General features: G+C 39.2%; 14 protein-coding genes, 2 long non-coding RNA genes and 5 pseudogenes across 24 annotated transcripts in view; 12 read left to right on the forward strand and 9 right to left on the reverse strand.

The window, feature by feature from the left end:
* The window catches only part of LOC110041249 (uncharacterized), a 38,893-nt gene extending 23,763 nt beyond the window's left edge, over positions 1–15,130 (forward strand). For both annotated transcript variants that reach the window (XM_020746532.2, XM_020746531.2), the window contains exons 2-3: positions 11,451–11,711; positions 12,077–15,130. In XM_020746532.2, coding sequence (XP_020602191.1) covers positions 11,451–11,711; positions 12,077–13,356 — 1,541 coding nt within the window. In that variant the 3' untranslated portion in view covers positions 13,357–15,130. The remainder of the gene's footprint in view (positions 1–11,450; positions 11,712–12,076) is intronic.
* Positions 15,131–23,549: 8,419 nt separating this feature from the next.
* LOC110041234 (multiple coagulation factor deficiency protein 2 homolog) lies at positions 23,550–28,486 on the forward strand. Its single transcript, XM_020746515.2, has 4 exons — positions 23,550–23,802; positions 25,502–25,568; positions 27,247–27,361; positions 27,887–28,486. The coding sequence occupies exons 1-4, from the start codon at positions 23,654–23,656 to the stop codon at positions 28,054–28,056; spliced, it is 501 nt and encodes a 166-aa protein (XP_020602174.1). The 5' UTR covers positions 23,550–23,653; the 3' UTR covers positions 28,057–28,486.
* A 2,870-nt stretch (positions 28,487–31,356) lies between these two features.
* Positions 31,357–36,998, reverse strand: LOC110041253 (tRNA (guanine-N(7)-)-methyltransferase-like). Its single transcript, XM_020746536.2, has 8 exons — positions 36,864–36,998; positions 36,358–36,500; positions 35,580–35,638; positions 35,064–35,189; positions 34,259–34,329; positions 33,979–34,021; positions 32,850–32,951; positions 31,357–32,035 (listed from the first exon to the last, which is right to left on the reverse strand). The coding sequence occupies exons 1-8, from the start codon at positions 36,938–36,940 to the stop codon at positions 31,913–31,915; spliced, it is 744 nt and encodes a 247-aa protein (XP_020602195.2). The 5' UTR covers positions 36,941–36,998; the 3' UTR covers positions 31,357–31,912.
* A 2-nt stretch (positions 36,999–37,000) lies between these two features.
* LOC110041252 (protein YIPF3-like) lies at positions 37,001–50,333 on the forward strand. The gene is made up of 12 exons (XM_089277617.1): positions 37,001–37,113; positions 38,701–38,771; positions 38,961–39,051; positions 41,146–41,252; positions 41,614–41,662; positions 41,817–41,909; positions 43,360–43,491; positions 44,242–44,361; positions 44,966–45,089; positions 46,588–46,722; positions 47,840–48,488; positions 49,959–50,333. The coding sequence occupies exons 1-11, from the start codon at positions 37,036–37,038 to the stop codon at positions 47,869–47,871; spliced, it is 1,032 nt and encodes a 343-aa protein (XP_089133743.1). The 5' UTR covers positions 37,001–37,035; the 3' UTR covers positions 47,872–48,488; positions 49,959–50,333.
* A 574-nt stretch (positions 50,334–50,907) lies between these two features.
* On the reverse strand, positions 50,908–58,263 carry LOC110041256 (von Hippel-Lindau disease tumor suppressor-like; annotated as a pseudogene). The gene is made up of 2 exons (XR_016203666.1): positions 57,747–58,263; positions 50,908–51,545 (listed from the first exon to the last, which is right to left on the reverse strand). The product of XR_016203666.1 is annotated as a von Hippel-Lindau disease tumor suppressor-like (transcript).
* An 81-nt stretch (positions 58,264–58,344) lies between these two features.
* Positions 58,345–62,793, forward strand: LOC110041255 (uncharacterized). Its single transcript, XM_020746539.2, has one exon. It carries the CDS (start codon positions 58,456–58,458, stop codon positions 60,820–60,822), a length of 2,367 nt encoding a protein of 788 aa, XP_020602198.2. The 5' UTR covers positions 58,345–58,455; the 3' UTR covers positions 60,823–62,793.
* Positions 62,794–65,610: 2,817 nt separating this feature from the next.
* Positions 65,611–79,802, forward strand: LOC110041262 (uncharacterized). The gene is made up of 13 exons (XM_020746547.2): positions 65,611–66,339; positions 67,519–67,608; positions 68,422–68,508; positions 68,741–68,789; positions 69,929–70,064; positions 71,106–71,174; positions 71,571–71,607; positions 72,547–72,630; positions 73,147–73,197; positions 74,933–75,009; positions 75,619–75,730; positions 76,400–76,475; positions 77,311–79,802. Exons 1-13 carry the CDS (start codon positions 65,935–65,937, stop codon positions 78,798–78,800), a joined length of 2,763 nt encoding a protein of 920 aa, XP_020602206.2. The 5' UTR covers positions 65,611–65,934; the 3' UTR covers positions 78,801–79,802.
* LOC110041239 (progestin and adipoQ receptor family member 3-like) lies at positions 79,603–88,296 on the reverse strand. The gene is made up of 6 exons (XM_020746521.2): positions 87,846–88,296; positions 83,672–83,834; positions 83,233–83,385; positions 81,020–81,217; positions 80,031–80,121; positions 79,603–79,834 (listed from the first exon to the last, which is right to left on the reverse strand). Exons 1-6 carry the CDS (start codon positions 88,028–88,030, stop codon positions 79,668–79,670), a joined length of 957 nt encoding a protein of 318 aa, XP_020602180.2. The 5' UTR covers positions 88,031–88,296; the 3' UTR covers positions 79,603–79,667.
* Positions 88,297–88,358: 62 nt separating this feature from the next.
* LOC110041280 (uncharacterized) lies at positions 88,359–104,897 on the forward strand. 2 transcript variants are annotated; one of them, XM_089277619.1, is made up of 21 exons: positions 88,359–88,555; positions 90,158–90,272; positions 90,968–91,034; positions 91,230–91,319; positions 92,009–92,071; positions 92,466–92,537; positions 92,659–92,775; positions 93,784–93,864; positions 94,252–94,407; positions 95,593–95,673; positions 96,481–96,551; positions 97,311–97,422; positions 97,954–98,179; positions 99,039–99,130; positions 99,578–99,740; positions 100,393–100,427; positions 101,150–101,208; positions 101,676–101,727; positions 102,688–102,735; positions 103,243–103,329; positions 103,559–104,897. In XM_089277619.1, the coding sequence occupies exons 1-21, from the start codon at positions 88,453–88,455 to the stop codon at positions 103,673–103,675; spliced, it is 2,007 nt and encodes a 668-aa protein (XP_089133745.1). In that variant the 5' UTR covers positions 88,359–88,452; the 3' UTR covers positions 103,676–104,897. The 2 variants fall into 2 exon arrangements, with proteins under 2 accessions (XP_089133745.1, XP_089133746.1); XM_089277620.1 differs by having other exon boundaries at positions 90,158–90,266.
* Positions 104,898–107,342: 2,445 nt separating this feature from the next.
* On the reverse strand, positions 107,343–125,602 carry LOC110041250 (uncharacterized). 2 transcript variants are annotated; one of them, XM_020746534.2, is made up of 9 exons: positions 125,522–125,602; positions 114,840–114,896; positions 113,703–113,906; positions 113,096–113,168; positions 112,221–112,280; positions 111,844–111,885; positions 111,293–111,479; positions 110,315–110,488; positions 107,343–109,240 (listed from the first exon to the last, which is right to left on the reverse strand). In XM_020746534.2, exons 2-8 carry the CDS (start codon positions 114,882–114,884, stop codon positions 110,341–110,343), a joined length of 759 nt encoding a protein of 252 aa, XP_020602193.2. In that variant the 5' UTR covers positions 114,885–114,896; positions 125,522–125,602; the 3' UTR covers positions 107,343–109,240; positions 110,315–110,340. The 2 variants fall into 2 exon arrangements, with proteins under 2 accessions (XP_020602193.2, XP_020602192.2); XM_020746533.2 differs by lacking the exon at positions 125,522–125,602 and adding an exon at positions 121,612–121,843.
* Positions 125,603–129,269: 3,667 nt separating this feature from the next.
* On the reverse strand, positions 129,270–131,780 carry LOC149098769 (uncharacterized; annotated as a pseudogene).
* Positions 131,781–131,849: 69 nt separating this feature from the next.
* On the reverse strand, positions 131,850–156,139 carry LOC110041284 (atrial natriuretic peptide receptor 2-like). The gene is made up of 21 exons (XM_089278153.1): positions 155,913–156,139; positions 155,715–155,760; positions 152,798–153,379; positions 152,066–152,364; positions 151,517–151,652; positions 150,791–151,048; positions 149,851–150,044; positions 148,459–148,530; positions 147,898–147,975; positions 147,463–147,567; positions 146,883–146,954; positions 145,939–146,101; positions 145,285–145,431; positions 144,743–144,917; positions 143,929–144,069; positions 143,518–143,641; positions 137,949–138,017; positions 137,555–137,729; positions 136,539–136,637; positions 134,786–134,877; positions 131,850–133,852 (listed from the first exon to the last, which is right to left on the reverse strand). The coding sequence occupies exons 1-21, from the start codon at positions 155,928–155,930 to the stop codon at positions 133,784–133,786; spliced, it is 3,114 nt and encodes a 1,037-aa protein (XP_089134279.1). The 5' UTR covers positions 155,931–156,139; the 3' UTR covers positions 131,850–133,783.
* Positions 140,656–142,695, forward strand: LOC149098770 (uncharacterized; annotated as a pseudogene).
* A 15,779-nt stretch (positions 156,140–171,918) lies between the features above and the next one.
* Positions 171,919–173,191, forward strand: LOC149098771 (uncharacterized). Its single transcript, XM_089278082.1, has 2 exons — positions 171,919–172,200; positions 172,382–173,191. Exons 1-2 carry the CDS (start codon positions 172,008–172,010, stop codon positions 172,840–172,842), a joined length of 654 nt encoding a protein of 217 aa, XP_089134208.1. The 5' UTR covers positions 171,919–172,007; the 3' UTR covers positions 172,843–173,191.
* A 1,158-nt stretch (positions 173,192–174,349) lies between these two features.
* Positions 174,350–179,817, reverse strand: LOC149098772 (uncharacterized; annotated as a pseudogene). The gene is made up of 7 exons (XR_016203778.1): positions 179,383–179,817; positions 179,156–179,193; positions 177,877–178,251; positions 177,304–177,354; positions 176,971–177,044; positions 176,273–176,347; positions 174,350–175,457 (listed from the first exon to the last, which is right to left on the reverse strand). The product of XR_016203778.1 is annotated as an uncharacterized LOC149098772 (transcript).
* Positions 179,818–185,146: 5,329 nt separating this feature from the next.
* Positions 185,147–186,454, reverse strand: LOC149098773 (uncharacterized). Its single transcript, XR_016203780.1, has 2 exons — positions 186,320–186,454; positions 185,147–185,553 (listed from the first exon to the last, which is right to left on the reverse strand). It is a non-coding gene; the product is annotated as an uncharacterized LOC149098773 (long non-coding RNA).
* A 329-nt stretch (positions 186,455–186,783) lies between these two features.
* Positions 186,784–188,487, forward strand: LOC149098774 (uncharacterized). Its single transcript, XR_016203779.1, has 2 exons — positions 186,784–186,923; positions 187,350–188,487. It is a non-coding gene; the product is annotated as an uncharacterized LOC149098774 (long non-coding RNA).
* Positions 188,488–190,138: 1,651 nt separating this feature from the next.
* LOC110041258 (uncharacterized) lies at positions 190,139–196,743 on the forward strand. 3 transcript variants are annotated; one of them, XM_089278086.1, is made up of 2 exons: positions 190,139–190,391; positions 190,570–191,378. In XM_089278086.1, the coding sequence occupies exons 1-2, from the start codon at positions 190,214–190,216 to the stop codon at positions 191,028–191,030; spliced, it is 639 nt and encodes a 212-aa protein (XP_089134212.1). In that variant the 5' UTR covers positions 190,139–190,213; the 3' UTR covers positions 191,031–191,378. The 3 variants fall into 3 exon arrangements, with proteins under 3 accessions (XP_089134212.1, XP_089134210.1, XP_020602201.2); XM_089278084.1 differs by lacking the exon at positions 190,570–191,378 and adding an exon at positions 195,918–196,743 and having other exon boundaries at positions 190,142–190,391; XM_020746542.2 differs by lacking the exons at positions 190,139–190,391; positions 190,570–191,378 and adding exons at positions 195,549–195,759; positions 195,918–196,743.
* Positions 196,744–201,359: 4,616 nt separating this feature from the next.
* On the reverse strand, positions 201,360–214,375 carry LOC110041257 (uncharacterized). The gene is made up of 15 exons (XM_089278078.1): positions 214,237–214,375; positions 214,053–214,144; positions 212,669–212,783; positions 210,143–210,249; positions 209,640–209,733; positions 208,629–208,701; positions 208,317–208,391; positions 207,464–207,528; positions 206,457–206,542; positions 206,230–206,267; positions 204,970–205,345; positions 204,353–204,403; positions 204,025–204,098; positions 203,326–203,400; positions 201,360–202,467 (listed from the first exon to the last, which is right to left on the reverse strand). The coding sequence occupies exons 1-15, from the start codon at positions 214,293–214,295 to the stop codon at positions 201,964–201,966; spliced, it is 1,884 nt and encodes a 627-aa protein (XP_089134204.1). The 5' UTR covers positions 214,296–214,375; the 3' UTR covers positions 201,360–201,963.
* A 56-nt stretch (positions 214,376–214,431) lies between these two features.
* The window catches only part of LOC110041282 (uncharacterized), a 14,875-nt gene continuing 6,806 nt past the window's right edge, over positions 214,432–222,500 (forward strand). The window contains exons 1-3 of one of the 2 annotated variants that reach the window (XM_089278081.1): positions 214,454–214,529; positions 215,038–215,146; positions 222,113–222,500. The exon at positions 222,113–222,500 is cut by the window's right edge and continues 362 nt beyond it. In XM_089278081.1, the coding sequence (XP_089134207.1) occupies positions 222,115–222,500 (386 nt within the window). In that variant the 5' untranslated portion in view covers positions 214,454–214,529; positions 215,038–215,146; positions 222,113–222,114. Of the gene's footprint in view, positions 214,530–215,037; positions 215,147–222,112 lie in introns of both variants that reach the window. The other variant, XM_089278080.1, reaches the window with a different exon arrangement.
* Positions 216,951–220,868, forward strand: LOC149098775 (uncharacterized; annotated as a pseudogene).

Below are 222,500 nucleotides of genomic sequence, written 5' to 3' on the forward strand. Positions count from 1 at the left end.
CAACAAATCAGTGATCTCGTTTCGTTTCTGACATTGACAATTTTTTGAGTTTTCGTTCGTCTTATGCTGTGTTTAGACTTGAACGGTTTACCGAGGTACCAGAGTTTACTTACCTAGGTAACATTTTCCGTGTGTAAACGCCAACTGATACTTTGGTAAATGCCGCAAAAGACAAAAGAAATACAACCGAGGTAAAAGTTGTAATTACCCTGTGATCAGGCATGGTTACAGTTGGTAATCAAGGTCAAGATGACAGATATATCCGCTTGTGGCGGCGTAATATTTCACTTCCCGCGGTGAGCAGATTGAGCGATTGTCGACAAAGCGTTTCTTTTTCAGTTTTGACTGGGCGATCATGGCAGATAACGTGGAAAGATTGGATCGATCTTCTTACAGCGAGCAATCCGTCACGTAAAAGAGAGCTTCGTAGTTTTCATTCTCAGTATTATTTACAACTTTCTCTAGGCAAACTTCGATCCTATGTTGTGTAATTATTGTCGATATATTTTGCCACCAGGCAGGGAGGATGCTGCATATACAACGTATCCATGCATACTCTGGGTATGATCAAGCAGCTGAATTTTCTCCGCAATATTATGGAATGAGGTCCTCACCTAAGAAAATGATGGCACCTCAATTTGCTCCTGTTCCACTGCGGTGGAATCCTCGTCCAAGTTCGATTTCATGACGTTGATAATGCAGCGCGCGCGAATGTTGCCCGGGGTATCCAATCGATGGAGTCGATAGTCCATGACAATCGATATCAATCGATTGATGTTGACGTTCACCTCAAAACGGCAAAGATGATAGCATTTGACGATGCACCTTATATTCAGTAAAGCCTCTACCCGGACGTCTTGCGTAGACATTATGACGCGGAAAGGCAATGACGGGCCAGTGAGTGATTCGAGTACACGCGCAACGGGGAATATTCTCTGCGTTGATAAGACTGGGTCGGAATTTGTTTTACCAATTTTGTCCCCAGGGCTTCCTAAATATTGCGGATGATCGGACAGGTAGCGTGCGTGGTCTGTTCGAGGTTGCTGAGCCAATCGATAGCAATCGATGAACGGTTTTTGTGTGGTTATCGATTGGTCATCGATTGGCCGATACCAATCGATACCAATTAACTAATTTTATCGATTGATATCGATTGATCGATTGAATTTTCAATCATCGGTTTCCATCGATTGGATACCCCGGGATGTTGAAAGATCAACTTGAGTTATTTGAGCCGGTATAAACACTGGACGAATGTACCAAGGTTAAGTAACATGACCTTAGTAACTGTTTACCTCGGTAAAAGCTCAAATGTAAACACAGCATTAAATTTTGAACAATTGCGTGATTAAGGCCTTTATTGTTAAGACACCTTTCAAACCGTCACTTAGAATATGTTTGGAGCATGTTTGGGGTAACATTTCACGATGAAGACTGCTCTCACATTCACCACGCGGACGCTTAGAGAAGATCAATTCGTAGTCAATTTAGCTCAAATACTAGTCGATTGTTTTTTGTTTTTTTTCCTTTTTTTTTTCTTTTTTCTTTTCTTTTTTTTTTTTTTTGTCGCTTTAAAAACTGGAACTGCACATAATATTAGTTTACCCGCTTGCCCTCGCAAATTTTCAACCGCTCATTTTCAACAGTGCTTCGTTGTGGAAAATGTTCACGTGCCGACAAAACTGATACATGTACATGTACGTAGTGCCCGTCAAAAATATTGCTCTTGCTTCGAAGTTCTAAGGGTATATACACGTGTAATAGCCGCATTGTTAAGATTTTCACCATTTCATTTATTTCCTCAAAAAGACCAGATCATTGCTACGTTGGCGAAACAAAATTGTGTGTCAACAAACTTTGCGACAAAAAGTACCCGGCGCAAATGCTTGAAGTAGCCGGTGACTTGCGCCGGGCGCCGGCTAATTTTGAAAACCCTGGTGATTCCAAGTTTTGCGCCTACTTTCGTCTGACAACACTAAGATCACCACGAGGTCTAACTTTAATATGTCTGATTCCCCGCAGTACCCAAAATCAGCTAAAATCTTTACCCTATTTATGACCAAAACGGCTGAAAAACCATACCCTTTGGAGCCGCAAATACCTATATAGCCCATATAAGGGAGTACCTCCCGGGGGGTCCTGTAAGGTGTTTTTGAGTAGCGCCTTTTGTTAATACCGCCAAATAATACCCCCACCAAAAGGTGCGAACAGCAACCATGAACTTAGCGTTTTCGAATGACAGCTTTTCACACACGCTGACAACAACGAGCAACGAGAAGTTAGCTCTAAACAAAACAAGCACAGTGCGGTAAGGCCCAGGTCGCACTAGAGCCAATTTTGTTTGCTTAAAATATTTCCAATATTTGGCGAGGAAAAAAATTGGCAAGTTCCACATTTTGGCAGTGGTCGCATTAAGCCAACATGCTGGAAAATGTTACTGATTGCAATATACGTAACAAGATCTGTATTTCTCAATATTCCTCGTTTGCCTTGAAATAACTCAGGCTGTAAAAAGCGTCAGATGGACCGGGTAAAAAATGATTTTGTCCCGCCATCGCACGCGCCAAACTGGACTAGCCTTCAAAGTTATTTTCTCGCCATAATTTTATTCAGGCATGTTTTAAAAAATATGACTGTTAATGGTTAAAATAACAAAATTGTTTGCTTTGCCAAAACTTGGAAGCCTCCGAGGCAGCACTTCAGCTTCTTTATCACTAAATCTGCCCCCGCTTTCTGATATTTCTGCCGATTGAAAACAATAATATTGAACATTTTTGTATGAACTAAAAATTATTTTTTTTGTAAACTATATCACTCATACTGTTCCAGTGCCTTAGGCCTCTTACCATGAATATGATCCAAACAATCAACCAAGTTAACTAAACCAACACATTCTGTTTAACTCATTCTATCACATGATATTCTTTACATAATACTCTCACGAAGCATTTACAGCAGAGCAGTTTACCAAAGGACGCAAAAAGTACTTTCTGGAAAAAATGTTGTATTGCCTTCATGGAAACTAATGTTTCTTTTACAAAAATTTCACTCCGTAGAACTTTATAGGGAAAAAAAGGTTAAAAATCTACAGCGAAACAAAAAATTCAGTCAAACTACTCTGCTGGTCCAATTTGATGCTGAAACAAACCGTTTGTCTTGATATACGAGCAAACCAATTTCGAAAGCAGAACGGAAGTCGATTTTTTTTCCGAGACGTAAACAGAAGTATCGCGTTACAGTCACCATATGTGCAAATTAAGTCGAGCTTTTTGGAGACAAACTAACTTCCGAGTTAGGATTTCGAGGTGGATTTTCGAGGTATGATTTCAAGGTGGATTTTCGAGTAAGGATGTAGAGTCGGTCTTTTCAAGATGGTTACCAGTAATCCAGCTGCAACGAATCGGCTAGTTTGTTTGTAAACCGTCTCGTAGATTTCCAGTCCAATGTAGCCAACAAAGGAAATCTTGAAGGGGTGGGGTTAATGTTTTGCCTTTTTATTGCGCGTTAACAGCTACATTTGAATCACGTGGTGCCAGAACGACCAAAAGGTGGAATAAACCTATACATCGAGCTCGAGAAACATAAGCTCGGTCAGATAGCTGCAAGAAACAAAAGAATGTTTCTGGAGAAACGTATAGCTTTCTCGAAGTAAAGCTACGGCGTCTCAGAAGAAAAACATACAAGGACAAATAAGATAATATCCGTGATAAGAATCTACCCACTATACTTGCAAACAGTTTTAATCACAGCCGGCCCGGCGTCACAATATAGAATGCAAGTAAGCAAAATTTTCACGGTAAATTTCATATTTTGTCCCTCGAAAGTAAACACTTGGAGACTTAAAAACATATCTTGCACTACAAATGAGCCTAAAAAAGGCATAAACACATGGCAAATTACAGGGGTGTCAAACATGGAGATAAGAGCGGAAATCATGCAGACCTATGACCTCTAAAACTTTTGCTGTAGCATGGTCTTACGGCTCAACTCTACTTAAAATTCCTCCATATAACATAACATGAAGTGCCCTTCATAAACACGAGTGAAGCAACAAAAAGGTCGAGTGTCCGAACAGAGAACGGCAAATGTACAAATGTCACAAACCGTAGAAGTCGTGTAGGCTTGTCAGCCCCATTTTACACTGATGTCACTGATTAGCCATCGAGTGCCTAGAAATCTAGAAAAAACTGCCGTCAAAGAAACACAAAATAACGAGGTCGAGCTTTAACAAATAAGGATCGAAAAGTACATTACGCCATTGCCTAGCTCTATCTTGATCAATAGGAGTCGTGTTTGACCTGTCAACCATTTAAATCATCAAACCACTAAAAATTTATTGGAAATCCCGCCAAAAAAAACCAAAAAATCCTAACTCGTAAATCCAACTCGAAAATCCAACTCGAAAATCCAACTCGAAAATCCAACTCGAAATCCAACTCGAAATCCAACTCGAAATCCTAACTCGGTAAATAGGCAGCCTAAGCTTTTTGACCTCAACGAAAACGCTGCAAAACAATTGCATTTACATTTGGATCCCTGCAAAGTCACCCAGCCGTCACATGAGCTCTACGCCACGTAGGATTACTCAATGCAAATAAGCGATCGGAATAAACGAGATGCCAAAGGTAAAACTGGCGATCGGAGGGGTAATTTAACACTGGCCTCGAATTTCTAGTATACTTCAGAATTTCTTACGATACCCTCTGAATTGTTTTTCTTCCAAAATCCATCTTCAGGATCTTTGAAATCGGTTTCAATTTTTCCTAGATGGGAGTCTCGGCCATTTCGAAGCGAATTCATTTGATCGCGCTAAAATCGTCATGCAGGCCATATTGCTGCACAATGTATTTGGAGAGTATTTTTTGAACTTGAAATGCTCCAGCTTTTCTTGTTTTGAATTGGATTTATTACGAAGTTAATAATAAATGATGTTGATTTAGTAAATGTTAAATCTACTCTGATCTACATGTGCAGCTGTAGCTGGTTTCGAAACGGGTTCTTATTCCGGTTGTAAGCCCCCTCGGATATAACCCCCTCCGTTAATAAGCTCATGTAAAAGGCCTTACGAAGTTGTATAAGCCCAGGGGCCCATTTCTCGAAAGTCCAGAAAAGTTTTCGAACCCCGAAAGCTCCAGTAAAATCTCAAACCTTATGATTACAGAACTGTTTTATTCACATATTCTTTTAACTACAGAGGTTTGTCGAGTTATTTGGGCTTACGATAGTCTTCCGTGAACAACACGTGTTTACTTCAAGACGCCATCTTTAATAACCAACATGCATCTCGCACGTAACTAACTTGAACAATACTTCATGTAAGCTAACACAACATCTCCCCCCATTGTTCAAGAGTATGTAGGGAACGAACTGAGCATGAGAAGACTGACAAACAATATGGAATCTTATAACACAGCGTCATCTCAAACTAAACCTAGATTCTCTCTAACTTTCAGCGATGGTTTTATAATTCTCTTAGGGCTAGTAGCAAGAATGGGTGTTACAGGGGGTACTTGAATGTCTCCCTTTGTAACGGGAATGTCCTTCCGAACAGGTGTTGCCGCTTTGTCCTCTGCGGGAACCTGGTTCACCATTGGTGTCGGTTGCTCATGTTGCTCCTGCTGATTTGGCAGTGGAGTAAGGTGAATACGGTTTCTTCTTATCGTGCTGGTCGGTGTTTCAACCTTATACGACCGAGGTGTTGATGCTGCTTCAATGACTTTTCCTGACCGCTGAAGGTCCTTGACGAAAACTTCAGTATCCGGTCCAATTGAAGGCAAGGGCTTGGCTTTGTGCCTGGTGTTGAACACTGTTTCCTGCTTCAATTTGCTCATGCTTTCTCGTGCACGCAGGTTGTCCAAGTCAGGCCACTGTGGGTTCAGCTGGGTGTGGAATAACGGAATGCTGTTCCTAATCCGTCTTCCCATCAGCAACTGGGCAGGAGAGAACTTGCATGCTAGTGGTGTTGAGCGATAGGCTAATAATGCTTTAGCAGGGTCTTTTTCCTTTGTTAGAAGATTCTTCACAGTTCTAACTCCACGCTCAACTTCTCCATTTGCTTGGGGAAATCGAGGACTACTTGTGCTCTGCTTGAATTCCCATTCCTTAGCAAAGTAAGAGAATTCTGCACTGTCAAACTGAGGACCATTGTCAGATCGCACTTGTTCTGGGATCCCATGTCTTGCAAATATCGACTTAAGTGCTCTAATGACCTCACTTGACTTTGTAGTCTTCTGCATGGCTGCTACTTCCACGTATCTTGAGAAGTAGTCTATAACAATAAGGTAGTCAGCACCTTTCAGCTCGAAGAGGTCTGTGGCTACGATTTGCCAGGGACGATCAGGTAAGGGTGTCGTGATAAGCGGTTCAGGCTTGTTGTCCCTTTGAAGAGCGCAAACTCTGCATTGTTGCACCAGATCCTGGATTTCTCGGCTGAGTCCTAGCCACCAGACAGAGTTTTTGGCCCGCTCACGACACTTAGTGATTCCCTGGTGTCCTTCGTGGATCTTATCCAGTATCTCAAGACGCATGGAAGAAGGGATCACGATCCTGGATGCTTTAAGCAGAATGTTTTGCACCACAGACACTTCACCCCTGCTTGACCAATAAGGTTTCATTGCATCGTTTAATGAATACTTGTCGGGCCATCCCTCACAGCAGTACACTGTGATCTGCCTGCAGACAGGATCCTCCTCCTGTGCTTCCATGATCTGCTGTAATCGTGCGTCTGAGGCAGGCAGTGATGAGATCACGCTTCCAATGTGTGCATGCATTTCGTCATCGTCAATTGTTGACTTCACTGTTTGGCTTCGGGGTTGGAGTCTTGAAAGCGCATCGGCTATGTACATCTTCTTTCCAGGAACATGCTTGATCTCCTTGAAGTGGAATCTCATGAGTCGCATTCTAAATCTTTGAATTCTTGGTGGAAGTTGATCCAGTGTGTGAGTACTCAGGAGTGGCACCAGGGGTTTATGGTCTGTTTCCACAGAGATTGATTTTCCCACAATGTACTCCCAGGATCGTTCACATGCCCATGTGAGCGCTAGGGCTTCTTTTTCGATTTGTGCATATCTGGTTACAGTGGGCGTCATCGCTCGCGATATGAATGAGACTGGTCGCCAGGAGTTGTCAGGTTGGAGTTGAAGAATTACCCCACCTAGGCCAAAGGATGAAGCATCAGCTGCCACTTTGGTTTCCTTGTTTGGATCGTACAGAGCCAGCACTGGAGCTCGTGTGAGGTCAGATTTGATCTGCTCAAATGCTTTCTGTTGGTCACTTCCCCATGTCCATTGGTTCCCTTTGTGAAGAAGGTCTCTGATGCTCTTTGTCTTGTCAGCGAGGTGCTCGGAAAACTTGCTTAGTTGGTTCACCATGCCAAGAAATGTCCTCACTTCTTGCACGTTCTGAGGTGGCGGTAGGTCTGCAATTGCTTGTAGCTTTTCAGGATCTGCCTCAATTCCACTGAAGCTTATAACGTGTCCAAGGAACTTGACTCTGTCTGTGCTGAACTGGCATTTACCTAGGTTAAGTGTCACGCCAGCTTCAACCAGACGCTTGAGTACTGCTTCTAATCTCTGATCGTGTTCAGTCTCATCTTTGCCATGGACTAAAACGTCATCTATGTTGCATTCCACGCCATCTAATCCCTGGAGGATCTGACTCATATTCTTCTGGAATTTCTCAGAACCAGAACTGATTCCGAAGGGCAACACATTGAAACAGAAACGGCCCCATGGAGTGATGAATGTTGTCAGTGGTCTTGATTCCCACGCTAGCTTTATCTGCCAGAATCCTGAGTTGGCGTCAAGTTTAGAGAACAGTCTGGAACCTGCCAATCTTGCGAGAGTTGTGTCTACTGCTGGAAGTGGATGGTTCTCTCTCTTGACGTACTCATTCAGCTTGCTCAGGTCGACGCAGACCCTGACCTTGCCATTGCTCTTCGGGGTCACCACCATGGGAGCGCACCAATCAGTGGGTTGGTCAACTCTGGATATGACTCCTGTCTACAACATCCTGTCTAACTCTTCTTTTGTTTTCTGATACAAGGGGAAGGGTACTTTCCTTGGAACTGACACTTGGAAAGGTTTAGCATCCTCTTTGAGTGTGGTACGGTAACTGTCCTTCATGACACCTAGTCCTTTGAACAACTTGGGGTATTTGTCTGCTACTTTATTCTTGTAGTCATCACTGCTCAGGCTGTCAAGTCTGCTTATCAGCTTTAGAAGTTCAGCTGGCTTTCTTCCTAGCAAAGGTCGCTCCAAATCTTCTATTACATACACTTGCTCCTTAGCAATCCTATCTTGCACTTGCAACTCTGCTATGAAAGTTCCTAGACAGCTCAGTTTCTGTTTACATGGACTCATGAGTAGCCTGGTGGTCCTGCTAAGTGATGGAACTGGTTGCAAACTGTGATACAGGATAGGTGGAATTACTGTTACATCCGCACCGGTATCCAATTTAAATTCTGCTTGCAGTCCATTCAATGAAACTTTAGCTTTCCATGAATCTTCTGTACTTCTTTGGGCAGCAGATAGTTCAGTGAGTTCACCTAGGAAGAACTCTCCTTCTTCTTGCCTCCCAGGAAAATTCACTTCACCCACTCTCTTGTCTGATTGAGATCTGCAGGCCTTCGCCCAATGTCCTACTTTGGAGCACTTGTTACATTTCGATTCTCTGGCTGGACATAGTCTCTTTGGGTGTAGTTGACCCATGCACCTTGAACATTGTGCTTCAGGAGTCTTCCCATTTTTAGACTTGGGTGGTTTCTTTTTCTTCTTCATATCTTCTTTTCCCTTTCCTTTGGACAAACGATCAACATGCGCTGATGGTGGGTCAGATTTGGTTTCCTGTAGGAACGTTTGCTGCTTTTTAACTGTCTCCGACTGCCTGGTTTTTGTAATTGCTTTCTCTAAAGTCAGCTTGGAATCCAGTTGCAGTTGTTCAGAGAGCTTCTTGTCTTTTATCCCTACCACGATTCTATCTCGGATGAGATCGTCTCTTAGTGTTCCAAATTCGCAGTATTCAGCAAGACAATACAAATCTGTTATGAAATTATCCACTGACTCACCATCTTGTTGACTTCTCAGGTTGAACTTGGCTCTTTCAAATATTACGTTTCTCTTTACCACAAAATGAGCTTCAAACTTGCCTTTCACTACATTGTACTCCTTTGCTTCTTCAGTTGTCAGTCCGAATGACACTACGATGTCGTCCGCTTCTTCGCCCATCGAATAAATCAAAGTATTCACTTGGCTCTCGCCGTCCTTTTGGTCGAGTGCAGTCGCTTTTCGGAATCGTTCGAAACGCTTGATCCAACGTGACCATTCTTCGGGTTTGAAGTTGAACTTTTCAGGTGGTGGAACTTGGTAACTCGCCATGGGTATTTGTTGAACCATGGGCTGCTGTACAGCTGCGGCGACTTGTGGTTGTGCGGCTGGTTGTGCGGCGTGAGCGCCAGCTTCGTTCGGCTCTTCAACTACCTGAGGTTGTTCAGCTTGAATTCCGGCCTCGTGTGCACCTTGGTCTCCCATGTTTCCGTTTTGTCTGTTTCTTCTTCAGTTTAAAGGCTATTGGGAACTTCCCGCTGCCACCATGTCGAGTTATTTCGGCTTACGATAGTCTTCCGTGAACAACACGTGTTTACTTCAAGACGCCATCTTTAATAACCAACATGCATCTCGCACGTAACTAACTTGAACAATACTTCATGTAAGCTAACACAACAAGGCTCCCTTCATACAAGAAGTTTCAGGCGTATACACTCCTCCGTTTTTAAATACAGATGAACTAAAACTGGCTTTACAGGCCCGTAATGTTTCCGGGGCTTTCGGGAAACGGGCCCCAGGGCTTATAAGCTACAGTTTACCGTAGACGATTTGCCGAAAGCCTCGGTGTCATGTTGAAATTGTGATATATCGCACGTCGGTTATTCGATCACTACTTGAAGTTTTTTTTTTTTTTTTGAGTTTTTTTTTTCCAACTGTTTCAATAGATATTCATTTTATTCAACGATTCAGGTATCCTTTTTCTGTCGTTTTAGCGCTTCTTCATACCATTTGAGCGAATGGCGTCTAACGGTCTTTGGAGCGTAAGTTCGAATGGGCCACATTCGATGGCTTCGAGGCTTTCAGGACAAAATTGCAAATTTTTTGTTTTTTTTGTCCCCCAATTCCCAAACAAGGCTTGGATACAAAGAAAACACCTCCAAATATAGAAGTTTGTCCTGAAAGCCTTGGAGCCATGTTAGAATATTGGCCTATTGTTTCGCTTGTAGGAAACCGCATCAAGTGACGTCATTACGGCGTTAATTTTTCCTCGTTCGGTGGCTGCTTGTTTTGGTTTCAGAGGGGGAATTTGTCGACAAATATTTCATCTAGCAGAGCTTGTGTCTTCAGGACCAGAACCAAAAATAAATTATTATCAATGATCGTATGCATAATTGCGTGCGTAGCTATGCCTCGCTACCATTCTTCACCATTCGGCTAATGGCACTCTACCTCGTCCTCAGTGCCCTCCTTAGATGGACCACTTTACGCCTTGTGCCGCATGGCCATCACACCCCTCGCTCCTTATTTCCCGCCCTTAACCGTCGAAATGCATCGTCACGTGGTAACTAGCCAGGAGGACTTGTTAATACGAGTACCACTGGTTCATAATCTGATCTAGTCGTTAATTATAGCAACAGCTTATTCCTTCCTTCATGCATTGATTTCTTTGATTGATAGATTCATTCATTCATTTGTTCGTCCCTTTGTTCCTTCGCTTGTTCGTTCTTTCGTTCGTGCATTGATTCGTTTATTCGTTCATCGATTCGTTTATTCGTTCATCGATTCGTTTATTCGTTCATTGATTGATTGATTGATTGATTCCATCCTTCGTTCGCTTCCTTGTTCGTTCCTTCGTTCGTTTATTGCTGCGTTTGTGCGTTTCTTCGTCTGTGCTCATTTATGTCATTCACTCATTTAAATTGGCAAAACATGGAAAGAAATTAATGGTGTGTGTATGTTTGCTGTGTTTAAATCAGTAGCGCATAAAAATTCCAATTGTTTTCGCAAGTTCGATTTTCGACAATTTTAATCGCGGCTACCAGTTTAGTTTTATGAACCCAAACTGTTGCGCATTCCTCGTAGTTTATCGATAACCAGAAGACATTTTTTTCTCCTCCTTTGACATCGAAGATATATTAGGGGTGGACCATTTGATTTTTGAGGGAGGGGACAAGTGTTTTTGAAAAAATATATATATATATCCTGCAAACATACTTATACCCCCAAAAATTCATGTACACACGACCACTGCCCGAAAAAAATCCACTCACATTCAGTCAGCCGAAAAAAGCTTTTCGCACCTCTACCAACTATGGTTACACGGAGAAAGAAATACCATGCATACGCAACTGAATCCCGAGGAAAAAAATTCTTTTTTCTTTTCTTTTCTTTTTTTTTTTTTTGTAGATGTTTTTACTGGAAGTGCATCGGTAGATTACGACTTCATCAGAGTAGATGTCGAAACGTCTTCGGGCGAGACGAAATCAGACGTACATATGCACGTGTTTCCCAAAAAGGAAGTTCTCGAGCGACCAACGAAGCCTGGAGGTATTCCACTGAATGTGGCTTTGATCATGTTCGACTCTACTTCAGCTGCTAATTTTAGAAGAAAAATGCCAAACACTTTGGAATATCTGACCAAGAATCTCGATTCATTGTTAATGGAAGGTAAGCCCCTTTACACTCTTTTTATCGAAACCTAAAGAAAACCACATCGGCAACAGCAATGAGAACGTAACCAAACACAAGGTTTGATGAGCAGAACAATGGCTATGCGCGTACGTTATAAATCTTTGCACGTAATCATTTCGTAACCGTCCTCTGCGACTAAAACGACAACTTATAATGACCAAGTTCTGTGTTGTTTGAGGAATGTGATCCACGGCAGCTAATTTTTTGTATTTCTTTTTTTCGGATTATTCAACGAATGATCTAGCTATTTTGTGAAACGGCAAAACTGTTCTGACCTGGGGAGGTACCCCCTGGTTAATTTTTGCTTGCACGGCGGTGACTTTTGATTGTTTGATTGACAGGTGAGACGATCGTGGGAGATGGAACCACCGCTCAACTGTGCGCAATGCTTACTGGGGTCGACGAGAGAAAGCAACCGGAAGCTCGGCGGAGAATAAGTTCTTCTAAACCCGTGGACAGCTGGAGGTGGATTTTTAAAAACTATAAAGAAAAGGGATACGCTACCATGTTCTCGGAAGACTCACCTTCCTTGGCATCGTTCAATTATCGTTTCCACGGCTTTCAAGACCCGCCGACGGATCATTTCGCCCGCCCATTTTGGATCGAGACTGATAAACTTATAAAGTCACATTGTGTTAACAACCGACCATCTCATGACATGTCTTTGAAATACCTGTTGAGTTTCTTCCGCAGATACAAAGACAGACCAAAGTTTGGGTTCTCATCCCACGCCGTAATTTCACACAACGACATAAACACCATCGGCTACGCAGATGAATATCTAAAAGCGTTTTTGGAAACGTTTAAGGAAGAATCATTCCTGAACAACACTATACTGATTATTTTCGCCGACCACGGAGCGCGGTATTCAGAGTTGAGGAAAACAATTCAAGGTAAACTGGAAGAGAGGTTTCCATTCATGTCAATCACAACACCGAAATGGTTTCGTGAGAAGCACACAGACCTCTACAATAACCTCGTGCATAACTCCCGCGTTCTAACATCGCCATTTGATGTTTATGCTACATTGCGCCACATCTTGTCATACCCACAATACCCCAGCGAGATTATAACCGGTCAAAGCTTGTTTACCCGGATTGAGGAGAGAAATCGCACTTGTGCTAGCGCTGGCGTAGAAGATCATTGGTGTCCATGCCTTGATTTGGAACCTGTGTCAATTGATGAGCCGGCAGTTAAAGAATCAGCGGCAGCTGTACTGGGATACATCAACGATCTGACGTCAAAGAGTGATGAATTATCAAAGTTGTGTCAGCGGTTAGTTTTGAAGGAGATAAAGACCGCGTTCCGTGAGATGCCTAAAGAAGCCATGCAGAGGTTTCGAGACACGAAGCACGCTGCAAACGATGAATGTGATTTCTGCGTGGCAGTGATGGGTGATAAAGCTGAGAACACTCTCGTTAGAGACACATTGTATCAGCTTCAAATTCTCACATCTCCGAATGAAGGATTTTATGAGGCCTCTGTTAGAATGACGAAAGGTGTTTTTCTAATTGCAGAGGATATCAGTCGAATTGACGCTTACAAAGACCAGCCATATTGTATAATGGAAACTTATCCTCTTTTGCGTAAATATTGTTACTGTTCTCCAAGATCGGCGTAATAGAAAACATGTGCGAGGTGTAATTTTTTTCTTCTGGGATAACCATGGCATAAAGTGCTTGTGATTTTGTAGGGAGGTTTTTTTTTTTTGCAATATTGTCGACGGTCACGAAAACGCACGCCATGAAAAAATTAATGGACAAAGAGATGCATTGCATGAACAACTGTGACGAACGCCGCTGTTCACAAATTTGTACAGGTCAAATACCTGTGACATTTTGCACGAAGAAAAACTGGAACACGATAGCTGTTTAGGGAAATGTTCGGAATCGTACCTAAAATCGTCAATTGTGGATTTTAAGCTGCGCGTTAAGAATTGTTAGGCCATACAAAGCCTGAATTTTAGGTGTCTGCTCTGTTCGTCTCACCACAGAGTCGCCTTCGTGAATGTGTACGTGGAATGAACGAGTTACAGCACTTAGAAACAAAGCTGAGCTAGTTTACTAACTTATATGTTACTTTAATCAAGGATAGATCAATTTAATGTATTTAATTACGCGGGCCTCCACTCTCCTTCCTGTTAGCTCAAGGAGTCTCTGGATTGCCGGCTCTAGGTAGAATTGCTGTCGAAATAGTTTAATTTATCATATATATTTAATTGAGGTAAACTTGGTAACAACTGGATAATTTTGCCGCACACGACCTGCTTTTCACTAAGAATGAGCCCTGGATCTGAAATAGACAAGTAGACGTCGGATGGTATCTCGAATAAACAGGAGCGTTTAATTAAACTCGAGCTTACAGACCCGGAGTTTATTTCAACCGAACGTTTGTTCGGAGCCCGACGCTTAGTCGAGAAAATACAGTACATGTTTCGTCTGCAGCGACTGGCAAATTCCAAAACGAGACGAAACAAAACGAGCTCTAGGCGTGTCGCGACAAACTAGTGGGTGGGACTACTTTACAGGTCGTCTTCAAGGGTAGACAAGTAAACCACGGAAAACCAAAGTTGACGGTTATCGGCGATTTATTACATCAACATAAACGATCGTAAACTGAAATAACAGTATGTAACGAATTTCTATCAATTTAGCGGAAAAGTTGCGTAACAAATAGTCAAAACTTACACGAGACAAACTAACGATTTGGAATCGACAACATAACGAAATTGAATAACAATATATCAAAAAATAGCCAGCGTAAATACTACGCTAAGATACTAAATAAGATTCGATACAGAAGTACACAACAAAAGGAACTAATTAACAGCTCAATGTTTTCGAGCCTAAAAGGTGGGCGTTCACTCTAGTAACGTTCAGAACACTTTCTAATTTAGTCAATTATAAATCAATCAACATTGTACAAATGTTCCTTTGTATTCCTTCGCCCATAGTTATAAAAAACGTAACCTAATCAAAATGACAAAGGTACTCACATATCGGTCCCGCTTGAGCCAAGGGTTAGGAAATCAAAAAGCATCAAGAGTTCAAGGTTGACAAGACCACGCGAGATGGAAAGAAAAACTAATTTAAAGGGACGCTAACTCAGCTTTTATATGCGCGTGGTGACGCTTAAAGGTCCGATTACAAACCAATAAAAAGAAGTAAACATTGTAACTACGTTCGTAACTAAGATAAAGAGAGTTATTAACTAATCAAAATTGACCTTTGTCTAGTGTCCTTAACAGTACATCTCAAATAAACAAGAAAATCGGTTTTTCAATTAACTCTAAATAAAAAATGTAGTAAAAACGTTGGGACACGTCAGAGTTAAAAATGCGCCATGGTAGTTAAATTACGGTAATAAACACATGCAACAGTTTGCTCCTACGCTGACTTTGTTGTTTGCAGGCTCATTTCTGCATTACTTTGGGTGAATACCGACCAGAAAAATCTGCGACTAGGTATCGCTAAAATTCTGAGGCAAATACCTTATGCAGTAGGTCATTTCCGGGTTACCTGCTACCTCTTTTTGAAAACGAGTCCTTGCGAAACCTGTCATTTAAAGATCACTGATTTGCATGAAAATGAAACTGGGAACACATTTTCAAATGAATGGTTTCAGACGAAGACTTGTTTTTTTTGACACAGAGGTAAAAGGCACCTCGGCGGGGATGGGGGGTGTGTGGAGACTGGCTTATTTCAATCTTTTCTCACCAAAAAAAAAACACTGTCAACCTGTAATAATCAAACTTTGAGGCTTTTCCTATAAATTATCAGGGAGCATTTTAGTGTGTCGATTGTTGGTCACGCGACTTGACGTTTCTATGACAACTATGTTTTCAAAGGGTGGTTCACACAAATTTGAAGACGAATTTTCTGTTTTAGTTCGAATTTGGACTTAACGACGATTTTATACCAAAATCTTCACATTTCTTATAAACATATTTTTCTGAGTTTTTGGAATCAATATTGGACTAGCCTCTTCTTGGCCTCCAATTAATTAGGGTGCGCAGCGCGATAAAACGGCGGGGCGAAAAAAGGAGTTGTAGCAAGAGGCTTGGTGCGAGGCTTCGCAGCAAGCTAGAATCGAGGTTCACGCGCCGCGCTCCTCGCCTATTTTCGCGCTGCGCCCCATTTTGGCATTTGTGACGTCATGATTGATCCGTGACTAACACTACAGCAAACAAGCTCGGATATACGCAACTTACCATGAGAGTTTGATAACCTTTAATTGAATACCTTTGGAGATATATGGGGGGCATTTTGTGCCCACTTCCTTTCCCTCTTCCTCGCCCCGCCACCAAAAAAAAGGCTCATGACGGAAGAAAAAGCAAACGCAACTCCAACGACGCGCTCTAGCTTCTGGCAGCTAGAAAATAGAAAAGTGGAGGCGCGGTGGCCTCATGGTTAGTCCACTCGACTCCGGATCGAGCGACCCGGATTCAAGCCCTGGCCAGGAACATTCTCTTGTGTTCTTAGGCAAGACACTTTACTCACACAGTGCCTCTCCTCCACTCAGATGTATAAATGAGTACCGGCGAATTTAATGCTGGGGGTAACCCTGCGATGGACTAGCATCCCATCCAGGGGGAGTAGAAATATTACTAGTGGCTTCATGCTACAGAAACTGGGATAAGCTCCGGCCTGATGGGCCGCTTGTTTGGAGACTTTAGCTAAGACTAGTAGTAATCGTAGATTAAAGAGTGCGTTCGAGTTTTGGTAGGCTTGGTATGTTAAAACATCAAAAATTCTAGGGACAGCATTTTGTGCCTGAGCTGTTAGGTAGACATGAAATTGGTCTCCCTTCAGCAGGGACGAAAACAAGTGAATTGATCGCAAAGCACGTGCATACGAGAGGGTTTGTTCTCGTTTATACATGTATTGTGTAATCTTATACATAAGTCTGTGTTTTATACCCAGTCCGTAGTCCGTAGTCTGCAGTCCGCCGTCCGCCGTCCGCCGTCCGCCGTCCGTCGTCAGCCGTTCGCCGTTCGCCGTCTACAGTCCGCCGTCCGCCGTCCGTAATGCGTGTTTTATACTGACCGTGTAAATCGACACCAACCATGTTTACATGTTCAGTCGGTATGCGGGACGACGTGCTTTTAGTACCAAAACTAGGACAATTATCTTGTTTACGAACACGACTGTGAATCGCCTTAGCTTTGGGGTAACAGCTACAGGGCATTTTCACTTCCGAAACAATGAAACGGTGGACATGTTCGTGTACCAAAGCGACCCTGCGGGAGTTGAACTCATCAGTCGTTGGGTTAAGATTACATAGTTTGCGCACAAAACTCTTGGCCAGCGAAGTGAAACTCATTTCCTCCTTTGATTTATTCAGCAGAAAGCAGCTTTGGTTTCGGTCGAAGAGAAGAGGTTACACAACACGCAGCCAAACTACAGCTTTCTGTTCGTACGAAAAGTCGTACACATATCGTGGAGACGTGTTTACAAGGCTTTTAAATGCCATTAACACTAACTTCGAACTTTAAATAAACAACTTATCCGCTACAGTCTTCAATAAGCTACCTCGAAAAGTCGTACACATTTCGTGAAGACATGTCTACAAGGTTATTAAATGCCATTAACACTGACTTCGAACTTTAAATAAACAACTTCAGTATCCGCTACAGTCCACAATAAGCCTCCTCGACACTCGAAAGTCCGTAATATTGCATAACACTAGGAAGAAAGCACATGGACATGACATCATTCGCCCCAGAAGAATTTTTTTTGGGGGGAGGGGGGTGGGGGGGCAAATAGATAGATAGCTAGGTAGATAAATACACAGTTCTCGAATTTTTATGCATTACGCCATTAGAACTGCGTTCTATCGAACGCAGTAAGATGAATGTAGATGATGGCAAAAAGTTATCACTGTAGGCGATGTCTTCTGGGATAGCTTTAGCCTAACAGCTTTAGAAACATGTAAATTTAAACTAGTAGTAATCAAAGATCATGAGTGCGTTCGACACCGTCACTTTCATATATATACCTTAAATGAGTTAACTAGCTGACTTTCAACCTCTGTCTGTTGCTAAAATCAACATTTTTCATGAACAACCGAGGTTGTACAGAGACAGATATAGTGTCAAAGTCCACGCCAGTGAAGAGGTCCCCTGTCTAGACTACGATGGCCGATTTGTTGTTCAAAACGTTTCTTGACGGCGCCAGTTTCCGTAGACTCGCAAAAATAGTAGGCCTTCAAAATTTCATGTTTGGACGTAAACTCAGCATGAATTCATTTTCAGTTTCATTTTCATTTTCATGAATTCAAAACGTAAACAAAAGAACAAGCTTAAACTCTGGCCTCAGGCGGTGTTAGACACAACTCTCAAAGCATGCCGGGAGAAATTTTCCCTGCAGCTCATTTTCATCTGATCGCTGAACGGCAAACATTTCCACGCGCTGATGGTGATGTGGAAGTATGACTTATAGGAGGTTCGTTCGCATCCGATGCTGAAAGAAATCTGGAATGACATCCATGTGAAATGTTCCGCACGCCAAGTAATAGCTGTAGATGACTTCTGCTCGATTTACAAAGCCACCAGTTTCAGTGCTAAACAGATGATTTTAGGAATCGAAGCTTCGCGGTTCGTCGAATCTCTACGGTTGAAAGATAAATTATTTCCGTTTCTGATCTCTTCGAATTCGATCTTAACTTGCCGGAATTGAACCTACCTTCGGCACTTTCCTTCTTAGATATCTCGACTTGTGTGTGAAGTGTATCAGTGTATCGCTGGCCAATAACATGATTGTTGACAGATATTATGTTTTCGTCCGACGACAAGAGAGCTGAGAAGTAAACCCTACGAAAAAAAGGTTGAATAATTCGAAATCAAAGCAACGTTTTGTCCTTGAAAACTTGTGTAAAGCTTGATTAATCGAGTTTCGCCCGCTGTATTTCCTTATTAACCAAAAGGAATCATAAACAACTTGCTAATGAGCTGTGGCTCTTTCAAAATAACAAAAATAATTTGCAATAAATGGAATTAAAAAACTAGGAGCTTAATGGGAGAAGTAGGGTATGTTTTGCTCAATGTAAGTGGTAAAAAATAATTGTATTCGTCCCCTGTGCCAGGTGACACTTCCAGCAAATTCTTGTTCAACTTACAAATCCAAGATTAAATATGCACTGTGTGGAATCCATTTTGTAGACAATGGGATAACACGATTTTGGTCTTATTCAACTTCCTTGAATGCGTTTAAAGTAAAAGGCCTACAAATGACTTTGCCTCAGACATTGCCACTGGATATATCAATGTTCAAACTGATGAGAGTTTGAGATTTCTATTCGCCTAGTGCTTAGGTGTTGGATGTAACTTGTATCTGCTCAAAGTGTCCATTCCTGGGTTCTCAGTACATGGGAGGCCGTGTAAAAGGGAAATCAGGCTCAATGGAAAGAAGGCTTGGTTGAGTTACATGAAATGAATGCTTTGGACAAATAATATACCTCGTGCTATTTAAAGTGGTTGCAACTAAAATTGCAGATGGGAGATGAGAAAAAAAAAACTGACTTACATTTACTTGCAAATAATAATTCAATTCCAAAATATGCTTTTTAAACTGAATATTTGCAAAGTACTGACAAACACAACAACAAAAACAGCAAAACAGCACAAAAACCATATTCTGGAAACAGCAGCCAACATTAAGTTCACTTATAAATTAGTAAACTGGAAGACTGTGAATGATAAGCACTGTCAATTAGCAATGACTGAATTGCTCATGGTCCTGTGCCTTCATTGCATGTCCTCGTATCACAACTCTACTGAAGTTTAAGGTTCAATGTAACCTAGATAAACTAAAGGGAGCTCCTTATCCAGAACAGTGCTATGTTGGTCATTTGAAATATCTATCAGTTTAAAATTTATTATTTACTGCAAGTCCTGTGGTCAACAACACAGTGATCATGTACCGATATTAACATTTCCTACATTGGCTGTTAAATATTTTGCCAAAAACAGTCTCCACAGCACTTCCTCGTGTTGACTCGTAATGACTGTGACCAACTTAATTCAGAATAATCTAGCATGTAGCTCATATCCTAGATCATCTATAGTGAGATGTGTTGACTGAGATAACCAAGATGTAACAACATTTTAAAATACAAGCAGATGCACTATATTGACCACTTCCAATAGCTCTTAAAACTTGGGATTGCCATGCAGCTTTCTAAGTAGTCACTTGCATTATGTCATTATGCATTCTGTTTTGGTCTATTCCATTCTAAATTTGATATCCTAAACAGCAGCATGCTGTAGCTTTCCTTGTTAGATCACTACAGTGTAAGTGGATAAATTTAGTTCTTGGAAAATATAGCAAAGTTAATTACAAGCCCATAGTCTTTTAAAATACCAGCGGGTAATTCAGCATTTGCTTCAAACACATTGGCTGGTTCTGCTCCAGGTGGGTTGACAATTATACGTAACTATACACATGAAACACTTATTATTTATTGATGTATAGTCTCCCACTACTACCAACATTCAAAGGAAAACAAGCATAAAGAAGTGGGAGATCAAAAATAATCAGCCATAGACGACTGAACAATAACATACGATCCAAGAGTAGTAAATTTCTGTTAGAGATAACAATTCAAGACAGGCAGTGGTGGGTATATATATAAATAAAAAATTTGCATTAACTTTTTTCTATATATATCAAAATTTTTTAGCCGAAAACTTTTTCAGTAAACATATATAAAAATTTATCTTTTTATTATACAATGCGGAACTTAGCCATTAACTAAGGGCTAATTATTTTTCCAAATACTTACAATTGCCCAATTTAACCGTAAATTAACTTATAAATTTTTTCCATTTTATGTAGCAATACCCATGTTTAGCCGTAAATTAACGGCTAAATTTGTTTCATAGAATATAGTACATTTGTTCCATGTTATTTGCCGGTAACAGCAGATAAACACATGGAGACACGACGAGCACATGGAGGCGCGACGAGCATGGACATGATGTCATTCGCCCCTGAAGAATTTATAGATAGATAGACAGACAGACAGATAGACAGGTCTCGAATTTTTATGCAACCGCGATTAGAACTGCGTTCTGTTGAACGCAGCTACACATGAAAACTCTGTTAAAGATCGAATTTTTGTTTTTGCCACAATTTGAATCTTAACTGAGGGTATTAAAGTTTCATTTTGAGAAACATTTCTGTTACTGTAAGTTCGCGTACAGTTATGTGACAACAGATGGGTTTTTTTAAGCGTGGTTAATGAATCGGATAGGGAGGGGAGGGTTCGTGAACTTACAGCGGCATTTTCGCTTTCCACAAGTTTTGGTTTGCTGCGTTTTCCCCCCACAGGGCTGGGTACCCTGACAAGTACGAGTCCTAATCTTGATACCACCTCCCCCACAAGTTTTACTACAGGCGCCCTTTTTGGACCGCTTGTTCCACTCTAAAAAAAACTAAATTAAATCACAGAGGTTTATGAACCACTAGAACCCACTCACATCGTCTACTTTCTGATTTCCCCAATTATTAGTGACTAGAAATTTTGCTACTTGATTTTACTGTATATATTGTGACGCTGTTCCTTAGCATTTTTTTACGTTGTGCCAATAGTAGGAGCCACGTGACGGTTTGCGCATCTTCAAAAATCTAGCCTAAATCTTTCAAGTTTGTCGTTTCTAGTCCATGCCAATCTTCCTCTCCCTTAATCATCCTTGTTCCTTTATGGTTTGCTATTATCTGTTTGGTGTTTTTCTATCTTAGCAAACTACTGTTTTCAGGTTTCTTTCAATTAAAAGGTAATTTTGTTCATGGACAAAATACCGTGACTGACCTCCTTTAAGTTCATCGTTTTTGTGGGATTATCTAATTATTGCATAATCCCATTTATAATATAGATGGGACCCTGCGCGCTCTCTGATTGGTCAAAAACCCATGTTTATCAGAGTATAAAATATAGAAAAAGCGTGTCTTATTGTTTTGCGCGGGTAAAATCTATATCATTATTTATTAACCTCGAAAGTTCGATTTTTACGGGAAAATCTCAAACCTCGGCCTGGCCGTATTGACCTCGTTACCGCTCAGTCGATACGCCATATTTTATTTAACAAATAAAGAAGCCAAAGCCGTGTATTACACTGTGATAAAACACTCAGGACATTTGAGAACATTCGAGAAATGTAGAAAACACTCGCCTGCGGCTCGTGCTTTGTCATTTCCCTCGTGTTCTCAAATGCCTGTCGTGTTTTATCACAGTTTAGAAAACAGTCCAAAGAAAATACGCGCGCTGATTGGTTAAAATCGTGATTCTATTAAACAATTAGATTATTCGCTCTCGATTTCTATCGCGTGATAGTTGACGAGGACGCAGCCCGAGTCAACTATCACGCATAGAAATCGAGAGCGAATAATCTAATTGTTTTAGTATAAATCTAGCTAGTCGTTCAAAACTTTCATCTAAATCCTCTTCACAGACACTTCAAAAACACAAAGAAGCAACCCCCAGCGCACGCTGCTACACTACTCACTATCTATCACAGAACAGAACGTGAGTAGCATAGCCAATCAGAGGACGGCATTCGTGATAGAACGGTAGTAGATTTATACTAAAACTCGATAGAAACACAGAGTTAGCACGAGCTGTTGACGTAATGATGACGCGAGCAAAGAGAATTTACTTAAGCAATAGACCACTGTTTTTATGGCTTTACTGGCGCAATAAACCACTTGGGATGTTGGGAGAACACGAGAAAAGCTTGTAAATCACTAGCCGTTAGGCGAGTGATTTACAAGCTTTTCGAGTGTTCTCCCAACATCCCAAGTGGTTTATTGCGCCGGTAAACCCATGGAAAGAGTGGTCTATCGCTTTTATGAAATAACTATGGAAAAAAGTCTGTCAATGAGAGGAAAATTTATTGTACTCTCGTGATCAAGTTGCTTATTCTCATCAAATTCATGAGATGACGCGACAAACCAATCAGAGCGACTGAAAGAATGAAAGCACAGCGGACTCCGCGCCAGACACGAAATCCGCAGAGCAAAGCGATGAAAACATTTCACGCTAAGAGAGTTTTAAGAAAGGAAAGGAAAAGGTTATCGGTGAAAGGCAAAAAGCATATTAATTAACTCAAAAGTATTCTGACGGAGAAATGCAGGGATTCGTAATTGGAATCGATCATCACGAAAGTAAAAGGCTGTACGAAAAGTGTGCAAGTAGTCCAAACTTCATGTGCTTGGCAAGCTAAGCGTACCCGGAGTCGGCGTAAAAGTTTTGCCGTGGAAAAAAAGATAAAGTTTTATATGACGACCAACTTCTAGTCCTGTCTTTCCTTGCAAATTTCCATGTATATGTTGAATGAAAAGATATTCGTGTTATTGACATCTCAGCCAGTGAAAGGCAAAACTGTCTATTACATTTGTTATCGCTAGAGTTCCGAGTTCTCCAGTTTCCGCCTAGAGCTGCCATAGATCGTGAACCGTGGTTTACCGGTACAATAGAACATAGGTTTAGCAACTCTGTTGACCAATCAGGGCGTGCGTAGTATCTCAGTTATTTTGTAAATTTTGATAATCAAAGTTAACAAGTTGTTTTCTTTTTTTTTCGTCGCGGTGTCTTCTAAAAGAAATAGAAAATATGTTCTATTTAAGTAATACACGGCTTAAGCTTCTTTATTAGTTAAATGAAATATGGCAAACAGAATCAAAACCACAAGCTTGTCGATCAAGCCGTTTCATTAATACCCATGGTGATTAGGCGATCTCTGATTGGCGGGTTTTCCACGTACACCTGTCTGTCTGTATAAACGAAATTCGAATGGTTTCGCCCGACCACGAATATATTTACATTTTCACTCGCGAACGATGATTCACTGCAATAAAAGAAAATGCGAATGTACAGCGTTATTTAATAGTCGGCCATTGTGAACTCACAGAGTGCGAACAATGTTCCCTCTACGATTAACTTTGAGTTGGTATGGAAGATTATCGTTTATTTCTTGGCTAGTTATTGCTGTACTTCTTGGACATGTCGAGAGTTCAAAAGATCGGAAAAAAGCACAGCGGGTTTTAGAACATCAAGCCAAAGATTTATAGTAAGTCGCTAGGATTTTATTCTTTACTGTAGAAAAAATTGTGTGTCTCAATTTAGTATTGGTTTGGTTTCGAAATGAGCCGCTTCCAAATTCAGTAACTAGTGAATTTTTCTGATTTCATTCTCGATGTCATCAGATATTTAGTAGGTTCGTTTTACTGCTTGAAAGCCTCCGCTAAGAAAACAGATTATCAGTACCTGCTTTATTCAAATAAATTGATTTGTAAACAGATGGCATGATTCTGGGGTTTTCGTTTTCATCTAGTTACGAGGCACAGAACGTTAAAAGAAGTGGTGACCACTCACTCTGTTTAATAACTTTTTCTATTAGGGATCACATTTATGAATAGTCTCACGGGAAGGTCGCGTTTACTTAAGAGGGTTTCGAGTAAAAACCGAAAATAAAATTATAAGTATGCGGTTCCTGCTTGTAGCCTAGGTTGTTGTGTGGTTCTCTCCCAATGCCCGTGGGCCGATTACGGGCCTGCAATTTATTAACCTCGAACGTTCGATCTTTACGGGAAAATCTCAAACCTCGGTCTAGCCGTATTGACCTCGCTGTCACTCGGTCGATACGGCAAGCTCTCGATTTAAGATTTAAGATTTGAGACCCCACTCTGGGTTAATAAGTATAGTTATTATATGGCTAAGTCCTCAAGTGGGTATGATGAAACAAGTTGACATCCTGCATTGTAACTGGCTACCCGAACGGGCAAATCGACGCTATCTTTTAGTATTAGAAAGTTCTTGGAATCTTGGCACACCATGAGCACTGTACTTTCCATTCGATGAAAAATTCCAGTTCGAGTTTCCGAAAATTTCCATTGGCAAACGGAGCAGCTTTTTCTAAATTTCTTCAAAGGACTGGACAAGCTCGCGAGGTAGTATACCAGAATTTTCGGAAATTTCCGTCCCAGTTGATTTCCCTTTTTGGTTGAATGGTTCGCCTTTCGGAAATTCAACAATTTCCGGATTTTCTGGAAAATTTCCCAGGAAATTTCCATACCATTTGTCACCATTTTTTGGTTGAATGGACAGCGCCCCTAACAACCTCCAGTGCGAACAATAACTCTTGTCCAAGGACAATACAGCATTCTTTTTTGGAAAAATTCTTAATTTTATTTTACTTAATTTTATTTTGTGGTATTGTTTTTATCGCAGTAATTAAGAATTCTTAGCGCCTCTTTCATCATTTCACCCGTTGAAGAATCCAGTTACGTTTAGGCAGTCGAAAGCTTGTGTTTTATAATATCTTTAGCCGGGAAACGTTTTTAACTTTTATTATGACGCTATCTTATCTATCTTGACCGCTCGGGATTGCCCGCTGTCTCCCGTAATTGGTATTCTTTACTCATACAATAAATCCCAGGTTTTTTGACCAAGTTTGTGAGGTCAAGATGGCTGCATATTTGCCGGTTTTCAAAGTGCAAGTATCGCAGATATCCGGCTGTACTCCTTGCGTTAGGTTTGCTCCGCTAACCACTAATGACTACCGGCCCTTCGTTGACAACTTTTTCATGAAAAGAGTTTCAAGGAAGGAGAACCTTCTTTGTCGCTAACATCCGCCTTCGACACTCGTACTGCTTCACCGCGTCAGTGATGCTGCGCTGCATGTTTGCTCAGGATTTGTAATAACATGTAAGATTTAGGCTTTGTAACTTTCAAGATTAGCTTGTTGATGTCGTTTCATACATATACAGCCATGTCAAGGAACATTTGATGGAACAGCTGGGAATGGATGACGAAGCAGCTACTAAATACCTCAATGTAAGTATATAACTGTTAAAAATGGAGTAATCAGCATTATGAATCATTTGAGTAAAAACGTTCCTGGTTTGAAAGGATTTTAAAACGTAAGCATTCGGCTTCCAGTCTCAAGCCTCCAAAAAAACTGAAATGTAAAAGCGTGAGATGAAAATTATGTGCGAAAAGAAAATGTGAAAAATGTAAGAAGTAAATTAATTAAGGAACAAATGTGCTAATTTAAAAGAATAGAGTATTGTTTTCGTAATGGCCAATATTTCAGCCCTCGCATGGTCTAATAATTAACCATTCTATTGATTTATTTGGCAATGGCTACGTAATTGACAAAGGAAACTTTTGAGTTCGAAAAATTTTAGAATCATAGCACAATGCAACCACTAACGAAGCAGGCAATATTTCCAAGCTGTTGCCAAAACAATACTCTATTCTTTTAAATTAGAATATTTGTTCCTTATTCTACTTTTTTTTTTCACGCTTTCTTTTGGCACAATTTTTTTCACCTCGCGCCTTTACATTTCAACATTGGCTCATGGTAGCCGTTGGGGAGGGATTCAATTGTATTTCTCTTGTTGTTTCGAGTGGTTAGGCAACACTGAGCACCACTGCATGGTAATAGAGTGTGTGCATTGTCAAACAAAAAATAAAATCAAAAACCATTCAGAAGATAAAGTGACGAAATTGTGATATTAGAGACGATATTTAAAGAAGACAGTTCTCCAAGTTTAAGGTGTGTGCGTTGTCCCAAAGTTGAGATATTCGTCGAAATGTTCCGCGCAAAATTATAGAGCCTAGTATGGAGCCGCCATGTTGGAGGACCTCCAATATGGCGGCCGGAAAATAGTGTAAACATCTGGAACTTACTTTGGTTTTCTAGACAACTGATTATCTGAACCGAACCAAAACACATTTACACAAGCACTTTTCCTAATACTTTAACTCCCAAAATGGCTAAAAATCACGAGATAAGTGTATATTTTTCGACAAACACGGATAAAAGTAGTCTCCTCCGCAGCCGTTATCAGGGTCGTCACGCAACGCTTCTCCCCCTGGGGGAGAAGCGTTGCGTGACGACCCTAATAACGGCTGCGAAGGAGACTAGGATAAAACCGACAAATGGGGATAAAACCTTTAGGGGCTCTTTAGTTTGAGAATTTGATGACGTCACGTGAACACATTCTGAGAGAGAGCAATCTTTGTTTTCCCCTGTACCCGCCTTGTGGCCTTGCGCCGGCGCGCGAGAAACTCGAAACAAAGAGCGCGTCCCGCGCCGCACAATGTTTGATAGCTAGTACAGTCCCACAACACCACGGGCACCGCGTTCCAATCGAAGAGAAACGCCTGGGGGCGAGGCAGCCTCAATACCGTGTTGCTTTATTTCATCTTTAGCAAAAACTTGAGAACTCTTTCCTTTCGAACTTTATGCTGAAACTGAATTTTCTGTGTTCTTGCTATGACCCATGAATGAGGTGAACTTCTAGCAATCAGTCGGCCGTACTGCACGCTAGCTATTGTCAAAGTCCGCTAAAATAAATCAGGACATTATATCCATGCATGGTTAATTCGCTCACCTTCTTGGTACAAAAAGTTATCCTGCCGGCTAGAGAACCAAACCTCTTTCTGTGTTTATGGCTTGTGTGCAAAATAGATCTTAACCGACTAACTTTGTGTCTTTTTCTTGTAGGAAACTAGAAGCGAAGTTCAGTTTTTCCTGATGCATGATTTTGACAATAACAACAAGTTAGACGGACTGGAGATATTTCAAGGCTTCTCACACCACGACCATTCTGAAGACGAAGGTAAATATCCACCAAGTGCGCTGATTAATGCATCAATTCTCTGCACTGTTGCATCTAGTTTTTAAATTTCCATTCTCATATTGTAATCCAGGGTATATCACTAAGGTATGTAACTTTTCATATGTATTTTATAAATTGGGACAAATGACTCATTACACATTATAAGAATGAAAAATTTATGACGTGAGCTTGAGTACAACTTGCAAATTGAACAGAAAACGCTTACGAAAGGAGTATACCTCCGTTCTGTGGAAAATTGGCAACGACCAAACCTCCTCATACTTACTCACTTACTCAAGGGGATCTTTTTTTAAAAAAAATATTTTTTTAAATTTATTATTAAAATCCCCTTGACCATCACATTATTAAAATGATGTAATCAGTGGTATAATGGCTCATAACCCAGGATGGCCAAAGTGTCGAATTGCATTATCCAATGATCCACTTTTTGATAACAAGTATTAGATCAAGATCAGATTTTTTAGAAAAAATACTCACTTTGCACTGGTCGTATTTGCATCCAAGGTCACCATGAATCAGATTCTTTTAATGAGGACGATATGGCAGAGTTTGTTGACACTATCTTAGAGGACCAGGACCGTAATGACGATGGCTATATCGACTACCCCGAGTTTATGGCCTCTTTCAAGCACACACAAGCGCGCCCTATCGATGATACCCGTACTGGAATCTAAGATACGCTACGGCGAGCTACTGCTTTGGCTTCTTTGGCCGTGAGGGACTGGGTTGACAACGCTGTTTTCTCCGCAAAACTCAAACGGATTAAGATTTTGCTGTGTGGCAACGGCGTGTGCGGCCTCTACGTGTCTTAAGAAAAATGGCTTCGTTCAAGGAAACCAGGGACTTAATTCTACTTTCCGATACGATGTAGGCTTGATTAATGACGAGGATTTCCTTCTTTTGTATTTGTCTTACATCTCCAAGAACTTAGATTTGCCTCTCAGCTGGCGTTTTAGAACCGCCTGCAATTCCAACCAAAAAAAACAAAATATCACTGATTAAAAGCTCGATTTCAGCACGGGCTGGGTATTCTTACAACGTGAGAAGTCCGAAAATACAAAACTTTTGATTCTAATAAAATACATTTTGAACAGCGATGAACAATCATTGCTCAGCTTAGTACATGCGAAGCTTTCTTATTTGCGGCTATTCGGCCCAGTACTAACATGACTGTCGCTCACGGTAGATGTTTAAATCGTTCACATTTTCTGTCATTCTCGTCCCCAAAGGCCGCGCTCGTTTTGGTCAGCACCAAGAATCGCGACCTCTGGTCTAGTCCAACACCAAAAGTCCGCGATTCACGGACTTCCCGTCACTCTGCGCATGTTCAGAGTCAAGTCTGACAAATCTGATTGGCTGAGAATACGAAACGATTACTCTGCCCATGCTCAGAAAATTGGGCCGTCCCAGAGGTGGCGATTCCTGGTGCTGACTAAAAGGAGCGCGGCCTCTGGGGACGAGAATGATTTTCTGCACAATTGACAAGAAACAATTGTCTTCGAACAAATTTTTGCGATTGAGTACTTTATCTTCAAACTAGTCTGTTCAAAGAGCGAAAAAAGCGTTAAAATGAGAAATAAACATCAGGTTTATCTTCATGTAGTGAAGAGTACGTCAGACCAGGCACTTTCCCATAGTAGAACGCAAAGCTACGGCGTGAAGCAGTACCGGAACGCATGTACGTTCATGCCGTCACCGAAAGAGATCTTCACTATTTGCCGCCATACTAATAACAACAATGTATCAGAGAGCAGAAAGGAAAAAAGTGTTCATTTTAGAAAGATGGGGTGTTAAAAAGTGTAGAAGATGGGTAGGTTTGTTTCAGCAAGAGATCGAGGCAGTAGGCGGTAGTACCCAGGATCCTCTCGGATTTGATCGTCGACGCGGACCTGAGTTCGACGTTTTGACACAATAACACTATCAAATGATTAATGGTTATATGAAGACAGCTGTATACGTTAACTAGCGAGTACAAACATGTTATCGTTGTCGTCGAGCTTTTAAGGAGCTCAGTCGCGGCATTTTGAGTTATTTTGGCACATAAAAAATTTGACTACCTTTTAATTGAAGGAAATAGTAGTTTACTAAGATTTTTAATATAGATAGGACCCTGCGCGCGCTCTGACTGGTCAAAAACCCTTGTTTTATCAGAGTATAAAACATGGAAAAAGCGTGTTTTATTTTTTTTCGCCACTTTACCTCTATATCATAAAGCACACGAGCTCCGGACATTTGAGAACACTCGAGAAATGTAGGAAACACTCGCTTTTCTACGATTTCCCTCGTGTTCTCAAATGCCCGTCTTGTTTTATCACAGTGTGATACACGACTTAGGCGTCTTTATTTGTTAAAGAAAAACACCAAAGAGATAATAATAAACCACAAAGGAACAAGGATGGTTAAGGATGGAAAAGATTAACAAGGATTACAAACGTCGAACTTGATACATTTAGGTGCACACCGTCACGTAGGCCCATTAACTGAAATGCTTTGGGAGCAGTTGAAAGTTTACAGTTACTAGCGTCCGTAAGATACTCTCCACAACAGCCATAAATTGGCATTTGGTCGGGACGAAAAAATCCTGGCCATTTTGTAGAGGTGATCTCTGTAGCGAGGTTCTCATTATTGTAGTGTGACGACGGGCTTTTCCACTCTGAACTCTAACTGGAAAAAAACGGGCGATGAGAGACCTAACTGGCTGGAGGACTGCGCTTGACTCGGGAATTAGCTCGGGGCAACTCGCTTGCTGCGGGAAAGGAACTTGTCACTGTTTCCAAAGTACCGTCGGATCTGCTACAGCTGAAATCAGGACAGAGAACTTGGACTTCACTCGTTTATTCTTCGTACTTCGCTGCAAGTCTACGTTGTACAACTCGTTGATGTGAAATCGTAAATCGTCGAGATGTAAGTCGCCAAGATGTAAATCGTCTTACAATGAACAGAGTACTTTACTTATACTAGCGCAATACACGATTGCATCATGTAAGGAACAAAATAAAGACGGCTAGATAAAGTCAGCTCGAAACTAATGACAACCTAAAAGGCATGAATAGACATCTGAATAGAGTCGGCTTCAATGAAGTTGTCAACTAACTAAACTCAGTCTACAAGATAAATGTGCCAACAAGACTTAACAAAAGTTTTATGCGTACGCTGTATATTCAGCGTGAAAAGCTGCATAAAGATACACTACTTTTGAGCCGAGGCCAAAAGGAAAATTGAAACTAAAGCCAAATAGCTTTTCTTTATACTTTCTTACTGTACAAAACCGAAGTTTGAACAACGACCATCTCTACGCGACTGTATTGAAACTTATTTACTTAAAACAAAATACAGATTGCTTTATCGCAAGTCACTGTTTGTTTAAGTTCCGAACCTAAAAGATGTTTGACAAATTTTAGCCAAACAATGCTCCAACAAAGAAGAAGTAGTATTTTTAACACCAGTGCAATATTTTTCCCCTGACAGTAGTTTGGACTGTGTAGTTAGCCAGTATGTCTTCAGAACGTTAAACTACAGTAGTTTACTGGAAATTTATGAATATTCATCAATTCAAAACGAAAATCATAACCTATGACATTCTTTTTGGTAATTTCATTTCTCTTCGTTCTATTATACGACTCGTTAAGCGGCTCAAGAAAACACATCAAACACAGGGGAAGATTACAGTGCGATTTTCTGCCACTCGTGATCAGATAGTTTTAAGTCCTTGGAGCTCATTTGTTAATGTTGGATATCGCGTTGAAACCCTCTCATGTTTGTGGTCATCTCAACAGCTTTACAATAAAATTAACGCATCGATGACAAGAAAAGTCGAACAGAAATTTTTGTCTTCGTTAAGGCGTTCTCGCCCCCCGCACGTCGCCCGCCCGCTTTTGCGATCGTCCCCACTAACCGAGAGCCTGGAACAGGCTAGCGTTTCCCAGTTATTTCGCTTCGCGCGAAGAAGGGAAGGACCACATACATCTCCAGGCTTTAGAAAATACCGTTTATTAGTTCTTGAAATAATGGTTTGAGGTTGTATCAAGGTTGGACTGAGTATGAAATGACATTTGGTCCGAATTATGAACGTGTTTGTGCGTGGCCGAGTTCACGCAGTGTTAGTTTGAAATTCTGCATGTATTTTTGACTTTTTTTTTTAGTTCTGTAGATAACAACATTGTTCCACGAACACCTCCTAAGTAAAAGCCAAGCTAACGTTTTCTTTCTGGCGACATACATGCTACAGAAACTTGAGAAAGCAGTCGTAATGTTTATTCAAAGCTCTTTTCTGAATGAAAGTGGCACGCCGAAAAAATGCATTATTTCTTAACGGAGTTGAGGACGTTTTTCTTGACAGTATCTCCGACATAAACCAACTTCTCATCCTTTTAAAACAATCTTCAGATTTCGATCTATTTGTGACAGTTCTTATTCCCTGCTAAATCCATCATGCAGTTGAGGCACGCACTCATTGAGGCTTGTCAGAACACCATCACAAAACCCTTCCACGATTCTAAATGAATTTTGGTGCGGACTCATTGTGCCCCTTTACGTGACGTATGGATCTTGAATTCGTCGAAATACAGCCACAAGTTTGACTCCTTTGTTTCTGGTCACTTTCTGTCCTTCTTCCGTGCTCTGGTAAAGTTTTTCCACGACGGGATCCTGGGCCTTTGGAATTGAAGAGAAAACAAATAAGTCCACATGAACATTTATGAAAATAGTATGCGTGTACCCTGGTATAAGGGTGATCCGAAATCCCTACCCTTTTATATACCTGAAGCCTGAAAAAGGTACCCCTTTTGCGCGGAGTCTCCCCGTATACGCCATTATAGAAAGTACCCCTCGGAGGCACTTATAAACTTCTCCCTGGGGGCGCTTACTGCACTTCCCTTCATAAGCGATATGATCTGAAAGGGCACCCCTAGTCCCCACCCTTCCTCGGCTTGACACCTCACTCTTGAAGCTATGCTATGCCGTCAATCCACACCCAACCATTACCAAAGAAGATCTATGCCCTAACATGGCATTAGATTGTAGATGGTGAGCACATGATAGTCCTTATTATCTCTATAGCCTTGCAAAGGTCTTTACCCCACAGCACCTGTACAATGTTGAAGTCCATAAAAAGTACAAGAGACCTGTTTCAGAGATGTCGGCTCATTAACAAGCCCAGCTGGCTTTTCTGGTCTTTGGCAGCTGCAAAGTTTAACTAAGTATTCATTTTCGTGTGAAATTTCAGCTGGGTGTTAGTTACACGTATGGTAAAATTTGCCCACAACCGGCCCTTAGCAACATCCCTGATGTTTGACTCCTGACACCCAGCAATGTCCATGCGTAGGGAGGGTAAAATGAATTGCTGTTTTTTTTTTGTATGCAATGACCATGATTGTAGTTTGCCTCAGAGCAATAGTTAGCTTGTCACAGAGATCTGAAATAGTTAGTCCATTTTATTAACGTGGCTTAAACTATTTCCAATCATTACCAGTTCCTCTTCGCTGACTGCTTCAAACAAAGGATGCTGAATGAAATGCTTTTTCATCCAGTCACACAAGTCAGGAACATCAGTTATGGTGTAAACAAGACCCTTTAAAACAGAGAAATATAACAGCGTTGTTACAAGAAGCAAATATTCCAAAATTAATATTCTGTACAATCAACAGTATCAAGTTTTAAGAAGCTTAAATTAAGTTTAATTGACTTGTTGCTTGGAAACTGCGCATATTAGCTAGTGGTGTAATGATTAATTGAATTTTCGATTCATCGTGAATATGACCGTTTGGTTCGATTCATGATTCTTGGATTCCACGTTTTGAGTTTGGTTCGATTTATGGCGGACCTTTCCTTGGGTGCGCTCAGTGGGTTATTATATTGTGAAATCAGAATCCAGACCTCTTTAGAATGTGCATTTTTGATTGACAATCAAAGATGTTTGCATTCCGTGCGCCATTTTGTCATGCTTAGTAAAAATGTTGCCCTTCTATCGCCCCTAGAGAATTTCCAAATAAGGCAAACCATGTATGACACACTCATTGTTAAGTTCTCAAATATGGCAATGAATGACCAAGCGATTGTGAATCCACCTGCATCTTTTAAATTAATAGTTTGCATAATCAAATTGAAGTAATCGAAATTGAAAGGCAATAATTGAAATTGAATCGCATCGCAAGGAATATGAATCGTTACACCCCTAATATTAGCCTCTGGTATGTGTGATTTCCCCTTGCTTTGTTACGATCTTGTAAATTAATCTAGCATTGACAGATCCTACACATTTTCTAGACTACAAGTAGTCCCTCTTTTGCCTAGTCCGTTATGCATGACACAAAAGAAAATGGCCGCGCGAAATCCTGGGGGTGAGGATTCCATGCGACCATTTTATTCTCACAGTTTTTCTTTCATGTCACGCATGACAGACTAAGCAAAAGAGGGACTACTGATAGTCTAACACATTTCTGTTTTGTATATTTAACTTTTGCACCCATCAAATGCTTGAAACACACAACAACGGGTTTGAAATTTATATTCGTACATGAAAAGCAAAGTATTTGGAAAATTGCCAACAAATATATGGCCCTCACAACATTTTATTTCAAAAGTAGCATGTCACTTACCCCAACAGCTAAGACGTAAGCATACTCGGCCAACAGGGTAGGGCTGTAAGAGAGTAATGTGAACATTGAATTCAAGAAAATTGATTAATTTACAAAAGCAGAATTGACATGCAATGTATGCTGATCAGTCTTGAGAGCAATTTAATTAATAATAGCTTGAATTGAAAGCCAGAAAAGATAAAATCATTAGTTGTCAAGAACTCTCATACTTATCTGTCCTTTACCAAAACCATAATGAATTTAACTTCTAACCAGCATAGTTTATACATAAAAACATTACCTTATTATTCTCCATTTGTGTTTCTTTTGTTTAAAATGTGGATCAGGAAAAAGGAAGAACATCTTTTTTAGCTGTAGGAGTGAAATGATTAAAACATTTTACTTCTCTAACAGATACACATGATTGTGTGATTTTCTTCTGTTTACTAAAATTAATATTTTAGGGATTAAACCTTCATTTCAAACAGAATATATGAATTCCTTTGTACTCCAACAATAAAGATCATAGCACTGCCATGCTCCTGTGATGGCATAGAGAGGGTCCAAGCACATTAGCAAGGCTTCTCTCAGCCATTGAAGAGGGCAAAGTTTCCTTTTGTAAAATTGTGACAGCATAGAAAAGCAAAGAAAGCCAGTTACTGGATGTGTTCAAAGACATTTTTAATTTGTGCACATGTATGCAGAAATGCAAACCTACATTTTGTACAGTGTGTGTTTAATTCATATTCTCAATTAGCTTTTCCTTTAAGAGAGATACCTGCGAGAATGTCACCTATTTCGTGTGTAATAATCAAGCCCACTGGGAGCTGGTCACTTCAATTGCAAGTTAACTCTGTAATATACTTACAAGTAGGCCAAGAAATGCAAGTAAATACATGAAACATGATAAATTGAACTGCACAACTTAGGTTCAATCTTATCAACCAACTTTCAATCAACTTTAATTTGTCACTGTTTTCTTTCCTCAAAAAATCACTTGACGTTACAAATAAAGCCTGAAACTTCAACATAACATAAAAAATTTCACTTTCCACAGATGACCTATGAGTTGATACGTCACTGTGTTAAACTACGGAGAGACTTACCTGCCCCTTGTGAAAATAGTTGGGTAGGTACTTCATGGCATTAGTCCTGATAACATGAATGTTCTGGTACTGTCCTGGGTGAGCTGTCCTTAATGCCGTCACTCTGTCACTTACATAATCACTGACCTACATGTAGGAGAGCCACACACTAGTGAGATGTGGGAAATAATATTTTTATCACCTACATGTAACATTATGGGGATGCAATATGACCAGGCAAGTGCAAAGTACAAAGAGGGCTAACAATGTTCATTTAGCTCTAGATCTTTGCCTGCACTAGGTTATAACAATTATTTTACAAACACTGCAAGTTGAAGTTCCCGAATATAAACCTATAAATAACAAGAGTTCATTCTTCAATTCTGTGCCTTTCAATTGTCAATTGATTTAACTTGTCAAGTCATGCAAGCTGGCAATGCTGCATTGATAATATGCAACACTGACAAGCATTTACAAATAAATGACTGAAAATGACTGCGATAATTCAATTTCATTGGAACTAGAAGATCACCCCACCTTTAGCCTTATTTCCATTCCAACCATGAGAGTGTCTGGAAACATAGGTGATAAGTCAACTGCAAAACGAAAAGACACTTGCAACTACTTGACGTTTAAAAGTACAAAGAGAAGTCTTGCATTCTACTTGTTGCCATTTCAACAACTTCACTCCTTTCTGAGAAGAACGATATCTCAATGTGGACTTTATGCATAGGACGGGATAGGGGGGAGGGTCAGAATCTCCCATCCTGTACCCTGCTCTCTCCCCTCCTGCCTCCTTATCCCCCTACCATGATGAACCTGGTAAATTTATAACTACCAGTTTGTATTTATAAGCGAAATCCACTATTTAAAAGATCATAATTTTTAGAGATCCAGGCTACCCTTTTGCAGTCCTGTTACCATCATCAATGAATAAAAATAAGAGTGGAATATTCAATATTTAACACTACAAAAAATTATTTGATAGGTCAAAATACAAAAGGAAATGATTACAGTCATGATGATAATTTTTGCATGATTGATTTATTGATTGAGTGATGGTTTCTCCCTATGGGTGTGGATATCTTCTGAAGCTTGTGGCTTAGATTAATTTTGTACGATGATCAAAGGAAGCTATTCATATTGAGTCTATTACTGTCTATAGAGTATGTCTACATAGAGAAATATGTACATTAATTTGATAAAAAAAAGAACAACTGAAAAGTAACAATGTAACCATTGCCTGAACGTTATGAGTACTGTTACATGTACATTGTAGTATGCCTCTTTAACTTTTACATATTAAATAGATTACCAAGCAAGCCACCATATCCACAGCCAATGTCTGCAAACTCCACTTTGGCACTCCTCTCATCTGCAGTTTTACCTTTGTCATCCTTCTCAGGGTAAAATGCGGGAAATAAAGTCCTCCAATCCATTTCATCTGGCGATACAGGACTATACAACACAGAAAACATCCAAGGATAAATACATTACTCAAGGAAAATTAATAATTGCAACAATTTTCAAAATTATGTGAGACCTGAGTACGGGATTCCAGAATCCATTCAGTATTGGTTTCCGCCGAGAGATAACAAGCAAATAATGCCTGATTTGCAAAGAATATAAAATTGCATTCAAATCAAGCGAGTATGCTCTTCAAAGTTCCAGATTATTTATGACTGCATGGGCATGGTGCTTTATCAGGGGCAAGTCGTTTCCCCATAATATAAGCTCATGTCCACATGGTCAATCCCCAAAAGCTCCTGACCCCGCCCTACGATATTCAAAAGTTCTTCAAAATTCTCTCTTTGTACTTACTACTCAAGAGTGTGATCTGCCATAGGGTTAGCATGGGCTCGCTGCCGGTAGTACTTTTTCTGCGGAAGTGCCGCCATCTTGAATATTGTCGAGGACTATTCCCACAATCCCTCGCCTTTTGAAAACAATAATCCAGAATCCTTTGGGTGCGTTGGATTCTTCTGAATCCAATATGGCGACGCTAGGCGACGAAGATAAAAGCAGTTCTGCTTCTAGTGAAAGCCGCTCTTCCAGTTGGTATCTGGTACAGGTAGGCTGGCAATCTCAAGTTAACTTTCTACTGTAGTTTCTCTAATCGAGACTTCTAAAATTAGTTACGTTTGTTGCGGATTTGACGCCAAAACAGAAAATAGAACTGGTTGATTTCGCCTACGTGCGACAAGCATAACACGTATCTTATCAAGCTCATAGTAAGCTTAGCGTAGCTCTCTTAAGCTTTAAAAGCCTTAAAAATTTAGCTTAAATATTGGTCAGGTAAACTGAAATATCAGGATTGAAAAATGTCATGCTGAAAGCATGTTGTCGAATCAATTTGCTGTAAATTAAATGAAGCCTTATTTATATTCAAATCAAGCTTAAATTAAAGAAAAGACTAAATATTTATTTAGATTAAACTTATGCAAACATTACCTTGTGTGATGTTCCTTTAATTTTAACCTGTACAGACAGCATAATTTAATTTATTTTTATCCATGTAATTATCCATTTATTAATGCTAATAATGATAACCTTTATTTTATACATGATATTTAAAGCTAATAGCTAATGTTGGGTCGTGTCTGCAACAAGAAAGAAAAAAAAGAGGATATACGAAATTTCCACCTTTCTAGCTGGCACAAGTTTAATTCCATTCTTGACCAAATCCTCTTTACCTTGTAATGGTTACTTTTTTATATGAGACCAGGGGAAAAATCATTGGTCAGGCTCATTGCTAAACTTGCATATGTGACAGTGACTGATAAGTTTGCATTGGGTTATTATGAGATATACTAACATAAGTTGTATATATAATCATAAACTGACTATAACTAGTCCAATATTTATTGGTCTGAGTTTTATCAGGCGATGCATTCATTTACCTTTTGTCATACCAGTATCATATACATGTATTCAGCAAGGGTTTCCGACACCAGAAAAGTATATAAATTTTATGCTGGGCTGTCATTAAGGGCTGTAACCAGTAACACCTGTTATGATATGGTTGAGTATGTGCAATGAGCCATTGATGTTAGGGGTTAAATTGCCCATTGTTGATACATTGTACACTTCACCCAGAAAGCAACAAGTTTGCCATGGGTGTGAAGATCACATTAACAGCTGACTCATAACCTAATGGCAGTTGTGTTTTATGTATTCCTTCTGTTCTGAGTTGTTTTGTTTTTGTCCTGCCTTGCTAATCTCATGACTGTAATGTAATAACCCAGAGGCCCATCACATGACCATGTCAATCAACATATTGCTGTGTGGCAAAGAAAATACATGTAGCATGAGTGCGTGCTGAGCTTATTAAGGCCCAAGTTTGAGACAATTGATATCTTAGTGTAAATGCCAGTTTGAAGTTATTGAAAAATATGACTTGTGTGAATTAAAAATGTTGGATGATCTATAGTATATAGAGGGTACAAAAGGTCACAGAGGCAAACTTTCACGCTGCTATGAAATCTTGGACCCAAACATTACTATCATCCTATGGCCTTATTTTTAGTTTGACAAGATTATGTAACAACTTGGTTCTGCAAATGGCCTATTATCAAAAGTGCAATTCAATCCTATGTGTATATGTAGACCAGATAATTATGATAAATATTTAATAATTAATAATTCAATTATCTTTTAGGATAACTCCTCAGCTGTTATTGATATTGCTAACACTGATGATCTTCAGTCAGAACCAGGAAATGTGGAAAGGTTGGTATTTTATAGCCTGCTCCAGGGATTCAATTAGTAGTTGAGGAGCCAGTATGAAGAATGAGTGGTAAAAGGGTGAGGGGTTTCTTGCCTCAACAAAGCGAGAGTCTCCCCATCCTCATTCCTGAGTTCAATACTATGATGCCATTCTCTCTGTTCAATCAGCGTTGATTTTTTTTTCTTCATTAGCCCTGAGGGGAGCCCAAGTCGACAGGGAATTTCAGAGACAGAGTTTATGGAAAGGATTAGAGAGAGAATGGCACAGGAAGTTGGAGGTTATGTAAGTATATTAGCACTGTTTTATGCTTATACAGGAAAAAGAGAAGTAACTAGATTTTTGAAAAGGTAGTTCATGAAAAGTGGGCTCTTAAATGCACCAAATATGCTTAAGACATTGAATTCAGGCCAAAAGGGAAACAGGCAAAAAGGCTGTCCTGATAAGGAGTGAGTGGAGGCAGGAGGAAGACAGAAGATCGCTATTCCTTTAAGCTTTTCTATCATTGACTTTTCTACATGTAGAATTCATGAGTTCCTGTGAAAACAGAGAAATTGGTATCAACTCCATTTTGAAAGATCCAGTTATTTATACAATCAATGTAACTTAAGTTTACAGTATACCTTCAGGTCAGCAATTTTCTTGAAATTTGGATTTTTGGGTCAAAGTAGTGGTTGAAGGATAATCTCTAATTTCTTAAAAGAATTCTTGAAAAAGACTAAATTTTGATGGAGAAATGGCAGTTTTACGTTTTTGCTGGAAGTAAAAGTTTACCTCTAGATTGACAGCCCTATGGCGCATATGCAATCATCCGAGACGATTTTCCTGCGGAATAACCGATGCAGATGTCATGAATTAACTACTCAGTTGATCAGCATTGTTGTTCTGACTACCAAGCATTTTTGGTATTAGGTTAATTCTATTAAGTTATAAGTAAACATAGACCACGTTAAAAAACATGGACCAGTTCGAAAAAGTGAAAACAGCGAAGAACAGATGAAAATACATCAATGAGTGAATAAGCGAAAGTTCGCCACGCGGATGAAGGTATAGCTATCATATAAGGCGGGCAAAAAAGTCGGGGTAAGAGAAAAGGAAGGTTCTGTAAAAATTCGGGAACTTGACAGCAATGATAGGGATGTTGACAGAGACTCTGATGAATCTGATATCTATTGGTGAATTGTTGGATTCATTGAGACCCATTGAAATATTATCCATGCACTGTTGCTCCACCATACTTTTAGTTGTTTTCTTTGCCCAGCCACTCTAGTGCTCGTATTCTTTTTCATCTTCCCCATTTCGCTAGAGTGACCAGCTTCAAGAAAAACTGAGCTACAGAAAAATTATCTTTCTGCCCTCGGCACCTTGAGCACATTGCAAAGCACAAGGGTTTTTTGGAGATTCATGTGAAAATTTCACCAGGAGGTAAACGGTAGTAAACTGTCCCTGCACTGATTGGCTCAGTTATCTGAGAACCCAGTTGAAGGCGTTTGTGGGCAGAGTTTGTTTGCAAAGCAGAAGATTTTTCTTAGTGCTGTTTTCTCAAATAAATTTTTTTGCTTGAAGCAGACACTTTAAAGAGTTAAAACTCAAAGGGAATTTGTTCAATTGCCCTCAAATTTGAACAGTAGCTAGTTAAACATATAAACTACAAAAAGATTGCTGCAAAGTGTTAATTTCGAAATATTTTTTCTTTGAGAGCGATTTTTGTACGATCACTCTACATTTTTTTAATCCTGTTTCAAAAATTTTCTGTAACTTTTTACTGCAATTGAATATGGCAAAACGCAGACATGTTTTTCAAGCACTTTGGGCCCTGAAACCGAGGAAAAAATGAAATTGGCAAAAAACAAAATTCGCTTTGACTTGTGGCTTTCGAAAGGTGATTCGGGCACTCGCATTTAGTGGTCGTGAAGAATTCGACAATTCATTTTATTTCAAAATTCTTGGTATAGTTTGATAGTCAGCTCTATAAGCTTTAATTCGGTTATCTACTGCTTAAACTGCACGCGCTACATCACTTGCATGTGAGACACCCCTGAAGGTATACGGTAACCTTAACATCAATTTGGGGTTTTTGTCAATTGAGTGTTGCATGTACATACATGTATATTATTAATACTCAAAACTCTGTTGTAATAACTGGCATAAATTAAAGTTTTGTCCAAATGATTATTATAAATGTTTTGCTGGCATGATTTGGCTGCAAATTTTGGCAATAATTTTTTAAATCATTTCCAAAGTCTATCTTTTGGGATGTCACTGCAGGTTAGCAGAATGACTTTTAAATAAATTGTATTAGTCAGAAACATAACAAAATGGGCAAATTTTCTGTCTTTTCTCTTTGTGTTTAAGTCTTGTTCTTGTATTTTGTTACAGGTTTGGCAGGCTGGTAAGCAGTCAGCCAAAAGAGCTTTTGATCTGTATGCTAACATTGATATACTAAGACCCTATTTTGATGTTGAACCCATTGAAGTTCGCAACAGGTAAATGCTCTTATCTTTGAAGTTCAGAATGATCTGTTGGTGTGTTTTGTAATTTGAGCCTATTATTAATATTAATTTTCAGTATTAATAATAATATTTAAGCTCATGCACAGCCAATTTCAAAGTGTATTATTAAATATATTAATTACTTGAGCTAGTAACTAGAGCCAGCCACAGACAATATCTGCCAATGTACATCAAGCAAATTGTCCTAAATTTGCTGTGTTCTTCTTCTGGAATCTAAATAATATTAATTAGTGACAATTGAACTTTCAGTAGCTGCCTGCTGCGTCTTTTTTATCATCTGTTTCTTTAACTTGTTAAAACCCCTGTTTACTAACTTGCTCTTGTCTCTTTCTAGGTTATTCCACTCACTGATCCCTAAGTTACCGTCAACAGCATCTCCCCAGGTACTATGTGTAGATAAGAATCCTGTAAGAGTTTTAGTATTCTCATTTGCTGCATTAGCAGTGTGTCTGTGCACTAAGTGGAAATGCCAGACTTTTTATGTCCTTAAAATAGTTATACCAGTCTGTAAAAAGGACTGTTGACTTCTTTTTACAGACAGTTGTTGGTGAATTGTATGGTCCGATGATGTTGGTGTTTACCCTGATTGCCATTCTTCTCTTCAGCATGAAAACATCTGGACACACAGTGGTAAGGTTGTTGTACACATATTCTGAGGCCCCGTCCACACATATCCGGATATTTTTGAATCCGCAACTTTTTCTTTCCGGATACGGCTTCCGTCCACACACATCTGGCGAATTCAGCAGCAAATCCAGCTATTTTTTAATTCACTGTCCAGAGTGGAAAAAAATAAATGTGCAACTAATTGATAATGCGTGGACGGTGAATCCGGATATTTTCGAATCCAATGAGGTGGCAAAGTTGTGTCCAGTCTCTTACTGAGCAATAAACCAATGTGGTGGCACAACACCTGCCTAGTTTCTCTAAAGTAAATCTGGATACCATCGAGTGTGTGTGGACAGGCGAATTCGATTTGAATATGCTACATGTGGACGGGGAAATTTTGTAATCTGCAAAGAAAAAGTTGCGGATGAGAGACCCTGGGAACGAGGTTGTATATGTTGTAGGTCAAGATGAAATTCAGATTGAAATGAAATTCCTTTGTCTCTTAATCCTAATTATTCATGGATCATGAATAATTAGGATTAGAAGACAAATGAAATTGCGAATAAAACTAGGTTAAAATCATTTTAACCTGAATTTCATTTTGATGTGCAACATATATTTCTTAACTCAGGGCTACACAATTTGTTTATTCCTGAGTGAACTGAAAATAAAATCATGGTTATGAACTGACTGAAATTCATATTTCTGAGGGAACCGGGCTGGGATGGAGACTTAATTTTGACAGTATTTGTCACCCAGCATCCCATTCACACCAACATACATGTTAGACATGTGTAAAAGTGGTTTAACTAGACAAGGTTAAAAATTACGTGCTCATACCGTACACAACCCACGACTTAAAAAGGAAAAAACCTGTTTGATTAAAATATGTTAGCAAGGGGGTTTAAAATTTGTCACCTTGATATGACTTCAAACCGTCATCAACAAGTTGGAAAAACCTAAACCTGATTTAGTTAAACTAGTAACCTACAGGTGTGATTGGGGCATTGGCTTTTAGGAATGTACGAAGGAAATATTCAATATGTACTCACCCAAAAGGATTGAGAATCACCTAGGCGAGTGACTACAGTTGGTGAGTGAGTGAGTGAGTTTCCATTCCTGCTTTTAGAGAGAGAGAAAAAAAACAGGGTTTACATGTAAGTTGGTTAAAAATACATGTGAATTAGACAGATTATTTGAAACAATCTTGAAGGATTCTAGAATTCTGTACACAGGCTACATAGAGGATAATTAAATTATCATTGCAACATGGTCTTTATTGACCGGCTTTTAGCAGTTTAGATTAAAGCTTAATTAAAATCTCTAGTGAAAGGTGTACCTGCATGTATATTATTATTAAAGAAACTGATATCCTTTGTTTGTTTTTAAAAAATAATTTTTTTTTGTGAGTGAAACTGTTTTATTAATAAAGATTTTGTTAATGATGTTTGCAATGTTCTTGTTTATTTAGCAAGAGGGAACACTCATGGGCACTGCTTTTGGAGTTTGTTTTGGTTACTGGCTTGGTGGAGCAGCATTTTTCTATTCTGTGGCATTCATGTGCAGCACCCACCTAACCTTTCTCCAAATTCTTTCTTTATCAGTAAGTATACCTTTTATTAAGTGAGGTCAAGGTTCATACCAGGTTTTTTTCCAATTTGATTTGTGGCCTTGGTGTTTTATGTTGATCATAAATTAATGGAGAAAAACAAGGATAAATTTATACATTTTAGGTAAAGCTAGCAGGTAACACTCAATCCATATTGAGGAATGGTGCAATCTGTTTAAATAATATTAAAGGACATTGCAAAAATGAAACATAGCACACTGATGGACGTTTAGCCTTCACCAACTTGAATCCCAGTCCTTTTTGGTGGGACAGTCATGACAAGCTATTTTTAAAGAAAACTTTAACTTGTCGATAAGCAATTTTCAAAATGGAGGGTGGATGCCAATTGACAGCAAAGCAGGCAATGAGCAAGTGTTGGCAAAATGCAAATGAAGGGGTAACCATGGCAACCTCCCACGGGTCACCTCCCCCTGGCACCTGTCACATTGAATTCTCAGTGGAGAATAAGTATACTTACCTAGACACAAGGGCCCACCATGAACCAAGAGGTGGGTAGGATGGGGCAAACCAAAGGCAAAGCCACAAAGCAAGGCAGAGCAAAACCTTGAGGGTCAAACTGCACAGCAATGGCACAACTATGCATGCCCGCAGCGTTTATCCGCTGGCCAACAGCAGATCTCTCAGTTAACTCTGATTATTGATAATCTCATTAAAATCATGTTTCCAACTCTGCAATGATTGCATCTCCTTTAAAAATGCAATTGATTTATTTTTGAACTTCAGGGATATGCATTGTTTGGAAATGTTCTTTGCCTTTTTTTAACGACCGTTGGGTATCACCATTCACACTCATTCTTTTATGCCTTGTGGCTGGTGTTTGGAGGACTATCAGCTGCTAAATTGGTGAGTGAACGACATACATATATAGCACAAACAACAACTGTCAAGTACAACAGCAAGACTGTCAAGTATAGTGGAACCTTGATGTAACAAGGGGCCAATTCTTTTAACTGGCGAAAATCTGTTCACTATGACAAGGTTACATTGTATCTGGGTTCTTTTCCACGTAAATTATCCCCAGAACTTTTCATTAGCATGAGTTGACTAGGTGTATTTCTGAGATGCTTACAAGTCCATTATAGGGTCACCCTCAGCATTGCATGTAAATTCCCCGGTGCTGATTTATACACCTGAGTGAAGAGAGGCACTGTGAGGGTAGCATCTTGCCTAAGAACTTGACTCTATGGCCCTGGTCAGGGCTTGAACCCAGACAGTTTGATACAGGGTTTAGGATGCTCACCATCAGGGGACGATGCCTTCCATTGGCACCATTTATTAAAATAATAAATTAAATTATAATTATTATGATAATTAATTATTAATCAATTTTGTTGCTCCCATGTCAAATCCTAGACTATTATGCATTGCTTGTGCATGCACTACATGTAGGTAGTATATTTTGTGATACAATTTGTTTTCGTAAAAAAAGGCTGTTTCTATCCTACAGGTGACTGTGTTTATGAGCCGCACATTCAATCGACGCCAGGGTTTGATTGCTGGTTGTGTGGTGGCTGCTGTGCATTTGTTGTTTTTATTGTATCTCCACTTTGCATATCACAGTGTGTACGAAGGTCAGTAACAAGCATTTATTTGGTACCAGGCCAAGCAATTTCATGATACAAATGTATGCTGTTATTTCATCTTCAGTTGCAGTCCTGTGTGTACGGTATAGATGTACACTATAATAGGCAAAATAACAGTAGTATCCCTGCCAGGAGAGTAACAATAGGGTAGCCTTCATTGATATCTGTGTAATGTTCGATCCCTCCATTTTAAAGCATAAATTTGTCAAAAATAAAACTTAGTTTCACTTGTATGGCAAAATTTGTTAATAGTATAGATAGTGCTGGTACTCTGCGTGACAGAGACTCCCTTCTCTTTCTGCTGGGTGAAGAAAGAGAAGAGAGTCTATTTATAACAACTGAAGGTACTAAAGTGCCTGTGGCAAACATGGATACATAATTATGTGTTCTTGACCAAGTGTGAGTTTAAAATGGCTGGATATTGGCTATTTGCAGTATGAACCAAGATGCCATCAATGTCTAAACTGAAACACACTGAAAAGACTGAGGTCAATATCCAGCCATTTTGATCAAACAGGCTCAGTCAATAAAAGATTTAATATATGGATTTAGGCCAGCCTAAAAGCGTAGCTCCTGGGCCAGGTTGTTCAGGGCCCGATTAAGCTAACCCAGGAAAGGTGGAATTTTGATTTGAGTTTTGTAACTTTGCGGTGAGGTTTTCTGTGTATTGTTTGGCCTTCTGTTTTGAGTTGTAATAATCACCATATACACAAAACAAAGCAGCAAAGAACATTTGCACAGCAGAAAAGTTATAATTTGGTTAACTTTTAATCCTGGGTTAGCGTTAACCTATCTTCCGAACAATCCTGCCCTGTTTTCAAAAAATTAACCTGACATGAGCCTGTGATCCAATCAAAAACCAGCACTTGGTCAGCGGTCAACTTCAGAAACACGTGTGACCTCAATGAGCTGTAAACTTGAGCCTGCGATATGGTCATGTGATACTGGTCAGTGCATACCTTGTTTTGACAGGTGTCAATTGATCATAACATGGATGTCCAATATCAAAGAAATACACGGTAAACCAAGGCTGCATGTCTCTGTCAACCTATTATTTGGAGTATGGCCGTGGCCGCCATGTTGTGACTCTGTTGTCATCATTGCCGTGTTGCGTATGCACCCAGGAGCAATACTGCTAGCCATGATAACCATGAGAAAATCAACTCATGAGTTTCCTTTTCTTTCCTATATAAGTATGGGGCTCCACTTGGTGGCCCTTCAGGCCGCCGGAGCTCCGCTATTATGTACTGACTTTATTATTTATACAAATTTACAAGGAACTCTATTGTTGAACAAGACATTTCCTGTTAAAAATTTGTTGTGAAATCATGAGCTGCTTTTATGGCTAGGTGGTAAAAGTTATCACCTGACTGCATAAAGACACGACTTGTGAGATGCAAGAGTTGCAGAGTACAAGTCTGATGATCCATTAGACATGAGGGTCTGGCTATGACTTAATTCGTATTTCCTTGCTGTTGATTTTCAGACTCGGCTGACATGATCTTGACTCGACACTCAAGAGAGGTAATGACCTTGACACCATCTGTTCCTCAATTAAAAGACATTGGAACTGACCAAGTGATTGCCACCTTGGCCAGAGTGAAAAGGAGCATAAATGACAGTATGTTATTAAAGCATTTTTCATAATACACCATTAAATTAAATTATATTTGTGCCACTTTGTTATTTATATGCTGCTCTACGTGCCAGTGGGCACAATGGGCAGTGAGTGAGTGAGTTATTTATATGTTCGGCTGTTATATATTAATTTATAAGCAACATTTAGAACTGTTGTGGTCACACTTCAGACTGTCACACTCCTGGGAAAGTTAGGGATCTTAAGACATCAGTATGAACATGAAAGGTGCTGTGGCCCAATGAACAGTACACTGGAATCAGCAATCTAGAGCGAGTGGTCTAGGTTCAAGCTCTGACTGGAGTCATTGTGTTGTATTGTTGGGCAAGACACTTCACTCAAGATTGCAGTGTCCCAGGTGTATAAATGGGTGCCACTGAATTTATTACTGAGGGTAAACCTGCAATGAACTAGCATCCCTCTCCAGAGTTGTGGGATAGAAATATTCCTTGTCACTTCATGCCACAGAAACTAGAGATAAGTGCCAAGAGTCTTCACTCCTCCCTCTTGCGGACTTGTTGAATGGGAGACTGACTGTTGAAATTGGTGTGAAACGTGATAGTTGAAAGCATAAGCACTAAGATAGAGAAGTCTCACTTGTATTCAATCTTGTACTCCAGCCTGAAGTTACCTAGTTTATTTTAAAACATCCATCATCGGATGATATTTCTCTTCACAACATAAAAAATATTACATATGGATGTATTTTCACGAGGGTACAAAAAGGTTGAGGTTAATGTTATTTCATATCCCTGACTTCCCCATTCCCACCAATCTGTCCACTGGCGTTTATTTTCTGTTACTAGTTTTGTTTTGTTTTGTTTTTCGGGTGGGTGAGCCATGCAAGTGCACAACAGCATTTTCCCCCTGGGCCACCCTCCCCCCCCCCTGCATTTGAGTTGTTTCAATCCCCTGTGGTTAATACTTGCAATCTTGATGAACTCAAGGCAAAATAAAGGGTCTTTGAGCAAACTAGTCTTCCACCCTTCGCCAAATTCTTTTCACTCTTAGAAGTGGTTTCCTCACCCAATCAGCAGGATACACTATATGTGGAAAAATGGAATATTGTATTAATTTTGCCTATCTGGTTTCTTTTGTCTAGCTATGGCTGGAGCAACATCAGTGGCCATTTGAATGAAGGCTGATTATATTGCCCTTCCGCAGATGGAACAAACTGATGATAGCTTGAGATGAACTAGATAAACCTAAAAGAAAAATAATTTGATGTTGTTATCTAGTTACAATCCTTTGAAAAGAACATCTGATGTACAGCTTGTCTGTAGGTGTAGAAGGCACCACCATTCATATTAATGTTAATGGGTAAAGGGAAGTTACTTTTAATAATACTTTTTTGAATGTGTTTTGAATCTAATCTCTTGTTGCAACTTCAATTTATAACTACTTAATATGCTTTACAGCTGTGATGATGTTGTTTTTTATGGTTGGGTGCAAATCTAGTTACTTCAAAACAGAAAATTAAAGATTGAACTAAATCAAGATGTACCTTAGCCAGAATTTGAGGTCATTGATGGAGTTAAGCTGCACAGCTTAACTTCAGATACAGTCGGAGGTAAATTGTTTCATGTATGTTCTGCTAAATGTGAATCAATAAGCACTTAATGACTGGCCCCAAGGGAAACAGTGAGTTTTGTTTCCCAGAGACTCTCAGTGTTCCCCAAGGTGAAGCCGAGGGGAACATTGAGGTCGAGGGGAAACAAAACTCACTGTTTCCCACGGGAACAGTCATTAAGGTTACAGTATACCTTCGGGTTGACAATTTTCTTCAAATTTGGATTTTTGGGTCAAAATAGTGGTCGAAGAATAATCTCTAATTTCTGAAAAAAATTTTTGAAAAAGGCTAAATATTGGCGGAGAAATGGCGGTTTTACGTTTTCACCGGAAGTAAAAGTTTACCTCTTGATTGACAGCCCTATGGCGCGTATGCAATCAACCGAGACGATTTTCGTGGGAATTACCTATATGGATGTCACGAATTGACTACTCAGTTGATCAACATTGTTGTTCTAACTACCCAGCATTTTTGATATTAGGCGTGTCTCTATTAAGTTATAAGTAAACATAGACCACGTTTAAACCATGGACCGGTTCGAAAAAGCGAAAACAACGAAGAACGAATGAAAGTACATCAATGAGTGAAGAAGCGAAAGTTCGCCACGCGGATAAAGCTATAGTTATCGTATAAGGCGGGCAAATATTCGTGGTAAGAGAAAAGAAAGGTTCTGTAAAAATTTTGGAACTTGACAGCAATAACAGGGATGCTGACAGAGACTCTTCTGATGAGTCCGATATCGACGAATCGTCGGACTCATTGAGACCATTTGAAATATTATCCATGCACAGTTGCCCACACACAGTTGCTCTCCGCGCTGTCTTTTGTTTGTTTCCTTCGCTCAGCCACTCTAGCGTTCGTATCCTTTTTAGTCTTCCCCATTTTGCCAGACCAGCTTCAAGAAAAACCGGGCTACAGAAAAATTATCCCTCTGCCTTCGGTTCCTTGAGCGCATTGCGAAACACAAGACTTTTTTATTCGCGCGTAAATTTCACCAGGAGGTTAACGGTAGTAAAGTTTCCCTTCACTGATTGGCTTAGTTATCTGAGAACCCAGTTGAAGGCGTTTGTGGGCGGAGTTTGTTTGCGAAGCAGAAAATTTTTCTTAGCGCTGTTTTCTCGAATAAATTTTTTCACTTGAAGCAGACACTTTAAAGAGTCATAACTCAAAGGGAATTTGTTCAATTGCTCTTAAATTTGGACAGTGGCTAGTTTAACATATAAACTACAAAAGCGTGTCTGGGAATTGTTAATTTCGAAATACTTTTTCTTCGAGAGCGATTTTTGTACGATCACTCCACATTTTTTTAATCCTATTTCGAAAATGTTCTGTAACTTTTTACTGCAATCGAATATGCCAAAACGCAGACACGTTTTTTAAGCGCTTTGGGCCCTGAAACCGAGGAAAAAATTAAATTAGCGAAAAACGAAATTCGCTTTGACTTGTAGCTTTCGAGAGGTGATTCGGGCGCTCGCATTTAGTGGTCGTGAAAAATTCGACAATTCACTTTCTTTCAAAATTCTTGGTATAGTTTGATAGCCAGCTCCATAAGCTTTAATTTGATATAGGGGTTTAGGTATCTAAAGCTTAAACTGCACGCGCTACATCGCTTGCGCGCGAGACACCCCTGAAGGTATACTGTAATCTTAAGTGTTTTGTTATACCTTCCAACTCAAAAATAGAAAAAAACTGCAAAGAAATTGTTTGCTCTATGCCGGCTGGCTCACAAATTTGCCGTGGTTTCAAAGAGCACGACCTGATCATGTGCGAGTCGAAAGTTCAAGTTGTTGTTTCCCTAGGGAGTTAGTGAGTTTTGACCCATGACACGTGACACGTTCTCCTCCAATTACAAAACATATTTGAGTTGGGAGGTTGATACAGGTTGGCACAAAATGATTTATCCTCAGCTGTCAACAATGTTATAGATGTAAGTAAGCACATAGTTAATGCCAGATAAATTTACAAAACCTATCAACATGTACAGTTTAGTTTGCCAAATGGATATTTATTAAAATGGTCAAGGAAATTGTGGATGTCTTGATTGACTTAAAGAAGGAAATGGGTATAGGTAATAATTGTATGAATGCAAGTGCAATAATTTAAGGATTTACACCAAGAGTGATATTTGAAAATTCTCTCAAAATTAAAGGCAAGGGCAGTTTAAAAGAATTTTCAAATATCACGAGTAGTGTAAATCCTTAATTGCTCAAGCTTTTATACGATGACTTATTTATGACTGAGAAAATTGCAAATGTGTGCACGTTAATTTGCACCACAGTGCAAATTAAGAATTAACGATAATCTGGCCTGCTCTCAGCCAATTACGATGATTAGAAGTAATTTTCTCAGTTATATGATAATGATCATCATCTTACAGCAGGGTTCTAACTAATTTAGGTAGTTGTGGGCTAGTTTCATGAAGTAGAACGCTGACACGGATTCAACTGCTGAAGAGACAGGCCTCTAAGGAGGTCTGGAAGCATGCTCCCCAGAAAATTTGGAAATTGAGTCTGAAGTGCTATTTTATGCCTTCTCTTGGAGATATTTCAAAAGAAAAAAACAATTGGGGAAAAGGACAAAACATCAAGAATACAAAGGGATGACAAAGACTTTCTTCAATTTTTATCCTACAGTGCTAGTGTAATTGACAATATTCACCAGACCCTGACCCCACGTACCCACTCCTTAGCTACAGCCTTGACTGTCTTGATACAAGGTCAGTCAAAGTTCAGTTCAGAAGTAGCCTGAGGTTTAGCTGGTGGACGGGACTTTCTGAGAACCCAATGTCTCTCTGATCAGATGGTCTCTGTTATATAAGCCCAATACAGAATTTTTTTATGATTTTTAATTAATATATATTTAACAAATAAAGAAGCCTAAGCTGTGTATTACACTGTGATAAAACACTTCAGACATTTGAGAACACTTGAGAAATGTAGAAAACACTTGCCTGCTGCTTGTGTGTTCCACTTCCCCTCGTGTTCACAAATGCCTGTTGTGTTTTACCACAGTGTAATACATGGCTTAGGCTCACCCCCCCTGCCCCCACCTCATTTCCCCCCTCCCTTCCTCAAGCAACAGCTATTATCAGATAACAATGAAAGACTGAGAATTTTCAATCACACTGACTGTGCAATTTGTCTGATGATTGTTTGTGGGAGAGGAAGTTGACTGATGTTCTGTGGGAGAACAATCTTCTTTAGAAGGTCTTTACAGCACTCCTGAAGGGCGTATGGCACTAAAAGGGAGTTGAAAAAATTCAGCTGTAAAAGACATTTTATATACCGTATTTTCCCGTGTATAAGTCGACCTTTCAAGACCTAAAAATCAGTCCAAAAATTCGCCCTCGACTTATACATGGGTCAAAACTTGAGATCCAAGCGCCAGTCAAATAATTAGCATAATAATTGTCTTTCAATGTTAACAAACATGTGATAAACGGCAGCACAGTTTACAACGTACGTTCGCTTAGCGATCTGTCTCTCCATATCAGAGCTTCAAGTTAAAATGCATCAACATTTATTCGTTAAATTTTAACCTGGATCTTGTAGACACTCACTGGCTCAATTTTGTCATAAAGAACCAATATTTTTCCTTTAAATAAAGCTGTAGTAAAGCCGCTGGGAGAAAATATCTTTCGCGCTTGGAACTTCTCTGCTTGGTAACCTGGCAGGATACGAGTGCGAGGACTTCTGTACCAGTACTTGACCGATTTCAAGGCTTGACTACCAAGTTTATGGCAAGCCGTTTGTAGCAAAATTTAATCCTTGCGATATATGTTTAATCCTTTAAATAACGGTTTTATTTAAAGATAGAAAGAGGCATTCAATCCAATGGTAAATAAAATTTTTGGTTCAATTCAATCTTTTCATTTTCACGATTCAATCCAATACCTGGAATATTGATTCAATGCAATACCTAAAATATTGATTCAATCCAATACCTAAAATATTGATTCAATCCAATACCTCGAATATTGGTGCAATCCAATACCTCAAATATTGATTCAATCCAGTACGTCAAATATTGATTCAATCCAATACCTCAAATATTGATGCAATCTTCCTGGGCCGAGCGCGGCCAACAGGAACGAGAGTAACTGAGCACTAGAGAGCACTGAAAACATGGCGGGCGAAGGAGAACTAGATTTAGAAGTTGAGTTTCCTAAGTTTCTTGCAGACATCTTGGATAAAACGGAAATAAGTTTTGAGAATTTTGACTCAGAAGTTGCAGAAGTGCACGCCGAAGTTCTTGATCAAACCATTAGTCTGCTTAGGTAAATGAGACGTTGCTACAACCGAGACACAAGGACACGGAAAATTTAGATTCCATTACTGCCGCTTTTGTAGATGTAAGTTAACCAATTTTTATGTGACAAACATATTTGTTTATTAAAAGCTGTGTGTGCTAGCTTTTTGTGGCAAATAACATAAACTGTGGCAAATTTTGCTACCACATTGGTCTTTGGTATTGTGCATATTTCTGCTGTCCAATCATTACTGGCACACTAAACTTTGAACTGTAAACAAAATTTTTGCTGTGCCGTGTGCACAGTCAAACATGTTTCTCATAAAAACTGCTTGTGTAAACCTGGCTTTAAGTTATTTTTGAAATAAGAACCTTTACATTTTACAAGACCGCAATCATTGAACATTGGGATGTGTTTTAAGTTTTTCAATGTTGTTGTCTCATGTTTAGCATTATTTAACCCACATGTGGTACTTCTTTCCTAAAAACGATGTTTTTCTTGATATTCTATGACAAACATGGCACCAATTTGTTGTGAATATTATCGGGTACCTAGGGCTCAAGGCTAACACTACTGCCAACTAGCCACACATTTCAGTTTTGAATAGTAGATTTTGCACTTTCACTAGCCATTGTGACAATCATGATGGAATGGAGTACTGGTCTACTGGATGAAAACAAAATTGAGAATTATCCTGACAAAGTAAAACTGAAGAGAATAGAAACTAATGAAAACAGGGAAACTATGAGTGGATTTCATGGAAATAATTGCCTTAATAAGCATATGATAAATATTTAACTATTAAAGGGAGATAAAAGAAAATGGCAACACTGATAAAAGTACATCAGAGATTGAACATAAGCATATTCAAGAAAAGCAGGATTCGTGTTTGTGGGAGTGAAATTTTCTTAGTGATTATTATTAACATTTTAGATGCAACAAGAATTGTCCAAGATTAACCACTCTTATAGAAAAGTCAGTGAAGCTGTGTATGAGAAAGGCTGGCTGGTGCAAAGTTAGTTTTGGCTAGTGACATGAGTCCTGTTAGTAGCCATTATGCCAGTGCACCGAGAGGTTAGTCTTGTCTCCTGGGTACTTTCGAAAATAAGATAACAAATTAACCTTGCAACATTTTAACATCTGTTTTGATAAGCACCTGAAAAATCTACAAGGCAGAGTAGTGCACATGGCAGTTATCAAATGCCCTGATTTCTCTTCAGTTTAGTTGTGTTGCTAGAAGTTAGGCATTCTGTACATCAGTTTTGTATATCAATGCAAAGGAAGATGAGAAAATAATTTACTTGATACAGGGTGACGTTTTCTGTTGTGAATTCAGTTGCAAAAATACTTTAAGGGCCATAATCTCCTTTACCCAGCCCACACACATGTAGTATTATGCAATTGTCAGTTGCCCAAGTTTAACTGTCACTAGTTCTAGAGCCTCTTGGAAGATGTCTACTCCCATTTGACTTGATTATCTTAAGGGATCTAGCCTTTCCAATACAAATGACTGCACTGAATCATGTTGTCCCAGGTCAATTTCTTCAACTACAACATTTTTATCACTGTCCAATGGAGTTGGACCATCAGGATCATCACCATAGTATTCAAAATCAAATGACTTTCCATTTGAAAGGGGGTTTTCAGGCTGCATCATATGATTAAGCCACATTTGGTATGGCAACCAGTTTTTTTTCTGTTCTTACATTTTGGTGGTTGAAAGCTTCAGTGAACTGGCAAAGAGCAAGGTTTATCCTTGGTTGAAAAACTAAGTGTAAGGTGGAAAGATGCACTGAATCATCAATGTCCAGGATGCCTGACAATTCCATACTACAACTGAAAAGTGTAAAGGTACAAGTGGGAAGCACAACGGAAACATCCCTCCACAATCTTTCAATTCGTTGGTTGTGTTGATGGCCCTGCAGTGAAGCTGCCCCTCTCCTCTCTTCTAACCTGCTCCATTGTATCGCACACACCAACGTTTTCAACACCATGATCTACTCGTACTCTCGAAGGCCAAAATTCTCCGTCTCTCTTAACGGCATCCAGAAACAATTCAAGAACTGTTTCTGCTTTATTGTTGGCACTACATTTCAAAAACATTATTCTCCGAGAAAATCCGTCTATACAGCCGAATTAGTATTTTCCATCGGATCAGAGAGTGATGTCCATCCAGATGCCAAAGCGAATTTACGCACCCCATCTCTAGACAGTATTTTGGGGATCTAATTTTGCTAACCTTTCTCTTATTCTTCTCCGTTGAACCCATAACCCAATGGACTTAAAGAAACCTGCAATGAAATTATATCCATACTCTTGAATGATTTCGGTTCCTTATCAGGTAAGTTGTTGAAACCCCTCATATCTTCTCAGCCATACTCTGTCAATCTTCTGTGAATTGTCCATCTCCAAACTCCAGTCATCTTTGTTATCGTTGTCCAGATGAATCCTAGTCCTCAAAGTTCCTCGAGCACCTCAACAGGAATTTTAAGAAATGGTCTTCCATGATTCCAACTTCTGAGTCAAAGTTCTCAAAAATTATTTCCGTTTTATCCAAGATGTCTGCAAGAAACTTAGGAAACTCAACTTCTAAATTTAGTTCTCCTTCGTCCGCCATGTTTTCAGTGCTCTCTAGTGCTCAGTTACTCTCGTTCCTGTTGGCCGCGCTCGGCCCAGGAAGATTGCATCAATATTTGAGGTATTGGATTGAATCAATATTTGACGTACTGGATTGAATCAATATTTGAGGTATTGGATTGCACCAATATTCGAGGTATTGGATTGAATCAATATTCCAGGTATTGGATTGAATCAATATTTTAGGTATTGGATTGAATCAATATTCCAGGTATTGGATTGAATCAATATTTTAGGTATTGGATTGAATCAATATTCCAGGTATTGGATTGAATCAATATTTTAGGTATTGGATTGAATCAATATTTTAGGTATTGGATTGAATCAATATTCCAGGTATTGGATTGAATCGTGAAAATTAAAAGATTGAATTGAACCAAAAATTTTATTTACCATTGGATTGAATGCCTTTTTCTATCTTTAAATAAAACCGTTATTTAAAGGATTAAACATATATCGCAAGGATTAAATTTTGCTACAAACAGCTTGCCATACAAGTTCCCAACACACGCTTTGCACTTTGTTTATGGCGTCGTTCTGAAAGTCGTGAGCTTCTTTGGTGTTTTGCCTGTCTTATAAAGCCACTTTTAATCTCTTCGCACTTAAAAAGGCTTGTTTGAAATCCTTACGTTTGATTTTTGTGAGCATTTTACAAAAATTATCATCGAAAAGTCTGCATGCACATGTGTTGCTAAACTGGGTAAAACGCTCGTATACGTGCCATAATAAGCTTTAAAACTGCGCATTGAAACATGCTGTGATTTGTTTACATATCTGTGGTAGCTGAAAGATAATTTTAAGAAATACAAGATAAGTTTTCCAAGAAATTCTTACCTGGAAATTAAGAAAATCTAGTTTTTGGCCTCAAAAATTGGGGGTCGACTTATACACGGGATCGACTAATACACGGGTAAATACGGTACATGTAGTTTCACATAGTTAAAGTTCAACAGGGAACAAAAAGAACAGAGTCAGTTCTTTCTTCACATAAAGGCAGCCTGGGAGATCATTAACATTTTAAAACTTAAGATAAACAATCATACTGAGAATCATTGAGGAATTTCAGAATTTTCAGTTAAATGGTTTGCTTTTTAGAAATTCACAAATTATTTCTGTATTTTCTGCACTTACCCAGGAAATTTAAGTACCATTTGCCCCGGGGAGGGGGGGGGGGGAACTCCCATATGGAATGGATGGGGATGCTCGTTGTCTCGCTTAGGGGTGTAAATTTTGGATTTTGGTCTCGCTTAGGGTGTTCTGGGCAAAATGTCATTAGTTTTAGCCGTCAAGGTCTCGTTAAGGGTTGCACATGAAGAAATAACAAAACAGAAAGAATTTTGATTCTTTATATTTACTCAACTCATATAAACATATAGTACACCTTCATACAGTACACCTTCATATAGTACACCTTCAAAAAATCATTCTACGTTGTGTCACTTTTTGCTTTTGTATTCTTCATATAAACAAAGTACTTTTTATTTGTCTGTTTTGTAAACTGGTCTCTTTTAGGGGTCTGCATAAGCTTTTGTCACGCCCAGATTGGTCTCTTTTAGGGGTTAAATTCAAAATTTCCGACGAGCATCCCCGTCCACTCCATATGGGAGTCCCCCCCCCCCCCCCCCGGGACCATTTGTCCCTGTTTTGAAATTTTCGGAATTTTGGGTTGAAAAATTGTGGAAAGCACCTCAAATTCAGGTTCCCTGGTTACTTGAAACTGAAAGGTTCCATTGAATCTACCAGGAGCCAATGAATGTAATGACTCTGACAAGTCTCTATCCCTCCCGGCCACAAACTTAAGGTCAGTCTAGCTGGAGGGTGGGGCATTGTCAAAGGCAATTTTATCTTTCAGTTTTTAAAATTATGATGTACATCTTTCATTGTTTATTTTTTAAATATGCGGATTACCTTCAATACAAAACGTACTAAGTCTGAGTGGAGTTGGCAGGGCCATAAGGTCCACCCTACTTCCTAAGCCAACTTTGCGAGTTTTAATAAAGTGAATATTTGACTGTTACTGCACCGGTCCATGGGAAGTCAAACATCTCGTAGCCTGCAGTGCAGGCGTCTTATTGGCGCGAGTTAGCGTTACAACCTTGCGACCGCCTTTTAAGACCGCCATGTTAGACCGCCATGTTAGACGGTGGGGGATGGGGGAGGGGAAAAATGAGATTTTCTTCGCTCCACCCCTCCCCTATCCTTCCTCTTGCCTATCATTCACCCCCTTGGTAAAACTTTCTTTCTCTCCCCAGTCTTCCACTGCATGAAAAATTCAAGATGGCGGCTAAACTTTTTACGATGTGAGCGCTCGCTCGAAAAAATTTCGCCTGCTCTGCAGGCTAAACATCTCGCGATGTGCTGTACCGGCATCAAGGTGACAGCAACCGTGATGCTTTTTTCATAAACCAATTAATACAAGAAATAAGGAGTTATGCCAATGCACCAGTGTTGTCAAGTCACATTCACGATTTTAAGAGGGAACACAAACGATATGCCCTGTACCAGACCTTTCTGGATACCTGTCTCAGGACTATAAATCCCTTATAGCCTTACCGTTGAGTGTGATGACGACTTCGCTTGTGACATGTACATTGCGATTCTCATTCTCTATACGTCGAACTTCAGGCGCCACGGGAAAGTAAATTTTTCTGAAGTTCTAAAGCATAACAGCATTCGTTGGTTCCTCGCGTGCTATCCACGGATGTGTCACGTAAGTGTTCACATCGTAACGACCGTTTAATGGTTCAAGAGTTGAATACAGAACTTGTTCTCCCTGGTAATTTAACCATAATACTTTAACACGGCTTCTCGAACGGTTGATGAATCTAACTGGCGTTCCAATTCTTGAGTGTAAAGATCTTGGCGAAGCCCGAGAAGTTATGCTTTCGTCCATATTGCGTCACACCTTATCAGTGTATGTATGCTACCTCGAATCGTCGTAGTGTATTTGCAGACCACAGACTGTTCTAGATATAGAAAGCTAACCGTAAACAGGCAAAACTGCGCGCAATTCAGGGTAACATGAGTGATATTCAGGCGAACTTGATCGTTACTTTAGGCCTAAATGGTCTCAATGTAGTCTGCAGACTGCAGTCACCCCGGGCAGTCAGCACACCGGAACCCTCCAATCCGGTACTTCTTCGTACGCCTTGCGCACCTATGATGAAATTATTCTCTTTGGGGAGGTCGCGTGACTACTGCACATGCAGATCTGAGGTTGTTCTTGCTCGTTGATGGAGGCAACTGTACGGACAAGTTAGATATGTCTGGGATAGGTGATGTCTTCAGCGTTTTACTTATAGTTACCTTTTCCTTTTGTATCTTAAACGCATCTGTAGTGAGAAGTGGTCTCATAAAAGAAACCTCAAGGACTCCTTCGACTCAAAATTCGACATCAGATGTCCGCGTAAACGGAACGAAGTGCAATATTTTGAATTGCTCTTTGGCCCTCGACAAAAGCGAGGCAGACAAATTGAAAGAACCGATATTCGACGAAAATGCGTTGGCTGTTTTCATTTTCGTCACCGTTGGAAATTCCACAGCTCCTTCGCAAAATGATGGAAAGAATGTGTCTTCCGTTGAACTGCAAATCAAGCAAAAGTGGGCCTGGTTACGAAATAAGCGAGGTCGCTTTCTCGCTACTCTTCCCTACGATTTTGACATCCTTTCTCTGACTACGTTACAAAGGGACGCTTTTAGCGTAGACCTAAACATAAATGCGAAACCTCGGAACTGCTTTGCAAACTTGTCGCAAAACTGTTTGAATGGGATGATTGCTGCCACTGTTATAGACAGGGTAACAGGCACTGATGGGGATGTCTGTGTCAGAACTGTAGAGACTGAGGAGGATGACGATGTGAGAGACGTGGGGTATCGCTGCTGTGAACAAAGGAACAACTCTTTGATTTGTGATAGACCCGTTGAGAACAACCAGTGGATTCAAATTGCAATAAGATTTCTCTGGGCTTCTTCATTTGGATTCGGTCTTTTTGCACCTCTTTTACTCAAGTACCTTCCAAAAGAATTCAAAAAAGGACCTAGAATAAGACCAAAGGCAACGTTTGCGAGGAGAGAATCTGAAATTCCAGAGGCCGAGACATCATCAGTGGACCTGATGACGCTATCTACCCGCCCACTGTTATTTGCCTTGGATGGCGGATTATTAGATGTGCTGCGAACGCGAACTGAGTCAGTATTCTTCTCAAGATTGAGCCGCTGTCTCTTTGTAATCTTACTAAGTTGTCTCCCTCTTCTTCAAGGTTTTATTTATGCCTATTTGAAACAAGCGGAAGTGGGAATTTCAACTGGAAAATTGCTTGGAGTTGGAGATGCTTTCATCACACTGTTGGAGAAGAACAGTCAGTGCGTATTGAGCGCAGCCTACTGCTTTTGCATTCTACTAATCTGCATTGCAATCGCAATCCCTAGAACCTTGTCAGACTTGGCAAGATGGCTTGCAGGGAGGAGAGATGAGCGCTCATTTCTTGGCTTTAAAAAACCAGACGAGATCATTTGCTTTTCAGACAAGCGTGGCTTCCAACTGATTTACGAGAACATTGTTTTTCATCTTAATTGCCTACTCATGTGGCAGTTTTGGAAGTTTGTGTTCTTGGTTGTGACCTATCCCTTACAGAAGCTTTGCGGCATAAATGTCTTTGATGAACCCATGGACTCGACCTTCAATGCTGAGTCAGAGGAGACAGAAAAAAGATGTGAACTATGCTCAAAAATTTGCAAGATAGTTTGGTTGCTGCTAGTTTTCCCATTATGGGCTGTCACCATAACTACAGCTTTTCTTCTCTATATCATCCCAGTTACTTATGTGGCCTTTCGTATCTGGAAGATGTTGTTCAGAATTGAATTTGAATCACAGTGCTGTCAGGCCATTCCTTCCTTTGTAAAGATAACATCTTTTCCCATCTTGTACATCTTGTTCCTCGTATTTTGCATGTGCATCGAAGCCTCATACATCATGCTGGTTGTCACCTTGACTGTGAACATCATGTTTCTTGGAAGTGTTGCTGGTTTTACGACCATGGGTCTGCTGTTCTACATTGATTTTTACCTTCCGTACATTGTTCTTGGGTTATGGGTAATCGTGTACATGCTGAGAGCTACAAACAAATATTATGCCCAGTTTACATACTTAAAGACCCTTGTCTTTGAAGAGTGTGAAAAATATGACGAAGAGGCCAGAACAGAAGCAAGCATCAGAGAATCATTTAGTGGGCCGATTACTGGCGAGAGGAGGTCATCGTCTCTGTCGTCCCTTCAGAGGTCCAAGTCGGTGAACTTCCTTGTGACGCTGGATGATTACGGTGTCCCTAGCATTCCACTAGATATCTTCCTTGCTTCCTCGCGTCAACTTATGCCTTTCAAGCGCATCATGTTGGCAAAGTTCTTGAAGTTTGTTACCCTGGGGTGTTACCTGGTGGTAATATTCTTATTTGTGATGTCGCTGAAGGAATATCATGCCGTGAGCACCATCGTCCAAGGCCTGGCACTGTTTCTACTGGGCGGGTTGCCATTATTAGCTCTTCAAAGCCGAGGTCATTCAGATGCTGAAGAGATTAGAGCAAGGTTTTATGTTAATGATATCATCAAACAGTATACCAAGAGAGCTTTGTAAGTTTTTCTTACAGCTTGTAAACCCAAAATTGAGACATGCTGTAATGACCATGTTAGCAGAGAATAGATAGGGCATACTGATTGACAAACACAAAAATTTGGAATATGCAGTGTAGTATCCCAGCATTCCCTTAATCCTACAACGTGTTGATGTTATGATTATGGGACATTGTGCGTATTTTTACTGGTTGGCCAAACACAGGGTCTTACTCATTATGCTGTACACTAACCAAAGAGAACATGGCTTTGGACTAGGCTGGAATAGTTTTTTTTCTTTATTTTTATTTGTTGTACTGATAGTATGACAAATTTGTAAAGTAAATGAAGTGGTACACAGAATAAGGCCCTTAGTGACTCTCCTTGTATTTGTCAAGGGAATACTAGGTAATTTTGAAGACAAATTGACTAGCACTGATAAAAATGTCCAGGAACTTTTTTTTCTGACTAAATGGGGGAAGTAACTGTCAGTTTACATGTACACTCGGGTGAAGGATTGTAAGTAATAACTGAGTCTAACTGAATATTAGTTCTTGACAATCCTTTGAGCAGATTAGTACGTTGTAGATTAATACATATTGAGCTCTTATACTAAAAAATATAGTAGTCCTCAGAGAATCAGGGTGAGAGATTTGGGTCAGGAGGAAGTTCAATGGGCAAAAGTGTTCATTTGTACTGCTTTGGCCCAACTGATCTCTTCTTTACCTAACTATCTGGCCCTGAGTCACTGAGGAAATGGAAATGTTTAATAGCTTCTTGCAATCATGCTGCAGGATGGGGCAGGGCAGTCAATCAACGTCATACCAGCATGCCGAAGTTTCAATGACACTTCATTGACAGACTTTACTGACACTTGAGTCTGCCTGTGAGAGTCATGCTATTAATTGTTCTTGACTGTTGAGCATAAATATGCTTGGAAGGGCACATGGTGGGTAGAGGCTGACAATGTTTAGGCCAAAACAAACAAAATTTATTGACAGATATCACTGGAAAGTTTAAAAGTATTGACTATGGACACCCAATAATTATGTTGGAAGGAAAAAATTTTGATGAATATTTAAATTAGGAAAAAAGTTAATGGAGAAAAGAAGAGAAAAACCTAGGCATAAAAGAAGACTGTCAAAAAGTGACCTAAATGCTTAAGTTGCAACTAGGAGGACATGAAATTGTACCCAAAGATTCTTAATATGTAGAGCCAAGGGGTGGGGGGGGGGGGGGGTAGACTCTCGTATAAAAAGGATGGAGGTGCTCGTCTGAAATCTTGAAAAGAACTCCGAAGAGGTACTAAGATCCTGTTTTGTGGGCGTGGCTTGAATTCTTTTTCACCCCCAAGACGTACCAATCCTCCAAACAACACATAACCTCCTGTCAACTTTTTTCGGCTCAATACCCTGAAAGGTACTACGAATCTCCCGCTGTGGATCTTTTGAGGCTGAACATCCGAAGAGGTACTAAAACCACTTTTTTAACTTGTAAAAGGTACAATGAGCACCCCGGTCATTTTTATATGGGAGTCTCCTTCCCCCCCCCCCCACCTCCCCACCCCCGGAACCTAGAGATGGCAAAGACATTAATGAAACTGTTTTAGGTAGTGACAGAACACTCACATTATTTTTTCTCACACCAGATGCAGAAAAATATTAGAAAAATACAAAGTACATCAAACATTCACCAGTAGCTTCAGAAGTATTTGGGTATCATGGTGGATGTTTAAATATGTTTTTGCGGATTCAAGTCACTTTTCAAGCTAGTGTCGTTTGTAATTCTGTTAATTTACCGGTAAATTAAACATCCACCACAACCTAAACCTTGACTTATTAGAATACAAAAATGAAAAAGACCTTTAATAAACTTTGTGTAATGTACAACAATGTAAAAGTTAGTTTTGTAATAAATAGAGATGTACTATTTTGAGTTTAGTTTGTATTTCCTTGTGATTTTTGAAATAAAAGTGGGATTAGTTGTGGTAATAAAACTAGTGAGACAATCTCAGATAGTGCAGAGCGCAATTGATAGCTCTGGTACAGTAGTCCCATAAGTTCTCACCCCTACTCGGTTCACTTCCGGTTTGTGTCTACCTTGGTAGTCTGCTACGGCTTTTCCCCTTTGCAGTGTGTTTGTTTCAAGGTTGTATTTTCATTCAAGGTCCAAACATTACGCACAAATTAATTACTACTGGTGCTTTAAGTTGATTTTCATTCATTTTAAATTCAACAATACGCTGAAGCAGCAAACGTGACAATTTAGCTCTTCACGCCAACTTTGTAACTTGATACTTTTGTTTTCCTCGCAAAGCCATGTAATATGAAACCCCTGTTTTCTCCAAAACATACGGAAGATGTCCTTGTTTTTTGGAGATAAATGAAAGAAAGTTAAATATCTGATGTAGGGATGAAGAAACGGAACAGAGACGATGTTTTACTAAAAATGCAAATTTTTACCGATGAACAAGAACTAATTTAATTATCAGATAGTCACGAAATACCACTTTCTTTTTCTGTTGCGACCTTTGTTGTTAACAATAAAACAATTCAAAATTAACACACAACGATATTGATGGCTGAGAAGCTTTTCAACGAAAAGTATTGAAGATAAACAGCGCTACTTGGCCGATATGAATGAGTCTCCTCAAAGACTGATTAAATTAATTTGCACTTTCATTAGGTGCCACGGCGTCTGCAGCAATATTTGAGCATTTTCCTGGTTTCTTTTGTTACAAATTCACAATTTGCGGAGTATTAACGCCACTAACTTGAGAACTTTTTGGTCTCTCTTACAGACACAATTAAGGCAAGAAATAGACAAGTCGCTAAGGAGAAGCAATATATTTGAACTCTGACAAACACACTATTGTAGATTGAAAACAGCAGATGATATTTGTTGAACCGATCTGTTTGTAATTCTAAAAGCTACGCAGCCACAGTAACGTTTCACTTTTGCAATAAAAAGGGACAACTGGCGCTTCCTGAAAAATAACTGCCGTCCTTGGTCACATGACACGATATATAAAATACTGCGTGTAAAGATAGTGTATAACACTAACAATGCTAGAACGCATGCATCTTACATGTTGAGCTCTACCATAACAAAAACCACTCAACATTTGTGCGTGATTCCGTATGCAATGTATCCTTCACCTAATATAGAAGCCACGAACCCTAACTAATCTACGCATGCGTTTAGGGCAAATTAGTTTTGTTCTAAGGAGAATGGTACCACAAGGAGAGCAAGGGGTTACCTGAAACAAATATATAGCTTTGCGATGTTCAAAGTTAAGCGACGGCGACGGAATGTGTTTTACGTAGAGTACACATGTACCTTTCCCACCCTACTCCCATTACTTCCTTACCTCTAGACTAATTAATTAATTGAAATTAATTAATCAAACACCTTAGCGCCATAGGGCCATAGGGCCATAGCGCCACAGCGCTATAGTGCCTTAGTTCCTTAGCGGCAGGCAACCCCCATAACCATCCCAATAGTGCACTCTGCACTAAAAAACTACTTTTGTTCATTACATTATAAAATTGATCATTGATTAATAATGCCAATATTTTTACTTGAATCTTCCAGGTAAATATAATTACTGTGATTGACTGAGTGAGCTAATTAAGCTTGTCATAATTTCTCAGAGTGCTGTGTAGTCTTGAGATATTCAAGAAACAAAAACCTGCCCTACATACAAGTATTAATCTCCTTCTTGGTGCATTAAATGAAGAACAAACAAACAGAATAATCAAATGGTAGGTTACATGCTATTTCACACTCTTTGTCTTTCCCTCTGGAAATTCCAGATCTGAAATCCCCCTCTCCCATGCCTTTGGCTTTCCAATTTATTGTAAGGGCAGCAGCACACCCCCCATACCTTTGGAATTCCAGTACTAGTTCAAAGAGCCCCCTTTACCCTTTGAATTCCTGACAGCCGTCCTGGTATAGGTACGAATATTTTCTGGAATCGCCCATTTTCAGGATAACCAAAGCTTAATGTTGTACAACCCCAAAACAGTTGGGACATGATGTTAACAGTTTGCTGTATAGATGTTGCAGACTTTGCTTTGCGTCACACTTGAAAATTTAATTCACCGACTCTCCTCTTGCCCAGCATGCATAATCAATGAAAATTGAACATTGGAAGGCAATCAATAGAATAATATAGTCGATAAAAATTAATCGATTATTATCGATTTCCTCAATTAATCAATGAAAATTGATACTCACAATTCAAATCTTTGTAATTGCTATTGATTATATTGCTTGTCATTGGCAAGTCTTGAAAGAAGTTCAAGAAGAAATGTTAAGATGATGCCCCCCCCCCCCCCCCTGTTATATTTTACCTTGATGACAGAAAGGAAAGGAAACCGATTATCGTATTACATTATTCATTTTCGATTTGTTTTTGAGTTTCTTGGATGCGTTTATGCTTGGGTACATATGTAACTTGTTATTGTCTTTAATGTGCAAGTTGTTTTTTTTCGAGGTACTGGTGTACGTGATTGTTAAGGCACATGAAATCTGCCTTTCAGTTAAGCTCAAGCAAAAGTTACCACCATCAACTTAAGTAATGTCCAGGTGACTTTATGAAAAGCTAAGCGATTAATGACACAATAAACTTGTTGTTGATGTTGAGACGTTAAATACTTCATTAACCGTATGATGCTACCGTCCTACAGAGTTAAAAAACGTGAATGAGAGCAATTAAGTCGATCAAAGGAAAATGGGCTCCAACAATTAATATAAATTTTCTTTGACAATTTCCGTTCTTTTATCGTGAACAAAGCAAATCTCTTGTCCATTTTGTTTTCGCTGAAATTGAAATGAAACAAGAGAAATCGATAAAATTGATGAATATCGATGGCAATCGATGAAAATCAATACTCACAACTTTTTTGTTCATCGATTTCCGATATTAATCCATTAATTATTATCGATTTCATTGATTGATATCGATTATATTAGCCTTATATTGATTATCGGTTTTTAATAATCGACTGGGCACGCCGGGTCTTGGCATGCTCTGAATTTGTCACGCAACACACCTAAGTGCAAGGTGGTGACATGTGATCAAACGAGAAAGCCTGGACTCTAATGTATTTACGGTAAAATGGCGGGAGGTTGAATGTGGAGTCTAATCGTACTCGTCAAATTATTTGTGGCAGTTCAGATGGGAGTAAATCATCTATGGAGTATCCTGGAGCCAGTTAAGAGAAAGGAGAACCTCTCTGCGCTTAGCAGCAAGACACTTTGTGTTGATTTAAGTGGATGGGTTTGCGAGGCGCAATGCGCAAAAGGTCTGAAACAAAACGTCAGTAAACCTCATCTTAGAAACCTCTTCTTTCGTTTGCTTCACTTGACGCGGCTTGGAGTGAAGCTGGTATTTGTCGTGGACGGTAAACCACCTGAATTGAAATGGAACGCAATCGCCAAGAGGGTTCAGGCAAGAAATGGTGGGCAGTTCTGGAGGGGAAAGGCTGGTTCAGGAGCCCGCGTTGGTCGATCTCACTTCGCGGTCTGGGTGAGAGAGGTAAATGTCATTCTGTTTTATGTTTGATTTACATCGAAACTTCTGTTTGACGTTTATTTATTGCGAAAAAACGATGCGAACAGCTGAGTACCGCCATAGGTCTGGAAGAGTTGATTGATCATGAACAACAATAACAGCAATACTTTATTTACTCTACACTTAATACACATTTGCAAAGAAAATTACAATAACTTACATTATCTCTCAGTTAGTACGCGCGCTGTGATTGGTCAATTTAGCGGGCCGTACTATCCTGAACGGGAGGTGCGGTGGCCTCATGGTTAGTGTGCTCGACTCCGGATCGAGCGGTCCGGGTTCGAGCCCTGGCCGGGGACATTGTGTTGTGTTCTTGGGCAAGACACTTTACTCTCACAGTGTCTCTCTCCACCCAGGTGTACAAATGGGTACTGGTGAACTTAATGCCGGGGGTAACCCTGCGATGGACTAGCATCCCATCCAGGGGGGAGTAGAAATACTCCTAGTCCCTTCATGCTACAGAAACCGGGATAAGCTCCGGCCCGATGGGCCACTTGGCTCGTACACAGACTTTACCTTTACCTTACTATCCTGAACGGCCCGCTAAAATTTAAAGTTGGTTTTGTTGCCAAACTGTTTCATGATTTATCGCTACTTAAGTGTTCTTAACTTTTATAGCCAGTGAAAGTTTAACACTTTTGTGTACTCTAAATTATGTAATAAAGCGTACTAATGAATTAAAAACAGTTTCAAACTGACTCGTTTTGTTTTCGAGGTGCGTCAGAAATTTGAAGCCTTTCCGCGTCCGTGTGAACAGAAATCGTTTCCGAACCCGTCAGGATCACAGTAGAGATATAATAAATGTCTTACTAACCTTGTCTTCTTGGTCCGCACTGTCAGGTACAGATCCTTGTTTTTTCCCCTTCGATTTATGACCTGTGCGCTTTGCGCTTGGGCCATAAATCGAAGGGGAAAAAACTCAGTCCCTAACTTACAGTATGGACCTCGAACTCGGTTAGTAAGAGGTATATAGCTTAGGGAAAAGATATGAACCTTGCAAAGTATGCACGGGATGCAGGAGCGTGAACGCGAGCGCACGCACAAGGGCACCTTATTCAAAATCCCTTGGGTGGCAGCTCTTAAATGACCAAAACCAGAGGCTGCAGATAGTATGACTGATGAAAACTTTTATGTTATTTCCAGTGTCGTACTCTGTTAAACCTTTTGGGTGTGCCGTGTATTGAGAGTGCAGGAGAAGCTGAAGCACTCTGTGCCTGGCTTGATCTCCACCAGGTAGAGTGATCAATTTTGGCTTGTAATGATCAATCCTAACAGACAGGTGACAGGAATAGTGGAAACATAGCAGCTACTGAACAGTGTATGGCAGAGATATTGTCTTGATGTTGACCTGGAGGTGGGTGGGTGGTGGGGGGTGGAGGAATACTCTACAAAGTTTTATACAGCCTGGAAGGTTCTGCCCCAAGGTCCAACCTCTTACCCGTTTGTATACTATTTTGACAAAATAGGTACCCCTTTGACTTATGTATACCTTTTATTGAAAAAGGTACCCCTTTCAAATGCTTTCGTAACTGGGCTGCATTATGAAAATATCCCCCGAAAAAGGAGTCATTTTCATGTAGTGCTTTTAATTTATTAAAATAAATTAAATGTTACAGCCATAAGGGACATCTGTTCGAAATATATTTCTGTTTAGAGACCCTTTAAAATCACGAAATGATAGATTTCCCTACCTTTTCATATACCTCAACTAGTGAAATCCCTCCCTTTTATATACCTGAAGCCTGGAAAAGGTCCCCTTTTGGGTAGAGCCTCAGGTCATTATAGGAAGTACCCCTCCCGCTGAAGGTTTATAGTAGTATCAAACTCTTCTTGATGTGGTAAGGGTAAGACAAAGGTATTTTGCAGAATAAGTTACAGCTTTTCTTACATAGCTGGTAAGAGAAACACATACAGTGTAAGCCCTATATGAGACCCCAAAGAGCATGGCTGTCCTTAAGGGGCCACTTACCAGCATTGGCTCAAGTCATCCTCAACTAAATTACATTTAACTGCATTTGAAAAAATGACAAATTATGTAAATCGCAGATTGTGGATGGCTGTATAACTAATGATGGAGATGCATTCCTATATGGAGCCAGAACTGTCTATAAAGATCTCTGTATCAGTGGGAAGGTAAGATACCTTCAAACCAATTAATTATTGTCAGTGCTACCTTACGGATATCACGTTATTATTTTACCTGAGACATACTTACCAGGTGTCAGAGGGTTCAATTTGAATCATGGGTGCTGCCTAGTTTTCATGCCTTCTTTATCTTTGAAAGGGCATTACAATGTTGCCTGTAACCCCTTGCATAAGGAGACATGTGTTCCAGATAAATTAATGTTTTTTTCTTGTGTTACAGGATGCATCAGTTGAGTGTTACAGAATGGAAGAGATTGAGACCAAGCTAAGTATGTATTGCAGTAATCTGACATCATAGTTGTCACATTATAGATTCAAATTGCTGGCAGCATATAGATGGACCTTTTTCAGGGTGTCCAGTTCCTATTGTTTCCTATCTTTTTCAATCATGAGTTTCCTACTTTCCTATTTTTCTGAACAACCATGTTGCTGGACACCCTGCTTTCTGCCTGGGATAGGATTTAGATAAGTGGGAGGGAGGGCTGCCTGCCATTTAGAAGAGCACAGCCTTAGGAGAGGGTGCCCCTTTAAAAGTGTCAAGGTTGAGTATCAGGAATTTGGAAAGGAGCCCCTAAAATGAGTAGAAGGCCTCCCTAAAGGGTTACTAATACATGTAGTTATTAATAATTAATGCCATTCTTTCTGGCTTAATTCTTAATGGTAACAGGATATTCCTTTAACATGACTGTTCTAAATTTTAACATCCTAGTGGTACCAAGAATCAAATTTAAACCCACATAAGGAAGGGGGGGGGGGGATAGGGGGCAGGGGTGTGAAACGTGGGAATAAAGAGGGCAGAAACATAATGAATACGGAAGGTAGGAGAAGAGAGGGTAGAAAGGGGGATTGCCAAGGTGGCAGGAACTGCTACGTTGCACAACAGTTTGCAATAAAAAACACCACTATGTAGAAACCATTAGGGAAGCCGCAAGGAATGGGATCAAGGGGTAAAGGGTTTTGGGAATGGGAAGCTCAGAACCCGAGTCCCCCTAAAGGTAATCACATGATTTGATGTGAAGATCACCCTTGTCAAATTTACACGTAAGTTCCCTCCATGAGAACACTGGCCTCAGGAAATGTTTAAAACTCTTTCCAATCATTCATAAGAGCTGTTCCAGATCTTCATTTTACATAACTTGCTGACCGAATTCATTTGTTATAGTTACAATGTCACTTAATCAACAGAAGTTGAGTCTTGAGATAAGTTTGTGTACAACTGTCGGTGATCAGTTATTACTGAGAATTACTTAGAACAAGTGACCTTCTTGCACTCTTTGTTTTTTAGCCCAAAAAACCAAGCTGGCAATGATCATGCTCATTTTGTATATTTACCAGTAATTCCAATTTGGTTTAATTAATTAATAAATAATTTTCTTCAGCCTTAAGGTTTGTGCAACCCTTTTTTCAGATCTCAACAGGCAGAAGCTGGTTGCTCTTGGAATCCTTCTTGGCTGTGATTATCTCCCTCAAGGTGTGCCAGGAGTTGGAAAAGAAATTTCTATGAGACTAATGAAAAATGTTCATCAGAGTAACTTAATTGACAGGTGAGGTTGGCTGTTACCTATGGGTGGGAATAAAACATGTAGATTTAATTTCTGTTAACAACTACATTGCTTAATAGAGGTTGGGTGCCTGAGACATCTAGGAGCCTCCACTATTGGCAGCCAGCTCCTAGATGAAGACCGCTCCCATGGCTGGCAAATCCTTGAAACCGAGGCATGAGCCCCCATGCAGGAGGGAGAGACCCATCACACTGAAGTAACAATGGAAAGTGGGAGGAAAGGAAGGGGGAATGCTTGAAGATGTTTTCCCATGCAAAACAACGTTCACTGTTAATGCTATGGCTGTGAAGGCTGGCAACACGTGTCAGTCCAAGAGCACATGAAATACTGGTACATGCACGTATCAAAAGCTCTTCTGACTACTATGGAAACACAGGCCCTCATTGTTGTTAACTCTGTTAAATTGCATAGAACTGCATTTAATGAATTTGATACTGGCGGTGACTTTTAAATTAATGGTTATTTCTTTACATGATGCCCAATTTGACCCAGTCTTTGAGAATGAACTGAAGATTTTAAAGCTTATAAGTCTTGGAAAGCTCATAACAACACCTGTGAGGTTTAATATGGAAATGTGCTCTGCTACTTGAACCATTTTAATACTATGTTGAATATAGTGTGTATTAAAAAATCACATATATTGACCTTGAGCTGTTTGGAATTTAAGACTTGGAGGCGTGGTGGCCTCATGGTTATTGTGCTCAACGCCAGATTTAAGCATTCCAGGTTCAAGCCCTTGTCAGGGACATTGTGTTGGGTTCTTGGGCAAGACACTTTACTCTCACAGTGCCTCTCTCTACCCAGGTGTATAGGTAAGGTAAGGTAAATGGGTAGTAGTGAATATAAATGGGTAGTAGTGAATTTAATGCTGGGGGATGTGGGGGAGGGGGGTAATGCTGTGATGGACTAGTCTCCCATCCAGGGGGAATAGACCTCCCAGAATTAAATACCATTTGTCTATATATGAAAATATTTAGACGCATTTTATAATTTTAGTAATATGTTTTCCGTTCTACATTCAAGGTTCTATGAATGGACTAAAGGGACAGAACTAGATGAGAATGTTTCAAGTGTGGAGAAATCTGTCAAATGGTAAACGTTATAGATTAAGAATGTTTACAGCTAGATACGTCTCTTAGCACATCTTGTTTGCCTACATGTACTCTGTTTTATGTAAAAAATGATAGCCTGTTGACGATAGTAGAAAAGACATGTAGTAATCTGCATCAATATATTGTGTGCAACCTTGTGTCCAGTTCTCAGACAAAGAGAATTTTATTTCAAACTGGTAACGTGAAACAAACAAAGGCCAAACCAGGAAAAAAGTACTAAATAAATTAAAATCACAACAAATGTATACATCTGAGTGATCGTAAGAGCCACTGCCCGGTATACTGCACACTGTAGTTTGCAAATCTTATGAACTAAAAAGCGTGCTAATCCAATAATGTCTTCTGTCTATTTAATGGTCAATTTCTTGCTCAACAGCAAAGCTTTAAAAGACAAGAATTTTCCACATCCTGAGGTAAAATAGTAATTATACAAGCATGTAAATTTTAATGGACAGGTCCTTTTGAATTATCAAAGCAGTGATTTGTGTCGCCAAATGAATAGTTTGCATTACCAATTAACAATGTTAAACCAGCATATAAGTATGTGCAGTGATCAGTGTTTATAAATCCTCAGTAGAGTCATGTGTACTAAGAGAAAAAAATTGAAATATTGTGCCCATAACGTGCGCCATATGATTTTCACTGGCTCTGCAAATCATGCAACCGCAGACATCTGCTAAGGTTTTCACTATCAGTCATGTCTTTCAATCAAGAAAGTGATTTTAAAAATATAATAGCAGTATTTTTACTTCCCTAAAGGCCCAATCCTAGGCTAATCTTGCTATTATAATCATAAGATTAAATCAGAAGTATATGGTAGGTAGGTAGGTAGGTCTGCATACGAGTCTGCATACGAACTAAGTGGCTCATCAGGCTAAAGCTTATCCAGGTTTCAGTAGCATGAAGCGGCTAGGAGTATTTCTATTCCCCCCTGAATGGGATGCTAGTCCATCACAGGTTTATCCCCTAGCATTAAATTTGCCGGTATCCATTTATACACCTGGGTGGAGAGCAGCACTGTGAGAGGGAAGTGTCTTGTCCAAGAAGACAACACAATGTCCTCGGCCAGGGCTCGAACCCAGACCACTCGCTCCAGAGTCAAATGCACTAACCATGAGGCCACCGTGCATCCCAAATCAGAAAATATGCTTCTGCGTAAATGCACCGATCACTGACAGAGGTGATTTAATGCAAATATTTTTCTCATCAGAAAATTGTTCTTACTATGAGATTCTTTTGACACAGGGAAGAATACTGTATGGTTTGTTGGCACCAGCTTCTGCTGTTTCGGTGACAAGCTTGGAAACTGACTTCTTAAGTTAGTATTTTGCACCATCCTTTTTGATTATCAGGTCATTCAGGAATATCTGACTCCAAAAGTAGTCCCTCAACGTGTTTCTCTCAAGATTGCCAATCCAGATCTACAGGGACTGCAGGTGACTGTTACATGCAATGATAATCTACTAAGTCTTGAACATCTTTTTGAGCATCTCTTATTTAATTAGCAACTTGTTTCTGTGGTGCATACAAACAGGAAGGGAGTGACTCTGTGAAGGAGCTACCATGCGTATTATATAATTATCTTCAACAATCTAAGAATAAACTTAACAAGACTCACAAAAGCTAAAGGGAGCTTTTTCACTTGACTCTGATAACTTCTATGAAGGGTGTTAAAATTTCAGTCACCAACAGTGGCCTTTAAGCTTTAATATCAAGATTGCTCTTTCTGTTCTTCCTACTTCTGGACTTAAAGCACTGCCAACTATGCCATCAGTAGAGAAGCAAATTGTTTTATTACATTCTTGAATTGTACAACTAGTCCAGTTCTGGCCTTCTCTCCGTCATGCAAGGCTATGCTCTTGGAAGAGCATAGCATTGTGTTAGAGAGAGAGGAGCCAAAACTGGAATAATATGCAACTTGCTAAAAGTGATTTACTTGTGAATTCTTCAAGGAATTCTGTCTTAAGCATCTGGAATGGCCAGAGGAATACACCAGAGATAAGGTAATGCAATGTAATCTTTCTTTCACCATGAGTACAATTCAGCAAAGGCTGCTATTCAAGTAGACAATTGCCCCAAAACAAAACAAATCTATAAAAAACTCAATGCACTGAGATAAAATATAGCCTTGTATATTACTTACATTATTTTATATTTGTTAATATTACAAATCAATGTGACATGTTTAATGGAATTGATGACACTTTATGTTGCAATAATTTTGTAGAATTATTCACCCTAAGACTACTAACTTTTACACTGACTAGACTTCTCCATGTCACCCTCAAAAGTATACTGCTAGCTCAAAACAACACTTCCACACAAAACTGCACTTTCACAACAAACTCACCCTCCACAAAAGAGTATAGAATTTATTAGTTACTTAACCCCCACAGAACTGCTCCTCCACTTTAAACCACACAAAAGCCTGCACCTCATAAGCGCACTTCCACCTGTCTGTGAAAACAAATTTTTCACCTCTAAAATGCAAGTACTACTTCCTCACTGTCATCACTTCACTTCTACATCAGAGGGGTGCCTCTCTCACCCAAAACTACGTGTGCACTGCACCACAAAAGTTTATTATTATCCACCTAAAAGTGCACTTCCACCTCAAAGCCACACTACCATCACAAGACTACTCTTGGTAGATCTGAAAGCTACTTCCGCCTTAAAACTATCAATAGTGCCGCAACTTAGAATGTTTGTAATACAGTAGAACCCCGGTAACTCGAACTCGGATTACTTGAACTCTCCCACTAACTCCAACCAAGTCCCATTTGATTTCCCTTGGATTTGACCCCACTCATTTTAACTCGGTTAACTCGAACTCGGATAACTCGAATTCCCCGCTAACTTGAACTAAATTTCATTTCCCTTGATAAAAATTTACTCTGATAACTTGAATTCTGGTTCATGCAACTCACCATGGATGTGATCCCATTAGCTTTTGTGGTCGTTTAATCGTTAAAAAACACTCAAAACTAACACCACAGCAATTCGATTTTAATTAATGCAATTGCAACCGACCTTTCACATATTTGACAGTCATTGCCCAATCTTGTGAGTCATACTGGATGAAACAGTGCTACAGCGCTGAATGTTATAAAAAGTACAAAGCATTTCTGACGAGATAACTTTTATTTGCACCATGTTCTATAATGAAGTGCTGACAAATCGGTGAACTATCAATTATTAACATGGCAGGTATCAATCGACCCGATAACTCGAATCCCCGCTAACTCGTGGAACTGTTTTTTCTTATGTGTACTAAAGGCATCTGCCGTCAGGTGTTGATCGATACCCTTGTTTAACCCTCGATGGACACTTGATCAACATCTTGATTGACAGGTCAATAGTTGGCACAATGTCAACCAAGTCATAGGTATCAATTGACATTTGATGGCATGTCTGCCAAAATTAGCTGACTCTTAACCGACTGTCCACTGAGATGTTGATCATGTGTTGACCGAGTATCGATGGAGATGTCGATCGGGTGTTGATCAAGATGTCGATGGTGGGTCGATTGAGGGTCGATCAAAGGTATCAGCTGAGGGTATCGATTAATACTTGACTGGGGATGCCTTTAGTACACATGATCCTAATCTCCTTGAAGTGGCCAATTCTATAACTAAGAAAAAACAATTTCCCCATCATTAGCACCTGACAAAACATTCATTATTTGCATTGCTTTTGTAAAAAATTCCTGTCAATGAATTGTCCCTACTCTTTTCCTAGGTTCTGCTACTGATCACATATTGGCAAATGACATCATCACTGCAACATTGCACCACAACGCTTGTTCAGCCAGAGAGGTATTGAAAATTTTACCCTGTATGGAGCATCTGCGATACAGGCTATGACATTGGGGCTACTCTGCTTAAATAAAGATGACTTGACTTGACTTGTCTTGAGAGAAAAATTTAGTTTCCCACAAAATTGCCACGTCACCTCCAGTCTTTTGGGACAGCCTGATTTGTGTTCCTTGACTTGACTTTTTTAGTCTTGGGGGAAACAATACAGGGATCATGAATGAGTACTACAGGCATCCGCGGTCAAGTGTCAACCGATACCCTTGATCGATATTCTTGATCAACACTCAATTGACACTTCATTGACACCTCAGTTGACACTCAATCAACACTCTATCGACATCTTTGTTGACAGTCAGTTGACAGTCGACTAATTTTCGATCGATGCATATGAGTTGGTCAACACTCAGCCGACTATTGACCGACTGTTGATCAAGTGTCGATCAAGTGTCGACCAAGTATCGATCGGGATGTTGATTGATTACTGATCGAGATGTTGATCGAGGGTATTGATCGAGAGTATCGATCCAGAGTCGATCGGTGAAGCCTTTAGCACACATGATCCCAGTATTTTGTACAGTCATTCTGAAGGTATGGTTTTCATTGTTTTAGGATAGTGAAAGCTCGAATCCAGCAGAAGATAGAATGTTATGAAGTCGAGTGGCAAAATGTACAACTTGGTGAAACATGCCCCACATTTTTTGTGACCATTGAAACCAGAGAGGTAATTAAAATTATTATGATCATCTAATTGTGACGTGTAAATTGAATGTCAAAGTTACTTCTTGTTAAGATTATTTACTGCTCAATCAATGGTTTTGAGTTTCACTGCTGTCAGTCGTCTTAGCAGACCTCTCAAAAGTTTTCCTTCAATAAACCTGAAGAGGGCTTGTGTTGACCAGCCGAAATAAAGCAAAGTAAATTTGCCCTTTTACACATTATTTGACCATTTTTTGACTGGTCACAATCAACTTTGATCCAACATAGAGAAAGTTTAATTGTCATACACGGTTATTGTAGCAGAGGGTTTCAACACCTTATTAGTTGTATCAACTTAAGTTGAAAAATAAACAGAGTTGCATTTGTAGGAATGTCTAGTCCTCTATTTGGTATAGGCTCCAGGGGGTGTTTTGAGGCAATTAATAGTTCAAGTGGAAAGGAAAGACTATAATTTTTCCTCTTAAGTTCATGCCTAGGACTACTCTCCTGACAGATAATCACATGCTTCACTAGAAGAGTTCTATAAAGTATTTTCAGTAACATTTTGTCAAAACTGGATTTAAGTTGAATACTGCAGGCACATTTTGTACATCCCTGTAGCTGACTTGCTTTCTTTAGTCAACTCATTCAAAGACTCAATGTGCATCTTAAGCTTCTATTTTACATTTTGCAGCTCTTTGCTAAAGTATACCCTGACCTTGTTGAAGAGTTTAATAACAGAGAAGCGGCAAAGTTGTCTAAAAAATCAAGTAAGTGAGCAGAATATTCCTCGTTACACTGAGCTCCACAAGAGCTTTACTTTAACTCCTTTAGTGTAAATCTTTGTTTAGTCCCTGTCTTTGCCCCAGTTGCCTGCACGATAGCAAAAATATAATAATTAACTAGTGCCAAGTCGTGCATGCTCCTCACTTTCTACCAGATCCAGCTCACACTTTCTTGCTCAATCCCAGTCTCCCAATCACTCTTTACACTAAGAAAAAAGAAAAGTCTTTCTAGAGGAGGCAGGTTCAGGCCCACTGTCTTCATACAGCTCTTCATTCCTTGTGGGTGCCATTCTAAGATATCATTAGATAGTTCTGAGTCTATGTCCTGATTTGATAAGAGATCTGGTGTAGTAGGCTAGTTGTTAACTCCAGATGAAGTGGTTTGGGTTCAAGCCATGGCTGTGGTCATTGTGTTGTGTGCTTGTGTTGTTTGCACTTTACTCCCAAAGTGCCTATCTCCATTTGGCACTGGAGAATAATTTCATTATTTTATTAATGCTGATGGTAACCCTGTGATGGACTTACCATCTCACCCAGCAAAAGGGGGTGGGGTGAGTAGAAATACTGTTAGCCAGTTAATAGTAATTCTACAAAAACTACAATAAGCTCAGGTGATATGGACCACTTGGCCCAATGCATCTTTGGCCTGTTCCAGATATAGACAGTGCTATACACCGGTAATATCAGTTTGAATGTACACTGTACTGGAAGCAGGTCGTCCAGTCCCTACACACAACTATGTGAAGCAAAGAAACAAGTTAGTGCCAGTATGTATGAATATCACTGATAACAACACCTGTGATCATTGTGTTCATTACAGAAAAGAAGCAAACTGCCAAGCTCCCATCAGTGTCTGATGACTACGAAAATGAGGTGGAATTTCTCTCAAAGCAACTGGAAGATTTAAGTGTGTATCAGTCATCTGAACAAAGCCACATTAGCATGGCACAAAATGAAAACCATTTTGCAGAAGGTGCCGTCTCTGAGTATTCCAATGATGAATCTCTGCAAGACATTATTGATTCCATACTTCCATCAAATAGTAATGGTCACTCATCATGTGGCATCCAGAAATCAAGTCCTTCTGCAATGAGGAATGATATGAAAAGGAAATTTTCAGTTGCTGCTATTGGTAGCCCAAGGACTGATGATGGTGATGATGATGATGAGGAGGATGGTTGTGTTGGTGATGATAGTGATGATGATCACAATGATGATGACATTCAGTGGGACTTAAAGCCTTTACAGACAGAAGGTCTAGGATACATGTATAGTGTGCATCATGACAATGAGCCTGAGATTAATGAGAAGTCTCAAACATTAGCTACTTCATCTGTGAAGGGTGTTGAAGCTATCCCAGATCTAAAGCGTGTGTTAGAGTGCGTTAATACTGATGATTATTATAACTATGATAGTCGAAACGTGAACAGTAACAATGATAAGCCTATTGAATGGCCAGTGACATCACTTGAAAGAAAGAAATTAGAAGAATTAAAACCCATTCCGTGCACTGGAATTCAAAGAGTTGTCATGACTAGAGACAACAACAAGGGTCATGGAAAGAGTCCTACGAGTACCCAAAGGCAGAATGAGAAACCGTCAAAGTCAAAGCTAAGTGATGCTGATCTTATCGAGATCTTTGGGTCCAGTGATGAAGAAGTTGATGACAAATCTTTTGTAATAAAACAGTCTTCTTGCTCAACGAAGTTGGAGGGTGGAACAAAAACATGTGACACGAGGCTCGGTGGCACTATTTCAAGGAACAAATTGCATGATGTTTTTGATTCTTCAGAGATGGTTAAATTCCTTCACACACCACTGCAGCATGCCAAATTGGGGTTTCCTTGTGATACTGACTGCACCAGTGTCCTCGCAGAAAATGGTAGAGAAGTTATAACAAATAGTAAAGGTTGTTTGGCAAGTATTTTGCAGGATGTTTCATGTGCAAAGTCAAATACAAGCTCATTCAAAGGAGATGCCAACCTTGGTGCTAAGAAAAACAAGGAAGAACTTACAAAAGCTACAAGGAAAGTCCTAGAACCAGCAAATACAATCTTAGACAACAGTTTCCAGCCCTCCATGCAAGCAATTGATTCTCACGAGGAAGAAAACTGTGACAGTGTTGATGAAATTTCTTCCTGTGAAAGTGTTGGTAAATTCCAAGAATACGAGTCTTGGAAAGAAAACACTGCCTCTCCATTTGATGATTACATGCCTGCTCCACTGTCAAAACGGCTTGGGAAGCAATTCAGTGCAAAGCAAAGGTTGGCCAGTCTCCACTCTATTTCTTCAGTAACAGATGACTCCTGAGTTAGGTGTAACTTGAAATTAACTCAGTTTTATCACAAGTAAAACTGTAAAACAGTGTTAAAGAGTAAGATAGAGATGGCAGCCAAACAAGGAAATCTTTAAAAGAGTACTGATGCATTGTGGACTATGTGTCTACTAATTTTTTTTTGTGCACAAACAAAAGATAATGATAATAATAATTATTATAATAATGATACTAATGATCCCAGACGTCTGTTGAAATTGCTTTTGTTTTTTTCGGGTCATTACATGCACTGTTAGTTTCATTCAGGGATTCAGAAAAAGTGATCATGTGATGATGAATGTCATGATCATGTGATGAGTGAATCTCATCGTCAGGGAAGGTGCTTCACAGTTTGTTTGCAAGTTTGTTGAGTTTCTCACTTTCAAGCAAGATACAATTCAAGATGTGTTACAGAGAAGAGTTTGACTGATGCAAAATTCATTGCATGGATAAGATTTGCCTCGAACTTGCCACTTTTGAGGAATTTGCAACAGCTGTGCTGCAAACTGTAGCCAAAAGATGTTTGTAATCATCTGGTCACTTTTGTTTTTATTCAGCGGCTGAAACCAGCAGTGCTTGACTGGGATCAATAGTATACATAATTATACTGTAGATCTTTGGTGAAGTGAAGTTATTCAGAGCCGTCCTCATAAAGAGTGAAAGACAGGGCAGACTAGGTAACACTCTTTGGGGTCATAGAGGGGATTATGGCTTGTATTAGCCTTGTTAGCATTCAATCTCAAGAAACAAATTCAGGATGGTTTCGCAGATAAACAACACGAAAAACAACAAGAAAAGTTTTTATTGAAAGTATATTAGTTTATTTTTCAGTATGTTTATAATTACAAAAATATATGGGAATATTAAAGTTCAAAAGGCACGTCAGAAGATGGAAGTTCATAATGCGTTGAACACTGATACTTCAGTCTATACTTCATGTAGATGACATTTGATCTGTGCCACCAGTAAAAAGCTAATAAAATAAATAGATGCCACCATTGATGACTAGATCCTATGTAGTTGAGTTTACCTGCAGAAGAAAAAATATACACTACTTATAATCATTTGCAACTTACGTAAATAACATTCATCATTATTATAACAGTTTTAGAAGCATTTGCCAAAAGTGATAATTTTCTTGGACAGAAAAAAATCTGAATACAGTGTACATGTACATGTAAGCACCAGCTCAGTTTCAGAATTTTAGAGTACAACACAATCACTACCTGGGAAATAACGTTCTGGTATTTTCAATGCATAAAATCCTAATGCCAACACTCCAAGCAAGTACATCACAGCCACCTTTGGTATAAATAGCTGAAAGATAAAATATATTGTTACTCACTTGTTAAGCCAAATGAAGAATTGCCTTAGGGCAATTTTCAGTTGAGTCTCAAAAGTAATCAGGCAATTTTGTTGGGTTTGGTTTTACTATGGTTTGAGATTACTTAATATCTAATTGGTACATGTAAGTAATTGGTTTGGTTTTGATTTTACAACACTCATTTGAAAACTGCTCTTGATGATAGAATTACAGCCCAATAAATCAATTTCATTATATTAAAATTCAGCCTAACACTATAGACCTCAGCATGAGGCTCTGGGAAATAAACCCAACAAACTCTGTAGGTATTCCCCAGAGCCTCATACTTAGATCTATTGTTTTAGGTTGAATTTTAATATATCGAAATTGGTCTATTAAATGACTCGCTAACAACAGAACAGTACAAAGCTTGCATTCCCGTTTTTTTGTAATATACTGGACATCTGTGCTTCCACATGACTCCATGTAAAGAAAGCATGTTGGCATTCCTACGGAAAATTAGTGAGATGTATGCGATAGCATCAATGAAGGTCACTGGAAATTCCTACAGGAAACAGAGCTTTTTTTTCTTTTTTCAGGGAGAAGTTGTTGCTAAGCAGCGGGTAGCACCTAATTATAAAATAAGCCGGTTGAGAGAAAGACAATAGCGGGGCTGGGTTGTTTGAAAGCCGGTTAACGCTAAGCGAGGATTATATATAAAACGAAGTATCATTTTATGTAAAAAAAATGTTTTTCACTGCTTGTGTTGTGTAGTTTCAGATTAATCCAACTCAAAACAGAAGGACAAGCGTTAGACAAAAATCAAAATTCTAGCTAATCAGGGGTGAGCTTAATCAGGCTTTGAACAACCCAGCCAAAGACGAACATGTTATGTTACAGTTCAACACATACCCTCACAGTGTAGTCACTCCATCCACCAAGCAGCAACACCCAGTGAAGTGAAGGACCCACACCATATGCAACCAAGCTACTGAACAGAAGAAGCCTTTTGATAGCCCAGCGTGATGTAAGGAAAGAAGGATGAAATTGAAGTGCCAGTGAAACTAGAGTTAGGAAAATCACGCCACCCAGATAGAAGCCTCTCCAGGTCTGCAAACATAAAAGAATAATAATCTTATAATATTTATTAACAGATGTAGGAAGCTTTAATGCTCAAGGTAGGTGTACCATGATCTTACAAACAACCCGATGTTGTGATTGGGTTGAGTTCATTGCTGGTTTTTAATAGGTTCTTTGGTTTTCCTCCCTCCTCTATATCTTCAGACTATAAACTCACATGGCTGGGAAGCAGATTAGCCTAAAAACAAGTTAACCCTAGAATATGGTCAGGAAATCTGACTGTATGTCTTAGCAGATAATTGTTTTTTGCTTGCTTTGTTAAAGCTTTTTCATCATGACAGTTTTTTGCAGCATTATTTTGGCTGTGACTAAAAGTGGGATGGGGACTTGGGGACTGGGACGTGGTGACGTAGGGACGCGAGCACGGGTGGGGACTGGAGGACGTGGGACGTAGGGACTGGAGGACGTGATAAACAAACAGCACCTGATTCTTGCACTGAATTTGTAAAATACAATTTTTTTTGGCGGTCAAGTGAAAAGTAATAGGGACCTTAAGCACCGATGATGAATGAGACGACGATGATTAAAACTGCTGTAGGACTGGGTCGAGGACGTCATTCACAGCGTGAAAACCAAGTCCAAGTACATGTAAATAGAGCTGAGTCCTTGCGAACATCGACCTAAAACTATCAAAAAATTTTGTCATGTCTTCCTTTCACGAGCTCCACGACCAGTTTCGCTTGAGCTACAAAAACGGTACTATTGATGACAACGAACTTTCGGTCTTACATGAGGAATTTATGTCGAAAAATCTCGATTTCTCATAGGACGAACATAACAGGTTTTCATGCGAAGAGATAAATGATGCAAAATTTTCGGGCCGATATAATCTAAAATGACCTTCACAGTATAATATTCTATCCTAAAAACATAAGCGAAAGCCTACATGTAGATAGGAACCAGAAGAAAATGAAAGAAAGAGTCATTTTTCAATTTCTGAATTCATTTAATTTTCTACTTTCGCTGACAAGCAAATTTCACAACGGACAAATTGACAAACCCAAAATAATGTTATTACCAACGATTTCTACATCAAACCCGCCGTAAAATCTAGTTAATACAAAGCTAAGAGGTTAAATAAATAACCAAATTTCATTTCAATAGTTTGATATAAATTTTCTGGCTGAAACACTGCGTAAATAGATTAATACATACTCATGTTCGCTCAGGACGGCAAACCTGACGTTTTGACGTCCTGAACTTCACAAGGACAACGAGTCAAGCATGCATAGTAGCATGGTAAGGGGAAATTTTACTTCCGGTTGTCGTCCTCTGAGCTCGTCGTCGTCGGTGCTGGTCCCTAATATATGCTGGAAATCATGAGCTACTGGTCTGCTGACAAACTCTCCAGCATATTAGATTACCTTTCACTTGACTGCCGAAAATTGTATTTTACAAATTCAGTGCAAAAATCAGGTGTTGTTTGTTTATCACATCCTCAAGTCCCTACGTCCTACATCCTCTAGTCCCCGCGCGTGCTCGCGTCCCACGTCCGCGCATCCCCAAGTCCCCGAGTCCCCGCGTCCCCACGTCGCCACGTCCCCGCATCCCAAGTCCCATGTCCCAGTCCCCAAGTCCCCGTCCCACTTTTAGTCACAGCCCATTGTTTTACTGTTTAGATTCTGTGCATGACTGAATGATTGAAATGCTATTTTTATCAGAAGTGTTTATCCTGTTCTGCATGCTTTTAATGAATTAATATCACATTAAGCATTTTAATATTATTTTATAAAGCTAAAGCCATATGATACTGCCACAAAACAATCTGAGAGCTTGAGAAATTTAGCTCACATTTTCTAAATTCCTCTGACATTCTCAAAACCACTTTCAGGTATAACCTTGGATTCTTCTATAAATTAAATTTTCCTATTTTAGCATTTGTTCAAAATCTCATTGTACCTTAATTCAACAATAGTGAGCTGAGAAGTGGTAGCTACAGGAAGATAAGACTCTAAAGCAATTACACTAGGTATACACGTACTTACTGCATGACAGTAGAATGCGTAGTACACTGCAGGAATGTAACAAGCACATACACCAAGTGAGATACCAGCCAGATCCAGCGACAGCCAAAGGTGAAACATTTTCTCAGAGTGACAGCAAAACAAATGGTAGAAGGCAGAAAAAAACATGGAAATCTAAAAGAAGGGTGAATAAAATTTTATAGTCAGTCATGGTACATAACCAGTGAAAGGTAGATCATTCACGACTAATTGCGGTTGTCTATAGTTATCGCAAATGAAACATGAAAACCATGGAATGTATTATTTGCATCCAGAAGTGTGCCATGGAAATCAAGATTTAAAAAAACACTATTTTGCAGGGTCTGGAGTGCAGTGCACTTACCGTTAGGCCGCCGTGCCTCTAAGGTGTTGAGTACATTATGTTATTGTTTGGTTAGAAATTATCAGATTTATATCTCACCATGTAACCGATGAGTAGAGAAGTCAGTACGGCATGATCAGAGAAAGTGCCATTGTGATCTGGAATTCTGACCAAGTTGTCAACAAGAAGGAGGTAAAAAAAATACAAAAATCCAACTAAATGAGACCAGATGTTGATGGATTCATTGGACAACACAAAGAGGCTGAAAATAATAACAAGAAATTAGTTCTATCACCACCATACCTCCAAAATCCCAACAAGTGCGCTTTGAAATGATTCTCCCGTTCCGATAATACACCCTTCACTCCCACCCCGCGATGGTATGCCCACCATACCCCCGCCCCCCCTCCTCTTTCCCCCAAAGAAACCTTGAAAACATAGCACACACTCTTTTTTTTTTTTTTTTCAAAAATGAAAACAATGAATCAGAATGGCAAGTATAATAAGAAATCGCAAATATGTGATATAGTGTAGCGGCTAACATCATTTTTTTTGCAAAATTGTTCACTTAGTGATACAAGCATGAAATTTCACAGAAATGTTCTAAATTAAGTATTCTTTCTTTCTGATCGATTAGCCACTTCAAATTTGGCGGTATAACACTTTTTTTTAACAATTTACTAAATAGGTGGTCTTTATCTCAACATGGCCGCCATTAACTCTAGGTATAGAATTAATTCGCAGTGTTATACAGGAGAAGTTGATGATGTTGGAGTACAAAAGTTCATTGTCGAGCAGAGAAACTAAAAAAATACTATAGCTGAGTAGAAAACGTTAGCTGCTGGCAAAAATGTCCGCAGGCTATCAAGAGTCACAGAAGGAGCAGCCTTTATCATGGCCAGCGGAGCATGTCTATAAGTATTTTAGAATTTTGTACTTAGGTTATTTCAATAATAGATTTTAGTTTTAACCCTCATATATTACTTGTGTTTGGGTCAAAAGGTTGACATATGTTTTAAAGATTTTTGCACTGTAAACCTTTCAGACGATTCATCTCAAAGATAGGTCTTCACATAGAAATGGCTGCCCTGAAATTGATAGAGTCTTTACTTCAGGACAGTGGTTGGACAAGTGCTTTTGTTGAGGCAGGAGTTGCCTCATCTGGTACTTCAGAATCTTATCTGTCAGCCTCAAGTGTTACCAGATCTCATCAAGTACATCATATCACAGCATGTTGTCTATACAAGCAGCGGCAAGCTGCATATAATAGCTATGGCAGAGATACATCTTAAAGTCCACAAGGTGTTCTTGATTTCGAAGAGTGGTGTAAGAAACGAACACTCGAAAGTCCACAGTTCGCATTTCATTTTAGCTCTAGAGCTAACCATTCTAACATTGGTTCGTTCATTTAGAGAAGCCAACAATGTGAATTATGTGTGGTGGCTTTAAATTCACCTCGGAGATATGATGACCATCGATCAACAACATCCAGAAGTAGCACAAATCTTGCAAAGAATTCTCGTCAATTGCAATCGACCAAGCCCACGAACAAAACAATGCAGTCATCAAGGATGATGGAGGAGCAATAGGCTTGACAGAGGACCCTACAGCACTCTGGAGGTGGATGATAGCTGGACCAGAGGTGAGCTACCAAGTCGCTCACTACGAAGACGTTGTGGGAACTTAAGATACAACAATCAGTAGCAAGCATCACGAACAAGGCGGAAGTGCTCAAATAGCAGTCTGAGAAAGTGGAAAAGCTATTCACAGTATTTAAAGAAACGGGCAATCCTCTTGAAGAAGAGTCCGGAGACCTCCTTGTATTAGACAAAAAGGTAAGGACATTGCCGATCCAGCTAATTCAAGACTTGTTGCTACTTACTATAGTAGAGGCAAAGATCAGTTCTAATCCTTCATTGAAGGACTGAAGAAAGAAGAGCACACCTTGTTTCATCAAATAGAAAGACAAGATCACTTTCTTCAAGCAAGAGGTAATTTCCAGTGCCGCCAGTTCCAAGGAGAGGACACTGAAAGAGGACTGTCACTTATTTTCCCAACTTTTCATTTCATGTCAAAGCAGACAGTGTGATTTGCATGATTTCTTCCAGCACGAAAACCGGTCAGCTCCAGCTTCCCTCAGTGACAGTGGGAAACTTCACACATGCCAGAAATCGCAATTGGTTGAGATACTTGAGTCTAAGACTTTGATGCCAAACACAGAACCAGAGGCAGATGCAATCATCATAGATGGATCACGGAGCTCTTGTCAACTCTCAACCCCCACGTATGTCAAAGACATTTGATGACTACGCCAATGAGGACATCCTTCCAAGAGTTAGATCTTATTCTACCAAGTACCAAAGAGTTGACATTGTGTTTGATGTGTATAAGGAGTCCAGCCTGAAAGTAGAGGCACGATCCAAAAGGGGCAAAGGGATACGAAGAAGGGTTACACCAACCAGCAAGACTCCCCAAAATTGGACAAACTTTCTGAGAGATAACAACAAGACTGAACTTTTCCATTTTCTTGCGGACCGGTTGTCCGAAGCAGACATTCCGTGCTTGGAATACCTCTGTTGCAATCGCGTAATTGCGTTAGAAGATTTAGCACCATGTATGCACAAAGAGGCAGACCCACGTATTTTTGTGCACGTATGACATGCGGCAATGGACTGCACTAAGGCTTTAATGATTTAGGCAAACGACACGGATCGATGTGGTAGTTATTGCCATATCTGTCAAGAAATCCTTAAACGAGCCTGGTCTTGAAAAAGTGTGGATTGCATTTGGCCAAGGAGGAAATTTTCGATTGATTCCAGTGCACGAACTGGTAAACACAATCGGTCCAGAGAAAGCCAGTGGACTCCCATTCTTTCACGTGATGCGACACTGTGTCTGCTTTCCGTGGCTAAGGAAAGAAGTCTGCATGGCAAACATGGAATGAGTGTGAAGGGGTCTTGACCACCTTCACCAAACTCAGTCAGTGTGTGACATCTCTTGACGACACTGATCTGCAGAGTTTAGAGCAGTTTGTTGTGGTCATATATGACAGGTCCAGTGCAGATACAAGTGTGAACGATGCAAGACTGAATTTCTTCACTCACAAACAGAGGCCGTATGATGCAATACAACCTCAGTCTGCCCTCAAGCTACATTCAGAGCATGCTGCCTACCAAGGAAGGATTATCTGGGGTCAAGCCACTCTCCCTCAACCTGTCACAAAAAGTCCAGCTGATTGGGGTGGAGTAGGCGAGGTGACACGTGGCAGATACTTTGGACTGACATTCTATCAGTTGCTGCAAGGTGTCGAGAACTAACCAGATGTGACTGCAGGAAGGACTGTTGTGGAAGGTGCAAATGTCTTCCTTCTGGGCTGAACTGTACAGCTTTGCGTAGCTGCTTGTGTGAAAAGTAGCTCCACCTGGTCATCGACTATAGTAGGCATGCAATGTAAATTGTATAGCAGCACTATTTGACACTGTTATGAAATCAAAAGCTTGTTTGAAAAGCTGTTTTTGAATTAGCCAGCTAGAAACTGCTGGGCGTAGTGAATTGCTGTCCTGAATATCAGAATTTGGTTGAAGTAGGCATGTAATGTAACTTGTGTATTTGAAACTTATACGTGATCAGAGGTAGTTTTAAAAAAAATTGTTTGGGAATTACCCAGCTAAGAAACTGCTGGGCGTATTGAATTACCGTACTGAATACTGGATAGGCACATAATGTAACCTGTATATAACAGTACTATGAGATCATGAGCGCCTGTTAAAGAAAGAATTCTTTAGAATTGTTTGGCCATTTTCAGAAACTGAAAGATGTATGGAATAGTCAATTGTATCTAAAGGATGCTAGCAGTAAAACGTTGTAATGAGGGAGTAATAAACTGCTCTAATTTTTATTCGTAAACTTATTAAGGATTTTATAGATTCCTAATTCTAGTTAATTAATCTTAATGAATCTTAGAGTTTTTAAGTAGTTTTAAATTATTATTGTATTGTCTTTGAAAAGCCTCTAAAGGGAAAGTCAATAAAGTATGTATGTATGTATTCAAGATGAGTTGGAAGTAAGGATATTACTTAAAATGGCTGCCATTTTATCACATCGTTCCCATTTTTAGCCATTTTGAAAAAAACTCTTGTTAATGCGAATTTCAGGTGGCTAATCGACTAGAATGAAAGAATAGACAATTTAGAATATTCCTGCCAAATTTCATGTTTGTATCACCAAGTGAACTATTGAAGCTGTTAGCCGCTACACTAATAAAATCCCTTACCTTTTCATGCACATTCTGACGGACAGAAATGCTCGATACCCTGAAGTGATGTATGGGTTCCCGCGAAGAAAATATGGAACATCATGGTAATCATAGAGTTTTACAACTTTAGATTCCAGAAGAAAAGGACTTTTGGAATCAGTTGTAAATCCTCTCTCGTTTAAGTCTATTTGGAAGCTTGACATCGCGTTAATAAACTTGAGCCTTGAGATTTTCTCCAATTAATAAACTTCGATCGAACATCGGTCAATCCTTTGGGATATTTTTTCCCCTTTTTTTTAAGTCTACTGTTCAACAAGCAGGGGTGCTATTGGTTATGCTCCTGATGATAGATTTGATCTGGGAAGCCACTCCATCTAACCAACATTCCTCTGTAAGTGCTAACTAAACTGAAAATTGTGAGAATTGTTAGTTGTTGTCGGGCGCAGATTTCGCTTCTCTCGTGACTCGATCTCGTGACTGGCTTCGATTCCGGTCATCGCCAAATTTGGTCAAGTTCCCCAAATATAGATCGTCACTGAGCGGAAATGGCCTCGGAATCCTCACTCGGTGATCGGAAGCAAGTGAAGAATTGAATTTACATGAAAACACAGCTCCACGATAAAACATGTCTACGATCCGAGAAGGGCATCTCAGAGATCTTCCTCATCCAAGTCTAAATGAAGTTCTCAAATCTAACACTTACAGCGCTATCAAACTTCTTAAGACAGGTAAAGTGTGTGACTTCATAAATCGCATTCATGTGTAAAAACGTTAACGTATATTTGGTGTTAAAAATGTCTCACTGATTTTCTGTTGCCGCCTGAAGTCTTACTTAGAGTCGATCATCTGGTTTATAACCTTAATCGACGTTTCGTTTCCGTATCTGTTATCTTAAACGGATGAAATAACTCCTTTAGACTGGAATTAAACAACCGAAGAAAAGTAACTTACATTTCATAGGAAAATATTTAGCTACTCATGATAGCCAATTATTCTTAACTTAGAGATATGGTTGTTATTCTAAATCAAGGGACATTTTTAGAAGTTTTACGCGGAAGTTATAATTGAAGTCGAGTCTGTGAGCAATGATAGGTTAGTAACAAGCTATTTGTTAAAGTGTAAGCTAAAACATCGCTTTCATACGGCCTAATGTTAGCAGCCAAATTTTTACACCATGCAAACTTATATTGACAAGCTTACCTCGGCCTATATCCGACTGAATATGAAGTGTTGTGTTGAGATTATCGCCTTCTAAGGAAGCAACAGCATGTTTAACAACACGTAAGAATAATCAACCATTTAATTGATAATTTATTACATGCCATTAAAAGCCTAAAATTCTTAGATTATAGAAAAAATTAAATAGCACTCTACATATGCGAACCACCACCACCACCAACAACAACCATTTTATTTTGCATTATACGTAGAATATCATTCAGCAAAAGAATACATTAAACTTAATAAGCAAAAAAACTAAGCAAAATAGTAAGAACTAAACGAGCTGAGTAGTTTTGAGAATTATTACGCTTTAAATCAGTTGCAGGAAAAATAAAGAAAAGAAGAGGTAGAAAGAGAAAAAAAAATATGTAGATATAAATATAAAAAGAAATATAAGTAGTAACAGTACCAGTCATAGACAGAGCATTGTTTAATTAAGAGCGATAGTACTAAGCTTGCATTAAGCAAAAGAACTTAGGAATTGCTTAGTCAAGGTTTGTTTAAATAAATGCGGAGATAAACTTCTTATCTCTTCATCCAAATTGTTCCAGATAGAAGGACCAGAGAAATGTACATTGAGAACCAATATGCAGACATTTATTTTGGACTTGATTTATAATTTGGTTACAGTTACAACTGCAATTTTTAGTGAAAGCTGTTATTTCAGATTGAAATATACATAAGAAATAATGTGGAGAACCAATTCGTTTATTAGCTTGCAGACATTACTAGCTTATTAGACAGAAACAGATAATTATTAATTAAAATTATCATATTATATTCTGTATTTAAATGTTTGACATATATGCAAAATATGCAGGCAGTATTGAACAGGGATTATGAAAAGGAAACCTGGTTAGCGTAACAATTCGATTTAGTGCCAATTTCCTTAATAGCTTAAAGTGCCACCTTTCTAATTTATTAATGTCCTTGATTGCTGTTTTTTCAATAAGCGCCCCCTTCTACATGTAATTAGCACCCCACATGGTGAATAGTTTACCGGTAATTTGAGGAATGAACTATGAAATCTGCTTTCTCATCTGAATGCAATATTGAACAGTTGCTGAGCTGAGGTGTCATTGATATGTTTTTTACTTCTGAAAATTTAGTTGGTGAATTTGCCCACAAGGTTGCCTCCCTTAAAGAGCAGTTAGGAAACCAGCTGCTGTCTGTTGTGGAATCATTCCGGAAGAAGAACACTGAAATGAAGAGAGACAGGTACAGGTGATAAGAAAGAGACTTGCAAAACTCATTAAAAGGAGATTTTTCGAAGTACAAAGTCTTGTGAATGCAGTCAAACCTCTCCACAATGGTCACCTTGGGAACAGAGTTAAGTGGCCATTGAAGAGAGGTGGTCGTTAGTCGAGGGTCGAGTGCATCATCATCATCATCATCATCATCATCATCATTATCATTGTTTGTCTAATCTCCTAATAGAGAATTGGGTTATTAGGCTCTCTTCTTGCAGACTATCCCAGTATCCTCTGCGGCCAATACTGCCAGGTTCTTAGTCCTTTTTTCTTTTTTACCCGTGATGGTTCTGTCAGGTTTTCCTTTTAAAAATTATTTGCTAGTATCTATTTGTGCAGGCAAGGGTACCCTGAGAATATCAAAGCATGTTACACAAGAACACAACTCATTCCTCAAGGATTTTGTGGTCAGAGCATGAGTTCGGCTACAGATTGCTTGATCGTTTTAGAATCCAGCACTGCATGTATCATGTCACTGTGCCACAACACCTGTCATTCATGATGCTGTTTTGAACGCCTCAAATGTATTATGCACTAAACCACACAGACTGTGGCTAGCGCCATATTTGTAGAGCTCTATTAGACAGTTCAATGTAGAAAATAATACAGGCCTGGGTTGTTTCTGTTTCAATTATTAATTTTCTTGTAACTAAATTTTTTTTCCCTTAGATCTGCTTTAAGCAGTGCTTTTAGTTGCTGGGAAACCCTGCTTGGAGAATATGAAAAACAAGCACAGGTCAGTCAATGAGAAGCTGTCAGTAAACAATCAGCCAGCTATATTTCTACATGTATGTAAGCTAATTCACTTGAATGTGGTATTAAACAGGATGTTTAGGATGGAAAATGTTTAACTTAGTGTTTTGACTAACTTTTCAAACATCACGTTTTCATTCTAATCAGTAATTCATTGGTAGGTCATTACTTTCTACAGGATATGTTGAAGATATCATCGAGTCTTGCAAGACAAGTCAATACTGCAGCTTTTGAGGAGGTTATCAAGAAAAAAGCTGCCACAAAGAAGGTGTTTTGCTTGCCTTTTGTTATCTACCTATATACATGTACTTAAAACCTTTTTTGAAGCCAGGCTTAAAATGGAATGTAATGTCATCACAATTTTATTATATTTCTAAAAAAAGAATATTTTTAAATGAATTTCATGGGTGTGGGTGTGATGTCTGTGGGACCTTGGCCCTCAAGTGAGCACAGTGGCAAACAAGGCTCAATAGGGGGATTCATGCTGAACTCATTGTTTACATTTTTGCTCATTCGCATATAGCTTTGCATACAGAAGGAAACATGTTAGATACAAATTGATTCCAGGCAGCTAAAGGAAACTTAATACATGGTGAAATTTTTAGCTCTTTGGGTGTAGTATTCAGGGAGATACTGTCTTTCAAAAACTGCAAAATTTCTGGGTGGCAAAAGTGCTTATGAGCTCATACAGTCTTTGTAAAATATGAGTTTTTAAACCTGTGTTGCCTTGTTGCACAAAAAGTATTCAATACATCAGGCTCATATTTATTGGCAGGTTTAATCAAACTATGACCTTTCGATATTCAGAACTGATTTATTTGTAGCTCCATCAGAAACTGAATTGCTTATTCTAATGAGGCAAATATTGTAAACAAGGATTCCCCTATTGGATACTAAGATTGAGTTAATACTATACATAAATGCATAATCTTTTTTAATGATCGAAAAATTTTCCAGATATTTTCGTTCAGAGAGAGTGGTGAAAATCAGATTGAAAAGGCGGATGAAGTTTTACAGAAGGTGTGTTAACATGATTGTTTTGAACAACAGAACAATAAAATGATATAATTATAAAAAATAAGATGGGCAATGGGTCAAATAGGTCTGTCAGTTAATTGACTAACAAGAAATGTGATCAACAAGGCTTATGGCTAACTGTGGCAATTACTTGTCAGCAAAGAATAATTTATACTAAATGTTAATAAATATTATTTTTATTAGTACTTCTTACATGGCATTCTTACCAATATAAATAATAATTGTAATAATTATCAATGGACTTTTCCTTTGAACAAAAAGAACTCAATGGAAGACAACTTATGGAAGATGTGTTGCATGTTGGTAAGTGGGTGTACACACACGAGTTAAGTAAATGTGTTTAATAATTAGTACTTTCCTTTTATATTCTGATCAGTGTCATAAAGAATATTCAGAGGCTTGTTCTAAACTAGCAAAATTACAAAGCACTGGAGCAGAAGCAGCAAAGGTATTGTACATGATCTTCAAAGTTGCTGTTTGATTTTCTGAGTCTTTTCAGTGTGTTGTTCAAAGACTCACTACACTAATTGGTAATTTTAATGTTTTTTTACTTTGTTTTTTTGTTTTAGCAAGAACATGTTCAGACACTGTGTCGCAACACACACAATGCCTACGTACTTCAGCTTAATTCTGTCAATAACATGAACAGGGTGTTCTACTCGTCAACACTTCCACAGATGCTGAATGTAAGTACTTTAAACTACAAAAGTGGCTGTAATGTAGGTACACCTGTAGACTCAAATAACTTCACTCTACTCTGTCAGCCTTATAAGGTTTTGGTTTCTGAAACCCAAATTAACTCCTCAGGCAACCACTAGTGATTTAAGGATGTTTCAGTCAGTTGGTCGGTTGGCTGATCTGTCAGTCCACCGATCAATACATTAGTCAGGTGAGTGTTACTGCAGTTAGTCTGCTAATCAGCAGGTTGATTGGTCAGTGAGTCGGTTAATAACTTAGCCAACCAGTCAATTACTTACTAATAGCCAGCCAGTCAATTCTAAAGGCAGTCAGTCAGTAAATCAATTATTTACTAGCCAGCCAGCCAGCCAGCCAGCCAGCCAGCCAGTCAGTCAGTCAGTCAGTTAGTCAGTCAGTCAGTCAATTATGTACTGTCTAGCTAGTCAGAAGAGTCAGTCAGTTTGGCAGTCAGCCAATCAGTCAGCCAATCAGTCAGTCAATCAGTCAATCAAGCAGGCAGCCAGCCAGCCAGCCAGCCAACCAGCCAGTCAGTCAGGCAGGCAGTCAATCAGTCGGGCAGGCAGACAGGCAGGCAGGCAGGCAGGCAGGCAGGCAGTCAGTCAGGTGGGCAGGCGGGCAGGCTGTCAGTCAGTCAGTCAGCCAGCCAGCCATTCAGTCAGTCAGACAGGCAGGCAGGCAAGCAGGCAGGCAGGCAGGCAGTCAGTCAGTCAGTCAGCCAGTCAGACGAGTCAGTAAGTCAGTCAGTCTGTATGTCTGTCCTTCTGTCTATCTGTCTGTCATTTAACCAGCCAGCCAGTGTGTGTTGGTAGTCATTGGGCTTTCTGTCCCTCTGCATCTATCCATTGGTGATTCAGTGCTTCAGTTGACCAGTGAGCCAGTCAGTATTAGTACAGTACTGTGACGTTATGCAGAACTACATGTACTGTGAAGAGCAAACTTTATATTTTCATTTATTTTATAATAAGTAATAATTTACTACTCTATGTCTTCCACAGGACCTTCAGGATGTTCAAGAAGATGTGTCTGAATCTTTGAGAGTTGCCCTCACTGATTGTTCTCAGATCGAGAAAGAAAATGTAACAAATTTACAAGATCTGTATTAAAAGTTAACATGTAATCAGTTCATTTTAGCGTTGAAACGACTGTATACTAAAGACCGACCTTCAAAAATTTCTTCACTTCCTACTAAATTAGCATCATTCAATAGATTTGCTTAAGGCAAAATATGAAATGAAAATCTGAATATATTAAATGTAATGGTGCCAAACCCTCAGAACCAGGAGTGGTTAAATTTGCAATCTTTAATTTACATCCAAGAATTTGCAGAGGCTATCCTTGAACAACAAATAGTGCCAAATTTTTTTCTTCTCAAAAATATGAATTTATGCAAAAAGCACTTTCAATTTATTCATTTTTATCTTGATTATTTTATTCACTGTGTTGGCAATTTATTCTATTCCTAGATAGTCAGCAGCGTGCAAAGATTGGAAAGCATACAAAATATGTTCCAGCTCATGAATACTAGGGAAGATATCTCAACGTTTGTACAAGCTAACAACCCAGGGAATTATACCTCACCAGTCAAGAGTTTTCACAAACCAGAGGAGAGCCAGGCATTGGTGAGGGAAACAACCTATTTAATGTGGGTTTGCAATGACATTTTGCGATAATTAATAAACTAGTGTGGGTAATAAAATGGTGACGAGTGAAGTTAAGAAATAATTTCACATGCAGTTTGTCAAAATTCTTAAATTATTATTATTATGAAATTATTAGAATTTTGACAAAACTCAAGTGAAATTATTGAACAACCTTATTTCACGAGTATACCATTTGATGACCTTTAAATATCATAGGTGACAAATTACACTTACAATCATGGGTTTTTTGTTTATTGTACCGAGAAATTTTGCTCCAAATGTTGCCATGGCAATTTTATAATTTTCAGAAGCATGTGAAATTGACTTAACGCTGAAATTTTGCACCAAAATTAAGGAATACTTTGTCACCCTTGATATTATAAGTGAAACATGTGGTAACTGGACCCTGAACATTAAAATCAGTGTCCATTTAGGAGAGGTATCATCCTGCTAGCAGCAATGCTTGTGCATGTTATTGAGCGTATACATTTCAATCAAGCCAGGGCCAGCAGGGAAGTCTTGAGCAACAATGGCCTCCAGATTCTCAATCCAGAATATACAGTGCTCATCCAGGAAAAACACCTGTTTTGCCGGGTAGAGACCAGTCTGCTTAGGTTTAAAATTAATGTAGGGATTTATATAGTGGGACTCTATGACTGCATCTGCATAAAGAGGAGTGAGGTGTGCGTTGTTCGGACTAGGGGTATCCACTTATGGGAAGCTGCAAGTACAGTTAAATCTGCCAAAACTGAGCAACTGTGGTGCAGAACGACTGTCCACTTACGGACTGCAGGGAGAGATGCTTGTTAAATGGGGATCAAAATGCAGAGTTTGTTTCTAGTTTGTTTATATAGGCGTGGTTCATCAGTGGGTAGATGTCCGATACCAGAGGTTCAACTGTCTGCTATAAGAGTGTGTGTGTCCACTATAAGTGTGTGGATGGGACTTTGACTGAGTGTCCATTTGCAAGAGGTGCTTGCCTCCAGGAGATGTCTGAATTGACCGTAATATGAAGGAGAGAGAGCAAGAGAACCTCTTTCTCAATGCATATATTATTATAAAATTATGGACGGAATACTTGAACAGCAAATTAATGTAGTTATAAATGAGCTGCAAGTGGTTTCCAAAATACTCAAACACTCTGACTCTAAAATCTCCCCTTAGAATGTAGTAGACAACAAGCTGTATTTGGTGGATGTGACAGAACCTGTCCTCAAAAGAAAATACATCGCTCTCCAGATAAAGGTAAATTATTTTATGGTGATATAATTTGTTTTGAATTGTTCAGGGTGTAAGCTGTTCATTGGGTATGCATCTTCACTCTCACTCCCCCACCCCAACCTCCCTCTGCCACTCCACTCTCACCCATTTCTTTCTTGGCCCTCTAAGCCGTGGTCAGACCTTTCCAGGCGAAGCCTGACTGTTCACAGGCTACAGTCAGAACTGGAGTCATGATATGAGGACTGGGGATTAAACTGCACCTTGGTTTCCACTAATCACAATGGGTTGTAGGACTCTAGGGGTGAAATAATACTTTTGTCTGGCTTACAAGAGAAAGAGAAAATTACAGACATCATGACAGAGTGTTCAATTATGAGAGGTGTCTATTAATATTAAGGGAGATGCCCACTTTGGGGAGGTTCATTTTCCTAGGAGAGACATTGAATCCTATTTGGTGATTTCATCAGATGAACATATGGCAGTAGTATTCTTAGTTTATGGAGGTTTCTGCCAACTCATGGGAGTAGGGTCGGATCCAGGATTTTTCCAGGAATGGCATAACTGACTGGTGGGGTAAACAAATTTTACAAGTGAATGCAAAGAAGAAAGCTTCATCTCAGGAGGAGGGGGATGCACACCCCCTGTACCCTCCTCCTAGATGTGCCCCTGGGGAGGTGGACACTAGGGGAGTGGTCATACAGCGGAAGTTTCCAGTCAGGAGAGAGCCTGAGAGTGGTTTCCAGTTAGGGGAGGTGTCCAGCTAGTAAAGGTGTCAGCTTTTGGGAAAAATAACCGTTAGTAATGACACGTTTTGATATTGCCTTGCTACAGTTACGGAACTTTGATACATCAATTAAAAAAAATCATGAGGCGGTCAAATCCCTCAAACAGTTACAAGAAAGGTAGGTGATAACCTTATAACAAAGAGCAGTTTCATGAAAGGTTTTAAACACGTGCGAGGTTTGACCTTTTCCAGTCTCAAAGAGTTAGATTCACCTTCTACAACAACATAAGACATGAAGGTACTGCTCAATAACTTTCATTTGAATGGTCTCACACCAGCGTTTTATCCAGAGACTCTAAAGTTAGAACCACCTTCCACAGCATACTAAACAATACCTCATGAAAGCACTGCTCAATAGCTTTTATTTGAATGGTCACACACCAGGATTTCATCCACAGACTTGAAAGTTATGACCACCTTGCATAGCATAATAAACAGTACCACATGAAAGTACTGCTCAATAGCTTTCATTTGAATGGTCACACACTAGGGTTTCATCCACAGACTTGAAAGTTGGGAACACCTTGTACAGCATAATAAACAGTACCTCATGAAAGCACTGCTCAATAGCTTTTATTTGAATGGTCACACACCAGGGTTTCATCCACAGACTTGAAAGTTGGGACCACCTTGTACAGCATAAGAAACAGTACCACATGAAAGGACTGCTCAATAGCTTTCATTTGAATGGTCACACGCTAGGGTTTCATCTATAGACTAGAAAGTTAGAACCACCTTGCACAGCATGCTAGACAATACCACATGAAAGTACTGCTCAATAGGTTTTATCTGATCGCTGTCACTCTAATCAATCCAAATAAATTATTTGGGAACTGAGGGAGAAGACTTACAATTTAACAAATATATTTTTTAATAGCTATTCACAAAACCCATCATACGGAAATGCCGCAGAAGTCGAGGAGGATCTGTTAAAGCAAAAGAATGAACTGAGAGTTAAAGAATGGCTTTGTTCTGTTGCTAAGGAACAGGTAGGCTTGACAGAACTGCGAACTCTTACCTGGAAAAATGCTGGGGTAACTTATAACAGAGTAGCATGTTAACTGCCTGGCAGTAGTTGAGTCACTGGTCTTCGTTCAGCTACAACAGATAAATCAAAGGAGTTGTCATGTTCCTTTTATTGTTATTTAATACATTATTTTTAAGATCACAAGACGTAAGACGTATCATTTACCTTAACATTACCTGTTAGTATAAATCTACTAGCGTTCTATCACGAATGGTGTTCTCTGATTGGCTACGCTACTCACTACCTTTTCTGTTGTAGATAGTGAGTAGCGTAGCAGTGTGCGCTTGTTAACAAAATGGCGACCGATCCTTTGCGTCTTCGAAGTGTCTGTGAAGAGGATTTAGATAATTTACTGACGACTAGTAGACTTAGCTTATCGATTTCTTTGCGTGATAGTTGACTCGGGCTGCGCTCTGGTAAACTATGACCCAATATAAATCTCGAGCTCACAATCAACATGTAGCCATCGATACTTCTCGTGTTTTCTTTGCAGACTAAACTTTTCACAACGGAAGTTCTAAACAGACTTCAAGTCACCGAAGATGATCTCCAAGATGAAACCATCAGTGATGATGAGACTGTGGCAGAAAAATTGGACAAAAGGCAAAGTGTTGTCAGCACGAGAGGAAAGAAAATTAGGAAAGCTGGGCAACACCAGTTTGAAGAACACACGTTTAAGAAACCAAAATTCTGTTACTATTGTAAAGGACTCATAAAAGGTAATTTGTACATCAGTAGTTGTATCTATTTAGGATGGTCACTGTTTCATGTATAAGTCATAAAGTCACAGAAAGTCGCCAAACTGATTCGCTCTGCACAAGGTTTTCTGGTTTCCAGTTTTGTCTCTAAGTACTACGATTATCAGTTGAATAAGGCGGGACGAAAGTTTGGTCACCAAGGTTTAACGTAAAAATCGTCTTGTTGTCACGAGCAACTGGCTCCGTATCCATTGGCAACTTGTCGGCCTTTGACGTCATTGGCAGCAAAGCGCGCGAAATTGTAGGCGACGCGACAGGCGACGCATGGCTGTTGATATTGTTACCAACAAAAACGAGGTAAGTAGTCCTTGACAACACCATGATTTTAAGGCCAAAACTTCGTAACCAAACTTCCCTCGTGCCTTACTCAAGAGATAATCGTAGTAAACTGTATCAACGTACTAGGTTTTGGCTCTTTTTATTTCGTCTGTGATTTTCTAATTCATTTTAGGCTCTATTTTCTTTCAAGACCGATCTGGCTGTGAGAAAGCCACCCAACTTAGTTTGACGGACTAGCAAAAAAGCGTGACAGATTTGTATACCTAGCGTGACAGAATGCCCTAAACCAAGTTAACCTTGCTCGCTCAAAATTGCTCGACCTAATGTTTCCCTGATTTTAGTACTGCAAAAGGGTTTTTAAGGGTGATGTGAGGTTATTTCCCGCAGCATCAAGAACTTTGTTTCTTTCTCAGGAATCAAATCTGCATGCATTCCTTGTACGCGTTAGTGATCAGTGCGTTAACTGTTCAGGTGTTATTAATGTTCTCTGCTTTATGTCTTTTTTTTTTTTTTCTGATCCACTGTCATCTCTTGTTGGCAGGATTAATTCGACAGGGTGCACGGTGTAAAGCTTGTAAAATGAGTGTTCATCACAAGTGCCGTGACAATGTGCCATACTGTCCTGGTGATAGGGTGAGTATTGTGCAGTGGGATAGCTTTTTCCAGGCGTTCGTTTAGAGATGGGGGGGGGGTTGGCGAGATTAACGAGAAAGAAAAAGTAGGGGGCTGGGGAAAAAAGGCGAGGGGGTTGAGGCGAAAAAGGGCCTGCTTTCTTCCCTAGATTCCCTTTCTTTCTCGCACTCGGCTCGTTCCCCATTTGCTCAGAGCCTGGGGCAGGTTGGCAAGGGGAATGATCGAAGAGTATTCCATCGCAGGGCTACCCCCAGCATTAAATTTGCGGTACCCATTTGTACAATTGGGTAGAGAGGTGCTCTGTGAGAGTACGTGTCTTGCCCAAGAACACAACACAACGTTCCCGGCCAGGGCTTGAACCCGAACCACTTGCTCCGGAGGCCACGGCGCCGCTCCGCATTGGTGGTAGTTACTAATTTAACCAGAATATTGTTTTACATTTTACAGTCTACAAAGGGACAGTCACTTCGGATACAACGCAATCAAGATGACGATTCAGATGGTCCCGTGTATAGTGATGTTGATGATGCCCCTACCCCACCCCCTCACAGGAGGGCGCTGGGTCCGTCGGCATCGTTACCCGCTTACAGGACAGATCACGATTTTTATGGTACGAAAGAAAGTGGAGTAACTGTTTTACCAAAGATGCGAGTTTATTAACAAGTTTTATTATATGGCTTGTTCTTGTAGCCGATATGAAGAGTGCTTCGACTGGCTAATTGTAGCGCGTTATTCTCCCGTAATGCCCATGGGCCGATTACGGGCTTGCAAAAGCAAAGCAAAAAGCCATATAATAAACAACTTATTAACCTGGAACGTTCGGTCTTTACGGGAAAATCTCAAACCTCGACCTTGCCGTATTGACCTCGCTATCGCTCGCTCAATACGGCAAGGTCTTGGTCGGAGATTTTCCTGTAAAGACCTCACTCTCGGTTAATAAGTAGTTAATCTACCATAGAGAACGGTAACTTCCTTTTAAGTAAGATCATCGCTGTTCGTTGAAATTGGTGTAGAGAGTTTTCTTAGGGTTAAATCTGGTGCTTAAAGCTAAGACGTGAGACAAACTTGAAATCTGTTGAACATCCATAAATGGGAAACCAATTTCCCATTCCCTTAATTTTGTTTCAGGTGGCATTCCATACTCTACCCGTAACTCATTGCCATAGTTTTAACTGAAATAGCTATCACTCTTGAGTAACTCTTCAGCTGTAGTCACAATGTTGATATCTGATTTAACGATACTTTTGAATTCGTGGTTTTAGATGCGGTAGAGGCGATGATTCCGTCATCAGGAACGGTAAGGGCATGGTTGAATAATAACTACTTATTAACCGGGAGTGAGGTCTTTACGGGAAAATCTCAGACCGAGACCTTGCCGTATTGACCGAGCGATAGGTTTGAGATTTTCCCGTATAGACCGAACGTACGAGGATATGGCATTTGCTCTGTTTTTTGCAGGCCCGTAATCGGCCCGCGGGCATTACGGGAGAATAATGCCCTAGAATTAGCCAATCATAGCGCGTGTGTTATATCGGCTACAACACAAGCCACATAATAACAAGTTGTCATGTTACGCAATCCTTTATGTGAGTGCTTCGTAACCATGGTAATGTTCGACAATGCCACAGGAACGTGCAGCACTGAGTGTTTTTGACGTATTTGCTTTTCAAGACCTGGTTGTTGAAGTTTCCTTCATAGCACTTTCCGGGGTTGTCACGCAACGTTCCTCGTCACTAACGGCGTGACGACCGCAATATATTTAGTCAAATGGTTAACTTATGTCAACGATCCTAGAGATGTCGAGCGAAATTAATAAATTGCGCTTGGTTCTATATGGAAGACGTACGAAAACATTTAGTACCCACTTGGTTTGTAAAAGACCGTACATCCTGACTGACTTCTGACACAACACAACGTGCACACGAGACGCAATATTATGGGACACGCACGTTAAACGTATTCATATACTTTTATCTTCTCACCTCACTGTGCTATAATTATCGTTTCTCTCTCTTTCAGAAGTGCTGTGTGGCTCTATATGATTTCAATGGCGAAAATGATGGAGATCTTAAACTCTGGTGAGAACTCGTTTGTTGATATCAAATCACAGTTGTAAAGTAACACTGACTGAAGTCACAAGGTTCATTTTTGTCACTAAACGATTCGCAAATTCTTTAATGACATCTTGTGTCACCGACAACAGCTATGATGGACGAAACCTTCCACAAACATTTGTGTAGAGCGGTTTTCAATAGGCCATTTCCGAGATGCCTTTTGCCTCTGTGTCAAGACGGTTATTCGTGAAAAACCATACACATGAAAATGTGTTCCCTATGCAGGTGACTTGATGTCGATGTTAAATCAAGTATTATCTTGCGTTTAGTGGTTTGCGAACCGGTTTCAGGATTTTTGAGGGCTGTTTCTCGATATCTGTTTTCACGGTTTAATTTTCATGATACTACACTGAATCTATAGAAAGACTTCCTGGTGAACGTAAAAAAATGAGTAGAACAGAGTACTGAAGATTTCTTGTTGTGTGTTGCAGTGCTGGGGACAAAGTCAACGTTATTAATAGTGCGGATGAAAATTGGTGGGAGGTAAGGCAACATCGTTCTCAAAGTCATTAATAATTCCTCGAAGTTCGTCAAAAATACTCCGCTACGCGTCGTATTTTCAACTCTCTTCTCGGTGTTTGGAAATGTGGTCAAACACGGTCTTTCGTGTTTGATATATTACTTCTTTATTTAGTGTGTCGTATAGTATTCATAGAGTGTCCTATAGAAGCTATCGAGTGACGTACTCCTGCTCAGCGTTATAAACATGTACATATAGGTCACACTTTCAAGAGTAGTTTCTACGCGCCTGAAAATTATATATGGGTTGCAATTGATTTCAGACGTTTGTTGAAATTGCATTTTTTTTTTTTGTTCCTGCTTTTGCACGTACCTATCTTCAGACGGTGTATCTATCCACGTACAACAGTGAATTGTTTGACCCCAGGAGTATCATTAGCTCTTCCTGTGCATTCGTCAAACGTTTAGTTTCCAACAACAATTCTTTTCACAACTACCCTCACCAAGACGATCACAATAGACGAATTATTAATGGTAAAATTTGTTAACTCGAAAGGTACTTTAGCCACTGAAGCAAGTTTTTGAAGCTCAAGGGTCAGGCGTTAGCCCTTTGCCACCATTGGTTTCAATTTTAAAAAAAAGCATAGGTCCGCATCGCGTTCTTCTTGTGTGGGTTTTATTCCATGCGATTAGAGTGCTACTATAAATGTCAGTGTTTGGGAGTTAAAGTGCTACAAGGGCGCAGGAAATCACTAGAAAGACAAAGGTGTAAAAATTAACGACTAAGGTAGTATAGGTGTTTAGATTATTGGTATCAAGATAGACGAGGCGTTATGAATGTTACGTTGAAAATTTTCTTTTCTTCCTTTTCGCCGAGTGATCAGTAACTAATTACTGTCATGTTTCACTATGTTAAATGCTGCGACCTTCGCCTTTATGGTTTTAAGGCTCAGCAAACTAATGTCACTTTGTATTTTTCTCAAGGGTTCAACTAAAGGTCAAACGGGGTTCTTTCCAGCTTCGTATGTACAGGTATGACGGACAATGTCCCTGTCTGTCTGTCTGTCTGTCTGTCTGTCTGTCTGCTTGTCTGTCTGACTGTCCGCCCGTCCGTCTGTCTGTCTGATTTTTTTAGTTCTTGAAGCTGATTAGTGAATGTCACGTTTGACTTGGAGGTGTTGATTTTTCCTTTTAAAAATGCCGAAACGGGCCACTTCAAAAAGTGATTCTTTCATTCAAATTTGAGTATACGAAAATCATTCCACCGTTGTCTGAAACGCGAACAACTGAAGTATCCGATGAATATTTCTTAACATATTGCATGTGAAGTCAAACGTCTGTTTTCAGTGTTTCAATTCCCTTGTTGTGACAACAAGGCACATACAGAGGTATCTCACAAACTGCTCGAGTTAAAAGAGTATGCATAAATTACTGGGACTCACTCAAATGCCATCAAAGCGTGTCTCTTGAAACCTTATCCTGTACACAAATAACACGAAAACCTCTGTTAACGTCTGGCATACTGTTTCTTTCTTGCAGGTTATTTCCCCTGGTGACGTCATTCTACGTTGTTTGTTCGATTTCTCTGGTCAAGAAGGAGATGAGTTGACGATTCAAGCAAATCAGGTCAGTGGCTTTTTGTGTTAAAACAGGCGTCGGAGGCGCAACTTTGCAATGAATGGTAAAGAGAAAGGCCGTTATTGTCAATGGACGCCGCGCCGGAAGCGAACCTCAAGCATTTAAGTTCGAAATTGTCAATGAAAATATCTATGTACTACACTTTACTGACCATGTAATATATTATTACAACCGCTGATTTTTTTCATAGGTTTTTCGTCTTTCCTTGTTCTCTCAGATTGTCGTTCAAGTCAGAGACGAAGGCAATGGTTGGATCGTTGGCAAAACGGGCTCTGTGGAGGGGGCCTTCCCAGCGTCATACGTGGAACAACTTCGGAATAATGGTCCAGATTAGTCACAGACCACGAAATTAAATTAAGGGTGTTAGTGTAATCCCATAAGGGATTTTAAAGCGAGACACACGAGTGTGGTAAATGGGCAAGTAAGCATTGCGTGTTGTGTCTGGGAATATTAAGTCATTTTTGCAATAGACAAATTAAAATTCAATTCATGGTACCGGACATGAAAGGATAAACGAAATAATAACAAGGATTGTTTATACTGTGAAACACTGACAACTTGCCAGATTCACCTTTAATTTAGTGTTGTTGCTTATTGAAGACTCGAACTGAAAGTTTTTTGAACTTCATCAGCAAAATAAGGGAGGAGTCGGTACTCGACTTATAAAGTGAATGAAAAACTCACAGGAAAGATAGAGTTATAGTTAGCTAGCCTGCGAGAAGGCTCACGTTGGAGCACAAGCGCGCGCGGCGTAGCCGCGAGCGCGAAATCGATCGGCGAAGCCGCGAGACGAGAAAGTGACTTTTTTGGCGCCTCTTCACCAGACTCCTTTCTGCCGGATCGCTTTGCTCGTCGCCGCTCGCGGGTGTGACTCAAAGGTGAGCCTGCTCCCAGGCTAATAATTAGCCTACTTTGGTGATTGTTAGCTAAGTGGCCGGGTAGCTTGGTTGGACTGTATCCAATCTATGTTAGATATTCCCCAAGTCTTTTAACGGTTTTACGAAGGGATTTACAATTTTGTTTTGTTTTTGCGGTCCATCTTAAGTTAATATTAATAGTCTTCGCAAATCACAGCTGCCGTAATTTCGTGTTGTGGACTGCCATTTAATAATTCAGTGCAGCTCATTGCTCTTTGAAATATTAATTAATTGAATATTTAAGGTGCGTCGTACAAATTGAAGTATTTCTTGCAAGGTGAACAAAATCGCTCGAATGGAAAAAAAGCTCGAAATATTAGCGTGCAAGTTTAAAAAGAAGGGAACCAAAAATTTATATATTTTAACAAAACATATCATTGAATTCGGACGGTTTATAACATGGAGACTACAGCGAAAGTCCTTCCAGCCTTTGTATTTTAGCGAGGTGGTCTGTATCATAACAGTGCACCCTAAGGCACGATTTCTGTGTAATGGTCAAGACGTTTTATACCTGTCTCTTGCATTATCAGTTCTGTTTAAAATGAGTCACAGGGGACTGTCGCGTTTACGCATCAATTGAAAATACTATTTTAATATTTAATCAATGAAATAAACATGATTGTGGAGTATTTACACCGAGACGGGTATTTTGTTTTTGAGTTCGCCGTGTAGCCAACAGTCCTCTACAATAAAACACTTCGGACTAATTCTTTGGGGTTCTTTTGTGTGAGCAATGTTTATTACATTTCTTTGTTTTTGTCTGCCAAATTGTTGCCAGTGTCTGGATTTACTAACAAACATCGAATTTTTATTGTTCATTGCGGACAGTCTTTGCTTGTGCCTGTTTGTTACCTACGGAATTTTATGGTATCTACAGGAGGTTACCCTTGGGGTACGAAAGATCTAGCCTGTGTTACAGATAGCTCCGCGAAATAAAATCGGAGAAAGTGTCGCTCGCCGAGGGCGCCTGTAACACAGGCTACGGAAGATCTTAATTCTAAGGCCTCGTCCACATAACACCGGAGAAATTTGAAAACGCAGCTTGTTTCTTCACTTCAATCACTAAAACACGGTTTGAAGAGCGCTTTCGAAAAGCTCCATTTTCTTGACAGTTTAGTGTGGACGGTAAGCCTAACCGTAGTAATAAAGCTGTGTTTTCAAGTTTCTCCGGCGTGGTGTGAACGGGGGTGTCTGGAAAACCCGAATAGCGAATAGTCGCGAATAGCGAACAACGAATAGTCCCGAATAGCGAATAGCGAATAGTACGAATAGCGCGAATAATGGCGAACAGTCTCGATTAGTGGCAAATAGTGGTAAGTAGTAACAAATAGGGTACCCAGTATCTCGCAGTTAACCTCGTAGCAACTTGGGATGGGATTTTTCCGCTAAATAGCACAGACCCTTATCAGGACAAAAGGCGTTTCTAAACGTAATTTCTTCTGTTTTAACCGCTGCAAAAGCGTAAATACGTCTTTAATAGGTTATCCTTGTGTTTTCTGTTTTCTTAATGTCGGCGATGGGCAGCCTACTAGCCTGAGTCCGGAGAAGAAAAGGTAAGAAATTCACTGAAATTCTGTTGTTTATTTGGATAATTAATTAACGCTGGATATTAGATCTAAGGCGGTGACTGTTGACGACTATTCGTCACTATTCGCCACTTTTCGCGACCGTTCGCCACAATTCGAGACTATTCGCACTATTCGGGACTATTCGCTATTCGGGTTTTCCAGACACCCGTGTGAACGGGGCGTTAGTGTGGACGGAAAACATTTTGAAAATGAAGCTTCTCGAAAACGATGACATCACAATAATCACGTGATCTCCCTGCCCGAGTTGTCCTTAACCACAAATCCAAAATGACCGGTGATTGTTTCTCCGGCGTGGTGTGGACGGAAAACATTTGATGCCTTTTAAGAGTGGAAACGCCGTTTTCAAATTTCTCCGACGTAGCGTGGAGGGTGCTTTTCCCATGATCGTCGTCGAAGTAAAGAGAAAAGGTATTTTTCACTAGCAAGGTTTTTGACTCTCTACTCCATGATTTTCCTCTTCGGTGCCTCTCAAGCGTTAGGTGTTTCCTCCAATCAATTTTAAGGCCACAAAAGGTTGTTTTGTGTGTCATGAACTAGAGCAAAACCTTGAATGCTTGTACGGACGGACGGATGTACGGACGGTCAAGTGACTACCAAATTTTTTTAGCTCAATGAATTACCAAATTTTCGTGGGTATGGGGCTCCACTTGTGCGCGGAAAGCACCGCAAGTAAAACTCCACAGAACACATAAAACGTTTTGTATACATTGTATTCCTTTTAGTCTAACAATAAAACAATAAACACGCTTACTTGGTGGATGGCTTTTTACTGAATACTCTCACGGCTGTTTTAAGCTTGTAATCTTACATCACTTCTTTGCCATAGATTACGCTCGAAACGGCTTTCTCTTTTAATGCCAAACAAAATATTTCTGTCCACAGACGTAAGGTTAATTTTTTTTAATTCATTCATATCCCACGCGTCGGATTAATATTTTGCTAAGCGTGCTATCTCTAACTCAAGACAAAATAGAGGGTAGAAAGGCTAACTGACATATCTTTTACGATTTTTTCCGTTCTCATTTATTACAATTATTTATGTTTACGGGATCAAGTGGTCTGACAAGCTTCATGTTCCAAGAGGTCCTCTCATCTTCCCGCCAAGGTCGGCAAGATGAGAGACCCTGGGAACGAGTCATGCGAGGCGCCTCCTGCCTCTCATTCAGGACATTGCGTGACCGCCACCCACATAACAGGACATTGGCAGTGACAACCATCCAAATGGGGACTTGCCCACGACTTCAGTCGTTTGGTGAAATTCCCAGACAGCTTATAGATACATTTGCCTCATTTCCAAGGCCGTTGAAGTGTATTCACACGGTCACCTTTCAATTGCACATACACATGGATGTTATTGAACTTTTTTTTCAAGTTTGTCATCAACCTTGTTCCCAGGACCTCTCATCTTCCCGAAGATGAGACCCTGGGAACAAGATGGTTTATCGTAAAATCGGTTTTCGTACTCGTCCCCGCAGAAAATGATGCTAAGCTCTAGTCTAGTGACTAGGTAGGCAGGTGACCTTTATTAAAACACTATTGCCCCGTCAACTATACAACACAAAGAAAGAAAGGTGATTTGTAACTATATATATCATCTATAACTTCATCTATAAATGTATGTGTAGATATTTAAGCAATAGATCACAAGTTTTTATGGCTTATAGGCTGATAAACCACGCGGAATGTTGGAAGAACACGAGAAGAACTCTTCCAACATCCCAAGTGGTTTATCATGCCTCTAAACCATAAAAACTTGTGGGCTATTGCTTTTATATAATAATTCAGAAGACACGCGAAATTTCCATGAGTTTACTGGCACGATAGGCCATAGTTGATTGACCAATCAGAGCGCGTGAATTCATTTAATTATTATTTAAATACATATATCTACCTACAAATATTAATAATTACTACTAGTAACACTAAGACACTTTGTCTAATTACTTGTTAAACTAAAAGCTTCCCTTTTAAAATTCAGTTTTTGGAATTAGTAATCAGTCTTGATCTTCCCAAGTCGTAGTCACTTGGTCGGCTGACAACTATTATACTGGGGTGGATACAGAATTTTAGAGAAAGGGCCTCAAGATAGGGAGGCAGTCCCCTGTAGGGGGGGGGGGGGGGGGTTCCAGGGTGATCCTGTCCCAGAAAATGTTAAAAACTGAGGTCCTCGGAAATGGAATTTCCGGCATTCTGAGTCCAAGTCAGCATGTTATAATGTTTCTTTTCTCAATTTGGTTGATTCGAGCAAAACGGAACCCCACCCCCCCCCCCCCTTAACACCCTAGATCCACTCTAGTCATCAACTTGAATAAAGAGGACACAATAACGAATGTCGTATCGTACGTTAGCTCTTTCTCAGGGCAAATACATAGGGAATATATTTGTTTACAAACGTTGTTTTCGTCTTTTAAATGTCCAACAAGTTAAACAAAAGAACCTTTTGTTTCACCAGGCACTAGCTCTCTGGTTGGAGCATTAATAACAGTACTGACGTCACTGATATCTTCACTACAAAAAAAAACGTAAATAAAAAAATAAAAAAATAAAAAAATTACTCCGTCTTTTTTTTTCAGTTTATCAACACTCCCTTGGTACCTTAAAAAAACTGCCATGAGAGTCCTTGAAGAAACAGGCCCTTTGCACGATCCGGTCACATGGTACGGAGTTAACTATGCTGGGACTCAAGTTACACAGTGGGACTTTCAAAACAAAGGATAGTCGGGCTGGGCTGGTACAAGTTACTCTGTTTTGGAAGTCCCACTGTGTAACTTGCATCCCAGCATAAATAATTCTGTACCATGTGACCGGATTGTGCAAAGAAACTTAAAATGTCACGACACAACTCCTTTAAAACGGAATGAAAACAATGTGAGCACTAATTACAAAGGAAATTTGTTACCCCTAGTGGAAACCATGTGCTCACAAGGCGAGCAGAACTCACCTACAGTCTATCCACTTAGACACTCTCATAACCATTATACAACCATACTACACTAAAATTCTAATATTTACCAAATAGTAGATGGCGTTCCATGTTCTCTGAAAAAAAATGCACGCTTGAGGTCAAGAAAAACTGCTAAAGGACGCACAACAGGAAGGCAAGTGAGTTCAGCAGTTTTTCTAGTCCTCAAAAGTACATTATTTTCTTACAAAACAAAGAAATGTCATCTGAAAAGCGAAAATATATACATCTGACAAGGGGAATGATGTGCTTGCGCTGGCAACACAACATCCTGGACATACGTGTTCTATTATTTCCGACCGTGCATCTCTAAAAAAATAATGCTTGCTCAGCTCCAATACAAGCTAAATAGCAGCTATAGTCTAAACTACTTTACTATTAATACTATTGTACTATACTTAGAAGTACAATTTTGTCATCTTCTCCTTTGACTGAAAAACAAAATTGAAAGAAAGAAATTTATACTAGACAATCAATACAGTTATGAAACTTCTGCAGGTGCAAAAAAAAGTTGCCTTAAAGAAATAAACCAAAAAATCAGGCTTGAACGGGATATGACCTAAACTTGCAAGTATCCATGTGGGTGTAACCCAAGTAAAAATCCCAGGGGCATTTTATCAGGGGTGATTTGTGTTGGGGGCATTTGGACCCAAATGCACTGTGGCAACTTTATATGGAACATTAAGGTTTGGGATGCCAAGCTCTAAATCAATTTGCTTTCTCCAAAAGTGTTGAAAACTATGTTCTATCTCAGCAAAATCAAACGTAAGTTTCCACAACTCTTCTCACTCTCTCCTTCAGTAATCAGTCCTGCTACCCCCATGTGTTTTTTTTTATGTTCACTCAAACCAGATCGAGGCTAACTCGATAACCTTGCGGTTCTATTAGCCTCCATGCACAAACTTTAGACCATTGTCACCTTTAATTGCTATATATGTATCTTTTTTCCTCTTTTATGCTATTATTTTAATTCCAAAACTGTAAGTACAAAATAAAGTGAAGTTCAAGTTGAAGTTGAAGTGGTGGCTAGACACGTTATGGAGGTGTAGGATCTTAATTAGAAACGGACTTAGCCTTTTTCGGGGAAAATTTTATACTACTGTAGTTACGCAAAGCTTTTGAGTGGTACACCATGGGATATCCCACAAGTCACTTGTATTTTCTCAGTATACACGTGAACTTTTAGGCATGTGTGAAAACCAAGAAAATAGAAGTGATATTCCATGAGAGAGAATTGCATGAACTATTTTATACCATGCCATAGAAAATACAGTGGCCAACATAATCAAAGCGACATACATGCGGCGCATGATGGGAAGGTTGGATGTAATATCGTCAAAATTAATATACAACGGCTTTCCTAGGCCTGTGATTGGCAGTATTTTCTATGGCATGATATATTAAAAGTGGTCATATTAACAGGGTTCACTCCGTTTTCATAGTGTTTTCCCATGTGTGTACCTTGGAACAGTATATTAAGAGAATGAAAAATGAGCAAGGTTCACCTTTTGTCCCACTTTTTTGTGAGGTCTTACATCAAGTGCATCGCCATAGCCTCGACTACTTCAAAGCAGTTTTGACGAAGCTCTTCAGACTCTGCCAGAGCTTTCTCTCGATTAGATACAACCACCTCAATCTGAGCAGTGGTCTTCAAGCACACAGTGATCACATGAGGAAGGCTGGGGAGGAAAAAAATTAAACCAAACATAATATGAAAAACATATTTTAGAAACAATTTAGGGCAGTGTTGAAATTTACCCAACCCAAAAGCTCAAAGTGAAAAGCATTAACCTACCCTTGAACTCTTTTCACATCTCCTTTTGTTTGGTTTCACATAAAATCGTTTGTGAGGGACCACGTCCCTTCAGTGAACAGTTTCGCAAATTATACAAAAAGTTTCGAAGTCAAAATTAAAATCATTATATTTGGAACCTCTTGTGAGGGACCACCTCTCGTAAGCAACCACAACCACTTTTAAAACTAAGGTTTGAAATTTTCTTTTATTTTTAACCTCTCGTAAGTGACCACTTGACAGATAATAGAGCAGATATTGGATAATAAGGTATTGGAACATTATCGCATTCCTGGGTATTACATTAGAGATGAGTACAGCATTTTTCTGAAAATGGACTTTCACATCAATTAAACATTTAAAACATCGGGTAAGTTTCTTTAGTTATCATGTGCTATTGAGGCAAAATGTTGATCCATTATGGTCTAAGCTCTCGTAAGGGGAAAAAACAGTTAATTAAAAAATACAACTGAAAAAAGAAGATTAGGATTGGCATGCCAATTGCAATTTTTGTGCACAGCCACAAATACAATCAAAAGAAAACACTAAGTGAAAATACCAGTACATGAAGGAATGACTGAAAAGCAAAAGGGAGAAAGTATGATCATGAAAGCCTGCTATGAACCATACATATAGCATAGAATTGTCTCAAAAGACGGCACAATAACATTAGTCTTAGTATTGCGCATACCTCATAAGATGAGTGGCAGCTGTGATGGAAAGCTTGCCCTGTTTGTCGCAGTACTTGTTGTAGAAGTCCTGTTCCTCTTGGCTTTTCGGTGGTGGTCGCTGCAAAATATCTTTGTTCTTGGCGACTTTGGTGACCCAAAATGAATTGAGTGCTTGGAGGGCTTGTGATTCATCATTACTGACTTCATCTGCAAAACACATCATTGAAGGATGGAATGTAACTTCCCTATGAACTACATTTGTCAACTAAAATCTATGTCAGTGTATCCTGAGTGAAGTAAATGAAGGAACAAGGTGCTGTGGGGTGCAATTCGAAACAAATTTGGGGTAGCAAATGTTCAATTTTTTCTCTGTAGATAGAGCAGACAGGGGGCAGAGTCAAAATTAGAGTACACAGCACAGCTACTAGACAACTTACAATATTTTGTCAGGCACTGGTGATTACGAAGAAACCCTGCTAAGCCCTGAGTAGTGGTAAAGGTGCCAATAAACACCATGTACATGCATATAACACTTAATATAAAATGTCTTCTAGCTGTACAGAATACTGACCTCCTAAGAAGTCAAACAGGTACATGCTCTTTTGGGGTTTGCCTGCAAGCAGAGAACACAAACAATGTCAATACTGTAGACAGCATCATTTAACAATTGGTTCAAGCTTCAAGCACAGGGAAAGTCTGGAGAGCATGAAAGAAGCATAAAAGTTCCTTAATTAGGTGCAGCCAAGAGAAACTCTTACAAGCTTATTTTGAGTGCTTTCCAAACTTCACACATGCATCACAACTCGATGACTTAGTACACTTGAGCATGAATCACTGAAATGTTTCAAAATAGTCAGTTGCAAATGGAAATAAATTCCCCAATCCTCTCTGCCACATACATGCACATGCATGAAAACACTTTATTGTTACTATAAGAATTAACTTCACCTTTCTTGGAAGTATTTGAGATGTTCATCTTATTCTCAATTGAGGTCACAAGTTGTGTATCTAAACAATTAAGAAACATGAAGTATACATTAGGAAAGTTTATAATAAAATTAAAGTACAGAACTCTAGTTAAAGAACAGAAAAATGAGTTCAACTTGGCCGCTGGGATTGGAAACAAAATGAAGACTCCAGAATGTGTCAAAACTGGCCAGCTGATGTGAACTTGAATGGTTTATTTCAGCACTTAAGCAGCATCGATAGTATGCCCGCATATTTTAATGTTTTGGTTTCAAAGAGAAAAGGAGAAATTAACAGGAAAAAAAGGCCTGACGTCGTGTCGAACTCGACTCACGACAAATGATACACACTCTCGGCCAGCACAGTGCCTTATTCGCTTGTGCTAATGAAGCAACCAAGGCTTTATTTTATGAATACAACACTTCCATTGTATCAGCTCGAAAAACAAGCAGCTAATGCGACACTTCGTTGATTTCTTTGTCCAGCAAAACAAAAGGGTTCTTTTGTTTCGCGTTCAACAAAAAGATGCCACTGGGAAAAGTGCTTTTTATACATACATTATTTCTCGAAAATGAAGAGCAACCCAGCAAAAAAAACTACAGAGCAATATTTCTCTGGTAAAACGAAGCCCACATGCCAAAATTCAGCTATTTTTGAGCACTTTCAAAAATGGCCGAAAAATCTAGGGGACGTTCTTGCCCACGGCCTTTCAATTATTATTTGGCCCATTGGTCATCACAATATTAAACAGAATATATTAAAAATATGTTTACTCTGTTTTGTTTTGTTTTTATTGCACCCTATCAGAAAGCTTGATTGAAGCACAAGAAAGATCACTCTGATATCGTAAGGCATACCTGTCTTTTCTGTTTTTGAAATGTTGTCATCTTGCTCCTCCTGTTCCTTTGAGCAAGAAGATTTGACGTCCAGCTGTGGATCACAGAATGATCAAACAAAGTTACAACTGCACTCTAACAATCAACAATGCTTTTATTATAAATACTCTGAAATGGCACCTACATGTACTTGTATTTTGATTTTTACCACTTTTGCAGGGTTATTACCAAAAAATAGTTGACTTGTAGTACAGGACGTCTATCATTGGTACTGATCTAAGTGCAAGCATCACTTTTTTGTTGAATAAGTCATCATTATGCCTCTTCCAACAGTTGTAGATCTTTTGATTTAAATGCCTGGCCTTTGATTCTTCACCAAACAAATGCTTGACAGCAAGCATTCATGTACATCATGTGCTGATGTACATTCATGTAGATTTGAGGTCTATGTTTTACCATAACTTTGTGACGGAACACTTTTTCTACAGGCGGGGGGGGACCTGCTCGTGTTTTTTCTTCTTTTTTAAATTCTATTTCGTGCAAACCCGAGCAAGGAACGCCTTAGCCCCAATGTCACTGTCACAACATCCTCGCCTTATTTAGGGTGCAATCTGCAATGTTCACATACCTTTGTATCCTGTTTATTTTTTACTGAGTTGCAGTCGCTCTCAGAACTTTCATCTACAATAATCTTTTCATCATTTTCTGAAGTAGGGGGGCTGGTCCTCTCTTTCAGCTTTTTTCCTGGTTGGGTATCTTTTTTATTGAGCCAAGAACAGGAACTCTTTGATTCGTCCTCTTCATTACCACTGCTGCTGTCATTAGCATCCTTCTGCTCACAAACACGACAAGGATACAAAAGACAACAAACAACACAGTGGATGGAATAACCTACAGACAGCATCCATGGCAACTCTCCAGATTAACAGAGAGTCTCCCAAATTCAGACCAAATCTTGCAGTCTCCCGCACTGAACTAGACAGGGTTGCACCATGTAATCATGAAAGGCTATTAATAGTAAGTGTCCATTGTTCTTTCAAGACAAGAGAGACGTTAGGATCTGTTGTGTTACATTTAACTATGATTGTGCATTCTAGTTTACCTAAATTGTAGACAATGCTGCCAAGGGGAAGGAGGATGTAAAACAACACTTACTATTATGATAACCTCATGGCTATGGTTGTATAACAAGTGTTCATGAAGAGCAGGGTTGTTCAAAGACAGAATTGCGCAGGACTGCCGCTGTGACTTCCAAAATGTAGAGTAAAGTTGCGTAGATAAAAACAATTATATACCAGTACCATAGGTACCTTAGATCATTTTTGAAGCTGTTCCTACGAAAATCTGTGATTGTCTTTGTTAATTAATAACAACTTCAACAGACCATAAATGACACTTGATCAGTCACTGAGGGGGAACTATTTTAATAAAACTATAAAACAGGCGCCTGGTTAAAAATCAAAATTTTGCTGCTGTGGCAATTTACACAGCTTGGAAAAACTCACTCTAAACCAGTCATCAATGATGAAAGCGACAACCACAATTCCTTGCATTTTACAAGAAAAGTGCCTTGCTTGTATTTATTAATTTTTTGCCTATTAGATTTGCTGCCTTAATTGTTCATTCGCTTCAGGCTCACTCACTGCCGCAGCATTATAATAAACAGTAATAACCCAGCAAAGGCTTCTAAGAGTGTCACGCTCCTGACCATTAACTGCTTTTAAAGATTTGCTTTAAAGCTTTAAATATCAAAAAGGCAGCTTACCTGTGGACTGTGTTTCCTCTTTACTAATTGGGTTCCTTTCCGCATGGCTCCAAGAAACTGATGGAATAATGGTACAAAAAAGATTTACAAATTGTATTAATATGAAGTGAGTTATGCTTTATTTATTCACTATACAAAAATTACAGTCAAATCTACACCTGAAAGACACTTCCTGTAGACAGACACCACCTGCAAGTGACACTTCACCATGTGCAAACATGTATATGTAAATACAAACAGCACAATAACACAGGAAAATGTAATTGTAGTGAGCACATCAGGCAAAGTCCTTAACACTCTGAACAGGAAGAAATTTTGAAATCCACTAGCCCAGTGGGCCAGTAAATTTCAAGTTTCCCTAGCTTGCCAGCCTACATTTCAATGTTACTTGCCAATATGGCAGCCTATATGGCAATCAGAAGATGAACACAAACAAAACATGCTTGGATTTGCAATTAATCCATGCTTTCAACTCAATGCTTTGCTCATCTTGCAGTCTTCTTTTCTGTCTTGAAATTACATGTATCACTTGTCAAAGCTGATGTTTTCAATTAGCCCACTGGACCAACGAACTTCGATTTTCACTTGCCCAAGAACAAATAAAATTTACTTGCCACTGGCAATCGGATTGGGTATTTCCTTCAATGCTTAGCAGAAACCTTTTTCAAGTTCTTAGGGTGTCTCCATGTACTTTAGGAGTCCAATTGCACCTCTGAACTACGCTCCTTTTTTCTAGTAGCAGAAAAATTGTTTTTTGTAATATTCAGTTCCAGTTTCACACTGTTCACGTTCCGGTCACATGATCGAAGGTGTGATGCGTCCGTATAAGTTATTCGCATGCTTGTGTGTATTTGCATATTCTTCTAGTTCTTCGAGTCTGCATAACATGATGTTCTAAAACATATCTCTTGCCTGGTTTATTGGTTCATTGCTACGACATGGTGTCAGGAGTAAAAGTAAATTAAAGTGAACCTAAGCAAATGAAATTAAACCGAACCGAAACTTCTCATCATGGCCACCGCTGCGGGATTCAAAACCCCGGAGATGAATTGGGACACCACCGACCTGCGGGATGAATTAGCTAAGTTCAAGCAATACTATATTACCATGACCAGCACACCACTGCTTTAGCCAGCCTGGTTCCAGGACAGCAAGTGACCATTCAAAATCCAAAGACACTGGAATGGAAGCCAGCTGTAGTGCTGGATAAAGCTGGAGGACTCCCTCGGTCTTATGTAGTCTCCACGCCAAGTGGAAAAGAGCTGCACTGCAATCGATCCCAGCTATTAAAGTGTTTTATTTATTTATTTAATATGGCAGGTCCCTCAAGCTTACCCCAAGCAGGTCAAGTTTGACCTTAAGAGCAATCAAGTACGCAGTTCCTCTCCTGGAATTAATTTTCCTATTAACATACCGGGCCAGTCTAACCCTAGGAACAGTGCAGGTCCAGTACCACCAGCCACTCAACCAATCAGTCCAAACCCAGGAGCTGCTCAATCTGCCAGTCCAACCCCAGGAGTAGCTCAGTCAGTCACCTCAGCCCCAAATACAGGAAGTCAGTATGTGACACGCAGTGGAAGGGTGGTCAAGGCACCTTCCAGGATGGACATTTAAGTTAAATTTATTTAGTTGCATTAAGAGGAACACTGTGTCAAGGGTTTAACCCTGTAGAACTGTGCTGAACGGTTATCATTTTTTCTGTTATTCTTGTTGCTGAGCAACCGGTTTACTCCATTCCTCAGTTATTGTTGTGAATGTTAACTTAAGGCTCAGAGTAGGTTTGTTTTTTCTCTCATTTTTGGAAAAAAGGGGATGTAATATTCAGTTCTGGTTTCACACCGTTTGCAGTTCCGGTCACATGATCGAAGGTGTGATGCATTCGTATAAGTTATTCACATGCTTGTGTGTATTTGCATATTCTTCTAGTTCTTCGAAAAAACATCTCTTGCCTGGTTCATTGGTTCATTGCTACGACATTTTTCATGTCACCTTTTTGTTCAACCTAACTCCCCTTCACACGATTTACCAAGAATACAAAAATACCATTAATACAGAGTCACAATGTATCAAAAATGATTGTAGACTATGGTTATAGTCTTGTAATTATCTAGACCGAAGAGGGACTCCGAAGACATCTGGGGACTGGTGCTATTTTTCAATCTCAAAGAATTGCCTATTGGTGTAACACAAACAATCCCTTTCTTTGCTTGGGCCAATCAGAATTGTCAATATATATGGACAACATATTGATCGATCCAAGCGATGTTTATTTTGACAGCAAAATGTAGCTTCTTTTGTGGAATTCGAAATAAATGTCCCTCATAGATAAGTTTGTAGTGAAAACGCCTGCTGTTTAAATGCAAAAGATACAGCAAGAAAATACCCCTTCCGCATGGCTGATAGGCTGAAGATGCATCTGTGATCAATCACCTTCAATGACAATCTGGAAGTCCATGGAAGTACACAAATAAAATTAACTTGCCCCTGGCAATCGGATTGGGTATTTCCTTCAATGCTTAGCAGAAACCTTTGTCAAGTTCTTAAGGTGTCTGCATGTACTGTAGGAGGTCAATTGCACTTCTGAACTACCCTCCTTTTTTCTAGTAGCAGAAAAATTGTTTTTCATGTCACCTTTTTGTTCAGCTCAACTCCCCTTCACACATGATTTACCAAGAATACAAAAATACCATCAATACAGAGTCACAATGTATCAAAAATGATTGTAGACTACGATTATAGTCTTGTAATTATCTAGACCGAAGAGGGACTCCGAAGGATGGATTGTTCTTAAAATTTACATAACTTTAGAGTATACAACCATAAAATTAAATATACTACCACTGACAACTTCAAATATGTGAGCCAATGAGGCATTTAGCAGAGTAACCAATTTATAACAAATTTTTGTTGCCTTACAATTCAAGAAACAAAGATGTTCAAAGATACATGTAGAAAATGGCTCAATCAGTACCTCGATTTTTACTCTTTTTTCATATATTTATAATGTAGGTTGTCAGGCTTTCTAATATTACACAACGAAGTGATTTCGCACAATTGACCTGAAATCGCATCTGATTGCACAATTCATGAAAAATCACATAATTCCCAAATAAACAATTTTAACAAAATGAACCATTAGTTAACGCTTTATCTGGAGAAATGCTGCATTTAAACATCATTTCAAGATGATCTGCGTTTAGGAAAGCTTTTCGCCACGTATGAATGTTCTTGATGTCCAGGTATGCCCGGATAGCACTAGTTTTCAATCTCACAGAATTGCCTATTCATTTGGTGCACCGCAAGAAATCCCTTTCTTTGCTTGGGCCAATCAGAACTGCCAGTATATATCAACAACATTTACTGTGATCCAAGCAATGTTTATTCCGATGGTAAGACGTACATTCATTCATGGAGTTCAAAATAAACGTCTCTCATACGTAAGTTTGCAGTGAAAATGCCTGCTGTTCCTCCGACTGAAAAGACTAAATCACAACTTCTGCCAAATTTTAACTGCAAAAGATGGAGCAAGAAAATTACCCTTCCACGTAGATGAAAGGCAGAAGATGAAACGTTGTGATCAATCATCATCGGAACTCCATGGTGCACAAGCACCTCAAATCTTTTCTTATTGCAGTTTATACATAGATGTTTAATTTTTGTTCCTTTGTGTTCAATTTGTCATTGGAGCAGCCCCAAAAAGTTTTTCTTCTTTTCTTCAGTGCTCGAAATTAGCAGTCCTCCGGTCATCCGAGACAACTAAAAAATGGTCCAGACAACCATTTTTCTGTAAAATTAAAGGCCTGGTTGTCTGAGGAAAATAACACCAGACAACCCACGAGATATTGAAGTATTTGCTGTTGATGATGATGCCTTTTATTACTCCGTCTTGGAGCATAGGCCACAGATAAAGCGGCTCCAAAGTATTTGCTGTTACTGTGATGTTAAGGCCAACTGAATAAAAAAATTAAGGTATATAAAAGATTGGTGTTTCGTTCGCTGATGGACGCCAAAAACCACCATGTTTTCAAACCAAGGACTCCCCAAAAATACTATGCCGTGTAGATAATCATCTCTTTTCTGAGGCATAGTGGGAAAGTACTTCGCAAGTTGTCAAATCTACATTTACAAGTAAGAAAATTTGGGGCTTTCGAAGAGTAGCTATAGCCAGCTACGACAAAAATCACCAGTGCTCAATATAGGATTGTGAACTGGGCTATCATTTAGAGTACTCAAATATCATATCTTTCGAAACCAGTGGACTTTAGTTTGTTTGCCATTCCCCGCTGAATGTTTGACGGCCGGTCGACTTGATGTACCCTGTAAGCTTTTCATTGAAACCACAGGCTTTTTGCTGTTGTTACTGTATATCTCTTCCATGAATATGCAACTGTTGCACTTTCTGTTCCAATGAAGTTCTCTTGCTAAGCGCTAAGTTGTTTATGTGAAAGTGTGAACATCGGATGATCATACTGCTGGAATGATGTTTCAAGGAAGCCATTTCATGCCACTTCGCGTCATTTACGTCAAATAAAAGAAACCCTTTTGACTACCTCTAAGTAAGCAGCCAATTATACAATATTTTAAGGGCAACCATGCAGTCATCTGGGCAACAAGAGCCGGGGGTTAGGTTGTCCTGCATTTGGAATACGGACAACTTGGATATTTTTCCAATTTCAAGCACTGAAATAGGTGTAATTAAATTGTAATAAATATATGGCTCATCGGCCATCACGATGATTCATCTCGTGTCTCGTATAAAATACTGAAGATGGATTATCCGTCTGGAATGAACTTGGACAAAGGGCAGTAGTTCATCTGTATGCAAACACGGCAAACAGACGGATCATTCATCCAACGATAACTCATCTGTCAAGACAAACTACGATGGATAGTTCGTCTGAACGGAGGATCTGTCTGTTTGCTCCTACTTATACGCAGAACTTTACTTAGTTTATCTTTACAGACGAATTATCCTGGATAATTCATCTGGACAGATACATCTGTTTGCCCCTATTTATACACAGACAAATATAATCACACGAACTACCCTTTAATTTCTTTGTCTAAGTTCGTTCCAGATGGATGACCCTTCAGTATAAATCGAGCCAGTCACACAAAACTCTTCACCAGAAGTAGAACCACGACAAACAGCAAACGATGACGAACAATTGGTGTTGTCAAAACATGATCAAGGAATAAAACTGAGTAGGGATGAACATTCAAACAAGCAGTTTCTGCCGTGGCCGATAACAAATCATGCAAGGCTTAACCAGTTAGGTCATGTTTTTTTTTGCATCAAGTTCAGGTCAGACTTCAATATTTTGACTATTACAGATAAACAAAATTAATATGCACTGAACCAAACATCATAACAACGAGAGCAAATATTATTGATAATTACCATGGAAAGCAGAATCGAAGGATCTATTATATTGAGTGACTAACTGATTCTGAATTAAGCTTACTTTAAAGGCTGGTTTTCACTAGAGCATAAGCACAAGCACAAGCATAAGCATAAGCACAAGTGAAAACAGCCGTGACATAAACATAAGCATGAGCAGAAACATAAGAAGAACGAACCCACTTACTTGTCTTGTGCAGTTTTCACTAGTAACGCGCTCAACATAAGCATAAGCATAAGCACAAGAAAAACGAACAGTTCCGTTTTTCTTGTGCTTATGCTTATGTTTATGTCGAGCGTGTTACTGGTGAAAACTGCTCAAGACAAATAAGTGGGTTTGTTCTTCTTATGTTTCTGCTCATGCTTATGTTTATGTCGCGCCTGTTTTCACTTGTGCTTATGCTTATGCTTGTGCTTATGCTTATGTTCTAGTGAAAACCAGCCTTAAGAAAAATTTAACAGTACAATTCTTGGAAGTAGCCCGGTTTTTTTTTTTCGGCTCTTGTTTCTCGACCCGTAAAACAAGAGCCCGGTTTTTTTTTTTTTTCGGCTCTTGTTTCTCGACCCGTAACAAGAGCCAAGAGCCGAAAAAATTGGTTGCTCTCGCAGGCCAGCCACCTGCTTGGTAGCCGTCAAAACAAGTTGTTGCCTCCTGTTTCTTATGCATTAAGAGTGGCGATGTAATGTTTAATACAGTCATTCCAAAACGTACTCCTTTGATGTACTAAGTAAATACCAGGATCAAAGTCGGCAGCTACAACCCTTCTCGAAAATAACTTAAATCTTACACTAGTTAGTTAACCTACATGGTACAAAATGCTGCCGAAGGGAAGGAGGATGTAAGGAGTCAATGCAGAGCAGGGTTGTTCCCATACAGAACTCCTGATCGTCGGTAACAGTAACAAACTGGTTTATATTGGCCTCTCGGATTACAGCATTCAGCAGCACTGACATTTCATTGCTTTCTTTCCGTGACAAAACTCACGTGCTTACGTACAGCCGTCAAAACGAGTTGTTGCCTCCTGTTTCTTGTGCATTTAGAGTGGCGATGTAATGTTTAATACCGTCATTCCAAAACGTACTCCTTTCAGGATCAAAGTTGACAGCTACAGCCCTTCCCGAAAATAACTTAAAGCTGTAAGCTTACTTGCAGATGCACATGCACAAGAAAAGATTCCTTCTTCTTAAACTTAGTTAAGCATAATGACCAATTTATTTCCCCCATTTCTGCTTTCGAAGTAGAGCACAGCTTAAAAGCAAAAATTAATTTGCAAAAAATGATCAAAAGCGGCAAAGACGGAGGTTACGTGAATATCTGACCAGCCAAACACTGTATGCGAAAACTTATGCAAGTAAAGTATTTCAACTCACGTGAATTGTCTTCGAGGACTGTTATCGCCCAGCGTATGACAACTTATTGATCATGGCTGATCTGAAGACAACAAATCCACAACGTACAGAACTCTTTGCTTGTGAATGAGGGAACCAGACGCAAATTTCAACGTAAATCGCGGCGCCACGGAGAAAAAAAACAGCCAAATTGTGCACGCGACCGAACAACACGGATATCTCGTCCCGAGGCGAATGACGTCGCTAAGAAAATAACAAGCTGTGATTGGCTGTAAACAGTCTTGCGCATTTGATCCGTGACCTTTGTCGGTATCTGCCTCGTAATAATAAGCAAAAAAAACCGAAGAGATTCAGTTTTTATGAAGCTACAAAAATTAATATCAGTTCTGAATATTGAAAGGGCATACCACGAAACAGTGCCAAAGAATTTGAAGACGATGAATGGTCATGTATGAAAAACGTTTTCGTGCGAAGCGTGTTTACTCAAGCGTGTAAACTCAAAATTTTACAAACGATGTGTGGGCTCAATTAGCACTTTTGTCACACAGAAATTTTACAGTTTCTCAAAGCTAATATATCCTTCAGTGTTAACCTAAAAAGCTAAGGATTTCACCTATTATTTTAAGTTTCACGTTTCAACTGTTTGGAGTCAATTCGGAATTAGCACGACTTCAATTATGATCAAATTCCTCAAATTCTCGATACCGAATATTTTACGTATTCGTACACAACAGGTCTTTCCTAGAAATCTTGGCAAATTTCAATCTATTACGAACATTAGAACTCATGTTTTTGAACCTTTATTTCCGAGAATTTACGGCCGCCACTAATTTTCCTTGTTCCAAGCCTTGGTTGAGAATTGGAGAAAATCGTCATTTTCTCAAAAATACCACACGGGTTGAAATTATAATAACAAGTAGTACAGCAATTCGCATAAAGAATAACAAAAACTTTGGATCATATATTCGTGCAGTTTTCCACATTAATTGTTATTGTAATTTCAACCCGTGCGGTATTTTTGAGAAAATGGATCATTTTCTTAAATTCTCAACCAAGACTTGGCCGTAAATTATCGGAAATAAAGGTCCAAAAGCCGCGAGTTCTAATGCTCGTAATAGATTGAAATTTGTCAAGATATCTAGGCAAGACCTATTGTGTGCGAAAATGTAAAAAAATGGATATCGAGAAATTCATCATAGTGGCAATTTAAGAAGCAAAGCCAGCAACGATCGCCCTATTTAGCTACGTTTTAAGAAGAAGAAGCATGAATTAAAAGCATTAACAAACAAATAAATGAGTTATATGATTAATATCATGGGTGACACATTATTCCTTAATGGCCCGAAATTTCAGCGTTAGTTGATAATTTCACATACGAAATTACAAAATTGCTATGGCAACGTTTCCTAAACCCACGATTGTAAGCGTCTTTTATCAAAGACGAAAGAAATTATTAGAATTTTGACAAAACGCAAGTGAAATTATTTTCTAATGTTACGAGTGTAACCATTTGATCAACCATTCTATAAATGAGAGCCCCAAGTTTTTTTGGTGAATGTCCACTATTATGCGTTAACCCTCGATAAATTAAAGCTTTGCTTATACTTACTGTTACCGAGAGGCTTTCGTTTACCCGGTTATAAAACTATTGAAACAGGGCTACTGAAACCGCCGAACCAAGTGAAACGAGACGAACACTGAAACAACCAAGACCCGTTATTATTATTGAGGGCTAAATATGAATAGTCTGAATGTATAATATTCAAGCTTAGGCTAACCGGAGTGCAAGCTGCCTTCGAATTGAAGAGACTTCGGCCGACCATTCCAGTAGTCCGAAAAGCCAGCAAAGCGTTCAGCCAAGCCTCTGGACTCTGGGCAAGCCTGTTAACGGACGGCAGTTTCGTTTTGGTGGTGAGTGTTTTTTTTTTTTTCTTGTTTCCGCTATGGCTTCGCAGTTGTCGTTTCGGAGTGTCAATTCGAAAAATAAATTTGATTTATGTTCTGAGTTTTTACGACTTTGGTGCTGATGAAGAGAAAAGCTGCAGGCAGCCATTGATGGGAAGGTTGAAATGTTAAGAGCTACAATAGGTTTTGAAGTCTGATCTTCCGTTGGTATTGTTTTTAGCCTCTAGCTATCCGGCAATGATTGCGGAAGCCGATATCCTAGTGGGCTTCCTTTCTCTCCAATGTATAAAAAACTGAACAAGCCAAAATTTCTCAAGAACCAGTCATAAAGTGTACGGCCCACCGTCCAGATCTTGATGAAATTTAGCAGGTTAGAAAACCCGAGAAAAACCGCGTCGGGGCAGGGGCCCGTTTCTCGAAAGCCCCGGAAACTTTCCGGGCCTGTAAAGCCATTTTTAGTTCATCTGTATCTAAAAACGGAGAAGTGTATACGCCTGAAACTTCTTGTATGAAGGGAACCTCTGTTCATATTAAGAATATGTGAACGAAACAGCTCTGTAATAGTAGGGGTAGAGATTTTGCTACGGCTTTCCGGGCCCGAAAAGTTTCCGGGACTTTCGAGAAACGGGCCCCAGGAACGAAAACCAAACAAGAAGCTGATCAGCAAACATATGACGACCTACTCCTCGGTGTTCTCATAGTATAAATAACAATGCTAAATCCTGGTTATCGAGTGATTTAGAAATTAAAACTAAAACTTTTCCAGTCGTTAACGTTGAGTTTTGCGATTGTTTTGAGTTATTTGGACGCTGTTTCAAGTCTTTTAGCCTGCAGTTTGAAACAGTTTTCAACATCAGCTTTGTACGTCACTGGACCTTTCCAAAGTGTCGTGACCGTACAAGCTCCTTTATTCTCCGACCACGAATAGCTGTCTTTGTACTGTTTTTCCACAGTTGCTTCAGTCATTGGAAGCTTCAGAAGCATTTTTCGTTTTCAGCCCAAATTGGTCCAAGGTTTTTGTTTTAACTTATGCCAAGATCATTCATTTATTAGACGAGTATTGTAGGTGTGGCCCATGCATTTGATTGCGCTTTATCTTAAGACCAGTCTCCGGCTTCATTTCAAACATGACACATTTACGAAACATAAATATACAGAAGCAAGTCGTGCTACTGAAGTTTTATTTGTCCGAAGATATGCTGCAGGATCTGCCGAGTACATCGTTAAAATATTCTCATCTTCTTTCTGTACAGACGTGACCAATGTCATACTGGTCCTTCCTCCGTCCGGTAGTGATTCAAGTAGTTCATGTAAAGATTGATCAGTGATTGACTGAAACAAATCCGATTAAAAATCTTGTGATTTAGCTTCTACAATCAGTTTAGTTACCAAACCGTTTGCAAAAGACAGGACTGAACAGAGTTTCTGTGTGCAGATGGAATCAAAATATTAATCGTGTTATACGTTCCATATTCGGATAGGTTTGCGATACGTTCGGAAACGAATGAGAAGATTTCGCCCTGTTTTGTTTGTAACGACTTAGAGCAGTAGGTTAACTGAAGGCAAGAAAACATGGTAAAGGGTATAGTTAATTGTATAAATCTGTAATTTTGTGCCCCTTGCATGCACTGCCGGATGACCTTCGAAGCAGGTAGGTAATTAAGTGGAAAATTACTGTACAGTCGTAATTTCCAGGCCTATCAATGTCTTGCAAACTAATTAATCGTCTTGTTCATTTGCATTCTAAAGTAATAGCAGGTTTTAAGGCTTAAAATTAATAGGTTTGTGACTATAGAAAAATCGAAAGAACGTGTACGCGACGGAATACTTTTAATAAATGCGGTCTGACTACACACGGATAAAGACGAGCGGGTTATAAACACGTGGTCTGACTGTACGTGGTCTAGACTGATCGAGTCTGGAAGAGGGGAACGCTCCCTTACCATAAATAATTCATTTTATGCCCCTAGCATTGTATGTACTACAGCGGATAGAAGAGAGAAAATTTTCCACAGTGTTTACTCACTTGAATATTGAACCGCCTTCGACAACAGCTACTGTCTGCACACAATTACTTGGCAATTTCGATGAATCGAGATTAGCCAGTTTAAGAAGCCCCCTCTATAAGTACTTATGTAACGTCAGTTTAAGGAATGTTACATAACGAAAAGGCGCTGAGGAAAAGCCCGCACGTGAAGGCACGCGTTTGTGAGAGTGGATGCACGTGAACTGCAGTGCATGTGTGTTTGGCAGTCTCGTGCCACCCCTCAAGGTATAGGACTCAGGAAATAAAACATAACTGTGCAAAACTATGTGCGTTGCCCTACGCACCCCACCCCTCTGTAAGGAAAACGACGAAGATGAAAAGCGATAACGTTGATTTAATTTTGGATGCATTTCCCTTGAATAGCATTTGTTTATTTTTGTTTCTTTACAACAATGCAAAAAATGCAATATAAATTGTTTTCCCCGTGGCGTCAAATTATTATCGTGTAGATTGCTGTCGATACATATATTTCACAGGCCTGTTTGCCATATTCTGAACTGAAAATTAACAGTTATAAAATGATTGTTTTGATAGTTTCGGTTCCCCGAGACTCGCAATAAATGTTTCTATCGAGAAACTTGGTGAGGGGTCAAGGCAACAAAGTTCGCTTTGTTTGCTTTGAGTCACAGCCGGACAGTGGGTTTAACCACAGGTAGCCCAAGCTCCTTGAGTGCTTGACATTGCATAACAGCGTAACTATAAGAGTTTGTATCGGAATGTGACGATCGTGTGTTACAGTTCGAAATACGAAAAAGAAATTCAAGCTAGATCAACTGGAGGATAACAGCCTTAATTTCTCCCCAAAACCTCTGATCGATCGTCTCAACTTGATAACTGCTCCATGGAGAGGAAAACAATGAACTCTCCCCCCCGCCCCTCCCCACCCACCCCTTATACGGGGTATGTAGGTATGTGAGCCTCAAAGGGTATGGTTTTTGAGCGATTTTGATTTGAAATAAGGTATAGATTTTGACCATCTTGGTCTGAAATAGGGTGTGTTTTTTCACATTGGCTTGACATTGGGTATTTTGTTTACAAGGAACTATTTTTTTCTCTGCATCAACATCGGCAAATCTGTAAATGAGAAACCAGAAACTGCAAGGGACCGCATACGATAAACGCTGCCAACGTAGGATCTACAAGAGATCTGATCAGCCAAAGAAACGTGTGAAGACAAACAATAGACTGCTGTCCACTGTTGTGATCCTACTTTATCGGTTCTTGTCATGTTGGTGTCTCGAAACGTTTTTCACGTAGTATTAGCCTTGCGGTCTGTTGCAAATCTGTAGCCCTTCCCAAATGTTTACGCAAATGGAAGCCATTTCTGGTTAGTAGAGTCGTGAACTAATTTTGAGGTCTGGAATCGAATATGGAAAATCACAGATTTTGGTCTGAAATAGGGTACAGGTTCCAAGGTTCGGGCCGCACCCTCACCAAAAACTTTGAGGAGTTATCCCCTCCCCCCAACCCCACCCCCGAAGTAAACTAAAACTCGACCACTGGAATCACTTTGAAACGACCCTGAAACGCCTCGGAAATACAATTAACCCACCACAGATGAGACGAGGTAAGTAGTTTTTATTTCTTTTTATTTCTTTTCCATGTTTCGAATCAGAAATATACGATCGTTACGTTCCCATATTTCCCTTATATTTATGCTGTTACGCAATGTTCAAGGCTCTCGAGGAGCTTGGGATGCCTGTGGTATAAAAGTTCCCAGATAAAACTTGTTCTAAGCATAGAGGGGAATCGGTTATGAAGCCCGGCAAACATCAAAGGAGAAACAAAGATGCTACGACTTGTGTTGGAAGGTCCACAACCGTGCATAATCTTTTGTTCTGCGCTCATGCATGAATTACGTAACCAAAACGTTTCTATTGTTAGTTCCTGATGCAGAAGTGAGCAAAAGTTGTGTCATGAATGATCAAGGCTACGAAAGTAAACAAAAACAACAAAGAACCTTGGCGAAAGCCATAACCGTGCCGGCAGCTGTTGTAGACCGATGTAATCGCCACTTTCTGATTGGCTACTGTTGCTCTCGCACGTGAGGTCACGTGGTTCTATTCTGTTCAAGGTCTTGTTTCGTTCGCTGGAAAGTTCCGATAAAGCAGTGCTAAAAACCAGGGCGAGTTTACGTAACCTGTTTCATCAAAACCAACCGCTCACGTTAAATACAAATCACTCACATAAAAAACAAATCACTCACGTCAAAGTAATCGCCAACATCCACGATAATCGCTAACATATCAAAAACAAAAAGTTCACACAGGGTGTTTGAGGTCGGAGGCCGGACATGTTTACTATTTCGTGTCCGGTATTTTGATGCCAAATAACTGACGGTTTTTTTCTTTACTTTACTTTTTTCTTTTTCAACTTATTCACAGAAGGATAAAAGAAAGAGTAATTAAATCCTTCAAAGCGGCTATATCGAGCTTGCGCTTTTCACATGTGATGGACTACTATCCCTTGGGTTAAGTAAAATATATTCGTATTTATTAAGTCGCTTAATGCTACCTTACTCCATGGACTCCTCCTGTTTGTATTAAGTAAAAGCAACCGATGGAGTTTATTCACGTAACTGTAATGTCTGAACACCAGACAGGTCCTCGATGCAGGCGGATTCCACACAAGAAAACACACACACGTTTTCAAGCCGCCATCTTCCTTCTATTGCACACCCCACAATGCCTCAGGGCTGGGATTGCACAGGCAACCCAGTTACAATCACTAAAGTAACTAAACACACAGTCTAGTTCTCATCTGCTTAGTAAGGGACTTGCTTTTTATATGAGCGATTTACTCTTGATGTGAGCGATTGATTTTGTTCAGTTCGGATTGTGAATTCATCAGCTTCTTTAATTGATTTCAAACAGAATAAAAGTAACTGAGGTTGTAAACTTTGTCTGCTTAATTTAATTGAATTCAGCAAAGTTAGAGCCAGCAAAGGCTGAATCAACACTGTCTGTGTCACTGCCCACCTCGCAAAGCCAACTGAAGATCAGCTCTGGTTATTGCAACCTCCTGTGGGAAAAAAGGATGAGTAGCAAAACAAGCGCTCATATCTTTTTATTTTTAGTAACGGCTTTTTGTGATGCTAAACTTTTCTCCGGACAACGGACAATGAAAACTGAACTGGACAACTGCAAATGAACACAACTCTGAGCAAATTGTTGCAAACTGTTGCTAGTGGTTGCTGATTGTAACATTGTATCTAAACGAGGCTTTATCAAAAATAAGACGTGACAAGAGATTACGGGTGCTTACCGTTTACAAAAACCATCCGGGTGGAAATTTCAGGCATAAACATTAAACAATTAAATTGAACATTGCGGGAGAGGGAATCGCTATAAAGTATATCCACATCAGCTAGAGAGACTTAAAAGAGCAGAAAAATAGCATCAACCCAAATCACAGCCCATATTTTCTGAAGCTTCCCAAACGGAATGGCGCGAACCATTTGATTTTCCAACTGGAATTTCCGGTTTTCCCATGTAAATGGTAAGTACCCTATGATTCGAGACGTGAACATTGGATACTAGATCTTTGCGTCTCATGCAGGACAGGGACGTAAGAACGTAACGGTACAGGACGCGACTTGTTTTCTCCGGTATAAATGGCCCTTGACGGCTACAATCTTGCACAATTTAAAGGAAAAATGAAGACCACCCCTCCCCCCCCCCCCCATTTCAATGATGGAAAAAATGGCGCGTTTTGGGTTTATCACGAGTTCATTATTGATTCGGGGGGAGGGGTGGTTTCATTTCGTATTTTATTCTGACCAAGATTGTAGTTCTTACCACTTCGCAGGCGTTACTGCGTAACATGCGTGGCACGCACTTGAGTAATAATAGGGAGCGAGTTGTATGTAGTGGTGCGCGAGACGAGAAGACACGCGAGACGAGGGGACGCGCTAGACGAGAAGACACGATGGACGAGAAGACGAGCGTATCGCATCACTTTATATCGCGCCTGCTGCCTGAGCAAATTGTTGCGTAATTGTTTTTAACTAATCAGTCATTGTGTTCTTCAGACAACATCTTCAAAGAACTGTGTTTCTTTTCTCGACCTGTATCACTGTTGTCCTCCGAAACACTTGTTAAATAAGATGTGTCCATGCGTCGAAACTGCCTTTTGCTTGTGTTCACTGATTCATAGTTCTCCTTGGTAACCAGGGAGTTCTGAGCAGTTTGAGTTTGTTTCCTCAAGCTGGAAAATCGTTGCTGTGCCAGGACAGGGAATCCAGCAAACGAAAAAGCCTTTCTTTTCAATGGTAATTGATCGGTTTTCAAACGGCTCATTTCGTCTTCCGAACCGCCACGAAGTTCGTCGGAAGGGTGGTAGATTTCAGGCGGAGGTTTGGCAGAAGCGCGGAACGTGTCCAGCTGCTGTTCCCTTTGTAAATTCAACAGTCTCGGCAAAGCATGTTTTGTCGCTGAATCTCCTGCGAACCGTTCAAAGTATATCTTGTTGTTAAATATTACAGTTATTCACCGGTGTATTACGGCTCGAGAGAGAGAGAGTAACCCTCCTAAAAGAGATATGCTATTATAATTCCTTTCTCTATAGAACCAGATCGTTACTTTTGTTAGGCGGCTTCCTGATTTACTGAAAAAGCTGGTGTGAAAAAGCTTGACTGAACTTACCAGTGTTAACAGGCGACTTATTTGGTTTGTTCTTGTCGTGTGCTGTTTTGTCCTGGCGTGAAACAGGTCCTTTTATGTGAACAGTCAGTGTAAGCTGTTTAGCCACTTCCGGGAACTTTGCACTTAAAAAAAATTCCGATTAGCCAGGAGCCTGGAATACGTTCGTCCCGGCGCAAGTAACAGTGGCGGACAAACCCAGAAACTGATATTAATGATTGAAAACACAGGGAATAACTAGGGAAATAAAAAGTCTTATTCTATTCGAAATGTTTATTTTGCAATTCTGAAACTAGAATCGTGAAGAATAAAGGACGCGCAATTCGCTGAGGTTAGTGGGAGGCTCGCGCAATGGCCCCACGGTGAGCGCCCTAGACTTCGGATCGAGCAGTCTGGGTTCGAGCCCTGGCCGGGGACATTGTGTTGTGGTCTTGGGCAAGACACTTTACTCTAACAGTGCCTCTCTCCACCCAGGTGTATTAAATGGGTACTGGTGAATTGTTGGGGTAAGCTGACAAAATCCTGGGAAGTAAGCTGCGATGGACTGGCTTCCCATCCAAGGGAAGGGGGGATGGCAATACGAGAGCCCAGTATGAGTCAATTGGTCTTAAAAGGCCTTGCTTTTCGCTGAAATTACGTTAACATGGCTTATTATATGGTCAGCTCCGTGAGCGGGCAAGATGAATCAAATTCTGCGCTGTAATTGGCTACCCAAGCGGGCAAGATGGAGCTATCTTGCCCGCTCGGGACTACCCGCCGTGTCCCGCGAGAAAAATTTGCCCGAAAGCCATATAATATATCCTTCACTGACCAAGCTTGTTCGGTCAAGATGGCTGGATATTGGCCTCGTTCTTTTTGTGCGAGTTCATGGACCTCGACTCCGTCTCGGTCCATAAACACGCAAAAAAAGAACTTGGCCAATATCCAGCCATCTTGACCTCACACTTGGTCAATAACCCACATATATATGACCTTGTGACCTATGCAGTTACCAGCCTAAAGTAAGGTGATAGCTTCCTCGTAGCACGCACTGTCCACGTGTGTCTCCATTCCTCGGCATTTTAAACTCGTGATCGTCTCGTGCAGCAGTGCTAGCTTTACCACTGTCTCGGAGTAACACGGCGCACTCGAAATGTCCAAATCTTTCCGCTAATATCAGGGGCGTTTCACGGGCGTTATTTCTCTGATCGATATCTAAGCGATATTTCTTCATCTGTGCAATAACCATCCGTGTTATCAGGTAATTTCCAGAGGCAGCCGCGTGATGTAATGCTGTATTTCCCTCGTTATCTTTATCAAGCCACAATATTTCTCTCTCTTTTATCATTATCGCGACTAACTTGGTATGCTGTTTAATGCAAGCGTGACAGAACACTGAAATCCCGAACTCGTCTTTTTGATGGATTCCAGCTCCGTAACGGAGCAAAAGACGCCCCAGGGACACCCTCAAGTGTTCATTGCTAAGATCGCAGACGAGATGCATTGGAGTACGCATGTGTGAATCAGGTCTGTTAACGTTGCAGCCCACATTTGTTAGAAGACGTACTTGTCGGGGATTACGGCGAATTATTGCCTGATGAAGGGTTGACATGACGACGCCAACTGTTTTCTTCCCTAGTGGTTGAACGAAAAGCGTTTTATTTCGCTGCAGGAACAGAGCCTGTATAAGTTTAAACAGGTTTTTAATTTCCAGTTAGATAGAGGGTTACATTTATCTCCAATAAAGCTGTGGAAACTCTCCCTTATCTGCGAGCCAACTAACTTAAAGGTGTCCTAGCGTTTTAGATTTCCGTTCGCACACGACGAACTCTCAGTTTTGCCGTGGCCTCTCGGAGATCGATCATGAAGGTCGTGAACCGAATTTTCCCGAATCTTATGACAGTTTTTACGTTAAAAAACAACCACCACCACGACAACAACAATAGCAAAAAAAGTTACGTTCGAAATTTTTTCTCTGTTAGCACAGACGTTGATTTTGCGACAGTCGTCTGAGAAACGATTCAATTATATGTAGAGATAGATACGGAATAATTCTCTCATTGGTGATTCGGTTTAAAGATGGTACTTCCTGAAGTCAACAAATCTGGTCTAAATATATAACGCTGGAATAGATTTCGTTTTCATTTAAGACGTTAATTAGTGTGGCATTGTGTTTTAGTGTTATCGTTTTAGTCATAAACTTGATGCGTTGTGACATCAATGATTTCGAGTGTCACTTTTTAAGTTCAAATAGTATGTTTTTAGGTCTCGTTTTGCGTATTTCATCCAATTCCTTCCTTTTCTTATACACGTGTAGTCAGATGTACGACATTTAAGTGAAATGACAATAAATTGAGGTAACAATCACAAGTATAATTCTTCGAAAAGTTCATTTGCCGCAAAGCACTCTCACGACTTAGAATCACAATGACATAGGCCAAACTACAATTGTATGCCGGTGACGTGTGGAAAAAGCAATTCAGTATCAGATATTCATTGAAATGAAATACAAACTCCATGTCCCTACCTGTTGTCGAGTCTCGGTAATTTGTGAAACTAATTTTGTTTCAATGATTTTGTTGCCTTGCTGTCAGTTAAGATGTTGCCATGGCGAAATCAAGTTGGAAATAGAAGTGCTCTCTCTATATTTCACTTCGTTAATATCAGTACCTGATACAGCTTGTTTGTTGTGGTTGGCCTTTAGGAGGGCGGAAACCAAACTTCGTTTCTTTGATTTGATGACAACATATTTACTTATTCAACAGTGGGCATTTTAATGACTTTTGTTATTGGAAATACACAAGCCGGCCTAAATAGATGAATACCTGGCGTTGAAATATTGTTTTGATTTCCAGGCCGCAGCTTAATTATTAATCCCAATTATATAATGTATTATTATTTCTTGTTTGTGGGTTTGCTGTCGTTGTACCGCGTCATTACTGTAATTTAATGTGCGAGGAACGTTTCATTAATAAAGAAGTAAATAGTTGCCCTGAAAATTTGAGAGCGAGGATTATATTTTGAACGTAGTTATCTTTTGCCTAGGATAACTAACACTAAATTAACGTGAAATTTTTTTAAGTATAAATAAATTAAAAATTGATTATTTACTTTCGACAGATGTTTACATCTTTTCACCGTCCCTGAACATGTGTGATAACCGAGGTACAACTCAATAAGCATGCGCTGCGATCACATGACTCTGACTGGAAATGATGCCATGATATAGTGGGTAGGTAAAGTGGTCGAGGATTACATTAGCTTTTGAACGTGAGAGATCTGAAAATGCTCCAAGCGAGACCAGATGCAGCTTTAATAATTACCAAAAATGTCGCTATTTTGTAACAAAAAGAGAAAATTTGAGCTTAATTTTCACTCATGTTTTCAAAGGGAAGCTAGCGAATAAATTTGTAAGAAGGGCTCGTCCAACTCTATTGACCAATCAGAATCAGCGTAGTATCTCGGTTAGTGTCGCGTAGTATCTCGTGTAAGTTCAGTATATTAGAAAGCATCTCTTATTGAGTAGTAAATGTTGTTTACGGAAGCTGCTGGACAACACTTCCAACATTTCTGACAAAAAGCGGTCGAGAGAGGTCGGCGAGTGTCAGCAGTGGGCATTCAGTTATTGAAGACTTGGCTTGCTTGTTGTTTCCTTTCCCGTTAGGTAATATGTCGTCGTTTCACCAAGTCCCTGGCATGGAAAATAAAATTAGATTAGTCTGCTAGGGGAACATAGAGAGCTGAAAAGCACTGATTGGTAAGAATGAAGAACGATCTGGATAAAAACAAAAAAAATATGATGCAAAAGGAACTAACAGAAGGACAGACAACAAACCAACTAAGCACTAATAATCAAATAAACAGACATAACAAAGCAAAACAACAAATAAATAATATAAACATGGAAAAATTCGCGTGGAGGAAATGCCGGAAGATTTTTCTTGAAGCCATTTTTTCCCCGAAAAAAAAAAGTTTCCAAATTAAATTTTCGTCGTCATTTTACGCGGTATCATTGGCTTAAAAAATTTCCTATTTTCTTTCAGCCAATCACAATCTAGAATTACGATGTGTAATTTGCACTGGTGTTATACTTTTTGCGCTGGTGTTACACTTGATGAACTGCACTGTTCTCAGCCAATCAGATTCGAGTAATTTTTTTCGTGTATATTATTAATAAATTAATAAATAAATAAATAAATAAAATAGTTTCTATATTTCCAAAGTTCAATTCTAACCTTAAACATTTATTCAAAATGTTCAAATTACTTACGTATCACACTACGTAATGTTTTATTTGAGCGCGTTAAGTTTTGTAATTGCCTTTTCACATTTAAGGCTTTATTCTTATTTATTTATTTATTTTTTTACAAGAAACGTTACTGAGCAAAATAAAGCTGGTATAGGTAGGTTTTGGTAAGTCAGAAATATATGGTAATGCCAATTGACCAATTTCGATATATTAAAATTCAGCCTAAAACAATAGACCTCAGCACGAGGCTCCGGGGAATAAACCCCTCAAACTCTGTAGTTATTCCCCGGAGCCTCGTACTGAGGTATATGGTCTTAGGCTGAACTTTAATATATCAAAATTGGTCTATTGTCGTAGTCTTCAAGCACTACTCACTTTTATCTTAACCAGGCCTCTCTCTTCCAGGTTAAAGCCTCCCAGCTTATCCAGGATTAGCTTACACGTGGAACTTACGTGGATATTCTGAGCTGTAGAACGCGTTGAAACAAAAAAGCTTACGGTCAGCATATCTCATATTCTTATGATACTTGCTACAGCTACTAATATATTCATAAAATCTAAGATTTATAGAAAATGTATGTAAGTTACTCATGAAGAAAAAGCATTTATGATATAAAAACCAATGAAATACCAGGTGAGCTTTCACTAGGAAAAATGATATCTTCACTCGTGGAAATAACATGTTAACTTCACATGTGGAAAGATCACCGTTGCTATAGTTACACACTAAATGGCGCCTTTTGCAGCGAAAGTGAACTGGTTTTGCATTTTATTGGTGTTTATATAATAAATAGAACATTACATGGCCACTTGGGGATACGAAATTTCCCTTCTCGTGTTGGAAAATATTTAAATCTTCAACACTCGAAGATAAATTTCGTATCCCCCGCGCATCCATATGATATCCTCTATGTATCTACATTTGAAAGTCATCTAGGAGAGCCACTTTAGCACTGAGCGACAAAGAATTGAGGAATGATGATGATATCCCAAGTTTTGAAACCATGTTTTCCGCTTAACTGTCCATTTCAGTCTTGGTCCAAAGACTGCAATTGTCAAATTACACAGAACTGAATGTTTCTTGTAATTAGACAACAGCGAGTTTTGAACAATGAACTACAACAGAGTTATTTTGATGTCTGGCATCTTGACGGAGTCCTCATCAAATACAGAAGCCTTTTTGGAAATATTTTTAGGCTAAAAAACACAATAACTGCCATTTTCCCTCAAAAATGAACGCATTCACCGTATTTATTCGATTAAGCGCCCAACCTCGAATAAGCGCCCACCCTGAAGGTAGAAAAAGTTAATAAGCGCCCAGCCTCGAATAAGCGGCCACTCCCACCACCCCACCCCCAAAAAGTACTTTTAAGCGCCCAGCCTCGAATAAGCACCCACCCCCCCCCCCCAAAAAAAAAACATAATAATGATAAAGTGCACAAGAGGAATACGGGTATTGATTATTACGGTATACCTTTAATGGCTTACAATCTCTAGTTTCATTTCTGAAAATTTTATGATGTTTATTGAGAATTACGATAGCTAAAGAGACTTCTGCGAAGACCAAACAATGAGTTGTTAGTCCTGGGCATAAACCGAACAATGATCAGTTACAATTTATATGCTTTAATATTTTGTCATGTTTTGTTCTTATTTATTGTTTTGTTACTTACTGAAAATGGTGAAAATTTAATAAGCGCCCAGCCTCGAATAAGCACCCACCTCGAATAAGCGCCCACCCTGAAAGTCCAAAAATTAAATAAGCGCCATGGGCGCTTAACCGAATAAATACGGTACGTCCTAATATTAGTGTTCCTTTAAGCTTGCACTTTTTCTCGTGATGAACCAGGAATATAAACGGCACCAAGGAATTCTACGGCGGAGTTAATGCTGTTAATGGTGTACTATATATAAAGTGGGCTGGGGAATTCCGCCTCCAGCCCATCCAAAGAAAAAAACGTCAAAGGCGACAGTAGGATGTCGTCTTTTTGATTGGCCCCCCACATGAGTACGTGTTTAAGGCATACCACTCTCCCCATATAAAGTCCCACTAAGCCCTTCCCCCATCTCAGAAAAATTTGAACGGTGCCCTAATTCTCAGTTCATTTTATCATGAATATTTACATACCAGTTCCCGCCTCTTCCAGCTGCCTTGTGATGTCCACTGTTTCGCCGAATATGTCGTACCGAGGCTTCTTCAGACCCACCACTCCTGCAACACAGGGTCCTGGAAAGAAAGAGAGTGACGGAGACGCCATGATTGTTGCTTTTTCTTATGATGCACAATGGTTCAGACCGGAAAAACGTAATAAGGATGCGCGATGTTTGGCCAGGCACCTGGCTATACAAGAAATTTCGGTGCGAAGACACATTTTTTCCACAAACCCTCTTCACATATTGCGTCCATATAAGCACTCCACTGAATTTATAAGCAACAGAGCCTCTCAGCAGGCAGGGGGAGTCTTGTTCTCTTGTATAAATAAATCAACCCAGCGACATATTCGCGTTCCTTTTCACAGTCCGCCGTTCTTTCTATCATTGCAACGATCACAGCAGCCCGCATTATTACCTGAGCCCGAAAGTAGGTCTACGGATGCGTAGAACGCTGCGCGGTATGTTTATCCGCTCTGGCGGAAGCACAATGGTGCAATCCACTGCAGTCTCTTCCCCAAATTCTTTTTGGGAGCGCGTTTTTGTCCCCTAGTTTAGCTTAGCGATAAACCGCACAGGATAGTTGCAAGTATATGGGGCAAACGTATGCATGGTTTACAAGCCCCAGCTTGGTTATTTCAGAGGGTGTTTTACATTTAACTTTGTTATTAACACCAGGTCGGTAATGAAATGAATATATTCAAGAGTTCTTCCACTGCTCTTTTATCATCTCAAATAGGCTACTTTCGATATTTTGGAATTCAGATTTGTAACCTCGTGGTCTAGAGCACACGCTCATTCTATTTCCTTTGAATGTGTCCTCTAGGCCTCGCTACTAAACTGAATCTTTAATATATTGCAAAAAATCTACTATTGTGAGATTTCCTGAGCACGAGACATCAATTTGGATGTCCATAAAAAAAATCGTTAAAAATGTCCCAATCTGAACGCACAGAAGCGATCCATTAAACTAGTTGAAGTCACCACACTTACCAGTATGAATTCCAATCCTGAACTGCAGCGTTCTTTCCTGCATGTGGCTGATTTTAAATTCCTTAAGATACGTGACAAGGCGTAAGGACATGCTGGCTATCTCACCAGCGTGTTTATTCCCGTTCCTCTCCGGAAGACCAGACACAACGAGGTAGGAATCGCTACTTGTTTCAACCTATACAAAGACAGAAATGTTACTTAAGTGGGCTTGGCAGACAGAGACACAGATAGAGAGAAAGAGAGACAGACAACAGACAGACCGGTGGGTGGAGGAACTGCTAGGTAGACAGTTATAGGTCAAAAGTAGAGACACGAAGTCTAAATCTGAGTCGAAAACTCCAGAAACTAAATATTCATTTTGATTGAAACAAAGATTGACTTGAGATTTCTTTACCTTGTAAACATCATATCGCGTCATGACTGTGTCATATAAGGAGTGTAGGTCGTTAAGTAGGTTTATTACCTAAAAAAAATCAATCAATCAATCAATCAATCAATCAATCAATCAATCGAGAAAGCAAGCACAGCCAGTCACTTAGGCTCTTAGTCAGTCAGTCAGTTAGTCTGTTAGTGAGTTAGTTAGTTGGTCTGTCAGATATCCGTTGAAAATTATTCAATATATGCAGAGAAGATGTAAGAGATTCCTTGGAGCCATCGAGTATTAAAGTGGTGTCATCTGCATACTGACTAATTTTTATTTCATTTCCATTCACAAAGATGCCTTTGACATTTTAGTTTTTCCTAATTGCATCCGCTAGAACCTCAACACAGAGAATAAAAAGATACGGAGAAAGGGGGCAACCCTGCCTTACTCCTCTTTCGAGCTTAAAAAAGTCGCTGGCCCATCCGTTATTGAGGATGCAGCTTTCTGTGTTATGGTAGCATAGTTTAATCCAGTTGATTAGTGATTGTCCAAAGTTGTAATATTTAAATGTTTTTTGAATAAAAGGCCACTCTACTGTATCAAATGCTTTTTCGAAGTCAAGAAAAAGTAAAAGACCAGGGGCTTTGTTAGCCGTTGCGTAATGAATTATACTGTCAATGAGTCTAATATTCTCCCCGATAAACCTATCTTTAAGAAATCCAGTTTGATCATTATCTACAAGGTTCGGTAGAACTTTTTTTAGTCTGTTTGCAATAGCTTTGGTCGCGATTTTGTAGTCGCAGTTCAAAAGAGTTATTGGTCTCCAGTTCTTAATAAAGTATGGTTCTGCATCTTTTTTGGGGATTAATTTAATAATTCCGCGTCTCTGGGTTACCGAAAATTGACCTGTTTGATATGCAAAATTAATCGAATTAACAAGTAAGTCCGACAAATCGTTCCAGAAAACTTTATAAAATTCGGCAGGTATTCCGTCTGAGCCTGGTGTTTTATTTGTTTCTGTATTTTTTAAGGCTTGTAAACATTCCTCTTTGGTCAGCAGGCCTTCGCATGACATTTGCTCGTCTGGGTTCAGTACCTTAGTATTATTCTCGTCGAAAAACATGTCATTAACATAAGTGTCGTTGATATTCATATGAGAGCTATATAGATTTCTGTGAAAGGATTCACACTGATTTAGAATTTCTTTGTCAGTGTTTACTGTTTCATCATCATTAATTTTTAGCTGACTTATTACTCCCTGTTTGTAGTGCCTTTTTTCCATGTTTAAAAAGTATTTTGTATTTCTTTCTCCCTCATTATACCATCTACATTTCGATCTTAAGATTGCACCTTTGGTGCGGTACTCAATTATATTCTCCAATTCTGCCTTTTTTCTTTCTAATTCCTGAGCCCCAACTTGTTTTGCATTTTCCTCGTCGCTTGTTGTTTCCATATATATTTGCAAGTTGTTAATTGCTTTTTCTAGCTCTTCTTCCCGTTTTAAAATTTTAGTTTTTTTGGCAGCTGCATATTTTAATGATTGTTCTCGGATTTTCATTTTTATCATCTCCCACAATAATGCGTGGTTCACAGTGTCATCATTTTGATATTCTTCTTTAACAGCTTGGATTGTTGATTTTATTTGGTTAACGTATTCAATTTCGTTCAAGAAAGAAGTATTAAGTTTCCAAAAGCCTGGTCCTCTTCGATTCGAATGAACAGCTATACTGATATCGATCATTGAGTGGTCTGTTTTGTATCCTGTCAAAATATCGGCGCGCATGATATTACACATTAAGCTTTGGCTAATAAGAAAGAAGTCTAGTCGGCATTGAATTTCGGGTTTCCGTCGGCGCCAAGTATATCTTAGGGAATCGGGATGTAGCACTCTCCAAGCATCAATTAAATCTAAGTTTTCCATAAATTCCTGAACGATCCTAACTGAATTATTGTGTGTTCTTGCGACGCCACCTTTCTTGTCTTTATCTAAATTAAGCACTAAGTTGAAATCGCCACCAATAATTACTTCTTCACATTGAAAATCTGATAAATGCTCGAAGAAGCCTTCGAAGAAAGCCGCGTCATCGTCGTTGGGAGCGTAAATGGTGGCCAGCGTTATATACTTTTGGTTGGTTTGGATGTCACAAATAATGAATCGTCCATTAGGATCACAGTACACTCGTTTCATTTCGAAATCGAATGTATTATTGAATAGAATTGCAACTCCTGCCTTAGCGCCCGTACAGCAACTAAAAAAGGATTTGTACCCCCATTCTGCCGACCACATAGTGGACGTGCTCTCGCAGCAATGGACTTCTTGTAAAAAATAAATAGAGCTGTTTTTTGCCCTGAGCCAAGAGAACATTTCCCTTCTCTTTAGCATGTCTCCCAAGCCTCTTACATTAAGAGAACATATTTTAAGATCCATGCATCCTCAAAGTGTCTAGAGATAAAAATTATTCCTGGGAGCAGCTGAAGTGTCACAACCATGTTGAAGATAATGCGGGTGCTTGAAATTAACGGTTTTCTATAATAATCCTTGAACAAGCTAATTCTGTATATAAATGGGAGCTTCCAAACATTGGAAGCAAATACTGATCTAAAAGCTAACCACAAGACACGCTCATACAGAGCGACTATAACAAGTATAAAGCTTGGACAACCTAACACATAATTACAAAACAAAAAGCTAAGAACGAATATTGACTGCTTACCTACCCAGTGCATCGAAGTTTTTGTTTGGGTAGTTTCACACCATCGGTAAATAGCGTGTTTGATGTTCCGCTCCTTTTGTGGCGGCTAAGGATGTAATTAATTCGTCTTGTTTTTGCAGCTTATCAAGCTTGTGTTTAGTAGAAATTTAAGTGGCAAATATTAGGTGAGAAAAGGCATGCAAAAAAAAAAAAAAAAAAAAAAATCTGGATATCTGGCCTTAAATTAAATAACAAAAAGACGGAAGCCCTTTGGATCGGTGCTAATGCCGAAAAAGAAGACAAATTATGCCCAGAAAGAGACCTAAAATGGGTTAAAGGAAAGACCAAAGCTCTTGGAGTATGGTTCTCGACTAATCCTGACCTAACAGTAGAGCTGAACTACAACGAAAAATTGATAAAAATAAAAAATAGCCTAAGCTGTTGGGAGTGTCGTCGACTTACCCTTTTTGGCAAAATTACTGTTCTAAAAAGTTTAATTGCGTCCCAACTTGTATACATTTTGTCTCCCCTCACGACTAATCACCGTGTCTTAAGGGAAATCAATAGGCTCTTCTATGATTTCTTATGGAACGGCAAAGGCGACAAAATTAAGAGGGAAGTAATGATTAATGACTATGAAAAAGGCGGCTTAAAAATGATTGATATTGAATCCTTCAATAAAGGATTGAAAACTACCTGGGTCAAAAAATATACCGATGTAAACAATCACGGAAAATGGAAATTTTTTTTTGACTTAGAACTCCGGAACTACGGTGGCAGAGCCTTGTTCAGCGGCAACCTTAGCAAAAAAGACCTGTTAAAGTATGTCAATTTATCCTATCCATTTATTGTGGAAATCATTTACGAGAATAATACAGACCATTTTCGCTCTCAGAGCCTTTGGCACAACTCCCTTATAAGAATCGATAACAGACCAATCTTCTACAAAAAATGGCAGCAAAAAGGGATTAACAGGGTTTCGCATTTGATGAAAGATTCAGACACCTTCCTATCCTTTTCTGAATTCAAAGATCGGTATGGTATCACTGAAACAAATTATCTTGCTTTTTATGGGCTGTTATCCGCTTTAAAAAAAATCAAAGTACCTTTACACAATAATACAAATATACAATACGAAAGCTTTTATACGAAATTTATGAAGGCAAGTAAACCAAGCAGACAGGCCTATAAAAAAAATAATTGGTCTTAAACAAAGGTGTCCAACCAAGAGTCAAGAAAAATGGGCTACGGATTGTGCCTTTGAAGCCCATGAACCAATAGACTGGAGTGCGGCGTACCAGCTATCTTTTCAGTGTACAAAATCTATAAAACTAATTGTATTTCAATTCAAATTGCTGCATAGACGACTGGCGACTAATGATTTTCTTAAAAAAGTAGGAATAAAAGATAACGATCTCTGCAGTTTCTGCAAAACTGAGAAGGAAAGCCTAATTCATCTTTTCTGGTCCTGTAGAGTTGTCTCTACCTTCTGGCAAAACTTTAAGGAGCTTCTTGTAAGCCAAAATCTTGCGTTGAGAACATACAACCTTTCTTTAAATATAGTCTTAGGCCTAAGGCCAGACAAATCAAAGAATAAACAGAAACTTAATTTTAATTTTCCTGTGGCGAGATATTATATATGGTCGTGTAGGACACGCAACTTGCCCCCTGAAATGAAACATTTCTCTGTCTTTCTGGCATGTTACAACAGCTTCAAAACTGGAGCAGCGTCAAATGATAATCTTTAGAAATCTAAGTGGGTGATAATAATAATTAAACGTATTTACCAACAAGCAACTGTATAAAAAAAAAAAAAAATGAAGAAAACCCTAAGGCTAACACTGTGCACGGATATTATTGTACTGTAGGTCAACCTTAACAAGTGTTGCACTTGTCAGTATTGTAAGTAACGTGTATTGTATGTAAGTAGTAAGTAGTCTTTTTAATTAATACAATGTAACTTATTGTAGTGTAAGTAATGTAAGTAATTGTATTGTTAGTAATTATCCAGTAAGTGATGTAGGTAATTGTCCCATAAGTAATGTAAGTAGTTGAACTGTAAGTTGTTTTTTTCCCTGTGTTTTGCAATAAAAAAAAAAAAAAAAAAAATAGTTAGTCTGTCAGTCAGTTAGTCAGTCAGTCAGTCAGTCAGCCAGCCAGCCAGCCAGTCGTCAGTTAGTCAGTCAGTCAGTTCGTCATTCATTCATTCATTCATTCATTCATTCATTCATTCATTCATGCATTCATTCATTCAGTCAGTCAGTCCGTCAGTCAGTCAGTCAGTCACTCAGTCAGTCATTCAGTCATTCATTCATTCAGTCAGTCAGTCAGTCAGTTGATCAGTCGGTCGGTCAGTCAGTCAGTCAGTCAGTCAGTGAATTTGCACCTAGTCAGTCTAGTCAGCAAAGATACTATATTACAGTTTCAACTTGTCAAACGTTCCTCGCAATGACAACAAAGTAAACAGGCCATTCTTGAACTGCCTTTGAGTCTTTTTAAAAGCAAGTCTTCGTGTCAAACCATTCAAAGGAAAATGAAGAAGACTCGTTTTGACACCCTGGACATTGGCAACTGGAAATTGGCCTATTTATTCATACAAATTTGATTTCATTTTTCCCTTCAATATTATAATACCCAAATGACTCTTTCAATAGACTAACCACAATTAGACTCAAAACTCCAATGAGAATTAGCGAGCCTATGTAAAGAATTGGCATAACTTAGGTTGTATCAGCCGCGGAATGTCATACGGAATTTTTCCCAGTCCACAGTTTGTTTGCTTTTCTCTTTATTCACCCTTCTCATAATTAATTCCAAAGTAAGACAAAACATTTTGTTATATACTGAATTAACTAAAAGAAGAACCAAGTTCATCTGTATGCAAATTATAGAACGTCTTAACTAACCTGTATTGGTGAACTAAGTAACGTTATGTTGGAGAATTCCATGATATCACTGTAAAATATGGTGACACTATCGTAATGCTCTGCTTTCACTTCAAGTCCTGCTTTAAGATGGTCTGCAATGCTCCTGCGTCAAACGAAACGTAAATAGAACTGAATCTTACTCTAAGAAGCAGGCTTCTTTCTCTTTATACTGAGTAAACCAGAGACTGACTTCGTTAACATGTGCCATCATTTATCTTAATGCAGTAAACAATTTACGAAACTGAAAGTTATGACAAGAAAACAATTGGTATCTTTTTTAATTTTTCGCGAAAATCTAATTATTATTATTATTTTTTTTGCTCGAAAAGGTCGTTTTATGATGGTTCAGTCTCCCGTTGATAGAAACGACTCAAAATAGCAATATTTTACCTTGGAAGCATCTTGTGAAGAAGTTCATCAGTTTTGTTTTTTTCGCTTTGCAGTTGTCTTGTTCGTTCATTTACAATAGTCTCCAGGTTGTTTGTGTATTTTTCCATCATGGAGAGCATGTTGTCTATTACACTAACGGTTCTGAAAGAAAAAAAAAGGAAAATTGAGAGAAAAATTCTAGAGAGTTATCAGCTAGCTTGCGTTGCAGACATAAATTATGCCGTACATGGCGCGGAGAGGTCATAATAGTAACTAAATTAAACTTACGTTCTCTGGCTAAAAGTATATAAAAACACAAGCTTTCGACTGTCTTAACTTCAATCTTCAACGGCCGGGTGGAGCGGCATAGAAGCGCTAGAAAACAATCAACAATACGGACAATAACTCTTTCCCACTTCCAGAACAATCTAGCATTCTTTTTTTTTTAAACAAATATTCTTAAGTTTACTCCATATTTTTATTCTATTGTATTTTGTCACACTATATTTTGGAATGTTTTAGCGCGTCTGTACCATTTCACCCGTTGAAGACCGTAGTTAAGACAGTCAAAAGCTTGTGCTTTTTATATACTTTTAGCCGGAGAACGTTTTATATTTTACCATGATTCGTCGTGGCTGCGGCCCTTCTATATTTTCATAAATTAAATTTGGTCAGCATTGGACAAAAATACTGGGTTTTTATTCGGGCTCCACTTTTTGTTTCGGTGCTGGGAAACTAACGGTTAGGCGTTACACTTCTCCTCTCGTTTTAACTTAGATTGGTTTAGAAGAACAAAAGTCCATGCCAGGAATTATGGTCAAAAACATTGACTTACTTTCCATGGTTGATTCTTTTAAGGATTTTCAGGATACCACTGAAGGTGGGCCTTCTTTCGGGGCTCTCATCCCAGCACATCTTCATGAGGTCCAAATATGGTGCTGGGGCACTGTCAGGAGGGACCTGGGGCCTGCAGTGTGGTTTAATCCCCTTCCGTACATAGAAGAGTATTTCTAAAACAAGGAAAATTCAAAGTACCTTGTAGAGAGATAACATTAATAGTAAGACTTCTGCCTCAGATAATTGTCTGACCCCAGGTTAACAAGAAATAAAGCCAGACTTAACAGTCAAAAACTGCTGCTTTGAACTTCAAGTTATTTATATGTAAACTCACGTGACGTGTTTATAAATAACGTATTGACCCTAATCATAAATAGTAATTCATCTTGTAACAGAAATCAGAATTCCCTTTTTTATACTAGAGGAGAAACTTGGTTATTCTATCTCAATAGCTGCGTGATTTGCGGAGGTTTAGAAATTTTCAAATTCTAAATCCTCAATTCATGTATGCACATTTCAATTGCACTTATAAATACTGACCCTTGGGGCCGAGAAGTGAAGTGGAAAAAGGTTTCTCCCTGAGGGCTATCTCTTGTAACATGATTCCATAACTGTAAACGTCTCCTAGCAGACTATTTCCATGGCCAGCGGCAGTACGTAGATGTTCAGGCGCAGTCCAAAAGAGAGCTGTGTACGAATATTGATGATTAAAAATTCAGATTATTTTATGATCAGTGCCAAAATTGTTTTCTTGGTTCTAAGCAGTAAGTTAGACAATCTGGAATAGGGTTAGAGAGAAACCAGTAACTTTATCAGGAAAATAGAAATTTTTGTCTTAGAGAGAAATGCAATCTTCAGCTCAGAATCTCTCCCGTTCCTCGGTCAGCGGTTGATTCACTCGGAGAAAATCTGGAGTATTTCCCATGACAATGAAAAGACGGAAGTCGGCTTTGACGGAAACCGTTAAAAATGCAGAATTTTAAGACCTAATAGGAAAGAAAAATATGTATGGGTGTCTAGGCGAAGGGAAGAATGTCATTTAGCTATATTAATAAGAAATTTGAATTTTGTTTTGACTTTCATCAACGTTAAACATTTATACTTAAACCTCAAGTGAAAATAAATAAATGAACAAATAAATACAGCTCGCTACTACTTTAAGACCAGAAAAGTAAAAAGACACGAGCCAGTAACCTGATAGAGTCTGTAATGTTTCCTTTCGATATAGGTTGCTTTCGCGGAAGGTCCGCAGGCCATAATCAGCCACCTTACAAATCCAGTAACTGTCAACTAAGACGTTAGTAGACTTCAAGTTTCCGTGGTAACCTATTGAAGTTTTGTGTAGTTCCTCCATGCCCTAGAAAACGAATAGTAGTGGAGCTGTCAGCAATAGCGTGAGAGCCATTGTAGAGGTATGGGAAATAAAATCCTGAGTGGAATAACCAGTCCCATCTCCCGGGAGATATATCTGGGTTTGGTAGCATGAAGCGGCTTGGAGTATTTCTATTCTCGCCTGATGGGATGCTAGTCAAGGTTAGCTACGACATTCAGTAAATTCACCTGTAGTCATTGGTACCTAAATGTTCCTCAACGTGAAAATAGGTAAAGGTAGAGTCTGCATACGAGCCAAGTGGCCTACCAGGCCGGAGCTTATCCCGGTTTCTGTAGCATGAAGCGACTAGGAGTATTTCTACTCCCCCCTGGATGGGATGCTAGTCCATCGCAGGGTTACCTCCAGCATTAAGTTCGCCGGTACCCATTTATACACCTGGGTGGAGAGAGGCACCGTGAGGGTAAAGTGTCTTGCCTAAGAACACAACATAATGTCCCCGGAAACGAGTGCACTAACCATGAGGCCACCGCGCCTCCCACAACGTGAAAATATGGAAGGTAAATTAACCTCCGTGGCGCATTTGTAAAGTTGACGTTTTGTTTTTCAGCCCTTCGTCAGTGTAACTTGAGGGGTGAGGCAATGTGAAAGTGAGCTTCTTTGTCCTTTCTGGTCAATTCGTAAAACAGGTAAGGTAACAAACCACTTAATGACTGTCACCTGGACAATTGCAAGGCACGAAATAATTCCATGAAGGCCTATAACTAAGTGCTTATTGATGTATAACTTAGTGTACTCGTTGACTCACTCTCGCAATGTCCGAAGCAAAAGACATCCTGAAAGTCCAGTCCAGTTTAAAATCATCATTTAATAAAATATCCTGCGAAAATATAATAATTACATTGATATGTGTCAGCCGTGATCGTGTTCGTTAACTTGTTCATCATGGGAGCAATCGTTTACGAGAGATTTTAATCTGAGAGTTTGAGCAACAACTGAAACAAGGTTTCACATTGATGACCATAACTAGAGTTGGTCGCTCAAGAGAGTGGCTACAAGGAGAGAAGTGACCACACCATGCAAACATCGACTTAAAGTGAAACAGAGCGTTTTCCACATTCACATTCATTCACAAAAGAAAGTTTTCACATGAGAAAAGAGTTCAGCTTTCACAGGATTGGTTTGGTACACCTACATGGCCGTCGTTTCATTGTTTTGGAACACCAATACGGCTGCCGTGACGTCGTAGTCAAGTGAAAGTAATTCATACAGGTATAGCTGGACCGAGTTAGCTAGACCTAATGAATGAATGTCTAAATGGTAGAAGTCAATAAAAAAGTAATGCTTGTTTAGCTTCGAAAATACACCCCACCCCTAGACCCCAGTACCTGCAGGCTTCCTTTTGCACAATATTCAGATACGATGTAAACATCCGGGAACTCAGCACACACACCCATAAATGGGTTGAGATTTACATGTCGAATTTCACATGCCTGTAAAGGAGGAAATACAATAGTTTTCAATCACTTTGAATTTTAGTATATTTTTGTATATCCTGGGGGCTGGGATGCGCAAATCAAATATTTAACATTTATTATAGGGCAATTTGGTCTTTAGGTAAATCCGAGCTGTCAGATTGCTTCTTTCTTGGTCGGGATTTTGTCACACTGATCGTTTCCATGGAAACGGTCATAAGCACTTTATTTTGTGTTTTCGAAAGCATGAATCGATTGAAATATCGGCCCCCAGTCGTTTTTCTACAGCACCACGCCGCGCTCGGTTAGTAAGAGGTTAGCATAGTATATAGTTACAAGGATATGTACCTGACGTATTTCTGCTTTCATATTATCTGTAAGATGAGAAGTTCCATCACAAACTCTCTTCACTAATACAGCCTTGCCCTAAGAGAGAAACACAGGGAAAAAAGGTCCCTTTATCTTAATCCCACTTGCAGTCAATAGCTAGCCCCACAAAATAAAACAATTTTAAGCAAATTCTTCATCACAGTATATATAATGGAGCAAATCCACGCTTAAAGGCGGCAACAACAAAACAACAAACACTCCTAGACGCCATCGCCGTCACTTTCACCCCACCAGCCGTCGTCATCGGCGTCAGTATCATCATCATCGTTGTCGTCACCATTATCATCATCATCGTCATCATCGTCGTCGTCGTCGTCATCATCATCATCATCATTATCAATATCATCATTATCATCATCATAATCAATATCATCATCATTATCGTCGTCGTCGTAGTCCTCGTCAGCAGCGGCAATAGAAATAACCACAGCGTTTTTTTCCAAATTCTTCTATAAACCTTCAAGTTTACAGAGTTTTCTGCATAAATCTCAGCAAAATACAACGGAAAAAAAAACTCACGCGAAAAACGCCTTTAAGTCTCGAGGAAAAAGAGGAAGGAAGAATGCTAATCATGGAGCCTTGACGACTTATCTGAAAGAAAAAAATTACAGCTTCGCTTGAAAGAGCATAGTTACGACGCTTAACTTCGGTTTCAGCATCAGCACATGCTGTAATTAGCGACGAGGAGTTTTGCCTCTCCCCCCTTCCCTAGATGGAATGCCCATCCATTAAAGATCACCCTCTTTCCCCAAGCGTTTTGTCAGATCACATTAAAACAACAAAACACAGTTCCAATTTATACGCACTGTGAGAGAAACGGCAATTAGTTGAACCCAGACCTCCTAGTCGGAAAGCAGCGCATCGGCCATTTGTACTAGGCTACCTCGCTTCTCTATTTTGAGTTCTATTTTAACTCCATGCAAAGGGCAAAATTCTCTCGGTAGAAAATGAAAACATACGCAGTTCCTAAGCATTGTACCCTTGTCAGACGAAGTGTGAATTGTAGGATGTCTTTAATTTGTGTTGATAAACCTTTCTTCAAGTGGAGCAAGCTCAAGTATACAGCTAAGGAATATTTTCTATATTAGTATAGATCTACTAGCGTTCTATCATTATTTATTCTGTTGTAGATAGTGAGTAGCGTGCTAGTGTGTGCTAGTTAACAAAGCTAGTGACGGTCGCTTCTTGGCGTTTTCAAAGTGTCTGTGAAGAGGATTTAGATAGAGTTTTGAACGACTAGTAGATTTATACTAAAACAATTAGATTATTCGCTCTCGATTTCTATGCGTGAACTTTTACGCGCCATAGTTCACCGCAAAATTTTCTCCGATTCTTATTGGTTTAAATTGATCACGTGACGCGATAGTGTTCATCCACGGAGAGACACTATCAGCCCATGGTGCCCGTCCGAGGAAAATACCCGGATGGATAGTACTCGTCCATGAAAAATTTTTTGTAAACAAGCGAGCTTATAAAAAAAATTAACAATTGAAATTGTATCAAGTGGGTTTTTGTTTATTTTCCTTTCAAATTTTACATCTGGCTTTCACAGCTTTGATCTAAAAAAGTTGAAAATAATTCATTGTGATTTTTGAGCTGGCGCGCGGAAGAAAATTTAGAGGTGAACAATGAAGACAATAGAGTGTTAAACACTGATAGTTGTCCCTTGGAAATTTGATGTTCTTAAAACTAGCATATATTTGTTTTAAGAAGATCAAATTTCCGCGGGGCAACTGTCAGCCGATAGTTCCTCGACAGAAAGACGCTATTGTTTAAATAGAAATCTCGAGCTCATAATCTAACTGTTTAGTAGATTTTCTCAGGAAACGATTCATAACTAAATACCAGAATAAAGTACTAAAATGTATTTAGTGCAGTTGGGAGAAATTTGCCTCTGATCTCAGGGCTCACCTGATGACAATTGCTGGGGATGGTGGAATTGTCGTCTGGGTCATCTGATGGCGCAATCTCTTTGTAATCAATAATCCACTTTTTGTGGAAAATTTCCTGCTCTTTCACGCGTCTTTTAGCGCAGATCAAGAGAACGAAGACGACTATAAGTAGTAGACACGCTCCGGATACGCCGAGAATGACACTGAGATGGTCTGAGAAATAAAGAAATGATGAGAGGGTGTTTTAGTTTTTATTATCGATGATGCACCGCGTCACAACTCAACGACATTAGTCAGGAAGTTTTAGGAATACTATCAAAGACGCAAATGCTGTTTTTCCAAGTCTGTCGAGAGCTATTTTTTCGCTCGGCTTTGTGTTTCTTGAGCTCCAGCAGTTATTCAAAATAAAAGTGAGGTTTTGTTTGGATTGAGTTTTGATAGCTTTCTTTTGGTTGGTTTGTTTTTTTATTCTCTTTCGAAGGTAACATGTATTAGCAAAGCTATGTATGCCTGGGGCAGGCGTTGCATGCATTCCTTTGTGAAATTTGGCAGTTAAGGGTCCAATATTCTCACGAGTTTGCAACTGATTCTTATGAAGCTTTGTATAGTTAAAAGTTCGGTATGATAAATCGAGCGGTGAGTCTTGTTTTTTGTTTGAATGAAACAATTGGAAAAGCGTGACATCGTAGAAAGGGCCCATTTAATGATTCACTTGGCTTCGCACGTTATTCTGTGTTTGACATCACCTACGAACCTTTAAAGATACTTTGACAGCTAAAAATAGTGGTGTTTTGTTATGAACACCCTAAGCGAGACCAGAATCCTTGATCTATACCCCTAATTGAGCCGACGAGCATTCCCGACCTTTTCATATGGGAGTTTACCCCCCCTCCGGGATATTGTCCTTTGAAATTTGATTGGTAAATTGCGTTAGCGGAAGGGCAAGGATCAATTCTAACCTGTGCTTTCCTCTTTCTGATGGCATTCATTCCCAGTGAATCCACACACTGGATTGCTAACAGGGACCTGACTTGATCCACCTGGCCACCGCATCTCTGATTTATGAAACAGTCGTAGCTCGTGATAAATTGAGCCTGAACCGTTCTTCCGTAGATTGGTTCTGTTTCCGACGAACTTGTACGAGCCATCCCGAAGATTACCGACGACAAACTCTGGTATTCGTGTACCATTTTCCATAAATACACGACCCGATTTTCCTGAATAATAATAATAACAATAATACTACTAATAATAATAATACTAATAATAACAATGATAATGATAATGACAATAATAATAAGAAAGAGAAAAACTGAACAAGTAGCAAAAGCAAAACAAGTTAGTTCCCAAAAGCACTCATGTTACAGTCTGTGAAACTGAAATTTGCCTCTATTTTATTATGCAAAATACTTGTAGATGACCCCTGAGTTCAAAGAACTTCATTTATGGACACACAAGCACGTTTGCCAATTCATGCTAAAAGGATTATTATTGGAACAACTGTACGCAATGCAGAAGGTCGTTTTAACGTAAAAGTTTTAATCATCAAGGTCAGGCGATTTTTCCTAGAGTTCCACTGTGTGCATTCTAAGCCAAAAATCTACATTTTGATTGGCCTCGTGGCCGAAAAAACGAGCAAGGATGGGACGAGAGTATTTTGGGTTAAGGCATTAAGAAAAACTTACCTCGGAAACGTCTATTGAACATGCGTGCAACGACTTCTGAAGTGTTAGTGATGTCATTTCCACTAGTTAAAGTATCATTCACGGCCAGAGAGTACAGGTATACGGCATCATACACAAACGATGCGTACCACGAAGGCTATCAGTGAGATGTAAATGTAGTAGGTTAATAGATCAGTCATTCATTCGCATATTCATTCACTCATTCATTCATTCATTGATTCATTCATTGATTCATTCATTGATTCATTCATTGATTGATTCATTGATTGATTCATTGATTGATTCATTGATTCATTCATTGATTCATTCATTCACTCATTCAGTCAGTCAGTCAGTCAGTCTGTCAGTGAGTCAGTGAGTCAGTGAGTCAGTGAGTCAATCCATCAGTCACTCGGTCAGCCAGTCAGTCAGTCAGTCAGTCACTCACTCACTCACTCGGTCGGTCAGTCAATCAATCAGTCAGTCAGTCAGTCACTCGATCAGTCAGTCAGTTAGTAAGTCAGTAAATTGGCCAAAGAACAAGATATGATAAACATCCCTACCCTTTACCTCAGGATGCAAGTTTCTCTTGATGGAGGGTTCAAGCTGATTTACAGCCATTTCTTTGTACTTCTTTTTAAAATCCTCAGAAAGTTCAGGTCGATAAACACTAAGATCTATAATGCCGTTCAGTATATCCGGGAACTTGGAGTCTTTTCCCTCGTTTCCAGTCCACTGACCATCGTTATAAAACACGTCCGTATTCAAGTCTAATGTTATAAAGGCGTAATCTCCATTTGTCATGCCTAAACTCTCAGCGGCCTTCATTATGGCAAGGACTTCGTTGATATAACATAGAATAAGGAACACTGGCAAAAAGACAGAAAAATATATAATTCTATAGTCTACACAGTGGGGAAATCTGAGCTAGCCATTTGCAAGAATGAGTCATTCTGTGCGCCAGTAGAACAAAGTTAAAACGGACTAACAAACAATAAACGAACATAAAAGATCTTATTAACCAACCAGCTCCGCCAACCCACCAATCAACAAACCAATGAACGAGCCAGGAAAAGCTGTTAGGGTAGATATCTTCTTTGCAGAGGCTTTTTTGTTTAAAACGTACGTGAGGCAAAAGTGAGATGAGACTGGTAAACAAGTTTTAGAAGTTTACAAAGGAGTGTTTACTCGTTGTGTCATGTTCACCAACGCAGTAGAAATTTAAAAAAACCTGCCTAAATTGGACTGTATATATACTTCTAAGTGAAAATGGAATTTGGCGGCAGTAAATAGTGAACTTACCCCGTGTAAAATTCTTCCCCTTGGACAAAACTCTCTCAAACTGCGGGAGTTTGTTATCGTAAGTCTCGAACAAGGAAACTTTCAACGTAGATTCCACTGCGCTTCGTATTTTACCAGCCATCGTCTTCCATTCGACTTCAGATGAGCTCAAAATAGCGAACGTTGTCCAGTTAAACGCTTTCAAAATCTGGAGCACAAACTTTGGAGTATAGCGTTCGTTGCGTCTTGCATACGCTGTTATGGTGCCAAGCGTACTGTAAACATTTTTGTTGATGAATTCATTTGAAGACGCCGCATAAGTTATAATAGGCTTGTTCCATATCTTTGCGAGCAAAGCCGCTGGTTCAGTGACCACGGAACACGCGGGCCCAATGAATATGTCGACGTTTTTAAAACCAACCATTGCTTGAAGGCCTTTTTCAGGTTCACACGAGCTGTCAAAAATCTCGTACGTTATGTTGTGTCCTGACAGCAGGGTAAAATCGTTCATGACGTCAGATGTTGCCATGGGTACAGCTGCAGCTGTTCGTGTTCCGATTGGCCAACGGCCTGTCATTGGCAATAATGCACCAACTCGAATTTCTGACGGTGGCAAACAGAAAGAAATTGAATGGACTCGACACTTCATTAAACACTTACTGTAATAACCTAACCACTAAATTAGTAAATATTCTCTTAATTCAAGATACCCTGTATGTTTAGTGTGATAGAGCCTTCCTCTAGAGGACTACGTTTTTTCTGGTATACAAATTGTTGCGCGCAGCCTGTAATTCTTGTTGCGGTTGAGAAACAACCCAACATTTTTCCACACGCCTACGTGGGGACTTGAGCACTTATAGGGGATCTGTTCTATTTGAACACTTGCACAAAAACTTGGAAATCTGTCGCACGTCGTGTTCTCGTAGTTGCCTTAGTATTTTAGATCACGTCAGCACTAATTTTCAACTCCATGATCTATTTACATTCATCAGGAAAAGTTCACTTCGAACCAACGGTTAAAAGATGTTTAGTTCAAAAATCTCGTTAGATTTCTCACGTAGTTATGCATTCTATCGTTGTATTGCCGCCATTTTTGTAAATAGAAATTGTTATTCTATTTTACATGGTCTGTCGATACTCTATAACTTTATCTTGTGTCTTCCACGAAACTTGTAAGTGTTGTGTCTTTTATTCTGAATGTACAAGGTGACGTGTTTTTCTAAATGCACAAGGTGAACAATCGGAATTTAAGAGCTACGTCTATACGATATCTTGTCCATGTTAATAGTAAAAAGACAGAAGATACAACCTAGAAATTCAGATTTTAGTGTTTCCTGTTACAATACAGTAACTTGGTAGGATCAAAAAAAGAGGTAAGAATTGGTTCATGCTTAGCGTGCGTATATCGAACAACTCTTACGTTTCTTTCGTGCTCTCCAAACTTCCCGCGTGCATCCATAACTCGATATACGCACGCTGAGCATGAAACAATAGTTTATTTTCAAATTAATTTGACGTGAAAATGTGGGCAAACAAAGCCAAAAATATACTCAATGAAAATGCAGACAAACGAAGTCAAAATACTCAAGTTTTAGTAAACATCTAAGCTTGGCAAAAGTCGAAAGCTCGAAGTAGGGTTTGGATTGTTCAGAATAATGTTCACATTGCCTAAACTTTAACAAAAGGAACTCCGAGCTAAACTCGACGGACAATTTGCGGCTAAAATGAAACTGCACACTTCATCTGATATGCGCACGGCGGTGCGTATATAGAGATTTCTTTCATGATGGCTCAATAGGAATTAGATAAGACAAGCGCGAGCTATGTTATAATAAGCACTTAATGACTGGCCCCAGGGGAAACAGTGAGTTTTGTTTCCCCGAGATCCTCAATGTTCCCCGAGGTGAAGCCGAGAGGAACATTGAGGGTCGAGGGGAAACAGAACTCACTGTTTCCCGAGGGGCTAGTCATCAAGTGTTTTGTTATACCTCCCGACTCAAAAATAGAAAAAAAACTGCGAAAAAATGATTTGTACGAGCGGCACTCAAGCCGAGCCGTCCTACCGAAACGACACGATAACAGTCTTTTTCTTTGCAGCTAACAAAAATAAAGACAACACTTAAGTTGCTTTGCCTTCTTCTAATGCTTAACTCGAGAATTCTGTGCTTGATTTGACGAGGAACAGCATATTTGGTTGTAAATGACACTATTTTCCTACCTGGCGAGTGGCGACAGCCATCGAAGAGCGAGTTGTCGAACGCGGGCGACCCATTTTTGGCGCCAAATTAAAAACTTGAAGACACAGAATGTTCAAATTTTCCCCTTTGTTAATCTGATATGTTTTTGCCGAATTATAAATCCCTTTTCGTGAATAATGAATGTCTTCTCTAGTGACAAACGTTGCCCGACTTCAGTGGCCTTTTGACATTAGGCCGACTGGCTCACAAATTTGCCGCCGTTTCAAGGTGCACGACCTGATCACGTGCGAGTCGAAAGTTCAAGTTGTCGTTTCCCTAGGGAGTTAGTGAGTTTTGTTCGCCCTAGGGAGTTATTTAGTTTTGACCCATGGCACGTGACACATTCTCCTCCAATCGCAAAACGTATCTGAGTTGGGAGGTATAACAATACTGTTTACTAGTAAGTTAGTAAGATTTAATCAGAATGGACATTATGAATTTGTTCAGACTTATATTTATACTTAAGATCAGAATTAATCTGACTTTTGTAAAAATATGATTTTTTTTACCAAATCTTTTAAAATTTATTAGGTTAACTCACGTATTTGTTAATTGTGTGCTCATTTAGCTCAAACGATAACACGGATTAACTTATTAAATGAATACTTTAAAATTAAAGATGCTGCAATTTTCACGGGACCTTACATCTTATTTGAAACACATGAAATTAAAATAATTTGTCGCACAAAGTTCAGTATTACCTTTGCTTAATGCTGAAGGCGTAATTACGCCCAGACTTGGAATCAGCTATGGAAGAAAAACCAAAACACAGTAAGCCTTAGTTTGGCGTATAGCAGACAAAATATGTGGAGAAAGTATAAATAGAATATTATTTTGTTTTACTTCAGGAAAGCATTAAATACAAATATTACGAAGAGATTGTATAACTTGTTTCTTACCAAGAGAAAGACGAACATTGTAACTTTTGAATAAAGAAGCTTGCTAATTCGATTCTTCAGCTTTCTGTCACGCAACCTTGAAGTCAAAAAGAAAATCCAAGATTAAAATATTATTTTTTCTTATCAGTAATCATACTTTTGTTTTAACGTTTGTTTTGAGAATATGGTGTTATATCAAGAAGGTTTCGTCCAGGTTGATTACTCTGCTTTGGTCCTGTGCACCTGTCACTCCCACGCCACAAAATTGTTGGAATGGTTAATTTTTGACAAGATAATGTGTCCCTGAACCCCACAGACAGAGTTTTGTTTTAACTTTACAAAACGTAACAACTTATCATGCTTATCACAAATGAGGGTCACCGAGCTTGTTTTGAGTTAGAAGCACTGAAAACCAAAATTGAGGATGTTTCTAGCGGGTTGTATTGTTGCTATGGTAACCTGTTATATAAAAAGGATGACCACAACTTGTTTACTGGTGATCGGGCATTCATGTGATGCCAATATTAAAGCATCATTTGACAAACAGAGGTAGCATTCTCCGTCAAAGTATAGCTGTTGGAAAACTGCTGGAAACTGTTGCCAGCCACCTTTATAGTTTTTATGATGTACACTTCACGATAATTCGTTATGCGTAAGATTTGATGGTTTATTTAAAATTAAAAAGGGGCAGCATGCAATAATCTACCGTCAAATGTATCCTACGCTTTTTATATCCCAATTTAAGGCAAAGACTTATTCCACTCATTGGTTATTTATGCTGCCGAGGAACTGACGCACTCAACAGGTCTAACAATAGGGAGCGCCTTAAGCAATGACAACGGCGACCCCAAGGACATCGCGTAGAAAAAAAAAGAATTTATGTTTTACCTTCAAATTTCGCAGTTGCCTGGATCTGTTCTGTGCGCCTATCGGTCTCAAAATATGTGATGCCACCGTTCAATTCCAAATTAAAATGCGAAAAAGTAGCCGCCGTCGTTCGCCTTCTGAAAAATAATCAGAACTTAGTAGAGTGATTTCACAAACTCCGATTCTTATATGCTAATTAGAATCTTCAATGCTAATGAGTGTGTGCAAAAAGATAAAACTCCCGCACGTGCGCCTACAACAGGCAAATAAACACGATGTTATTAAACGCTTTTTCATTGAACAGATCTAGATGCAATTTGTGTTCACGATCCAGATGCCGCTTGGATACGTTCATAAAGCTTAACTACAACAACTGCAATATGTCTGTTATTCGATGGCAAGAACAAATAACTCGGATGACTAAGTGCACACGCAAAAACGTGCCCAAACAAGAACTAATTTCGTTTCAGCATTCAAAATTACTCTGCGTCTACAGACAGCTCAGTACGTAAATAGAACATGTGCGCATTTGTGGAGAACTGTTGAGGTTACCTTTCGCCGTATCTTCTAGACTGTTTCGAAGAGTCTCACCCTTCTTTCAGACAAAAGAGCAACCAACTCCACGCACACAGGCATGAGCCAGCGTGGGTGCCGCCAAATCTGGCCTATGGCTTTATAGGTTTCCATTTCCTTGAAAACGTGCTCTATTTTACCCTCCTCTTAGACAGGAGCGTGTTAAACCTTCGCGCTCGCCTTCTGTCCCTGTTATTTAATAAAGGCATCTGGTTAGCTCTCACGGGTGTCAGTAGTGACCCACCATCTGGATACGCCTTATCAGCTAGAAGCTTTGCATTGGGTGGTAGATCCAAGTTGCGCCCCGGACCAATAGGTTCCATCAGTCGAAAGGAAACTGCATCGTGCGTGCTCCCTAGGGAATCCAGCCTGAACAAAGCGGATATGTCCTTCATTGTCCATCACTAGTTGAGTATTCATACAGTGATAGTGCCGATAGCCACTATAGAACGGCCGCTGTGGTTCAATTAGAGGTCGATAGATCTCATGTGGTGTGGTATCTATTGCACCCACTACATTAGGAAATTCTTCCCAATTTCCCATAAGATTTCTCCATTCGTGGAGATGGGGCCAACTTATTTGATTTTGAAAGTAGCGCCAAAGTTCTGAAAGAACTTTGTAGACAATGCGGACAACAGATGACGGATCAATGTTAAACCAAAGAGAGAGTGTGTCCACATGGGGATATTTCCGTAACCAAATAATCGTAAGTAGAACTTGGTTACGTTGATTAAGGTTATTTTCTGGCGACGCTGGGTAATGCGAGGCTGTCCACATGCGGTTAAACTGGAAAGAGAGGGTAAAATATCCAAGGCTAGCCTCAAAAACGAACCCGGCGTCTCGCCAGTGTTTCTCTAAAACAACCACGCTTGTCCTGATGTTAGGGAAAATACGTCACGACCATAAAAAGTACATCCACGAAAATCCGGAAATAAACGCTGCCGCAAAGGAAACGTACCATCGTCTAATGGAGGCTGTAAAGTTATTAAAAGTAACACAAATGCCAAAATATTCAACACCACCGCTTGGATCTCTTATACGTCCATTTTTATTTACTACAGTGATTCCAAGGTAGATTTAATTGCGGATTTGAGAAAGTTTAATTACGCTATTGTTTGTCAGTTTGAAACTGGTTAAATAATATCAAAGAATTTGCATATTTTGCACGTGCGCAAATTTAAAACATCATTTTACGCTGACAGTCATCCTTTTAGAAGTGCCAAGCAAGGCTTTTCTCAAAATGTCAAATTTATGGCGCCCATGGGACGCAGAAGAAGAAGTCAGAGTCGGTACGTTCTGAAAATAACCAGGATAAAGGTAATAGCTTCAGCTGGTATTGTTTATAAAAGTTTTGACACAAGGACGATTAGAAACTAAATAAAAGTTCCCATTCCAGCCCAGAACCAATTTTCTTAAGGCCTTTCTTCCTTTCGCTTGATTCTTCAAACAGGTGCTCAAAGGAAACGCGTTTCTATCGGAGAAAATGAAAAACCCTTCATCGTGGAATGTTATAACCTCTGCCACGGCAAGGACTGGAAGGAGGTGTCGCTCTTTGCCAAACAAAGAGTCATTGAGGCAGGACTGCCTGACCACGTTGTGAGGATGTATCTGGAACAATCAACAGATCGCTTGACGGGGAGAATGCGCGACACAATTAAGAATGCTTTGCGATCGCCTCAACCTGCCACCCAGCCAGCAACGTCGACAGGTCTAGACGAAACGCCTGCCTTGATAGCTAGGCAAACAAAGTATTCCACACCGATGACTCCAATTCAACGAAAAGCGGAAGCTGTTAAAAGAAAACTTGACAATGAATTAGTCGCTTCATCATTGGATAGTTCAGGAGAAGAGAATGGTAGGTACGAGGAGAAGAAGCGAAAGATTGATCAAGCAAAACAAGCACAACTTGCCCATCAAAAAATGTGTCAGAAAGCCATGGACACTATGAACAATGTGAACGACTTGCTCACAAAAGTGAGCAACTATTTAGACAAGACCAAGAAATAAGGAAGAAAGAAAGCCATGCTTTTGGTGGTCAAAATGCGTTAAACAAACCCTAAACAGGTCAATTAAATATGGAGATATTTAACTGACCTGTTTAGGGTTTGTTTAACGCATTTTGACCACCAAAATATAGTTCCTGTTTGAGCCTGTTTTGCTCGGTGCACATAGCTAAGCTTTCTAAATCGGTTCAAGGTTCAAGATTGTAATGAGATCGACAGCGCTTCTGTTCGATAAAAAGAGATTAAAACGTTGGAAGCATTGTTGTTTGTGTTTGCGAGAAACTATCTCGAAATTCAGGAACCGTGGGCGCTTACCATTCGACCAAAAATTCCGAAATTTTCGAAACGGGGTCAAATGGTAAGGAAATTTCCTAGGAAAAGTTCCAGAAAATCTGGAAATTGTTGAATTTCCGGAAAGTGAACCATTCAACCGAAAATTCCGGAAATTCCGGGATGAAAATCAAATGGAACGGAAATTTCCAGGAAAATATGATCGAAAATTTGGGTATACCTCTTGAGGTTGTCCTCTTTTTCGGAAATTATGCAAATTCGCGATTTTCTATTCAGCGCGCGCTAGTTCTTTTGGCCGCGATTACAGCGAGTTGGACATCTCACGCAAGGATGACGGCGACGCGTATTCAAAAATGGAAATACTTTAGAATCATTTTACTTATATGTCGATAAATACTAAATTCGTGAAGAAAGCGTGTTATAAAACTAATACCCCCGTAGTGTACTTGTTTGTTTTGCGTAGGCTGGCTAGGAAATGTACAAAGATTTATAACGCGTGCAGAACCACTGTACGACTCATTAAACCCTTTGTTTTGCGACTTTTTCGCTGCCGTTGTGGTTTGTATAAGGTCCCTGCCGTGGTCTATAAAAAGTCGCGACGTCGACATAATAGTGTTCTGTTTGCTTCTATATTTGCGATTTAAACCTCGAAGTCATTGAAATAGTCCAAGCGAACACAACTGTGCCGCGTGTCGTTTTCCACACTGGAAAAGTCTGTACCATTCGCCCATGGAAATTTCCGGAAATTCACACCGGAATTTTTGGTCGAATGGAAAGCGCCCCGTGTATTTAAGAACGTGCTAGCTCTATTGCTCTTGCACATTAGCATTTAAGGATTTTAATTAGCATATAAGAATCGGGGTTTGTGAAATCACTCTAGTCATTTCACGTTTTGTTTTGCAGAGGAGGCCCAAGAAATGTGCATAGATTTATAACGCACGTGCAGAGCCATTGTTCTGCTCGTTAAACCTTTTGTTTGGTGGCGTTCTCGTTGCCGTCGCCGTCGGGGTTTACTTGACCTCCCAAGTATCCCCAGGACGCCCTCCACTCTGGGAAATTGCATTTTCCTCCATATTCGTCCCTTTGAGAGTTGCTCCGAATAATGGCTACTGCACAAAATGAACGCTGTTGTTTTAAGCTGAAGTCGACCCATTAAGAGGTATTCCCATCATTAACACAGTTAAGCCCCAAGAGCTAACTTAAAGTACTTAAACTGCCTGTGTGCATTATTTCCCAAGGTTGATACCAAACTCACTTTTGAACGTTTAGGAGAGATCAAAACAGCATTAATGTAATGATCGATTACTTGCTAAAGGATACCCGTGACATTTCTGATAACTCGAAGTTTTTGCTTAACGTATTCTAAAATTCGTTCATAGTTTTTGTGCATTTTGCAATTATCCTTTCCAGGCAGACTGTCATTTATCAACAGTGTCAATCTGTCGAGGTTATCTTTACCATTACAATGGACTTAACATTTTAAATAAAAAAAGATTATTGTATATTGTGACCAGTTGTGGCAGTTGGTTGTGTTTTTAACGGGAAAATGCATCAACTCCAAGTATTTTCTGATCTATCTATGCGTGAGACGTTGCAAATTTTCCTGGGGTATATAATCTATAAGATAGCGCTTTGGGTATTTTTTTTTAACAATAAAAAGAAAGAAGGTAGTTCCGAATAGCGCTCATGTAATATTTGCGCACACAGAACCCAGCACCTCATATTAACATGTATAACATGATCAAAATATCATAAACGTGGTGCAAACCTTGTCTTTTTCGGAAATACGTCCTGGCTGAAACTTTTTCTCTACACTGAAGCAAATATATATCCTCTTTTTCTGGTACAACTCAAAGTTTTTCACTTTGACAATGAGCGCAGGCAGGATAAATACTGAGACGGGAGAAATACAAATGGTTCGGGTTCGGTAAACATAGCTATTAAAACGTATTCGTTGAGGGCAGCTGCAAGTTGCTCTTACGATATACGGCGTCAGGAATTCTGTAGACAGTTTATCGTGAATAGACTAGATTGAACCACGGGATAATTTCATGCAAATTGAACATTGAACACGCAGACATCTCAGGGAAGACATCCATGTGTTGTAGAATAAATTTAGAATTTTTCTACCTTTGAATTATGACATGATTTCGGCTAAAAAGAATGTAGCATTGTGTTTAATCAAGCTACGTTGAAATTTAACATAAACACCGGAAAACTAATCGGCAAAGACATCTTTAGCAGCAAACACAACAATATAATTAGGTGGTCTATACAGCTTCTAGGAACCGCAGAACAACACGAGTTTCATTAACATTTTGAGCATTCACATTTGAAGAGAGATATGGAGTGAGTAACGAGAATATCTACCTTACATATACCAAAATAAGTTCAATATTTTATAGTTGAGGCATTTAAAATTAGGAATTCTAAAATGAGTAAATCTCGGTTTGATGTTGTTTCTTAACACGCAATTAGTCTGCCAACTTTGCGTGCCGGTAATGCAGGCCACATGAATTATGAAAAAGAACATTTCTGAAAATCGTAGCGGAAAAACGATCAATTCATCAATAGACATCCTGGACAGAAAAGCAGGGAAATAGTTATAAACTTTCCGTAGTGAGAAATAAATCTCGTTATAATCGATAGAATGTTTTGTTAGACGTGACAAATTTATGCTGCAAGTGAACTAAACACAAAACTGATAAAAAAATGCTTTCATTCCCTAAACATTACAACATTTTGTTCTCATCTAGACTCAAAAAGACAGAACAAAGTTAAAAAAAAATATATATACCAATATATGAAAAATTTTGCTTTTCTCGACGGGAATAAAGTCGACGAGGCGATGAGAGTTAATCAAAGGAATAATTGCATAATTAATATTTTTTTAACCCCCCTCTTCCCTTAGGGTTATGGAAAGTTCTATCTATTTGCAATTTGTATCGCATACTGACTTGCCGAATGTCAACAAGCCTGAATTGTACAGACATTATTATTTCGGGTTACCTTGATGTTTATATAGAAGAAGGAAAATTATGTAATTTTCCTTGCAAACAAAAAAACAATAATAAAATAAACAGGAAAAACGTGCGGATAATATAGTCCTGGGCGGAGAAAATGTAATGAACAGAATTTAAATGATTACGATTTTCGTGATATTTGCCTGTTCGTTCCATTAGGAATAAACCTGTACCCACTGTGAAGCTTTTGCTTTTATATCTAAGTCAATGGCGAAAGGTACATGCAGTTAATTTTAAATAATTTGCACAGTGTGTTTTAACCTTGAAGTAGATGACCGGTTTTGAGTATTTACATTAAAGGTAGAAGAGATTGTTTAACGTGCAGGTATTTTCAAAAGATGATATTTACAAAAAAATGACAGGTTTCTTTACCTCAGAACTTACAGATAACAAACGCAGTGAAGTATTTTATAAGAATGCTTGATCAACCAAATTTTCCCCTATTTCATTGCTAACTGGAGCTTTCGAGTATCGCTGGATATAAAACTACGTTACATTTGTTTTTTTAGGTCACGTGATAATATCCATATGTCAATTTAGAAAATAGCCCAAAGAATATACGCGCTGATTGGCTTAAAATCGTGCTTCTAAACAGAACTAGCACGAGCTGCATAGCCAAGTGTGGGAATTAAAGAGATTCATCAAGAGATACAATTTCTTAACAGCGACTGACAGAATTGTTTTTGTGATACCATGTTAAATAATCAGCCTAGACGAAGTAAATTACTTCAAAAAAAAAGCTGTGCTTGAGTGATATCGGAGCATCTCAGCAAAATGTTGATTCCCCGATTAAAACCGTGTGATTTAATCGCTTGGGAAGCGCCACTTTACATTTATCTTAGTGTTAAGTAATTATGTCTTTACCCTGATAGTTACTAATAGCACAGTCATTGTGTTCGCATTGTTCAGATTTACTGGAGATGTGGTTAAAAACACAAGCTTTCCTTTTAAGCAGTACTTTACTTAAAAATTCGCTTTTCTAAAAAGCAACCCCAGATTTAGGCTTTTTATTTATTTATTTATTTATTTATTTATTTCCTTTTTTTTGCGCATCGTTCGAAAATGATCTTGCGACGAAATGGAAAGCGAAAATAGTCAAAAATGATATATTTTTCTTCACTCTGCTTATTAAACTACCTGGCTAAATTAGGCTTTCATGATTTAAGCCATAAAATAGAACGTGAAAAGGTTTGATTCCACGGTTAAATTCCAGGACGGCTACAAGTCGAGAATTTTCAAAATTATCTTTGAATAGAAGGAGAATCTGCGAGTGCCAAACATGACCCTCTCTTATGTTCATATATGTGTTAGCTATGGTGGTATTAATTTTTTTTGTGTGTAAAATTTGCGTGGTGTTTTTTTTTTTTTTTTTTTTTTTTTCTCCCAAGAGTTTTGATTAAATTTCGCGATTCAGTTTTGTCGATTCTTGAAAATGCGTGAAAATAGCTAAGAATAAGGTATTCCAGTGTTTGCGCGTTGATTACATTTTGAAGTCTCGCTTTTTGACAGGAAAGGTTTAATCGATGTTTTTTAGCTCTTGGCCGCCTAAATGAAGAATGATGTTAGGAAAATGTAATAACTGTTTATACAATAACAAAAGAAAAATTACCCCAAAACTATGCCCGTAATTTTAACATCAGGCGTGAATTATTTCCTCAATTCGCCAAATAAGCTGTTAAGTTTCTTACCTGAAAGTTTTATGGCAATCTTGACTATGTATTACTCACTGCATAAGATAGTTTAACTTTATCTTCTATCTACAAGTCTGCAAGGCTGATGCTACGCAAGGCTTAACGAAGAAACCTGAGTCATCAGATCGCCAATGTACGATTAACACATTCAGTGCTACAAGAAGCAGAATTTTCTGTCGCATCCAAGTCAAAATAAATATATCGTTACGAGAAATTTCATTTTCTTTGGATCCAACTTAGAGCCCATTTGTCCCAGTGTGCTCCGAAAATCTTAGCATAACAAAATACCACATCTACGAAAAAACCCCTTACCAAGCTGAGGCAGTGTGCGTTTCTTTCTGAAGAGAAACACAACCGCACATCAAGTGCGCGTACTTTAAACCATCGGCTTTTCAACCACGATGAAAAACATTGTGCTTGGTAGCGTATTCAAGAAGCCTGGCTTTTCTGCTTACATCCATGTCATTTCTGCCCGCATCATATTCTAGAATTCTGTTTTTTTTTTTTCTGCCCTCATCTGCCACGAGCACGCGCAGTTTGCCACTTGTGGATAGCGAGACCAAATACAGTATGTGAAAACTTGTTATCTTGTTATTTGCAAACTGCCCGTAAAGAATGTGGCAGAAATCCAGAGATCTGGAGTATAATAACCGTGGTCATATCAATGAGAAGGGTTTGCTCGAGTAACGTTAGTTTTAAGTTAAATAACGTCGTAACAGTTGTCCTAGTGGTTGTAGTCGGCTCTTCAGTCACCCCAATACCGTTATTAAACTACAGTTAGTCCTGATTAGCCTTTGGATGACATCAGACTAAAGTAGTTCATGACAGCCCTAATTCTGTGAAATGCAAACATGGCTGACCGGAGAAGGCTATCCTTGGTTGCCATTCTCTTTCATTTATTGGTGAACGATACTGTGGTCGAAAATTAATAACTGAAATATGTTCAAACTTTTATAAGGTGTTGCAAACGAAAGACGTAATGTTTCACATTTAAAAATATGCAAATTTTTCTCTACTTTGTTATTGTTTTCTTTCACCCCCATTGTGTTGTGTTCTTGGGCAAGAGAATCGAATGAGAATCATAAGAGTGTTTTCGTTCGTCTTATGCATTACTTGCTTTTCTTATGCATGTCGATGCTAGTGAGAAGCAGCTTTAGCCCTATTAACACCGGGAACAGGGGACTCGTGAGGCCCTCACGCACTTTGAATGGTTGCAGGTTAAAAACGTTTAAGCGATGGACCTCGAATCTGATGCCATTCCTAAAATTTGCTATGACATTGTTTTCAAAGTTTACATTTTCTTGACTTCAAACCAATTGTTTAAATTTCGTTGCGATATTCTTAAATATCCTTGCGATATCTTTAAAAACCATTGCGATAATTTTTACTTCCTTTAAAGGTAACTTAAGTTTTCTTTATCGATTTTGAATATTTTTCACTCAATGTTGGGTGTTTTTTTTTTTGACGTTTTGTAAAAAAAAAATCATATTTTTCTTCCGCCCATATCATGTTCAAGAAATGTAACCTTTCTGTCCTCATCTGTCACTGGCAGTTTGTCACTAGTGGAAAACGACACTTTTTTCCTTTTTTTTCTTTTTTTTCCTTTTTTCTAGCTTTTTAGCTCACATCCATGTCAGTCAGTTTCAGCCCGCATCATACTAGAGAATTCTGGCTTTTCTGTCCTGATCTGTCACTGGCAGTTTGCCACTAGTGGATAACGACACTTTTTTTTCTTCATTGTTTTTTCTTCTCTTTTCTTTTTTTCTAGCTTTTCTGCTCACATCCATGTCATTTCTGCCCTCATTATATTAGAGAATTCTGGCTTTTCTCGGGTAGTTTGCCACTTGTGGATAACGAGACAATATGTAAAAACTTCTTATCCCCAAGTGGCAAACTGCTCTAAAGAATGTGAATGTGTGATCTGGAGTATTTTGGCTGTGGTCATATGAACGCCATTGACTACGGTCAAGAGACTTCTCTTGTTACAGTTTGCCTGGGTTAGTTTTGAGTTAAGGTTACTTCAAACCTTCGCGGGGCTACATTGGTCGATTTTTTTTTTTGGTCAAGAAAATTAAAGTCCGCGAAGCTCAAGTTTGCATACTGTGAACGCTACGGGTTCTGTTATTTCATTGGCTCACGGGTTTTCAAGTTGACACATTCCTCTGTGAAGGCGTGATATGTTTATGAATCTTTAGAAGGCGAAAACTAGCACTCGTTTTTCGAGAGAATCCCTTCTCTTTAAATGACTTAATAGGGTATGCAGATTTGACGGTTTTCCATGAAATTTGGTCAGAACATTCACTGATAGATATGGAACTAAAGAGTGTCGGCGAATTTCTTTATTTTAAATACTTTTCTCGTGGCGGCGTTTAACGTAAGAGGTTACGCGAATTTTTCGATAGTCGAAATTGAAAGACCTATAAAAAAGATAACCAATAGAAATAAAAGAAAATGCTGACACGTTTTGGAGATTGAGGCTTTGTGATAAACAATGCACAGTCATTTTGCATGAACGATCGCATTTGATACCCGATTAATTCGCTGGAACGTCAGTCGGTCATTTTGGAGTTGACGGCCTCTGCCGCCTTTGGAAAGAAAAATCCAAAACAAAACATAATCTTATCGAATTCTAAATTTTATAACCTTCCTGTTGATATATAGTTTGTGGGGGTTTCCTTGAAAACAGCGCGCGTACGAATTTTTTTCTGGAGGACATCCGCGAAGGTTTGAAGTAACCTTAAGTGAAGCCAGTTTACTTCATCGATATTAACTACTTCTTACCCAATTTTGGTGTTTTTGACATTTTGTAAAGAGATTATAAAATCTAACATAGCGGATCGAAGATGGCGGCTAGTAAAAAATAATGACGTCATTTCTACGTTTTATGACGTCGTCAGTCAATGCTCTAGTCTTCAAGGAAAATATTTTTGGAAGTGCTATAATAGAGTCTCGAAATTTCATTGTCATAACTTTAATGCTTTTCTAATTAGGGGTGGGGGCCTCCAAATTCTCCTAAGCTTCACCCGGTCCCCGAAGAGCAAACATATTAATTGCTGGATGTATAGCTCTAGAATTTCCAGTAAGCTTATGGGAATCTCTACAGATTAAAACGCTCTCTTAATAGTGCTGTTTGTTTGCAATAGGTCGGAAGCAAGAATCTTTATAAGGGACAACTGAATCTATTCAAAGCTAAATCCATTTTGATGCAAATCTGAAAATCGTCTTCGCATTCCGTTGACACGGTAATAAAGGGGCTGCAATCTCCGAGCCATATAAAGTGTTTGAAATATTTAACTCATTATGACATTGATTCATGTGCAACTTTATCATGTTCGAAAAGAAAAGTTTTAAAGAAAAACAATAGATAGATATATTTTAGGAATCGCATTTTTGAGGAAACCTTTATAAACGAAAGGAAGAAAGAATGTAAAAGTTAACAATAATCAAACAACAGTGGTGTATCAAAAACGCTAAATGTTTCCTGGAAAATGAACTTGCATTTTTAAAATTCAGATGGTTCTGAACCCATTTGACAGAATTCTTTTCAAATTTAAAAAAAAGTTGTATCTTATCAAGCTAATCTCAATTCCACAATGGAAAGCCTACGAGGTTACCGAGCCTTTTATTGAGCGTGTTTTTAACAGGTTTTACCATTGTTAGGGAAATTTATTTTTCTCCACATATTCACCGGTATTCCATAAACATCCATGGAATAACCAGCTCTTATTTTAAAATTAAATAAACATTAGAATAGAGTTACTTCTAAACGAAATAGGTGCACCTACCCGAATCTAGAAAAAAACTTTTTTGAGGGAGATCCAGGCCATCGACAGTGATAAGAGAGAAACAAATGTTGTTATTTAGAAAACTGTCTTAAGCTGTTAGTAAAATTCGACCAAGCAGATTTAAGATCTCCTAATTTATGCAGGTTTCTTTCGATGACTAATAACAAAGAGCAACATCAATTATCACGTTTCAGTACGACACACACGTTAGAGTCTGCGATTTTCAGTTTGAAAGAATCAGCGAGATAGTATGGACAAATATTTTTGCGATCTAAGGCTGATGGTAGCCGCGAATGACACAGGAAAGGGTTGTTTTTTAAGGCTTTATTGAAATTGCTTTCATCGTTTACAAAGTGCAAATGACAACAACACAGTTCAAATTTTATACGCTTTTTTCCTTCCTTAATTAAACGAACGAAAGAAACCCAGAAAGCATGTTTGTCAGTTGATATAATTATAAAAATCGAGAATACGCAAAGCGTTTGTTTTCGTGTTTCAACAACGGATGGTTTTGAATTACGAATTAAATCTTAACGGTTTTTTTTCTTTGATAATGTGAAGGAAACTAGCCAAAAACCCTGTGCCATTCATGACAGCTTCCTCGTTTAAAAAGAGCTATTGCTTACCTGACTAATTCTTACCTTTTGCAGACCATCAGAGATAATTTTCTCCGCTGTTTTAATCGGTTTGCAAAGCTGAAATATTCAATTTTCACTCTCTCTGGTAACTCGCAATAATCCAACCATTGCGATTGCAAGAAAATTAAAAATTGCCAGTGCTGTTTGATTGACAGCAATATCGGGGGAAACCAATTAAGTTTGACGCTTTTCGTTAAACTAATCGTTTCGATTCTTTATGGATGGTCGTATGTTATTATCGCTAACTTGCCAAACGGAAAAAATTTGTTAATGTCTTAGTTTTGTTACGAATTCAGTTTTACAGGAATTACTTCAGTACATTTATAAGCGAAGAAATTTAGTTATTACCGGAGCTACAATTCAACTCCATTGTCAAGTGAAGAATCAAACCTGGTGTTTTTTTTGTAGCTATTACCGCTGGATGTGAGGCAGAACAGCATTATTAAACTTCGAAACATATTGACATTTAAGACAGAAAGCGTGCCGATATATTTATATTTCAAAATTAGAGAGTAACGAAAATGAAAGAAAGACAGATAAAAAAAACAAAACAAAACAAAAAACTAGCGAACGAGGAATTTTAAACTCTTAACAACTCATGCGAAAACCACTGATAAATCGTTACACCGCGTTAAAATTATGTTCCTTTCTCGAGACGGTGCAAGCCGTCATGTTGCCAGACTAACTGGGGGCATTCGTTTGGTTTTATTATCAGGTGTCACTGAAAAACCAGTCACTCAGGAGAGATTAATGAATTTTGTCAGTTGCCACGGTACGTCCATCTTTAAAAGTTTGCCGAGGAAGATGTTTCAGTCTCTAAACATTTTTCTAAAGCCCTTTTGGAAATCGGTATGTTAAGCTTGAATCAGTCGACATAAATTTGCTGCAGCGTTTCTCTAAATAGAGATCCCTACGGGAGACACTTTCAATGAAGTTATCACACGAGGAACTGTTTGGTCACCTAACTTCAAAAGCAATAAACGCATCGAAATTTCGACACATATCTAATAAAGTAAACTTTGTCAGGGTTTTATGTTTGGCAAATCATTTACTAATTTCTATACAGATTTAATATTAGAAGTATTAAACTGTCTGAAAAACCAACGAATTCACTTTATGCAGTAGCAAAAGGCACGCGCACGATACTGGGACTGGCTCGGAATCATTATACGGTCCGCAGAGATTGAATATTTTATCAGGCAAATGCGTGGTCGTCAGCGGGGCACTCAGCCGTTCCTTCAAGCGAATTGAAAAAAAAAAAAGATGCAAATGCCTCTCAGAGACGGCCAGTTCCAAAATGGGCTTGTTCGTACCACAAAGTTTAATAGTAGTCTGGCGTTGCTCGAACCCGCAAAGATACTACTGATGCCGGGAGGATGTCACGGCGATTCCCATTTTAAACCTAGAAGTGTAATGATCTTAAACTAGGGTAAGACGAACAACTTCTGACTTACGATAAAACTTAGAAGAAATTTGCTTGTTGGTTCGAGCAACGCCATACACAGGCGACCCAACTGAGCGACTTTTTCTTTTATAAGATCAACTCACCTAAGGCTCGATTCTTTGTAATATTTGCTGTTGTCTGTCAGCGTCTCAACCGGATCGTAAGCGATTCTCGCGAATTTTCTCCTCTAGTGATACCCCTAATACTTCTCTTTAGCCTCTTTAGACCATATTTCTTCGGCTCTAACGCACGCACATTTTGCTTTCTCGCTCTTGAAGTCAGTGGAAGTTACGTAATGGTCCTATAGGCCTTTTCATGATATCAAACATTGTATGTGAGGAAGATTATGAACATGCGCAAATGCTTGCTGAAACTACTAAGGAATTAAAGACCAAAACGTTTCTAATAATTTTCCTTCAATTTCTATCCTGATGAAGTTGTCAGTCCTTAGCCTTTTTTAACTTTTCACATTAAATATCATCTACATCTTTCACGAATGGTGAAAGCTCTAATATTCCGCAATGATTAGACAATGCAACTCCATGAACGAAGAAATCGCCGGTTGGCCCAAAAATTGTCACCATTTTCCCGATATGTTTTCCGCATACATTTTACAAAGTACTGATTTTGTTTCATTTGATTAAATGTTATCAGTTAAATTTTTTTTGTCTCCCCTCTGCTAAACAAGTCCAAGCCGTGATCATGACGTGGCCACTCCGCAAACAGTAAAATACCCGACAAAATCCTGTTGTTTTTGTTATCAACTCTATATCAAGAATTTACTTTCAAACCACCTGTACATGAACAGAAATATCAATTGCGGATTCAAAAAACTTGTGAGGTCGGGCAAAACAGGCGTAAATTGCTCCTAACACTTTTGCCAAGGAAGTGAAAGATTGTTTGGAGTAATCGGAGAGTTCGCCAAACTGTTAGGGTTCGAAAAGTTGGGATTTTTGACTTGGAATACATTTTTGTTTCTTCAGTGATATATCGATACAAGCAAACTGTTTTGGCAAAGCATCATCACGGCATTTAGTGCTTTATGTTTGATAATACAATTAGGAAGGAAGTTTGAGTTGTTTTCGGCGCCTGAGGACAAACATTGTTTTTGGTAAATAAACATTGATCACTACGTGATCAGCGTTTCCGCGTTTGAAATTTGCATTTGCATGTGACTTTTGTAGCTAAAAACACGATTTCAAATCCCCCACTCTTTCAATATTTTCAACACGTTTTGTTCCTATGACCAGAGAGAAGAACTGGGATAGGACGCTTTTTCCGAGTTCTAAAACTCAAATTAATTAGCGTCCTAAGGTTAATAACGGAACAGGTAGAACTTAAGTTGTGTTGACGTGGTGCTTAACTGAACGCGAGCCAGAACCAGCCGCTGTGAGTTTCGCGAGACTAAAATGTTTTATGAAGCCGAGACGATTGTTCTGATTGCTCTGTAATGATACCAGCTTCATATAATTACAAGTAGTAGTTGTTAATAGGCGAATAATAGTTTGTCGAGTACTGACTTCGTGCTCGCGATATGTGAAGTCAGAGCGAAAGTTTGTGTTTTTTGTAAGCTAAAGAAAGAAATGTCAACTCTGTTTTCGTATAAACTATACTGTGCTTTATACAATCGCTGAAAATAGAATGCAAATCTAAAGAAAAGATAAACAACCGCTGTAAATCTTGTCGCAACACGATCTTAAAAAGGCTTAAAATGATAGCGAAGAAGGCAAAACCCATACTCGAGTTACTCAGTCCGGTATATATGTGAAGAAGACGACACTAACAAATCAGTCCTGACACTATGAACTCCGTTGTAGTTTGCCTTTTCGTGTTTACCCTTGGTTCCTTCGCTGTGAAAATTCCAGCCGAAGCTGACAAGCGTGAAGGGCCTGCTCGGAACCCAGAATCGCTTGAGAAAAGAAGCTCGAAACTCTCAAACGCTTTCCAAGAATCTTCGCTTATCACCAGAAGAACTTTTGGGAGACACAACTCGGGTTTGTAATTTTTTACGGTTGAAATTTATGAAGCAATTGCGCCATGATTAAAAAAGCTTTGCACTTTATACTGGCAGGCTATAACTTCGGCTGTAAGTATTCTTACGCAGACCGCGCCACTGTGCAGATCCGCGAATCAAGTCTTACTAATGTGACACGTATTCTCTGTTGCTATATACAGGTCGATGGCGAAAGATGAATTACTCTCCAGTTTGTTTTGGTGCGAGGAATCAACAGTTTGGCAGGTTCTTCGCTCACTCCGTCTCTGGTGGAAAGCTCGCCGCAGTAAAATTGGTTCACTTGTACGGTTACGTGACGTGTGACACACGACACAATTCCTACTGGTCCTACTGGGGATGTGGTGCCTATTATTCCGGTGACAAGATTGACGTTGTCATAACAACCGCGACCAATCATGTTCTTTTGCCGTTAGGTCAGTTCATTGTTAACCAAGGTGCTAAGTGGTCCAAAATTCCCGGATACACCTCGGTCTCTCCAGAGCTTGTGTTGTCGTTTTTCAACCCTTATTCGATCCAGTCAGGCCAAGAACTCCGCCTGTGGTATGGCGAAGATTTGATGAATGCTGGCGAAGGAGACAATGGGGGAACAGCCTGCGTTGATATTTACGCTCTCTATGTCTGAGACATCCTGGCATGGGCGTTTTCAGATCCTGACAGATTTCGTAGCTTCGTTAAGGGGACTTTATTATACTAGCTTTTTACCCGTAAGTTGGCCGTAATCTTGGCTAACAGTTTTCAGGACCTTTTGCTATGCCTAGTTGGAGCGGATAGAAAAAAAAAATGTAATTTCACTGGTTTTGACTTATTTGTATCTTGATTAAGAAAAGGGTTTTCGGATTTAAAACGCTTAAAAATGTAATAATTCAAAAACTTGTTACGGACTGTATGGCAATAATCTAGACCATAAGGGACATAAAATTTCATTTCATTTGCACAAGTTCAAATAAACTGCGGGTATAAAAGGAAAGACATGTTCTGTGTTATCGTGGTTTGTCTTTCGCTGGCACGATTTTTCCTGTTTTTGTTCAAACGTGGACGCATAGGCAATTTAGCTGCTTTCGTTATAGCGGGATTCTGGAAAATCATCAACAGTTAGATTCTCCTTTCCAGGTTAGTACATAGCCAGCCGGAAAGGTGACGAGAATAAAAAAAATCATCATGCCGTGTTCCAAAGTCCTAAAAAGTAAAAATAATTTCATGAAAATACTATTTTTAGTAAAGGAAGAACATTGAGAAAAAACCCTGTCAAAATATTGTTGCTATGGAAACGTCAATTTCTGATCTCATGACATGTCATACCAAATTTTTCCCGGATGAAGTTACAAAGTTACTGACCGCTTTTTACTGTCTTAGACAGCGCCGGCACTTTTCTGAATCGTCCCCTCTCCCAGTTACATCAGGCAATGACCGGCTAAGAAAATATCTCACTCAGAGGAAGGGGACTGAAGCAGATCTAGTTCTCAGTAAACGGGCAAGAATTCACTGTAACTGAATACCCCACAGCCGGAATGGTTTTTATCTATCTGGAACAATTTCAGAATAAAGTCAGCTAGTCGAACGCATCGTAATTGTGTTTTCAACATCACTTTTCAAAATTTCCTGACTTTTCCCAGATAAAAGTAGGACTTTCCCTGACCAAATAAATACAAAATGACAGATCTAGTAGCGGTTTCTGGCCTCACCTGAGCTGTCCCATCTACTCGTTCATAAGTTTTCACCAAATTTTCGTTCTTCATTAATGAAAAATATCCCACTGAGATCACAGTGACCCCAAATGTTTCTTCCAGTCTTCAGTGGCAATTTCCACCCCAGACTGCACCATACATATCAAATTGTATTCTTTCAGGCTTTGTTTTTGATTATTTCTTCCAAAAGTTTCGAGAAATTAAAACGCGAGTTGATTGCGGCAGCATTATACAAAAATGTTTAAAAAACAGTTACTACCGAGGAAAGGTACAATCAAATCAAATTCTCAAATAAAGTCTCAAATAAAAAGGTGTAATTGCCAAGGAACAAAAGTGACCAAAATTTGGTCCTTGCGACTCGTCCCACAAAATCAAACTGGTTTGAAAAAAAAAAAAAACTTGCTTGAAATGTTACAAAATTCTTTTCATTAAGTCTGCGCACACTTTTAATTTTTTTAGTTTTCTTTATTTGTATAGTAAGCAATTCTAAGAATGCCTTGGAACTGTAACTTGTATTTGGAGACCGTTAATGTGGAAAACCTGTATACTGGGAGGGCCAATGACTATAAAAATCCAATCAAAACGCTTTATCGTCAGTCCGAAATAACCGTGTAAAGGGTCATGAAACTCGTTAAGTACCCGATGGTGTTGTCTTTTTCTATAACGATCGAGTACAGTGTATGAATTTACAAGTACTCGTAAAGATTGCTGCCCCATCTAGCTCGTTCGATGAGACACTGAGCGCACATCGCAATGTTTCGTTGCGCATTTACACGTCACATATTGGGCAGAAGTATGTCGCGTTACTAGCCAAATAAAGGCTGCTAGGACACCCCGTTAATCTGCATCAGAATGAAACTCGAATATATAGCCGGGGCAATTTTGCTGGCCAGTTACAGCAGATGTACGGTGCTGGCATTGCATCTAACGCTGATTAACACAAATACAAATCGCTTACACGGGAAGAAAAGCATTTGAACTTTGGTTTAGTGCAACTAAGCGCAACAGGGAAACATCCTCCTCAGAACATTGTTTCAAGACGCTATGATTAATCTAAGTCCCCCAAGTTAGTGTCTTGCATTCTCTTGACGAAAGACTTCTTTTCCTTGGCTACATTAAGAGGCTCTCGCTCTATTGTCGATCCAACCTGTTCAGCCAGTTTTTGAAGCGTTTCCCAAGATGGACCGAGCGATGACTGGGAATCGGTTCCGGCGCTGAGCCCCGATTCTCTTGGTTCAGCGGTGTCAGGATTTGGTCCGGTTGTCCCGTCACGGGCCCCAACAGGTGGCATTTCCTTGATCTGCGGCTTGAAATTTTCTCCACTGCCTTGAAAGTCAGTTGCAGTGTCAAGCTCTTCGATAAGAGGCCTAGTAGGTTTGTCTGGCGGATTACTGAGCCGCCCAAATCTCTCGTTAATCTCTTCAATGACAGGTCCAGAAGGCGAGGTATAATCCTGGCTTATTACTGAGAGGTCCTCATCTGCAAATTCTTGGATAAGAGGTTTTCCTTTTGACTCCAAGTTATAGTCCAGTTCTTCAATAAGAGGTTTTCTCTGACACGGTAGTGAATTAGAGAGAAAAAAAACACAAGAATAAGAGAAGTAGTTTCATTGTTGTTTTCCTTTCTTCAACAAAGGAAATGCACGCGTATATAAAAAAGTGAGGCAGGCGCCTATCTCGTTTCCCTAGCAGGGAATTGGATTTTCTACCTCTTTCTACCTGGGATTTTCTACCTCTTCTGGATGGGATGCTAGCACATCATCCCCAGCATTTAATTCTTCGGTACCCATTTAGTCACCTGGGTGGTGAGAGGCACTGTGAAAGTGAAGCGTCTTGCCCAAGAACACAACACAGTGTTCTCGACCAGGGTTCGAACTCAGACCACTCGATCCGCAGTCCAGCGCGGTAACTTTGCATTTGGCCACCCCGCCTCCGCTGTGATAAAAAAATATCTGTACCATCAATCCCACGGTAGACTAAGAAAAAAAGTGATTTTGCGACCAACAAGTGAACCATTTTTGGGTTCACAGAAGTGCTTAGTAGTTGTCCTAAATTTATTTCCCTCTTTAACTGCTGTCAATCATGATCGCTAACTGGAAGCGAAGTTTGCATGTGGGACTATCGTCAACGAGACATTGTTCGGCAAGTTTCGATAAAAGCTGACGGAAAGCGAACCTCGAAAACATTATCTCGAATTTTCAAGTGCGCCGTTCATAATCCATCGAAATCCTCCCTAATCTAAACCATCCTCATTCCTGTTTCATTTCTCATCTCCCATTTGGTGTTTTTCTACGTCATTAAAACATCACCTTTAGGTTCTCATTAAATTCACTTGTACGTCACTTAACTGAGAGACAGGTAAACTCACTTTGCTATGACTCGAGTTTAAACTGCGAATGAAGAAAGGGTCCTTGACATCTACTTCCTCGAGCTCAGGTAAATCCTACAAAGAAATACAGTTCACAGTAAACACTTTTGCATTTCCACTATTTCCTTGAGCGACTTCATCGACACAGTTGAAATAGTCTGAGAATACATTCTGTACACCATCTTGGTCTGCATAAAATCTTAATGGCTCATATGGATTAGGCTGGTACTTGTCTCCTGTTTCCAAACCATGGTTGAAGCGACTAGAAGTAGTTCGAACTCTCCGAATAAAACTCATGGGTGATCGATGCTTGTCCATCCCATTTATTAACCTGAGTGGAGAGAGTCGTTGCGAGAGCAAAGTGTCTTGTTCAAAAACCCCACACTTACAGCCCAGCCTGATCTCGAATCCAGACCGCTTGATCTGAAATCCGTTCCACTACATTTAATCATTAGGCTGGCGCGCGCGTCGCCAACGTAAACTGCTCCTTCAAGCTCCCATTTCAAAGTATAAATTCTGTTTACTGATTGCCATAAATATCTTCAAAGTTTGTACTGAGAATTTGGAGATTAATCAAAACAACATCTCTCAGTTGATGTTTTTCGTTATTCTCATCACTAGTTTGCTGGTAATCCCTTCAAAAGGTAAGGAGGAATTGGGTTTTGGTCACTGTAAGGAGTTTAGAATCATAAACTAACCTCTTGGGGATCAGGAAAATCACTCGAACAGTTTCTCGGTACCTCACTCAGTGATATTGTTTCAATGTCGTCATCTGAGAAAGAAAGAAACGAAAAAAGGTGAAAATAAAAATAAAGGAAATTATTATATGAACAAACTGATCCATGGCTAAAAGGAGCCTTTTGATTGGTTGCTTGAGCGGTCTGAGTAGTACAATATACGGACCACTAGGGTGAACCGCTCACCAACTGGTTTTGACGACATCAAAGATTTAATTTTTGATACATCTTTGATACATCAAAGATTGCACAAATAGCTGGACTAATGCACAGTACTGCTCAGCCCCTACATACCTTCCAGTTCAGTGATCAACGCTCCTTCCCCTTTACGTTGCTCTTCTTTACCTGAAGACAAAGATGGCGGTCCAGTAGAAAATTGGTGAGATCAGAGCAAGCATTTAAAAAAAAGTAGTGAAGTTTATGTAGGGCTTATATCACGACCTCTGTAGCATGAATCAACTATAATTATAGGAGTATTTCTACACACCCCTGGATGGGAAGCTGGTTACCCCCCTCCCCCCCGTCTTCCCAGCTTAAATTCACCGCTACCCATTTGTACACCTGGGTGGAGAGAGGCACTGTGAGAGGTAAAGTGTTGTAAAGGCCACCCTGCTTCCAACGATAGCACAGCACAAATTACTCTTGGTAATTTACATTGGGATGTACTCCCGGGTTTACATCCCCTGTCCTAACTCCTCTTTGCCAGGAAAAAATATGTGTGAACGCCTTTTTTTTCTACCCTGCGTTTCAAAATAAGCAAAATTATGACTGCCCTAACCATTTCTGACTCTATTGATACCGCTGTTTTCATTCTTTATTTATTCAACTTGTTCTCAAACTAGTTACATACACTCGTTTGCGAATTACCTGTATCCACGACTATCTCTGTTATCATTGGACCAGCCCTCTTTTCTTCATATGCTCGAGACCCGCCAAAGATCCCACGATCACCAAACAGTTGGCTCTTTGCTCCTACGCTAAGAGTCTCAATCTCCTCACCGGACTGCTGGTCAGGCACTGAAGCTGAATTGGCAGATTTAAATTCCTCACTGTCGCCTTGAGTGCTGAGATCAGCAGTGTCACGTTTAACATCACATGACTTGACCCCAGTCTCCTGTGTTTCTTGGGGGGTATTTGTAGCTGCCCAGTGTTTTGACTGTCTTCACTATCACTTACATCACTCACTCCCTCGCTGATGTCTGAAGATTCTTTTTCCTTTTCTTCATTTGAGGCATTATCCTTCTGTTTGATTAAAAAAAACAAAAAAACAGCAAAAGCAAAGCGCATTAAAAACGACAAAAGTTTGCTACCAAATCTCTCTTATTCCACTAAGGATGGAAGAATGTACAATTTAATATACCAAAAAGTGGTCTGTGATGGAACAACCGAAACAGTTGCATGAATGCATGTTAATAACGATATAAGTAGAGAGTAATCAAACTAAGATCAATGTTTACTGCAAGAATCTGCTGACCTACTCAAAAGTGCATCTCTGATCTGATCCCCCAAGGAGGGGGGGGGGGGGGACTCCCGCATGAAAGAGACGGGGATGCTCCTCATCTCCCTCATGGGGGCAAATCACAAACTTTGTTCTCAGTTTGGCTGTTAAGGACAAAAATCTAAACGTTTCAGACGACGAGGTATCTTCTGGGTCGCATGCAAAAGAATTAAAACCAAAAACGACATCATACTGTTTTGGTGGTCTACAACTGTAAGTAATTTATGTAAAAAAGAAATTAGTTGTGATGTCCCTCCGGCTATCGTTCAACAGCCCCTTTTAAAGTGGTATCTTTTCAGCGGTCAAATATAGCTTGAACCACACCCAGACTGGTTTCTTATAGGGGCTAATAATTTAAAATTTCTGGCGAACGTCTCTGTCCCTTTCATATAGGATCCCCCAGCGTGATCTGATTTGACAGATTGGTTGTTGAAAAGCATAATGAATAGTTTACATAACCAGAAAAGACAACAATCTGCTACATCAAACTCAAATTAATAAACAACAAAAAAAGTTGATTGGACCCTTTTACTGGTTAAATATTTTTCTACTTATGTTCTTGCATTTAATTACAATACAACTAGAGTTGTTTAGTAAAGCATCATGTCTGCATATTCCAACGAACAAAAGAGCATGTTCAGTTCTTACATTTTCTTGATTTCTTCCTTCTCTCATTTTCGACAATGCTGAGGAAAGGAATAAAAACTTATGGTAAGAGAAGATTAAAAAGTATTGTTAGTAAGCACTGCTAGGGTACATGTAAAATCAGTCCACACAAAAGAACAAAGAAGAACCACAAAATAAAGTGCAGTCACATAATAACATAATTTCATATAAATTTATGTTCTTGCACATTCACCTTGCATAAAGCTTACCATTCACACTGTCCATAATTTTTTTTGTTTTTCTCTTGTAATCCACCGCTCTCTTTCTTCTCTTTCAGCCTCCACTCCTCCCTTCTCCCTAAAATTCAAAGACATTAATAAATTAATAAAAGTCAGCTGTGTGGATAAAAATGATATGCACGGGTTCGTAATCCATTCCAGCCCTGATTAAAACAAGTTCACCTGGCTTGCGCCTGGGATCCAATCAAAAACCGGCACTTGATCAGCGATCAACTTCTCTAAACTTCAGCCCCTGGAGTATAGCATCACCTTGTTGCACAATGTTGTCCTCGTCGTGCGCACACACCTCAAGGCAATACCGCTAGCCAAGATGAGAATGAGAATTCCTATGTGCATTGTGCTCTGCTTGGTGACCCTTCGGGCCACTGAAGCTCCGCTCTCAGACATCCTTCTACAAACAATTAAAATGATATCCCACATGTGAGCATATCATTTTTATCCCCACATGTGTGACATAAATGAGCAATCTAATAACGGTAACTTTGCTTTTTGATTCACTGCCCGCTAAACGTAATCGAATTCGCTCCATGTCCGACATTTTTATGTATCGGTATATCGTTTATGGCGCCGTCTTATTGAAACAACTTTAGGAAAAATCAAATTTGCCCACAAAATGGACTTGTTGAAATGCAGGGTTCTTAGTGGTCCCAATTAACAGAGAAACTTCAAGGATGCATGGCGTTTTGCTTTGCTTTTCCAAGTGATTAGTCAATAACAATTACCGATTGAACAAGAAGAACATGAATTCAAAGGCTATTTAATTATACGGAAAAACAACAAGTGTAAATGAACATATATTCTTTCACCGGGTATTAAATATTTATTCCATGGTTAGGTCAGGGAAAGAAAATGAAGATGAAAAAATATGAAAAGAATTCACAGCTAGCGACGAAAAATGAAAAGGTAGGCGCCACTGAATCAAAGGCATTCGCAACGTCGAACTTTGTGGCGTTGCTTAAAATTTGCATTTTTATCTGACCCTATGTAAAAAGATAATTTCACAATTTCTGAAACATTATTTGCACCTGGGCGTAGCCAGAGAGCAGGATTTAGCGGAAAGGCGATGGCTTGTTCCGAGTTCAGAACTCAAGCCAAAATCCCGCAACATAAAAATAGCGTCGTGGAGTTAGTGAAACACCTGTCCGACCGTGTTCAGTGTATAAAGCCGACACTATTGCTCTGTAATGATTCTAGCTTTATACAATTACAAGTGGTATTTGTCATTAGTTCAGTCGGTTTGGCAAGTGTCTTGCTCCAGAGTTTCTTTCGTAAGATATTTTAACTGCGAAAGAAATGTCTACCTATTTGCATTAATTACGTAAGAATACAAGCGCTGATGTTAGACTGTACTATAAGGACAGACAAACAACCCCTTTCAAATTGAAAATTTTGTCACAACACGATCTGAGAGAGGCATAATGTTAGTTTGAATTCATCAAACAAAAATCTCATTTGAAAGATTTATTTCTTGTCTTCGCTTTGCAACGGCTTAAATTTGAAATTCTCATTCCCTGTTTGCTCCGACACCGCAAACCCTCGTTGAAAACATACCGAGCTGGCCTTTCACGAAGCTCTTGAAATTTTGCTTGCGTTGAGAAAGTTCATTGACGTCATTGCATGACCTTGTGGTTTTAAAAGAGACCTCGGCTTTACAACTTGCTTCCTTGCGTGTTTCCTGTTTTTTTCATACGCCACATTCCCAAAATCTTGAATTGAAGCCCAAAGGAATTTTTAAAGCCCTTAGGAATGTCTGAGCTAAAAGCAATTTTAGAGACAGACTCCTTTTTTTCACAACAGTTAGAGCAGCTTATTTTATATTGCCCTAGTAAATACAAATAGCACTTTTTGACTTTTTTAAGGGGAAAATTCAGGTCCGAAGTTTAAATAAAGATATCTCGGTGATGCTATTATGGGTGTTCCCTCGGGCTCGAGACATCAACCGCTTGTTGGCGCTTCATGCTCGGCTAAACAATCCAGAATTTCCATAGCCACGCTCGTGCGCTTTTTTAAGAAGAAAATTTGCAAGCTGCTTTGAATTCACCTGTTTCATGAAGTCAATAACATTGAGTGGTATAGCGAAAGATGTTGATTTCTCAGGGACCACATAGCTGTTTCTCTTGTAGCATTCTTCTGTTCGCTTTGATCAACAAAACCTTTTGGTCCACGGCCCATTGTTGTATATCTTACTGTGTCTCGTCTGCTGTCTATGCAAGTGTAACATGAATATAATTCAGGGACAAATTTGGCTTGGAATCACTTTGAGAGCCTTTTTTCGTAAAAGTGCGGGGCTCCTTCCCATCCCTCCCGGACCGTTTTATAATTTCTTGTATTATAGCTTTCCACCGATTTCCGTGTGTTGCAACTTTGTTACCTTCGGCAGGGGTTTATGATCGTATTTTTTGATTACGATGGGCGGGTCTCATTTAAATCATTACCTGTCTTAAAATAAACTGCCAGGCTCTCACGCTAACACTGTTTACTGTTTTACTGTCTCGGACGTGTCTATTATGAACCGGTTTGAACCGGTTTTTGGGTCCCAGATTTCTAAAAAAAGGTAGTTATATATTAGCCTGCCAACGCAGACGTATTTCCGGCTGTCACTTGGTTCCGCCGAAAAATAACGTCTGCGAACGCGAGCCAGGAAACGATATCTGTGACGTAACGACTTTTGTTTCTCCTTGGCCAATTAGATTCCATGATAGAATGAAACTCGAGTGCTCCTCGCAGCGAATACCTCGCGCAGAGTCGCGCAGTAGGGGTTTTGGGATTTAAGACGCTTAACAATGTAATAATTAAACTCGTTATGGATTGTATGGCAATTATCTAGACCATAAGGGACAGAAAATATGGGATTTGTTTCTCATTTTTGCAAGTTCAAATAAACTGAGGGTATAAAAGGAAAGACTTGTTTTGTGTCATCGTGGTTTGCCTCGCGCTCCACAATTTAGAAGAGAAGCGTCGACAAGAGGCCGATAGACTTCCCACCGAGGTCTTCCGACGACAACAACTAAAGAATTTGGCTCAAGCAACAATACAAAATCACAGCTATCTTCGTTGTTCGCATTCAAACTTACTGAAAAGTTCGCCATTGCCAATACTTTCGCCGTGAATGTGAAGGCACTTCGCTTCGGCAGACATGAAAGGTGCCGCTGCCTAATTGACGGATACCAAGAGCGTTTTGATTTGGCGTAGGAGTGAAAACAGTGGTAAATGTGAGGACGTGTAATGAAATATCGATGTTGATTGAATTTTACTATGTAACCGCAATTATTGCTCACTCAAGAAAGCGCAGGTTTCTTTCAAAATAGTTTAATTTTTGCATAAAATCTATTATTTCCATACCAGGCCCCATCCACGTTACGCCGGAGAAATTTGAAAACGAAGCTTTATTGCTTTTCGAAAACGCTCTCCAAACCGGAGGAATTTGCAAACAGCGGCTTTGAGTTTTACTGTAAACAGAAATAAAATTTCTTTGGAAATAGGAGGTTTACTAAAACGATGGCATCTTGATAATCATTTGAATAACCCTAACCCTCAAGGTGGGACTCAAACTTTTCAGCTCACGGTGATTGTTGCGTTTCAAATTTCTCCGCCGTAGAATGGACGGAAAACATTCGATGCGTTTTCAGAGTGAAAACGCCGTTTTCAAATTTTATCCTGCGTAGTATGGACAGGGCCTCAGAAATGTTTAATTTCATGACTATAATATTCGAAGCGAACCTTTGTCATATGTTCAGTGAGTGCATGCAATTTCATAGTCTCTTGATTCTGAACACAGTTTCTACAATTTGCATGATAGAACCTTTGCGAGGAAATTTAAAAACAAAGATGCCAGGTTTTAATATTCATTTTGTCTAGATATCCGGCAGCCGGGAAGTGTTTTCAATAAACTAGTTTAGATACCCCGCAGTCTGAAATTAGTATGGAATTTCTACGGAATACATGTAACAATCAGTTTTAATTCTTCTCGGAATAGTAGATCTCTGTTTAGTTTAGAAATGTCAAGGGTTTCATTCAACTACGATTTTGGCTTTGTAGTTGAGCAAATTTGCGAACTTGGCCATACTATAAAATCTTGAGTTTTCCGACGCTTCGTAAATTTTCGTGCTCAGTCTCCGGAGTCAACAGTCGTTCAGTAATATCGTCAAACATTTCAGTTGAAACCCTCTGAGAGTACTCGATATTTTTTCAGAAATGCCTAGCGATTCTAAATAATGTTTTGGTTTTGTCGTGGACGAATTCTCTTAGCTTCGGCATGCTATAAAACTTGTCAAGAAAAGTTTTTGTAATGACCAAATGATAACTACGCGCGTTCAAAGTTTCTTTGCTTAGAAAATAATTTTGAACGGATCATTTAACGCGCCACTCCAGACTGACTTTCGATTGACTGTCGTAAACTCTGAAGATGTGTCGCAATCTCTTTCTGATTTTCTAAGTCTCTTTTGCCATTCTTTTAATTATTATGGTGACATAAATGAGCAATCTAACAACGGTAACTTTGCTTTTTGATTCGCTGTGCTGCCCGATAAACGTAATCGAATTCGCTCCATGTCCGACATTTTTATATATCGGTATATCGTTTATGGCGCCGTCTTATTGAAACAACTTTAGAAAAAAATCAAATTTGCCCACAAAATGGACTTGTTGAAAGGCATGGTTCTTAGTGGTCCCAATTAACAGAGAAACTTCAAGGATGCATGGCGTTTTGATTTGCTTTTCCAAGTGATTAGTCAATAACAATTACCGATTGAACAAGAAGAGCATGAATTCAAAGGCTATTTAATTATACGGAAAAACAACAAGTGTAAATGAACATATATTCTTTCACCGGGTATTAAATATTTATTGCATGGTTAGGTCAGGGAAAGAAAATGAAGATGAAAAAATATGAAAAGAATTCACAGCTAGCGACCAAACATGAAAAGGTAGGCGCCACTGAAGCAAAGGCATTCGCAACGTCGAACTTTGTGGCGTTGCCTAAAATTTGCATTTTTATCTGATCCTATGTAGAAACATAATTTCACAATTTCTGAAACATTATTTGCACCTGGGCGTAGCCAGAGAGCAGGATTTAGCGGAAAGGCGATGGCTTGTTCCGAGTTCAGAACTCAAGCCAAAATTCCGCAACATAGAAATAGCGTCGTGGAGTTAGTGAGACACGTGTCCGACAGTGTTCAGCGTATAAAGCCGACACTGCTGCTCTGTAATGATCCTAGCTTTATATAATTACAAGTGGTATTTGTCATTAGTTCAGTCGGTTTGGCAAGTGTCTTGCTCCAGAGTTTCTTTCGTAAGATATTTTAACTGCGAAAGAAATGTCTACCTATTTGCATTAATTACGTAAGAATACAACCCTTGTGAGATAACTTTAAGAATTCCTAGGAATTCCTAGGAATTTCCTAAGAATTCCTAGGAAAAAATTCCTAGGAATTCCTAAGAATTGCTAGGAATTCCTAGGAATCTAAGGTGTGAATTTTCACGGTAATTCGGACTCGGAATTCCTAGGAATTCCAACTGAAATATACTCACCTTGAAAATTCCTTAAAATTCCCAAAAATTCCTAGGAATTTCTGAGAATAACTTGGAATTTGTAGGATTTTTTGAGAATAGGTTGGAATTTTTGGGAAAATCTGAGAAAAACTGGGAATTTTGTATCATTTGTAGGCCAGACAAAATTTTGATGATAAATGCCCAGCATTAAAATAACAAATAAAGTCACTGATATCACATCAAACAGGTTTTAAATGAATGGTTTATTACATTGGCTCTCATGAATTTAAACATAAGAATAATCATCCTGTTTCTTTTTCATTACATCAAGAATCAAAAGTAAAACTGAAAACAGATATGAAGGTCAAACTTTTACATGTTTGATAAAAAGAGAACTTTTTCAGATAATTTACTTACTTTTTTAGTTTACAAATCCAACAATTTTCCATACACAAGATTTTACCTTAAATTATTGTTCTTGTGTGGAACATATCTGGATTTTCATGATTGTAAGGAATCAATGATAAGAACAAAACTGAGACATTCCTTAAAATTAAAAAAAGGCTGAGTTTGGGCAAACTTAGCTGCTGTTCAGTTATTTGTGTTGATTCTGCAGCTAGCCTCTTCATCTTCATCTTTGTTGTATAACACCTAAAACAAAATTTAAAAAAATACATTACACTGCAATATATATGAGGTACTGTAAGACTGAGATCCAAATATTTATGTGCTCACAGTTTAATACATGCAGCTAATTAAGGCCTGACTGTAAGCTGGTTGAAATGTTGAAAGAGAAGACTTGATAATTGTGAAGGTGCTTGTATACTATTGATAAATATGTTACATAAATCTTGAGCTTACAGTAGACTAAATCAAGGTTTTCCTTCTTCTATAAGTGTATCAACAACCCTCGAATTGGAGGATATATATCACGGTTTTTAGCCAAATTTAGACATTAGAAATATTAAAAAAGACACTTAAAACATTAAAGGAACATTTAAATAATAGAGTAAACGCAAAAGAATATACGGATGGACAAAAATTGAAGATCAACACGGATTGCCATACAGTCAGGCTGAAACACACAGGAGACATATCAAACTCATGCAGACTGTGGCTGCCTCGTTGGAGTTTTTGTCAAGAACTTTGACTGGGATCAGCGAGAACTGCTATATTTGTTTCGTTTGAACAAGTGTGGCGAGAGAAACGACTTGTTATTCGCAAATCAAATTGTTTAGGCATGCCCTCTGGGCAACCTAAATTGTTTCAACCTTGCTTTAGCCAGAATTCAATTCATGTCATGACTGAGTGACCCGCTCGTGTATGATTCGTGATGACAAAGTTCATTCAAAAGCTTTTGTCTAACTAAAAGAAGTTACTTTGTATAATATAGGGTTACTTGAATTCGATTACTCACCAAATAGTTTTGTATACAGCTAATCTGCCCTTTGAATTTTTCCCCGTTGTAACATCCACAGTGAGACTTTCTTTTAGCTCCAAATCTTCGCCAAGAATAACGTGTTTCTCGTTAATGACACTCACGCTGTTTTCTTCTAGTCACAGGACCACAGCAAAAACCATTTTGATATAATTTTGGAAGTGAAATCTACTAATACGCACGAGTGATCAACCGTTACGCTGAATTCAAAGATGGGCGCCGAAAGAGAATGACTAACGCGATCTTTGTCACGTTCAGTCACGAGGATAGTCACGTGAAAATTTGCGTGCTGTGATTGGTTCAGTTGATCAGTTGAGGAGAGAATGGAAACTGGAGAAGAAGGAGAGAGAGACTGGCTACGAGGTTGCCAGACCAGTCGCTTTCGATGGTAAGTCTGCTTCCCTTTCCACGCTGTTTTGGTGGTCTTTTGAAAGATGGGTCGTGCTTCAAAAGGAAAAAACTACACAAACTTTTTACGAAGAAATCGAGGAAAATGGAACGTACTTTAACTAGTTGATCTGTTCCCGACGGTTGTCAAGATAACAAAGGATCGTGAGGCACTTAAATCAAGTTCACTGCAAAGGTAAGGAATCCAATTTTATAGGGATTTTCTGTTATGATAAGCTATAATTCTAAATAAATCAAACTAAGCAATGCATTGTGTGCTCTTTGAAAACCCCAAAAGCCGAAATTCACCTAAAAGGTTTCAGATCGACCTGAGAAAACGAGATAAATTCTGCGAAATAAGCTTAAGCTTGTTGTAAGTCCACCAAATCTATTTTGAGAGCCCACGTGTTTCAACACCCAGTCAGCACAATGCAGCAAGTAGAAATTCATTTCCTTTGAATTATTTATAAGGATTAACATTATATGAGATCTATAGTCTTTTCAATACATCAAGATGTAGGTTTTTTTTAATTTGTCACTTATTTATGTCAGTTATTTATTTGTTTCCCACTGACTCATAATCTTTTTTATTCTTTTGATTTTGTTGTGCCATGAATTAAAGTGACCGCAAGGACAAGGAAATACAAGAAACATATTGATGATCCCACTATACCCATACCAAAACCTACAAGATTTGACCACATAAATTGCTTAAAGCAGTCTTCCCAGGGCAGTTGATGTCATCTCCCTCTCTTGCATCACTTTTTCCTGGAGATCATTTCCAGCACCATGAACAGAACACCTCAGAGTTTTCGGCTCGCCTGAGTGAGATGGCTGTTGGCAGAAATGTTGTGGATGACTTTGATGGACTATGGAGTCAACCTTTATGTAAGAATTGAAGCTTCACAGAAGCATTTGATGAAATTGAGTTGCCTATACACTGTACCTGAAAAGACTACAGAAATACCAATTGATGTAATACACACAACAGTTCAGATTTGTCCACAGACAGTGATTCAGATAATGATGTTGAAGTTTCTAGTTCTGACTCCTCTGAAGAAATTGAGAACTCTGACACTGACGGCCATTCACTGGACTCCTCTGATGAAAGTGAAACTAATTGTTCACAAGAAAAAAACATTTTCTGCCAAAGAATATGCCTGTATGGCTATTCTGGCCTTAATTTCAAGACATTGTATGACAATGAGAGGCTGCTAAAGATATCCTTGTTTTAATGAAACTACGGGTAATTTGTCCAGAGAATGTCACAGTACAGTTTTACAAATGTACAGCAAGTGTGTGGAAACTGTGAGCTTTTCATTTCTGACACCTGTGAGAGATGTCTTCCTCTTTTTCCTAAAGTCATAAAGGATCAAGTCAAAAATTGTTCAACAGTGGGCTGTGATGGGTATGTGTGTGAATCTACAATTATATTAAATATATACATGCATAGGTATACTTTTGGTTTTATCGAAATTGTAAATAATATATATACATTTATGCTGACAGGAATTTTTTGCTCAATCTATTTATCAAATCTGAGAGCATCCATTTTTCTATCAGTTAAACTCTGGGTGTTTGATTTAAGGGTCCATACGGGCACATATACACTAACAAATCAGGTTGGATCTAAAAAGCAATGTTATGAGTGCTATAGTTTTATGTCGAGTTGTCAGACTTAAACTGGAATTAATGTAGTAACATTTGTTTGTAAATAATTACCTTGGAGCTTGACAACAATAAAAAGGTATGGAACTGCAGGGAAATGATCCTGTTGATTTTTACTAATTCACAGAAACTGATTCATGCACTGAGTTCATCTTTAATTTTGACATTTTGGGAAATTTATAGAAATTTCAAATACAATATTTCATGTGTTTTAGCTGTTCCCAAAAATTGCTAGATATTCCAAACACATTTTTTAAAACAGTCTGGGAAATAATAGGAGTTCCTAGGAATTCCCAATAATTCCCAGTCATACTTTTCACTATTCCCAAATATTCCCAGAAATTCCAAGGTCTTGGATTAAATATAATTTGCATGGCTTAGAATAACTTGGAATTCCTAGGAATTCCCAATAATTCCCAGTCATACTTCCACTATTCCCAAATATTCCCAGAAATTCCAAGGTCTTGGATAAAGCATAATTTGCATGTCTTGGAATAACTTGGAATTCCTAAGAATTCCTAGGAATTCCTAGGAATTCCCAGACTACTGGGAATTTATTTCGCAGGGGAAGCGCTGATGTTAGACTGTACTATAAGGACAGACAAACAACCCCTTTCAAATTGAAAATTTTGTCTCAACACGATCTGAGAGAGGCATAATGTTAGTTTGAATTCATCAAACAAAAATCTAATTTGAAAGATTTATTTCTTGTCTTCGCTTTGCAACGGCTTAAATTTGAAATTCTTATTCCCTGTTTGCTCCGACACCGCAAACCCTCGTTGAAAACATACCGAGCTGGCCTTTCATGAAGCTCTCGCAATTTTGCTTGCGTTGAGAAATTTCATTGACGTCATTGCATGACCTTGTGATTTTAAAAGAGACCTCGGCTTTACAACTTGCTTCCTTGCGTGCTTCCTGTTTTTTTCACTCGCCACATTCCCAAAATCTTGAATTGAAGCCCAATGGAATTTTTGAAGCCTTTAGGAATGTCTGAGCCAAAAGGAGTTTTAGAGACAGACTCCTTTTTTTCCCAACAGTTAGAGCAGCTTATTTTATATTGCCCTAGTAAATACAAATAGCACTTTTGACTTTTTTTGGGGGGAAAAGTCAGGTTCGAAGTGTAAATAAAGATATCTTGGTGATGCTATTATGGGTGTTCCCTCGGGCTCGAGACATCAACCGCTTGTTGGCGCTTCATGCTCGGCTAAACAATCCAGAATTTCCATAGCCACGCTCGTGCGCTTTTTTAAGAAGAAAATTTGCAAGCTGCTTTGAATTCATCTGTTTCATGAAGTCAATAACATTAACTGGTATAGCGAAAGATGTTGATTTCTCAGGGACCACATAGCTGTTGTTCTTGTAGCATTCTTCTGTTCGCTTTGATCAACAAGACCTTTTGGTCCACGGCCCATTGTTGTATATCTTACTGTGTCTCGTCTGCTGTCTATGCAAGAGTAACGTAAATATACTTTACGGACAAATTTGGCTTGGAATCACTTTGGGAACCTTTCTTCGTAAAAATACGGGGTTCCTTCCCATCCCTCCCGGACCCGTTTTATAATTTCTTGCATTATAGCTTTCCACATTTCCGTGTGTCGCAATTTTGTTACCTTCGGCAGGGGTTTATGATCGCATTTTTTGATTACGATGGGCAGGTCTCATTTAATCATTACCTGTCATTAAATAAATTGCCAAGCTGTCACGCCAACACTGTTTAAACCGGTTTGAACCGGTTTGAACCGGTTTTTGGGTCCCAGATTTCTAAAAAAGGTGGTTATATATATGTGTGTACGACACTGAGAAATCAGTCCTAACACTATGAATTCCATTTTGGTTTGCGTGTTCGTGTTCACCCTTGGTTCGCTGGCTGCGAAAATTCCAACCGATGTTGACAAGAACGAAGCGCCTGATCGGAACCCGGAATCACTTGAGCTGCTTGAGAAGGGAAGCTCGGATCTCCAACATATTTCGATCCTCCCCAGAGGACACAACTCGGGTTTGTAAACGTTTAATGAAGCAATTGTGCCACAGACAAAAACGTTGCCACTTTATGCTCGCAGGCTAGGAGTTTAGCCGTATATTAAGTATTCTTTACATATAAGACCGCGCAGTTTGAGGGTTCGCGACACACAAGTCTCACTAATATGACATGTATTCTCTGTTGCTATTTACAGATCGATGGCGAAAGATAAACTTCTCTCCAGTTTGTTTTGGTGCGAAAGATCAACAGTTTGGAAGTTTCTCCGTCCACTCCGTGTCTGGTGAAAAGCTCGCCGCAGTAAAATTGGTTCACTTGTACGGTTATGTGACGTGCGACACACGACAGATTTCCTACTGGTCCTACTGGGGCTGTGGTGCCTACAATTCCGGTGACAGGATTAACGTTGTCATAACAACCGTGACCAATCATGTTCTTTTGCCACCAGACCAGCTTATTGTTGAACACAGTGCTAAGTGGTCCAAAGTTCCCGGATACACCTCGGTCTCCCCAGAGCTTGTGTTGTCGTTTTTCAACCCTTATTCGATCCAGCCAGGCCAAGAATTCCGCCTTTGGTATGGCGAAGATTTGATGAATGCTGGCGAGGGAGACAATGGGGGAACAGCCTGCATCGACATTTACGCTCTCTATGTCTGAGACATCCTGGCATGCGCTTTTCAGATCCTGACAGATTTTGTAACTTCGTTAAGGGTTTTTATTATGCTAGCCTTTTTTCCCATAAATTAACTGTAATCTTGGCTAACAGTTTTCAGGATTTTTGCTATGCCTAGTTGGAGCGGATAGAAAAAAAGTCGTAATTTCACTGGTTTATGACTTATTTGTATCGTGATTAAGATAAGGGTTTTGGGATTTAAGACGCTTAACAATGTAATAATTAAACTCGTTATGGATTGTATGGCAATTATCTAGACCATAAGGGACAGAAAATATGGGATTTGTTTCTCATTTTTGCAAGTTCAAATAAACTGAGGGTATAAAAGGAAAGACTTGTTTTGTGTCATCGTGGTTTGCCTCGCGCTCCACAATTTAGAAGAGAAGCGTCGACAAGAGGCCGATAGACTTCCCACCGAGGTCTTCCGACGACAACAACTAAAGAATTTGGCTCAAGCAACAATACAAAATCACAGCTATCTTCGTTGTTCGCATTCAAACTTACTGAAAAGTTCGCCATTGCCAATACTTTCGCCGTGAATGTGAAGGCACTTCGCTTCGGCAGACATGAAAGGTGCCGCTGCCTAATTGACGGATGCCAAGAGCGTTTTGATTTGGCGTAGGAGTGAAAAGTGGTAAATGGAAGGACGTGTAATGAAATATCGATGTTGATTGAATTTTACTATGTAACCGCAATTATTGCTCACTCAAGAAAGCGCAGGTTTCTTTCAAAATAGTTTAATTTTTGCATAAAATCTATTATTTCCATACCAGGCCCCATCCACGTTACGCCGGAGAAATTTGAAAACGAAGCTTTATTGCTTTTCGAAAACGCTCTCCAAACCGGAGGAATTTGCAAACAGCGGCTTTGAGTTTTACTGTAAACAGAAATAAAATTTCTTTGGAAATAGGAGGTTTACTAAAACGATGGCATCTTGATAATCATTTGAATAACCCTAACCCTCAAGGTGGGACTCAAACTTTTCAGCTCACGGTGATTGTTGCGTTTCAAATTTCTCCGCCGTAGAATGGACGGAAAACATTCGATGCGTTTTCAGAGTGAAAACGCCGTTTTCAAATTTTATCCTGCGTAGTATGGACAGGGCCTCAGAAATGTTTAATTTCATGACTATAATATTCGAAGCGAACCTTTGTCATATGTTCAGTGAGTGCATGCAATTTCATAGTCTCTTGATTCTGAACACAGTTTCTACAATTTGCATGATAGAACCTTTGCGAGGAAATTTAAAAACAAAGATGCCAGGTTTTAATATTCATTTTGTCTAGATATCCGGCAGCCGGGAAGTGTTTTCAATAAACTAGTTTAGATACCCCGCAGTCTGAAATTAGTATGGAATTTCTACGGAATACATGTAACAATCAGTTTTAATTCTTCTCGGAATAGTAGATCTCTGTTTAGTTTAGAAATGTCAAGGGTTTCATTGAAGTACGATTTTGGTTTTGTAGTTGAGCAAATTTGCGAACTTGGCCATACTATAAAATCTTGAGTTTTCAACGCTTAGTCAATTTTCGTGCTCAGTCTCCGGAGTCAACAGTCGTTCAGTAATATCTTCAAACATTTCAGTTGAAACCCTCTGAGAGTACTCGATATTTTTTCAGAAATGCCAAGCGATTCTAAATAATGTTTTGGTTTTGTCGTGGACGAATTCTCTTAGCTTCGGCATGCTATAAAACTTGTCAAGAAAAGTTTTTGTAATGACCAAATGATAACTACGCGCGTTCAAAGTTTCTTTGCTTAGAAAATAATTTTTGAACGGATTATTTAACGCCACTCCAGACTGACTTTCGATTGATTGTCGTAAACTCTGAAGATGTGTCGCAATCTCTTTCTGATTTTCTAAGTCTCTTTTGCCATTCTTTTAATTATTATGGTGACATAAATGAGCAATCTAACAACGGTAACTTTGCTTTTTGATTCACTGCGCTGCCCGATAAACGTAATCGAATTCGCTCCATGTCCGACATTTTTATATATTGGTATATCGTTTATGGCGCCGTCTTATTGAAACAATTTTAGGAAAAATCAAATTTGCCCACAAAATGGACTTGTTGAAGTGCATGGTTCTTAGTGGTCCCAATTAACAGAGAAACTTCAAGGATGCATGGCGTTTTGCTTTGCTTTTCCAAGTGATTAGTCAATAACAATTACCGATTGAACAAGAAGAACATGAATTCAAAGGCTAATTAATTATACCGGGTATTAAATATTTATTGCATGGTTAGGTCAGGGAAAGAAAATGAAGATGAAAAAATATGAAAAGAATTCACAGCTAGCGACCAAACATGAAAAGGTAGGCGCCACTGAAGCAAAGGCATTCGCAACGTCGAACTTTGTGGCGTTGCCTAAAATTTGCATTTTTATCTGACCCTATGTGGAAACATAATTTCACAATTTCTGAAACATTATTTGCACCTGGGTGTAGCCAGAGAGCAGGATTTAGCGGAAAGGCGATGGCTTGTTCCGAGTTCAGAACTCAAGCCAAAATCCCGCAACATAAAAATAGCGTCGTGGAGTTAGTGAAACACGTGTCCGACAGTTCAGCGTATAAAGCCGACACTACTGCTTTGTAATGATTCTAGCTTTATACAATTACAAGTGGTATTTGTCATTAGTTCAGTCGGTTTGGCAAGTGTCTTAGTCCAGAGTTTCTTTCGTAAGATATTTTAACTGCGAAAGAAATGTCTACCTATTTGCATAAATTAGGTAAGAATACAAGCGCTGATGTTAGACTGTACTATAAGGACAGACAAACAACCCCTTTCAAATTGAAAATTTTGTCTCAACACGATCTGAGAGAGGCATAATGTTAGTTTGAATTCATCAAACAAAAATCTAATTTGAAAGATTTATTTCTTGTCTTCGCTTTGCAACGGCTTAAATTTGAAATTCTTATTCCCTGTTTGCTCCGACTCCGCAAACCCTCGTTGAAAACATACCGAGCTGGCCTTTCACGAAGCTCTCGCAATTTTGCTTGCGTTGAGAAATTTCATTGACGTCATTGCATGACCTTGTGATTTTAAAAGAGACCTCGGCTTTACAACCTGCTTCCTTGCGTGCTTCCTGTTTTTTTCACTCGCCACATTCCGAAAATCTTGAATTGAAGCCCAAAGGAATTTTTGAAGCCTTTAGGAATGTCTGAGCTAAAAGGAGTTTTAGAGACAGACTCCTTTTTTCCCAACAGTTAGAGCAGCTTATTTTATATTGCCCTAGTAAATACAAATAGCACTTTTTGACTTTTTTGGGGGGAAAAGTCATGTTCGAAGTGTAAATAAAGATATCTTGGTGATGCTATTATGGGTGTTCCCTCCGACTCGAGACATCAACCGCTTGTTGGCGCTTCATGCTCGGCTAAACAATCCAGAATTTTCACAGCCACGCTCGTGCGCTTTTTTAAGAAAATTTGCAAGCTGCTTTGAATTCATCCGTTTCATGAAGTCAATAACATTAACTGGTATAGCGAAAGATGTTGATTTCTCAGGGACCACATAGCTGTTTCTCTTGTAGCATTCTTCTGTTCGCTGAACAGAAGAATGGCCGCGATGGGCGGGTCTCATTTAATCATTACCTGTCTTAAAATAAACTGCCAGGCTCTCACGCTAACACTGTTTGAACCGGTTTGAACCGGTTTGAACCGGTTTTTGGGTCCCAGATTTCTGAAAAAAGGTGGTTATATATATGTCCCGGGGTATCCAATCGATGAAATCGAGAATCGATGACAATCGATATCAATCAATACCAATCGATATCAATTAATCGATTGATATTGATAATCGATGACCAATCGATGGCGAAGATTCGTGTGGTTATCGATTGGTATCGATTTTCAATAACAATCAATAGATAAATTGATATTGATTGGTATCGATTGGTTGCAGATTGAAGGAATCGGCGCATAAATATCCCATCTTTGTACGCAGTAATTGTAAACACATTTCATTTTAATTCTTTGAACGTTAACAGGAGAGTAAGACTCTCTTCTTTCTCATCAACGCCCCGTCCACAGGTTCCATCTTTTTTTGACGACTCAAAGTTTGTTCCCGTTCTTGCTTGGTTAACAACTTTTGACGCGTTTCCGCGTTCTCCCCTCTTCTTGTCAGCAGTAAACACTTCACGGACGTTCACCTCAAAACGGCAAAGATGATAGCCTTTGGCGATGCACCTTATATTCAGTAAAGCCTCTTCCCGGACTTCTTACGTAGACATATATAATGACACGGAAAGGCGAGGACGGGCAAGTGGGTAACTCGAATACACGTGCATTGGGGTATATTCTTTGCGTTGAGAAGACTGTGGGCTTCCTAAAAATGGCGGATGATCGGACAGGTTCGAGGTTGCGTTGCCAATCGATAGCAATCGATGAACGGTTTTTGTGTGGTTATCGATTGATTATCGATTGACCGATACCAATCGATACCAATTAACTAATTTTATCGATTGATCGATTGGTTTTTCGATCATCGATTTCCATCGATTGCATACCCCGGGATATGTGTGTACGACACTGAGAAATCAGTCCTAACACTATGAACTCCATTTTGGTTTGCCTGTTCGCGTTCACCCTTGGTTCGCTAGCTGCGAAAATTCCAACCGATGTTGACAAGCGTAAAGCGGCTGATCGGAAGCCAGAATCACTTGAGAAGGGAAGCTCGGAACTCCAAGATTCTTCGCTCATCCCCAGAGGATACAACTCGGGTTTGTAAACTTAAATTACAAACGTTGTCACTTTATGCTCGCAGGCGATGATTTTGGCCTTAAATGAAGTATTCTTTACACATAAGACCGCGTAGTTTGAGGGTTCGCGATACAAAAGCCTCAGTAATATGAAATGTATTCTCTGTTGCTATTTACAGATCGATGGCGAAAGATGAACTACTCTCCAGTTTGTTTTGGTGCGAAAGATCAACAGTTTGGCAGGTTCTTCGCTCACTCCGTCTCTGGTAAAAAGCTCGCCGCAGTAAAATTGGTTCACTTGTACGGTTACGTGACGTGCGACACTCGAAAAGTTTCCTACTGGTCCTACTGGGGATGCCAAGGTGTTTCTTTCTATTCCGCTGAAAACATCAACGTTGTCATAACAACCACGACCAATCATGTTCTTTTGCCGCCAGACCAGTTCATTGTTAATCACGGTGGTAAGTTTTCCAAAGTCCCCGGATACACCTCGGTCTCCCCGGAGCTTGAGTTGTCGTTTTTCAACCCTTATTCGGTCCAGTCAGGCCAAGAACTCCGCCTGTGGTACGGAGAAGATTTGATGAATGTTTACGAGGGAGATAACGGGGGAACAGCCTGCGTTGATATTTACGCTCTCTATGTCTGAGACATCCTGGCATGGGCGTTTTCAGATCCTAACAGATTTTGTAGCTTCGTTAAGGGGACTTTATTATACTAGCTTTTTACCCGTAAGTTGGCCGTAATCTTGGCTAACAGTTTTCAGGACCTTTTGCTATGCCTAGTTGAAGCGGATAGAAAAAAAAATTGTAATTTCACTGGTTTTTGACTTATTTGTATCTTGATTAAGAAAAGGGTTTTCGGATTTAAAAAGCTTAAAAATGTAATAATTTAAAAACTTGTTACGGACTGTATGGCAATAATCTGGACCATAAGGGACATAAAATTTGGGACTTGTTTTTCATTTCATTTGCACAAGTTCAAATAAACTGCGGGCATAAAAGGAAAGACTTGTTCCGTGTTATCGTGGTTTGCCTTTCGCTGGCACGATTTTTCCTGCTTTTTTTCAAACGTAGACGTATAGGCAATTTAGCTGCTTTCGTTATAGCGGGATTCCGGAAAATCATCAACAGTTAGATTCTCCTTTCCAGGTTAGTACATAGCCAGCCGGAAAGGTGACGAGAATTAGAAAAATCATCATGCAGATTTCAGATTTTTTCAGATTTTTTATTAATTGACACTATTTACCGACATATTTCACTATCGCACACTATTACAAAAAATTCATTAATTAAAATAAGGAAAATATAATAATAATAAAACCAAAACAAAATGTGCTCAGTGACCAAAGAAGCATATGCTATCGCGTTGGTCACTGACACGTTCAAAAATAAAAGACAAGACACATCAATTAATAGAAACAATGCAATAAGGGAAGTAAAATGTGAATAACAAAAGTATTCGAAATAAACAAGTTAAATGAATAAATCGTAATGCTGAAGAGTAATATTGAGTATTTAAAAGGTATAGTTTATATTGCTTATAAAAGGAAGTGTAAGGCAGTTTTTTAAATTCTGTTGGAATAATTTCCCAAAGTTTTGATGTAACAAAAGAGAAAGTAGAGGACCCATAGTTATTATTTACTTTTGGCCTATGAAAATTCAAATTCGCAGCAAATCTTGTATTGTAGATATGGACTTCAGATGCCTGAGTAAGGGTTCTATGGAATATAGTTGGAATGTTTGTTGAGTCATTTAAAATTTTATGAGTAAATAGAGCCACTTTTAATTTGTACACATTCTCAAATTTGAGAATTCCTAAAAGATTGTAATATGGTGAAGCATTTTCCCTGCTATAAGCAAAGAATATGCTTCGGACACATTTATTCTGCTTAGTTATGATTTTACGTAAATAAGTTTTACATGCACTACCCCAACTTATGATAGCATAGGATAAGTATGAATATATGAAAGAATAATACAATTGTTTCAATGTATGAAGATCAACAAAATATCTTAATTTATTAATAATTGCTATATTTTTTGCTAATTTATTATTAATGTGCTGGATCTGCGGTCCCCATTGTAAATTTTGATCCATATAAATACCTAAATACTTAATTTGACTTTTATGTGCAATGTTAGGAATATGTATATACGGTCTTAGTCTTGTAGATGAAATTATCATGTAATTAGTCTTGGTAAGATTTATAGATAGTTTGTTGATGATACAATATTTAAAAACTAATTTCAATTCCTCATTCATGACATACTCAAGCTGATGCAGATTATCACTTGTATAAAACATATTTGTATCATCAGCAAATATACGGAAGGATAGTTTTTTTGAGCAGTTAGGTAAGTCATTAATATAAAGCAGGAATAGAAGAGGACCCAAAGTTGATCCCTGTGGTATTCCACAACTAATGGTTTCAGGACTAGATTGGATGCTACCAATCTTAACAAACTGAGTGCGATTATGTAGATAGTTTTCAAACCAGTTAAGGGTTATTCCTCGTATGCCATAGTGGTAGAGTTTAGATAAAAGAATATTATGATTCACAGTATCAAATGCTTTAGAAAAATCTAAAAAAACACCACAGGTCACCAGCTTTTTATCCATTGCCTGTTTGAGGGTGTCAGTGATCTCAAAAATGGCTTGCTCTGTTGAGTGCCCTTTCCTAAAACCAAACTGATATCTATACAGAATGTTGTGTTTTTCCAGAAAATCATATAGTTGATTATAAATTAATTTTTCAAGTACCTTACTGAAAGGTGAAAGAGTTGAAATGGGCCTATAGTTTCCTGGGTCAGTTACATCACCACTTTTGTAAACCGGAGTAACTTGAGAGACTTTCAAAATATTTGGTACAACACCAGTTTGTATTGATTGATTATAGATTTGAGTGAAAGGTACTGATAAGGGTTCAGCTGCTATTTTTATTAAATTATTAGGTATATCAATTGATGATTTGTTCTTATCTAATGTCTTAAACAAGTTTGAAACCTGGGTTTCTGTAACAGTGGACATAACAAAACTATTAGCTGGAGATGACAGGATATATTGTGTAGGGTTTTCAAAGCTATCTTCAATTCTGCTGGCCAAGCTTGGGCCAACATTGACAAAATGTTTATTAAACTGATCAGCAATATCTTCATTACTAGTGAAAGTCTTGTTGTTCCTTACTATTCTTTGAGGTGAGGTCTGTCCCTTTGTCTTCCTTTTAATTAAATTACCAATTATTTTCCATGTAGCCTTTAAGTTATTTTTACACAAGTCAAATTTTTTACAAAAATAGGCTTTCTTATTAATGTTTTTGAGATGGTTTAATCTATTTGAGTATTTTTTAAATTCACAAATTTTGACTGGGTCATTGGATAGATAATGGGTTTTGTACATAGCATGTTTAGTTTTAATGGATTTGAGCATTCCCTTTGAGATCCAAGGTTTTCTTAATTGCTTTTGTCTATTTCTAGACACTTGTTTTAGGGGTGCATGCTTATTGACAATTAATTTGAGTGTATTAATAGTTCTAGCTGTTGTTTCATGCAAATTATTACATTTACCAGAGATGAAATTCCAATCCACAGCACTGATGTCTTGAAGATATGATTCAGGGTTGAACTTACTGTAGTCTCTGAAGTAAAGTTGCCCACTTTGTTTTCTAAGTGATGTTTCGACTGTGCAGAAAATTGGTAAATGATCTGAGATATCAACGGCTATAACCCCTGAGATCAACCTGTTAACTGTATTTGTATAAATATGATCAATTAAGGTCGCAGTATGACTGGTGATTCTAGTGGGTTTTGTTATCACTGGTAATAGATTGTGGGAATAAATCATGTCAAGGTATCTACCCGTTTGCAGGTGTGTGTGATGTTTTAAAAGGTCAATATTCATATCCCCTAATATATATACTTCATATCTGTTCATATTTAATTCTTGCAGGAATTCATTGAGTATTGATGTGAATTCATCCACATTTGCAGATGGGTGCTTATAAATGCAGCCAATCATAATATGCTTCTTATTGTTACCAGGGTCAATTTCAACCCAACAGGATTCTACTGATGAAAGATCTATTATCAAGTCAGGCCTGGGGATAGTTTTAAGAGTATCATTGACATAAATAGCTGTGCCTCCTGCAAGTTTTGGTGAATCACTATGAAAAAAATTGTAATTTGATAGGTCTACATTTGAGATCGAATTAGGATTTAATCTGGTTTCTGTGACAGCAATTATGTCTGGCCTTGAATCAATAGAGTACAGCATGTCATTCAGTAAGGTCAAGTTTTTTGGCAAACTTCTAATATTACAATGGAAAAGAGAAATACCTTTACCTTGAGCATTACATAGGATATTATCAAGCTTAGGGATATCATAGTATTCAGACTGAGTATTTATAAACATTAGATCAGGGTCAGCTTCATCATTTTTATCTGGATTTGGTAGAAGGTTGTAAAGATCAAGCTCGATTAATTGATTTATATTCCTAGACCAATTACTAATAGCAAAGCTAAATTCCCTGTTGTCTAAATTATAGAAGGGAAGAAATTGCAGAGTGTTTACGACGTAGAATTTGACAATTTAGAGCGGTACATTAAGAGATTATTTTCTAAGTATTGCTTATCTGGTCGAGGTAGTCCTCAAACTCTTCATGCGTAGTATTCCAAAAGTCCTAAAAAGTAAAAATAATTTCATGAAAATACAATTTTTAGCAAAAGGAAGAACATTGAGAAAAAACCCTGTCAAAATACCGTTGCTATGGAAACGTCAGTTTCTGATCTCAAGACATGTCATACCAAATTTTTCCTGGATGAAGTTGCAAAGTTACTGACCGCTTTTTACTGTCTTAGACAGCGCCGGCACTTTTCTGAATCGTCCCCTCTCCCAGTTACATCAGGCAATGACCGGCTAAGAAAATATCCCACTCAGAGGAAGGGGACTGAAGCAAATCTAGTTCTCAGAAACGGGCAAGAATTCACTGTAACTGAATACCCCACAGCCGGACTGGTTTTTATCTATCTGGAACAATTTCAGAATAAAGTCAGCTAGTCGAACGCATCGTAATTGTGTTTTCAACATCACTTTTCAAAATTCCTAACTTTTCCCAGATAAAAGTAGGGCTTTCCCTGACCAAATAAATACAAAATGACAGATCTAGTAGCGGTTTCTGGCCTCACCTGAGCTGTCCCATCTACTCGTTCATAAGTTTTCACCAAATTTTCGTTCTTCATTAATGAAAAATATCCCACTGAGATCACAGTGACCCCAAATGTTTCTTCCAGTCTTCAATGGCAATTTCCACCCCAGACTGCCCCATACATATCAAATTGTATTCTTTCAGGCTTTGTTTTTGATTATTTCTTTCCAAAGTTTCGAGAAATTAAAACGCGAGTTGATTGCGGCAGCATTATACAAAAATGTTTAAAAAACAGTTAATACCGAGGAAGGTACAATCAAATCAAATTCTCAAATAAAGTCTCAAATAAAAAGGTGTAGTTACCAAGGAACAAAAGTGACCAAAATTTGGTCCTTGCGACTCGTCCCACAAAATCAAACTGGTTTGAAAAAAAAACTTTCTTGAAATGCTACCAAATTCTTTTCATTAAGTCTGCGCACACTTTTAATTTTTTTAGTTTTCTTTATTTGTATAGTAAGCAATTCTAAGAATGTCTTGGAACTGTAGCTTGTATTTGGAGACCGTTAATGTGGAAAACCTGTATACTGGGAGGGCCAATGACTATAAAAATCCAATCAAAACGCTTTGTCGTCAGTCCGAAATAACCGTGTAAAGGGTCATGAAACTCGTTGAGTACCCGATGGTGTTGTCTTTTTCTATAACGATCGAGTACAGTGTATGAATTTACAAGTACTCGTAAAGATTGCTGCCCCATCTAGCTCGTTCGATGAGACATTGAGCGCACATCGCAATGTTTCGTTGTGCATTTACACGTCACACATTGGGCAGAAAGATGTCGCGTTATTAGCCAAATAAAGGCTGCTAGGACACCCCGTTAATCTGCATCAGAATGAAACTCGAATATATAGCCGGGGCAATTTTGCTGGCCAGTTACAGCAGATGTACGGTGCTGGCATTGCATCTAACGCTGATTAACACAAATACAAATCGCTTACACGGAAAGAAAAGCATTTGAACTTTGGTTTAGTGCAACTAAGCACAACATGGAAACATCCTCCTCAGAACATTGTTTCAAGACGCTATGATTAATCTAAGTCCCCCAAGTTAGTGTCTTGCATTCTCTTGACGAAAGCCTTCTTTTGCTTGGCTACATCAAGAGGCTCTCGCTCTATTGTCGATCCAACCTGTTCAGCCAGTTTTTGAAGCGTTTCCCAAGATGGACCGAGCGATGACTGGGAATCGGTTCCGGCGCTGAGCCCCGATTCTCTTGGTTCAGCGGTGCCAGGATTTGGTCCGGTTGTCCCGTCACGGGCCCCAACAGGTGGCATTTCCTTGATCAGCGGCTTGAAATTTTCTCCATTGCCTTGAAAGTCAGTTGCAGTGTCAAGCTCTTCGATAAGAGGCCTAGTAGGTTTGTCTGGCGGGTTACTGAGCCGCCCAAATCTCTCGTTAATCTCTTCAATGACAGGTCTAGAAGGCGAGGTATAATCCTGGCTTATTACTGAGAGGTCGTCATCTGCAAATTCTTGGATAAGAGGTTTTCCTTTTGACTCCAAGTTATTGTCCAGTTCTTCAATAAGAGGTTTTCTCTGACACGGTAGTGAATTAGAGAGAAAAAAAAAAACACAAGAATAAGAGAGGTAGTTTCATTGTTGTTTTCCTTTCTTCAACAAAACAAATGCACGCGGTATACAAAAAAGTGGGGCAGGCGCCTATCTCGTTTCCCTAGCAAGAAATTGGATTTTCTACCTCTTTCTACCTGGGATTTTCTACCTCTTCTGGATAGGATGCTAGCACATCATCCCCAGCATTTAATTCTTCGGTATCCATTTAGTCACCTGGGTGGTGAGAGGCACTGTGAAAGTGAAGCGTCTTGCCCAAGAACACAACACAGTGTTCTCGACCAGGGTTCGAACTCAGACCACTAGATCCGCAGTCCAGCGCGGTAACTTTGCATTTGCCCACCCCGCCTCCACTGTGATAAAAAGATATCTGTACCATCAATCCCACGGTAGACTAAGAAAAAAAGTGATTTTGTGACCAGGAAGTGAACCATTTTTGGGTTCACAGAAGTGCTTAGTAGTTGTCCTAAATTTATTTCCCTCTTTAACTGCTGTCAATCATGATCGCTAACTGGAAGCGAAGTTTGCATGTGGGACGATCGTCAACGAGACATTGTTCGGCAAGTTTCGATAACTTTCGTATTCATGATCGACAGCAACACAAACTCGGCAAAAGCTGACGGAAAGCGAACCTCGATAACATTATCTCGAATTTTCAAGTGCGCCATTCATAATCCATCGAAATCCTCCCTAATCTAAACCATCCCCATTCCTGCTAGATTTCTCATCTCCCATTTGGTGTTTTTCTACGTCATTAAAACATCACCTTTAGGTTCTCATTAAATTCAATTGTACGTCACTTAACTGAGAGACAGGTAAACTCACTTTGCTATGACTCGAGTTTAAACTGCGAATGAAGAAAGGATCCTTGACATCTACTTCCTCGAGCTCAGGTAAATCCTACAAAGAAATACAGTTCACAGTAAACACTTTTGGATTTCCACTGTTTCCTTGAGCGACTTCATCGACACAGTTGAAATAGTCTGAGAATACATTCTGTACACCATCTTGGTCTGCATAAAATCTTAATGGCTCATATGGATTAGGCTGGCACTTGTCTCCTGTTTCCAAACCATGGTTGAAGCGACTAGAAGTAGTTCGAACTCTCCGAAATAAAAATTATGAGTGATCGATGCTTGTCCATCCCATTTATTAACCTGAGTGGAGAGAGTCGCTGCGAGAGCGAAGTGTCTTGTTCAAAAACCCCACACTTAGAGCCCAGCCTGATCTCGAATCCAGACCGCTTGATCTGAAATCCGTTCCACTACATTTAATCATTAGGCTGGCGCGCACGTCGCCAACGTAAACTGCTCCTTCAAGCTCCCATTTCAAAGTATAAATTCTGCTTACTGATTGCCATAAATATCTTCAAAGTTTGTACTGAGAATTTGGAGGTTAATCAAAACAACATCTCTCAGTTGATGTTTTTCGTTATTCTCATCACTAGTTCGCTGGTAATCCCTTCAAAAGGTAAGGAGGAATTGGGTTTCGGTCACCGTAAGGAGTTTAGAATCATAAACTAACCTCTCGGGGATCAGGAAAATCACTTGAACCGTTTCTCGGTACCTCACTCAGTGATATTGTTTCAATGTCGTCATCTGAGAAAGAAAGAAACGAAAAAAGGTGAAAATAAAAATAAAGGAAATTATTATATGAGCAGACTGATCCATGGCTAAAAGGAGCCTTTTGATTGGTTGCTTGAGCGGTCTGAGTAGTACAATATACCGACCGCTAGGGTGAACCGCTCACCAACTGGTTTTGACGACATCAAAGACTTTTGATACATCTTTGACACATCAAATATTGCACAAATAGCTGGACTAATGCACACTACTGCTCAGCGCCTACATACCTTCCAGTTCAGTGATCAACGCTCCTTCCCCTTTACTTTGCTCTTCTTTACCTGAAGAGAAAGATGGCGGTCCAGTAGAAAATTGGTGAGATCAGAGCAAGCATTTAAAAAAAGTAGTGAAGTTTATGTAGGGCTTATATCACGACCTCTGTAGCATGAATCAGCTATAATAATAGGAGTATTTCTACACACCCCTAGATGGGAAGCTGGTTCTCCCCCCCGTCTTCCCAGCTTAAATTCACCGATACCCATTTGAACACCTGGGTGGAGAGAGGCACCGTGAGAGTAAAGTGTTGTAAAGGCCACCCTGCTTCCAATGATAGAACAGCTCAAATTACTCTTGGTAATTCACATTGGGGTGTACTCTGTCCTAACTCCTCATTGCCAGGAAAAAATATGTGGTGAACGCCCTTTTTTTCTAGCCTGAGGACTGATTGATTTCAACCGGACGATAAACGTCCATTCAGTAAGTTGGGAAACGGCAGTTGCATTTCAAAATAAGCAAAATTATGACTGCCATGACCATTTCGGACTCTATTCATACTGCTGTTTTCATTCTTTATTTATTCAACTTGTTCTCAAACTAGTTACATACACTCGTTTAATTTGCGAATTACCTGTATCCATGACTATCTCTGTTATCATTGGACCAGCCCTCTTTTCTTCATATGCTCGAGACCCGCCAAAGATCCCACGATCACCAAACAGTTGGCTCTTTGCTCCTACGCTAACAGTCTCAATCTCCTCACCGGACTGCTGGTCAGGCACTGAAGCTGAATTGGTAGATTTAAATTCCTCACTGTCGCCTTGAGCGCTGAGGTCAGCAGTGTCACGTTCAACATCACATGACTTGACCTCAGTCTCCTGTGCTTCTTGGGTGGGTATTGGTAGCTGCTCAGTGTTTTGACTGTCTTCGCTGTCACTTGCATCACACGCTCCCTCGCTGATGTCTGAAGATTCTTCTTCCTTTTCTTCATTTGAGGCATTATTCTTCTGTTTGATTAAAAATAAAACAGCAAAAGCAAAGCGCATTAAAAGCGAGAAAAGTTTGCTACCAAATCTCTCTTATTTCACTAAAGATGGAAGAATGCACAATTTAATATACCAAAAAGTGGTCTGTAATGGAACAACCGACACAATTACATGAATGCATGTTAATAATAATATCAGTAATGTGTAATCAAACTAAGATCAATGTTTACTGCAAGAATCTGCTGACCTACTCAAAAGTGCATGTCTGATCTGATCGCCCAGGGGGGAAACTCCCGTATGAAAGAGACGGGGATGCTCCACGCCTCCCTTATGGGGGCAAATCACAAACTTTGTTCTCAGTTAGGCTGTTAAGGACAAAAATCCAAACGTTTCAGACGACGAGGAATCTTTTGGGTCGTATGCAAAAGAATTAAAATCAAAAACGACATCATACTGTTTTGGTGGTCTAAGTCATTTATGTACAAAAGAAATTAGTTGTGATGTCCCTCCGGCTATCATTCAACAGCCCCTTTTAAAGTGGTATCTTTTTAGCTGTCAAATAAAGCTTGAACCACGCCCAAACTGGTATCCTATAGGGGCTAATAATTTAAAATTTCTGGCGAACGTCTCTGTCCCTTTCATATAGGATCCCCCCAGCATGATCTGATTTGACAGATTGGTTGTTGAAAGGCATAATGAATAATTTATAACATAAGCAGAATGGACAACAATCTGGTACATCAAACTCAAATTAATAAAGAACAAAAAAAGTTGATTGGACCCTTTTACTGGTTAAATGTTTTTCTACGTATGTTCTTGCATTTAATTACAATACAAATGGAGTTGTTTAGTAAAGCATCATGTCTGCATATTCCAACGAACAAAAGAGCATGTTCAGTTCTTACATTTTCTTGATTTCTTCCTTCTCTCATTTTTGACAATGCTGAGGAAAGGAATAAAAACTTATGGTAAGAGAAGATTAAAAAGTATCGTTAGTAAGCACTGCTACGGTACATGTAAAATCAGTCCACACAAAAGAACAAAGAAGAACCACAAAATAAAGTGCAGTCACATAATAATATAATTTCAAATAAATTTATCTTCTTGCACATTCACCTTGCATAAAGCTTACCATTCACACTGTCCATAATTTTTTGCTGCTCTCTTGTAATCCACCGCTCTCTTTCTTCTCTTTCAGCCTCCACTCCTCCCTTCTCCCTAGAATTCAAAGACATTAATAAATTAATAAAAGTCACCTGTGTGGATAAAAATGATATGCACGGGTTCGTAATCCATTCCAGCCCTGATTAAAACAAGTTCACCTGGCTTGAGCTCGCGATCCAATCAAAAACCAGCACTTGGTCAGCGATCAACTTCTCTAAACTTCAGCCCGTGATATAGTCATGTGATACTGGTTAGCAGATTCCTTGATTTGACAGTTGTCAAATTGACAATAACATGGATGTCAAAGATGTATGCTATAAGCCAAGGCTGCATGTCTCCGTCAACCAGTTAGCTGGAGTCTAGCATCACCTTGTTGCACAATGTTGCCCTCGTTGTACGTACACACCTCAAGGCAATACCGCCAGCCAAGATGAGAATGAGAATTCCTATGTGTATTGTGCTCTGCTTGGTGACCCTTTGGGCCACTGGAGCTCCGCTATCAGACATCCTTCTACAGACAATTAAAATGATATATCCCACATGTGAGCATATCATTATTTTTTATCCCCACATGTGTGATTTCATTTTTGTCGCTTTAACTTGCCCTTGAAATTTGTTGGTGTATGATTAAAAACATCTTTGGATCTTCTTCAGAAATCTTTCGTTGGCAATCTTCAGCAATCTTCAGAAATTTTTGGGAAATTTTGGAAATGTTGGGAATCATTCCTCTGGCCTTCAGACAGCTTTCAGAGAATCTTCAGAAATCTTCAGAAAGTGGTCAGAAATCTTTCGAGAATCGCCAAAAACATTGTTATCTGATTATGAGAATTTTATATAATAGACAGAAAATTATATGGTTGCTTGAAGATACTAAATTTCTCATCCCATGTTGAAAAATCTTTCTCAACACTCAAAGAGAAATTTTGTATCCTGCGCAGCCATGTAAATATCTTTTATATGTGAATTAATTCTCACCATGCTTCTGCACAGGCTCGTTCTCTTGGGAACACTGGTCGGTCGTCAAGGTATCTCAGGCCTTTCTGTATCAAAAGGACATTGAACACACATAGTTATTCTGTTAGTATCTAAACGGACTTGGTCGATTTAGAATCTTGACAAGAATCTAAACAGAGATTCTAAGTATATTTTTCAATTGTGTGAACTTATGTGCTGTTCTGGATTAATAATATCCAGACCCCTCCCACAGAGGGTTCTTTGCTTTGACCTACCCCCCACCCACCCCCAAATTCCAGTTTTGGTTCATACTTTCCTTTAAAAACGTTGGCTTTTGAGGTCCCCCCCCCCCCCCCCCCCGCCCCTCTTCACTTGGAATTTCCAAATGATATAACCCTTCTTGGAAATTTCCTGGTAACTTACTGTCATTTATTGCAAAGTAACGTACGTGCGTTCTTCACACTTGGTAATCAATATGTCAGATTTTATCATTTCATAGGAAATGGCCTTTTGCATTGTTAAACAGTCACTGATCTATACATAACATTTTCAACTCACCCCCAGCCCCCATTCCCCACCCTCATCAAGAATTGATGTATTAAAGCTTCATCCCAACACTGCAACTCTCACGAACTTTTTCAACCAAAGAACTGCTCATCTTAATTTCAGCCGTCCCCCTTAAAATGTCAGGATCTCCCTCTAACCTCATAACAAAGCAAGTTTCCTGGTCATATAAAATTTTGAAAAACACTTTAAATTTCTAGCCTGTCCTGCATGACCAGTCATCATAGACAAAAATATAAACATATATAAGTATCAACATTAAAAAGGTGGCATATGTGACATATTCATCAGAATAAAACAATTCACTCACTATTTTGATGATGAATGTTTTCCTGTAATTCTTGATTTTCTTGATGACAGGGTTACCCATCATGTTAAGAACATGCTATTTGAGGAAGGAAATTAAAGCAATCTTATTACTTTAAATAATTTTGAATTTGATCAAAGTACAAGAACTTGTTAAACAACTGATGAATGTATTTCAATTGATCATAGAAATAGTCACAGCACTGTACAGGTGAAATAATTTATACGTACTTGCTGTATGTACATATGTACACTAAATGGGCTGTACTGAATTCAAGTATCAAAGTTTGCAAATGTTTATTCTCAACAGACTTACAAGATTTTTCATGGAGGCAAAGACTTCTAAGACATCAGGATCATCTATTCTGTTGTGTGACACATCCACAACACTGAGGACAGACATAAACAGTTACTCTGTTAAACAGTTTTGAAATATTACTGCAATAACAATTTATTGTAATCACTTCTAAAACGAAAAATATCATCTCATTTGTTCAACATCCAAAAATCAAATCTAATTTTAGTTATCTATTTTTAAAAAATTAAAATTTTTCCAAACTCAAGAAACAGACTTGTTCTCATCTGGTAATTAACATATAAGTGAACATTTTTAAGCCAAATAAAAGAATTTCTCTTTATTGTTTAAATTCAGCCATTATAGTAATAAATAGGGTATCAATTAGGCCATTTTGGACATAAAAAGGGGGTTGATTTTGGCCGTTTTGGTCGTACAGGTAAATGGTGGTTTTTGCACTCAATTAAATTGGGAATGATTTTTAGGAGAAGCTAGTTTTTCATCATTATTCATAAGGCCATCAACAGAAGCCCTTCACAATGCCTTTATAAACTTAACATCAGTCTGAACTAGGTAACTAATTATAAGGCAGGTCTGAAACAGGGTATTGATTAAAGGGTGAGGTCATAAATAGGGTTACCGTATCAAATTTTTGGTCAGGTCATAAATAGGGTAGGGAAAATCAATGATTTTTGTCATAAACAGGGTAAGGGTTTTGGGAAGTAGGCTGCACAACCCCACAAAATTTTTTTTTTTTTGGGGGGGGGGGGGGGGGGACTTCATAAAGTTATGAAAATTCGGACCAGCTTTAATCCTATGGTCCAATTTATTGATAATATGCAGACTACAGAATATAGTTCCAGAAGTATCCACACCCACTATCAGAAGGACACTGTATAATGCACAAAATATCTGAGGGGTGGAGTGGGGATCACAAACCTCCTGATGATTCCAAATCAAACAACCTTCTTCATGGAGGGTCAGGATCAATATTTTCTGGAGAAACACATTGTTAAAATGAATATACTGTACCTCAGATTATGACATTCTCCTAAATGTTTCAGGTCATCTGCTGTTGATAAACGGTTGTGTGATATCTGTAGTGTGCTCAGTTTGGGGATGGCACCTGCAGTGGTGCAAAGAAAACAAAGAGAATCAGAATTTTGCCATTTGATCATGAACAACAAGAGAGAATAGAATCTGACTGATCAGCGATCCAGTGTGTACTTTTACTTGTCAGGAAATGCAAAGATGTGGTTTGGTTTTCTAAGCTACTGTACAGTGCAGAACAAGCAAGATTACCATCCTTTAGTGTATATGTATCTGTGAAGATGGAAATTATGCTAGATACTTTATAATTAATTCCAAGACATTTCACTAATCAGAAAACAACTTAAACTGACTGCGTAATAAAGACTATTGTAAAAAGTACAGCAAGAAACATATAATTTGGTTTTGAAATAAAGTGCACTTTTGATTAGGAGGTACTGAAGAAGTTTGGAAAGCAATATAAACTCAACAGAAGTACAACTTACTTATATTTTCAATTTTGTAAATGGTGTTATTGCTGACATTAAGAGTGTCCAGCAGTTGTAGATGATCCAAATTATCTATCTTTGACAGAAGGTTCTGCTGCAAATACCTGGTAAATAGATTTAGATAAAGTGACATTCGATTTCAGTGCAACTACTCCAACCAAGGCCACCCGACCAAATCTTCCTCAAATTTATTGAGTGAAAATTGAGGAGGTTAAGAATAGTTTTCCAACAAATTATCCCTGTAATCGAGTGGTACATTGCAAAGGCAACAGATTTTGTTGGATGACCTTGGTAGGAGAAGTTGCACTGTAAGAAAATGGCTTGAATGCCTTTAAAACTATTATTAATAGCAACTTTCAGTATTTAAGACTCTTTAGAATGAAGGATGACTGTGTTACATTATGCAGTACATCTTTGATATATTTCCAGTTACAGTGTACATGTTCTAAACATCAAGATTGGTTACATATAATTACCTACTGCATGTACATGTATGCAGTTAAAGGGGCCCTGTGATAATTGCATGGCCGTTGTGTTTTACATGGGGCATACATGCATTACTATAATAGCATGATTACAATCTCTTGAGTATTACCTGAGTCACTAGCCTAAAAAAAATTAAACCTGGGAGGTTGCCAATTTTGCATAAAAACTAGAGCTCTACCAATTAACCACAAAAATGCAACAAATATTCCAAAATCCTCCCCTCCCCCTGCCAGACATGCAAAAAAAAAAAAACAAACAAAAAAAAAAACCAGCCAATTGAGAGTGGAAAATATACTTTAAATTAAGTGTTTTCCTAATAACATCTGGGAGATTTGGTGACCCATATGGGAGATTTGGGAGAGTTGTCATGGATGCACAGTGTACATGTATCATAACTGGTACTCTTGGCGTCTAAATTAATGATAAAAAGAAACTGAAAATGGCAATTTTAAGCTTTCAGAAGCTATTCATGATGCAATTGCACCCAAGAGAGTCGAGGAGAACTCAACAATGATGTCATGCTCCTCACCTGCAACTTGGGCTCAAAGAGCAAACTTCTGAATTCTATTAAGCTTTGCTTGAGCATGGTACCTTATAACTGTACATATCATTGGAAAATGCCTTTATTGCTGAATTATGTTATATGTACTATTTCCAAAACGAGAGCGAGTGTTTCACCGAGAAACAAATGAAAGCACAAGGCCGCAGGCCGAGTGCTTTTATTGTTTTGAGGTGTTTGGATACCCCGATGAAACACGAAGCATGAGTTTTGGAAATAACTTCTCATGACCACTCTTAAAGAAATAATAAACAAAGACTTCCAATTAGAATTGTTCGCTGTCTAACATTCCTTCCTCGATAATTTCAATATCAATGATATTTTTTACCGGCGTAATTAATTTGCATTTATGGTGCGATTTAATTTATTCTGAGATGTGAAAGTTGCTGCAGTTGCCAGCATTTACAAGTTGTCATTCAGTCAGGATGTATATCGCAAGAAAGTTGTTCGAGAGATTTTGGTAGCCGAAAAGTGTGGAGGATGAGAAGAAAAGTGTTGATAATGTAGTACCGAAAGCAACAGCTTATAAAGCCAAATGGTCGTGTAAGGTTTTCGAGGAATGGAAACCGCATCGATTAGTGAAGTCCTGTACTTTGGAACCCGGTGGTCTTTTTACCACGAAAGACTTTGAAGAAAGAGTGCAAACTTTGGAAACGGCCATTACAGATATGCCTGCATGCAGTCTCAACTACTGGCTGTCGAAGTTTGTTCAAGAAGTAAACAATTCTTCTGGGGAACGTTATCCTTCCCGTTAGTTGTACTCGATTATTTGCGGACTGAAGCGCCACCTTTCTGATGTAAATGGAAGTGCTGCATTGAACCCTTTGGACATGTCCGACCGAAGGTAAGTTACATTTTTTGGGGATAAAATTTGGTTTGCGTAAACTACTTGTGTGCATTGTTTTTAATACTACTTTTTTTCTTTCGCTTTCTTAGGTTTGTGACATTTTGGCGTGTTTTGGATGCAGAAATGAAAGAAGCAACGCGAATGGGTGTGACTTTGAAAACAAAAGGAGACACACTGTAAAAGCTTACTTCTGAGTAATAAATATTCATTGATTTTGTGCAAGTTTCATTGTGCATATTTTAGTGGTATATACCACTCTCACTGGAGAGTGGTATACTGTTTTTCATTGGGTATCCAAACACATGCACGTGATGTGGTATACATCTTGTGGTTGGTAGTTGACCTTATGAATTATTAATGAGTTTGAGAAATATGGGTTATTGACCAAGCTTGTTCAGTCAAGATGGCTGAATATTGGCCAAGTTCTTTTTTTTTTTTGCGTGTTTATGGTTTGATTGAGCGGGCAAGATAGCACCATCTTGTCCACTCTCAGTCTGGTAGCCAGTCACAGTGTAGGATTTGGTTCACCTTGCCCACTCACTGAGCTAGCCAAATAATAAAGTATAACAACAACACATACTGTAAGTCATCAGGCCAGGTTCTTAGTAGAAGCACTAGAAAAAATACTTACAAGCATCGCAGCTCTTTCTGATTGTCCAGATTTTCAATCTTGTGAATTCCATTACATTCCAGCCAAAGACATTTCAGTCCTGTATATTCTTCAAGGTTTTCTATCTTGGCAAAGCCTGCAGCAACAATTTTAAAAAACTTGCTAACATTTTGCACATTTACAATACAATAAAATAAATGTACAACAGGTGCAAACAAATGCTTAATTGAGAAGTACAGGTCTTAAATATTTTGTTAATTTTCAAGGGTCACATAGCCTCCAAATTTTTACAACACCTTCTCTGTCAGCATTTCTTTCACAAAGCCATAGTAAGAAACTCTCAGACTTGCAGGAAAAACACTACTCCCCAGGTTTCTCACAAAGTCTAAACTTGCCATTAACAACCCCTGATATATATAATGTATCACCATAGAAACAACCACCATGTACAGTGGCTGCAAGTCTCATGGTTAATAAGCTTAACCAAGTAGCTGATAATATAGGAATGGCCATTTGAAAAATTTAGTTTCCTCCTTGACACAGTGGAGAGATGAAATCACACTGAAGCCAAGGGATGTGTTAATAATAATTATTTGTACCAAATATAGGACAGAAGCTCAAGAAGGCTGGATCTTTCCCCTATTTTGAAAACAGAAAACCAATTAAGGCAGGCCTCCATAATTTGAGGTAAGAAGTTTAAATCGCTCCACCATCAGTCAAGTACTCCTTTATTTTTTGAGCAATAAAAAGGACCCTTTTCATTCATGTGTGTGACCTTGTTTGCTCAAAACGAAAGTGTTTTTCTTTAACAAATAAAGAACCCTAAGCCATGTATAAAACACGACAGGCATTTGAGAACATGAGGGAAATGTAGAAAACACAAGCCACAGGGGAGCGTTTTTCTACATTTCGAGTGTTCTCAGTTGATGGGGAGGTAGGGCTGTAACCATGACAACTTTCTTTTGGTGAGTACCACTACCATTTTTAAAAAAATGAATATAATTTATAGCATATCTTCATCTGCATCTACATTTATTGAGTCAGCAGAAACTATATACAGTAATCGCCCTAACTTTTACATAATAATTATAACATACTGCTAATTAAAACATTGAATTTAATATAAAAATACACATAAAAATGTAAATAATAAAATAATAATAAAATTCAATAAAAAATACATAATATAATAATATAATAATAAATAATAATAATAATGATAAAATTAAATAATCAAAAACACTAGTGATGTCTAACTAACTAAACTTATAAGCAATTGCTTAATTTAGACTCAAAACTTTGTAAAGATTCTGAGGTTACAACATATTAGAGGGGAGACTATTCCTCTAGGAAAAAAATATTCGTAACATGATTTTGATGTACTATGCTTGATGGGACTACATACCTTTGTAATGAAGGTAAAGCACATCATTTAGATACGGTGTTCTGTACAATTTATGATCTTTGCAAAGTTGGAATAAGACCTTCTTTGTAATCCTGTTAGGTTCAACCATATCAAACAAATACAAAAGTGAGCATGTGTCAAACACATGTGTTCAGTCTATGAGTAATATTTCCCCTCTTTTTACCTTGGATAGTTGTCTTCTTCTTTTTGAATTTTCTCGTCCATTAAAACGGCAGTTGGCATGACTTAAAAACGATAAATGTACACGATACAACACCTCTAACTATAAATTTTCAATATGGCGCCCACAAGATACAGCACTAGTTTCCTAGCAACGACTGATTCGACCCAGTCTCTCTCTCTCTCTCTCTGTCTCTCTCTTTCTCTCTCTCTCTCTCTTGTTGATCGGCTGCGGAAGCTGTGAGACAACCCCGGGAGACAACGCGAAGCTCGTTCAAGAACGTCAGAGATTATCAGGTGGGAATAGAAGTTAGTGTCTATGTTCGTGTTAGCTTAACATTTACTAAGTTGGGCTGTAATTTATTTTATTCCGTTTAGTTTTCACGAATATTTATTTGTAACACTGTGTGACACGTACCCTGTCCGACACTGGCGCTTAAATATATTTAATCAGAAAGCTCAGATTATATTTAGAATACGTTTAAATGAAAATCCTGAGACGAAAAACCCTAGTTTTTGTCATACGTTAACTGAATTCCGTCTGATCTTGGATCCTTACTCTCATAGTTTGTCCAATCCGGCAGGCTTAATTTTAAAGTTCGGCACGACTAGTTAGTGCTCTTACCGTCGCCCATGCATGGCGATCTGAATTCATAACCTGCTGCATCAATGTTTTCCAGCATTTAAAATGGCCCTTAGCAAAGCAAAGTTCTTCCGATCTTTGGCGCGCCTGAATTAAATTCGACGTTTGAAACCACGGCTGTTCTTTTGTCATGCCAGTAACACAAAGCTTATTTAACCGCAGGGGATGACAGACTATAACTTCAAACAATAAGGATGGGCCAATACCGACAAACAAAACAAACAAACAGAAACTTTATTTCCGTGTCAATGAAGTTACTTACAATATTAAAGTAAGTTAATAAGAATTAAAATTTCAACTTGAAATCTAATAATTTAAACCTATAATAATTAGTTTATAATTAAGAAATAGAAAATATGTACCGTGTTTCTATCGAGTTTTAGTATAAATCTACTAGCGTTCTATCACGAATGCCGTTCTCTGATTGGCTATGCTACTCACTATCTATTTAAACAATAGAGTGTTTCTGTCGAGGAACTATCGGCTGATAGTTGCCCCGCGGAAATTCGATGTTCTTAAAACAAAATATTTGCCCGAGAAGCGAAGCTTCGAGGGCAAATATGCTAGTTTTTAGAACATCAAATTTCCAAGGGACAACAATCAGACCGATAGTTCTGAGACATAAACACCCTCTTGTCTGTATTGTTCACCACTAAATTTTTTTCCGCGCGCCAGTTCACAATTCATATCGAATTAGTTTCAACTTTTTTGAATGAAAGCCGTGAAAAGTCGTTAAAGCCAACTGTAAAAAAGAAAACAGACAAAAACCCACTTAATACATATCAATTGTTTACTTTCTGTAAGCCCGTTTCTTTACACAAACATTTTCACGGACGAGTACTATCCATCCAGGTATTTTCCTTGGACGGGCACTATGGGTAGGGACTTTAAGATATATTATTACTGGCTAGCCCCGTGAGCGGGCAGGATGAATCAAATCCTGTGTTGTGATTGGCTACCCGAGCGGGCAAGATGGAGCTATCTTGCCCGCTCGGGACTACCCGCAGTGTCCCGCAAGAAAAATTTCCCCGAAAGCCATATAATAAATCCTTTATTGACCAAGCTTGTTCGGTCAAGATGGCTGGATATTGGCCTCGTTCTTTTTTTGCGAGTTTATGGACCTCGACTCCGTCTCGGTCCATAAACACGCAAAAAAAAAGAACTTGGCCAATATCCAGCCATCTTGACCGAACAAGCTTGGTCAATAACCCATACGTACGGTTAGGTTGTAGTACGGCGGCAGTTAGTGAAGATCACTTCCGGTGACGTCATGACGCGCGTACCAGTACGGCTTTCGCGCCGTAGCCTTGCTTTCTACTACGGGAAAGTGCTTGGTTTCACGTACTCTTCACTACGTGAGTATAAGCCTGCTGTTTACTTCTCATTTTAACGCTTTTTTCACTGTTTGAACAACCTAGTTTGAAGGTAAAGTTCTCAATCATAAAAATCAGTTCTAAGATCTTTGTTTCTTTGTCATTTGTACAGAAAATTTGAACGATTTTTTAAAACACGTACCTACCGCGAGATGATCAATTCAGGCAATTAGTATCGGGCCGAACAGCCGTAGATAGGAAAGATTCGTATGTTCTAATCTGAGCTATAATTGTTTATCACTGTTCAAATGTATTTTATTATAATCGAAAGTTTTGTATTTTCGGGCCTATCACGTAATCGTTGCACGAACAAGAGATAATCTAATCGGCGCAGGTCGCGGGTAAATTGTCGCGGGTCCAGAAAATTGTCGCGGGTCCGAAATAACAGTAACAATAACAATAGCTATAAAAATATTTAAAAATATATATATATATCGTATTTTCAATAGCTTGAAAATGAGCGGTTAATCAATTTTAAAATTTTAGTTCATGTGCGCCCTTTTCCGCGCAGTGGGGCGCTTAAATGCGAAAATTGATTTGAAGTCCTCTGAAATGGCTGGAAATGAATCTAAAATTAACAAACGTGATATTAAATTTTAATAATAATTTTAATTGCTCCTGGTTTCTGATATCTATGTATTCGTCATATGATAAAAAAGAAACCATCACGAATATCTGAGACTAAATCGCGAATGCCATAATTTGAATCTCGTGAAAAGTGGGGGCAAAAGCCCTCCCAGCCCCTCCCCTGCGCGGTGCCTGCCTTGTACCTTGTACTGGACATACGTCAGTCTGTCACTCTGCGACACATCCCTTTGATACGTTTCAGTGTCGAAGAGCTCAATTTTTAGAACTCTGTTCCCTCGTCTTTTTAAACTGTATACAGTTGTCTATATTTCGTGTTGTTGGTCAGTCTTATTTTACATTGATCACCTGAATCAAGAATCTCTCCTTCAGTGAAAGAAACAGCAAAGCCGGAGACAATCTCCACAACCACGTGGAGTTGGCGCTGTCTGGAAATATATATTTTTTTCCAGAATCTCGCTGCATACTACACCAGTCTACTGGGTCTGAGTTGCTGTATACAGATGTCCATATTTCGAGGCATCGTTCAGTCTCATTTTACATTGATCACCCGAGTCAAGAATCTCTGCTTCAGTGAAAGAAAGAGCAAGGCCGGAGACAGTTTTTACAACCACGTGGAGTTGATGCTGTCTGGAAATATACTTTTTTCAGAAGTTTTATGCATACTACACCAGTCTACTGGGTCTGAGTTGCTGTATGCAGTTGTCTATATTTTCTGGCAGCGTTCATTCTTATCTTACATTGATCACCCGAGTCAAGAATCTCTGCTTTAGTCGAATTCGTGTATCATTGCGGTGACCATACCTGCCCTTCGAAGCCCGTGATATCTAAGCCGGTCGAGGATGTAAGGCGGACAGTATCTCAAAACCCAACTCTAACTCCCTCTCAAATTCAAAGTAATATCATACTGTCGATGATGAAACAAAGAAGTGACTGGGCTTCAACTGAAAAGGCGGCTATTGAAACACTTGACAAAAAAATGGATCTCAAATGAGAAACAAGAAACGAGAAAGAACAACGAACCCCATGGACATAATATTGAGGCTATAGTGCACTTTAAACAGTTTTCTGATTCTCGTAATCCATATCACATTTATAAACTAAACGACAGACGCGGCAACCCAGATAAACCATCTTTCGTTTTTAAAACAAGTTAACTGAAGGCCTCATTTGCTCTCAATATGGATGAGACATCTTAAGGTCATTCCACTGAAATAGAACCTGCACTGAGATTTTTGTGAAACTTTGCCTATTGATTGTTTATATTATAGGAACTCAAATTTTGAAATAAAAATGAGGGGTCCCCATGTTCGTTTAGGAGCAACAGCACCTTGTTTATACCCATATAAATCCTTATAATAGCATCATGATTGTAGTCACGATTGCTTGCTAAATTCACGTTTCCGACGATTGTTTTTTGTCCTACACTGAGAATTGGTCCATATTTATTTTACACAGAGAAATTTATTACTCAGTTCAAAACAACAGAAAAAAATATTAGGTCACCATACTCGTTTGCGAGTAAATGACGATTTACCTCTATGGCGAGGTCCAGCTGTAAACAAAAAGCCGCCATTTTTTAATGCGCGCGCGCTAATCACGCGTGAAATTATGCGCAGTAGGGATGCGCAGTGCAATACTGGAGAATGACCTTAAGTAAGGAATTTTGCTTTTTCAAGTGAAAAGTGAAAAGGTGCAACGGCTTTGTATCGCTTACCGCAAGTGTATATCACCCCATTTTACGAAAGCTGGTACCACTCGCAACGATGGAATGTGAAACAAAGGACGTCTGCAACGTAGAACTGTTTTAACGAAGTGTTAAGGAAAGAAGAAAAAGGACTAAAATTACTTCTTTAACCCAAGAGGTTGGGTAACAGACATGGCTGGATCAAATATGGAAGGCCTGAAAAGAGCTATTGGTCCAGATGCGCTGAACAAATTGAAGACTTGCGCATTTCACTTCAAAGAGCGTAGAAATAGGCAAGCGAGAAAGCTAAATGAACATGATAGACGAAATTTTAAAGACCTGTGCAATGCTTTGCTCGAAGCAGTAAGTCCCACAGCTTACGAGAAATCAAAGGAAGACTTAGAAAACTTTGTCGCAGAAAGCGAGGAGAGGAAATATCTCCAGAGCTGGATCGAGTGGTGGCACAAAAGACGGAATTACTTCTTTCGTGCTTTCGTGCAGTTTGAATGTGCTCCGAAAATGAACCACGCAGAGCTTATCCACGCAAGTTGGGTCAAGAGGAACAGAATGAACATGTCCTTGCTGGATGCGGCATATGCAGATTCTCGGGACAGTATTTAATTTGAAGCGGCGACATATAAAGCATTCCAAGATGGTACAGGGAAGGGTGGAACAGGCCCATATCTTCAAGAAAAACAAAATAAAGCAACAAGAGATCGGATCCGCGGGGCTCAACGGCTCGAAAAGGACCTGATCAGGGAGGATCTTTGTGACGAAGACAATATATCAGCTTCTCATGATACGCCTGGAAGCCCCAATCCCTACGATCGCCACAATGCTAGTGTCAGTCAAACGACAAAGTCTGCCGGAACACGAGAAGGACGGTACCGACCTACTCGTAGTAAAACCTTTATCGATAGGCTACAAACGGCAAAACGAGAGTAGGAAGAACTCAAGACAAAATCAATGGACTTCTCCACAGCCCATCAAAGAGCCTACATCGTAGTAAACCTAAGAAAAAATTCTAATCATAAAGTAGAAATAGGAAAAAGTCCCTCTTGTGGTTGTGCAGATTTCGTGAAGAATTCTGGAAAAGAATTATGTAAACATATAATATGGACATTACTTAACATATGTCGACTGCTGGAGAACAGTAATCTGTTGCATCAGCTGTTTTTAACTGATAACGACGCCTTGTCTGTTGTTGCAAATTCCTACTCAGTCATTCCACAAAATCTGATGTATGAAAAGGGCACCAACAAAACTAGAAAAGAAATAATACAGAAACTTCTTTCAAATGACCCTCGTAGTAAAAACCAACAAGTCTGGACTCTAGAATTAAAGAAGAAGAAAAGAGGACCAGCACCAAGATGCCGGGCTTGTAGAAGAAACAAAATGAAGATGAGTTACCCGTCAACGTTAAAGGGCTTTATGTCCCTTATGAACAGAATTTCGTTACAGAAACAATGTTTTATTTTTGTCCGAAACAACAATGCATAAACAATATTCCGCATTAGACTAATTTAAAACCACCGGACAGAATCAGACCGGACAGATCGATTGGTGACGTCACAATAGCAGCTTTGAAAGATAATGGTTTACCTTTGAAATACTGTAAAGTGGTTACTAATTTTAGGGATCGATGCGTTTGAACTTCGTGGGCTCGTTGTTTGTCTAGCTGAAGGGATGAGCTTGAATTTTGAGAGTTTGCTCCCTACTTCTTGCAAATAATAAGAAACTAAAATTTTAAAATTTATTATCCGCTAATTTTAAAGCTATTGTTATTTTTATTGTTTTTGGAAAACTAGGAAACAATAAAAGTTCAATTTTTCGGACCCACCATAATTTTCTGGACCCGCGACAACTTACCCGCAACCCGCGACAATTTACCCGCGACCCGCGACACGCACCGATTAGATTATCTCTACGAACAACCTCTCCGTGTTGAAATCGAGCTTTTTTATATCAGAGTTTATATTTTATTTTGTGGTTGGAGTTACAGGCGGTTCTATCAAGTTCTAAAGGGCAAATCTGAGTTCTGGGAGATGTAAGACGGATACAGGAGGAGGAAATCATTGTCATTAATCAAGCCTATTTCGTATGAAAGTAGAATAATCTCTGGTTTCCTTGAAAGTAGTCATTTTTGTGAAGACACGTAGAGACTGTACACACCGTTGCCGTACAGCAGAATTTTAATCATTTGAGTTTGGCGGGTAAAACACTGTTGTCAGCCTAGTCCTTCACGGCCAAAGTAGCCGTAGTAGCACCTCGCCGTAGCGTATCTTAAAGTCCCTAGTGTCTCTCCGCGAATGCTATCGCGTCACGTGATCAATTTAAACTAATAAGAATCGGAGAAAATTTAGTGGTGAACTATAATTGGTGATAGATAGTGAGTAGCGTAGCACTGTGCCCTTGTTAACAAAAGAACAGCCGCTTCTTGACGTTTTCGAGTGTCTGTAGAGAGGATTTAGATAAAGTTTTGAACGACTAGTAGATTTATACTAAAACAATTAGATTATTCGCTCTCGATTTCTATGCGTGATCGTGATCACGCGATCGGAATCTCGAACTCATAATCTAATTGTTTGATAGAAACACGATTTTTAACCAATCCGCGCGCGTATTTTCTTAGGACTGTTTTCTAATATAAGACATCAATGACTAGCATTAAAGGTTTCATCAGTAAAAAGATACCGGTACTACATACAACCTCGTTCTCAGGGTCTCTCATGTTTCCGCCCTCTCCTCTCTCGCTCTAGGGGGGCGGAAAGATGGGAGACCCTGGGAACGAGGTTGTGTGTATATGTTGTACTACATATGGGCTATGCCTTTCGATACTGCACGTGACTTGACCACGCTTTTCTCCTTCTGAGCCTTCGTTTTTCTGGTCAGCACCATAGGAGGTACGCAGTTGTGTGCAGTGGACCGTGGTGGGCGCTTATACAAGGTTGAGTGTGAGGGGGGACGGGGTGGAGATGGGTGCTTATTCGAGGCTGGGAGCTTATTAACTTTTACTGCGTTTAGGATGGGCGCTTATTCGAGGTGGGTGCTTATTCGAACAAATACGGTATGTTATTGATTAGAACTGAATCGAATCTTGGAGCGTAACCGCTTTTCAAAATGATTCAGTCCGTATTATGCACTCACGGCACCCCAATGCCAGATGAAATAGGAATCGATTTAAATTCTTTTCTCCAACAGCTTCTTCCTCAAGTGATAAAGCTTCGCATCAAGCGGTTAACATGAAACCGGTAAATTTACCTCATCTAAGTGGTTGGGAAATGTTACATTTTGTAACGTCTTGCAAGAATCAAAGCAAGCACGTAAACAAACCCTCAAGAGTGCACATTGCGGAAGTCAATCTCGTCCCTAGAGTCTGCCCGTTTTCGGTCAGTGGTGACCACACTGGCCCGCCCTCCGATTTCTCGGGAGGTCGACCCAGAGGTCTCGATTTCTTGGTGCTAAACAAACGGATTGCGGGCTCTGGGTATGAGATTGGCGGTTACTTAAAAGTGTGAATCCAAAAATAAAGTGGTGTTAAAATTTTGAACTTCTCATAAAGGGTCATGTATCTTTGTATTTTTTGTTTTAGTCATGTTTAACGAAACATCGAGCGTCGACGCTTCTTTTTATGAGACTCTTCTTGTCGATGACACCATGACAAGTTTGGATTTGAGGGGAAAAAACATTAGTGACAATGGCGCGCTTTCTCTGTCGGCAGCATTAAAACTCAATGACACCTTGACTAGTTTAAATTTGAGCGAGAACAACATTGGCGATGCTGGTGCGAGTGCTATCTCTGAGGCGCTTGATGTCAATAATACCTTGACCACTTTGAACATGAGCAAGAACAATATTGGAGACACTGGGGTGCATAATCTCTCGATGAGTTTACGAGTCAATGACGTGTTGACCAAATTGGATTTGAGCGGGAACGACATTGGCGATGCTGGTGCGAGTGCTATCTCTGAGGCTCTCGA

The sequence above is a fragment of the Orbicella faveolata genome, unplaced genomic scaffold, assembly GCF_042242905.1.
Source record: "Orbicella faveolata isolate gen_17 unplaced genomic scaffold, um_ofav_v1 contig_46, whole genome shotgun sequence".
Lineage (NCBI taxonomy): Eukaryota > Metazoa > Cnidaria > Anthozoa > Scleractinia > Merulinidae > Orbicella > Orbicella faveolata.

What these genes read in the sequence shown, in the direction of transcription:
- LOC110041280 (XM_089277619.1), top strand. Translation starts at nt 88,453, where the DNA reads ATGTCTACGATCCGAGAAGGGCATCTCAGAGATCTTCCTCATCCAAGT. An exon ending in AATATGAAAAACAAGCACAG is followed by an intron (nt 91,035 to 91,229) that starts GTCAGTCAATGA and finishes TACTTTCTACAG; the next exon opens with GATATGTTGAAGATATCATC. An exon ending in CATACTGTCCTGGTGATAGG is followed by an intron (nt 99,131 to 99,577) that starts GTGAGTATTGTG and finishes TACATTTTACAG; the next exon opens with TCTACAAAGGGACAGTCACT.
- LOC110041257 (XM_089278078.1), bottom strand. Translation starts at nt 214,295, where the DNA reads ATGCCAACTGCCGTTTTAATGGACGAGAAAATTCAAAAAGAAGAAGAC. An exon ending in TTGCCTCCATGAAAAATCTT is followed by an intron (nt 208,392 to 208,628) that starts GTAAGTCTGTTG and finishes TTCCTCAAATAG; the next exon opens with CATGTTCTTAACATGATGGG. An exon ending in CGAGCCTGTGCAGAAGCATG is followed by an intron (nt 206,543 to 207,463) that starts GTGAGAATTAAT and finishes TTTGAATTCTAG; the next exon opens with GGAGAAGGGAGGAGTGGAGG.
- LOC110041253 (XM_020746536.2), bottom strand. Translation starts at nt 36,940, where the DNA reads ATGGCGGCACTTCCGCAGAAAAAGTACTACCGGCAGCGAGCCCATGCT. An exon ending in GCAGATCACACTCTTGAGTA is followed by an intron (nt 36,501 to 36,863) that starts GTAAGTACAAAG and finishes TGTGTTGTATAG; the next exon opens with TCCTGTATCGCCAGATGAAA. An exon ending in GAATGGAAATAAGGCTAAAG is followed by an intron (nt 35,190 to 35,579) that starts GTGGGGTGATCT and finishes TCCTACATGTAG; the next exon opens with GTCAGTGATTATGTAAGTGA.
- LOC110041255 (XM_020746539.2), top strand. Translation starts at nt 58,456, where the DNA reads ATGTCTGGGATAGGTGATGTCTTCAGCGTTTTACTTATAGTTACCTTT.
- LOC110041239 (XM_020746521.2), bottom strand. Translation starts at nt 88,030, where the DNA reads ATGTCAAGCTTCCAAATAGACTTAAACGAGAGAGGATTTACAACTGAT. An exon ending in GTCAGAATGTGCATGAAAAG is followed by an intron (nt 83,835 to 87,845) that starts GTAAGGGATTTT and finishes TATTATTTTCAG; the next exon opens with CCTCTTTGTGTTGTCCAATG. An exon ending in ACGCATTCTACTGTCATGCA is followed by an intron (nt 81,218 to 83,232) that starts GTAAGTACGTGT and finishes TTATGTTTGCAG; the next exon opens with ACCTGGAGAGGCTTCTATCT.
- LOC110041258 (XM_089278084.1), top strand. Translation starts at nt 190,214, where the DNA reads ATGAATTCCATTTTGGTTTGCGTGTTCGTGTTCACCCTTGGTTCGCTG. An exon ending in CCCCAGAGGACACAACTCGG is followed by an intron (nt 190,392 to 195,917) that starts GTTTGTAAACGT and finishes TGCTATTTACAG; the next exon opens with ATCGATGGCGAAAGATGAAC.
- LOC149098771 (XM_089278082.1), top strand. Translation starts at nt 172,008, where the DNA reads ATGAACTCCGTTGTAGTTTGCCTTTTCGTGTTTACCCTTGGTTCCTTC. An exon ending in TTTTGGGAGACACAACTCGG is followed by an intron (nt 172,201 to 172,381) that starts GTTTGTAATTTT and finishes TGCTATATACAG; the next exon opens with GTCGATGGCGAAAGATGAAT.
- LOC110041262 (XM_020746547.2), top strand. Translation starts at nt 65,935, where the DNA reads ATGTGGAGTCTAATCGTACTCGTCAAATTATTTGTGGCAGTTCAGATG. An exon ending in CCTGGCTTGATCTCCACCAG is followed by an intron (nt 67,609 to 68,421) that starts GTAGAGTGATCA and finishes TGTAAATCGCAG; the next exon opens with ATTGTGGATGGCTGTATAAC. An exon ending in ATCTCTGTATCAGTGGGAAG is followed by an intron (nt 68,509 to 68,740) that starts GTAAGATACCTT and finishes CTTGTGTTACAG; the next exon opens with GATGCATCAGTTGAGTGTTA.
- LOC110041284 (XM_089278153.1), bottom strand. An exon ending in GCCTTCAGCATTAAGCAAAG is followed by an intron (nt 153,380 to 155,714) that starts GTAATACTGAAC and finishes TGCCACCGTCAG; the next exon opens with AAATTCGAGTTGGTGCATTA. An exon ending in GTTCAATAGACGTTTCCGAG is followed by an intron (nt 151,049 to 151,516) that starts GTAAGTTTTTCT and finishes ATTATTATTCAG; the next exon opens with GAAAATCGGGTCGTGTATTT.
- LOC110041234 (XM_020746515.2), top strand. Translation starts at nt 23,654, where the DNA reads ATGTTCCCTCTACGATTAACTTTGAGTTGGTATGGAAGATTATCGTTT. An exon ending in CATCAAGCCAAAGATTTATA is followed by an intron (nt 23,803 to 25,501) that starts GTAAGTCGCTAG and finishes ATACATATACAG; the next exon opens with CCATGTCAAGGAACATTTGA. An exon ending in CAGCTACTAAATACCTCAAT is followed by an intron (nt 25,569 to 27,246) that starts GTAAGTATATAA and finishes TTTTTCTTGTAG; the next exon opens with GAAACTAGAAGCGAAGTTCA.
- LOC110041250 (XM_020746534.2), bottom strand. Translation starts at nt 114,884, where the DNA reads ATGCGGAAAGGAACCCAATTAGTAAAGAGGAAACACAGTCCACAG. An exon ending in AAAATAAACAGGATACAAAG is followed by an intron (nt 113,169 to 113,702) that starts GTATGTGAACAT and finishes TGTGATCCACAG; the next exon opens with CTGGACGTCAAATCTTCTTG. An exon ending in GCTGCCACTCATCTTATGAG is followed by an intron (nt 110,489 to 111,292) that starts GTATGCGCAATA and finishes TTTCCTCCCCAG; the next exon opens with CCTTCCTCATGTGATCACTG.
- LOC110041252 (XM_089277617.1), top strand. Translation starts at nt 37,036, where the DNA reads ATGGCGACGCTAGGCGACGAAGATAAAAGCAGTTCTGCTTCTAGTGAA. An exon ending in CGTCAACAGCATCTCCCCAG is followed by an intron (nt 41,663 to 41,816) that starts GTACTATGTGTA and finishes TTCTTTTTACAG; the next exon opens with ACAGTTGTTGGTGAATTGTA. An exon ending in GACTATCAGCTGCTAAATTG is followed by an intron (nt 44,362 to 44,965) that starts GTGAGTGAACGA and finishes TCTATCCTACAG; the next exon opens with GTGACTGTGTTTATGAGCCG.